The 245,502-nt window shown below is 46.6% G+C and overlaps 5 protein-coding genes and 4 non-coding genes across 14 annotated transcripts; 7 read left to right on the forward strand and 2 right to left on the reverse strand.

The window, feature by feature from the left end:
- The first annotated feature begins 80,519 nt into the window (after window positions 1-80,519).
- Window positions 80,520-93,382, forward strand: LCTL (lactase like). Its single transcript, XM_032865160.1, has 13 exons — window positions 80,520-80,637; window positions 81,019-81,182; window positions 81,794-81,881; window positions 82,155-82,264; window positions 83,698-83,826; window positions 83,929-84,024; window positions 85,608-85,662; window positions 85,751-85,912; window positions 88,922-89,196; window positions 90,173-90,299; window positions 90,486-90,685; window positions 91,709-91,772; window positions 93,239-93,382. The coding sequence occupies exons 1-13, from the start codon at window positions 80,520-80,522 to the stop codon at window positions 93,352-93,354; spliced, it is 1,704 nt and encodes a 567-aa protein (XP_032721051.1). The 3' UTR covers window positions 93,355-93,382.
- On the reverse strand, window positions 92,304-129,629 carry ZWILCH (zwilch kinetochore protein). Of its 3 annotated transcripts, none has more exons than XM_032864635.1 (19): window positions 129,327-129,628; window positions 125,966-126,017; window positions 123,467-123,562; window positions 120,271-120,389; window positions 116,626-116,825; window positions 115,396-115,466; window positions 114,899-115,054; window positions 113,462-113,533; window positions 109,543-109,636; window positions 109,003-109,052; window positions 108,255-108,360; window positions 107,660-107,739; window positions 104,848-105,004; window positions 103,648-103,676; window positions 101,608-101,744; window positions 100,367-100,462; window positions 98,816-98,928; window positions 95,530-95,644; window positions 92,304-93,487 (listed from the first exon to the last, which is right to left on the reverse strand). In XM_032864635.1, the coding sequence occupies exons 1-18, from the start codon at window positions 129,377-129,379 to the stop codon at window positions 95,556-95,558; spliced, it is 1,770 nt and encodes a 589-aa protein (XP_032720526.1). In that variant the 5' UTR covers window positions 129,380-129,628; the 3' UTR covers window positions 92,304-93,487; window positions 95,530-95,555. The 3 variants fall into 3 exon arrangements, with proteins under 3 accessions (XP_032720526.1, XP_032720528.1, XP_032720527.1); XM_032864637.1 differs by having other exon boundaries at window positions 125,966-126,030; window positions 129,327-129,358; XM_032864636.1 differs by lacking the exon at window positions 113,462-113,533 and having other exon boundaries at window positions 129,327-129,629.
- Window positions 129,630-129,819: 190 nt separating this feature from the next.
- RPL4 (ribosomal protein L4) lies at window positions 129,820-134,601 on the forward strand. The gene is made up of 10 exons (XM_032864638.1): window positions 129,820-129,934; window positions 131,324-131,495; window positions 131,683-131,789; window positions 132,113-132,251; window positions 132,699-132,823; window positions 133,116-133,245; window positions 133,516-133,672; window positions 133,898-133,981; window positions 134,086-134,206; window positions 134,291-134,601. Exons 1-10 carry the CDS (start codon window positions 129,932-129,934, stop codon window positions 134,513-134,515), a joined length of 1,263 nt encoding a protein of 420 aa, XP_032720529.1. The 5' UTR covers window positions 129,820-129,931; the 3' UTR covers window positions 134,516-134,601.
- Window positions 131,538-131,609, forward strand: LOC116872142. The gene has a single exon (XR_004383607.1). It is a non-coding gene; the product is annotated as a small nucleolar RNA SNORD18 (small nucleolar RNA).
- LOC116872144 lies at window positions 131,954-132,052 on the forward strand. The gene has a single exon (XR_004383608.1). It is a non-coding gene; the product is annotated as a small nucleolar RNA SNORD16 (small nucleolar RNA).
- On the forward strand, window positions 132,521-132,592 carry LOC116872140. Its single transcript, XR_004383605.1, has one exon. It is a non-coding gene; the product is annotated as a small nucleolar RNA SNORD18 (small nucleolar RNA).
- On the forward strand, window positions 133,298-133,367 carry LOC116872141. The gene has a single exon (XR_004383606.1). It is a non-coding gene; the product is annotated as a small nucleolar RNA SNORD18 (small nucleolar RNA).
- Window positions 134,602-136,584: 1,983 nt separating the features above from the next.
- SNAPC5 (small nuclear RNA activating complex polypeptide 5) lies at window positions 136,585-139,191 on the forward strand. 3 transcript variants are annotated; one of them, XM_032864641.1, is made up of 3 exons: window positions 136,585-136,707; window positions 138,099-138,188; window positions 139,006-139,191. In XM_032864641.1, exons 1-3 carry the CDS (start codon window positions 136,618-136,620, stop codon window positions 139,120-139,122), a joined length of 297 nt encoding a protein of 98 aa, XP_032720532.1. In that variant the 5' UTR covers window positions 136,585-136,617; the 3' UTR covers window positions 139,123-139,191. The 3 variants fall into 3 exon arrangements, with proteins under 3 accessions (XP_032720532.1, XP_032720533.1, XP_032720534.1); XM_032864642.1 differs by having other exon boundaries at window positions 139,009-139,191; XM_032864643.1 differs by lacking the exon at window positions 138,099-138,188 and having other exon boundaries at window positions 139,009-139,191.
- Window positions 139,192-141,871: 2,680 nt separating this feature from the next.
- Window positions 141,872-219,820, reverse strand: MAP2K1 (mitogen-activated protein kinase kinase 1). 2 transcript variants are annotated; one of them, XM_032864639.1, is made up of 11 exons: window positions 219,324-219,820; window positions 181,765-181,975; window positions 180,305-180,451; window positions 170,764-170,841; window positions 170,154-170,205; window positions 149,789-149,913; window positions 147,597-147,798; window positions 146,196-146,260; window positions 143,685-143,746; window positions 143,246-143,291; window positions 141,872-142,907 (listed from the first exon to the last, which is right to left on the reverse strand). In XM_032864639.1, the coding sequence occupies exons 1-11, from the start codon at window positions 219,401-219,403 to the stop codon at window positions 142,794-142,796; spliced, it is 1,182 nt and encodes a 393-aa protein (XP_032720530.1). In that variant the 5' UTR covers window positions 219,404-219,820; the 3' UTR covers window positions 141,872-142,793. The 2 variants fall into 2 exon arrangements, with proteins under 2 accessions (XP_032720530.1, XP_032720531.1); XM_032864640.1 differs by lacking the exon at window positions 219,324-219,820 and adding an exon at window positions 207,929-207,957.
- Window positions 219,821-245,502: the final 25,682 nt, after the last annotated feature.

Here is a 245,502-nt window from a genome sequence, read left to right on the forward strand (position 1 = left end):
CTGCTACTAATAAGGAAATCAATTAGTTGGTGTGCGTGTCACGAAATGCTTCAATAAAGATCTGCCTTTTGGGAATTTTTCCTCCCCCTTTAACTTTTTCCCCCAAAGAGACCTGGATGGGGCCAGAACGAGCTTCCAGCATCTGCCTATCAGAGGAAGTCAGCCCAGCTGCGTCTGGAGCTGATTATCAAAGGGCCATGCTCCGCCGCCCTGCTGGCATGGGGGGCAGCTGGGGTCCCCTCCTCTGCTCGGCCTGCCCATGCTAGGTCCTGATCAACCCAGCACAGAAGGGGCTTCACGGCCCTCTGACATAGCAATGACACGCACACAGTCACTCCAAATGGCCCAAACATAATCATGTACACACACGTCCACACACACACATATCTCTCACGACAACAGACAGCCCAAACCGCACACAGGCCCCCAGAATGCAACCCACATAGATGCACAGACACACACACACACACACACGCACAATTGCACACACTCTCACTCATCTTAAATACACACAGACACATTCACAGCCCCTGTTCTCCATACACGTATATAATCACACACAGTCCACACGCATGCACTCTCACATACACAAGTACACCCAGGTACTCACCAACCCCCACATCCAATCACACACACATACCTAATTGCCCTCAATGGCACGCACAATCACACACACACACATACTTGGTGTGAGAACGCAAGAATGTCTGAGCTGGGACGGATCTTCAAACTCTTCAATTCCAACACCCTCACACTATCAGTGGGAAACTGAGGCCCAGAGAGAAGGTGTGAATGGCACACGTGGCTCCTCTCCAGCCTTATCCACCCAATGAAAAGCATCTTGGGATGAGAAATACTGACCAGGGGGTCAGGGCTGAGAGAAGGCATGAGGGAGGAACTCATCTGGAGCCCAGCCCCCACAGAACTTCAGCCAAATCTTCTAATGAGGAAATGTAAAAATAATAATCAGGAAGGAATTCACCGAGCCCCATAATTCCCCGGACCGCCGCCCAGCCTTGAGAACAGCCGAGTCTAAGTGCAAAGACGGTGGCCTTATTGGGAAGACAGATCAGGCTTCCTGAAACGTGGCTCTGCCATTCACTTTCTGAGTCACCAGGGCAAGGTGCTTCATCTCTCTGAGCCTCAGTCTTCTCAACTATAAAATGGGAATGAAACAGACCTCACAGGGTTGTGGGGAGGGTAACATGTTAGCGTCTCTATAGTGTCCAGCACTGGGCCTGGCAGGTAGCAGCTACTTACCCAATCCTACTTCCTGTTCCCTCCATCCCTTACTCAGGCCACAGTTTTGACAAGCGATCTGGGTGAGTCTCTTCCCTCTGTAGGCTCTGGCTTCCCCATGCAAGGGATCTCCGCTCTCCGTGGAGAGCTAGTGGGCAGACTGAGCCTAGAGGGTAACCAAGGTGATAGCCTAGAACTTGCCCCTCAGACCCCAGGCCTCCAGGTTTGAGGGGAGCAGGGCTCTTGCCCCTCAGAGAGAAAGAAGGCTTTTAGGGGAACTCAGCCTTTGTCAGGCCTGGCCTGGTGAGGCTGGTATTTAAAATATTCTTCTGAACAGTTGAGAGACGCTGGGAGGTCTCAGGGCAAGCTGGGAGGAGGGATGCGGTTGCCTAGGAAACCATGTGTTTTCACTTTTCTGAGAGAGGGGAGCCTGAAGAGGAAGGGCCTGGGGTGCACACCAGTAGAGGGGGATGGGGAGAATATATGCCCTTGGGGGGCAAGCTGAGGAGGAAGGAGGAAGCCCACCTGAAAGGAGGCTCAGGGAGCGACTAAAAGGAAAAGTTTATGCGTCCCAAATGCCTGAGGGCAAGCGGCAGACCCAGAACCACCAAAACATTTGCCAAAAATACAGATTCCCAGGCCCTGCCTGGAACTCACTAAGTGGGAGGTCAGGAGGCTGGACAGGGGGATGGAAATCTGTATTGTTAACCAGCTCCTGGCCTGGGAACAGGAGCATCCAACTGGGAAGAAGGAAAATGGGGCCAAACCCAGCTCCTCTTGGGACCTGGGTGCTTTCACCCAGAAAAATAGGGTGGGAGGAAAGTGGAACAAATGGAATTCTCCACAATTTCATTCCTTGGAGGCTGTGACAGGGAGGCAGCAACCTGGGTTTTTGCACATGATCTCGGTGCAAATTCTAGTCGTCTTGGCCAAGTCCTTTGCCTGAGCCACAGTTTGCTTGCCTCTAAGATGGGCGTAACACCTAGTATTATTATTTATCCATTTAATAATGTGGTCAAGTAACAGGTAATATGAAACCTGCCCTTCTGTCCTTGCCTTGGGGGCTAAGAGCCTTCTTAATGTGGCCCTAGCTTACCCAGTCATCTCCAGCTCCCGGGCCGCCCCTACACCCTCCTGGGCTCTCTCCAGATTCCTCATGTGGGCCACCAGGCCTGTCTGTGCCGGGCTCTCTGCCTTCCTCCTCTCTACCTTCTTGCCTTGACCCACCCCAGACCAGCTCAAACACCCCTACCTGGGTATTCCCCAGCTTCTCTCCTCTGCCAGGACTCCACAAGACCTGTGCCTTCCTCAGCCAAGCTCTCTGCTGCCCATCAACTCAGCCCCACCCCCCAGCTGACAGGGGGCACTGGCGGTGGGCAAGGGGGCTGTTGAGCGGCTGCATATCTGGGCTCAGACTCACCTTTCTGGTATTCCCTGCAGGGCCAACTTCCCTTAGAGTCTCAGAGAGCAGGTTATACCACCCCCCCACCTCCCCCCCCACACCAAGGGTCTTCACCGGTGAAGTCCTGGGTTACTTCAGACTGCCTGCCACAGGGAGGGGGCAGAGGACAGCCTTCCTGTCCTTTTTTCCTGTATGAGGGTCTAGTTCCCCATCACTCAGGGGCTGGAAGTCGTATTTGGGTGGCACCTTAGAGGGGAAGATTCCTATAAGCTGAGAAAACAGGGCCTTCCAAGCAGGGGGAGCAACCAGAGCCCAGATGGCTCCCGTGAGGGAGAACAGAGAGACCCTGCAGGGACAAGGGACTCAGCCCTCTGTCTCCGTCCCCAGTGTCCCTACAACTGAAGGAACCCATCCATTTTTGCTGTGTCGGGGCCTGGGTCCCCACAGTCCTCGCTGGAAGTGGGCCCATTCTGGGGCTCAGCAGGTCCTTCCCTTTGCCCCTGGCACCCAGGCACTGGGAAAGGAAAGCCTTTCTAGACCAGCCCAAGGGGATGATAGGGTGGCTTTGGCCAGTAGTGTCCTTCCCTGTGTCTCTTCTATAAAATGGTGATGGGGCAATCTCCCAAAAAGGCCCTCCCGGCTCCAAGTTGGCCAGTTCCTCCCACGGCGGCTGCCAAAGGGGTGGTGAGGCCCGTCGGGGCGCCACCGCCAGCGGCCCCGCCTCCCCCACCGCCCTCTCGCACATTCTCCCAGGCCCCGGGGGCTGGGGCCGGCCGCCCCCACCCCAGCGTCGCCCCCGGGGAACCCGCAGGGAGCAGCCCGCCAGCGTGGAGCCGGGCTTGGGGGCGGGTGGCGAGGGAGAGGCCGGCCAGCCGGGAGGCCGGGCGGCGGGAGACAGCGCGGAGACAGGGCGCGATAAGGCGGCGGCCCGCGGGCGGCCCCTCCCCGGCCGGCGGGATGACAGAAGCCGCCCTCAAACATCCGGCGTGGGGAGGGCGGCGGGGGGCTCCCTCCTCCCTGCTCCCCTCTCCCCAGTCTCACCCCTGTAGCTCGCGACGGAGCTGCCCGCCCTGCCTGCAGGCTTTCCTGGGACTGGTGGGGGGCGGTGCGGGGTTCCAGGGAACGGTGCCAGTGGGGTGGGGGGCAGGGTGAAGGGGTGGGCTCCTGCTGTCCTGGGGGCTTCCTCATCCCCAAGGGACGGTGCCGATCTGGTTACCAGCACTTAGTGACCACATACTGTGTGCCCAACAATTATGATCATTATTACCCTTTAAAATGGAAAGACACGGAGAGACTGGCGGCGAGGCTGGGCCAGGCCGCCCACAAATGCCCCCCCACCTCCCGCCCCAGCAAGTGTCTCACTCCCTCCTACAACTTCTCAAACTTCTAGGGAGCCTGCAGTTGCTCAATATACTTCCTTTAATCCTTTTGTATCTGTGTTTTTCTTTCATCCTTTTGTCTCCGTGTTTTCATTCATTAATATTGATTCATTCAACTCTACCAGGCGCTTACTCCAGGCCGGGCACCGAGCCTGCTTTTGCAAAGTGTGGAGGACACAGCCTCTCACAGTAGCTCTCGTTCTAAAGAGAGATACACAGGAGGAGCACGGTTACAACTTGATTACAGCCTGGGGAGTGTTTCACAAGGGGCACGGTGTGCAGAAAACACAGCTGCCCTACTTTGGAGTGCGAGGGGGAAGTTCAGAAATGCCTCCTTTCAAAGGAAGGCAGTTTGGGTGGAGATCTGACTGCTGGGCAGATGGTAGGGAAAGCGGGGGTGGGGGGGTGAGGGTGTGGACCCAGGGGGTCTCCTTATGCTGAAGCCGAAGGGGAGCCCTGCTGACTGGAGAAGATTGAAGCAAGCCTCTGTTCAGAACAGACCCCCAAAACACGAATGGGGAGGAGACAGAGGCAGAAGCTTTCAAGCCGGGAACAGTCAGGGTGGTCCATGATAAGGGTGGCCGTGGGAAGGCAGAGAGCGCTAAGAACCTGGGAGCACCTTGACATGGGGATATTTTTAAGAGTCCTCTGGCCACTGTGTGGTGAATGGACTTGAGGGTGGGAGCAGAGCAGGAAGACCAGACAGGAGGCTGGGGCAGGTGCCCACAAAAGAGACCCAGGGGGCTTGGCCTCAGTTGGTCCATCGGGCTTCTGCCTCACCCCTCCGCTGAACAGCCTTTGAAAGGTTCACTTGGTGACTTCTGCATGTGGCCAAATCCACGTGACCCTCTGTGCCTTGGGCCCGGCTGGCTGCTCCCTCCTGAACTGTCCTTGCCCATGGCATTCTGGGGCCCATGCCATCCACCCTCTGCCCCTCTCCCCTTCTAACTGCTTCTGTTCAGGCTCCCCTAAAGATGTTCCTGTCCTCCAACCCCACTGCTAATGTCAGGACACACTGGCTCCAGGCTTACCTCCCTCTCCCCACTCTCTCAAGACAACCTCACCCACGCTTCTAGAGTCAGCTTCCACCTGGACACAAATGACTCTCAAACACTTTGCTCCCTGTTCCAAAGGATGCTTGTTTCCCCCAGCCAGAAACTTTGGGTCCTCCTTGACCATTCCCTCTCTCTCTCTCTCTCTCTCTCTCTCACATCTGATCCCCCCACCCATGGTTACCCCTCATATCTCAAACCCATCCACTCCTCTCCCTCCCCATACAAACTGCTCTTCTCAAATACAGATCTTTCCCCAGCTCCCCTCTCCGTGCTGGTTCTCTGGTTCTCCAACAGCCTCATAACAAGCCCAGGTTCCTTGGCACAGAATCCAAGTTCCAAAATTTACACTCTCATCTCCTGCCAGCTCTTCCCACCTCACCCTACCACTCCTAGACACGATTTTGCACCAGCTATTTCTTCTGTCTTGTTATCCTCAGACTCTGCTCAGAGACACCTGCTCCAGGAAGCCTCCCCTGACTGCTTTCTCTGCTTGCTCCTTGTATTTCTCTGATGGTGCTGGTGATGGATGGAGAGGTCAGGACTATCATTAGAAGAGGTCTGACCCAAGAGACCTGGCTCCAGAGAGTCATGGAAAGTCACAGAAAGGCAGGACATGAGGGACAGACCGAGAGTAAGTAGCATGGCCCCGGGCTGGACCAGCAGGAGGATTGCAGTGGGAGCCTGTTTAAAAAATGGGGACATCCCCATCTACCCAGAACCCTCCATGCCAGCTGGACTGGCTTAAAAAGAGTTGCTGTTGGGGGGCCTCAGGAAGACAAAGCTCATCTTCCATCCTGAAAACCTCCGTGGATCCCTCCTCCTTTTTGAGAAGCACTATCTTCCCTGGTCATTTGCCAACTCTCCAAGAAAGGATATAGCTATGGAACAGCCACTTCTTTTGCTAGATTCCCTCTTAGACATCAACCCCCAAGATGTAGCACCAAAACCTGTTAAGCTGGTGGACAGCCTAGGGTTGTATTGTAGGAGAGTGTTTATTTACATTTCAATACTGTGTGTACACAAAGCAGGACCCCAGTGAACTCTGTGTTCACAAACACGTTAGAGGGATTACCTGGAGGACTGTTACCCAGAGGGGATGGCCTGCTTTGCTCTGCTGATAGCTTGGTGGGGTAAAGCTATTTGAAATTCTGACTGTCACATAGACCCGTGATAATCCAAGGCACCTCATCTCTATCTTGGTTCTGCTGTGGACAGAACATTCCACAAAGAGGACCATGAGGGCAGGAAGGCTCTGCAGAGCTCACCTGGTACAACCCCACCTTGACAGATGGAGAAACTAAGGCTTAGAGTGGGGCAGGGGCCTGCTCAGGGCTGTAGAGCAGGACATGAGGCCAGACCTCAGGTTCCCAGATCCCCGGGCCAGTGGTCTCCCAGTGGCCTTGGTGTCTGGGCCCAGGAACATTCTGAATTAAGTAGAAGATGTGTTTTCAAAAGGCACTAGTGACTTTGCAGTGGGTTAAGTTTTAGGGGGTGGGGAGGGCAAATTGCTGGGGCATCTCTTTAATAATTTGGGGGGGGGGGGCTGCTGTTTAAAGAATGACACTACCAGGGACGCCTGGGTGGCTCAGTAGGTTAAGCCGCTGCCTTTGACTCAGGTCATGATCCCAGGGTCCTGGGATCGAGTCCCGCATGGGCTCCTTGCTTGGGAGGGAGCCTGCTTCTCTGTTTGCCTTTGCCTGCCCCTCTGCCTGCTTATGTGCTTTCTCGCTCTCTCTCCTTCTCTCTGACAAATAAATAAATGAAATGTTAAAAAAAAAAAAAAAGAATGACACTACTGGCTTGGAGGAGGGATTACAGGGATGTCTAGAGACACTGGAGTTGGATAGATCTCCCTTTCCTAGTTTACAGTCACTAAAACACACACTCACACACACAGAAACTCATACACAACTGCTGCTCTCATTTAGCTGATTTTATTATACAAGTATTCCATGGTCATTGAAGAAAAATGAGAGAATGCAGCTAAACAAATACCAAGCAATGGAATTCAGCCATAGTCCAGCCCAACGGACAAAGGGGCATCACTGCCAAGTGGTCAGGAGTGCATGCCCAAGTGTCTGCTTAGCCCTGAGTTCAGTCCTGCCTGGGTCATGTAGCAGCTGTGTGACCTTCTGCAGATTGCTTAACTTCTCAGAGCCACAGTTTCCTCATTTATAAATGGACACTGTTCTAGAAGTGGAACACTTAGCCTCATGCCTGACATGCAACAGCCACAAGACCAAGGCCAGTTATGCTGACACTCGCGTGGTGTGCGGCCTTCCAGATGCCACCCACCATTTTTCAAGACAAATGTAGAGAAAAATAATTCATAGAATTGGACCAAGTAACCTTGGAGTTCCCACCCCACTCCGTTTCTATGATTCTAGCACACTTGGCGATGGGTGCTGGGGCAGGCAACCTTCTTGCCTTTAGGCCTCAGTTTCCCTGACTGTATTCTTGGCCCAGAGTTGAAGCAGTTGCTCTCAGGAGTTATTTCTGTCTGCTGACCAGGACTGGGGGCCTCTAGCACTAGCCGAACCATTCTGTGCCCAAGCTCCTGGGCATAGGCCAGATGGCCAGGAGGCTGGCCCAGGGGGCCTGATGACCTGAGCAGCTGGGTGTGGTCAGAATCCCCAGGCTGTTGCAAGCATTTCCCATCCTACTTCCCCCTGGCCCCCATGAGCCTCCCCAGACTAAGGCAGCATTGTGCACCACGGCAAGCCAGCCAAGGCAAATACACGGGTGCATACGCTACACCCAGCCTTCCCAGCTGAGCCACATGAAATACCAGCTATAGGCCAATTACACCAAAATGCTGAGATAGGCTTTCCAAGCCACTGACCCTTAGGGGCTGGGGAAGGAGGTGCATAGAGATTCACCCGCTCATTGACTCGCTCCCTCACTCATTCACTGGTTCTTTCATTCAATAAACTCACAGAGCATAATCTTCACACCAGACATCATGCTAGTGCTGCGGAATCAGAGGGGGCAAAACAGCCCCAGCTTTCAGGTTATTCTTGGGGCTGGCAATGATGTCATTTCCAGAGGTACTGTCAAGATGAAACACTGCAAGGGGAGATCCGGAATAAAGCATGAGCTGCTTCTGGTTTGCAAAATCGGGGAAGACCGCCCAGAAGCAGTGGCCTTTGCCACAGACCTTGAAGGGTGGGTAGCGCAGGTCCAACGGAAAGGAGAGGTAGGAGAGCCCTGGCAGAGGGTACTTGGACATGAACAAAAGCTGCGATCGGTGACTGATCACTGAAATCACAGAGTGAATACTGGACAAGCCAAACAGATGAACTTGTCCGACCCCCTCATGTGACAGGTGGGGCGACAGAGGCCCAGGCAGAACCCAAGCACAGCCGGCATGGCCTTGTAGCACAAGAGACCTGGAAACTTTGCTACAGGTAGTGTGAGTCAGCAGACCTCTCCGGCTGAAGGCTTGAGAGTCAGAGGCAACAGAAGACAGGTGTTTCCGGGGCGGGGGGGGATTGTCTCTTCCTAAGGGACCTACAAGGGGTCGTGTGTGTCTGTGCATGTGTGTGTGTTGGGGGGGTGTAGGTGTGGATGGGTGTTTATGGCCCACCTTTATTTGGTTAGTTCTACTTCCTAGTATATGCACCCAGAAACCCAGAGCTTTTTTACTCCCTGGAGCTAGTTTCTCCTTTTCAGTAGCACAGAGGGCAGGGGAAAACAGATGTTTAAGCTTTTGCAGGAGAGTGTTAGGGTAGATGTGGGGAAGAACTTTCTGAGGGTGGACCAAGTCAGTCACAGGAAGAAGAGACCCCACAAGACCTAGTCTCTCTCCACTCAGAGCTCTCTCTCCTGTGCCACAGCAGAGCCTACCCAGTACCGCAAAGGAGCTGTGTGTCCTTGACTCCCGTCAAAGGGGCTGCAAACTCTGCCATCAGCCGTAAGGGACTATTCTGGAGCCCTACAGTGGTTCCAGTCTGGAACCTGGAGCCATCTGGGAGTCTCATGAAGGCTCAAATCTGCCCCACAGAACTCTCCAGGTGTCTAACTTTTCACGTACTGCTTGAAAGGCCCGAGACCTGTCCATGGCCTCCAGCGTGGTGACAGGAGGCTCAGAAAACTGACAGGTCTACCTTGCAATGCAGGGCCCACTGTTCACCAGCTGTGTGACCTTGATTCGCTCTGGGCTTCAGTTTGTCCACCGCAAAAAGGAGGGAAAGGCCACTCTTCCCATAGGGTGTGACAGGAGATGGTTTAATGCTGTCTAAAGCAGTAGGGCTGGGCAGACAGAGCCAAGGGACGTGTGTACGCAACCTTCCCTCTCCCTACAGGGCAGGTTCGTCAGACACAGAGATACATAGGAAAAAGATAGAAACTCCTTCAAAACCCCCCTCCAACGTGAAAGACTGGAGTTCCCACTCACTCCTCCAGGCCTTCCAACTTTTCTACAAAGAACACACGTTAGCTGTATGTAAAAAGGATATCATGACAGGGGAGAAAGAGGACCAAAGAGGATTTAGGAACAAGGCTGCCCCTGAAGCCTAACTAGGTGTAGTGTTTCCCCAACTTTCCGCCCCACTTCCTGTTCTTCTCATGACCCCTCCACCTGTTTCCTCTACCTGGCACTTCCTTCTGCTCTTTTCCACCTGAGAAACTCCTACCCATCCATCAAAGCCCATCCCAAATGTCCCCTCTTCTCTGAACTGGACAAGCTTGCCAGCACACCACACCTGCCCACGGGATTTCAGTCTCATCTCCAGGATGGACTTATGATCGTTCCCCACCATCTGTCCTGCTATTTATCGAGAGCTGGGACCAGGGCTGTCATTGCCCACCTTGTACCCTACTCTGAGGCATACTTGTACTTGTAACAATGTACTTTGGGACATTGGGCAAACGTCAAACATATGGATGAACACACAAGTGAGTTTTTCAGTGACAAAACTTGGATGAGTCCACTGCCTGTTCTCATGAGTTGTTGAAAGATGAGCCTAGCCTTACCATAAAGCCCTTGCCAGACGGAACCAGCCAGAGGCGAGAGGAAAAGTCTGTGTGGAGGGGGGAACCAAGCTCTAGCTCAAAGGTGGTGATTTTCAACCTTCATTTCACAATCCCCCAACAACCAGCAAAGAGCCTCGAGGGACAGTATTTTCTAATCACTCCCCACTACGACACTCTAATAGCCTGGTGAAACTATCTTCCTGTTTAAGTGCCGTATGTATACCAGTAGCTGAAGATCTAGATTTTCTCATCCCTCCTCTCAGACCCAATTTCTGCCTTCGGTGGTAGGAGTGGGAGACATCATCCCCTCCAGGGTGGGCGATCGCACATGTTATCTCCTTTAGCCTTCCCCCCAGCCTGTGAAGCAGGAACCAATGTCCCCATTGTACAGACTTGGAAGCCGAGGCACAGGCGTTAACTCGCCCAGCTAGCTAGTGACGAGGCCAGGGTGCGTGGCTGCGGTGACTTTCAGAACACAGACCCCTTGCTTCACCAGTTGCCTTAAGGTAGACAACGGGGAGCTGCGAGCTGATAGGGCAGGAGCTCTAAGCTGAGAGTCCAGCACTGCCAGGCAGTTCCTGCTCCTGGGCCGGAATGCCTGCCCATTGTCACAAAGCTGCCCCTCCGAGGACTGGACAAGGTGGGCAGTTTCTTTTCTCCTAAAGTGGGGAGAGGGCCTCAGTGTAGCCTAAGCATCCCCCAGGCTTCAAGCCTCTGAAAGGAGGCTTTGTAGCCCAGGGACACTGGGCGGCCACCCCCATGCTGGGAGAGGTCTCTGCCGCCAGGCTGGAGCTGCTGGGGTCAGGTGGAGGGAGGGGGTGCTGAGCCTCTGGCCCCAGAGATGCAGACGTCTGCTCCTGGCTGGCGGCCTCCCAGGGGTGCTCGGCTGGGAGTCTGGCTGGCCCCCCGCTTTCCCCAGGGCCTGATAAACCAGAAAAAAGAAAGCACGCTGTGAAGGGAAGGAAGCACCAGCAGACAAAGGAGGGAAGGGCACGCTGATTCCATCGGCTCCAAGCCCTCAGCCACCCTGGCGGGCTGGGCAGGGCAGGACGTGCAGACGGCGGCCTAGGGAGCTGGCGGCAGGAGGCTGGGAGCCGGCTGCCCGTGAACACTGTGCCTGCCTGTCCTGATGCCCAAGCTGGCTGGGGTGGGGACTGGGACCAGGCCAGCGGGGACAGGCCCCAGCACACCGGCCTCCCGTCTCCCTGGAGCCTCCTCGCGATTATCCTCATATCTCCTCCTTGGAGCCTCTGACTGGGCCAAAGTCTGCCAGACAGTCAGTGGCAGAGCCAGGCTAGGGCCTAGTTCTCGGGCCCCGAATTCCAGGCTCCCGTCTACCCCATACCTCACCAAGTCTGCAAAGCTGGGTTCTGTTGTCTGAGGAGCCAGAGAACCACTCAGAACACAGCTCCTGACCACGGGCCTCTGCAAGGCTCTGGAGGGCAGTCAGCTTTCCCCTAGACTGGGGGACCTCCAGGGCCCCTGTCTCTCAACTCTGGGTCTTCCACTGAGGGCTCAAAGGGGAAGGGCTGAGGGATAGGGAAGAGCAGCTAGACTTTTTTTCTAATGTCAGTAACCAGGAAAGGTATTCTAAAACCTACAGACAGAGGGAGAAAAGGAGTGAAGCCTGGTTGGGCTCTGGCCCCTCCTTGGGGACGCAGTGGAACAAACGACCCCTGTGTGGACTGGGAGCCCACAGGTGGGGGTTCAGTCCCCAGCTCTGTCACTGATGTCCAGCTGCTCCATCCATGAAATGCTCCATCCAGGCAATGCATGCCTGGCTCACAGGACCCATGATGGGGGCAGGGAGAATCTGGGCAGAGACAGACCCCCCCCCACCCCACCCCAGAGCTGGGTTCCATCTGAGGCTCCAGGCTCTCCGTGGGCTCAGCAGCCTGAAGTTTTCAGGCACTAGGCTGCAGCTCACATACTGATCCTCGGGAACCTTCCACTTCAAAGTCAGAAGTGAGCTGGGATGAGTGAAATGAGGGGGAGACGAAGAGTCAATGCAAGGGGTATGGGTGAGCCGGTCACCACTGTAGGGGACTGGGACTCCATCCTGCTGGGCCCCTCGAAGGAACTGTGGGGAATGGTCTCAGAATCAGTCCTCTGCAGGTTGGAAGGAGACATAACCAATGGGTTCTGTTCACCCCGGGGCAGAAAGCAAGCATTAGCGGGGTGGGGAGGCCAGGAACCGTCACTTTCCACCTGGGCAGAGCTAGTGGCCTCGGCAAGAGCTGAGGTACAAGGGCAAGCTGAGAGGAAATGAGATGGGGTTCAAGGGGCACCTGACACTAGGTCCCACTAAGGTGCTCCCCTTCTCAATCAATGGTCCCTGGGCCAGGGGTGCCCAAAGATGGGTCAGACCCGATGCCTGCCCTTCAGCAAGTGAGGAGCCCTCACGGACATTCCCCTCCCAGGAGCTAATGATGACCAGAACCACTGTGTGCCCAGCACCTTCCATGTGCAAGGCGCTGTCAGCAGCCCTAAGATGAGATCAACTCCATTTGATGGAGGTACACACTGAGGCACAGAGAGGTTAAGCACCTTCCCGAAGTCTCACTTCCAGCCTGAGGCCTTCCAGAGGCAATGCTGGGTCTGCCCCTCGGAGGCCATGTACAATGTGCCCCCTGCCTGCTCTGTCCCCTGTGTCTTCCCACAGTCACCCCCACCTGGAGTCCCCAGGAGCATCTCCTGAAAGACCTTAGGTCATTTTAAGTGACAGCTCATCAGGCTGGGAAGCCCTCAGGAGCCAGTCAGCTGAGCGCCTCAGCCACCCTCCTGCAGCAGAGCAGAGGCCCAAAGAGGGCCACGAAGTACCTGAGCTTACCCAGCATGGGCTGGAAAGTCAAGATAGGAGCCCAGGTCTCCTGGCGCTGGGTTCAGTGTTCTCCCACACAGGTAGCCCATGACGGAGACTAGAGCTCCCCAAAGTGACTCATGTCCAAACCATTTTTTCTTGCTCTATGGCTAAACCTCCTTCCTGGGGTGTTGGAGGCTCAAAGCAGAGTCCTCCCCAGAGCCTGGACACCCTCAGCTAGGGCTGGGGTAGAGGAGGGGCTCGGGGTGGCAAGGAGGCAGCCGGGAACCTGGCTATTACACCAGGGAAAGTAAACAGATGCCTCCCTGCTCCCCTACCTCCAAAGTGCCCCCAGGCAGGGCATTGGGCAGAGGACCCCTTGCTCACTGGGGCACTGAGGTACTGAGCCTGGGGATGGACCTAAGTGCCAGAGACAGGGGCTGTAGCGAGGGCAGGTGGGGGGGGGCATCCAAAACACAAAACAAACATATAACCACCCCCAAAGGAAAGGTCCAGAGTCTGAATTTTAAACAGGAAGAACTAGGCGTCAGACTCAGCGGAAGATAACAGGGCCCGGCTGAGCAAAGAAACAACAGAAAAAGAGCTGAAGGAAGCTGGGGGAGGGCACTCCTGCCCAGAGCCTTGGGCCTTCCCTGCTCTCCCTTGTTCCCAGGATGCTGGGGTGTGGAGGCTCTGGCCACTACACAGGCACGGGGCACTATGGGAGGCCTTCCTGGAGGGCACAGGGTATGTGGGCACAGAGCACGGGGGAGGGTGAGGCAGACCAAGCCTGGCTGGCATCCTTGGTCAGGTGGCTTTCTGAGGCTCCGTTTCCCCCTTTGAACAACAGGACTAAGAATGCCTACCTCGAAGTGTCATGAAGTCTAAGGGAGGCAGGGATGGCCGGGGCGGGCCACACAGTAGGGCCAACTTTTATCACCCTAGAGACCCCGGGGTCCATTGGTCCCATGATGAAGGACTCTGTCCTCTTTTGGAAGAATCAGGGCCCATGGGTTCTTTGTCCTCAACAGGTTCTGACAGCCTAGAAAATCAAAGACGGTCCTTATGGGACCAGACAACCTCTAACCTCATTTGCTAGGCTGCCGTAACAAAGAACCGCAGACTAACGCAACTTGAAGAACAGGAGTTTCTGTTCTCCCAACTCTGGAGGCTGCAAGTCCAGGACCACGGGGTCAGCAGGCTGGTTCCTTCCGCAGCCTCTGTCCTTGGCTAGCAGACGGCCTTCCTTCACTTCAGACGCCTTCGCCTGCTCTTCCCTCCACGAGTCTCTGCTGATCTCCTCTGCTCACAAGTACACCAGTCCCATTGGATTGGGGAAACTGCAATGACTTCACTTTTGTCTAAGTCCCTCTTTTTTCTTTTTTAAAGATTTTATTTATTTATTTGACAGAAAAAGAGACAGTGAGGGAGGGAATACAAGGAGGGAGAGTGGGAGAGGGAGAAGCAGGCTTCCCGCTGAGCAAGGAGCCTGATGCGGGGCTCCATCCCAGGACCCTGGGATCATGACCTGAGCTGAAGGCAGCCGCTTACTGACTGAGCCACCCACGCGACCCTGCCTAATTCCCTCTTTAAAGACCCCATCCCCAAATACAGTCACATTCTGCCGCACTGCCGGTTAGGATCTCGACATACAAATTCTGGAGGGACACTAGTCAGCCTATAACACCCACCAAGTCCCCCACTGCCAAGCTGCCCTGTTCCAGGCTCCAGCCCAGAATCCTCTGCTTCATCACTGGAAGGAATGAGAACCATCCTGAAGTCCAATTCCTGTTTTTTAAGAGTGGGTATATGATTATCCCCGGTGACATAGCAAAGAAAAATATCCATAAATTCCAGGCTCCTTGAATCTGAGTGAAAACAGTATAAAGAGGACAATGTTGAGTCCCTCAGCTGAGGAACCCTTAAAGGGGCCACCCTCACATCTGTGTTCTGCCAGCTCAGAAAACCTAGGGATTGAAGACAGTGGGGAGGGCCTGGAGTGGGTACAAGCAGGCTTACCCTTTTTCTGAGTGCCAGGAAGAAAACAGCCAGCGTAATGAGCACTTATGGTGGGGGGGCCTGCTTAAAACCCTGCGTGTACTAACCCACTTTAACCTCACAGCAATCCTCTGATACATGTGACAATTCTTATAACCACGTCAGGAAAAGGGAAACAGGGGCACCTGGGTAGCTCAGTCATTAAACATCTGCCTTCAGCTCAGGTCGTGATCCCAGGATCCTGGGATGGAGCCCCATATCGCGCTCCCCACCAAGCTTCTCCCTCTCCCTCTGCCTGCTGCTCCCCCTACTTTTGCGCACGCTCTCTCTCTCTCTCTCTCTCTCCCTGTCAAGTAAATAAATTTAAAAATCTTCAAAAAAAAAAAAAAAAAAGGAAGTGGAAACAGGTCCAGAGAAGTCAAGTGACTGGCCTGCTGTCCTACGTGGCAGTGCCAGGAGAAGACGGGCTCCGAGGACTGTGATCTCATCAGCAATGCTTTACTGCAGGTGAGGTACCATGGGCCCAGCCCCAGGCTGGTCATCCAGCCTTACTTCCACCCCTCATTGCTGTGAGACCTTGGACCTCAGTGTTTCCACCTGCCATAGGACAAGCAAGATCAGATGACCCTCTTCCTTTACTCTTTAAGGCCTTCCACAGGTCCAGAACAGTCTTTGGCTCCCACAGCCACGGAGAGAACAAAGTTCTCAAGGATCCAGGGTCTGGAGGGCAGAGCAGGGGATGAAGCAAGCCCTAGGCCACAGTGGCCTTGCACAGTCCGCCACTGCTCTACCCACACCCGGCAAGGGGGCGTGGTTGGGGGAAACCCTGGCTGAAGGGCCAGTCCTTTGCTGGCTTAGCAAAGTCGTAAAGTCTATTTTGGGGAAGCCATCCCAGCTCTGCAAAAGGCCCCAATAATAGGCAAAGAAAGGCTTTGATGCAGGCAGATCTGTGCCTGGGTCCCGGGACCATGGCCCTTCTCCCTCCCTAGCCACTGCCCTTGTCCCCTCCCAACCAGAGCAGTCAAGGGAAGGCCTCACCTCACCTTGGGAAGGCCTCCTTAGCCTCCTGCTCCACACCCAGCCCTCCCCTCACTTGGGGCAAAGGAGTAGAGGTAGGAATGTTGGGAAGTTACAGTCTGTCACTGAAACCGCTTGGACCTGTTGTGGCTGGCTCCCCAAGCTATAGTTACCCAGCCGCGAATGTTCCATGGCCATGAGGGACGAAGGGTGCCACAGATAAACATCTGTTAGCAAGGTGAAATGTTATTGCAGTATTGGTAAGTGGAAAAAGGAGGAAATTTTATGTGACAATATACAAAATATTACTCTATAGTCTTCAACCTATGTAAACATAAAGATATTTTTATGTGCAGGCATAAAAAAAGGAGCTCCACTAAAATACGAACAGTGGTTTCTCTGGGAGTTGACACCATGGGGTCTGTCCTTCCTACCTTCCTTCCTTCCTTCCTTCCTTCCTTCCTTCCTTTTTTTGTTTCCTGTTTCCTTACACTTGTGGTAAAGTCTGTTTAGAGAGCAATAAAAAGAGAAACTAATTATAAGCAAATATGAGAAATAGAGTAACATTAAACACAGACACAGTTTGGACACCTCTCACAATAACCTCTCTCCTGGTGCTTGTCACCCACCCCCCAACCCTAGCCCTTTAGCCCTGAGTTCTCTTCATGAACCCCGCACATGCCCTTCACTCTATAATTCTCAAAGAAAAGTCACATCCAAGGGCACCTGGGTGGCTCAGTCGTTAAGTGTCTGCCTTCGGCTTGGGTCGTGATCCCAGGACCCTGGGATCGAGCTCCACATCATGCTCCCTGCTCAGCAGGAAGCCTGTTTCTCCCTGTCCCACTCCCCTTGCTTCTGTTCCCTCTCTTGCTGTGTCTCTCTCTGTCAAATAAATAGATAGAATCTTTAAAAAAAGAAAAGAAAAAAAAAGGAAAGAAAAGTCACATCCATGTTCCCAGTCGTTGGGGGATGAGCAAGGCCAGTGACAGCCTTTAGCACCTAGTGCTGAGGAGGAAACAGGGCCTAGAGAAGGACTATGACATGGTCTGGTCATTCAGCAAAAGAGAGGCAGAGTGGGCTTTTCCCAAACCTCCAGATCCTTCTGGGTTGGGGGGAGGGCGAGACCTTGGGGTCCTGCACCAGAGAATTGGAAGTCAGGGGCTGAGAGCAGAAGGCTTTGGTATAGACTCTTCTGGAACCAAATGAATCACTATCTTGCTCTGACGCTCTCTGCCTCAGTTTCCCCATCTGCACAGGAACCAGCAGTTGCTTGACTGCAGGAAGACCAAGGCTGGTCTTTACCTCCCCACCTCTGGACTGATGAAGGGATGCCCTCTGGAAATAGGGTCTGGACCTGTGCCTCAGGCCTGGCCCAGAGCACCACCCTCCTTGGCCCTCTCCCTGGTCCCACATACTCCCCCTCTTGCTCCTGGCTCCTTTGTGGAGGGGCTCCATAAGGGCACCAACCAGAAGGAAAAGTGGGAGAAGAGCAGGCACAGCATGGACCCAGGCACCAGGAGACTTGGGCTCTGGCCCTGGTGTCCTGGCTCACGGTGTGACCCAGGAGCCGCCAGCCAGCCCTCTGGGCCTCAGCTTCCTCCTGTATAACAAGAGGGCGGAGGATGCATTCCTAGGGTCCTTGAGGAACAAGCATGAAGGGAACACAGAGCTGTGCTAACAGAGCCTTGGGAGAGGCTGCCTGTGGACACAGAGGCTGGGGCTCGGGCAGATCACCGCCCCGTGTCTGGAAGAGAACTCGTGGTCTGCGCTCCGAGGCGCGGCTTGCCACTTAACAGTGGGTGACGATATTTACTTCTCTGGCCTCCGGCTTCCTTTATGTACAATGGCAGGGCGGTTGAGAGGACTCCAAATGGCTTGTTTTTCTGAAACAACCAGCACAAGATCAACAGTTCTCTGGCTCTGCTTCTGGCTGGGGGGTATGGAAAGCCAGCAGGAGCCAAGGATAACAGCGGGCTTACGTGGGCCCAGGACTTAACCGATGATACCACTGTGATCACTGCCTCCCCAGACCTTGCTAGAACGGTGGGTGCTTTTGGGGAACAAGATCCAAAGGGGCCAAGTTTCAAGGAAGGAAGGGCAGGCCAGTTTGGCTTTCATGGCCGTGACCTCTGGCTCTGCAGACTGAGCAATATGGCTACTGAATAATATAATAATACTGGCATTAACAACAACCAACATTTATCAGTTAGGCCCTGGTGCCAGGCTCGGTACGTCCTTTATTTGAATGGACTCATTTAAGCTTCAGGCTGGCCTCGGAGGGAGGTTCTATTATTATCCCCTGGTTTGCAAATGATGAAACTGAGGCACAGGATGATCAAGTAACATGCCCAAGGTGAGGTAGCTAGCAAGTGCCAGAGCCAGGATTTGAACCCAGGGAGCCCAGCACCAGCACTGACTCTGTTTGACCACTGAGTTGCCCTGGCTCCCCGAACAGTCCAGGATACATGAGCTCTTCGGGCCCTGTCTCGGCAACAAGGCAGCTCCTGCTCTCCCCGCACACACTGCCTAGGATACAACAGACGGGCCAGGGGGCAGGGGGAGGGGGCGGGGAGGGGTACACATGTTAGAAATACAGAGCGGCGTCCCACTGCTGACCCCCACAACGATCCTACACTACATCGACGCTATCTGTCTCCACTTGACCCTCCTCCAGGTGGCTTTGTGAGGTGGAATTAGGCAAGTGACACTTTGCCCTTATAGCATCCATCACTTGACACTATTTATGCAAATCAAGTGAACACGAACATCTCTCTGCAGAGACAGCCCCAGATGGGTGTTCCCTGGGCTCATCACCACAGCTATCCCTGGGGGCTAGGGTTTGTAGTTTTTCCTTATACTAGCTTACATTATTAAAAAATATATATATTTTACAATCACTTGCATCATTTCTATCAAAATAAGAGAATTTTTATTTTTTTTAAAGATTTTATTTATTCATTTGACACAGAGAGAGAGAGCAAGGGGAGCTGTAGGCAGAGGGGACCCTGATATGGGGTTCGATCCCAGGACTCTTAAATGACTGTTAACCAGACGCTTCACTGACTGAGCCACCCAGATGCCCTTAAAATAATAAAAATTTTATATAAAGTATCCTAGGGCCAAAGCCAGGTTGGAACCCAGGTCTGTGGGGTTCCAGACCCTTAAATCTTTGCCCCTTTCCTTTGCATGTCACTGAAATGCTGTCCGGAGTAGGCTGGCCAGGCCACCACTGCAGGCTGAGGCCCGGTGTCCTCCCAGAGCAAAGCCAGCTTCCAGCATCACTAAATCAAGGGTCAGCCACTACCTCCACCCCAGGCTGCCTGCTTCAGAGGAGGGTGGTAGCTCATCCATTCAGCCTAAACACAGTAATTTGAAGCCCTCTGAGAATAGGAGGCCGTCAGCACCCCCTCCCATGCCCTAAATCCCACCATTAACACTTAATAATAATAAATAACAATAATAATAATTGGTTAAGAGATTACCAATTTTTTTTTTCCTTAAGGAAGATCTCTATCCAGATCCTCCTCAATTTACGATGGGGCGACATCCTGATAAAGTCATTAACTGGTTAAAAATATGGTAAAGTTGGGGGTGCCTGGGTGGCTCAGTCGTTTAAGCATCTGCCTTCGGCTCAGGTCATGATCCTGGAGTCCTGGGGTCAAGTCCCACATTGGGATCCTTGCTCAGTGGGGAGCCTGCTTCTCTCTCTGCCAGTCTGCCACTCTGTCTGCTTGTGCTCTCTCTCTCTCTCTCTCTCTGACAAATAAATAAAATCTTAAAAAAATATATGATATGGGGCGCCTGGGTGGCTCAGTGGGTTAAAGCCTCTGCCTTTGGCTCAGGTCATGATCTCAGGGTCCTGGGATCGAGCCCCGCATCAGGCTCTCTGCTCCTCAGGGAGACTGCTTCCCCCTCTTTCTCTGTCTGCTTCTCTGCCTACTTGTGATCTCTCTCTGTCAAATAAATAAAATCTTTTTTTAAAATATGGTAAAGTTGAAAATGTATTCAATTCGCCTCACCCACCAGCGCTCAGCCTCGCCTCCCTGAAACGTGCTCAGAACACTTACCTTAGCCTCAAGTTGGGCCAAATCTTCTTTTTTTTTTTTTTAAAGATTTTATTTATTTATTTGATAGAGATCACAAGTAGGCAGAGAGGCAGGCAGAGAAAGAGGAGGAGAGGAAGCAAGCTCCCCCACGGAGCAGAGAGCCCGACACGGGGCTCGATTCCAGGACCCTGGGATCATGACCTAAGTCGAAGGCAGAGGCTTTAACCCACTGAGCCACTCAGGCGCCCCTGGGCCAAATCTTCTAACACAAAGCCTAGTTTATAAGAAAGTGTTGAATATCTCCTGTGATTTTTTTGAATCCTGTACTGAAAGGGAAAAGTCTAGAATGGATGTCTCAGCACAGAAGGGTTGTAAACACATTGGTTGTTTCCCCTTGTGGTGGTGTGGCTGGAGCGGCTGCCTGGGAGCCGCTGCCCCTGTCCCTGCCCAGTGTCCCCAGAAAGGATCACACCACACATCTCTAGCCCAGGAAAAGATCCAAATTCATAACGCAAAGTACAGCTTCTACTGAACGTGTCCCGTGCTCACACCCACGTAAAGCCGAAAAGTCCTGAGTCCAGCCATGCTAAGTCAGGGGCCGCGCTTACATGAGCATTCTGACAGTGACCATACGTTGTTCCACAGCAAGAAAAATAATTTTCAAAGTCACAAAATTCGCAGGAGTCCCAGTTTTGATTCTTACCCCAGGATCTGAAGGTTTTCTTCCTTTATGCCTCCCGTGTAAAGGCTTGATGGCAAACACCTTTACACACATCATCTCTTGTCTTCACAATACCTGTGCAAGAAAGAGAAGTGGAAAAAGCAAAGCAACAGGCGAAGCAACCTGCCCAAGGTCACAGAGGCCTGAAAGTCACCTGCCTCCCACAGCAGGGCTCTCCCTGGGGCAGCTCCCTCCCCTCCCTATCCTCCACAAGCCATCATCCTCTTGTTTCTCTTGCCCTCCTCCCTGACTGCCCTCCCAGGGTGGCCCCCACCGACCCCCTGGAAGGAACCCGCTTGTGTTCCTTGCACTAGGATCCTATCAGATGCTAGGGTCCAGCCAGCCATGTGCACACAGGCTTTAAAAACACATTTCGTGGCTCGGGGGTGCTCCCAGGAGATTGGGCCTAGCATCATGCTTCCGGGGGACCTGCCGGGAAGATCCACTATGGAATTTCTACCCTGTTGGCCTTCCCAAACCAGGCAAAAGACCCCTCCAAGGGGGCGGGGCCCTAGGCCCCTTGTTCAAGGCCAGCCTCCTACAAGTGGGAGGGATGGGCCTCTTCAAAGGCCTGGGCTCAGAACCTGGAACACAGTAGCTGAGAGCCGAGTCAGGACCCAGACCCTTCCTCCTCCAGAAGCTGGAGAGGAGAAGGGAAGTCAAGGCCACATACTCTCCAGGGCCAGGGTGGGGGGTCCAGCTCTCCTGACTCCCAGGACAGGCCCTCTTTCCCTTCCTTTCAGTCTTCAAAAAGTTCCCTCAGCAAACAGAGCCCCCCCGCCTTTAGATTGAGTCCCTCTTCCACGCAAAGCTGCGTGTGGAGTGCTGTTGGGAGTTCGTGGGTTCCTCACATTTGGGGAGCAAACGCTTTCATCAGTCTGACCCTCGCTGGCCCGCTGGTGCTCACACAAGCCTGTCAGGGCAATGCTGTTTTTCAGAGGAGGGGGTGGGGCTCCCCCTCTCCCCCAGCTCCCCCAGCTCCCCCAGCTGGGTGGGGGCCCCAGAGCTGGAACTTAAAGGCACATAACTTAGACCCTACGTCCAGTCAGGACTCCTCCTGCTGTGCCCAGCTGCCTAGAAGGATTTTGTAGTCAAGGCTTCCCCTCCCAGGAAGAGGCAGAGCAGAGGAAGAGAAAGGGCCGAGGACAGGGGCTCTAGAGCCAGTGGCCTGGCCAGGGGCGGTCACTGCCAGCTGTTGGTGACCTGGGACAATTCACTTCATGTCTCAAAGTCTCAGGCTCCTTTTCTGTAAAAAGGGAATCATCAGGTTATCCTGTGGTTTTCAGAATGGCGCCTAGCACAAGAAAGTGCTCGGTAGATCGGTTATTATCAGCAGGCTGCAGGGCGGAGGGAAGGCTGCAGGGTGCAGTCACGGAGGCTCCCTGGAGGAGGCAGGCTGGGTGGATGGGGAGGAACCAGACCGAGAGGGGGTAAGCAAGGGACAGTTACAAAGGGTGGTCACGGAGAAAGGCACCAGACTGGCCGTTGGAAGATTTGAGCCCTTGCCCCAGACGGGCCACCAAGTTGCTGTGTATTTTGGCCAAGGGGTCCCTCTCACTGGAAAGAGTCAACAAGAACAATCACTCAGCCTGATCCTCTGCCTGCCTTGATTCACTTCCTCAGCAAAGTCTTGGGTGCTGGACTCAGCCTGGCGATTCCGGCAAAAGGGGGTGCTGCCCAAGGAGTGCTGAGCAGACCCGGTTGGGAGATCCTGGTGGACAGGCAGAGGACAGGCCACGGGACACAGTTTGCTAGAATTAAACGTTACCATCCTGGTACAGAAAGCTTCATGAGAAAAGTGTGGGTTCAGGGCTTTAGCTGTAAGGAAACCCCAGGAAAATGTTCACGGGGGCTTTGTTCTGGTGGAACAGTGGCCAGTGTTGTTTTTGGGCTTGGGTTTTTGGGTTTTGTTTTGTTTTTTTGTGTTTTTTTTTTTAGTTTCTGCTCATCTCCATATGCTGCCATTTTGGCAATGACTTGGCTATATATTGCTGCAGAGTAAAAAGTAATAATACCAGTTCTTCAAGTTACAAAATGAATGGAAAGCCTGGTTTTGACTCTTACTCCAGAGCATAAAAGTGTTCTTTACTTCACCTTGCTGCAACACAGGGAACTCTCTCCTGGGCCAGTGCAAATGTCACCTCCTCAGGGAGGCCCTCCCTGATGACCCGGGAAGCTGAGAGCCTACAGAGAAAGGAGAGAGGCCAGGCTGCCAGCCGCTGCAGAGTCGTTCTGCGCCCGTGGGCCCCCTGACACGGCAGGGAGGTCGGCAGTGAGCTCAAAAGCAAGGGGCAGCTCTGTTCCTCTCAGGCTCCAGACTCCTCCAAAGGCAGCCCCACTCCCGTTCCAGACTCCCCTGTCCTCAGTGATGGTAACTAGCATTCCCTGTGTTTGCTGTGTTCCCAGCAACACGCAGGAGCCATCTGGTCTAACGCTCACGATCCCCTCCAGCAGGGCAGACCCCCCTAATGTTTATAGGGCCCCAGACCTACTCACCCTCCATCTAAATATTTAAAAGTTACAAGTCAAATCAACGATCAGTTAGGTGTCCCACCCTCCTGCCTTTACACAGCAGCAAGAGTCTCTTCAGAATCCCTGGGAAGGACAATTTCATGCTTAGATTTCTTGATACCTCAGAGTCCCTCCTGGGAACTGGTGGCCCCCACCCTGGCCTTCTCCCTTCTCTTTCTGCCCCCAGCTCCGGATTGCCTCCAAACATGTGCCCCGAGACCAGCACCCGGTCTCGGGGCGCTCCCACCGGCATCCGTGTCTGCCCTCAGGAGGGTGGGCCCCGGAGAGGGTGTATGGCTACCCGGGAGGGAGCTCCAGTCCCCGGGGCTGGAATGTGGTTAGGAGGAAAGGGAGCGTGTGGGCTCTGCATGGACACATCATTTTGGCTCTTTAGGCCATTCATTCTATGAAAGGGACTTGTCTGGAGGAAGGCCTGGATCTAAGGCACGCCTGGAGGTAGATTCAACCGCTACCCTCCGAAGGGGAAATTAAGGCTCAGAGAGTGTAAGCTGGTTGTCCAAAGCCGTGCAGCCAGGAGGGAGTGGGTCGCACGTGAACTCAGAGCTGACCAACTCTGCTGTGACAGGACAACCACCTGGGCAGCCCGGGGCTAGGTCTCCAGTCTACAGAAAAAGCAGAAAAAGGTCAAGTGCCAAGATTGGGGTCAAGGAGCTCCTTCCAGGCTCCTGGAGACATAAGACCAGAAAAATAATAACTCTGGGGGCACCTGGGTGGCTCAGTGGGTTAAGCCTCAGTGGGTTAAGCAGGCTCAGGTCATGATCTCAGGGTCCTGGGATCGAGTCCCGCATCGGGCTCTCTGCTCAGCGGGGAGCCTGCTTCCCCCCTCTCTCTCTGCCTGCCTCTCTGCCTACTTGTGATCTCTCTGTGTCAAATAAATAAGTAAAATATTAAAAAAAAAAGAAAGAAAGAAAGAAAGAAAGAAAAGAATAACTCCGATACCAGACAGAGGAAGCGGTGGTCAGCAAAGGGATCCGGAAAGTAGCCTGGAAGAGGTTGTATTTTGGGGCCTGGATGGGGGCAAGGTTTTGCAGGAGGAGGAGTGGGGAGAACCCTGAGGCAGAACTTAGAGCACAAAGAAAGACTGGGGTGAAGCAGGGTGCTCCCAGGGAACAGCCAGGCATCCTCAGTGGGCCGGTGGTCAGAGCCCGGGCTGTGAGCAGAGGAAGCCAGGGCTGAGACAAGAGCTTGGGGAGGTGTCGGGGGCTGGCCACAGGGAGGTGGCGTCCTACAGCAGTCTGCACCCAGCTGAGGAGGGTACAAGCCAGGGAGGGACCCCCTGGGAATATTTGGAAACAGCTTTAGGAAGATGATGCCACCCAGGGACAGGGCTTAATGGCCAAGAGAGCCCTCCCTGCTCGAGAAGGTCCTGGCTGGGCCTGCCCTGGGAGGTGCTTGGGGGCCAGGGGGTGGAGGGATGCCGAGGCCTCTTTGGGAACACAGTCCTGTCTTCTCTACAAGAATGGGATGCCCCCAGACCCAGATCACTGGGGGCTCCCTAAAGAGGGGGACCCCATGCTCCCAACTTCCCTGTCCTTAGCACCTAGCTCTGTCTGTCCTCACTCTTGTCCACCCATGCAACAAACACTGATTGAGACCCTGGCAGGGGAGGCCTTACTGGGGAACCAAGGTCAAGATCCTGACAGAAGGAAAAGAGACCTGAGCCCCAGAGAATGGGGAGGAATCTCAGGCTGGGGAGCAAGAGGGGAGGCAGGTGACTGACTGTCTTCAGGGAGCAAGGGACCAGAAGTACACACAGATTTTAGCCTGTGTCCGAGTAGATGGTATACTCCCCAATCCCCTTGAGAGTTAGAGCAAGTTGGAGGGAAAATGGTGAGTCAGGTATGGGAGCCCCCACAGTGTTGGGGACCTGGCCCTAGCCCTCCCCTCTGCCCTGACTCTATCCCCCCACCTCTTACTTCTAGCCACCACCAGTCTGTCTGAACTATCCTTTTGAAGGCCCCTCCTCCTTCCCTCCCTCTCTCCCCTCACCCAGCTCTGCTGCTCACCCCCAGAAAGGTGGGTTTGGCCCAGCCAGGCTGGCCAGGCAGGCCACAGTCTGGTCTCCCTGCGCAAGGAGCCAGGAGGCAGCCAGGGGAAGCTAGGTGTGCCATATCTGGGGACCAAACCCAGTAGGGAAGGACAGGCCTGCGTGACAAAGGCAGTGGTTGGGGGCAACACCCGCATCGCCCCCAGCTGGGGCCCCTGAGATAGAGAAAAGAGAGGTGAACATAGAGGAACTCCCCACCTCTTCACCCCTGGGCACAAGAGACACCCTTAGTGCCTGGTCCCAACTCGCGCCTACCCTAAAAGCAGGGCCATAATGTCTGATCCATTGCTGAGATAAGAACACTGAGTTCCACAGAGGCCAAATGATGTTTTTCTGACATCAGTGTCCCCACCTCTCAATGAAGAGCTGCTGAGGGCCTCCTGGAAGAGAGTGGGAAGGTGTCTCAGAGACAGGTCTGCTGCTCCCCTGCCCTGGGGTCCAGGACAACCTTCACCCAGCTGGGGCTCAGTGCTGGCTTCCCCAGGGGCTGTGAGTACTAAATGAGGGCGAGTATATTACAAAGCACAGCCTGGACCCAGCAGCCAAGAGGCCTGCTTCCAGAGAGGGGAGCTTATCATTCCCATGCTAAAGAGGTACCCGATTATTTTATGAGAACACATTTTAGGATCACTCGTATAATTTTAAAACAACATCCCAAATTAATTCTGTAAAACCCCATAGTGAATCCGTAGCAGACCAGCTCCCAGGCTTCCGGCCTGTAGCAAACCAACTTACCAGACACCCCTACCCCAGGCTGACCCCTGGGAAAACACCCACGCTGGTTCCCAGCCCTGGGCCAACGCCATCCCTGGCAAAAGGCTGGGGGCGGCTTTCCCAGCAGGCTCGGCTGGGTGGGACACCATGGCCACAGCTGATAAGCCAGTCTGTTTAGTTCTGTCTGCGGAGGTCGTGGGGGGAGGCCCAGGCTGCAGACAGCGTGGCTGTGGCCTCTTCCCCTTCCTGGGCCAGATTAGTCCCCCAAGGCTGGGAAGGCCTTTGTGAGGGGGTCTTGCAGTCTCTTTCTCCAGGCCCCCAGCTAGGAGGAGCTGGGAGCAGGGGAGCGCAGTCAGGCACAGTGGCTGGTTTAGAGGATCTTGTGTTTTGGTGTAGGCATACCATTTTATCAGGTCTAAAGCTCCATCGGGTTTCTATCCTTCCGGGCAGCGCTCCCTCCTCTGGGACTCTCCCCAGAGGCGGCCACAACTGTAAGATGTGTAGGTATACAAGCAGGTCCACCTGCCACACTGTCCTGTGCACCCTGCCCCCAGCATTTGGGTGTGGGAGGGTGTCCTGGGTGCGTGTGTCTGAGTTTCTGGGCACACCTTGGTCCACGTGTGCCCCATTCCTACTGGCCCCCAGCTCTGCCCACATGCCATTCCTCTGCCCAGCACACCGTACTCCCCGACACCCTCCTTTCCTTGTTTGCTCATTCTTCTTCATTCTCCAGGCCTCGGTTTAAACCCTTTACTTCTGGAAACTCTCCCTGCTCCCCAGGCTTTGGTCCTCCCAAACTCGGTGCTTCCAAAATACCCCAGACTTCTTCACCACGCCTACCTGTTTAAGGATCTGTGTCCCCATGAGACAGTCAGGTGATCAAGTTGTCCCAGTTTGCCACCAATGCTCCCAGTTTGGCCCTGATAGCCCACATCCTAGGAAAGCCCTCAGGCCCAGGCCAGAACAGCTGGTAGCCCTAGCAGACACTGAGCCTCATGAAGGCCCAGAGGGTTCTGACCCATCCATCTCAGTCTCCCAGCACCTAGCCCGGCACCCAGCATCTGGCAGCTCCCTAAGTATTTGCTGCATTAGGAAAATAAAAGCAGCCCTCCTGTAGCGATCGCTCTGGGCCAGGCAGTATACAGAGCATCCCATGGACAGAAACCCATCGAATCTTCACAACCCAGTGAAGCAAATGAAAGCTCCAAGGTCATACAACGGTGTGTGGAGGGGGTGCTGTGGTGGGAGCCAGGACTCAAGGGCCTTTACCCAGGGTCTCCCGGGTGACCTGTGTGGGCTCCTGCGGTGGGAAAGCCAGGCAGGAAGAAGCCCCCCGGCTCCCACTGTTCTGCAGAGGACAGGACTCCTGGAGGAGAGTGGGACACAGGGCTGGCAGGGGGCCCTGAGGAGAGACTGGCTTTTTAGCCCCAAATTGCCAGAGTCGGGGGAGGGGGACTCTCCCAGGAACAGCGCCCCTAATGCCCCAGAGCTTTGCTGAAAAGCTGAGAATTCTCTCTACTATTGGTAGAGGGGGCGGGCTTGGAAAGGAGAACGTGGGGAGATATGATCATTGTCCCTTTTCAGGAGCATTTACAGAGGCTGAACAACCTGGGATTCTTTTTTTTTTTTTTTTTTTAAGATTTTATTTACTAATTTGACAGAGAGAGAGAGAGAGATCACAAGTAGGCAGAGAGGCAGGCAGAGGGGGAGGGGGAAGCAGGCTCCATGCTGGGCAGGGAGCCCGATGCAATGCAGGGCTCAATCCCAGGACTTTGAGATCATGACCTGAGCCAAAGGCAGAGGCTTAACCCACTGAGCCACCCAGGCGCCCCACAACCTGGCTTCTGTAGGTCTAAGAGCTCTGGGTAGATATCCCTTCAACAGAGGAGGCCCCCACACCCACCCTTTGCTCTAAAAATTTAAAAAAGCCCTCCAACATGGGGTCCCAGGACCTCAGCCCTGGCTCAGCCCCTCCTCACACCAGCAGCGTGTCCTGAGCCTCTCTGAGCCTCTTTCCTCTCATGTCAGTGAAAATAATAAAAGCGCCTACCTCACAGGAGTGTTTGTGGGGTCCATGACACGGCCAAATCCAACACTCCTCCAGGCTTTCCTGCTCCTGTGACCCACACCTGCCCCTGTGTGTCTGGGATCAGGGGACACTCTGCGCCCTGGAAGCTACAGCCTGTATCCATCATTTGTAAACGGGTGACACGTAACACGATCTAAACTTGACCTAGTCAGTCACAATAAAATGGCCATTGGGAGATGTGCTTGAAGGGCTTCTGTCCAGAGGTTTAGTGGGGAGGGGGCCGACGAGGGCCTGGGGCCATGTGTGGTGATGAGCTGGCTGTTGGTCACCTGGAAAATGGCACAATCACGGTCCTCATGGTGCTGCTGGCAGGATCCACATAAGGCCCTTCCCTCGTATTCTGCAGCTGGCAGAACCTCAGACAGCCTACTAGCATCTAAGCACCAGTTTCCCCATCTGTAGACCTACAGACAAGGAAGTGGAGGCTGAAAAACCCCTAGCTTTAGAGTGAAGTACGTAGCCTAGAGCCTGGACAATGGTACTTCCCTGCTTCCTTCCTCTCTTCCCTGAGGAGAGAGACAAAGGTCAGGAGGACCGGGCCTTGCATCACTCCTAGGTTACTTTAGGCAAGTTCCCCAGTTCAGCTGTGCTAGAAGGGGGAAGGGAAGAGAGGAGGAAGGAGAGTAGGAAGGACAGGAGGAGGGAAGAGAGAAGGGAAAGCAGGAGGAAAGGATATGAAAGAAGAAAAAGAGAAAGTAACATAACCTGCACCAGCCAGCCAACGTGGGACTATTCCAGGCTGAGCAGACCAAGAGAGACAATGGTGGAGGCTGGGTGGGCCCCCGAAGTCAGGAGCCGAGAGCCGGCACCAGTGGGAGCTTCCCCAGGCGGGAATCCGTTCTATGTCCTCTCACTGGACCTTCTTAGCCTTCTCAGGGCTAAGAGTTCAAAATGTACTCGATGGAAATATGCCACATTAAAATATGGGGGAGAAGGAAGAACACAGTTGGAAGCCTCCACGCTCCCTGATCTTAAAGCATATTACAAAGCTATGATACTCAAAACAATACGGCACCGGCGTAAAAGCAGACACCTAGACCAACGGGACCGAACAGAGAGCCCAGAAACAAACCTCCTGCGTCTGGTCAAACGAGCTTCCACGAGGATGCCAGGGCTATGGGATGTGGAGAAGAGGCTCTTTGACAAATGGTGTTGGGGGAAAACTGACACCCAAGTGCACAAAAATGAAGCCCGATCCTTATCTTACACTCTATGCAAAAACCAACTTGAAGGGGGTTAAAGACCTAAGTGGAAGACCTGACCATCCAGAGCTACTACTAGAAAAACAAGGGGAGAAGCTTTCTACCATCGGATTTGGCAAGGATTGCTTGGATCTGGCACAAAAAAGCACAGGCAACCAAAGCAAAGGTAGACACTTGGGACTACGCCAAACTAAAAAACAGCAGCACAGAAAACAAAGTGGAAACAACCAACAGAGCCAAAAGGCAACCTATAGAATGGGGAGCAAATATTTGCAAATCCTATGGGTGATAAGGGGTTAATATCCAGAATATATAAATAACTCCTGTAGCTCAATAGCAAAAATATCCCCTAAATAACCCAATGTAAAAACGGGCAAAGGATTAGAATAGACATTTCTCCAAAAAAAACTCATACAAATGGCCAGGAAGCACATGAAAATTTGCTCAACATCACTCATCATCCGAGAAATGCAAATCAAGATCACAATGAAAAATTGCCTCACTCTCGTTAGGATGGTCACTATCTAAAAAAAAAAAAACAAAAACCCCCAAACCAACAAAACACACACCAGAAAATAGTAAGTGTTGGCGAGGATGTGGAGAAATTGGAACTTTTGCGTCCTCTTGGTGGAATTGTAAAATGGTGCAATGGCACCATTGCACGGTATGGCAACTCCTCAGAAATGTAAAAATAGAATTACCAGATGATCTGGCAACTCCACTTCTTGGTATATGCCTTATTCCATTTGAACTGCTATAACAAAATACCATAGATGGTGTAGCTTATAAACAACAGAAATGTATTTCTCACAGTTCTGGAGTCTGGGGGTTCAAGATCAGGGTGCCAGCACGGTCAAGTTCTGCTGAGGGCCCTCTTCTGGGCTGCGGGCTGCCAATTTCTTGGATCCTCACACAGGGAAGAGCAGAGAGCTAATTCTTTTTTTTTTTTTTTTTAAGGTTTTATTTATTTATTTGACAGATAGAGATCACAAGTAGGCAGAGCAGCAGACAGAGAGAGAGGGGGAAGCAGGCTCCCCACAGAGCAGAGAGCCCAACTCGGGACTCGATCCTAGGACCCTGGGATCAGGACCTGAGCCAAAGGCAGAGGCTGAGCCACCCAGGCGCCCTGAGAGAGCTGATTCTACTAATGCATTAATTCCACTACTCCATGAGGGCTCTACTGTCATGGCCTGATCACCCAAAGGCCTCATCTCTAAGTACCATCAGGAGGATTAGGGTTTCAACAGATGAATTTGGGAGGACACAAACATGCAGTCCATAGCAGTATATATCCAAAAGAATTGAAAATGGTATCCCAAAGGGATATTTGCATATTCATGTTTATTGTTGCATTATTCATAATAGCCAAGAGGTGGAAGCAACCTATGTTTCTATAGAAGGACAAAACAAAAAACCTTCAGTGGAATGTTATTCAGCCTGAAGAAAAGAAGATCTTGTCATACATTACAACCTGGACAAACCCTGAGGGCATTATGCTTGGTGAAATAAGTCAGTTGAAAAAAGGTAAATTCTAGGGGCCCCTGGGTGGCTCAGTTGGTTAAATGTCTGCCTTCTGCTCAGGTCATGATCCCAGTCCAGCCGGTTCAGGCTCCCTGCTGAGCGGGGAGTCTGCTTCTCCCTCTCCCTCTGTCCCTTTCCCTCTTTTGTGCTTTCTCTCTCTCTCTCTCTCACTCTCCCAAATAAATAAATAAAATCTTTAAAAAAAAAAAAAAAAGACCATTCCTGCACGATTCTACTTTTATATGAAGTCTCCAAAGTCATCAAACTCATAGAAACAGAAAGTAGAATGTGGTTTCCAGGGGCTGAGGGAAGGGGGACATTGGGAATTGTTCAACGGGTACAGAGTTTCGGTTATGCAAGATGAAAACGTTCTAGACATCTGTTACACAACGAAATATATATAGTTAACACCATTTTACTGGACACTTAAAATTAGCTAAACTTATTGTGCAATCATATACATATACAAGATATATTTTATATATCTCAATTCATCATGTTGTACATCTGAAACATACACAATATGCCAGTTACATCTCTGTAAAACTGGCAGGGGGCGGGGGTTGGGCAAAACCACTTACTGCTTCCTTTCATATATGCATCCACTTTTCCTTAGGCTCAAACATAACAAAATATTTACCTTGGTTGAAGGCTTGGAAACTTGCTCCTGTCTCACACACACACACACACACACACACACACACACACACGCAAGCTTTTTTCAAATACAAAATGGGATCATACCTTGTAATCGCCTTGGTTTGTCTATCAGTATCACAGACAACCCCACAAGTCACTGCATATGGGATTGAGCGAACACATTCCCTTTTTGTTTTTTTAAAATTCTGGAATAGTTATGTTACTTTCAGGTGTATAACATAGTGATTTACCAATTTTACACATGACTCAGCGCTCAGCATGGTAAGTGTCCACTGAATGACCTTCAAACTACTTCACCCCTCCCCTCCCACCTCCCCTCTGGTCACTGTCAGTTTGTTCTCTAGAGTTAAGAATCTGTTTCTGGGGGCGCCTGGGTGGCTCAGTGGGTTAAAGCCTCGGCTCAGGTCATGATCCCAGGGTCCTGGGATCAAGCCCCGCATCTGGGTCTCTGCTCAGCGGGGACCCTGCTTCCCTCTCTCTCTCTGCCTGCCTCTCTGCCTACTTGTGATCTCTGTCAGATAAATAAATAAAATCTTTAAAAAGAAAAAAAAAAGAATCTGTTTCTGTGTTTGTCTCTCTTTTTCTTTGTTCATTTTTTTTCTTAGATTCCATATATGAGTGAAATCATATAGTATCTTTCACTGATTGACTTATTTCACTTTGCATTATGCTCTCTAGATCTATCCATTTGTTGTAAATGGTGAGATTTCAATCTTTTTTATGGATGAGTAATATTCCATTGTACACATATACCACATCTTCTTTATCTGTTCATCAGCCGATGGACACTTGGGTTGCTTCCATATTTTGACTAATGTGAATAATGCTGCAGCAAACATAAGGGTGCATATATCTTTTTGAATTAGTGTTTTTGTATTCTTTGGTAAATACCCAGTAGTGGGATTACCGGATCATATGGTAATTCTATTCTTATATTGTTTGAGGAAACTCCATACTGTTTTCCACAGTGGCTGCATTCCCACCAACAGTGCATGTGTGTTCCTTCTTCCCCACACCCTCTCCCACACATGTTTCTTCAACAAGCTCATTCTTCGCAGTCCACAGTATTCCCAAGTTTGGATATAACCAAATTTATCTACCTATGCCCTTAGAGGCAGACACTGAGACTGTCACCATGAAGAACACTATAGTAAAAAATATTTTTTTAAGGGATAGATTTTATGGGTAAAGTTCTGAAAGTGGGACCGGTGGGGCAAAGAGCACACTCATTTCTACATTAACAATGCCTGGTGGAAATGGTATTTAGTTTATATTTTTATTTGCATTTCCCCAGCAACTGGGAAGGTTGTATGCCTTTCTTATGTTTGTATTTCATCATCTGTGAAGTGATGCTGTGCATTTTTCTATTGTTTGACTTTTTCCAATTAACTTATAGGAATTCCACATGAGAGATCAAAAGGGATATGAAAGACATGAACCCTTTATTTTTTTTAAAGATTTTATTTATTTATATGAGACAGAGCAAGAGTGAGAAAGCAAGAGAGAGCATGAGCGGTGGGGAGGGGCAATGGGAGAGGGAGAAGCAGGCTCCCCACTGAGCAGAGAGCCTGACTCGGGGCTCAATCCCAAAACCCTGGGATCATGACCTGAGCCAAAGGCAGACACTTAACCAACTGAGCCACCCTGGCGCCCCCACTTTGTCTATTTTATACATACCAAATATTTCTCCCCATCTACTACAGTCTCTAGACTTGTTTGTGGGATTTCTTACTGGGGAGACCTCTAAACATCTTATTTCGTCTAATCTGTCTTTTCCTTCATGACCCCAGGATTATACAAGACTTTTCCTAAAGCATTCACCTTACATTTTTACTTCCGATTTTTCATATTTAGCTCCCTTATCCAGATGGATACACTTAACCTCTACATCCTTTCTCATTAGTTTATATTAATTATCTTACTTTTTTGAAACACTGCATCATATCCCACCGAAAGAGTCATTGGCTTATTTAACTTGTAGTATTTTGGGGTACTGAAGTTATTTCCAGGGTTTTTTAAAAATAATTTATTTATTTATTTGACAGAGAGAGAGTACAAGCAAGGAGAGCAGCAGAGGGAAAGGGAGAAGCAGACTCCTGCTAAGGAGAAAGCCCCATATGGGGCTCGATCCCAGGACCCTGAGATCATGATCTGAGCCGAAGGCAGACTCTTAACCGACTGAGCCACCCAGGAGCCCCTATTTCCAGTTTTAAACACTATTTAATGATAATAATAGCTACCAAATATCGAGTACTTAATACATGCCAGGCACAGACGCGCACATGTTGTGTATATTACCTAATTTAACTCTCACGACTGTTAGGGGGAAAGTTCTAGTACGTCTTTTATTCTCTCAAGATCACACAGCTAGGAAGGAAGTGTTGAAGCTAGGATTCTGATCTAATCCAATACTGAAGGACTCAAAACTCTAAGCTCTTCACCACCAGATGCACGTTCTTTAGTATTTACGAATGTGGCTTGCAATAACCCCAACTTTCATTTCTGTAAGGATGGAGAAAGGAAAATAAACATTTTTTTATTTTCTTCCTCTACCCAAACCCTGTACTAGATGTGTCACAGGCTGTCTCCTCGAATTCTTACGAAAGTCCTGGGAGGGGTGGGATTCTCCACTTTCCAGAAATGAAAAAGGAGATTCAGTGAGGTGAAGAGGATCACTCAGGTTTGTGGGTGACCAAGGGGTGTTCAAATCCAGTTCCAAGCCACTTGTGTATTCCTACTTTGCACTTAGAAAGATAGGCGTACTAGCTTTACAAATAACACATTGATGAACCCGTAGTTTTTTGTTTTGTTTTGTTTTGTTTTGTTTTTCTTTTGCTGCTGCTGAACTGTTTCCTTGGGATCCATTCCCAGAAAGAGATTACTGAGTCAAAGGGTATGAATACTTTTATGGCTTTCCATTTATACTGCCAAATTGTTATTACAGAGGTCTGCACCCACATTCTCTGCACCGTGGGGGGGCCGGCATGTTCTATGCTGTCAAATATTCAGGTGAGGAAACTGAGCTTCCAAGGGGTGCTGCCCTTAACACGCGGAGCCCTGAGTAGAAGCGGTTTTAGAAAGATCTGGTAGATAAGCACTCTGGTTTCTCCGGACAGCCCTCCTACACAGCGGGTGTAGAAGCTGGGTGCTTTTGTTTTTTGTTTTGTTCTGCATAACTTTGCATAATCCTTCAAAACGTGATAAAATGGGGTTAAGCATAGTTCGGCTTATCTTTTAAGGACAAATCTGACAAAAACCCTTTTCTGATGCAGTGCCCCTTGGGGACAGGACTCCCAGCAGCGTGGCCCAGAGGGGGCGGCTTTGGGGGGAGCATCTGGAGGAGGGGGCATCTTGGGGAGGGGGGCTTGGTGGGGAGGAGGCAAATCGGGGAGGAGGCATCCTGGGGTGAGGGCGGGGGAGGGGAGCGGGCCCTGCCACATCCCTGGCGCCCGGGGGGCCCCCTGCGCCCTCTCGGGGGCGGCCGATAAGGCGGGAGCGGCCCGTCGCCGAGGTGGCCCCGGCCCGGCGGGAAGGCGGGAAGAGGCCCGGCCGGGCGAGAGCAGATAACGCCCCGCGCTCCGGCGGCCGAGACTGGGAGACGCCGTGGCCGCGGGAGATAGAGGCGCCCCGGTCGGGCGCGGCTCCCGGCTCCCGGCTCAGGCGCCCGCAGCGGACAGGCCCGGGGGCGGCGGGGCGGCCCCGAGGGTCCCGGGCGGCGCAGGGTCCGGGGCCGCCGGGCGACCTCAGTCGGCCCGGCCCCCCGCCCCCGTCCCCACGGGCGCTGGGATCCTGGCCGCCGCCCAGGTCTGCCCCCAGGGGCCCCAGACAGAAGTCATCCCTGGGACTCCACTCCCTCGTCGGTAAAACCAGGGCACTGCGGCATCGTTAGTAACCTCTCCACTCGCAGCGGCTCTCGCTTCCGAGCCTGGCCCCCCCAACAGCTCGACGGTGGTGACATCGCCCCCTTCTCAGGGGATGGGGTTTAAGGAACCTGTCCGGGCGCCACGGGCAGGGTCCGGACCCCTGGACTCCACACTTGTCTTCCCCTGCCCCACAAACAGGGGGCTTTTCCCCCTCGGAGGCTGACGAGGCAATCTCCACCAGTGGCATTTGCATTCTGCCTTTTCAAATTCCTCAAATTCCCCACATAAAATTCAGCTGGCTGCCAGACAGCCAGGGAGGAGGAGGGCTAAGAGAGGCCGCCCAGGGGCAGCCAGGAGCCATAAACGGGTGGCTCTCTGACAGAGAAACAACTTTGGGAGTGGATGGAAATTCACACACACACACACAGGGAACCTCCCTGAAACACCCCATTGCCAGAATCACATCTCCAGACAGCAGCAAGCGGGTCCTGACTTCACCTGGCATTCAAGGCCCTGCGGGTCCTGGCACCCACCCACCTGTTCTGGCCAGGCCTGCACAGCACACCTTCCACGGTATACAGTCTGCCTGCCATGACGCCTTGCTCACCGTATTGGCTCCTAGGCAACCCTAAACCCTTCCTCTTTCTTCCCCCCTGAACCCCCCAATAAGGATTTAACTTAATGGTATCTTTATAAAGGATTTTTTTTTTTTTGCATTAAGCTGCCTTAAAAACTGTACCCCAAGTGAAATTCAACTCCTCTGTAATAGGGCTCCCATTAATCGCAGGCCTACTGGGTGCCAGCCTCTCTCATACAGCATCACATCTCGTCAGCAACCCCAGGAGATAGGAGATATCACTCCCATTTTGCAGATGAGGAAAACTGAGCTTAGAGAGGTTCATTAACTTGTCCAGGGGCACAGAGCCAGAAACCAATTTGGCATAACTTCAGATTCAGGCAGAGCGTGAGTAAAATGCAATAGAGTAGGACACTCTGGTTGTCTTCTAGGCATTCTGGCACTCAGTTGACCACTATTGGGCAAGCCCCTCTCTTTCTCTGGGCCTCAGCCTACCAGGAGAGAAATGGAGATGACTTGCCAGTTCCTGCTTCGCAGGCCAGTTGGGAGGCTCTGCAGGGAGATGGATAAGGTTGGGCCTATTGGTCAACCCTTCCTGTTGGGGAAATTCTAGGTCACAAGAATGCTTCTTTCTCCTCCCCCTCCCCCACCCCATTACCAAATGACTCAGGGAGACTGAGTTGTCTGTGCCCTCTGCAATTCAGCCAGGCCTCTCCTAAAAGCAAATCTCCCATTTCCTTCTGGGAGGTGGGCAATACGGGCAATCTCTGGGGCTCTCTACTTCCAGTCTCTGTGCACACCCCCAACCCTCTGCCCTGTTCCTCCCCATCCCACTCCCAGGCTCTCAGGGCCCTGCTTTCTCTCTTCTTCCCCATCCAGTCTTGCTCAAGGAAAAGCCTCTCCCTCGGCCTGTTACAGCTAAGTATGAATGAATTCAAGTTACTAGCATGTGCTTCCCAATATATGCACCTTATCAGCCTGGGATTCTGGACAGTTACTAATATGGGGTAATGTGCACCCCTCCCCACCCCCAGGCAGGAAGCCTGGTCCTGCCCAGTGCATCTGGAATTCCATATTTTTATATTTTTATTGGTTTTCCCCCTATGCCCCACATCCTGAGCTAGGGGAGAGGGTTTTTACATGAGCCCACTAATTAACAGAAAACAAAAGCCTTATTTCATAAATAAAATCATAGATACACTGTACGAATAGAAATGTAGCATGTTCCTGGAGAGTGTTTAAACTTTAAAATATCCCCTCCGCCCCCAGGGTCTGGGCAGGTGAGCCCTGAGGGGTTTTTCCATGGAAGACCTTGGAAAAGTGAGGGAGGGCTGGAGAGGAGAGGGGAGGGGAGGTTCCTTGGGCTCTAAACTGAGCCCACTTGCAGCCTGGCCTCCAGGGCCTGGTGGCCTCTAATGTGCCCATTTCTGCCCCAGCTGTATCAGCCCTTCCCCACAGGGGTTTCTTTGCTGGGTGTCCGGGCAGAGAGAAGAGTTCATGATAGCCATCCCCAGGGTTAGGGGATGTGTGCTGTGGTGTGGTCAGGTGGGACTGTGAGACCTTGGGCAAGTCACTGGCCCTCTCTGGACTTTCCTCAATTTGAGGAATGGAACATACAGGTGAGATGAGCCCTGGGTGTCCTGTCACTTATAAACTCTAGTTTATAAGCGAGGTCGCTCCGGGAGCTGAAGGCAGACCCAGAGCTGGGCGGCAGTAGCCTGGACTCTGGTGTGCAGGCTAATAGCCTCACAGCCCTTGGATGTGGGCAGCCGTTCATACCCGGGACAACATATAACAGCCTCTACCATTAATAGCAGTCCCTCAGTCGAGGCAACCGAGAGCCTGTGTTTGACCTGACATCCAGACAGACCCCCTGAAGAAAGCCAGGCAGAAGTGACTCGCCCTTTTCTGCACACCTGGAAATGGAGGTCTGGAGAAATCCAGCAACTGCCACAGTCCTGTGGCCTTGCTCAACCAAGGTAACAATCCCTGGGAAGCACAAAGCGGGGAGCCAAGTGGCCTCGGCAGGTCTCTTATCCTTGTGCTCTCCGTTTCCTTGGCTGCAGTGGAAGAATGAACATACTCGGAGGAGAGCGGCCACTCTCAGACAGACACTGGACAGAGGACAAGTCTCTTCCTTGACAGCACGGTGTCCTGTGTAGCGCCATCTGGTGGCCATACCTCATCATTGCAGGACCTCCAGAGATCTGGAGGCTCAGGGTCTTCTGGTCAGGAGTTCCTGGAGTTTCCAGAAACAATCTGCAAGACTTTTGAGCCCAGATCATGAGGTGGCCAGAAGAACTCAGAGGAAGCCGATCTGGCCACTGGAGCAGCTTCCACTCCAGTCCTGTCACAGGAAGGGCTCCTTCCTACCTGGTCTCCAGATTCCTGGAGTGCTGGGTTGCTGCAGAAGCATCTCACATCCTACCCCAGAGATCCCTGTGCGAACAGCGCAACGGGGAGACTGAGGCCCTAGCAAGCCCAGGCTTTGATTGCAATGAACAGCGAATATATCTACCAGGGACAGGACAGGCCCGGAATTCAGTGCCTAATCTGGGCAGAAAAGCCTAGCGTGGCATGTGACAAATCATACACGGTCTCTGAGGCCGTTTCCTCGTTGGGAAAGGAGAGATGGGGTGCAGGCCGAATGACATAATGTGTGCAAGTCGCTTTGCACATGATAATGAGCCGTGCTTATTATTATTATTCCAGCAGATGTTTCCAGTTACTTCTCGTCCTCTCCGCAGTGAGGGACCCTCGCAGTCCCGCATCACAGAGGGGGATGAGGGACTCGAACGGCTTGCCCTGGAATACACGGAGTCAGTGGTTAGTCAGAGGTGCAAGCGCTGGCTGTTTCAGGAAACGCACACTGGAGGCACGGGGGCCACAGAGGGGTGATGCTGGAAGCCTCCTTTTAGATGGTTTGGAATAAAAAATATGAGAAAAAGAATGGAGAAGGATAATGGGACAGAACATAAACAACTGATGAATCTGGTTACAGGTTATGCAGGGGTTTTCTGTCTGATTTTTTGCAACTTTTCCATAAATTCAAAATTATATCCAAAATAGGTCTTCAAGCCCGGCTGTTGCACAATTCTACCTAGCTTCTTCTACCACACTCCGGGGGGCGGGAGGGGGAGGATGAAAACGCAAGCCTTGCAGCGCTCCCTGCTCCAGACTAGTGGCCTAATTTCCAAGTCCTCTGGTAGAAAACGTGACTGCTGGCAGCAGCCCAGCGAAGCTCTTCCCAGCCAGAGATGCCCCTGCCCAGCAGCCCGCAACACCCAGTGCCCCCCAGGACATCCTCGGGGCCTCGCCACAGCCTCCCTGTTTCCCAAGACCCCCAGGTCCCGGCCGGGCTGTGGTACGAGGCCGAGGTGGGGTTTATTTTTAAGTTCCCGCTGATTATGAATCACTGGAGGAACTGCCCGCAGACTGGAGACAAAAGTCTGGGGCCGCCTGGCCAGGAGGAAACACTCTTTACATTCGACTTTCCCCTTGGCACGGGCCTCCCCGCGCCTGGCCTGGCCCGGCTCTGCCAGCCTCTTCTGTTCTCAGAGGCAGAAGCGCATTTGCCGCCAAGTCCTGCCGGCCTGTCCGCCTTGCTGTGTAAACAGGACCCGGGGCTGGCGGCCCGGCCCCGCACTGGAAATGAGCCTGCTTTCCGCAGCCTGGCCACTTCCTCCTGACATCCGGAGACTCCTCAGAGTTCAGAGGAGGGCTGGTGGCAGGAGTGAGGAGAAGCTGGGGCTTTGCCCTACTGTGGTCTTCATCGGTCTTGACAAAAAATCAGTGGACAAATGGAAGAGCAGAGGACTCTTAAGCAGCCATCAAAGCCCTACATAAAAGACCCACCCTGGGTCTGCTGCCTATTGCGGCTCTTAGCTCACATTCAGTCAACATATACTGAGCACCTACTATGTGCTAGGTAGCCATGATGCAGGGGGCGTGAAGAGATCTTATTCATATTACCATTACTTCTTTTCACTCAACTGTAACTTTCTTAAGGGCAGAATTAATGTCTGATCCATGATTTACCTGATCCTACAAAGTACATAGCAAAGAACCAGCACATTGTAAAAGCTCAGAGAGTTTCTGTTGTACTGGCCTGGATTAAACTAGGGTAGGGAAACCAGAAGGAGCCCAGGGTCCGGCCTACTCTCCTTTCAAGCCTCTGTCTCCATCCTGCCTGGGTATTCTGACACCTGAGAGCTATGTTCCTCCGTGGAGCAACTTGGTTTCCCTTGAGGAAGATCTGAGCCAGGTTTTCTGAGTAACTAATAATGCAGGTGACTCAATTTTAGAAGCTACTAGAAACCCTCTCCCAAGCTTCACCACGGTGCATCTTTCCCATTGCTCTGGGGTGCCACCAACTTTGAGGCATTCCTCTGGGTTGAATGTTACCCCCTCTATGGTGACTCTGACTCTCCCCTCTGTGGGTAATCCCTGCAGCTGTGCGAGAGGAACTCATTCTGGCGGTGGGCATTATTTTGTAAACGAGAGAACTGCGGGTCACAGAAATGATAGACTTGATCAAGTTTGGTACAAGAGAGAGTCAGGTTTTGAGCCCAGCTATGGGCAGCCAATGCCCCAAATTCTTGACACAGACTTAAACCGCCTCCCCTTTCTCTGATACCATCTCCAAGCAGGCAGGGGGGAAGCTGCATTTCTTCAGAGGGAGGAGAGAATGGAGCCAGCTGAAGGGCTTTGCTGTGCCAAGTGTTTGGGGCTGTGCCCAATGCGATCTTCTTGTCAGCCCAGTTATCAATATCCCCACTGAGCAGATGGCAAACTGGAAGCTATGAGGTGGTCGTGAGGGCATCCAGAAGCCTGCTCAGGTCCCCAGAGCTATCCAGACAGTCTGAAGTTGGTGTCATTCCATGGAGAAGACAGCCTGTCGGCCCAGGGGTTTTAGGGTGGACATGATACGAGACTTTCTTCCTGTTTTATCTGGTGACTTCTATTGTACCTGCCTCGAAGATTTTCCAAGAGCTCCACACCACTGTAAAAAACAAGGCCTTCTCTTTTTCTCTGAGGAGAAACTGCTGCCTCCACTGCCTGGTTCTGGAAGCCTCCCCAGGGGAATCAGAGACTCCCACACACTCATTCGCTCAGGGCCCTTGGGTCAGTCGGTCCAAGAGTCATTTTCCTCATCTGCTCATGGGCAGACTAGGGATGCTATCAGCAATTCACACAGCTGTCTTTGGGATAAGATGAGTTAAGACATGCGGTATCTTCACAAAGCAAAGTGGGAACAAAGCTGGTCATTATGGCGGCCGGCACCAGTCTCTTTAGGTCACATAGGATGGTCCTTTCTCATCCCCAACAACCTCCAGTACCTGAAGGAGACAGGAAGGGTGATGGGCTGCCGTGTCCTGCTCTTCAGCTGTACCTTCCTCCCTTCTCCCTCCTCCTCACCTGGCCCTTCCCAGTATGCCTAGTCAAATGGTCTACACTCTATCAAATCTTGCTGATGACCTGGTTAGACCTAGAGGCAGAGAAACGGGCTCAGGCCTTCTCCAGGTCCTATGTGGCCAGAGAGTTCTGGGAGGTGAAACCCTCTGAGCACAGTCTAAGAGGCTCCAAGAAGGAGCAGGGCTCCCAGGAGACAGAATGCCCAGGTAGGATGGAGATGGTCTCAGGGGAGCCACTTCGCTCCAGGTCCTACTGTTCGTGCGAGTGTGGACCCAGACTCAGACCTGGGTCTTTCCTGACCATGAAGACCTCAGATACTGAAACCAGTGTTAGCTGAGCACCCCGTCTCAGTTTGAAGCAACCTACTGGTCTAGTGGTGTGGGGTAAGCCGCTTAGTCTCTCTGAGGCTCAGTTTTCTCATCTATCAAATGGGGTTCATGGGGTCTCGTTGGTAGAACTGCTAAGAAGGTTGAGTGGATATCAAATGGAGTCCACATTGCCTGCCCCCGGCTGAGGTGAGGCAAGAGGCCTCGACTGTGTCTCTGCAAGCGAGGTGACGACACCCTATTGACTGTTGGGGGATACAGCAACTGAGACTGAGTGGGGCCAAACCCAAGTTCACAGGCCACCCCCCATCCCACCTCTCGAGGGCTTACCCACTCTAGGGACTCCTCCTCATCCGGGATAACCTCACTGTCCCCACCAAAAGAGCACACGAGGAGATCTGCCCAGCTCCAGGGGCAAGGGACTGGCTGGGAGAAGGTAGACCCATCGGCCACTAAAAGCCATTCTTTGAGAGCTGCTGCCTGGCATGGTGCCCGCGTGAAGTGGGTGCTCAGTCAACACTGTTGAGTGAAAAGATGTTGTTTCAGCGCTGAAAGGTCCACACTACCACCCGTTTGCGGTCCCAGGGGGCCAGGGGACGGGCTATTTGGCATGGGGGGCTGTCCCCACATGTCTGAGGGGTGAGGTCACTGGGCTTGTGTGCACTGCTTCCAGGAAGCACGCTAACTCAAGAGTGCCTGATGCCAGCCGGCAGACATTTCCTGGCTGGCAACGGTCCCCTGCCTCCTCCTCTTCCTCCTCCCCTCGTGACCCCAGGCCTGCCCCCACCGCCACCCCCGGCAGGGCAGGCGTCTCTCCTCACATCAGGTCCCACCCTGGGATTGGAATGCCTGCGGGTGCCCCGGCATTCTCGCCTCGCTCCTCACCTTCTAAGGACTCAGGAGCCCCTTGCCCACAGCAGAGTCCAAGCAGAGACAAAGCCACAGTCCTCTCCAAGGCCACCTCCTTCCTTGAAGGTTTCTGGGACCCCTCTGGGAGGGGCTCCCCAACTTGACCCCTTCCACGTTTAGTCTGATCCAACCTAAGCCTGGTTCCAGTGGGACCACTTTGATGGACGCTTGGGTCATTCCATGAGAGGTGATCGTGCTTCAGAGGCAAGGCACTTCCGGCAGCTCCCTCCGTGTGACAGAGGGAGAAACTGAGGCACCGAAAGGTTAAAGTAGTTTCCCAGGACTGCAGAGTACACTGGGAACTCCTGCCCAGAACTGAGACAGGCTCCTCTTCTCCAATTTTGGGGCAAAACCCTGCTCTGGGCTACTTTCTCCTCCTCTGAAAAATGAGCGGGAATGGCAAGACCAGCAGAAAGACAAGTCTTCTGCCTGGAAGCACATCCCCGTCTCCCATCCCATGCCTGCTCCTGTGGGAGCTGCCAGAGCACCTCACGCGCTCTCTCCTTGGGCTTTTCCTGCTTCGGTCACAGAGACTTGGGAGCTGGGCTCGGGCGTGTTAGTAATGCCTCCCTCGCATAAACCGGTAATCACTTCCAACATAGTACTTGATTTAACTTTCCCTTTAACGCCCCATTTGACAGATAAGGAAACTGAGGTCCAGAGCTGTCCCTGCAGCTGGCCAGAGCCAGAGCTGGGATTTGAACCCATGCCTGTGTAGAGACTGTGTCTGATTCATCCTCCCTGCTCTCTCAGCGGGGGCGCAGGGCCAGGCACAGATCAGATGCCTGGGAAACCTATGTGGGCATGCGTTAGCCCTTGCAGGCTCTGGTGTGAAGCACCTTCTTCACACCAGGGTGTGAAGGTAAAGAAGCACCTTCCAGAGAATGTGTTGGACTTTCGAACTCACGGCGAATCAGGAGGCACTTCTGCCTTCCTACCTACCTTGGTGATCCCCAGAGCCGGGGAGCAACTCTCCTAGTTTCCCTATCGACAAAACGGGACTAACAGCCATGCCCGTATCTTAGGGATGGTGTGAGGAGCTACCGGTGCCAAGCCACCTCCCTCCACTGGCCCGGGGCAGCAGGGCCCTGCCGGGCTCTGGGGCTGAAGGGTAGGAGCTGGTCCTGAGCCACCAAGGCCAGCGGGGGGCCCCACACCTCCATCTCCCAGCTTCAACACAGCTCACATCAAAGCCGAGCCACCCGCCCTGCCTGCCAACCCAAACCCAGCAGGCCAGAGGGGCTGCAGCCCAGGAAAAGGTGGGGCGAAGATATTTGCTCTCCAGCGCTCAGGGATCATGTGTAATGACCGCGGTGGCCAGGAGAGTCAAAAGGGACTCTGTTCTCTGAAGCCAGGAATCCCCCCAGGGTACACAGAGCTGCTGGCTCTGGGCCTGGCTCTGGCCGCCACACTTCACACACGTGGCCTCATTTAATCCTTATGACAACCCCGCCAAAGTGGTTTGACTCCCTGCACTGAACGGACCAGCAAACTGAGGTGCGCGGAGATGAAGTGAGCCGCAGTCGGGGGGCAAATCAGGTCTGTCCAGCCTCTCCCTAAGCACAAGGCGTGGCCCCAGCACCAAGATCTGGCCGCAACCTGTTTTCACAGGAGGCCCCCACCGAGGGCTGGATTGGCTCGACCTGAACACCTATTATGTGCCAGGTCAGCTGCTCTGCTTGAAGGTTATTTGACCCAAAACTAGATAGCTTGGAGAAGGAGGCATCATTAGCCCCACTGTACAGATGAGGAGACTGAGGCTCACCCAAGATCCACTTTGAATGTCCATGGGCCCAGGGAACTCCTCGGTAGCCAAGCTGGACCCCTTCAGTCCCTCCTTCCTTCTGTGTTAGACAGAGAGCAAAGGCACACATCAGCATCATCAAGCCCTTGGTGCCCAAATACTGTCTGTATGTGCATGCCCCAGACTGCAAAGTGCATTCACGTCAGGATTCCCCAGCCTTTTTGGGGTTTAGAATAAGCTGTCCCTTTCTCCTTGGCAAGATCATAAGTATACAGCTTGATGAATGATCAGAAAGCAAACACAACAGTGTAACTCCAAAGCCCTGTGTTTGAAGATAAGTGTGTTTACCCAAGCAGCCCAGAAGCACTGTGGGAGCCCAACTGGGGTATCACTCCGAGATTGCATTTCTTTTCTTTTCTTTTTTTTTTTTTTTAACATATAATATATTATCTGTTTCAGGAGTACAGGTCTGTGGATCATCAGTCTTACACAATTCACAGCACTCACCATAGCACATACCCTCCCCAGTGTCCACCACCCAGCCACGCTATCCCTCCCCACCAACCCCACAGCAACCCTCAGTTTGTTTCCTGAGATTAAGTGTCTCTTATGGTTTGTCTCCCTCTCTGGTTTTGTCTTGTTTCATTTTTCCCTCCCTTTCCCTATGATCCTGTCTTGTTTCTCAAATTTCTCATATCAGGGAGATCATATGATAATTGCCTTTCTCTGACTGACTTATTTCACTTAGCCCAATTCCCTCTAGATCCATCCGTGTCGTTGCAAATGGTACGATTTTGTTTCTTTTGATGGCTGCATAGTATTCCATTGTGTGTGTGTGTGTGTGTGTGTGTGTGTGTGTGTGTATACCACATCTTCTTTATCCATTCATCTGTTGATGGACATCTAGGTTATTTCCATAGTTTGGCTATTGTGGACATTGCTGCTATAAACATTGGGGTGCAAGTGCCCCTTCGGATCACTACGTTTGTGTCTTTGAAGTAAATACCCAGTAGTGTGATTGCTGGGTCATAGGGTAGCTCTATTTTCAACTTTCTGAGGAATCTCTACACTGTTTTCCAGAGTGGCTGCACCAGCTTGCATTCCCACCAACAGTGTAGGAGGGTTCCCCTTTCTCCATATCCTCGCCAGCATATGTCATTTCCTGGCTTGTTAATTTTAGCCATTCTGACTGGTGTGAGGTGGTATCTCATTGTGGTCTTGATTTGTATTTCCCTGATGCCGAGTGATGTGGAGCACTTTTTCATGTATCTGTTGGCCACCTGGATGTCGTCTTTGCAGAAATGTCTGTTCATGTCTTCCGCCCATGAAGACATGGATTTTTTGATTGGATTATTTGTTCTTTGGGTGTTGAATTTGATAAGTTCTTTATAGATTTTGGATACTAGCCCTTTATCTGAAGACTGCATTTCCAAGGATCAGCCCCGGGGCTGCTAATTGTCCTGGGTGGGGGGCCCGGGTGCCTTTGAGGTATGGAGAATGTTGGGAGACTCAGCTGTGGAGTCATATCAGAGTTGTAAAGGACTGAACCCTTTACCCTGTTCTACCTCCACCTTTTTTTTTTTTTTAAAGATTTTACTTATTTGGGCTGCCTGGGTGGCTCAGTGGCTTGGGCCTCTGCCTTCAGCTCAGGTCATGATCTCAGGGTCCTGGGATCGAGTCCCACATCAGGCTCTCTGCTAGGCGGGGAGCCTGCTTCCTCCTCTCTCTCTCTCTCTCTCTCTCTACTTGTGATCTTTCTCTGTCAAATAAATAAAATCTTTAAAAAAAAAAAGATTTTACTTATTTGAGAGACAGGGAGAGACAACATGAGTGGAGAGTGAGGAGGGGCAAAAGGGAAGGGAGAATCAGACTCCCCGCTGATCAGGGAGCCCAACGAAGGACTCGATTCCAGGACCCTAAGATCATGACCTGAGCAGAAGGCAGATGCTTAACTGACTGAGCCACCCAGGCGCCCCTCTATCTCCCCCTTTACGGAGGCCCAGAAATTATTCCCAAAACGGGCAGCAGCCCGTCCGGGGGCATACCATGTGTGATCAGACTCATCAAATGTTAAAACAGGAAGTGACCTGGGAGCTAAATTTTTTTATCCCCCTCATTGTGCATTTGGAAAAACTCACACCAAGGGAGGACAGGGCAGCCAGGGAGAGTACTAAAGTCTGGACTTTTCTCCATCACCCCATGTGGTCTCTTGGCTGCCCTGGATATCTGCAGATCCTCTCTGCACCTCTTACTCTTCCCTGCAAATGGTAAGACACTTCCTCCCCTAAATCTCAATGTGCGGACTGAGGACCATCCCAGTTACTGGGGATATAGTATTAAAAATGCGAGTCAACAAGAAACCAGGACTCCACAAAGAGAATTCTGGAAACTGTTACTATGTAGATTTTGGAAATAAAACATAAATCAATAAAACACACAGAAAAAGAAAATAATATTTGCCAGTAATTAGGACAAAACAAAAATTAATTTGATGATGTCCTTCATATGTAAAGGTCTTTTATAATCAATAAGAATCAGACAACTTAAAAGTGAGGCAATGGATATCAGCAGAAATATAAAGGCCCAAAATATAAGCAACAGTGCTCAACTTCCAGTTGAAGAAATGCAAAATAAAACACTGGGATACAAGGCTCTCCTATCAGATAGACACAGATTGGCAAGATAGCCTAGTCATCAACTCACTTGGTGCTGAATTAAGAAACTGCACACAGTGGTGTAAGCCTGATGATTCACAGACCTGTACCCCTGGGGCTAATAATACATTATATGTTAATTTAAAATAAAAAAAAAAAAGAAATTGCACACTGTGAACATACAGATTGACAAAAATTTGATTTTGACAGTTTAGTGAGATCCATAAATATTTTATTTTATTTTTTTTTTTTCAAAGATTTTCTTTTTCAGTAGTCTCCACACCCAACGTGGGGCTCAAACTCGTAACCCCAAGATCAAGGGTCACACATTCCACTGACTGAGCCAGTCAGGCAACCCTCTATGAATATTTTAAATTTTATATTCTTGGATTTAGTAATCCCTCTTCTAGAAAGTTACCTTGCAGATAAATTCATACAAGTGCACAAAGATTAGGTACAAAGTGTCATATCAGCACTTTTTGCAATAATGGAAAACTGGAAACCACCCAAATGTCCGTTACTGTGGTCACGCAAACAACAGGGGAGACTCGCATGTTCTGACTTGAAGGGCATATACGTTACAGAATGATATGTAAATTATTATTTTATTTGTACAAAAAATTACATAAATGTGTGCATAGTTCATATGTCCACAGAAACATCAGGCATGATACACCAAACTGTTCCTGTGACATGGAGAAGAGAGAGTTTTCATTTTTAAAAAATCTCATCTAATTCTGCAATGTTCACCCAAAAGCACATCCAACTTTTGTCCTAAGTAATTTGTAATGCAGTCGGGTTGTATTTACTACTATTTCAGTGGTTGCTGGAGACAACGCTGGTTGGGGTGGGGAGTGGGCAACGTGCTAGAACTTTCTCAGAAAGACATTTCATTTTAATAATTGTCGGTCGCGGGTGTTATAAAATCCATGCTTTATTGTTGGTGAAATCCACTGCTTAAATTAAACAGCAAATTATGTCTAATTATAATGCCAGGTAGGTTTTTCTATCAGGCTATGGTCCCAGAAGTAACTCAGAAAGAGAAGACAGAGAAAGGAGAGCAGGGGTGAGGTTGGTACTGAGTGGCTTACAAACCAGAGCAAAACTAACCGAAGGCTCTCCCGCATCAACCCCATCTCCCCAGGGTCCGGGGGTGGGGTGGGGGTGTCTGTGAAGGCCATTTCAACCCAGGGCCAAGGCTGGAGCAGGGTCCCAGCTAGAGACAGAACCCCTTTCCCTCAGAGCTTCCAGCAGGACGGGTGTGGGGCGTGTTGGCCTTTACCTCATTTGCAAAAGGAAGAAGAGCCAGTGTTCCTAGAGCTCCTCGGGCTGAGCAGGTGAAGGGCTGGGGGCCCGTGAGGGAGCCCATCTTGTGGGTGGCAGCAGACAGCTTTCCGCAGGCCCCAGCTGCCAAGGTCCCAGTCTAGGTCTAACCACAGAGTGCCCCCCTGTCCTGTCCACTCAGAATTCCTGGATCCCTCATGCCTTCCCTGATTCCCTCTATCAAATCATGCTCTCAAGATGGTGTGGTCGTGAGGGCCTGAATGGAGCGTGGAGCCCCTCTGGGACAGCCCCTCATTTTAGAGATGGGAAAATGGGCCTGGAGAGGAGAAGGGCGCCCACGGTCACCCAGAAAGTTGGTAACAGAGCTGAACCAGGACCTTTGGATGGGAAAATGTTACGGTCCCTCCCCCCAACTTCTCCAGCTACCCCTTCCCCACAGCCCCAACTGCTGTTGGACAAATACTTACTGAGCGCCTCCTGGGTGGGACATAGTGTTCTGGGCCCTGAACCCAGAGCAGAGAGCAGGAGAGACAAGCTCCCTCCTGGTTAGCTCACATTCTAGCTTAATTCCACCACCTGCCTGTTACAGGGGGACAGATGATTTCCTGCTGCAGCCGGGAAGGCCTGGCCGGCAGAAACACTCTGCTCCTGTCTCTGCTCTGCAGGAGGAGGGCCTGGACTCTGGAAAAGGAGGCTCAGCCAAGAATGGCCCAGAAGTTCCCAGGTATCAGCTCAGCAGGGGTAACAGACCCCTGCCCACAAGACTTAGCTTTGATGCTGAGAGGACGCTACAAAGCAGGCATTCACTTCTGCCCTTTTACAGTGAGGAAACGGAGGCCCAAGAGGCAAGTAAGCAACAGGGGGACTGGGCTTCCTTCTGCCCTCAGGCACTCCTCAAGCTGGGGCAGGATGGGTAGGGCAATTTCTGCAAGTCTCCCACTTTTGAAGAAGAGAGTGGTGGGCTCTGTTGACTTCTTCTCAGCGTGCTTAGAGCCCCCAACATGGCCTGCCATGCTGGGGTGATGCCAAAGGGACCAGCCATGGTTGGGAAGGGAGCACTCCTGTCCTGGGATTCTGGTACCCAGAGCAGAGTTCCTAACCATGAAGGTCTACCAGCCTTTTCTGTGATACTTGATGAAAACTTTGGGCTCTCTCCTTAGAAATACCCTACGAGTCCCCCTCGCTTCATTTTGTACAGATTCCCTGAAGCCCATCACTGCACCTCTCTGGGGGGAGCCTCTGCTCATGAGGGAGGAGCCATATCGTGGAGCCCAATGTTTGGTGCCCTATTTCTCCAGTATCTCCTGCCCCTCCCCGATTTCGCCACCCGGATGCTGTAGGGGAGGAATCCCAGGCGAGGCTTGCCTCCTGGATGGGGCGTGAGTGCCCCCTGGGGGCAGCCCAGCCACATGTTCCAGGAACTACAAAGCCAAGCAGTTTAATTTGATGCCAAGATTTGGTCCAAAAGGGCTGTCATTTAAAACACCGTTTTTAGGGGCGCCTGGGTGGCTCAGTCATTAAGCGTCTGCCTTCAGCTCAGGTCATGATTCCAGCATCCTGAGATCGAGCCCCACATAGAGCTTTCTGCTCCACAGGAAGTCTGCTTCTCCCTCTCCCGCTTCCCCTGCTTGTGTTCCCTCTCTCACATCTTTCTCTGCCAAATAAGTAAATAAAATCTTTTTTTAAAAAATGAAAAAATAAAACACCGTTTTAAAATTAAAATTGTCACCACTGGGTGTTACAATGCAAACTCTGACCTAAGTTTCAGAACAAGACCTTCGGCGCCACTCAGCCTCCTGGGAATAGGAATTCGAACTCGCTCCCTGCACCCTCCCATCTTCAGTGAAGTGACCACATTTACGTCGCTCTGCCGTTCTTAGCTGTAAAATGGTCACATGAATACTACCTGTCCCCCAGGGCTGTCGTGAGCGTCAAATGCACTCAAGCATTCAGAACAGAGCCAGGAACAGGGTAAGCACCCAATGAATGGAATCTTGTATTATTATTATTACCGCTGCCTTGCTATTATTACTGAAAGTATTAGGTATTCATGTTTGATAACCTCTGCAAAAGCCAAGCCCCCCACTCAACAGAAGGACCAGATTCAAACCGCACAGCCATCGGGGCCCCAGGCTCTGCACTCCCTCCCCCAACTCCCCCAGCGGCTCCCTGCCTCCCACCTCCCCCATGCTTTGGGGCAGCATCTCCAGCAGCTGGCTCAGAGGTGAGCCACACCTACCACCCCCCTGTTCATGGGGTCCTGCCAGATCTGGGGATCTAAGTGCTGCAGCCTTGGGAGGCTGAGGCGTGGGTGTGCTGGGCAGGAGGGGACGTTCCACGTGGAGAGCACTTCCTAACATTAGTGGTCCTAAGTAGGAGTCCAGACAGCCCTGGGGGGAAGCCAGGGGACCAGGTGTCTAACACCCCTTGGGGCACACACTTGCTGTGTTCCTTTGGGCAATTTGATCTACTTCTGTTTGCTTCCAGAAGTGAGGAAGGTCGGCGGACTCACTGGCTGAGTCCAAGTCCTAGGGGGCCCTAGCTCTAACCACTGCCCTCCTGGTGCAGGACTAATTTATTTCCTTTGTCCAGACCATCAGGACTCTGTCCTTGGCTTGTCCTTCCCAAAGTCTAACGGCTCAAGCTGCTGGTCTCCTGCTGGACTTCCCAGGGCTACATAGCGGGATCAGGGTCAGAGTTCTCATCTGTGTGGGCTCAAAACAATATGAGAGGGGCCTCAGCAGACCTTCTAAACCCAACCCTCTGTTTCACAGCTAAGGAGACTGGGGCGAGAGGGAAGCAGAGTGACCTGCCCAAGGTCACAGAATGAGGCAGTATGGGCCCAGGGGCGTTGGACTTATGCACCTAGGACTGCCTTTAACAGGAGGCCAGGCTTGGCCGCAGCGCAGTATAAAGACAGGGAGCACCAAAAACAAACTTTACTCCTTTACTGAGACTGGGGGCAGTGGGGAGGGCTGGGGATGAACTTGCCAAGGAGTCTTGTAAGACCCCATGGTTGAGGGGTGCCTGGGTGGCTCAGCTGGTTAAGCAACTGCCTTCAGCTCAGGTCATGATCCCGGAGTCCCAGGATCGAGTCCAACATCTGGGTCCCATCTCCATGGGGAGTCTGCTTCTCCCTCTGACCTTCTCCCCTCTCATTCTCTCTCACTCTCTCTCTCATATAAATAAATAAAATCTTAAAAAAAAAAAAAAGACCCCATGGTTAACCTAGAACCTTACTTCAAGCACAGAATATAGAAATGAAGGTCCTTTGACCTTTCCTTCCCTCCCTGGTCCAGCCATAGCAGGCTGAAGACAGGAGAGAGAGGGAGAGAAAAAGACAGGGTGTCAGCTCACCTCAGTTTACCCAGTACCCAATACTATCCTAGTTTTAGAACTGAAATTCCTTCGTCCTGAGAACCACCCCCCATAATTCTGGGCAAACCAAGACTCCCCGCTCTCCTTCAGGGAAGCCAGTCTGCCCCTTGTGCCTAGGCTTAATCAGGGAAAGAGGCCCAGAAGGTTCCTGGAACCCAGCTGGGCCACAGTAACCCCCATGGCCCTGGAGACTCACAGTTGACTGATGATGGCACATGCCCCCCTAGAAAGAGAATGGAAGGCTACCTCAACCCTCAGGGACCCTCACAACATGCCTCCTTGCCCCCATCAGCAGAGCAGCACCCACTGGTGGTCAGTCCAGAGGACAACCTCCCCACATCCCTCACTGCCCACCAAAGCCCTGGGCCACACAGAAAAGGGACGATGGAACCCACTGAGGAAATCTGAGACATCCCTGGAAACTCTGAGCTCGAGCTGTACCTGAGAGGCCAGGCATGAAGGAGAGCCTCCCTTAGAAAGGGGAATTTCTGGGGGAGCCTGTCTAGACTGGAGGAGATGTCCAAAAATCTATAGAAATTTCTATAAGCGAGTCTCAGAGATTTCTGGGTCTCACCAAGTCTTCAGAAACACAGAAGGATCCTCAGGTCCCCAACAGAAGCACTGATGTGAGGAACAAGCTGCTCACCAAGTTGAAACCAGCCCTTGGGGAAGGGCTGCCTGAAGTTACCTTCGCGCCGTGACCCCTTCTGCTTCCCCCACTCCCCAGAAAGGGCTTGCAATGGACAGTATATAGAGGATAGAAAAATAAAATTTCTTGCTCACCTCAATATTTGGCCCAATACACACCTGTTACACTGACCAGGTCATTCCCTGATATCCCCTTCCCTGTCCCCAAACTCAGTCAGAAAAAGCCCGGAGGGAAGGATAGAGAAGCTGAGGGAAAAGGGTCCCCATCGAAAGGCACAGCCGCATCACTATCCTGGCGGGGGGGAAGCCCACCCTGCTACCCCCCTGCCCTGAGCCTCTGTCAGGCTCATGAAGCTTTGGGACCTTGATTTTTCCATCTGTAAAAGAGGGACAACGAGGCCCACGTCAGTGAGCTACTTCACGTAGACCGGCCCTCAATCAGTCTTCACCCTCCGTGCCACGTGGGGCCTCAGTTTCCTATCTGGGCCACGAGCACCCTGTACGCACCCGCCGGTCACCCAGGTGATTTGGCTCTGTGGTCAGGTGCCTCAGGCTGGCTTTCTGCTCCCCACACAGGGTTCCAGTGACCCCTGCCAGAGCCCGACTCCAGCTCTCAGGAGGGAGGGGCCCACCTCAGGCCTGATTAAATCCTGCTGAAAGCTCTGGCTGGCCCTGGCCAGGCCTAAGCCCAGCACACACCTGTCAGGAATGAATGTCCCTTTATGCCAGACCGGTCCTGGAGACCCCAACCATCAGCCCTGTGCCCCAGGCGGCCCCACTCCTCCTTCAGTCCCAGTCCCCTCTGCACACTCACACACATTTTGTGAGTGACTGAGCGGAAGGGGCTAGTGTTCGAAGCCACGGGCAGTTGGGCTGGGCCCCCTGCCCCGTCCCAGTGCCCAGGTGGGGAAGGGGCCACCTACAGGTGCGCTCAGGCCTCCAGGTGGCCAGTATCCAGCATCTGCCGGCCACGTCTCCCAGGACGCTCCTCTGGAGCCAACAGGAGCCTGGCCATTCAAGGGAGAAACAGGTAGACACAGACATTTACAGCGGGGGCATTCAGCTCATTAGCTCAGGGGGGCAAAGAGAGGAAAAGATGGACCGAGGTGCTAAAAGGAGAAGAGGAGAGACCCAGCTCAGACACAGCCCCCTCCTCCAGCAACATTCCCCCCCCCGAGACCCCTAACAGGAGGTGGCAACTCCCAGCAGGGACCCCACGGGATCGCAGAGCTGGGTTCAAAGCTTGGCATTGCAAGAGCCCACGGCACCGTCTTCCCAAGTCCAAGATGCCCCGGACAGCCTCCTGGTTTCCTCTGGGGACCCATAGCACAGCATCTGGGTTTTGACCCGCCCAAAAAGGGCAGCCCATTTGCCCCTTCCTGGACATGACTTGCTTGTCCCCTGTGGAGCTTCCAACAGGCACGATCCCCCCGTGTCAAGGTACTACTGGAGTCCCAGCCTGGGGAGCACAAATTCCAGGCCGTGGTTCTCAGAAGGCCGAGCATCACCCAGGAAGATGCGTTCCCAGCCACCGTGAGAGAGAAGCGAGAGAGAAGCAGATGGCGTTTCTCTGAAAGGAAAGTACATCCAGGTGGGGAAAGGGACTCGGGGCTTCCTGGAGGAGGGAGCTCTCTGAGCATGGGCTCAGCAGCAACACTCAGGCCACACTGAGAGGGGACTAGGGAGAAGGAAACAAACGGAGGTCAAGGGAGAAGAGGAAAAAAAGAGGGCTGGGTAGAGGAGACCCGTCAAAAAGAGAGAACAGAGAAAAAAGGAGCTAGCATTCAAAGAAGCTTCTCCAGAGAGTAGTCCACACGTTCCACATGGGGAGGCAGGTTTCAAAGAAAATCTCCCAGTCCCCGGTCTCCCAGAGGAAGGCAGGCCCCGGGGATGACACTGCAGCCTCCTGCAGCAGCCCCGGCAGGTCTCCCCTCCTCCCCTACCCGCCCTGCCACCACCTGAGCTGGCCCGGGCAGGACTGGCACAGAGGCAGGTTTGGAACTGGTGGAGAGCTGGGCATAAGAAGGGCAGTGTTTGGGGACGCCTGGGTGGCTCAGTTGGTTGGACAACTGCCTTCGGCTCAGGTCATGATCCTGGAGTCCCGGGATCGAGTCCCTTATCGGGCTCCCAGCTCCACGGGGAGTCTGCTTCCCTCTCTGACCTTCTCCTCGCTCATGCTCTCTCTCACTGTCTCTCTCTCAAATAAATAAATAAGATCTTTAAAAAAAAAGAAAAAGAAGGGCAGTGTTTGGAGGCCAAACTTTGCCCCCACTTCCTGCCTCGAGAGAGAGCCCAGTTTCTGGCCAGATTTGGAAAGGTCAGGCCCTTCAGAAGGTTGGTTTCTTATTTAAAAATGAACCATGTCAGGACACCTGGGTGGCTCAGTTGGTTAAGCATCTGTCTTTGGCTCAGGTCATGATCTCAGGGTCCTGGGATCAAGTCCCACATCAGGCTCCCTGCTCAGGGGGAATCTGCTTGAAATTCTCAACCTCTTCCTCTGCCTCAATAATCCCCCCACCCCGTTCATGCAGGCATGCACACGCTTACGCTCTCTTTCTAAAATAATATATCTTTAAAAATAAATAAATAAAAATAAGAATGAACCAGGTCTTCAGAAGGGGCCAGGACTTAACAGGGAACGGCCAGGTCCTGCCCTTACGCCCCCTCTATTCTGGAGACAAGCATCCAAACAGTGAGGGGCAGGTGTTAGCCTTGTGGCTGCTGGTGTCAGGGGAAGGGGGGGACAAAAACCCAGCCGGAGGAAGGCCTGAGTGCCAGTGGTCCCTTTTCTGGTAATCAGATCATTGTGGGGGGAGGTGTCCACAAGCTACAGCTCAGGTGCAAAGTACCACCAGTGCTCGTACAGGCTGAGCTAAGCATGCTTTTACATTTTTAAATGGTTGGGGGGGGGGATCAAAAGAGGAATAAAATGTCCCAACACATGAAAATTGTATCACACCCGGATTTCAGCGTCCCTAAATTATTGGGACAGCCTGATGCACTAGTTTACGGCGTGTCTGTGGCTGCTTTCACGATACACCGGCGGAGTTGAGTGGACAGGACAGATGTCGAGTGGCCCACAAAGCCTGAAATAATTATTCTCTGGCCCTTTACAAGAAAGCGTTCGCCAAGCCCAAAGTTACTGGGGAGAACTGGCTTCCCGCTCTGCACCTCCAAACCTGCTCCTTCTCCTGAGCCCCCCGTCTTGGCTGGCCGGGGAATGGAGGGAAGAGTTGTTGAACGTACCTCACCCTGATTCCCGAACACTGCTAAGTCTGTGGTAGGCAGCTCGTATTGGCCAGTGGGCGAGCCGGCCAGGGCTTAGCAGTGAGATGATGAAGGAAAGATGAAGATGAAACAGGAGGTATGTGTGCAGCCCTGCCCTTTTACCAGGAAACCCGATGATCCTCCCAAGTCCAATGGTACTAGGGACATTTTACAGATGAGAAAACTAGGGTTCAGGGAAGCCAGGTGACTTGCCTACAGCCACACAGCTATCGAACAGCAGGATGAGGATATAGATAATACATTCACATAATCGGAGGGACGCCTGAGTGGCTCAGTCGGCAAAGCATCTGCCTTCGGCTCAGCTCATGATCCCAGGGTCCTGGGATCGAGTCCCACATCTGGCTCCCTACTCTACCAGGAATCTATTTCTCCCTCTGCACCACCCCCACTCACACTTATGCACATGCTCACTAATAAATAAATAAAATCTTTTAAAAAAAATAGATTCATGTAATCCAAAATTCCATATGTACAAAAGAGTGCAGTAAAAAGTCTGCCAGCCAACGGTGCTGCTCAGTCTTTTAACTCTCTGTCCTGTAGGGTACATCCTGTGTGTCCCTTCCAGATATTCCATGCATATACACACAAATATAAAAAAAAAATACACAGATATATTTAGAGAGAGATCCTCCCCTCCCTGCCTTTTTTCTTTACCCAAATGGTAGTAAATCCTACACACTAAGCTGTGCCTTGCTTTTATCACCCACAACAGATCTTAGAGATCTTTCCGTATTAGTACAGAGAGAGGAACTTCCTTCTTTTTCACAGCATAAATACATCATTTATTTACTCAATCCTATATGGATGGACATGTGGGTTATTTCTAATCTTATTGCAATTCCAAAAATAACGCTGCAATAAACAGCCTTGTGTGTGCGTTGCTTCCCCCGTGCATGGGTATTATCTGTAGGATAAATTCCTGGAAGCAGACTGCTGGGTTGAGGGATATGGTGATTGTAGCTCCCGTAAATAATACCAAATAGTCTGTGGCGAAGACTGACCCAACTATGACTCCACCAGCAACACGTGAGCACAGAGGCAGGATCTGAACCTGGGTCCATCTGGGTCCAAAGGGTTTGCTCTGCACCAGGGCGCCCACAACCATCCCTAGAAAGATTTTCCTGATAATGTGGGCCACCTCCAAGTCTTGGGTCCTTCTGCTTCTTCACCTGGAATGCTTGCCTCCTCCTCTAGGAGAGCTCAGCCCTACCACATAGCCCCATGCCCAATGGCAAATTCTGCTTCCCCTGAAATCCTGTCCACCCACTGTCCACCCTAACTGGTTTCCAAGCATCTGACAGTTCCCCTGCCTTGTTTCCTGGGGGTGAATCTTTCTCCTCCAATGCCCCACGAGGAGAGAGTTAGTGCCACACTTCTCCAAGCATGGTACCTGCCGTGTGAGATCAAGTCCATAAACGCTTGCCAAATAAATGTGCCCAATTTCCATGCCGGATACACAGAAATTGCCCCAACCCCTCCTACTCCTTCCCCCTCAATATTTAACTAATACCAAATCCTATGGTTCTACCACCTAAATATTTCTTGAATCCCTCCAACTGTGGTTTCACCCCAGCAGCCTCTTCCTGGTCCAGGCCCCCACGGCTCCTTACTTGGATTTTACTACAGTAGCCTCTTACATGGCCTCCCTGCCTCCACACTCAAGCCTCCAATCCACCTCTTGCTTTGTGGACAAAATGCTAATTGCTGTCCAGAATCCACTCTCGTTTTCTTCCTTTAATGACAGAATCCCTGTCCATGAGCCAGGCACCATCAGCCTGTCTTGTCGCTAGGTGGGACCACGGGATTGTTCTCTGGCTTCCTGGGTGTGAGCACCGGTGATCAGCCCGGATTCCACCTGCCCTTGGAGAAGAGAAGCGCGCCTTCCACTCCCATCTACCTGCCCCACCACTGGGATGTACCCAACACTCCGTTTAGAGCTTGGGATGGAGACTGGACATCGAGAACGGCAGAGCCACAAACTAAAAGGACCCTCAGGAGGCCTCTGGGCAAAGGGCAGGGTACCTGGTGGAGACACTCCGGACAGGAGCCCTGGCTAAGCACGCCAGCGGCACTGCCCACCTTGCCTCAGTCCCTGAGTTCCAGGCAGCCAGCTGGTCATTCTCAAGGGCACTGGGAATCCAGCAGGAAGCAAGACCAAAAGTGTCTTTTAATTTTACATCTTCTTGGGAGCTGACTTGGAGCTCAGCCATTGGAATGTCATTCTCCTGGGTTCCTGCTACGCACACGCGCATGCATACACACACGTGTGCTCACGCCTGGCAGCTCTCTGCGAGGAAAGAATGCAGCCTTTTCCCTTCTGTCCATCATCACCATGATTTCAGACAGCCTGCATTCCTGCTTCCTGAGGTCAGCAGCCTCTCCCGCTGGGCTGTCACAGAGAACCCGCACATCCTCAGCAATCCACTCTGCTGGGCCTGCTCTCTACTCTCCGGGCCGAAAAGAAAAGACAGTCCCCAGATAGTTGATGAGTGCAGTGCGTACGTATGCACATCTTCTTTATCTATAACTGTGAGTGTCCGCTAAGGGCTAGCAGCAGCCCCTGTTCTTAGGGGGCCCCCCACCGGTGACATCATGTCATTCAGAGCTCATATCTATGTATAAGCAACCCATCCATGTTTCCCAGGCTGTGGGCCGCACCTGCCAAGACCACCTGTAGGACCCCCTGCCAAGTTCTCTGAGGTTTTAAGGCTCCCAAAGCATAGCTCATGATCTCACAGGAAAGAATAGTTAATAAATGTGAATTCTCCACCCTTTTAAAAAATGTTCTTCCTGGGGTGCCTGGGTGGCTCAGTCGGTTAAGCACCACCTTCAGCTCAGGTCATCATCCCGGGGTCCTCGGATGGAGCCCCGCATCGGGCTCCCTGCTCAGTGGGGAGCCTGTCTTTCCCTCTCCCTCTGCCTGCTGCTCCCCCTGCTTGTGCTCTCTGTCAAACAAATAAATAAAATCTTAAAAAAATAAAAAAAGTTCTTCCTCCATGGCCCTCTTGATCAGAACCAAGAAGTCTCCTTTCCCAGTGACAACCCGAGGACCGCCACTGTGCCTAGGTGACCCTCCTCTCTGAGAGCCAAGATTCCTCTTGGCCCACGTCCCTCAATCTGACTCCTGTCCAGGAGGCTTCTCTGTCCTCAGATGCCCATGTCAGCAGTCCCTGCCCACCACCCCGAAGCTCTCCATTGCAGAGTGTCTGGATCACAATGGGGCCCCAGCTCACTCTGGGGGCCCCCACCACATTGAACAGAGCCTCCCCATCAACCTCCGGAGGAACAGCCAGGATTCAGACTAGCCCTCTTCCTGCTCTGCTCATCAGCCAATTATTCACTCCTCAGACATCTGTGAGGCGAGGTGGAGGGAGGATTTTCTAGGACTGGGGAAATGGTGAGGGTCCTTGAGTTTGGGTGACAGCGGGCAGTGAATTAGGACTGGAACTGAATATTCAGGCGAGAAGGGCATCTGGGGCGGGATGGGCGGGGGGAGCGGCAGATGTGCACAAAGGAGCCCTTTAAGTGGGACTCACAGGGAGAGGAAGGTGAGAGCTTAGGCCTTTAGAGCCACCACTTGAAAGCAAGAGCCTCTATACTGGCCTTGGTTTTTCCTAGGGTAGGTGGTGCAGGGGGCCAAGGCTGAAACTGACAGGTCTTCAATCAGTTGCCCCCTCAGGCAACTCTTCCAGGCAGCCCTCTAGCCAGTGACCAGGAATGGCGGTATGATATGACCCCCCAGTGGAGTGGTACAGGGTGAGGCGGGGGGCACTATGTTGCAGGAGAGAAGCAGGCTGGACTGTAGTCATCCAAGAGGGATCATGCCTCGCTGTGGGTAGTCTGGGAGGGCAGCCTGGAGGAAGCACAGCACATCGTGGACAGTTAGTGGGTATTTGTCTTAATCACTTTAAATATTCCAGGAGACATCTGCAGATGAATTCTCTGCATCCTTGGAAGGAGCTGATGGACAGAGATGCTGCGGCTGCCACCACTTTGCATGCCTGAGCTCAGGGGAGGTAGCCTGTCCTCCCAGCAGTTAGGAGATGTCTGCTCCTGGGTCCGGGGAGGGCGTGAGAGGTTGTGCCAGGTGGCAGGGGGAGAGGGATGATGAAGGCATGAAACGTCAGCCCCAAGCCAGCAACTCTGTGACTGCTGCCCAAGCACAGGCTGAGTCGTGCTGCTGGCCTTTCCCGTATGTCACCTTCGCCTGTCATGTCTGCATCTGGATGCCTAGTGCCCAGAGCGGCCGCCAGCTCAGAGAAGGTGCTTGGCAAATGTTTGTTCATATATATGGGTATATATATGGGTAAATAAATATATATATGTTCATATATATGGGTAAATAAATTTAATTCTCACCGTATGGTCATGTGATACAATTATCTGTATCTGGAATTATCTGGAGGAAACTAGGATCAAGGGCATTTGGACCCAGCCCTTGTGGGAGGGATAATTCTAAGAATGATCCCCACTGACCCTTGACCTTGTCAGACCCCCTCCCCTCTAAGTATGGGTGGTACTTATGGATATGATGAAATATCACTCCTGTGATTATGGTGTATGGCAAAAGGGAGATTATCTGGGCAGTTTAATCTACTCACCCGAGCCCTTTAAAAGCAAGTTTTCTGGGGCGCTGGGTGGCTCAGTCAGTTAAGCGTCTGCCTTTGGCCCAGGTTATGATCCCAGGGTCCTGGATGGAGCCCCACATCAGGCTCTCTGCTCAGCAGGAGACCTGCTTCTCCCTCTCCCTCTCCCCAGCCCCGTGCTTGTGCTCCCTCTCCCTCTCTCTCAAATACATAAAATTTAAATTTAAAAAAAAAAAAGCAAGTTTTCTTCCACTGGTGGCAGAAGGGAACATCAGAGAGCTCCAAGGCGCTAGAAGGACTTGACATACAGTTGTTGGCCTTGGAAGTGGCCTTGGAAGTGGAGGGGCCACACACAAGGACCAGGAAGTGGCTTCTAAAACTGAGAGCAACCCCCCACTGACAGCCAGCAGGGAAACAGGCAGTAAGTCCTTTAATTGCCAGGAACTGAATTGTGCCTGTGAGGAAGACTGAGTGAGTATAGAAGCTCATCTTCCCTGGAGCCTCCGGAGAAGAGCCCAGCTCAGCCACACCTTGATTTTGGCCTTGTAGGACTCTCAGCAGAGACCCCAACCATCCCCACCTGGACTTCTAGCCTACAGAACTGTGAAGCGAATCTGTGCATGTTGTTTTAAGCAGCTGAATGTTTGCTCACTTGTTACACAGCAATAGAAATTCACAGAAAAACAGAAAACCAACACAACAGACATAGAGCCCACAACTGCCACATTGCACAACAGAGCATAGCAGGGTCACACTTCACATACCCTACCACCCCCCAGCCTATTGTGGGCAGATCCCACCCATAAGATACACGAAGTGCCCTCAACACTCACCGTGTAAACCTGTTCTGGAAGCCTGCTGGAGACGGGGCGTTTCCTCCTGCTGGGCCCATGGCCAGATGGGGCAACGAGGATTCCCTGCAGACCCAACACGGCTCCCCTCTTCCATGTGCAGTTGTCACTGGGAAGTGGCTGCCCCATCATGGTCTACATTTCCCAGGCACCTTTGCGTCTAGCATGGCCCCCATGATTGGTTCTCACCAGTAGAATAAGAGCAGAAGTGATTTGTGTCACTTCTTGGTCAAGGCCTTTAAGAAGTGGGTGTGCCCCCTCTTTCGTCATCCACCCACTGAACATAGGGAACACTGAGAACCTTGGAGCTAACAGAGCCACAAGTTAGAAAAGTGTTGGTCACCATGGAGGAGAGTCACCGGCCACCAAGAAACACCTGCATTAGGGCAAACGCACAGGAACATTGTTTTGGGTTAAGGCACTGAAATGAGGGTGCACATGTCGGGGTAGGGGTGTTGCGTGTTACATTAGCTACTTGATATACCAGCCCTTGTTCTCCCTGCCCTCCCCTTGAGCCACCCATGACGGGCACTGTGGTCCTCACAGTTGATGGTCCCCAGGCGGACCCTGTACAAGGGAAGGCTCACTTCCCCCTGCCCCCATCCGAGAAAAACCATACAGTCCCCTGCAGCCATCCACACCTGCCCAGTGACCGTCCTCCACAAGCTCAGCTCCGGGCTGGGGGCCCTCCTTCCCTTCCCCCAACCCCTCACCCAGTCATCTCCTGGGTGCGGCGGCCCCATGGCCACAGCTCCGGGCAGGACTTATGGGATCTCAGACATTAGCAACAGCCTCAAACTCTTCTAACACAACATGCATTTGTACCACAGAGACCTTACTGAAAATGTCTATCCTGCAGCAGCTCTCCCTCTCTGAAGCTCCCCATCGCCTTCCATACAAAGCCTACGTTCCAACTCAACGCAGCCTTCTCTTCCAGCAGAGCTCCACGCCTCGCCATTCCCCCAGGCCAGCCTCCCCGCTCGGGTGAAATGTATAAGTAAAGTACCTACTTCCAGGGCATGAGGGCACATCGTACGGTGATCTGCTGAAATTCCCTTCCTGCCTTCCCAATCTCAGATTCTTCAAGTCCTAACCGTCCTTCGAGATGGCCCGCAGCCCACCTCCTCTAGGAGCGCTGAGAGGGCTAATTTTATGTGTCTACTTGACTGGGCTCAGGGATGTCCAGACAGCTGGTCAAACATTATTTCAGGGTGTGACTGTGAGTGCATTTCCGGAAGAGCCTGGCACATGGAGACGCAGTGAAGGGCGCCCTCACGCAGATGGGCATTCCGAGGGTCGGAATGGAACAAAAGGCAGAAGAGAGGTGAATTTGCTTTCCTTGAACTGGGACATCTGTCTTCTCTGTCCTCAGACATTAGTACTTCTGGTTCTTGGGCCTTCAGACTCAGACTGGGACTTACACCGTGGGCCTCCATGGGCCTGTGGAATGCAGGTGGTGGAACTCCTCAGCCTCCACGAGCGCACGAGCTGGTCCCTCGTATTAGATCTCTTTCAATCTATCTACAGTTATCCTATTGGGTCCTTTTCTCTGGAGGCCCCTGACTGAAACGGGGCCCTCCCAAATGCCCGCAACAGGAATGGTCCCGCCCTTTCCTGTGCTGCCCTTCCCAGGCGGGTCCCACAATCCCCCAGCACTGCCTGTTGCCGGGTATCACAGGTTGGCTTCTCCAAGAAGACTCCAAGGTGGAGTAAGGTACAGGAGTTTATTAAGGAGGCCTTGGGATCTACATCTGTGGAAAGGAGAGGACAGAGCAGGAGTAGGCAGGGGGAGAAGCAGAGCTGTGGTTCCTGGGAGGCCCTGGAGCCCCTGTGCCTTTCAGAGGTGTCCTAAGCTGGGGCTGAGATGGCCTTTAGATTCCTTGCTTAGGAAGTCCATGGATGTGGGCTGCCTGGAGGAGGGGGCAACCTTAGGGAAGCAACTCCGCAGCTGGGACCATCCCTAAAGCAAGGACAGCAGTCCCAACAGCTGGGCAACGAGTCCCTCTGGGAGAAGGATCTGGGAGCCACGTCACCCTGTCCACCACAATTGGATGCAAGGCTGTCACCTCCCCCATCTGTTCCAGACAGAGTCCCTAGAAAGGAGGAACGTAGAGGGGAGTCCATCCTGTTTCCTTTGCCTCCCCCTGTACCCCAAACAACCTGAGGGCCACCGCGTTTGGCTCAGACCCCAGGAGCTCCACCGGAGTTCACAGTGTCTGTAAACTGGGGGGTGCCGTGGGCCCAGGCTCCAGTGCAGGGAGCCAAGCTGGAGGCTGGGGGCTCCGGGTTCCCCATGTGGCCTCCTTACGCTGACCCTGAAAGAGCACATATGGCTCCAGGACACATTTTATAGAATTGTGGGTAATGATGGGGCAGCAGGGCCCCATGGGTGGACAGGGGGATGGTCCCACAACAAAGAACTGTCCCAGGAGAACTACTGGTGAAAAACCTACTTACAGATCTCCAAGCCCAGACTCTAACTTGGTTTTACATATAAACACAAAATATAGTGTTGTATGGCTCGAAAAGCATACACCAGATTTCCTAGGAAGAAAACTACATAAATCCAGGGAAGACCTGTACTTTGTTTAGTTTGGAATTTTATCAAGAAATATTCCTTTTTCAGGGGTGCATAGCTGGCTCGGTGGGAAAAGTGTGTAGCGTTTGATCTTGGGGTCTTGAGTTCCAGCCCCAGGTTGGGGGTAGAGATTACTTAAAAATATAAACTTTTGATTTTTTTTTTTAACCTTTTCCAGAAAATCTTGGCAGGTATTTTACCCAGCTGAGCCACTACCCTGTATGTACCTGCAACTGACCTGTCACATTCAGTACTTCTGTCTACAGCTGAAAGCCAGAGGTAAATAATTACACATGGCAAGGCCTTCCTAGTGTAGCCGTGCCTAAATGTTTACAGACTGAAATACATTTCATTTTATTCTCAATTGCTTTCTTTTCATTTTTCCTTTCTATTACAATTAAAGCAATACATTTGTGTTTTATTTGTCTCTGGGTTGGTGGTAATATGTGTGAATTTCATTTCAGGATGGTAAAAAGGGCATCCACAATATTTTATATCAAGAGGTGGTGGGTCTGACAGATTATGAGCCTCTGACCTGGGTGGGTGCCCTCCTCCTGGGCCTGAACTTTACTCTAGACTCATCGCATCACGCCCACCACCACCAGCACCGTGGGGCGAGGGCGCCCTCTGCAGGCCAGCAGCCCCTCTCCCCAGGAAACAGGCCCAAAAGCGGTCTGGATTAGATGATTCAATGTCAGAGCCATCTGGATCCTTCCTTGTCTTGCCATGTCGGTTTCCAGAACTACTTCCAGAATCACCATCACTAATTCTGAGCCCTCCCACCATCCTGGAGACCTGGGCAGAGGGGTGGGCAGGCTGCAGGGGAGGGCAGGGGTGGTGTTTACCTTCTCCCCCTTCCATGGGAGCCTAGAGGGAGTCAGAGCCTAGAAGGAGGTCTCTCAGCCTGGCCCGCTTTATGGGGGCACCTTCAGGCTTCCTTCCCAGTCACTCTTCAAGGCAGCCACCCCTTCCTTGCAAGGTTTCCCTGGATACTTCCGCCACTGATGCTCTGGGCCCAAGTGGGAAACTTCCCAGGCAGAGGCAGAAACATCAGTGTGTCCACCAGGGGTATGAGCGTGTCTCAACAACTAGGAAAGATGCCTCAGGCCTGGGCAGTAGGGTTAGCAGGTAAAATATAGGATGCCTGCTTCATTTAGATTTCAGATAAACAACAAGTAATATTTTCAGTGTAAGTATGTCCCATGCAAATCTTGGAACATACTTATACAAAAAATAAATAAATAAATAAAAAGCCAAAGTTGCTCATCTGGAATTAAAATACAACTGGGCATTCTGTCCAAACCCCAAAGACACCGTGGGGAAGGCAGACCTGGAGAAGAGCACTATAACCAGCACTGGGCCTGAGGTGTGAGCCTGACTGTGAAAAGGGGTGTGTCAGGGGCAGTCCATGCAGACCCAGACTCAAGTTCTGAGTCTGTTATGAACTCCAGCGAGGCTCCAGGTCCCTGGGGATCAGATTCCCAGAGCTGTCACACCCTCAGACTCTGGTCCATCCAGTTTAGTCTGGAGTCCCACATACCCCTCACCGGAGGTTGGTTGCCAGTTTTGTCATCAGTGCAAGTGAAGGCCTGGGTCCAGGCCTTGAGGAGGGGAGAGCAGACAAGGGATGTCCTTGAGGGGCACAAGTCCCCAGTGGCTCCACTGGCTAGAGTCAGACTTACCTCCCTGGACATACGCTGTCCTCCCTGCCCTTCCAGTGGCCTCCAGCCTCCCAGTGAAGAGGAAGGTTCTAGCATGAATAACACTGTTTAGATGAAGAAACTGAGGCACAGACAGGTCTGGGACTGAAACCCAGCCTGCGTGAACCCACACTGATGGAGGGGCTAGGCTCCAGAGGGATCCCCACCAGCTCCAGCCTGGGTCTCCTCCCTTCCTCACCAAGGGTCCCCAAGACATGGCAAACTTTTGTTCATGTTTCCCAGCTGTCAATTTCGTCCATGCGCTGTCCCTTCTCAGCCCCTGTGTCCCAGGTCGCCCCGACCAACCCTTCCCACCCTCCCTCCTCTGTGATGGGAAGAGGTTCCGCATAACTAGCTGTCCCTGCATGTACCACACCACATCATGATTGTTCTCTGCGGCTGTCACCACCCATATCCTGGGGACCTGTCTCATAAAATCGCTGATAGAAGTGACGTCTACAATGGTCTTCAGGTGTCTGAATGTCAAAAAGCCCCAGTAGCTGCAGAAACCACATTCCAAGAAGCTAGGACTGTCCGCTGTAGAACATGAACCTGTCTGATTAGAAACAAACCCAAACAATCACGTTCAGTAAGTGCTTACTTCGTAGCCACACGGAATGAAGGATAGTGAGGAACAGAGCTTCCCATCTCCAGTGGAGGGTGCTGGGCAAACACAATTGTGTAGTTTTCCTTTATCTTTATAATCAGTTCTGTTGCTGCCATCATTCAAAAGTCCTTAAAATTCAATGGAATGGATTTTACATACCTTAGGCTGATACTGAATTCAGAAATCTTAGAGTTAAGTGAAGATTTATATATATATATACTGTATTAGTTTCTTACTGCTGCTGTAACAAATTACCACAAACTTAGTGGGTTAAAACAACACAGATTTCTTATCTTACAGCTCTGGATGTCAGAAGTCCCAGATGAAATTCCCTGGGCTGAAACCAGGTGTTGGCAGGACTGCATTCCCACTGGAGGCTCTAGGGGAGAATCTGTTCCCCGGCCTTTTTTCAGCTTCTAGAAATGGCTCTCATTTCTTGGCTCCTGGCTCCCTTTCAGCCAGCAATCACATCACTCGGGTCTCTGCTTTGGCTATCACCTCCTTCTCTGATTCTCTTGCTCCCTGTCCCTCATAAGGAACCTTGTGATTACACTGGGCCCACTTGGATAAGGCAGGCTACTCTCCCCATCTCAAGACCTTACCTTAACCACACCTGCAAAGTCTCCTTTTGCCATGTAAGGTAACATATTCACAGGTTCCAGGGATGAGGCTGCGGCTCCCTTGGGGAGGGAGGATCTTATCCTGCCTATCACACCTAGCTTAAGTGTCAAATACAAAAACCAATCAGGCTGCCTGTTTGGGAAGAAACTGCACCAGAAGATCTGGGAAGTGTGTATAACATTTGGACCCAAGGATGTGGGCTACTTGACCCTGACACTGGTATTTTTGTGTTGAGGTAAACAATGTGTATTTGTTACTCTATAATGCTTGTAATAGATAATGTGGTCTTTTAGAGCAACAGCCATAGAACTATTAATTGAACATATATAACTGAATAATTTAAGCTGAGCATCCTATGAGTTTATGCATCATATTAAAACATGTAAGAGAACTTTAAATTCACGATATTTTGATCTTTATTATTTAATTCAGATTTTTTTATAAGTTTAACTGACAGTTTTATAAAGATTATTTAATACTGAGGACGAAAGCTCTTGTTGGTTCAGTCAGAAATTAGACTACTGGAATAAGATGTCTAATTTTTGAATAAAGGTTAAAATATTTTAAGGGGCACCTGGCTGGCTCAGTCACTAGAGCATGCAACTCTTGATCTCAGGGTTGTGAGTTCAAGCCCTACATTGGGCGTGGGGGAAAAATATATATATATGTATATATATATATATACATACATATATATGCATATGTATAAAATAAAATATTTTAATATGTTTGATTAAGTTTATAAACTGGACCAAAGGTGGGAAGGAAAGTGCATTCAAGACTTCCCATGGCCATCTTATTCAAAGATGTCTCAAAGGAGATTGTTAAAATTTAATGCTAATAGAATAAGAAAGATTTGCAAAGTGAATTTAAAGTCTAGAAGGGTGCCCCCAGTTTTATTTCCTCTGAAAGAAATAACCTCGACAGAAGGATGTGGCCCTGGGGCACAGCTCCAGCAGCCTGAGGATAGAAGGGAGTGAGGTACCAAAGAACCGCACAGACCCAGGCCAAATCACATCAGGTGGGTGCAGGGCTCATGCCCTGTTTTTAATCCATCTTGGTATTATTGTTTTGAACATTTTTTTTTGTATTGTCAGAAAACACAAGTAAGTATATGTAGTTGACTATCAATCTTTTTTATTTAAAAGAAAAAGAGGTACAATTATAGAATTAAACAATTAAGCAGGAACACAATCATGGTAGAATCAAATTAGAAGAGGATCTTTATTTCCACTAAAGGCAGATGTCTGGACCAGATCTGCTACTGAAGGCAACTTAGAACAACTGGCCACGAGAGATTAAGTAATCTTAAAAGCATCAAAGAGCCAGCAAGATATCAGGAAATTGCCTGGCCAGTGAGACAAGCATCGGGAGGCCACAGTGGAGTTGGCCAATCAGGAAAAGGTGACCAGGAAGCTGGGCAGAGCCTGGAAGTCAGGGCACAGAACTGGGAACTAGCCCCCATTCAGGACAGGGAAATCCAAAGCTTTGCACTTTCAGAGTCAAGGTGACCCAGAAGCAAACTGGCCCTTGTAAGCTCTATACTCTGGCTTTGAACTCCCCGAGGGACGGGGGGTAGGGAGGGGCACGAAGTCTTAGGCTGGAAAACTGAACTACCGAGATCCGAGACTACCAGTGTCCCAGGTGCCTGGCAGATGCTGACAGAAGGACCTAACGTAAGGATGGTGACATCACTTCAGGTGTCAAGTAATTTCCAAAGGTGACGTTTCAAACAAATGTTCAACCTACAATCAAAAACAACCAGGTACAAAGACTTAAAGAAATTTAATGGAGCACTTGGGTGGTGTCTGACTCTTGGTTTCAGCTCAGGTCATGGTCTTATGGGTCGTGTCGGGCTCTGCACTCAGCGGGGCGTCTGCTAAAGGTTCTCTCTTCTTCTCCCTCTGCCCTTCCCGCTGCTCATGCTCTCTCTCTCTCAAATAAATAAATAAATCTTAAAAAAAGAAAACAACTTAAAGAAATTTATAGATAATTTTTACATTTAAAATTTAAAATTCAAAAAAAAAAAAGGCACACAGGTGACAAGACAACGTAGCCAAGGGCCAGCAGAAACCATCAATATCAAAGACAGATACTTGAAATATGATCAGATCATGCCATAAAATAAATGTACTTCTTCATAATGGAATAATATTCCTTCATAAATGGAATAATACAGTATATACTTGTGTTCCCAAGGGAAAAGGGCTGGAAGGGAAGGCTGGCCTCTGCCCAGGTGACTGGCCTCCTGCCTTTCCTGTTCTCTCCATGCTCACTCTTGCCCCCAGGTGGCCATGGGAAGTCTTGAACTTTCCTTCCCACCTTTCTGCCTTTGTTCCTGCATTTCCCTCAGTCTGGAGTTCCAGACCCTGCATGAGCCCCCTGGTGTAGATGCCGTCTCCTACAGGAAGTCTTCCTTACTCCCTCCAGGGAGAACACATCTCATTGTCAGCTTTTATCTTCTCTTGGAACGCTTTTATCCTTCTGCCTTGTGTTTGGAGCCTTTGCTTGTCTGCTCTTCTCCACCACTGGACCAGCAGCTCATTGGGGGCCGGCCTGGAGTGACACCTGTTATTTGTCCCCTGCTTTTCCTCTGCCCAGGTGCTGGGTGCTTTGGAGCACAGCCACAGGGGGACGGGAGACAGGCTTGCTTGTGCTCTTCAGCACATTCCTTGGTGTCTTGCCACTACCATCTTGACCTGGGTTCTTGAGACCAAGGGAACCCTCGGGGTAGCCCACTCCCACCCAAGCCTTTCCACAGGTGGGCACAGAAAGACTTCTCACACTAGTGCTTCCCTTTCAATGTGCCTGAACGCACCCAGGATACCTTGTTTCTCAGCAGCTGTGGAAAGTAGGCATCATGAGCCCTATGGGACAGGAGAGAAACTGAGGCTCCGGGAGCGGTTTCCCAAGCCTGACTATACTTTGGAATCACCTGAGAAGCTTTTAAAAATTAAACCTGGATCTCTGGGGCTGGAGCCCAGGGTTCAGTCTTTTTTAAAACACTCTGGGTAATTTTAATAAATAACCAAGCTTGAGAGCCACCGGACAAGCCCAAGGGTCCACAGCTGTGGGGAGAGAGACAACTCTTCAACTCCAAACCTTGAGGTAGTGCTCTTACCTTTATCCCAAGAAGAGCTGGGGAGATTCCTAGCTCACGGGCTATTTGGGGTCCCCCAGGCTGGAAGGCAGTGCTGGAAAACTGACATTATCTTTTCATTTTTGGGCTCCACAAGACAATTGGCATCTGTGAAGCCAGCCTCTTCCCTACTTGTCCTTCCCTGACTCCAGAACTCAGGCCCAGACAGCCAAAGCCCAGGGGACAACGGGTGACTCAGACACTTCCTGTTTTCTTGGCTGTGGTGACAGGGGGATGGAAACAATCGGGCTGGGGTTCATGGCCTAACAGAGGGGCTTGGAGAGAGGACGAGGCTGGAGCCAAAGGGCCAACCAGCCTTGAGATGCAGGCGTGAGCCGGGGAGAGCCACAGTGGAAGTGGAAATGAGGGGAGGGGGTTGTCAGATAGCCAGAGCAGCAAAGGGAGAAAGGATTTGGAGTGAGCTTCTCTTAAATGTGCGGATTTTCTGGATCCCCAGGGAATGCAGGAGAGACCTACAGTTCTGCCTATCTGGTTCAGGCGATGTGAGGGGTGGAAGCTGAGTCCAAAAGAACAGCTTGAAGCAGGGAGGCAAAGGACCTGGGTTACCTTGTCCTCGCCCTGCCATGAATTAGCGGTGACACTGAGCACACCCGTGGTCATCTTTGAGCCGCTGCTTCCTCTCCTATAAAATGGAGGAGGCTGGGATAAGCAGAGCTCCAAGAAGTCCTATGATTCTAAGCAAAAACCATATCCTCTCCCAGTCTTACAGAGCACCATGTGGAATCCAGGGGACTTTTGACTGACATGATTTTGATTTCAGGTTGGACAATGACCATGGGAGGTAGGTGGGGAAGGTCTGATTACTATCTGATCACTGCTGGAAACACTGATCATCAGGAAGACTAAGGAAGGTACTGACTAAAGCTGTGTGGAAATGGGGACCAGGGCACTACTAATGACCCCATTCGGTCACCCCTTCTTTGGAGGACAGTAACTTGGGGATGTTGATGAAAAATTATACATGTCTTAATTTTGACCTCCATCATCTCCTTGATGGAGTCACCCTCTGGAAATAATGCTACATTTGGAAAAGACTCATTGCACAGGAAGATATATACTAAAGTTAATTTTGTATTAATGAGAGGTAAAACACAGCCCAGACAGCCACGAAAGGAAAATTTTTCTGAGAGACAAATTACCCTCAAACTTAGTGGCTTAACAAGCATTTACTGTCTCAGCGTTTCTGTGGCTCAGCTTGGAGCCTCTGGGTCAGTGTTCCTCAGGAGGCTGCTGTCCACCTCAAAGCTAGGCTGGGAGAGGATCCACCTCCCAGGTCACTCATATGGCTCAGGTCCTTGTTGGCTCTTGAGACATCGGGTCCTCAACTGTCGCTCCACAGGACAGCCCACAACATGGCAGCTGGCTTCCCTCAGAGCAAGTGAACAACCTGGAAGGCCCATGGGCCTCTGTAACTTGATCTTGAAAGAGACCTCCCCTCATTTCTGCTATATTCTATTCATTCTAATTCTATTAGAATATTTCAACTCTAATTCTAATTCTGTTCATTAGAATGGAGTCACTAGGTCTAGCCCAGGTTCAAGAGGAGAGGGTTACACTAGCATGTGAATACCAGGGAAAAGCTTTCCTCCCCTCTCAGGGTCCTTGGCTGGCTCTGAAAATTAAACTTAGCAGGACAGATTATCAGGAGAAGAGCATACAAATGTATTTAATATAAGTTTCATATGATACGGGAGCCTTCCTAAGGAAATGAAGACCAGAAAAAGCAGACCTGAGTATTCCCTATGCTATATGATGAAGAGTGGGCAGGCATTCCTTCAGAGGAGTATAATGGGTCAGAGAATGTAGTAAAATGGGGGAAACTTAGCAAGACCTGTTTGTTCAGATTCTTTGTGGTGTTTCTGTCTTTGCAGATAATGGTGGTCCTTTCCTCCCAGACAGGGACGGCATCTCTCTCAGGAGGGTTTCTGACTTGTTTTAAGGGAGAGGGGCAGAGGGAAGGTCAGAGTGACCTTCCTGCTTCTGCTGTCTTCTCAGACTCAGCTTAAACTCTTCAATATGGCAAGGTGCCACATCTGGAACCCCATCCAGATCGCCCGGTGCCATCTTAGATGCTGCCTACCATAAAGCATATGTGACATGTGGATGATCTTAAGTGAAACGAAGACAACAGGATTCAAAACTGGATACCCAGGGCGATCACATCTGAGTGAAAATATGACAGGGAAAAGGGTGGGAAGAAATTGGTTAAAAACACATTTACAGAGGCGCCTTGGTGGCTCAGTGGGTTAAAGCCTCTGCCTTTGGCTCAGGTCATGATCCCAGGGTCCTGGAATCAAGCCCCAAGCCAGGCTCTCTGCTCAGTGGGGAGCCTGCTTCCTCCTCTCTCTCTGCCTGCCTCTCTGCCTACTTGTGATCTCTCTGTCAAGTAAATAAATAAAATCTTTTTTAAAAATATATATATGTATATATATATATAAAACACATTTACAGCTGATCCTTGAACAACATGGGTTTGAACTGCATGGCTGCACTTATACACAGCTTTTTATCAGTGTAATATATGAGAACATTTTTGGAGGTTTGTGGCAATTTGAAAAACATCAGTTGAACCACGTAGCCTAGAAATATCGAAAAAATTATAAGAAAGTTAGGTATGTCATGAATGCATAAAATAGATATGGATACTAGTCTACCATAAAGTACACATCAATTACAAAGTTAAAATCTATCAAGCCTTATGCACATGAGCACAGATCAGACATTATCTTTTCATTTTTGGTGCCTCACATCGGTATGTCGAACATTTACATCACTTTGCATCACATAAGACACAACTGATGTAGGTATGGACAGATTATTCATCTGATAAACAGTATCAGTAAACCCAGAACAGAACTCTTTTCTCTTCCTTATGACTTTCCTAACAACATTTTCTTCTCTAGCATACTGTATTATAAGAATACAGTATATAACACATGTAACATACAAAATATGGGGTAACTGACTATTGATGCTATTGCTAAGGCTTTCCAATCAACTGTAGGCTATTATTAACTATTGAGTCAAAAGTTATACATGGGTATCTGGCTGTTTGGGGGACAGTGCCCCTAACCCCTGCATTGTTCGAGGGTCTACTGCACACACTAAAAACCTAAACGGGTTCTGCATGATGAAGTACCTTTATAACTTAGGTCTTTTGCTTTTCCCCATGTGTGTTAACCTATGCATCTCCCCCCAAACAATTATTTATTCTTCAAACTTAAATAATGAATTTTCTGGCCCTGGAGGGCAAAGAGGCTGGGTAGAAGAAGCTCAACTCCTACCATCTGCCCTTGAGCCTGTCTGAGCAATAAGAATCCGTCAGTTCGGGGCGCCTGGGTGGCTCAGGGGTTAAGAAGCCTCTGCCTTTCGGTTCAGGTCATGATCTCGAGCCCTATATCAGGCTCTCTGCTCCGTGGGAAGTCTGCTTCCCCCTCTCTCTCTGCCTACTTGTGATCTCTCTCTGTCAAATAAATAAATAAAATCTTACCAAAAAAAAAAAAAAAGAATCCATCAGTTCTCACCCTAGGGACAGGCTCGGGGGTGCATTTCCAGCAAATCCTTACCAGCTCTCATCTCATTACATATTCCGGGGTCTGCTGGAGCCTGAGGACGTGGCTTGGGGATTCATCCTGAAAGCAGCATTACTTGGGGAGGATTTGGTGTAGAGAGGGTTGCAAGAGTGGAGAGACACAGGAAGTGACCTGGACAGAAAGGAGAAAGCAGTTGAAACGGTAGAAAAATGCCGGAAAGTTGGAGTTTCAGAGCCTGAGCATGCTGGTCCCTTGAGTGTGACTCTTTCAACCTCCGTTTACTCATCCACAGAATGGGATGAAAATAGGTCCTTCCTCATTCAACAGGGTTAAGGGAGGCTTATTAGACACAGAGATACATTCTGTAAACTGTAAGGCTCTGGACCAGGGATGGTTTCTTCAGGGATTAGCTGGAGCAAATACACCACTGAGCTCCCCGCGTGGGCCAAGCCGCTCCCCAGTCACCAGCCACAGGTCGATTTGGCTCCCACGTACTGAGCCACGGTTCCGTTCTCATCTCTCTCTAGTTATGCTAGTTAAATGTTGACACTGAATATAACCGTTTATAAAGAATGAGGCTTATCTCTAATGAAGGACGAGTTGGCAACACCCATCAAAGTCACAACTAACTTGGCAATTCCACTTTTAGGACTAGATGTGCACAGGCAGGGATGAAATTACATGTACAGGCACATGCACTGCAGTGCTCTTGGTGAGAGCAAAGCATTGGGAAAAAAAGAAAGTTCCCCCACAGGGGACTGGTTAGATCAATCAGGGAACATCCATCTGATGGAACACTGTGAAGGCATTAAAGCAAATAAGCTGGCTCTGGGTGCATTGATCCAGAAAGATTGCCAACATACACTATAAAAAGAAAAAAACCCAGGCTGACAAACACTTCTACCTATCTATCTCCTCTGATGTAAGTAATCAAAGCGACCTATACGTATAGGTACCTAGTTTGTACGAAAACACAGAGGAAACACAGGGAGAGATGTGGCCAGTTGCCGGAAATGGCCATCTCCAGGAGGGATGGTGGGAGAAGGGGACTAGGAGAAACCCATTCTTGTTCCATTTATTTCAGGGATGGTTGCCATTGCTTTGTATGTGAATCTATTTGGGTATTTTCTTTCTTTTTTTTTTTTTAAGAATTTATTTATTTATTTGACAGACAGAGATTACAAGTAGGCAGAGAGGGAGGCAGAAAGAGAGAGAGGAGGAAGCAGGCTCCCCACTGAGCAGAGAGCCCGACGTGGGGCTCGATCCCAGGACCCTAGGATCATGACTTGAGCCGAAGGCAGAGACTTTAACCCACCGAGCCACCCAGGCGCCCCTATTTGGGTATTTTCTATGTAATTTTTTAAACTTAAAAGTTATCTATATTTTTACACATATATTATTTTTATACTACACACACACACACACACACACACACACGCCTTAGAATCTTCCAGTCTTGAGCTGCCTGGGTGGCTCAGTCAGTTAGGCATCTGCCTTTGGATCGTGTCATGATCCCAGAGTCTTAGGAGCAAACCCCACATCGAGCCCCATGTCAGGCTCCCAGATCAGCAGGGAGCCTGCTTCTCCCTCTTCCCCCTGTTCATGCTCTCTCTCTCTCTCTCAAATAAACAATCTTTAAAAAAAAGAAGAAGGAGGAGGAGGAGGAGGAGGAGAAGAATTTTCACTGGCACCCTGGCTACTGTTCCAGAAACTTTCTGAGATCATCATCATTGGGTCTCGTGGGTACTTCCTCCTTAGGAAGGAGTCACCAGCATCGTTCCTTGACATGCTCCCTGTAGAAGGACCTAGGCTCCCCTTTCCTAAGCTGGTGACTCCTCCCCAATGAGGTCTTCTAAGAAGCCCTGAGGTCCATCCTCAAGGACACCATCCCCAGCCCAGGCCTTCTCCTGCCCAGGGACGATCCCCTGAACTTGTTCTCACACCCTCTGTGTGGGAAGGAAGGCAAAACCCAAAATACCTTCATTCCTTCATTCCTTCAACAAATCATAGTCAGTCGTGAATGAAAGTAGACAAGATTAGAGTCTAGTGAAGACAGACTCTGATCAAACAGCCTTCTCAGTAAACGTGAGGTGAGGTCGGTGATGCAGGTTAAGGGAGACAGACCCCGACAAGGTTCGGAGCAAGGAAAAGTGATGGAAGCTTTTCTCCCACTTTTGCTGAGAGTCTCCGCCTCTCCCCACTCCAGTCCTCACTCTCACCACCCTCCCGGAACTAGAACCTGCTCAGCTGGGGTCTTCAGCAGCTGGCTCCAGGGCGCCCCAGGAGTGGAGCTGGGGGAGAAAATGCCAGGCAGGACCCGGGAAGCCTCAGCAGATGAGCTCAAGCCAAAGAGCTCTCCAGAGGGGAAGGGCTGGCCCATGGGGCAGCCTGGTTCCAGAACAGCCATCATCATCAGGACTTGTTTGCAGGTGCTGACCTCCAGCCATCCGAGGCCGGCCCCTCCCCAACGTCTGCTCTGCAAGGGTCCTGGCCCCTTTGGGTTTAGAATCGGCGGTTTCACAGTGAGTGCCAGCATCTGGACCACAAAGAGTATTCGTGTGTGTGTGTATACACACATGCACACTATACACACAGGTCCATGCTCTGTGGCGATTCCTTCCAAACGTACTGGGTGTGGCGATTCCTTCCAAACGTACTGGAACAGCCTCAATTTCCCATATTCGGATACCACAAACCATTGAAAGCTCCTGCAGATTCCAATATGGTTATTTATGTAGCACTCCTTTGGTCTTGTTCCAGGAAAAAGGATCTGAGAACCAGCTTGCAGAGCTGTAGATACCTCAGGATTTAAAAATAACAGGCCGGAAGATCAGGGGAAGGGAGAGTGAGATGACACAGAAACGTATAGGTCAAGTTCTGGGCACAGGTTGAGGTGGGCCATAGATGTAGCTCAGCATTTCCAAGCGGTCAGAGCTCAGCCGGACAAGGCATGGATTCCTGCTCTTCAGATCTGCAGGAATTTCCCCCAAAACCTCTCAGAAGATGCAGCGACTCAGAGTCGGGAAGTGGTGATTTGGCAATATGCGACCGCTTTTGTCAAAACTCACAGGACAGTGCATGTAAGATGCGTGCATTTCACTGGGAGCAGATCTTGCCTTGAAGAGAAAAGAGCCCAAAACAAATATAGTTGATGAGAGGTCTATGAAGTGTTTAGGGGTATGTGGACCCAGCATTGGCACCTTACTGGGAAAGGCATGGGAGAAGCGGAGGGGCTGGCTAGCTGGCAGGCAGAGAAGAGACCGAGATAAAGCAAAGCAAAGTAAAAGAGAGCCTCAGCAGACATTCAGCAGACACACAGTGTGAAATGTGCAATTCCTCCAACTTTCCTGCATGTTTGGACATTTTTATGATAAAGGGTTGGGCACTCCAAGAAGTGAAGTGGACTATGGACATTAACCATGCATACCCGAAGGCAAAAGGCCCTATGTTTTGTTCTCATGGCCCAAGCTAGCAGCCGCCCTCCAAGTCCACACCGTGGGTAGTGAGTGGGGCTCTAGGATGCAGAGGTCCCCTTCAGCGGGGACAGAGGGGCCTGGCCCCTGCAGAGCCCACAGCATGGCAGGATTTGGGCATCTTCCAAACAAACAAAGCCCTCAGATCATGGAAACCCCGGGTCAGCCCAGCAGGCACTGTGCCTCACCCAGAACACCCCCCTATGTGGGGTTCAGCCTTGAGAACGTGATGGTGTTGAGGACAAGACCATTTACTGGGGCCTTTCTCCCTGCCGGGCGCCGCAGAAAACACGTCTATCATGCCTTTTAACATTTAAGTGATGCTGGGAAGCACGTATCCCCATTTATACATGAAAAATGGCTCAGAGATGTTCTGGGACATGTGCGTAACACTCAGCTGCCCGGTGCTGAGCTGAGAAGCAAAGTTAGAATTGCCTCCAGATTCTCTGAGCCTAACCACTACCCTCTTCTGCTCCATGAGCTACTCACCCCAGCCCTTCCACCCTCCTCCCCAACCCCCTCCCCTAGAGGCCTGTCACAGACAACTTGCCTCTCTACTCCACCCTCCAAAGGAAGTCTGATTTGGGCCCAGAGTGCGCCTTATAAACCAAGCATCCCACTCCTGGCCCTGTGTTCCTGCTCCCCTAGAGAGATCTACACCCTGAGGTGGGCTCTTTTCCCCAACATTCCTTGGACACACGCACGTGTGCGCGCACACACACACACACCCCCCGCAATCTTCTGACGTGCTCCAGCAAAGCAGCCCCACTGTCATCCCTGCAAACCTCCCACCTCCATCCCAGCATCAGCAGCACTGCTCTGACCAGTTCCCTGCCTCCTACAAATCCCAAACCAAGACAACCTGAAAATAGCCTATCACCTCTTTAATAGAACCCCAGAGCTAAGGAAGACCAGACAACTAGTGGCCAGACTCCTTTGTGGGGTTTTTTGGTTTTTGTTTTAAGATTTCAGTTATCTATTTGACAGACAGAGATCACAAGCAGGCAGAGAGGCAGGCAGGGAGAGAGGGGGAAGCAGGATCCCCGCTGAGCAGAGAGCCTGATGCGGGGCTCGATCCCAGGACCCCGAGATCACGACCCGAGCTGAAGGCAGAGGCTCAACCCACTGAGCCACCCAGGGCCCCTGGACTCCTTTGTTTTTACAGGGGGGGAAGCAAGGGCCCAGAGAGGGGCAATGGGTGGCCCAATGTCACCCTGCACCTTGATTCCTGGGACTGGTCCCCTCAGGTCAGGGCTGAATGGGCTAAGTTGGGCTGTAGGGCCAGGGGTGTGGTAGATGGAGTCTATAGACCTCTTTGGAGAGGGAAAAACTAGCCCCTATGGCCAGGGAAGAGAATTTTGAGGCCTTACAGTGCCAGCCAGAGGACCAAGAGAGACCTGTTCTCATTTGGTAGATAGGGAGCCTTGGTCCCAGAGAGAGAAAGTCACTGTCACTGGATCCCACAGCTACTTCTTGGCTACATGGAGGCAGGGGTCTATTTTCCTGAATCCCCAGTGTCTTTCCCACTCCAGCCCCTCTGTTAGCTTTGAAGGGTCCTGAGTTACAGGGCAGGCTGAGCTGGGCCTCTCCCATATCCAGACCCAGAGGCCACCAGTGCTGCCCAGATATTTTGCCTTTATCAAGTCCCCTCCTAAAAGTCTCAGAGCTTGGGCTCCGAGCTGGATCCTGCAGGGGCTGTTGGCAAAGGGGCCCCACCTCTGTAGTCCCTGGTAGGGAGAGAAAAGGAGGAGGCCACCTGCCTCTCCCAACACACCTGCTTTTCAGCCAGGCCTGGCCCTCAGGGACCTCAGACCCAAAGGCAGGGTCCTGTCCTGGTTGCTGCCGACCTCAGGCTGGACCCAAGCAGCCGGGGGCTAGAGGGGGAGGGGGTTGGTACAGAGTCACCCAGCTGTGAGGCACAGGTCCTTCCAGCCAGAGCCAGGCTCGCAGCTGGTGGAAGGAGAGAGAACAGAAATAGGACAGTAGAGACAGAGCCCCCAAGCAGCCCCGGCCATGCCAGGCTGACCATCCCCTCCAACACAAACACTGGGCCCCTGGCTCTGCAGGAAGGGGGCATTTTTCAGAGATGACATCAGCTCTTAAAGTTTTATGTAGCCTGCCTACCTCAGCCCAGCAAGCAGAGTCCCCAGAGCCCTGAGCCCGGTGAGGCAGGCACCAGCCCTGGCACAAATAGCACAGCACTGGCCTTGGATTCCACAGCAGTCCACCCAGAGGGGAGATGGACACTCAGGTAGCCTGTCCAGCGGCCTGCTCGCCCTGGGGACACAGCCCTGCCTGCCTGAACACTGCATGACACATACAAGAGTAGAAAAGATACCAAGCTCCCAGTTCCCCAAACATACCTCAGGACCTTTCCCCAGGCTGTTTCCCTTGCCTGTTCCCATGCTTTCCTGGCTGCATGCCACATAGCCAACACCTCTGCAGCCTTCAAGTGTCAGGTTCGATGTCCTCTTCCCTGTGAAGACAGCTGCACCTCCTTGAGACTCTACAATGTCCTGTCCATGCTTCCATTAGATTCTTATCTTCGTCCCCCAACCCCGTACGGTGTTTAGAACCACTTTCCCTCCCTCCATCCACAGCCTTCCTCCCCCACCAGACCTCGAACCCCTGGAGGGCACAGGCCAAGTCCCATTCCACTCTGGCAGAAAGAGATTAATCAGCCAAGGTCAAAGAGGCACCCAGTTGACAGAGCCCCAGTGAAGCTCAGTTAAAGGCAGGGGAGCCAGGTGAATGGGGTGAAGGGAGTCGCACTGGGGGACCCGGGCAGCCAGGATGGGAAGCCAGAGGAGCTGAACCTCCAGGGAGGGTGTCCAGCAAGCAATCCGGGTTAAGCGAGTGAGTGAAGGAATGAATGGAGGGCCCAGACAGAGGAGATAAGGTGGAAAAACCAACTTTACCTTCTGCCGTGAGTTTTCTCTGACAGCACGGAGAGGTGGACACAAGGAGGGGGGTCTGCAAATGCTGATCCCCACCCCGCCACCCCCACCTCCAGCTTCCCAGGCTAAGGTGAGTAGAATGTGGCCCAGCAGGCCGAGAAAGGGTAGGGGGGCCTGGATCCCTGCCCCTCTGCCTTCACAGGGGGCCGACTGGATGTGCCAGGGCCCAGGGCCAAGCTGTCCCTGCAGCTGACTCAGGCCCCACCAGCCAGCTCAGCATTCCTGCCCTCCCTGTTGAATGGGGCTATTGAAGCTCTTTGCAGGGGGAGGTTAGGCCAGTGACCACACCCCCAACCAGAGCCTTCGCTGCACTGTGGGCTGGGCTCTTCAGGGGCAGCACAGGCCCTGGGGTCAGTCTGAGAGCACTCTGGCTGCCACCGCTGCTCTGGGGGTGTCTGGGACACAGGACGATCCCAGGTAACCCAGCTTGGCTACATTAGAGAGGGAATCCCAGTGGGAGGGCATCGTCCTGACCCTCAGGACTGGAGGCCCTGGGATGGCAACCCTGCTTGTGATCCCTGGCTCAGGGAAAAGTCTGTCCCCCATACCCCAGCCACAGTGTACAGGTGGGGTGCTTCAGCGGATCTGTGGGTTGCCTTGCCTCCCTCGTCAACTGGAGCTGCCCTAAGGCAGAAGCAGTTTCCTCATCCAATCAGGGCCTCTCACAGGCTGGGAATCCCCCCACAGACAGGGAGCAGGGGTGGTTTGGAGCCTGGCACATCAGCCCCAGAGCCCACCCCCCAAGCCCCATGTTCTTCTCCTCCTTAAGTGCCCAGCATCAGCCTCTGTAGGTAGCTCCTGGGGGAGCAATGGACCAGAGGCCCTAGCTGAGTCAAGGTTGCTCTAGATAACCCTCCCCTCCTTCCCTCCTGGCCTTCACCCCCAAACTGGGATCCAGCCCCCAAGCCCTGGCTGTGTGGGCCTCCACCTGTCAGGTGTGCTTTTTCAGGAATGGGGGAGGGCCGGGTGCCATGAAGCCAGTGCGGGTTGTCACAGTTTGGTGGGTGCTACTGCTGGTGTCCAGGCTGGGGGCCACCAGGAAGGGAGCCCCAGAAGAGGCCTCCTTCTACTATGGAAGCTTCCCACTTGGTATGTCCATTCCTCTGTTGGTCTGTCCGTCTGTTTGTCAGTTTGCCCACCTTGGCTGGCTTGCCAAAGACTTTGTTTTAGTTTCCTGACAGGTAGGATGGGAAAAAGAACTCCACATAGCTGTTTTAATATAGAAGTTCCTAGCAGATTTTTTTAAACTTACACAGTGAATGTTAATCAGAGCTAAAACTGTGCAAATGAAAGCTTTAATTGTGTTAGGTCCTGCCCCGCCCTCCCCCGCAGGCTCCCTCTCCTGGGGAAACAGGGGCAGGCTGTGGGGAGGGGGCCTGCCCTGGGGCCCAGGAGGCACAGCCCAGAGTCTAGGGACTGGGTGGGGAGTAGGAGGGGGCCCAGGGCCCAGCTTGGGGTCTCTACTTGCAGGCTTCTCCTGGGGTGTGGGCAGTTCCGCCTTCCAGACAGAGGGAGCCTGGGACCAGGATGGGAAAGGGCCCAGCATCTGGGACGCCTTCACTCACAGTGGGAAGGGAAAGGTGCTTGGGGATGAGACAGCAGATGTGGCTTGTGATGGTTACTACAAGGTGCAGGTGAGTGACCGGTGTGTGTTGGGCGGGGGGGCACATATGTACCCAGCTGAAGTGGACGGTGACATAGGAGGGGATCTGGGGGACAATGTCAGTTTGGCTCTCTGCTAAGCAGCCCCTATCCCACTGCAGGAAAAACGGGCGGGGCCGTTGGTGCCTGGGGATTGGTGGGCTGATGGTGCAGGGAAGGATGTGTAGAAAGGAAAGGAAAGCAGGGCCCCACCTGAACGAGGGCCTTAGCCCAAGTGATGGGACACCTGAGCGGCTGATACCATGACCCCAGGGTCTATAAGCCACGTGGCCTGAACCCTCGTTCTCTGCTTGTGAATCGGCCCCTGTGGAGGAAGTCCCTCTGCTCAGAACCCACTTTTCCTGTCTGGGCTAACTTCTTGGGGGATTCATCCCCCAAGTTTATTAGGAACACCCCAGTGGACATCTCAAAGCACCCCCCTATCCTTGGCAGGAGGAAGCAGGGCAGGTGCCTTTACCCTTATTGAATAGATGAGGAGCTACAGACAGGAGTGAGCATTAGCCCAGGCCCCCAGTGGGACCCCCGAACCCCCACCCTAGAGCTCTAGGTGACCCTGCCCTGTCTCCCACCCCTGTCTGCACAGGAGGACATCGTCCTGCTCAGGGAGCTGCACGTGAGCCACTACAGATTCTCCCTGTCTTGGCCTCGGCTCCTACCTACCGGCGTCCGAGGTAAGACGGGGCAGCCCCTACCAGGCCCAAGCGTGGTCCCTTCTGGCCATGTTGGCTTTGCGGGGACACCACAGAGTGCTGGGGAGGGACAGCAGCCCCAGAAATGGCTACTTTGGCAGCAGCCCTCCCAGGTTCTGCAGGCGGCCGGACACCCATGCTGTCCCCCAGACCCAGAATCAGGCAGACTGGGGGCACCTTTAGGCCGGAGAAGAACCACAGGGCCAAGGAGCACTGCACTTAGGAAGGTCACGGCCCCTTTTATCTCGCCTTCAGCTGAAAAGGTGAACAAGAGGGGAATCAAGTTCTACAATGACTTCATCGACGCCCTCCTGAAGAGCAACATTACCCCCATTGTGACCTTGCACCACTGGGATCTCCCACAGGTGAGGCCCGGGGGTGGGGAGGGGGTGGCTCAGCAGGGGGCACCTGAGTGGGGGATGGGGCTTGCCAAGGTGGGGCAAAGGCTGAGGTCTGGACCCAGAGATGGGAGGGAGCCAAGAAATCTGACTCACCCACAGAGGGATGCGGTGCTGATTTCACTGATGTTTGTAAATAGGTGATAAGCGGATTTTGATGTTTTCCCAAAACATTTGGCCTAAAAACAAATCAAACTAAGATGAAACCCCTTTTGAGTAAGATGTGATGAAATGGCATAATTAACAAGTCTGTTTGAGCCCCATCATCTGGGCACAGCCCCCACAGACCAATTCCTACTAAGTCTCAAGGTCACGGTCAGACATCACTATTCAAGCACTTCTTCCCTTCACTCAGCAAGGCCTCATGGGATCCCGGCCTACTGGGAGAGGGGCTGTGTAGGTGACCCTCTGTGACACAGGCTGCAAGAGGTCAGAGAGTAGAGAAGTGGCCTCAGGGAGCTGCTGGGGAGAGGATGGGGTCCGGTCAGTGCTTTGAGGGTTTGGGATGTATGAAGTGGATGGGGTGTTCTGGATGGAGGGAGCACAACAAGGGGGCAGAGCGGGCATGGCAACTGACTGGATCAAGAGTTTGGGGAGCAGGCAGGAGTGAGAGGGGTAGAGGTAGGAGGTGTGGCTTGGGGCCAGGCCCGGGAGGTCTTGACTGCAGAGCTGAGGTGACTGGGATCATTCTGTGGGGAGGTGAGCTGCCAGAGGCCTCTCTAAGTTGGGGTTGGGGCATAGAGCCGACTTTAGGGAGACAAACTGGAGACCACGTTCCAGTTTCTTCCCTAGTTAACGGCTTTCACTCACCGGGCCCTTTAGCATGCCCTCAAACCCACCAGGGAGAGCTCAGTAGGCATTTTCAGTGGAATGCTGAATTTTGGGAAAATCCCATCTTCACAAAGCAGATGGCTTTGGTCGGAGAAGAGTCCTCCACAGAAGGCAGAACCCACCCTCATAAGAGCTTCTAGGGTCTCCCATCTGCATGGCCCTCAAAATCCTAATCAGAGCTTCCATGTCCCACACCATGTCTTACTTCTGCATGAGTAGTTGAGGTTCTTCTTCCAATAGCAGACCTCTCTGCCTTGGCCCATTTCTTAAATATTCAATCTATCACATTCCTTTGAAGCATGAGAGTCTTAAACTTTCTCTGTTCCCTCCCTCTTGATTGTATATGTCACATAGCCTGTCCCCACTGATGTTGCTTCATGGGGCTTCGCTGGTCACCATCCTCAGGCGGTAATGCCCAAGAACCCGCATTTGGCTCTCCACTGCCCTCTACAGCCTCTGTGGTGGCCATCGCCCTATTTCTCCCACACAGCGGGCCTATAAACTCCAGAAGTCTTTTCTCCAGATACAGCCCTGGGGTAGCCGCCTCCCTCCGCACTCTCTGTCTGCAGCTGCTCCAGGTCAAGTGCGGTGGCTGGCAGAACGTGAGCATGATCAGCTACTTCCGTGATTACGCCAATCTGTGCTTTGAGGCCTTTGGGGACCGGGTGAAGCACTGGGTCACTTTCAGTGACCCTCGGGTAAGCAGGGCCCTTCTCCAGGTGGGAAACCCCCCTTCCTGGACCAGAGCGCTCCTCCCCCCTTCTCACGGGTGCTGTGGTCCCCACTTGCTGTCCCTGCAGACGATGGCAGAGAAAGGCTATGAGACGGGCCGCCATGCTCCAGGCCTGCAGCTCCACGGCACGGGCCTGTACACGGCAGCACACCACATCATTAAGGTAAGGGGGGGGTCCTTCTGGGAGTGAAGGCTGGGTTTGGGGTGGAGGGACAGACCCCAGCATCAGTTCAGCTTGCCCCGGGGCTCTGAGCCTGAGTTCAGTCCTCTGTGTTCCCGGCATATTCCATCGCACCTTGGCATGGTTCCCTTGCATTCCATGAGGCTCTATGGAGGCAGTGCCCGGTCACCAATGCTGGACCCCACCACTGAGACAGTACAGTGGCAGCTCTCTACAGGTGATGGTCCAGTCAAGTGGATGGAGCGCATGCGTGGGAAAACTTGTCACCTACAGCTCTAAGCAGTCTTGTGAGAAATGGGGACAGAAGGAAGGGGCAGGATGACAGTGAACTAGGGGCTGAAATCTCCAGTGAATGAGCAGCAGTAACTGGGGTTGTGAAGGACAGCAGTAAGAAGGGGTTAGGAGTGCTTGTCCTACAGGGTAGACTTCAAAGGCCCCGGGGTTGTAGAAGGAGAAAGAGTTTGCAAGCAGTAGTAATAAAGAACAAGGCAGACACTACCCACGACCGCGAGGTATGTGGGGGTGAGGGAAAAACGGCCCCTTCTTGGAAGAGCTGCAGTGGAGGTGGTCTTTGGGGCAGCTGAGCTCAGTAAGGGCTCAGAAGGGAAGGAGACAGAAGATGCTTCAGGGTGACTCATGAGTTACAAGGCCGCTGGGAAGGCTGGGACTGGGTCACAGTGTAGGACACAGATAAGGATTCGTGTGCCTGGGGAGCAGGGATGTGAGGCACGAAGCATGGCCCCAGTGGACATTCAGCAGAAGGGCAACAATCTGATCAAGCAGGAACCGGGGCCCTGAGTGACATACTAGACTCTCAAATTCCTGTCAAGGAGAGAACTTCCTCATTCTTTCTCCATTTTGCTTAAGAGTTCCTAAACTGTGAATATTGTTTCTAAGATTTATTCATCTATTTGAGAGAGAGAGAGAGAGGAGCGAGCAGAGGGATGGGCAGAGAGAGAGAATCTCAAGCAGACTCCCCACTGAGCGGGGAGCCCAATGCAGGGCTCCATCGCAAGGCCCTAAGATCATAACCTTAGCCGAAATCAAGAGTCGGATGCCCAAGTGACTGAGCCACCAGGTGCCCCCTAAACTGTGACTATTTAAAGGGTAGAGCTCTGAAGGCCTCAGTGGGTCACTGATGGAAAGTATGGAGAGAAGGCAGGTCAGCACATTTTGAATTCCATTCTCAAGACCGTTTCAGATGTTTGGTATTTTCCAAACTTCCTGAGCACCTATGGTAAAAGTACTGCCTAGTTACTACAGAAGACAAGCAGGAACAAAGCAAGAAACTTTAGCAAAAGTCTGTGGAATAAGAAATCACACCAAGAGGTAGTTTTGTTTATGCCAGAATTAGACCAAGTTCCTCTACAGAACAAAGAAAACAGGTGCCTCTGGAGATCAGAGGAAGGGAGACAGGGGATCGGGATCATCAAGGCCGGACTCAGGGAAAAGATGGGACTCCATTAACTTGCTCTCTCGTCAGAGAGACAGAGGGACAGAGGGCGAGAAAGGCAGGGGAGAAATGTGCCAGCCCGGCACCTTTGATGCGCCCCCTCCATTTTCAGGCCCACGCCCAAGCCTGGCATTCCTACAACAGCACGTGGCGCGGCAAGCAGCAAGGTGAGCCCCACTGCCCAACCTCTAGGACACAGCCCCGGGGTGGGGGCAGCGCCATTTGCACCTGCCACCCCCTGTCCTTCCTTTTAAGGTCTGGTGGGGATCTCACTAAATTGTGATTGGGGGGAACCCGTGGACATCAGTAGCCCCAAGGACATTGACGCTGCTGAGAGATACCTACAGTTCTGCCTGGGCTGGTTTGCCAACCCCATCTATGCTGGAGACTACCCTCAAGTCATGAAGGACCAGATCGGTGAGCCAAGTCACATTTTTAAGCTCCAGGCACCAGAACAACAGTGCTGAGCACAAGTGAGGTGATGGAGAGGTGGGGGGGGGGGGGGGAAGAACACACGGGGTCTGGGCAAGGCACTCAAAGGGAGAGCCCAGTCCCCTAGGGACTGAGAATGGCAAATTTGAATTGGGGAGAGGGGAGGAACAACCCCCAGACAAATCCCCAAACGTGGAGATTGAAAATTTCAGAACCCATTCTCTGGACTATTCTCTTTTCTGTTCTGCTCTCCTGTCTCTTTCTCACCACTCCCCTCCCTTACACTTGAAGTAGGAGAGAGAAGTCAAAGACACGGTCTTGGGCAATGCCAGTTCTAGTGTTGGTTCTGTCACTTGAGAAATGCTTTCTGAGCTCTGGTTTCCACATTGTCAGAGAAGAGAATAAAGACGCATAGAGCTTACAAGGCTCTATCCGTTTGGGTGCCTTTAAGTGCCATGTAACTAAAGGCACCAACTAAAATGAAAACACCAACTAAAATGGCCTGAAAAGTAGGGAATTTATCATCTCAGTTACCAAGTCCAGAAAAGGGTGATTCAGAGCCAGTTAATCCAGCCTTCAGGGATGTCTTTGAGGAACAAGGCTCATTCCATCTTTCACTCTGGTACCAGCCCATCAAACCACACCCTATTGTCACAAAATGGCTGCAGCAGCTCCGGCATCATATCTTGACACGTCAACACCCAGAGGCAGAAAAATGGAAATAGCTTGGTCATACCCATTTTTAAGAACAAGGAAAATCATCCCAGAAAACAGTCTCCACCCACAACTGACTTCCCTTCAAGGGAAGTCCTCCAGGGATGGAACTGTCACATGCCCCAGAATGTCCTAGACTACTAGGACTAGAGCCTCAGAGGCTGGGGGAGCCAGGACTTTCTAAAGAGGATGAAGAAGAGGGAGAGACAGCCATGGGACTATTGACCGGGTGGGCAACCAGCAGTGTCTGGCCATAGGAATCAGAGTATTAGCTCTGTTTACTTAGAGGTAGCAGTCAGCTTCCCCCTATAAAGAGAGACAAAGGTGGCACTCACACAACCCCAAGGCTATTTTGGATGTTTGACTAAGAACTGTCAACATTCCAGGGCGCCTGGGTGGCTCAGTGGGTTAAAGCCTCTGCCTTCAGCTCAGGTCGTGATCCCAGAGTCCTGAAATTGAGCCCGGCATCAGGCTCTCTGCTTGGTGGGGAGTCTGCTTCCTCCTCTCTCTGTCTGCCTCTCTGCCTACTTGTGATCTCTGTCAAATAAATAAATAAAATCTTTTAAAAAAAAAAAAAGAACTGTCAACATTCCAAAAAATTCCCTTTCTAAAGTACCCTTTATCAGACTTACCTGGAATAGAAGCAGCAGGTTCTAATTCCAACTCTGCTCTAACCAGTGAGCGACTCTGGGCAAGGGGTTCGACTGCGTTGGGTATCATTCTTGTCATCTGAAAATGAACAATCAGACAAATAATCTCTAAAAACCTCTCAGCAATAACCAGTTCTGGGACACCTCTATACTCATAGGTTCAAAGTCCTGAGAATGCCATCAAGATGCCCGGGGGAAAAGCGCTGAGGATGGGACACAGCCCATCATTCCCCCAGCATTCACTCCTGGGCTCCTCGGAGGCCATGACAGGAGCCACAACAGGATGGCACTAAAGAAGTCAAATTGATTATTTGTCATACAAGAGTTCAAAGGCTTCAGGCCAATTGATTCCAGACCCTGCCAATGCCATCTTTGTGGTAATTCAAATGGAAACGGGGCTGAATTTTTCCCGGTACAAGGGGGAAAGAAGGATCCTTTGAGCAGGTAATATTTTCTTCTGTTCTAAGTCTTGTATACCAGTTACTTGCAGGCATCTCATAAGTGCAATATATGAACAAACATGATTCTAGACCCATGTTGTCCAACAGAACTTCCAGCGATGGTGGAAATGTTATCTGTGCTGTCCAGTAGGTTAGCCTGTAGTCACTTGGGTCTATTTAAATTTTAAAGAACTAAAAAATCAGTCCTTCAGTGTGACTGAGGATGCGTCAGCTACTGGCCACATGTAGCCAGTGATTACTGTATTAGTTCAGGGACATGCCTTGTGGTTTTCAAGTAAAGTAATAACTCACTAGGATCTTAAAGGTATCTAATAATACAAGCGCTTTATTCAGTTAATCTAAAACCAATAGCCTCTTTGGAAATATGTTTATGGTTATATTTTAGAACAACTCCTACAAATGTTTCCTTTTTTTTTTTACTCATTTAAAAGCCCCCCCTTTTTCTTTTTGCAGAGATCATAGGAAGGTTTTATGCATGTTTCAAATTTTTTAAATTACAAGAGATAACAAGGTGAAAAGTCAAGTTTCCCTCCCTCCCTCTTTCCACTGCTCCCATCCTCCCCAGCAGGAAGCATACTTACCAAGGATTGTGCACGTGTGAGCAAAAATACTGCCGCTCCTTGTGTGTACTTGCATCTTTCACTGAAAACATGTATCTTGGCATTCTTTCCAAGTTGGTATATAAAGGGCTGCGTCAGTCATTTCTCATGACTGCAATGTTGTACGGAAGAATATCTGATCATTTATTTAACTAGTCTCTCCTGATAGACGTTTAGGTTGTTTCCAGTCTTTTGCTACTTAATCTACAATGATGGTCCTGGTACACACATCCTTTTACACGTGCAAGTAAGACATAGGATAAACAGATCTAGGAAATAATACAGGAATCCAACCCCATTTTTTTTCTATATAGCTCCAAAACCATTTACTGAGTCCTCTATGGAAATACAACTTTCAAGTAACATAAGCTTTTAACACTGTGAATAGTATTCAAATGTCAAAATTCCAGATAAAAAGGCTAAGGTTATATTTTTCATACAAACCAACCCCAAAGCCCGGGATCTGGATAACAGTTCTTACGTCAACATGCCGGTATCGTCGTGGTACAGAACAGCAAAAGGATTGTGAGAGGCCAAACTCTATTAAACTCCCTTTTTCTCTCTCAATAGGGAAAAAAAGTGCAGAGCAAGGCCTGGATATGTCAAGGTTACCAGTGTTCTCACTCCAGGAAAAGAGCTACATTAAAGGCACATCTGATTTCTTGGGATTAGGCCATTATACTACTCGGTATATCACAGAAAGGAACTACTCCTCTCGCCAGGGGCCCAGCTACCAGAACGATCGTGACTTAGTAGAACTGGTTGACCCCAATTGGCCTGATCTGGGGTCAAAGTGGCTGTATTCTGTGCCATGGGGATTTCGGAGGCTCCTCCACTTCGCTCAGGTGATGATCACATGAAGCTATTTAATGAACGTTTTTTTTCCTTTAAAGATTTTATTTGAGAAAGAATGAGAGTGTGTGATTGTGTGTGTGTGTGCGTGTGTGTGTGCATGTGCGCATGCAAGCACGCGCTGGGGGAGAAGAGGGAGAGGGACAAGCAGACTCCCTGCAGAGCTGACATGGGGCTCTATCTCGCGATCCAAAGACCCGAAAACCTTGACCCCAGCTGAAATCAAGAGTCGGACCCCCAACTGACTGAGCCACCCAGGTGCCCCTAATGAACATTTCTGACCTCAATTCATGACCTTCCAGCTTAGGCTCAGATGCCTACATTTTTTAAAGTTTTTTTTTTTTTTTAAAGATTTTATTTATTTATTTGACAGACAGAGATCACAAGTAGGCAGAGAGGCAGGCAGAGAGAGGAGAAAGCAGGCTCCCCGCAGAGCACAGAGCCCGATATGGGGCTCGATCCCAGGACTCTGGGATCATGATCTGAGCCGAAGGCAGAGGCTTTAACCCACTGAGTCACCCAGGTGGCCCCTTTTTAAAGTTTTTAATTCCAGTTAGGTGCGTACCTTTTAAAGTCAAACTCAATCACCTCACTTCAGAGGCTCCTAGATATAGGCTTTAGGGACTAATGCTGGCTATGAGTAACCACCTCAATGTGAACCATAGCTACAAATTCTCATCCCACAGTTACTCGGCTGCCCTTCTCACTTGAAATGAACTATGTGGGAAAGAATAAGCCCTGAAGTATATTTTCTCTATAATGATGCTGATTCACTGAGAAACGTAGTCTTTTGTACTTGCTCTTGTCTACATTCACCTCCAAATAAATGTGTGAACTGGAACTTACTGAACGCTAAATACACTCAATTCGAATATGGCGGCTTGAATACTCTGTTCCCCTATGTGCCCCAGACTCGGAAACCCACCTGTAGGGTAGAATTTTTAAGATATTCCTATGACTCACTTCCAGACTCAATACGGCAATCCTCCCATCTACGTGACAGAAAACGGTGCGCCTCAAAAGTTACACTGTACGCAATTATGTGATGAGTGGAGAATTCAGTACCTTAAGGGCTACATAAATGAAATGCTAAAAGGTGAGCTGCCAACCAAGACTGTCTTCACATATTTTCTACTTAACTTGGACAGAATTTGGTAATAGCCATGATTGACTGAAGCTTATTTCTGAATCTCATAAATGAATACATTAAAAATTATCTTTACAATGTTATTTTTCCAAATAAGTGAAATGTATTAAAAAATGGAACAAAATGTCTTTGCAGCTATAAAAGATGGTGTTAATATAAAAGGGTATACTTCCTGGTCTCTGCTGGATAAGTTTGAATGGGAGAAAGGATACTCAGATAGATATGGATTCTACTATGTCGAATTTAACAACAGAAATAAGCCACGCTACCCAAAGGCATCCGTTCAATATTACAAGAAGATTATCACTGCCAATGGGTTCCCCAACCCAAGAGAGGTAGGACTAATTATTGATGTTACTTTTTCTAGATTAAAAAAAAAAATCTCTCCCCCCAACAGGGGGCTAGAACTCACGACCCCAAGATCAAGAGTCAGGTCCTTTTCTGTCTGAGCCAGTCAGGTGCCCCTCACTTGTTCTAGATTTTTGAAGAGCTAAGCAGCTTGGGGTGTACAGTGTAGCAAACCTCTCGGCTCTGTGGAGGAGGATGGGGGTTTGTGGGAACACGTCCCTTAAGACTTTTCCCCTCACTTGTGCCACCTCTTTGCTCATTTGCTTAGAATGTGGTAAACATGCCTTAAATTTCAGTCCTCACTTCAAATTCAATCCCTAACTTGCAGAGCATGAAGGACACACTAGAATTATGAAGAAGTCCTATTTGTTTTAGGTTATGAGGTTATAACTAGACACTTCTAGTTAAATGTTATTTTAAATGTTATATCTTAATGCAAACAAATACTGCCTACTTACTCTTCAACATCCATGGAAAGAGAAGAGGTAAATTAAATGTATAATGACCATAACTTTCACTTCTTTTCCCACTAGTTCCAAATGATATTAAAAATAATCAAACTTAGAATTGATAATCCTTTACAACATACCAAACATTTTCAGTCACCTATAAATTTTTCCATTCGTTTTCTATGTTGCTATTGATGGTAGGGAATAAAAAGCCTAATTTAGAATGTCTCAATAAAGACAATTTCTAAAAATAAATCTCACTTGTTTACCAACACCCTTTTAGGATGAGCCCAGGGGCACCATAAATGAACAGTGACTCATAGGCATTCAGCAGTTTGGCACTTCTAGAAAAGGGCTAGATTCTAATCTCAAGAATAAAAGACCAGTTTGGTTGTTTCTTTTGACTCCCTCACAATGATGCACATAGGCATTTAATAAATATTAATCAATTTAAACTCCAGGCAGATTTAAATTCTTTTAATCCCACATTATTTCAAAAATGATTTGGAACAGCAAAAATTAGTCTAAGATGACATTACTTATCTAGTGGGTTTTTATTAGGTGGAAAGTTGGTACCTCAAAGCCTTGGAAACTTGTTCTATCAACAACCAGATGCTTGCTGCAGGTGAGTATATTTTAATTTCTCCCTCTGATAATTAAGGCACATAATTATACCTATAAAGATATTACTAAAACCTCAAAATGTGGATCTATCCAAAGTTGATCATTCTAAAACATACAATCAAAAATGAATTTATTCCTTCACTTTGAAACAATGTCAGATTTCTGTTTTATAAGCATTTCAAACAACATTTTAAAAATCTACCACAAAAGAGAAATACTTTATCCACCCTCGTTTTATTCTTTCTGAATCATACAGCCAGTTTATAAACCTATTTTTGTTATAGTGGGCTTTGTGGAAGGAGGGAAAAATGCAACCATATTTGAATAAAGAAAAGGCAAAGAACACTCCAGATATGATATTCTCTCATCCAGAAAGTAATTACTGGGCACTCACTATTAGCTAGGGGGTGTTTTAAGCTCAGCAATAAACTAAACAAAGTTCCTGACCTCACAGAAGCAAGATTTCTTGTGCAACAGGATCAAAAAGGCTCAGAGATGTAGAGTAACAAAGATGCTTCTACACACCAACGAATGCCAGCACACAGCATTTATTTCTTTGAATTCTGTCTTTCCCTAAGAGCAATCGGAGAAATGTACTTCCTGTTTTAACAAACCCATCTTTAATGTGGTATCAGAGGTGGAAAATGCTAGACGAAACAAATCCTACCAATTCAGCTATTTTTTTTTTCTTTTTCCAGTTGAGCTATTTTTTTTATAGGCCAATTTTACAGGCCACTACCATGCCCTGCTCCCATCTAAATAACCAGGTAATAGCAAGGATGCATATTCCTTTAAACCAAAATAAACTTATATTTTATTACCTAGACACATGATGTGGGATCTACTGCTAAGTCTATGAATTCTGTGGGACCAGGGCCTCATGCCTTATTTATTATGGTAGCCAGGGTGCCAGGCACAAAACCTAAAAGTAGAAACTATATAAATGTCCACTACTATAATCATGTACGTGAACAGTGCTCATTGTTCAACTCTTCAAGATTATTACTTAACTACACAAGAGTTGCCACACAAACTTTCAATATGGAAACTCCTACACCTCTTAAGTTACACAGTGACATCTTTGAAGGGTTAGAGATGCTTCCCAAGGATTTTCTTTCACAAACCCCCCACAGTGAAAATTACAGAAACCAGGGAACATGCTTTTTAATATCTTCACATGAATTTATGGTAAGTATAACATACCGTTAGGCTTTATTCCAATACCTCTGGAAGAACCAAATGTAGGCATTCTTTAGCCCACACTTTGTGAAGTATTTTATAAAGCCCTCACATATTTTTAAGAACATTTAATTCACCACGTTCTCTTTTGGAGCAAGTGAGAATAATTACAAAGCTTGATGATGCCATTTTCCAAATTTTTGCAAGTATGGTCGAATCTTTCAGGATGAGGCTATATTCGCTGAAATGATGACCTGCTCATTTGTGGTGTTCTCCCTCCTGTTTCAGAGCCTCTATTAAGTCACATGCAGATGGTGACAGAGATCGTGGTACCTACAGTTTGCACCCTGTGCATACTAATATCTGCTGTTCTCCTGCTGCTCCTGCTTCGGGGCCAGAGCTGAGAGAGGGTTGCCCATTCTGCAGATTCATCTTTCATCAGGAATCTTCAGGATCTTCCTCCTTTCTCTGCTTTGAAGGTTTATATACGATTCTGTTTTCAGGCTTTGTGATAAAAAAAATTTTTTTGGTCTTGTGCTGGGATTTAAAAATTAGAAAATAAAAAGAAGCAAAAATGAAATGAAGACCATCTGTCAAAGTCAATGTTAGTATTTTGCTGTTATGCATCTATTTTCACTTTGCAAAAAAGGAATCCTAGTGCACAAACTGTTTTTGATACTTGGTATTTTTTTCCTTCTAAAACTCTATTCAGAGGCGCCTGGGTGGCTTGGTCAGTTAGGCATCCAACCCTTGATTTTGACTCAGGTCATGATCTCAGGGTCCTGGGGATCAAGCCCTGCTACAGGCTCCTTAATCAGCACAATGTCTGCTTATTTCCCTCTCCCTCTGCCTCTCCCCCTGCTCATGCTCTCTCTCAAATGAATAAATTTTTAAAAAAATAAATAAAAATAAAAATCTCTTCAGAAACATTACTTTAATGTGAAAATAACTGTCATCCTAGCACTGTCCTACACACAATGGACAGAGTCATTCATCTACAGATAACAATCCCTTCAGGTTCTAAATTCTATTGAGCAACTAGGAAAATGCATTAGGTGGGTACCAAGTAAGTGAACACATATACTTTCCTGAGATACGCTAAACTCAATTAACCTCAGTGAAATATCTCAAAGAAATATATTTAATCTCTTTTCTGTAATTATATATTCAGGGTTTTTAAATAAACGTCCATTTTATTCTTTAATTATGCTAAAATGCAGGAGTTAAATAATATCTATTTATTTGGGGTTCAAACATGGCTTAAGAAAGAATGATATGGGGGCACCTGGGTGGCTCAGTGGGTTAAAGCCTCTGCTTTCGGCTCAGGTCATGACCCCAGGGTCCTGGGATTGAGCCCCACATCGGGCTCTCTATTCCAAGGACAGCCTGCTTCCTCCTCTCTCTCCCTGCCTGCCTCTCTGCCTACTTGTGATCTGTCAAATAAATAAATAAAACCTTAAAAAAAAAAAAAAAAGAAAGAATGACATGAAGCATTTTATTCATTACCTGATTCTACTGTTTCTAAAACACAAAAACAGTAAGACAGTAGAAAATGCTATCGCATTCATTTTCTTGGTTAATACTGTCTCAAACATTTAAAAAAACGGTATTTACATCTGGGGCTTTAGTGCTACAATCAGGCTGGGGTAAAACTGTTTTGTTCTTTTTGTTTTGTTCTTTTTAAAATTTTATTTAAATTCTAGTTAATTAACACACAGTGCAATATTGGTTTCAGGGGTAAAATTTAGTGACTCATCACTTACATATAACACCCTGTGCTCAATAAAACAAGTGTCCTCCTTAATGCCCATCACCCATCTAGCCCACCCCCCACGCAACTCCCTCCATCAACCTCAATTTGTTCTCTAATGTTAAGAGTCTCTCCTGGTTTGCTTCCCTCTCTCTATTTTCCCCCACCCCATATGCTCATCCATTTTTGTTCTTAAATTCCACGTAGGAGTAAAATCATATGGCACTTGTCTTTCTCTGACTGATGGATTTCACTTAGCATAACATAATCTAGCTCCATCCACGTCATTACAAATGCCAAGAATTCATTGTTTTTGATAGCTGAGTAATAATCTATTATATATAGATATCATATCTTCTTTAACCATTCATCAGTCGATGGACACTTGGGCTCTTTCCATGGTTTGGCTATAGTTGATAATGCGGCTATAAAATAGGGGGGTGCTGGGGTAAAATTATTTTTAACAGAACTTGGCTTTCAATGTCAAACTGACAGGCTCGTTCAGAGTTTTTCTCTCCTATCGTTTTTGAAATCAAACTTTCTACCACATATTCAGATTTAAAATGAAAAGATATTACCACTCAAAAAATTGTTTTTATTTCTCTGGTTTTAGGATTAACCTGACCTATTCAGTTGACTACAGAAAGCAGAAAGGAAATTACAGACTTGCATTGCTCAATAACATCTGGTAAGCCTCTTGCAGGATTACTGAAAAATAATCCATATTCTAAATGGACTAAATCAACATTTCTGTTATAGAAAAATACTGAAACATAAGCTACTTATACATTACAAAGTATTTGGGGGGAACACAAAGCGAACATAGTACCTTACAGAGGACCCCATCAGCAGACTTCACTTGAAATGCACCTGGCTGCAGGTAACCAGGTTAGTAAAGGACATCCTTTCTTCCAGGCTACTGTTCAATGTCAATTCAGAAACATCTGTAACCAGACAGAGATCAGAACTGCTTACCAGCCTGCTGGCCTTTCTACTTTCTACTGCTGAATGTTATAATAATCAAGAAGTAATCTGAATGACATGTGTCTTCTACTTTGAATTTACGAGACAAAAACCAGCAGGGATGATTCAAACCCTTTGAGATGCACTGAAAACATGATTGAAGGAAATACAAGGCAGTTATTTTTTTAATCCTGTATTTCGATTTGGGAACCTACTGCTTCATCTTTCTGCCTCATTCACTATGGTTAAACTCTTTTTCCAATCTTAACACATGTTTCAGAAAACAATTTCTTTCTACTTGGGATTTCTGGTCTTAGGGCCAGACACATATGCATTTTTTCATCTGAAGACAGCAGTATTTAAAAAAATAAGTGGTACAATTAACATTTAGATGAGATTATGAGATTCTTGTGGGTCAACATTTCGGTCTCCACATTCTCACTATTCTCAATAATCATTTGCGGAGAGCCCCGGGCAAGCAGCACTCTCCCAGATACTGTTCTCCTCTGTTCACTCCAAATCATTATTCTCTTCCCCATGACATTGCTTCTCAAGTCTTCCTGCTTTTGATCTCAATGTTTTACTAAACAGTATCACATTAGATATCTTGAAAAGCTAGTAGTTGACCTAAGTCTTCAGTCCAATGTGGCAGAAAGTCTAACCTCTGAAATGCGTATGATGTTTGGCAAAAATAAATCATGACTGGGCTTTAATATTTACACCTGGGTCTTTGCATAGCCCATGATGCTTACAAATGAGGGCCTCCTTCACCAGTGGGTCTTGCTTTGGGCTGGAGGTGACTGAATAATTTCTAGATAAACACACCAAGAACATAAGATGGGGAGAAGAGGTTATAAAGTTATAGCCAAAATGGAGTATGAGTGCTTTTCCAAGCACAGAAATGTATGATTTCATAAGAATTCTTAATTTTTTTTTAATTCCTTATTTTCATAGGCAGAGTCATTGGAACAATGAATCAATGAATTATTTTAACTCTAACCAAAGTAACTTGCACTCTTTTTTGAAGTAATCTGCATCAAAGACTCTAGAAGATATGTTCAATCTATTTCACTTATTCAGCATCTTTGAAAAAAGGTGTTTAATCTTGTATGAATTTCCTCATAAACAGGTTTGATTTTTATGTGATATTAAAACAGCATTTTCCAAAAATGTTTCACATATGTTCATAGCTTTAAAACTTTATTTTTTATCATAAAAAAGAGGTCTTTTTCAAAAACAAACCAACCTGAAACAACATATGTAGAGAAACAAAATGCTTAAATTGGTGGTTCTCAAACTAGTTGCCCAATAGAATCCCCTGGACAACGTTAAAAATCACTGATGTTCAGGTACTAGCTCCAGAGATTCTGATTTACTTGGTCTTGTTATTAAGACACTAAAAGCTCCCTAAATGATTTTAATCTTCACCCAAAGCTGAGAACAACCACTGCTCCCAAGAAGCCACACCTCCAGCTTAAAATTTCATTGTCTCCTTCCAGATATTCTCTTACGCCCCATTCTCCGTACTTTTTCCAGGCTTTTGCTAATGTAAACAGTATCGCACTTGTTCATAGGTCTTTTTCCACATGTCTGCTTTTATGTAAGGAATGAATCCCTACTAATAAAACTACTGGCCTACAAAATGTATTTTAAATTTTGGTGGATATCGCTCTCCACAGGAGCGGTGCAACCTTACACTTCAGCTGGCAATGTGTGAGGCCACCACCTGGCTCACATCCTGATGGTACTGTGACACCAAACTCTTTGATCTTTGCTAATCTGACAGGTGAAAGATGGTGTCTTTGCAATGTAAATGTGCATTTCTCTTACTATAGGTGGGGCTGAGCACCTTTTATCTTGAAGATGACATTTGAATATCCTCTTTGCTAAACTGTTCAAGTTACCTGACCATTTTTCTGAGTTATTAATATATTTTTCTTACTGATTTAGAAGTTCTTTATATACTAGGCAATTTTGTCCCTTTTCTGAACATGAGCTGCAAGTTGATTTTCCTAGTTTATCACTTGTTGTTTTGTCTCTGGTGTTTTTTGTCATGCAGAAATTTTAGTTTTCTATGGTTGATTTTCAAGCTTTATACCTTCCAGGTTTCATATCACACTTAGAAAAGACAGCATGACTTTAGCTGATGGTTCTTAGGAAAATTTTTCAGTTTCTTTAGGACTTTTACCATTCAGCCATACGAATTGAGAAGTTTCCATTCCAGCTGAGAGAAGTTTCCATTATGCTTGAATCAAAAAATATTTCAGGGAGAAAAACAAACATTTTCTGGAAATAATTTTGCAACGTATCAATCTTTAAAACAGAACTATTTGCATAGTTCTGCAGTTCAACAACCAGCAGTGGCTAACTATAAGCTTTTTGAAATCTTTTCAGATTCTGTCTTAAAACTATCAGATTTGGGGCGCCCGGTGGCTCAGTTGGTTGGGTAACTGCCTTTGGCTCAGGTCATGATCCTGGAGTCCCAGGATCGAGGCCTACATTGGGCTCCCAGCTCCTCAGGAAGTCTGCTTCTCCCTCTGACCTTCTCCTTTCTCATGCTCTCTCTCACTGCCTCTTTATCGAATAAATAAATAAAATCTTAAAAAAAAAAAAAGATCAGATTTGATTTTGGACAATCATTGCAATATCAGAAATGCAGCCATTTAAGATGTACAAAATGAGAGGACAGCACCATGCAATCCACACACATGAAGATAACAGTTTTACGGGTACTTGCCGAAGTAAAAATACTTGGAGCCAGCATATCATACCAGGGGCTCACACACATTCTCTGACTGATGTGGACCATCTTTGATAGAACATTAGAAATAGCAAACCTCTTCCAGCACCCCCAGAGAAGATATTAGGGCAGAAATATCATCATGAAAGAGTGCTTGGAAGAATGAGCTGGCATTTCAACCTCATCATCTACTTTTACGCCCTGTATCCCTTCTGCTCCACCTCTTTTAATAAAGGTTCCTCTATGCAGGATACCTCTTCCAGGGTTTTTTTTTCCAGAATAAATATGTTATACACTTAGAGTTCAGGAAAATTATTTAAAACAGCGTGAGAGCTATTATACTATGCCAGTAAAGATTCGATTTCTCTTCTATTAGAAGAATTTATCTGAACAGATGACAAACTAACTTTACCAGGTTTATGGAAACTCAGATGGTCTACCGGTACGCTGTCACTCAGCTGCCAAACTGTTTTCACCTTCTTCTGACCACCACTTATTTCCACTTTCCATTTCTGTGGCTTCTCACTAAGGAAAAAAGAAAACATCAAAGGGGGAAAAAAAGCCCAGTTAGTTATTTCCTTCCTCCCTCCCTCCCTCCCCACTCATGAGTGAAATCCTGGATGTCAGAGGCACGGAAGAAGAAGAAACGGGTAGGCCACAATTCTAAATTATGGGTTTTGAGTCAGAACTACCTACAGGACATTGACGTTAGGCATTCACATCTAACATGCATCTAGAAACATGACTCGAAGCTCAGGAGACAGAGACATGAGTTATGAATCATCATTAGCACAGAGGAAGCAAGGCCTTAAGTATGAATACAATCAACCAGGGAAGATGGAAAATAAGAAAAAGAGGCAGAAGGTGGAGTTCTGGTGAAAACCCATATGAGAAGCAGGCAGAGGAGGAACATGAAAAGAGATCTACTCTCAGTCTTGGAGGTGGGCCAGAGAGATAGAATTAAAATTAAGACAAAAGCTACGCCACAGAAATGAAGCGGGGGGATAGGTCCAAGAAAGGAATAGTTTTAAATGCCAAACAGCCTTGTAAGTGCTTACTTATAAGGAGAAAAGAATTGGTGGGCCAGCTAATGACACAAGGAGCTAAAACACACTCTTTTACTGGAAAGTTGTCCACTGGATCTGGCAATTAGGAGGCCACTGGGAGACCTCTGTCAGAGCAGTTTCAAGGAATGACCGAGTTTGGCTGAGAGGGAACCAAACCAAGGAAGGGTATAATCAGAATGACTTCAGTAGAAGAGAAATTTTAAGTACACTGCATGCAGAGGGAAGAGCTGGGGAGACCATCATTGTTGGCAACCTCAGAGTCTATGTGGATGGCCAGTCTGTCACTTTAGCATCATGGTCCCCATACCTCCTCAGTCCCAAATCCTCTCACTCCCACAGCCATACCCTTGACTTTGTCATCAATACCCTGATCACTTCCTTCCCAATCTGTCATTTCCCTTCTGGCTACATTTTCTGCCCCATACTGTGAAGGAATTACAGATTGAGAGAAAAATGAAGACTAGAGGCCCACAGGAAGGAAGAGAAAAGACAAAAGAAAGGACTGGGAGAAGAAAGACGGGGAACTCCTATCAGATGATAGTCAAAAAGCAGGAGAGAAGGGATTAAGGTTTTGGAGGTGAAGCAGCTCTTGGTCATAAGATTCCCCAGGGAAAGGACACAGAAATTGACCAAGAATTATAGCCAGGCTTAGAGTGTAACTTTTTTTTAAGAGTTTATTTATTTATTTGAGAGAAAGAGAGAGAAAGAGAGTGAGCATGCACAAGTAGGGGGAGGGGCAGAAGAAGAGGGAAAGAAAGCAGCAAACTCCACACTGAGTGGGGAGCCAGACACAGGGCTTGATCCCAGCACCCCGAGATCACAACCTGAGCAGAAGGCAGACGGCCACCCACACTGACCCCCACCTTAAAGTATGATTTAATTATTAAATTGCTGACCTTTGATATAAGCTTTTTACAGCAGTTGGTCTGACTGGTAGCTGAAAAATGTGTTGTTCATCAAGAGGATTTTGTTTGTAGTATTTTACGCAGGACCTAAAACAAACAAACAAAAACAAACCCAAAAAAGGACATCTTTTGGGGGAAAAAATGCCCCTTGGAGATAAAGGCTTTCTGATAATCTAAAGCTCTTAAGGGAAACATTTCATCCAGGACCACTAACCAAAACAATAACAAAAGAATAATTTCAGGGCTACAAAAGTAAACAAAAAATGCCCCCTCCCTGACACAAAAGTTGGGTTGTTTTTGATTCTGAAAGCAAATCTCATTCAATTTTTTAAAAAATTTTTAAGTCAAAAGAAGACATATTTCTCACAATGTAAAATATATTCAAGTTGAGCCAAAGTAAAGGCATGAGTGGGGAAGAAAGAGGTATCAGAGAAAGAAAAGCAAAAAGAAGCAAAAGAGAGACAATGTTATAGCCTCCAGTTTTCAAACTCTAGAGAATTAAAGAGTTAACTCATTTACACTCTTCATCTTTAATGACAATAAATCTTTTAGAGTCTGTAAACAACAATTTCAAACTTTTCCCCGTACAACTGAGACAAATTCTGATTTCAGGAAAGGCCCAGGGAAAAAGCCAGCCCTTCCACCAGATGGTTCACTCATTTCCAATCTGAGGCTTCAAATACACGTAAGACGCCAGCAACCCACGTAAGAGGATCATTCCAAGCTGTTTCTAGTCAAACTCATCAGTGGAACCTCTAAAATTACAGCAGTGCTATTGACAGAGGTCTGGTAATAACAGTTGGTTCCACTCAAGTACTGTATGGAGATCTAGCAATGCTTAGTTTGGCTGCAATGTATAAGGACAGAAAGAAAAGAGAAGGAAGTAGTCATGAAGCACCTATTAGGTGCTGCGTTCTTATACACATGCCATCATTTAACCCCAAGAACAAACACATAAGGTTATTAGTTCCTGTTTCTAGATGAGAAAACAAGATGCAACAAGAGGAAACTTCCCCAGGAAGGCAGAAAGTGCTAGGCCAAGTGTTGAACCCGAGTCCTTCTGAATCCAGAGCCTTTCCCTTCCTCCGACCAGGACTGAGAAACATTCTGCTGTGGAGACAGGCTGTACAGAGTCTAGCCAAACTGATAATAAAAACTGCACACATTTTGGCTCCAGCTATTTCACAAGAGAATTCATGTGTATGTGACAGGACCAAGAGAGCAATACTTACTGTGTTAAAGCAAAGAGGAGCTCATGTTGGGGCTTAATGAAAAGCATGCAACTGACTAATATTTCTAGAATATGGTGGAGTTTTTGAACACGATACACCTGTTCTTGTATATCTACTGAAGGAGTAATGAAATATTCCTGGAATAAAAAACAGTACAAGCAAAATAAGAAGTTAAAGAATGAGAACAATCTTTACAAAGATTGCTATGCTTGCTAGACCTTAACTATGCTTGATTTAGGGAAAAAAACTGGAGGCAGCCAGAGAATGTGCCACCTTTCAATATTATTCTCTAGACTAAACCATAAGTGAAGTCATTACTGAGAATGTTCCCAGCAAACCGTTACATTCTTTGGTCAAATCAAATCCGAGAACTGCCCTACCAAGGAGGCCTGAGTAGGTAACTAATACCACCCTCCTAACTCTCCAGATGGAGTGACTGGCAACTCCACAAGATAATTCTTAACTTCAATACCCTTGCCAGGTGGACACAACTGTCCACCTCTAAAAATAGGTAACAGTACCAAGAGATTAGTCAAGTGTGTTGATAAGCTTCCACTCAGCTATTATGGGCAAACTGGTACAACGAGTTTTAAAAAAAAAAAAAAACTTGGCAATATATGTCAAGCATCATAAAATGCTCAGACCTCATCCTATTTTTGAGAAAAGATCCTAAGGAAGTACTCCATGGTAAATATGGAAAGTGGAAGTCTATGACGGCCCCCAAGATTCCCACTGCCTGAAGTACAGATCTTATATAATCCCTTCCCCTTCAGTGAGGCCAGAACTTATGACTATGATGGGATGTTACATCCATGATAAGGCTACTAAATGACTGACTTGGAATTAATCTAAAGGGAGATTATCACCTGGTCATACCATGATCTACCTAATGAGGTGAGCCTTTTAAGAGAAGGTGACACATTAGAGATGCTCTCCTGTTGGCTCTGAAGAAACAAACTGCCCACCATGTTGTAGAGAAGGCCACATGGCAAGGACCCATGAGCAACCTCTAAGACCTGAGACTGGCTCTGGGTCAACAGCTAGCAAGAAAATGGGAACCTTCGTTATCAGACCACAAGGAAATGACTTCTGCCAACAACAAATGAGAAAATTTAGAAGAATATTTTTCCCTAGTCAAGGAGATGGCTGACACCTTGATTTCAGCCTTGTGAAACTCTAAGCAGAAGATCCAGCTAAAATGTACCCAGTGTCCAACCCCAGGAAACTCTGATCTAATACATCTTTGTTCATTTACACTTCTCAGTTTGTACTCCAGGAATACCCCCTTATCCAAGGTTTCACTTTCCACGGTTCAGTCCTCCTGAAAGGTCAATAGTGGTCTAACACTAGGTCATAACACCTACATCATTCACCTCACTCAATCTCATCAGCATTTTATCATCCCACATCACAAGATGGGTGAGTGCAATAAGATATTTTGAGAAAGACAGAGACCACACCATATAACTTTTATTACATTATATTATTATAATTGTTCTATTTTTAGTCATTGCTGTTAATCTCTGACTGTGCCTAAACTTTAGGATAGGTGAGTGTGTATAGGAAAAGACACAGTATACATAGGAATTAGTACTATCCATGGTAGTCCCCCATGGGTAGGTGGGGACTACTGGAATTTGTTATGCAATAATAGAAAACAAATACAGTAAGGAAAAAGCATCAGAATGATTTGAAATAAGAGAGGACTTGTTTAAAAAGACATATTCTTGAGCCCCAGGCCTATGGAGTCACTAGGGCCCAAGAATTGGTAATTCAGTAAGTCTTCAAGAAGATTCTCCAAGTTTAAGGACTATTGTGACAAAAGTTTGGAGTCAAACCATATTAAAATAAAAACAGGCAAATGAAATTGCTAGGGGGTATTCATGAAAATAAAAAGTACTTTATCTGTTATTTATTTATTTTTATACTTATCTGTTTCCTAGGTCCTAGGACAGAGGCTGGCACAGAATAGGTATTTAGTAGCTATAGGTAGAACGAATAAAAGAAAAACCAACTTTAGAATAAAAAAAAATAACTCACCAAGTGATTCAAAGATGCAAGTTCCTGACCTAGAAAGAAAATCACATAAATGCAAATAAGCTTCAGGTATTGTCTATTAGTTGCTAAGGAACCTAAGTAAAACAAAAAAATTTTTTCAAGATTTTATTTATTTACTTATTTATTTATTTGACAGAGAGAGAGAGAGAGACACCACAAGTAGGCAGAGAGGCAGGCAGAGAGAGAGGAGGAAGCAGGCTTCCCGCTGAGTGGAGAGCCTGATGTGGGGCTCGATCCCAGGACCCTGAGATCATGACCTGAGCCGAAGGCAGAGGCTTAACCCACTGAGCCACGCAGGTGCCCCCTAAGTAAAATTTTTCAGAGTTCATATATAAAAGGGATGCTCAAGCTAAATAGTTCCTCAGAAATGGCCAAATTTTATGGCACGTTACACCATAAATATATATTAGCACTATTCTAGAACCATCACAGCTTGCCTCTAATAAAAACAACCAAGTGTTGGGTATTAAAACAGCATCCCACAAAAAGATTTTTTTATTTACTACACCAACCTTATAGGATCTCAAAATGTTTGAATTGAAAACACAAGCAAACAAAAACTAGAGTGCTATTTAATCAAGTATCTTTTTTTTTTTTAAGATTTTATTTATTTATTTGAAAGAGAAGAGAGAGCATGAGAGAGAGAAAGCATGAGAGGAGAGAGGTCAGTGGGAGAAGCAGATTACCTGCCGAGCAAGGAGCCTGATGTGGGATTCGATCCTGGTATTCCAGAATCATGACCTGAGCCAAAGGCAGTTGCTTAACCAACTGAGCCACCCAGGCGCCCTTAATCAACTATCTTTTTTTTTTTTTTAAGATTTTATTTATTTATTTAGCAGACAGAGATCCCAAGTAGGTGGAGAGGCAGGCAGAGAGAAGAGGAAGCAGGCTCCCTGCTGAGCAGAGAGCCCGATATGGGGCTCGATCCCAGAACCCTGGGATCATGACCTGAGCCGAAGGCAGAGGCTTAACCCACTGAGCCACCCAGGCGCCCCTTAATCAACTATCTTTATCAAGAAGGAAATTAAGTGCCAGAAAACAGAAGTGCTGATTTCACAGTGAACCAAGTTGAAAGCCAGGGCTATAACTGACAGGGCCAAGTAGAAAGAGAACACCTGAGAATGCCTCTGGCTGAAGACTGTGAAGTACTTTTTAATTTTTTGAGCTGGGAAAGGGACTCACCTATGAAAAAACTAATATAATCTTTCTTTAGTTTGTCCAGACCAATTTCCAAAAGCATCTTGACTGGAATAGTCCCACTGAGAGCAACTGAGTCCATGGTTCCATGATAAGACTGATGGATAAGCTTACTTAGTAAACTGTTACTCCCGCTGTGGAGCTAGAAATTTAAAAAAAAAAAAAAAAAAAAAAAAATATATATATATATATATATATATATATATCCATAAGTAAAAACAAACAAATCCAATAAACAAAAGAGAAGCAAACTGCATTAGCTACAAGCTGAAAATGATAAGCATTTTCAATCTCTTGATACCATAAACTGTTTGAATAAAAAGCCCCAAGTTATAAACATGTCTGTTTCTGAAGGGTCATTCCTATATGATTTGCTTTAGCCCAAAGCAACTATGAAGAGGTTCAACTGATAACCCCCAGATACAATTCCACCAAGAAGACAGGGTTGGTCCTCTGGCGCTTTGTAAGTAGGACTTCTTTTCTCCTAGCTGATTAAGTGCTCCTGGGCATCCTTCCCAACACTGAACATCTTCCTCTGCACAGAACACCTGCTACTTCAGGACAACTTCCTCCCTCGTTGGTCTCTGTGTCAGAAGGAGCTCCTTGGCTACAATATTAACACACTAACTAGATCATCTGCAAATCAAGAGCTGTGAACATACAGAGCTAAAGCAGGTACCAAATACTAAACACTTCGTTTTAAAGGTGGTTTTTTTTGTTTTTTTTTAAGATTTTATTTGTCAACGAGAGAGAGAGCACAACCAGAAGAAGCAGGCTCCCCATTGAGCAGGGAGCCTGATGTGGGACTCGATCCCAGGACCCTGGGGTCATGACCTGAGCTGAAGGCAGACGTTTAACTGTCTAAGCCACCCAGGCACCCCAACACTTCGTTTTAAAGATACCTGAAATACTGGACATTTTCTCACTGATGTCTATTTTCTCTAATCTCCATCATAATCTCTGGCATTTTCCTTGTTTCAGTAAAAACGATTTCCGTGCTGTTTGCACTCATTTCACATGGCAGGGATATACTCGCAAACATCTCACAAACACAGATGTCACGTGAGAAAACCTCTACGGCAGAGGTCACACTGTCTACAGTCGCCACCTCCCAGTGAGGGGCAGCGCTCACAGGCCTTCACTGTGCAGTGGATCTTTGCACTCACCCACAAAAGTTTCTAAGTTTTACATTTATGAACTGGCAGCTACCCTAGTTCATAGAATTCCTATGAAATGAGGAATCTTTTGGTGCCTAGTTTTTCTTAACTTAGCTTTTTCTTGATTGTAAAAGCACAAGTTCATTGTGGAAAATCCATAAAGTATAGAAATGTAGAATGCAGTTGGAAAAATTCATTTGTAACCCTAGCACTAGAGGCGACTGCTATAACATTTTGGTATATTTATTCCCAGGTTTTTCTCTCCAAAAGTTACTTTCTTTATGCAATAATGTATAGTCCTTTCTTTCTACTGCAGATTGTAAGCATTTCTCCACATCACCTGCCGGCACCATTTTAGCAACCATCACACATGCCAGTATGTGGCCAGATCATTATTTACTTAGTCCTTTAATGGGGAATTTAGGTCATTTATAACTTTTTGCTACTATAAATGAGGCTGTGGTGACTATTCCAATACATAAAATATTGATATGTTCCTAGGTATGAGCTTGGGGTGGATCCTAAGAAAAAAACTAATGATTTAAAGGGCAAGCATGATACACTTTGAGGATCTCAATGCATTATCCAGTTGCTTCATAAAGAACATTCCAATTTGTGCTCTCATCAGTAGTATATGAGAATGGTCATTCACAGCAACAACAATGACAGTACTAGTATCTTACACATAATGAACACCTAATTATGAGCTGGGTGCTAGTTGTATTACATGAATTAAATTATTTAGCACTAATGGGGCACTGGGTGGCTCAATGGGTTAAGTGTCTGCCTTCAACTCAGGTCATGATCTCAGGGTCCTGGGAATGAGCCCCACAATGGGCTCCCTGCTTGGCAGGGAGCCTGCTTCTCCCTCTCTCTCTGCCACTCCCCCGTGCTTGTGCTCTCTCTCAAATAAATAAATCAAATCTTAAAATGAAATTTTTTTTCCCAGGACAAACAAAAACTAAAAAAAATTGCAATCACCAAACCAGCCTTATAAGAAATACTGAAAGGGGTCCTCTAAGCAAAGAGAGAGCCTAAAAGTAACACAGACCAGAAAGGAACAGAGACAATATACGGGAACAGTCACCTTACAGGCAATACATTGGCACTAAAGTCATATCTTTCAATAGTTACCCTGAATGTAAATGAGATAAATGTCCCAGTCAAAAGATAGAGGGTATCAGATTGGATTAAAAAAAATAAGACCCATCGATATGCTGTCTGCAAGAGACTCATTTTAGACCCAAAGACACCTCCAGATTTAAAGTGAGGGGGTGGAAAACCATTTACCACACTAATGGACATTAAAAAAAAGCTGGAGTGGCAATCCTTATATCAGATAAATTAGATTTTAAACCAAAGACTATAATAAGAGATGAGAAAGGACACTGTATCATATTTAAAGGGTCTATTCAACAAAAAACAAAATTTTTAGCCCTACAACAACAGGTACTTTTCCTATCCCTACTGTACAGATGAGGATGTTGGGGCACAGGGATGTAAAGAAACCCGCTCAAGTTTACATAGCTAAGAGAGCAACAGGGTTGGATTCAAATTCAGGCAGTCTGTTCCCAAGCCCATGCCTTAAGCTTCAGGCTATGCTGCTGAAAAAGTGTTCTCACACACACTACTAAACCTACCCACGGCTGGATATCACCACGTTGGAGACTCTGGATGACCAATGTGAAGCACTTCACCAAATCTTGATACGAAATCACGCCTTAGAAAACAAGTCAGTGCAACATTACTTTCATGGTATTACTGCAGATCAAATATATCATCAATCTTAAGGAAAGACAAATAGAAGACAAGTATCTATATTTTATGGGTGGGGGAAGGGGAAAGAAAATACAGGCAAAAAGAAAGATTAAACACATTTCTAGAGAGAGTAAGCTCACTGTCACAAGGTAACACAGTGCAATATTAAGGAATAGCTTTCCCTTCTTCTAATAATTATAATGTCACTAAGGTGGAGGTTTTGAAACGTAACATAAAAGCCACCTCTGTCTTATACTCAAGGCAGGAGAAAAGAACAGACTCTATGAATTGCCTTCTCTTAATACAATTCTTGAGTAGAACGTGCCAATACATTATTAGGAGTGAATTTGAGAAAACAGGAACTAGCCTTCCATAGAAGACTAGTAGTACACTAGTCCTGTATGATCTTCAAAGACTTAAAAGTAAACCTAACAAATGCAGGAAACATTTTCTTTCACAATCATGACAGACACGTACTACCACTCATTTTGAACCACAGCTGCTCGGCAAAATCCAGATCCCCCCGTACTGTGAAGAGACACTCAATGGAGCGGTCAACCGCAGCACTGTCATGCTTCACCGTCTGGAAAAAGCAGTGTCAGAGAGTGACTCAGTTTATCAAACAAGAAAAGGAATAGTTTAAAGCCAGTGAGCTTTCAAATGCTGCCCTGAGAAAATTGGGGATCCACAGATGGGAATGAATTTTCTACACCTTCATTCGTTCATGACGAGATATAAATCAAGTGACAGTGAAAAATGGGACCCCTAATATTGTTGTACAAGTATGATGCCTAAATGCAAGCATTCGACTTTCCTTTGATGCAAAAATACCTAATGAATTGACATTTGTCTCCATTTTCCTGTTTCATCAAATGACAACCTATTTAGATGAATTTAATTATACCAAGAAAAGCATATTAACAAACCATCTCACAGAATATTAGTATGATAATACCATCTTATAGCATAGTGACATAGTCATTTCTGCTTCTTTGCAATTGATCAATTAATAATACATACACATTAGTTCTCTTTGAAAGCATTTCTTAGTTCTTAAGTAAAACAATCACCAGTGTGGACATTAAAGACCAACAAAAAACTACCCTCAAAATGCTGCCTTAGCTATCCCAGATCCACTTGCAATAATACGACACGAAGGACAGCAGTGCAACCAAATTTTAAAAGCTATTTCAGTGCACATTTCTAACTGGTAAGAGTCGCTTACCTCTGTGTCTTTTTTTGTAGAATCAGTAAATCCATCCAGCTTATTTAAGTCTAGAAAGTAGTAAAAGCTTGTTAACTCTAGATTTTATTTTCCTGCTTTCTAAATAATTTCTATCCTAATCCTGTTTTCAAATGGTAAATGAGGACAGTAGAAGTATACCAGGGATTTTAGCAAATTACTTGACTCTCTACTGGCAGTTATGAACTGAGATACAGTGAAAGTCACTGACACACAACATTGGGCACGTGGTAGGTGCTCAAAGGTTTCTGTTCCATCCCTCTTTTCCTACAGTCTTAAATACAGCTGTGGTATATAAAATTTAAATTCAGTACTATTCTTAAAAATTACCTAGACCTCTACCGTTAGTAATTCAGAACAAATCTGTCCCTCTGACCATGAGAGACCTCACAGCTTTATAAATTTCCCAACCAAAAAGAATACCAAACCTAGAAAGACAACTTATTTTTAAATTTAGGAAAGTATAAATCTCAACAAAGAAAAATCAACAATATACACGGCGTGAGTTAGAAAAACAAAGACCATTCAGAAATTCCTGCACAAGTTCAACAGCAGATTTTACTTCCAGAGGCTCAGGCCATTCGGTTACACCAGTCCGCAAACCATCAGCCAAAACCTAAGAGAGATTTTTAAAAAAGAAAAGAAATGCAATATTTTTTTAGGAAAAAAAAAAACAACTTCATCAGTAGGAATATATTTAATACTAATATTAGTCATTATAACATTTCTTGAACATTTCATGAACCACATGCCAGGAACAGTTCTAAGTGTTTTATATGCCGTATGGTATTTAATCCTCACAAAAACCCTATCAGGCAGATATTACCATCATTCCCATTTCACTGAGGCCAAGGGAGGTAAAGTAACTTGCTCAAGGTCACACATTACTGACGTGCCAAGACACACACCCGGCAGTCTGGTACCAAAGACGGTGTTCTAAGGGTGATGCCATGTGCATCAGTGCTACCGAGGATTCCAGACTCATGAGCCTGCCCTGAAGACACTCTTGTAATTTTGGTTAAAAAGGACCAATAATCCAGGTGCAATAATCAGGGAGCAAAAAATTCGGTGAAACCGAATGGAAGTTTATATAAAAATAATTTAAATGTATATGTCTATACATTTAATATCTATACCAAAGGAAAGGGAGACTGGAACAGCCAGGGGAACAATGTGAAGCATCAGCAGCACTCAAATGTGGGAAGCAGGAGCTGCAGAGAAGGAACATGGAACAAGATGGAGAGGGTGGGGCGAGGTCTAGCCACGGTGGAGAAAACACCTACGGAACAGTGAGAAATGAGGGCCCAGAAAGATCTTAAAACCTCCAGATTTTTTTTTTTTATTATTTTCATATGAAAGACAGTAGCCGTTGTCGATATTTTGGCAGGAACATGGCATATCAAGGACTTAAGAATTTGTGTTAGAAATATCCAGGATGGATTCTAAGGAAAAGAGAAAGTACAATGTTTCTCAACAGAGGTGATATCAATTTCTACCCCTTGAAGGGGGTGGGGGGGTCTTTGGAAAAATGTGCAGATAGTTTCTGGTGACACAATGACAGGGGGTTCAAGGGCACTTTGAGTATTTAGTTTGGTAGGGGCCAAGGAAGCTAAACATCTTGCAATGTGTACAATGGTCCCAAAGCACAAAGAATGGTAATGCCTAAAATGCCCATAGTGTCCCTGTTGAGAAACAATAAATGACCATTAGAGTGGTCCAGGAGGCAGGGGATAAGGGCTTTAACTAAGATGGGCAGTGAGAAAAAGCTTAAAGGAAAAAAAGAACAGTTTATTAGAGAGAGAGGGAGGGAGAGAGGAAGGGAGATGTGGAAAAAATAAAAGAAAAACAATCCTAGGTATTTACAAAAATACAGGGGACTGACCTTGGGAGAGATTGTGGCCATGGGCACATCTAAGATTCTGTGAATTTACAAGGGAGGTTTTAACAAAATATGGACTTTCAAGTCAGACAGACAGGCATGAGTTTGAATGACAGACATGTATTTGAATCAGGTCTTCCACATAGCAACTGCTGATGCCTCCAGCAAAATAACCAAACCCTCCAGCACCACATCCCTGACACAGAGTGGCAGCTTCTAGTTGTGGCAGTTCTGATGAAGGGATAGTTGGAAGGCAGACAGGGGCAGGGACAAGGGGCCCTGCCTTAAGAGGAAACCACCTTTAAAAGGATTTTACACCACCTTGGAAGGAGCCCTCCACTCTTTTCGCCTGTGACAGATAGGGACAATAACCCGAACCTATGACAGGCGTAGGGAGGGTTAGTCAGATTAACAGCCTGCTAACAAGCCCGTAAAAATCCCTTGACTGAGAAACTCAGGTCCCCTCCCTTTTTGGGAGCTTTGTACCATAAACCTTGCTTTGCCGCCCACCACTCTGTCTACCTCTTCGTTCTTCTAAGTGGTGTGACCAAGAACCAGGGCACAGAAGGAGAAAAAATCCTTCCGTGTTAGTGTGGTGGTAGCAATTGTTCCTACTAACCTAAAGTAGAAGGGTTTCTAGCCTGGGAAACTGAAGGAATAGTGGAACCACACACAGAAATGGGGGGTGGGGGTTCTCTGAGGGGATCTCGCCTGGAGAAAATCTCAAATTTCATTTTGGAAATATTGTTTGAGGCAACAGCCCTCTACTCAACTGGGAAATGACTCAGTGGAAGTGGGAAGGAAGGGGAATGGTATCAGCTTAAAGAAGAAGAGTCTGGAGTTCCCTCATAAAGGCATTAGCCAAATCAGTGAATGACAGGGTTTGAAGAGAGAAGGGCAGAAACATGAGGATAGAAGTGTGATGGAAGCCCACAGGAAGGGTCCTAAAAGAGAAGTTTTCCAGAAAGAAAGGTGAGAAAAAAATACCAGATTTTATACAAACAGGGAAATAATAATTGGAGGTAAAAGTATTAGAAATGCTTGGTACTGTGCTAGCTGCTATAGGCACAGAGTACCTGGCTCTCAGGTCTAGAAGGGCAGACAGAGAAGAAAACAGATCACTGTGTTTGATAAACACTCTGACAAGAGGTGTGAGGAGTGAGCTTTCACAACACAAAACACAGGCAGCATAAGCCACTCTGGGGGACCAGTGCAATCACCCTAGATAAGGACGTCACAGAGAGCTCAGGGTGCAAGAGGGACACCCCGGGCAGAGGAAGACGCACTTACCACAATGGGACAGCATGACAGGACCAGGTACAATAAGCAGGCCAGGGTTAGGGGATCAGTGGGAGCAGAAGTAGGGCAAGAGATTAAAGAAAGAAATAAGTTGGAGCTAATAGAACATGAAAAGAAGCTCCAAGTCGGTAAGCCATCCAGAAAATGCAAGTCAAAACCATCAAATACCACCTCATTCCCACTAGGATGGTAATAAAAATTAATAATAATCATAATAAAAAGACAATACCAAGTGTTGGCAAGGATATGGAGAAACTGGAACACACACTGCTGGTAGGAATGTAAAATCGTATAGCCACTTCAGAAAACAATTACAGTTTGGCAGCTCCTCCAAAGCTTAGAAACACAGTTATCACACTGCTCCAGGAACGCCACCCAAAAGATGTGAAAACGTTATGTCCCACAAAACTTATACAAGACTCTTCACGGCAGCATTATTTGTAATAGTCAAAAAGTAGAAACAACAGAAACACCCATCAGCCGACGAGTGGATGAATGAGATATGCTATAGCTATGTGATGAACTGCTATTCACTGATGAAATGGAACAAAGTATTATAAAAGCAGACCAGCAGCTGCAGGGCTGGGGGGCTTGGGAGGTGACTGCTAATGGGTACGGGGTTTCTTCTGAAGAAAATGCTCTGAAATTATATGTGACCACAGTTATACAACTCTGTAAGTATATGAAAACCCACTGAATTATGTACTTGAAACAAGTGGATTTTATGGGATGTAATTTATCTCAATGCTGTTAAAAAAAAAAAAAAAGTAAGTAGGGCAAATGACTGAACGTAAACGGCTCTCTATCCCAGGCAAGGACATTCTGAATTTCTACTGCATTAAAATGAGGCACCCCTCTGGATTCAATTTGTAGAATAGAGTAAAACTCACTGAGACATAAAATTCTTGAAACATATGCTAGCCTTTAGCATGAGTCAAAATCCCAGTTATTAATAAGCAGATTATACATGCATTTGGGATAAACTGGCAGCCGACCCACATAAAGAGGGGAACGTACTGTCTGAATAAAAACTGAACACTCTAGTAAAAAGGCGGAAGAAGTGTAGCTCTTAACTAATGCTCCCTGTGATTTTAAGGACAACCACCATGCAGTAAAATCATATCATCCAAATTGCCAAGATTATCTACTGAATACACAACAATTGGAACAAATTTTGAAAAACTAAGTAACAATGACATTAGCAAATATTCTTATGAAAACATAAGATTTAATACAAGTCACAAATTCCAGAAGGATACTCACAAGGAGAAATTTCAGTTCTCTCTGAAGATGATTCAAAGGACCTCTGGGCTCTCCCGATTCCACTTTAATATTCTAAAAAGTTCCCAAAGTCAGTTTTCACTAGTAATCCCATCTTCTCTGCATAATAGTCACAGTTACTTGCATTTCAAGCTCCCCACACATTAAAAAATATATTTCGTAAAGCACTAATGAACTGAATAAGTAGGGTAATACTGCATTTAGAACATCTTCCCCAGAGACACCATAGATCCTGTCCATCCCAAGACAGTAACCTAAACTCATGCCACCAACCCCTCTCTCTATACCATGATTGTGCCTACGTCGAACGACTGCTCTTCATACCCTCTCCTGCCCTTTCCCACTGAATTTCCAAAAGAAAGAGAGAGAAATGTAAATAAATACATCTTAAGACCCAATGACAAACTCAGCATTACCACATACCCAAAATAACCACCCCTAGTAAATATGTTCAATAGACTCCTTCTAGCTAAACCAACGATGTGTTGTCTTAGCCAGAGGTCACAGTTTTAGGCACTTTCTAAAACCTTAAAAGAAGTGGCGGGGGGGCCACAATTAACACTATCGGGCTTCTGTGTACAGAGTTTTCAAAAACATAGTTGAGATTCTACTATATGCAATTTTGTATATTTTCCTTTTGTTTGCCTAACAATAAGCATTTTTATCATTAAAGACACTTTAAATCATGATATGTAAAGAATGTATAATATTTCATCAGGGAGATCTATGTTAAGCACTTCCCTATTGAACATTCGGGTTTGTTTTTAATATTTTGGAAACACAGTCATTATCACGGTGTGGAATATCTTTGCACATATATTCTCGCTACCAATTCTGATTAACTTCAGACAGATTCCTAGAAAAGTAAATATAAGATGAAAAGCCTTAATAGTATAATGGTTCTGGATGTCTTGCCAATATCTGCAATCTTTTAAGAATAGCAGAGATAAGTCACTTTGATTATTTCACTTGGGTCCCAATTCAAGAGACTTTATTGGGGTGCCTGGGTGGCTCAGTGGGTTAAGCCTCTGCCTTCGGCCCAAGTCATGATCTTAGGGTCCTAAGATCGAGTCCCGAATCAGGCTCTCTGCTCAGCAGGGAGCCTGCTTCCTCCTCTCTCTCTGCCTACTTGTGATCTCTCCGTCAAATAAATAAATAAAATCTTTTTTAAAAAAAAGAGACTTTATTAATCACTAGAAAATTCTTAAGTCACATAACCACCACCATGGGCAACTGACAGATGAGGTCACCTGGCCAAACCTCCAACGGCTGCCCCTGTGAGACTTCAGGAGTAAGCTGGGCCTCTCAGAACCATCCAGCAGGCAGGGCTGGGGCTGGAAGTATGCGGCACCAGCAACAAGCTAGTTAAAAGTCAATCCACACTGAATAAACTCAAAACAAAATACAGTTCACTCCTACCAGAGTTGCAGTTGAAGAAAGAGGAGGGATTTGAAGAATCTCATCAACAGGACTCCAGGAAATATCCAAAGTGATTGTAGTTTGTGACGCAGCAAGTGTGTCATCCAAGGCTGTGGACTTAAAGAGCTCATACTGGGCAAAGCCCCTGGCTGTTACCTGAAAAGAGCACACCAGCCACCATTAGCTACGCTTTGACACAGCCAGAGCCCCATTACCAAAACTACCTTGGTTCTTTTCCCAGCAGAAGAAAAAGCACCACATTTTTCTCCCAAATGGAAAAATAAGACAATTCTTTTTCATCACAAAAAGTGGTTACAAGGCCAAGGGGGCATCTATTTTTAGTTATTAGCTTAAGTGAAAATAAACACAAACATTTCGATACTTAAAAAAAAACAAACAAACCTAGTCATATTATGAGTGAAAAAACCCATTAAACTAGGTTAACAGGTCCATAACAGTCTGAAGAAATTAATGTCACAGAAGAAAGAAATACTTACAGTAGATAAATGATGTCTTTTCTTATGTGAACTTTTCAGGTCTTCAAGATTTACAGAGTAATTTTTATCAGCTATAAGACATAAAAGAAAAACAATTTTAAAGGTACAATTCAAAATTATACTGTTAGAGTTGGAAAATGACAACCCCTCAAATTCTGAGGGCAGCACAACTTCACACTAGTCATTGCTGAAATTAAGTTTTAAATCCAGATGAAATGTTGACAAGGGAAGGAAAGTGGAACAAAGGTCAATACTGAAACCATGCCCTGTAGGGTCAATGAGGTTGAAACACAGCAGAAAATTTAAAGCTGGTTTTTCAGAGACCTGTTTCTCTCTCATCGGCCATTCCATCTTTTCGGACCCCACTAACGAATCCACTAGCTGCCTGTGCAGAAGCCTGGTCTCGAGGTCAACTGATAACGACTCCAGCCTACGAACAAGCAAGGCTCTGCATCCCTTACCCAAGATAATGAGCCCAGACCCTGTCAAACAGTTTCCAGGGGCTCAGGGATGCCCATAGCTCCTGCTCCTTGTCCTAAGATAACTTCCTGGTGTCAGAGACAGAATCATGCCTTGTTCTGGTGTTAATCTCCACCCCCAAGTGATCATGGGATAGATGTTACCTATGTTTGCCCAATGCACAGGCTCCATCTTTCCACAGGAATAGTCACAAGCTTCCCATGCCCTTTTCATCAATATGTATGCAATCTCAATCCCTCGGATCATAAACTTGCGCAGTCGGGAAGACAGATTTTGGAATATTCCCCTGTCCTCTCTACGGGCTGCCTTTCTGATAATAAAACATTCTCTGCTTCAAACCCAGTGACTCATTAGAGATTTGGTTTACTGCACACTGGACACAAATCTGATGTCAGGGTTTAGTAAGAATGCTACTACCAAAAATATAATTAAACATCTACTATGAGATAGGAATTATATGGTTATATTCCATTTTTTTAATCCTCTGATGAAAATTTCCAAAAATACACACATATAAACCAAATGAAACCCAAATAAAACTAACAAAGCCATAAACCCCTGTTCAATTTTTGGAGCTCTGTTTCTGGAATACTTCCTATATGCCACAAGTCACACATCAGAGTAGGTTCCCGGTGGCTGACAAGTTCCACTTCTTTCTTCACAATATGTTTTCAGTAAAAACCACAACACAATAATAGTACCAATAAATAAATATACACCCCCACAAAAGTAAGATGAGTGAGCTCTCACCTTTACAACTGACTGTATATAAGACAATTCCTGTAATGCTGTGATTTGTGGTGACGAGCTCAGCTCCAAGCCAACAGGTCCCTTCAGGATCTGAACTGTCGCACCTTACCCACAGGGGAGGAAGGGCAGTAACCGGCTGATTAATCTTCAGGTGGGTCATATTAGGATTGTGAGCCATGGTGTAAAGTCCGATTAACTGCCTTGAAAACAAGAGTAGGAAGAACAAACTGTAAGTAGAAACTGTCCATCAACCAAGTTTTCATTTCCAAAGATATGATGAAGGGCACCTATGATTCTGACACTGATCTTCTGGTCACCAAATAAGATTCTGTCCCCAACTCTAATGTGTGGGGTTTTTCCTCATACCAAGTAGTTCTCTGACACCAGCTGGGTGTCCTACAATTCAACTCAATTCTGACATCATCTACCCAGAGACAGCATCAGATGCCACAGGTTAAGGTCTCAGTCCTATAAGACGCCCCCCTCTCCCCTGCCACCCACCTTCCGATGACAAATGCAGGTCCAGGTTCACCTGTGCTTCTGACTGACCAGCTATAGTACTCCTTAGGTTCAATTAATTTGCTAGGGCAACTTACAGAACTCAGAAAAACACTTTACTTACTAGATCACTGGTTTATTATGAAAGGATATAACTCAGGAACAGCCAGATGAAGAGATGCACAGAGCAAGGTATGGGGAAAGGGTGTGGAGCGCCCATGCCCTCTCTAGTGAGCCACTTTCCCCAAATCCCCACCTGTTCACCAACCCAGAGGCTCTCCAAACACTCTCCTTTTGGTTTTCTATGAAGCCCTAGTCACACAGGCATGAAATGATTAACCACCAGCCATCGGGGACTGAACTCAACCTCCAGGCCTTCTCCCCTCCCTGGAGGTAGGGGTTTGGCGGAATGTTCTAACTCTCTAATCACAGGGTTGGTACTCTGGCAACCCCACCCCCTCAAACCCCAAGTTACCTAGGGGCTTTTCAAAAGCCACCTCATTTTTTTTTTTAGGATTTATTTATTTTAGACAGAGAGAAAGCATGTTAGCAGGAGGGCAGGGGCGGGGCAGGCAAAGAGAGAGGAAGAGAGAGAAAGAATCCTCAAGCAGAGACCCTGCTGAGCAGGGAGCCTGATGCAGGGCTGGATCCCGGGACCCTGAGATTATGACCTGAGCAGAAAATAAGAGCCGACTGTTCAACTAACTGAGCCACCCAGGTGCCCCCAAAAGCTACCTCACTAACATAACAGAAGACACCTTCCTCTTTCTCCTCCCTTAGGAAACTCTAAGGGTTTTAAGAACTCTGTGCCAGGAACATTGGACAAAGACCAAATATGTTTCTAATTATAAATTCCAATACCCTAGTATCCCAGAAACAAAAATCTGGAAATTAAGTGGCAAACTACATAAATATTTCATCCAGTGATGAAGTGGGAGAAGGACACACCAGGCATACACCAGAGAGTGACGAGAATGTAGCTATCTACAAGCAGGGAGTCCAATAGGGTAGGGTAGAGATTCAGTAGGAGTCAAAGTAGGCTGTGAGGTGAAGCAGAAGAAATAGGTATGATACGTTAATTATACCTCAATAAAGCTGGGGCAAGGAAAAAAAAGGAGCCAGTAAGTACATGAAAAGATGCATGAGGTCATTAGGCACTGGAACACTTAAGGAAAACTGAATAGTCTGTGAATGAGATAAAAGTACTGTAACTGTTAAACTTCCAGATTTTGATCATTATTCTGTGGTTACATAAGAGAATATACTTGTTCTCAGAAAATGCATAGTGAAGTATTTAGAGGTAAAGGAGCACAGTATCTCCAACATTCTCTCAATATTTCATTTAAAAAATGTGTGTGGGTGACCAGAGTATGTTATATAGGTGGCAGAGTGCGGGAGGACTATGAGGAGGAGGAGGAATGAGAGAGAAGATGACAAAGCAGATTCGGCAACATGTAAATAACTGGCAAATCTGGGTCAAGGGTATACAGAAGTTCCTGTGCTATTCTTTCAACTTTTTTGTAAATTTGAAAGTGTATCATAACTAAAACTTACCAAAAACTGTAGCTGGAAATTTTCCAGAGATGAAAACTTAATTTATTACCAACAGATGTTCAACAAAGTTCTAGGGATTGTGCTTCAGAAAGGAAATACAATAACCCCAAAAAGAAGGTCCCAAATGCAAGGCAAGGCAATGATAAGCATAGGGATAAATCCAAACAAGCACTGGATGGAGAAAACAACACCGATAATGTTTATGTTTCAGGGGAGAAAAGAAAAAAAGGTCAAACATGACTTAAAATCAAGAAGCCATAAAAGACTGATAACAGAAAAATGTCAAAAGCTTCTACCTGACAAAATAAACAAAAACCACCACAGGGAGTCACTTTGTGAGTATTATTACTACAGTCCTTATCATCTGCTGTTATTATTTATATAACTTATATCCTCCAGAACTCCTTGACAGCAGTAACTTTGGTTGTGGAAGTGCGGGCGGCCAGCTCGGGAGCGCTGCACTCAACTACAGAGCAGGGAGGCAGGAAGTGAAGGTGGGCTGGTAGACGGGACAGCAGGCTTTCTAACAGGGGCACTGCTGGCATCGATCGGGGTGGGATAATTCCTCCTTGAGCAGGAGAGCCCACTGCACTGTAGGATGTTCCCTATCCATAGCCCAGGCCAATCGCTCCCCTCAGACACTGTAACAACCAAAAAGTACCCCTGTGTATTTCCAAATGCCCACTAGCTATGGCTCCCCTGGTGGCGGAGCTCTGTAGTAGAGAGTGAAGGTTCCTATGTGTCATTCATAAGAAATTTGGATTGTATCATGAAGCAACAAGAACCAGCAAATGACTTTTAAGCAAGGAAGCAACACAACCATGCTTTCAGTGATTTCTAAAGATCTCTGGTGGCAGTGAGGAAGAAAGACTAGAAGGGAACCAAATACAAAGTAAACAATTAAAAAAGCAATGGGGCACCTGGATGGCTCAGTGGGTTAAGCCTCTGCCTTCGGGTCAGGTCATGATCTCAGAGTCCTGGAACCGAGCCCCACATTGGGCTCTCTGTTTGGCGAGGAGCCTGCTTCCCTCAACCCCCTCTGCTTGCCTCTCTGCCTACTTGTGATTTCTCTCTGTCAAATAAATAAAAATTTAAAAACACACACACACACACACACACACAATTAAGAAGCAAGAGCAAATGGTATGGGGAAGTGGAGAAAGGGACCAGGACACAGTCTTCTTGGTCATGCTTCAGACACCTGTGGGATATTCAAGTAAAGCCATCCCTGAAGATTTGGGTATCATGTCTAGGGAGAGGGTTAAGAAAGGAGGGAAGGACCTGGACTACATACATATTGTTTTCCCCAATGTTTCTAAGAAAACTTCCATTTTTTTTTTAATTTTTTTAAGATTTTATTTATTTATTTGACAGATCACAAGTTGGCAGAGAGGCAGGTAGAGAGAGAGGGGGAAGCAGGCTCCCTGCTGAGCAGAGCGCCTGATGCAGGGCTCGATCCCAGGATCCTGAGATCATGACCTGAGCCAAAGGCAGAGGCTTAACCCACTGAGCCACCCAGGTGCCCCTAAGAACACTTTCATTTAAATTCGAGCTTCCAGCCCTCCACTTAGCCCAATGCTAAGAAAAACTTACCTTGCTCTCCCAACTGGTAAAGGAAGTGGTCCAACATTCTCCCCAGTAGAGAAATCAGAAATAGCTGTTTCTTCACATTGTGGTTCTTCAACATGACTTGTTTCTTCCTTGTCTAAAGGCTTAAAAAATATTTTTAAATTATTTAGTCAGGTGAAAGAACATTTACCAGCCAATTCTTCACTACGTTAGAACATAATGTACTGGTTTCCAAACCCTTAAGCACAAATGACTGGGTGATGGCAAGAAATCACAGCTACAGACCAGTCTGATACCACCAAATCTTGCCATCAGAAGCACTTCCGCTGTCCTGTAAAAAGATAATGATCTAAATTGCTACTGACAGAGGAAGCATCTGATGCCACTGGAAAAGGAAGTCTCCAACATGTATAAATGATGAATCAAAGACAAAACACCAAGGGAAACCCTGTGGAAGATTCCTGATTTTTCACTCCCAGAACTCAAAGGGCCAGAGCCCTTACTCATTAAATCTACTCCTTTTAGGACTAGGTCTGAACCTATGTGTTTCTAATATCTCCATGTTTAAGTAGTTACATAATTCAGCCTTGCCAATAATAACAATAACCCCAAGAGTTAATATTTCCTGGGCATTACTATGTAACACCTACTATTCTAAGTTTTCTGTTACTTTTCATAAAAATCCTGAAATAGCTATTACTATTAACTTTTTCTTAAAAGATTTTATTTATTTATTTGGGGGGGCAGAAGGAGAGGAAGAGAGAGAATCTCAAGAAGGCTCTTATTGAGCACAAAGCCCCAAAGGGCTTGATCTCACAACCCAAAGATCATGACCCAAGTCAAACACTTAACCGACTGAGCCACCCCGATGCCCCATTAACAACTCTATTTTTTTTTTAAGATTTTATTTATTTATTTGACAGACAGAGATCACAGGTAGGCAGAGAGTCAGGCAGGGAAGCAGGCTCCCCACTGAGCAGGGAGCCCAATGTGGGGCTTGATCCCAGGACCCTGGGATCACGACCTGAGCCGAAGGCAGAGGCTTTAAAACCCACTGAGCCAACCAGGCGCCCCAACAACTCTATTTTATAGATGAGAAAACTGAGGTAGCCAATGGCTAAATAACTTGCCTAGAATCACACCCAGTGAGTGGCAACTGCAACATTTGAATCTAAATAGTCCAGACTTCAAAACTCTGGATCTTATCCATTAAGCTCTTCGGGCAGTAAATACTCTGCCCACTTAATAGGTATCAGACCCAGATATTTCCTCAACTTTGAATTTCTTTTGCAGGATCACAGATCTCAGTCCCTTCTAAGCCTGGCTTTCCAAAGAGGTGCTAGAACAGGTGGTACCCAAAATGTCATTTTTTTCTTCTACTTAATACCCTACTACCTAAAATTCATGCTTTAAGCTCTACTGATCTTTGCAGAGACAATGGCCATTTTGACTGCTCTTCATCCAAAAATGCCAGGTCCCCAGTGGATTGCAGGGACCTTCCCAAAACTGTTAGCTGCATCCTCACTAGAATCCTAACCCACATTCCAACATCCCCCTTGGCTCATCCTTATCTTTTCCTAGGTGACTCATCCTCACCTGAACATCTTAATTTTTTTTTGGCTTTACTCTACATACATTTTCCCTTCTCCCCATAAAAAAAGTCTAAATTCAACCATATAACTCACCTATAATTATTTTCTAAACATCTGTCTACTATAGATAAGCAGTAATAATGCCCTTTCATTAACATAAAAGACAAAGTTGCCCCTTTTCCTCAAAAGGAGCTTTTGTATGCATTCAAATGAAAAGCTCCCTGTTCCTTCACCAGACAGCATGAGGATCCTAAAGCATTAAACAGAAGAGTTCCTTCTAAAAGCACCTCCACTTTCCCCTATTAGAGTCTGTTCCAATCTAGTTCAGGAAACAATGTAGTCAAAGGAATGGGTTCTGGTCCCAAAGCAACCGTGTAACCTGACGGCATTATCACCCCTCAATAAAAATCATTATAATTACTCTGCCAAAACACCATAATTAAAACACAAAGGTTTCAAGCTGGAATTATAAAGTGATGCAAAAGGTAAGACGTTTTCTGTTACATTTCACAAACAAAAATTCAAGTAGAACTTCATGAGTCATAGCTACTTAGGCTGTGCTGTTCAATACGACAGTCACTGGCCACACGCAGCTCCTGAGTACTGGAAATGGGACCAGACCAAATGAAAATGTTAAGTGTAAATTCGCACCAGATTTTGAAGATGCAGCATAGGGGAAAAAAACGTAAAATATCTCATTAATGATTTTTACATTAACTGTGCTTTGAAATGGTATTATCACATTTATGAGACTAAATAAAAAGCATTATTAAACCTAATTGCAGACAACCCCACGCCTCGGTATTTACCATAAAGAAAAAACATGTTTATGCAAAAAAAAGTGTACATAAATGATTACAGCAGCTCTATTCACGATCACTGGAGACAGAAAAAAGCCCAAACGTCATTCAGAGGGTGACTAGATAAATAAATGATGGTCCATCCATACACAGAATGTACTCAGCAACTACAAGAAATGAACCACTGATATGCATACAACTTGGATGAATCTCAAAGGTATTATGCAGAGTGAAAGAAGCCAGACTCGAAAGGTTACACACTGTGTGAGTCCATTCACGACTTTCTTAAAAAGATAAAACTACACCAAGGGAGAAGAGATCAGTGGTTGCCAGGGCATTTTCAAGGGATAGCATGATGGAGCTGTTTGGGGTGATGGAACTGTTCTGTGCCCTGATTGTGGTGGTGATTACCAGAGTCTATACATGTGCCAAGATTCAAAGAAGTGGACAACAAAAGAAAAAAGTCAATTTTATTGTATAATTAATTTCACTTTTTTTTTTAATCAGGCTACTATAAAATTTTAAGTTACCTATACAGTTCTCATTATATTTCTATTGGACACCACTGTATCTACTTCTGAAAGAATTAGAATCCACTTTCCTAGTATGCTCATTAAAAAAAAGTGCACATTTGAGATCATTTGCAAACTGAATTTGGCTACCAGGAATTAAACACAGGAGTGCCTGGCTGGCTCAGTTCGTGGAGCATGCGACTCTTAATCTCTGGGTCGAGCCCCACATCGAGGATAGAGATTACTTAAAAATAAAATTTTAAATAAAAAAGAAAAAAAAAGAATTAAACAAGTGCAAAGCCCAAGCACTACTTACCAATTTCTCCATGACAAATACAAGGTCATTTTCATTTAGAATATTTTTCAAAGGATTCGGTTGGCCTTTGCTGATCAACTGCACTTGAATATCAGCCTATTAAAAATAGATAATGTCAAGCAACATTACATATACACACATACCTATTAGTACAAATATTTAAACACTTAAAGACTAGTTTTACTCAAGCGGCCGAGAAAGAGAATTTGAACAAGACATAATGTTGTAAAGAGAAGATTGCATTTATTCCTCGCCGTGTTTTTTCATGTTTAGACAAACCTGGCTCTATTCACCTCTACACATGCTTCAAGGCCTCCCTAAAGTGCATCCCGATTATAGAGCTTTCTTTTGATTAGGATCACACAGACTTCTTCTTTCGTGACTCATACTGCATTTACTATATTGTACCATGTAATTAGCAGTTTATAAATATGATCTTTTCTTCTGATTGTACTATGGAACTTAGGACTTTTATCAATCTCTAGGAACTGTATATTTTTTCACTCCAATTGCAAACATGTTTATTGCAGAAAAGTCTGAAAATAGAAAGCTAAGTGATTTTTTAAAAATACACATATAATTCAATTAGCCAGGATAATCACTAGTCACTAGCATGGTTCGCACCTATTTTGTCAGATCTTTTCCCAGACGCATAAATAAATCCCCTTAAGTAGAAATGTATTAAGTATTAAGATATCTAGATAAGATTTTGCTTAATAAAAATATGACATCTGTATCATACACTTCTTTCCATCTATTAAGTGTTCTTTGGCTCTACCATCATATAACTAATCTCATTTTGTTCAACATTTGGATATTTTTAAGTTACCTGCTGCAATAAACAATAACAGACATCCTTGAATTGCTTTCTTAAGATGAATACTTAGAATCACACCGACTTTGCCAAATTGCCTTGCAAATATGCTGCCCCCATATATTTGCATTCCCATCACTTACGGCAACACAGAGTATTTTCACTGTTTATTTTTACCATCTCACAGCAAAAAATAGTGTCTTGTTACTGCTTTTTTCAAATTTATTCGATTATTAATGAAGGTGAGCAGTCTCTCAAAGGCTTATCATTGACAAGTAACTCTCATTACTTGAATCTGTTTCATTTCTCAGTTTGGATCTTAAAGCATTTAGATACCAAGTTCAGAAAGCAAAGGATGCTGTATTGTTCTAATCTACTAGGTTCTTGAGTTTCAAGTACTGTTGTGGATTGAATATGTCCCCAAAAGATACGGTGAAGTCCTAACCCCTGGTTCCTCTGAATGTGACCGTTAGAAAAAGGGTCTTGGCAAATGTAATCAAGTTAAGGATTAACGTGGATGGGCGGGGGGCTACTTCCAATGACTGATGTACTTATAAGGAGGGAAAGATTTACAGACATAGACACACATAGAATGCAATCTAGTAACAGCGGCAGAAATAGAGTGATGTGTCTACACAGCAAGAAACTCCAAGGATTGTAGGAAACCACCAGAAACTAGGAAGAGCCGAGGAAGGATCCTTTCCTAGAGCCTTCAATAGCAGCTTGGCCCTCCTGCCACCTCCATTTCAGAGTCCTAGTCTCCAGAATAGCAACAGAATAAATTTCTCATGTTTTAAGCATAACAATTTGTGGTTACAGCAGCCCTAGGAAACTAATATATGTATTAAGCAAGAATTCCAATGAGGAAGGATTAATACATTTACCTGGATATACTTAATTCCTGTGTTTGGTTAGTGAAAAGTCCAACAGTAAGAAATAACTCTACTTGTAATTTTCTTTCTGGGCTTATTTATTTATTTATGTCTTTTGTCTATTCTTCTATTACAGTTGTCACTTTTCTTTGATTTTTAAGAATTTTTTATGTATTTTATATATATGATATTGACCTTTATCTTATATGGCTATTTCTCTACAGCTTATTTGTCTTTTAGCATATAATTACTTTTAGTTCACTAGTTATTTTATAGATTAAACCTTATGGGGACTTTCGCTATGAAACACTTGGCATATATCAGATGCTTAATAAATCCAGGAATATTTATAGCAGCTTTATTCGTAACTATGAAAAACTGAAAACAATTCGTGTGTCCACCAGCTGGTAAGTAGATATGCATCACACATCCATATAATGGGATACTATCCAACAATAAAAAGGAATGAACTACTGATCCACACAAAACATAGATAAATCTCAAATGTACTACATTCCTTGATAGAAGCCAAAAGACTACATACTGCGTGATTTTATTTATATGACATCCTGGAAAAGGACAGAAACAGAGGGCTGATTATAAAGGTACATGATATTTTTGGAGGTGGCAGAAATGTTCTGGATGTTGGTCATAGGGCTGGTTATATGACTGAATGCATTTGTAAAAACTCATAGAACTGTACTCTAAAAGGGTGGGATTTACTCTAAATTAACTTCAATGAACCCAACTTTTAAAGAAGCAGAATGTTAGGATTACTGAGTTGTGTTTAAAAACGAAATAAATTGTTCATACCTCATAGATAAATGGATCTTTATGGACTCCTTTCTTTTCTTCATCAAACTCCCTGAAATGAAGAACTACATATGAAAAACAGAGCTACAGTATTCTGACATTTAAATTCAGTAGTCATCACTTTACCTTTGCATGACATGTGAGAAAAGCAAAATGCAAAGTAGTCATGGCAGCCCTAAGGCATGGTTGGGAAGAGGCAAAAAAGCAGGAAAAGAATATGAGAAGGGACTCCTGGGTGGCTCAGTCGGTTAAGATGCCTTTGGATCTGGTCATGATCTCAGGGTCCTGGGAATGAGTCCCACATCGGGCTCTGCTCAGCGAGGAGTCTACTTCTCCCTCTGCCTGCCACTGCCCCTGCTTGTGCTCTCTCTCTCTCTCTCTCTCTCTGACAAATAAATAAATAAAATCTTAAAAAAAAAAAAGAGTATGAGAAAAAAGAGATGTGGCAGAAATTAATAGACTGCTGCCCACAACTGGGCACAGTGGCTTCTCAGAGGCAGAAGGAAATCAGGTTACCTACCTGTACTCTCTTATCTTATAAAACACATCATCAGTTACTATTGAAATGTAATTTAGCATGTAACTCAAGGTAAGTAAAAATCACTCGATTCTGATCTGCACTGAATCAGTGGGTAACCACAGAAAAGTTATTTAAGGTTCCCAGCCCTAGATTTCTATGGTTAAAATAGAAACATCTATCCTCTCTCTATTTTTATGAGCTGTCACTAAAAACTTAGTATACTAATTTGATAAGCACAAAACTCTCAGATATAATTAATAATTATCATTTCATTCAAGAAAGTTCTAAAACAGTCATCCCAAAGCATGTGAACAATAAACCATTAAACATACCAAAATGCACATCAGCCTGATCTACACTCTGAGATACTAATCTTTAAAGACCTAAAGAAGCCCAATGGAATTGTTTCAAGATACCATTTGTTATTTGATCTACTCTGACTTACTGAAATAAAAACAGGAGAGCTAGGCGTGTGAATGATTCACTTTTGCCATTTTGGACAAGACAGTGATTTATTTTTAAAGATATTTGTCCTTTGTGTATAACTGAGGGATGTCATTCAATCAATTATTCGACAATCTTGTATGTTATAGTCAGGCGCTCTTTATAGGTGTCCAGATATACAACAAAAACATAGTCCCTGGTTCCTAGTCTTGACTGAAGCCCAAAGAGCCAACAGCTAGAATACAAGGTGATGGGCGCTCCAACAGAGGTGAGTGGAGGGTGCTGTGTTGGCACAATGGAAGACATGTTGCTATACTAGTAGAAATTCATCCTGAAAGCCAAGAGGAGCTCACTAAAAGATTTTATTTTAAAGATTTGAGAGAGAGAGAGAGACAGCATGAGAGTGAGCATGAGCAGGTGAGAGGGGCAGAGGCAGAAACAGAAGCAGCAGGGAGCCCTACATGGGGCTTGATGCCAGGACCCCGAGATCAGGACCTGAGCCGAAGGCAGACACTTAACTGACTGAGCCACCCAGATATCCCACTAAAATGTTTTAAATGGGAAATACCTTTCTGATCATGAGATGGAGGGCATGACCTTGGAGGCCAGAAAAATAGCTGTGAGTAAGTGACAATGGCCTGAACAAAAAAGCAGTAGAGATAGAGGGGAGACAAGTGCAGAAGGTGACTGATTAGATGGAATGGGGCAGGGGAGGGGGTCGGGGGGCTCGAAAAGAGAAGTGAGAACCTTGATTTGGAACTCTAGTTCAGAGAAGGGATTTCAGAAGCAGAGTGTTGTTGTTGGGAAAAGATGAATTCGGTTTCGCAGATAGAGGTCTCGTGGAAATTTCCAGTAGGCAGCTGGATGTGAAGGCATTGTGAAAGACTCAAGAGAAGTAAAAGAGACTTTTATGCTTACAAGTAGAGAAAAAGACTAAGCTTCTTGAAACAACTCAGAGCTATAAAGGGTCCAAATAAAACTGTATCAATGGGGAACTGGTTAAATAAACATAAGACAGGCATAGAATGAAATATTACACAACAGTTAAAAACAATGAACTAGAGCTATAGGGTTTCACACTAAAAGCCATCCAAGACATTATTGAAGAATCTAGTGCTCTGTCTATAATGTTCAAAAAATTGGCAAGCATTACTACTTTTTTTAAAAGATTTTATTTATTTGACAGTGAGAGAGAGCGCACGCGCACAAGCAGGGAGGAGTGGCAGGCAGGAGAGGGAGAGGCAGGCTCCCCTGAGGGGCTGGATCCCAGGACCCTGTGATGGTGACCTGAGCCAAAGGCAGATGCTTAAGGGACTGAGCCACCCAGGCACACTACTTTTGTAGGAAAGGAAAAAAAGCAATCAAAATAAATAATGAAAAATTATGGCATTTAGAAAATAAAGGCTTAGATTACATCAGTGGTTCTCAAATGTGGTGTGAGGCCAGCAAGAGGTTTCACCTGGAATTTGTCAGAATTCTTTGGCCCCACCCAGATTTACTAAATCAGAAAGTCTGGAGATGAAGTCCAGCAATCTTGGGTTTGGACAACCCTCCAGGTGATTGATGCAAACTCAAATTTGAGACCTGCTGGATTAGATTTTAAAGTTGGATGCAGAACTAGATGGAATCCCCCTTTGTACTAGCAATTCACTTTAAGAATACTTTTTTTTTTTAAGATTTTATTTATTTATTTGACAGACACATATCACAAGTAGACAGAGAAGCAGGCAGAGAAAGGAGGAAGCAGGCTCCCCGCTGAGCAGAGAGCCAGATGCGGGGATCCATCCGGGGACCCCGGGATCATGACCTGGGCGGAAGGCAGAGGCTTTCACCCGCTGAGCCACCCAGGCGCGCCTAAGAATACTCTTAAAGCACAGTGAAATAAAGGTGCTTAAAAAAAAAAACAAAAAAACAAAAAAAAAAACACACACTATTACGTTATTATTACAGCGGCAGCACGAACAGTTATTCTGAATAGACACTACGTTTCACTCCGGAAAGGCTTTAAACAGATGAAGGAGGCCGACATCTATTTTTCCATCTTCTGAGAGGTGTCGTCAGCATATCCTAAATTCCGTGCACTACCGGCATGAATAAAGCGCCTCTTGAAAAACTTGTCACCTCCCACCCCGACTGATAACGTAGAGTTGTTTTCTTCTATAGGAGACTACAAGCAAGCCCCCACAGGGCCAACCCCACAACGGAGCAGATAACCGACCTTCCCCAATTCCCAGACCCCAGGAAAGCTGCCTTAGTCTGTAACTTAGGCGCCCCCGAGAACTGACAAGGCGCTTCTTCCCAAAGCAGGGGCAAGGGGCTGGGGGCGGAGACCGAAAAACATGCCGCGGGAGAGCTGCTGCCCTCGCACCCTAGGCAACAGCACGGGCTACAACTCACTGCAGGAGACGAGAGTAAAACTCCTCCGCCGCTCGGTTTATTCGGGACCACATCACACCCCACTTCGACTGCAGATGCGAGACCGCCAAACTGAACTGCGCGCCGGCCGCTGACGTCCGGGGTCATGACCCTCTCGCCGGGACTACGTTTACACCCCACCCACGCCCGCCAGGCCCCGTTTGTCCACAAAGTTAATCTTTTGTTCTAGAGGACACAGGGGTCTTTTCCGTCTCCGCAGTTTTCCATTCCCTAAAGAAAAAGTTAAAATAAGTTGCAGCGGTCGAAAGGGAAAGGAAACCTCTTCTCGCGAGAGTTGCCACGCCTCCTCACGGAATATTCCGCGAAAAGGAGTCCCTTGTTTCTAAGCGCTTTTCTTGGCTTTGAAAGTCAGTAGATACCGTAATTTGATACATATAAAGAAATAATGCTCTATTTTTTATTTTTATAGGGTGGAAGAGTGATACTTTGTGTCTCTGGATTGGTTCTGAGGCGGGGCGTGTTGGCGGACGAGTGGAAGCTTACATATAGAGCGGAAGTGGTAGGTACTTCCTTTTCCTATAGGAGCCGCCGGGTTGAGAGGAGTGTGGCCCTCTCCTCTCCCCGAGATGGTGAGTGGAAGCTCTCTCTGGTGGGCTCTTCCCTGCTCTCGGGTCCCGGCGGGAATGGGTTGGGGGCTTGGGGCATAAAATCTTTAGAAGAGAAAGCGAAGAAAAGGAGACGAGGGTCAAAGGCATCTTGTTTGTGGCTCGGAGTTGAGTAGGGCGGCTTTACGGCAGCCATTTTAGAGGCAACGTGGGCGTCCCAGCACAGGGCGATTCCAGATCGCTCTCAGGTGCAGAGGAACCTTTGGGATTTTAGCTTTCCGTGGATCGTAGAAGGCATGGGTTTTATTGACAGTTCGGAAGTTTTGGGGGCCTAACGCTAAATCGGAGTGAAAATCAATTTTGGGCCTTGAATTTTCACGGGTGGTTCAGTAAGGACTATTCCTGTGTTTCGAGATAGATTTTTTGAAAAGACTTGCATATCCATTTTCTTCTTAATTCTTGTCTGTGTTCATTTACGAATAGCCTCTACAAAAGCTTCCCGATCCTCTTACTTTAAAAATTGTTCCGTTTGGTGCACCCTAAACTTCGAATTCTTAGTTCATAGTACGACTGTCACATGCACTGGATTCCACAAATAATGTGTAGTGTTTTGTGCCATGGAGAGTTCAGTGAGAAAAAAGGGACAAAAAAAACCACTTGTGATGCTTGGATCATAATTTGAACAGAATACTTGTTGGTCATGATTGTTGGGAACATGGGGAATGGGAGTGGAGGCAGTAGTTGGGCCTTAAAGTGATCAGAGAAACTTTCCAAAAGGTGGCCTGAAGGGGTGTGAGGAGACAAGCTGAGCCTCTTTAGGATGAAGACCACTACTTCTGAGGCAGAAGGGGTATGGCCCTGAGTGTAGGGACAGTGATGTCTGGAAAAGATTATGGGAGATGAGGTCCAGCAGATCATGTAAGCCATTCTCAGAACTTCAGTAGGTTTATTTTAAGGTGGTACATCTTTGGAAAGATTGAGCAAAAAGTAATACGACCAGTTATTTTTGCTGGTAAGTTTCTTGTGATGTGTTGGGGATGAAGGGGGACCAGGGGCATAAATTTTAAGTAGAGCTGTGGTAGACTAGATTTGTTGACCCATGGTGGCATTAAATGGCATTTTTGCAAACCTTTCAGTATGCTTTTGATCATTTTTGTACGGTCTGGGTTGAAAGATGAATGGTAAATTTTGTGGTAGATTTTGAGGTTCTGAATGTCCTTTAAGTGTAAGAATTTATTGAAGTTAATAAACCTGATGTGTTAGCAACAGCCTTGGTTTCAGCTTTGCGTGTTGTCTACCAGCCCAAATACAAATCTCTTCTGTAATTCAGTCTTTAAAGGTATTGTTGATAGGGGAGAATAGTGTCTCTGATATCATCTGTCAACATAAATATCTTTTTTTTTTTTTCCCCAGGCGTGTGCTCGCCCGTTGATATCTGTGTACTCGGAAAAGGGGGAATCATCTGGCAAAAATGTTACTTTGCCTGCTGTGTTCAAGGCTCCCATTCGACCGGATATTGTGAACTTTGTTCACACCAACTTGCGCAAAAACAACAGACAGCCATATGCTGTCAGTGAATTAGCAGGTATGGATTTTTTAAGGGTTGATGTTTTAAGACCTGCTTAACAGCAGTGATGAAATTCCACTCCATTGGTCCGTGTTTCTGAATCAACATGATTTACCTGGATGTTCTGATGCTGTTGATATCATGCGTGATAGTTCTAGATTGGTATGGTTGAATAGCTAAGACTTGTATTTTTTCCCAATTTCAGGTCATCAAACCAGTGCTGAGTCTTGGGGTACTGGCAGAGCTGTGGCTCGAATTCCCAGAGTTCGAGGCGGTGGGACTCACCGTTCCGGCCAGGGTGCCTTTGGAAATGTATCCTTTGTTTCACTCTGGATTGGTCAGCCGTTGTGGAATTTATCAGACATGACCTGGTTAATTCATATGAGCAGTTTTTGAAAATTTTTTCAGCATACTAATAGTGTTCAAGTTAAACCTTGCCCTGGGCAGATAGAGGCTTGGTGTGAGGAAGTTCTGCTTGCAATGATGTCGTAATTTGCGTCTTACTCTGTTCTCAGCGACAGTTGCCTGCTGTCAGTAAGCTGGTTCAGAAGGGTGACGAAAATTCTTACTGAGCAAGACATAAGTCTTCCAATCCTTAAATTCCTACGAAATGTGATTCTTAACTGGGAAAATAGATGTGTCGTGGGGGCCGCATGTTTGCACCCACCAAAACCTGGCGCCGTTGGCATCGCAGAGTGAACACCACACAGAAGCGATATGCCATCTGCTCTGCCCTGGCTGCCTCGGCCTTACCAGCGCTGGTCATGTCTAAAGGTTTGGATATTTTTTATTATAGAAATGGTACAAAATACTGTTACTTTTTTCTCTCTCCACCTAACCCATTTTATTCATGCTAATAATTGTATGGATTCTATTCATCCCAGAATCCCTATATTAAATAATAGTTCGGACTATTTCAATCTATAGTAAGTCATTGGTGAATACTGTGTAATAACTGGTGAACTAAGTGGAATGTAGTGATTTCGTGTATTAGAAAACTTTTCCGCTCAGACTTCATCATGTCCCTTTTCTGTTTTAAATGGTCAAAATGATGAGATTCCACTCAGTTGGTCCGTGTTTCTGAAACACATGATATTTGTGGAAATTCTGATTTGGCACATTGTACGCTATTTTGCTTTCGTGGAGTATATGAAATGTTTCTTGATTTTTTTCAAAACGTTCGGGGTAATCATATTTGTTGGTGTTACTTGGCATTGTCAGGTCATCGTATTGAGGAAGTTCCTGAACTTCCTTTGGTGGTTGAAGATAAAGTTGAAGGCTACAAGAAGACCAAGGAGGCTGTTTTGCTTCTTAAAAAACTTAAAGCCTGGAATGATATCAAAAAGGTAGGCTTAATGAACAAATTTCTATTTCGGTGGTCCTTGACACAAATCTGCTATCAGATTTTTAAATTTCAGAAGGTGTCTGGAGGACAATGTAACTTCAGTGGATAGGAGAAAAGGACTCTAAAACCTTGTAACTTGGGTTTTGAATCTTGATAGCCATTTGCTGCTGTGTGTTAATGTTGGGCAGTTAGTTGTGGCTCCTTTTCATCATCTGTAAAGTGGGAGTTTAACTTTGAAGTTCAATTGCAGGGTTTGTATCTTAATCTAAAAACTAAATGTTCTCACTTTTTAGGTCTATGCCTCTCAGCGAATGAGAGCTGGCAAGGGCAAAATGAGAAACCGCCGTCGTATCCAGCGCAGGGGACCCTGCATCATCTACAATGAAGACAATGGTATCATCAAGGCCTTCAGAAACATTCCTGGTAATTGTACTGCTTACTTCAATTGCCCATATGATGCAAGCTTCCTCAGCTTTTATTATGATGAGATTCCACTTTATGGTCCGTGTTTCTGAAACACATGATTATGTGGAACTTCTGATACTCAGCTGAATAAGTACACCAATGATGGTTGAAATTGCCTAATTAGTGACATAGTTTTCAGATACCTTATGTAACACAAAAGTCATAAACATGATTTGTATTTCTTGTATTTAAAATACAGGCTCCCTAACTCTGTTTTCCCCTCAAAAGGAATTACTTTACTTAATGTAAGCAAACTGAACATTTTGAAACTTGCTCCTGGTGGGCATGTGGGACGTTTCTGCATTTGGACTGAAAGTGCTTTCCGCAAGTTAGACGATCTTTATGGCACTTGGCGTAAGGCTGCCTCCCTCAAGAGTAACTACAAGTGAGTGTTCTTTGTGTTCATTATGTTGAACACAGATGTTCATGCTGTGAATATTTACATTCAGAATTGGTTTGCATGTTTTCTAAATAATGTGACCTTTATGTTCAGATTCAGTATTGTGAAATGGTGAGATATTCTGAACAGCGGTAGTGTAATGGAAATTCTGAGGGAACTCTGAGAAATAGGAATTGAGCATCTTACTGTCCAGCATTTTTTTCTTTTCAGCCTTCCCATGCATAAGATGCTTAATACAGACCTTAGCAGAATCTTGAAAAGTCCAGAGATCCAAAGAGCCCTCCGAGCACCACGGTAAAGTTGTGATACCTGCTGTTGCTAAAGCCTCAGATGCATACTGTTGGCTATTTCAGAAATGTGGGTAATGTGAATAAGATAATAATGTTCCTTTTTAACAGCAAGAAGATTCATCGCAGGGTCCTAAAGAAGAATCCACTGAAGAACCTGAGAATCATGTTGAAGCTAAACCCCTATGCAAAGACCATGCGCCGGAACACCATTCTTCGCCAGGCCAAGAATGTGAGTGAGAGTTTGGTTTTTGATGATAGATTAACTTTTTTTTGAAAGATAGGATTCTTAGGTTTTTGTGTTAATTTGTTGCAGCACAAACTCCGGATGGATAAGGCGGCGGCAGCCTTAGAAGCCAAATCAGATGAAAAGGGAGTTCCAGGCAAGAAGCCTGTGGTAGGGAAGAAAGGAAAGAAGGCTGTTAGTGTGAAGAAGCAGAAGAAACCTGTGGTGGGGAAAAAGGCTGCAGCTACCAAGAAACCAGCAGCTGATAAGAAGCCTGCAGAAAAGAAACCCACTGCAGAGAAGCCTGCTGCCTAAAAACTTAACATTTATTCATAAAAGTCAAGTAATTTTGGACAGCTAATTTTGAATAAAGACATGATCAAAGCCATTGAGAAGCAAGACTTGCTGGATGTGTTTGTGAATCTTGTTCAGAATTTTGTTTGTTCCCTCATAATTCGGGCCTCTTATTTTCCATTTTAGAGTCTGGTGTAAAACAGGGCCTTGCCTTTACAGTCCATGCCATTGGATGGGAAGAAGAATGCTGCATAAATCCAGATTAAAAAATCAGTTTGTAATGTTTTGAGATGCAGGTGGTTAAAAGACTTCTTAAATGTGCAGAAGCTGTTAGATTTAGCACTCCTCCAGGCACCTGGGTGCCTCATCGGTTGAGCATCCATTCTTGGTTTTGGGTCATATGGGTCATGGGGTCAAGCCCCAAGTTAAGTGAGTATTCTGCTTGGGATTCTCTTCCTCTTCCCTCACGTGCTCACTTGCAGGCTTGCTCTCTAAAATCTTTTTTAAAAAGATATATCACTCCTCCCTCCAAAACCAAAAACTACATCTTGGAAACAGGTAAAATTACTTAAGAGGTTTTTTTTCTCAGTACCACAAGAGGGCAGGATCTATGTACTTCAAGGTACAGCAGTAAGAAATTGATGGTTCCTGGGGCGCCTGGGTGGCTCAGTAAGCCTCTGCCTTGGGCTCAGGTCATGATCTTGGGGTCCTGGGATCGAGCTCCGCATCGGGCTCTCTGCTTGGTGGGAAACCTGCTTCCCCTCTCTGCCTGCTTGTGGTAGCTTTCTGTCAAAGTTTTGTTTTTTTTTTAATTGATGGTTCCTCCACAAAGGTTCCTATTAACTTGCTGCGATAGAGTACAGTTATTAGAGGAAATGCTACCCTCACTATTTTGACCCATAGTATAGGGTGTCAGAAGCATTTTCCAGAACTACTTGGGTTTTTGCAGTTTTAGTGAAGGGATGGATATGTTGAGTATATCGCAGAGAAGTGTGTCCAGAAGGACATTGTGGGGGCGCCTGGGTAGCTCTGGGTTAAAGCCTCTGCCTTCGGCTCAAGTCATGATCCCAGAGTCCTGGGATGGAGCCCCACATTGGGCTCTCTGCTCAGCAGGAGGCCTGCTTCCTGCTCTCTCTGCCTGCTTCTCTCCAACTTGTGGTCTGTCAAAATCTTTTAAAAAAAGGTCATTGGGGTTTTTTCCTACCCTGTTTTGTCAGCGTATCTTGACCACCTTAAGGGTTGACCTGTCTTGACCTATGTTTTGTCTCTTATAAGGGTGGTTTTGCATCTGGTTTCCTTTGGTAACCTTAAAATCCAGATCCAGGTTATCGATCTCCATCCCTTAGCGGTGAAAGGCACCGCGTCCCAACTGAATGTTAGCAATGGTTTATTTTCCTGTTACAACTTGTGCTGCCTCCTGGGAACCACTATCAGGTGACCAGGAATCCTTGCCTGCAAAAATCAACAGGGCTTGTGAGACTCTGCCCTAGTTGCTTGTGTTTTGGGTCTCTGCCCTCAGGTGCGTCTGCAGGTTTTGTGGAGTTATAAAGAGCCATCTGTTGCAAAAACATTGAAAGTATGATGCTGGGAGTACTGCTCAAAAGCAGCATTTGGAAGTGGGTACTTGACCGTTTTTACCTCCCAAGTTCTTTATTGCTCCACGCCCTGTGCTTTAGGATTCCTGGTGATTACTGAACTCCAGTGTTTTCGGTTAAAAACCCGGGATTGGGGGCGCCTGGGTGGCTCAGTGCGTTGAGCCGCTGCCTTCGGCTCGGGTCATGATCTCGGGTTCCCGGAATCGAGCCCCGCATCGGGCTCTGCTCGGCGGGGAGCCTGCTTCCTCCTTTCTCTCTGCCTGCCTCTGCCTGCTTGTGATCTCTCTGTCAAATAAATAAAATCTTAATAAATAATAAATAAAACAAACAAATCCGGAATTGTGCTGGGCAGAGCGTGCACACCCAGAAGCAGCAGGCGGTAGCAGCGAACGGTAACGCGCAGCGAGCCGGAAGCGCCTTGGCCCACGAGGCTCCAGCCCCGCCCAGTCCGCCGCTGTGTTTCCGGAAACGCGGGGCTCATGACGTCATTACCGAGCGCCAGGCAGAAGGTGGGCGGGAGGGGACGCCATGCTTAGCCGGCTTCAGGAGCTGCGCAAGGAGGAGGAGACGCTGCTGCGGTTGAAGGCGGCCTTGCACGACCAGTTGAACCGGCTCAAGGTGACCCCCCAATTCTCTCCCACCCCTCCGCCACCGCGGGAACCCTAGGCGTCGGCGGCGTCCACCTGGTGGTTGACAAGCCCTTGGGAAGTGTGTTTGATATTGCGAGCCCACTCGTGTCAGAATCTGGATCCTGCAGGTCTAGGCTGAGGTCCAGCGATGTGTACGTGCGGCAGAGTCCCCGCCACGCTCCCAACACACGTAAATGCAGGTGCTCCGCACACCATGTGCGGACCGCTTCCTCCCGAGTTCCTTCAGCATGTGCTAGCCACTGTTTACTGGCTCCATTTGGCGCTTGAAACAGCTCCAGTATTGTTAAGCCAGAGGAGAGTAGATCCGTTGTGCAAAGAAAGCAAGCGAGGCCCTGAGGAAAGAGACTTGTAGCGCGCCGTTCCCAATAGCTTTTCTTCTGGCAGCTGCTGCGGATTCCACGGCCCGGACGAGATTTAGGTGCACCAGGGCCATTTCCCACACCTGTGCCTAATCCACCCTCTGTCCCAGTGAGATGATGTTGACAAGAACTCTTCTTCAGGATCTTAAGTCCAAATGCGATGCAGGTTATGAAGGCCATTTTTAAGCTGAAAAGCACTGTACAGCTGCGACATAATATAAATATTACTTTGCTCAGGACAGTTGTAATGGGCGCACTTAATTATGTTCTTGTATCACTAGTACCACTAGTATCACTAGTACCTGTACAAAGTACCCGGTGGGTGTATGTCCTGTATGATGGTGAGGATGATCTCTAAAGCCTCAGTTCCTTTACGCTCCAGGAAACACTTGTACTTTCTATTCTTTGTGTGTGTGTACTTTTTATTCTTCCAGCCTTCCCTTTCTCATTACTGGGTAGAATTCCATAGTCTGGGGGCGCCTGGGTTGCTCAGTGGGTTAAAGCCTCTGCCTTCCACTCAGGTCATGATCCCAGTGTCCTGGGATTGAGCCCCGCATCGGGCTCCCTGCTCAGCAGGAGCCTGCTTCCCCCACCCTCCTGCATGCCTCTGCCTACTTGTGATCTCTGTCAAATAAATAAATAAAATCTTGGGGGGGGGGGGGGGAAGTCTGGGGAATTGGCCTTCTGTGGAATCAGAAGATGGCTTGCTTTTTTAAGGGCACACTTGGCTTTTCTACCCAGATCTTACCTATCTAGGGGAATGAAAGTCTTGCCACAGCTTCGAGATATCTGTACACCCAGGGGGAAGGAGCTGGAGGTTTTTCTTGGCTCCTTTCCTTAAAATGTGGGAAAAGATTAAAAGCCCCATCCTTCCCTCTAGAATAGCTGTTTTCACTTCTCCTCATGCTGTTAAGCCTTTGACAGCGTGTTCAGCAAATTTTACCCATGTCAGTAGTCCGGTGAAATAGTAAGCAAAGTGTCCTCACCTCTTCTCTTCTAGGTTGAAGAACTGGCCCTCCAATCAATGATTAGTTCTAGGAGAGGGGATGAGATGTTGTCTTCTCAGCCTGCACCTGAACAGTCACCTGATGTAAGTTGAATCAGGTGTGGGCCTAGGGAGAGAATGCAAAGTGCATTCTGCTCTGGTGCTGCCTGGAGGCCAAAACTTTTTGTAAATTACATTATCATGCCCAGAGGACTCAGGGAATTGCTTATAAGAATGTTCTAGCGTTATAAACTGGCTATTTCAGTATCACTGTTTTAGACCGGGAACAGCCTCTTTTCTACCAGCTAGTCAGACCTTGATTTCTTAGGTACTGTGGTATTGCCTGCACCCTCCTAGCCATCTGACCTCTGTAGTTACTCCAGTGAACCCAGGGAGAGTTGGAGAGCTTTGCAGGAGTTTGTCAGAACTTCCACTGCTTCATGAATAAGTAAGCCTGGGACTTAAGAACAGATTGTAGCTTCAACTACAAAGCATAGTGCTAAAAAATGAGTTCCAGTCCTCAACATCGCCTTCTACTAATGCCCTCAAGTAAAATAGTATAATATTATTCTTTCTAAATATCCCATATTTGAGCACTTTGTCTCCCAGGTGTATTTAAGCCATTTAAAACCATTTGAAAGCACACCTAAGCCAGCATAATTCTTAATGCACGAACCATGGTTGTAGACATTTGACATTCTGTCAAATCCACGGCATTTAGTCTCCTCCCATTTTGGCAGTGGGGCGGGGTGGGGGTAAGAGGGTCAGGGTAGAAATTGGAAAAATAGGAAGTGGCCTTACCTCCTGATGATAATTGTTGTGGATGAAGGTGCAACTGAAATCTGATTTTAAAACATATTTAAGAATTTGCTGGTTTGAGGCCAGTGTCTTTTCTACTAACCCATAATGTCCTTGCCTAAAGCAGATGTTGGTTCATGTTGACAATGAAGCATCAATCAACCAAACGGCACTGGAGTTGAGCACAAGGAGCCATGTGCCCGAAGAGGAGGAGGAAGAGGAAGAAGAATCAGATTCCTGAAGCAGGGTAGGGAAGAACCAAGCTTAGTTACAGGAACTAAGTTACTACATCTGAGGAACTTTTGTCTCTCCAAGAAAATTTTCTTTCCATGGGCCCTCTGGTCGTCTTTAAAAGGAACAAGAACTTTAGGTTGTGTAGTCGTGAAAATGGTTCCATCAAGAACTCAAGTTTCGGAACACTTTAACAAAAATTAGTGCCATATGGAAAAGTAGACATGCAGTGTCTTAGCATTGAGCAATACGGATGGTACTGTAACTGTATTCTGGTCAGATTTAGTAATTATGCTCAAAACAAAGTTTACTCTAAAATGCTATTGAGAAAGTCTGGCATTTGCACAAAGGGCAGAGTTTAAATACAAGCCAGCCTTTTCAGTCAGCAATACCTCTTTTAAGAAAACCAATTAAAGGTTCTGTGGATGCCACTGAACTATTGTGAGCAGAGCAAGGCTGAGGTCTAGGAGAGAAGGATGACAAGTGAGGAGCCAGAGGGCCACTTGAGAACACAAGCTGATGCCACCTCTCGGTGGAGCAGGTAGGAACTCTCTACTGTAGAGGGCTTTGGGGGGGCTGCCATCACCTGTAGGTTGAGACATCACAGTGGAAAAAATGTGCTTAGAAATAAAGTACAGATAGGGGCGCCTGGGTGGCTCAGTGGGTTAAAGCCTCTGCCTTCAGCTTAGGCCACGATCCCAGTGTCCTGGGATTGAGCCCCGCATCGGGCTCCCTGCTCAGCAGGAGCCTGCTTCCCCCACCCTCCTGCATGCCTCTGCCTACTTGTGATCTCTGTCAAATAAACAAATGAAATCTTAAAAAAAAAAAAAGAAAGAAAAAGTAAGTACAGATAAACAGCTGTCCGTGCAGCTTTCTGGTTTCCAGATAGCAACAGAGGAAAGGATTAGTTCCTCCCCTGGGGCAAAAAAGTAAAGCAGAATGGTTTAAACCCCATTTCTGGACTTGGGGAATGTGCCATTAAATCACTGTGCTTGGGAGATTGGGGTTTCGTACTGATCACAGTTACAGAGTAACAGCTGTTAAAACTTCCTACTTACAGCTGAGATTCACTTCTCCATACTGTCCCTCTTCCGGTGAATATACAGTTAAGTAGTTGCTTAATTTTATAAAAGCAATTTGCCCTGCCCAAGCAACAGAAAAGCCAGACAAAACCGAAAGACCCTCCTCAAGCAGAACTTGTTCTGTAACCGTTCCAGAAGAGACCATGAGTGTATTTATTAGTCAACATTTCATTAAAAGTTATTTTGAGCTACTCTTACATAGAAGTTTAAATGAGCATGTTTCTTGGAAAAGACTGTGCAGACTGTTGTGCGATGAAAAGCAATCAATCTATACGCTTAGGGGTTTATTTAAAATAGGAGCGTGGGATTCTGAGAGCTAGAGAAGTTGGCTCTGAGTTGTAGCTCTACCACTAACTGGTTGCTTGTCTTCTTAACTCGTTGCAGCTCTCAGTCCTGTGGGTAAAAGGACAATATTCCGACAAGGTAGTATGTAAAAATCCAACTATTGTCGGTGTCGCAACAAGAAGAAGACTAAGGGAGGGACTTGACAAAGGGAAAGCAAGACTGAGGCAGGTGACCTCATTCTTGAGAACAAGATCATTCTCGGTAAAAATTACTAGGAAGAAACCTCTTGACTCTCAAAATGTAACACACATTTGCATGTAAATAGGGAATTTAAAACACCCCTCAAAAGACACTGAACACGAAAGCATTCAGATCCTGGTATTAGACTGCAGGTTACACCTTCCTCCTAAGATGAAGTTTGCACATTTTAATGAGACCTTCTCGGTTCATATCCTCTCCATTAGCAAAAGACGTAAGTTGTGAGTCTTAAACCTCGGTTTGAATGGATGTTGAAAGACATAGGTTAGACTGTTGACTTCGAACAGATGTTAGCCGCCTGGCAAGAGAAAACGGACTGGCCAAAGCTGGCTTGTATATACCACAAAGCGGTTTGTAACGTCCTGGCTGCCTTCCAAGCTGTAGGAGATCCAGAATGGAACTACCTACTCAGGAGATTTACCCAGGTCCTGTTTTTAGTCTAAAAACAAAATGGGCCTTTTGTTTTTAAAGATGTGTTTATTTTGGTTTTCTATAACCTGCCCTCTTGAAGAAAATGAGGAAGGAGGTGCTGACCAGGCATCATCACAAGTATCTCAAGTTCTGAAAGTCACTTGGGCAGCAAAGGTCAGTGGGATATGGCTTTGTTTTCTGTGACTTCACTGCTACCTCGCAGGCAGGACAAAGCCAGTATCAGGTCCATTCCTCTCCAAGAAAGTGTAAAGAAGTCACTGGTAAAAGAGGGGAGAGTACTGCTCAGTGGAAGAAAGCAGCACAGGATTGGGTGTCCCAGGTGGAGGCTCCCACACCAGTCAGGCATGGCAAGCCAAGAGCAGTGTGCCCCTGGGAGCACACCGGTGACACCACAAGCCCCACCTGCTTTTCCCTGTGTCGAAATGGCAGGAAGAGATGGGATCTATTCACAGGTCCACAGGAAAGGTAGCTGGAAGATTCACACATAAGTGGAGGAAAGGGCTGGACAAAGTCCAAAGCCTGGAATCACAGGAAGATCCATTAGTCCAGAGCATGGAACTTGTCCTCAGTGTGGCATTTCTGTCTTCCAGCCTCCTTCCTGTCTCCACCTGTGCCCTCACTATAAGGCTTGGCCAAATCGTCTGACTTTGTGTATGTGTGTGTACCAGAGACACTGAAAATCCTACCACAAAAGTAGACATATTTTTCCATCCTTTTAACTTGATAGTATATTTATTAGAATAAGAGATTAGATTTGTTAAACATCTGGACTGAAATGGTTAAAAGGATTTTCATACAGTTTTTAGGCACTATACACACTTGTTTACAATAGCATCAGTGCTTGGATTTGGGGAAAGAAATCGCATACATTTTAATGCCTTGATCCATTTGTAACATTCAAAGTAACCACCATTTTAGAAACACTAATTCAAACTCAAAGAGACATAAACCACTAAATATCCCACATAATATATTTAAAAATAAATATAGAAATACAACCAGAAGTCTACAATCATCCCAGTAGACAGACTGGTGAAGCCCCAGCTATCATGGCAGTGAAGGGCTCTGGCTAGATTTTGATAGAAATTGCTTCATTCTACACCAAAAGCAAAAATATAATAACATGATATATACTTTCTGATGTTCTTTTTTGTAGCAGCAAAGCATGCTTCACATGCACTGCCTGTGAAGGATCTTACAAGGCCCCTTCCTGCTCAAATGGAAGGTCTGCCTGGCAAGAATGCAGTACCACCAAGTGTCAGAATCCTGAAAATACAGGCAGCTAGCCAGTCACGGTGAGGAAAGAGCAGTGCAATTTTCAGTAAGTAAGAATGACTACCCACAGTCACCAAAGTTTCACTGTAATTCCACATTGCGCATGTGTTGATCGACATACACAAAAATAGCCCCAAGCACAAAGCCAATCCACTTAGGGAGAGAACAGGAAGAATAAAGACAATAATATTAAAAATGACACAAATAGAATTTTGGCACATGCTGTGTTCTTCATCCCTTGTCATAGGTGAGATGCACGTCTGAACAGAGACAAGCACGGGCAAGAGGCCCGGAAGCGACATGGCACACCACTGGGCAGGGGACTCGTTCTCTACCACTTCCCACATACTTAGACGCCAGCTGCATGGGTCGGTGTGCTGGGCTGGTTAAGGCCAATGGTGGAGCAGAGCCAACCTGCAAAATCCACTTCCTCCCCATCAGATCTCTTGATAAAGGCATGAACCTGTGTGCAGGGAAATGGAGAGTAAGTGGTGTTAAAAAACCTTGAAAAGAAAGGTCAAGAGTCCTGGGGCTAGAGCTTCGCTTGGAAGGTACCCCTGGAACCCGTCCTGGGGCAGCAGTCAGTGCTAAAGTGGCCAGCTGCTGCCAGAAGGGCCCCCGCTTGGCCTTTACACTGCTGGGGGGACACAAGAGGCTGACGTTCAGGATCCTGCAGCCCCTGGGGCAGCGGGAGCACAGCAGTCAAGGCAGAGCAGGGAATGGGCTCAGGGAGTAGTGGGCAGATGACTAACAGAGAACAAACGAATAATTTGTGTACAAATTGGAAATCCGTGGCCTTACCATGAGTTGCTTCAGATCTGCTCTCTCTGCTGGGTTTTTTATTAAGCTGAAAGAAAAAGATAATGTGAGAGAGACTGCCTGGCACTGGTTCCCACTCCAGTTACTTAACATTTACATGCCTGCCCTCCCCATGCCTTGTAGCTTCTGAGGGCCTGAGCCTTCTCCAAGGCCTTCCTGTTCAGCAGAGTGGCCTGCCTGCAGGTTAACAGATGCTTGCTGAATTAAACCACCCAAAGGCAACCTGCCAGTCCCTGTAGAGCAGGTGCCAAAAGCAGCAGCTCTGACCCACTGCTGTAGTCAGACCAGTCCCTAAAGTCGTGGCACTCTGAAGTGCAGGGAAAAGGGCAGAGCTCTGCTCCCCCAAGACCGGGGGCTAGGGGGATCGTGTGTGTGTGACAAAACCAGCATAACTCTTCTAGAGAGCAAGTCGCAGACTTACCATTTATTCACAAAATCTTGAAATTCCAGACTGAACACTCCACTGGGCAGTTTTGGAGGAGGCTGCAAATATATGTCAAGACATAAGAAAGGCCTGGCTTCCTTCTCCAGCCATGGGAGGACAGGGCTGGGGGGGCCGGGGACTGCCTGCGGGGTCACCCAGGTGGAACCGCTGGACTCACAAAGCACACTCAGAATTGCGGCCCAGTTAGTGCTCTGCCACTCACTTGTCTAGTGACTGAACAAATCACTGTTTCTCTGTAAGCCTTAGTTCATCCTCCTGTGAGATGAGGAGGGCCTCAGGGTCTCTGGGACCCTTTCCCACGGACACTGCCAACTGTAAACCTTGGAGTGTGGCATGGACACACACCAGCAATTACTAGCGGCAGCAGCTATGGGGGGGGCTGTGCAGACGTAGCCCAGGCCAGTCAGCACTGCGCATGTCACAGAAGCTACCTGAAGAGTAATAATATGTCTCCCCTTTCTGAGCCCCGAAGAAAGGGTGCAAGACGGATAATAAAACAGTAGCAGACGGAAGGCTGGGTCTGCAAGACCAGCCAGGAATGCAGCCGTGTGCAGGCATCAGCGTGAGGACAGGGGGTACGCAGTGGAGGCCACGCAGGGTCACCGGGACAGAGCCCCGGAACAGGTGGCTCATGCTCTGCACCCTCCCGTGACCTGTGCCGGGTCTGAGTGGAGCTCCGGGAGCCGACTCCAGACCGTGCCCGAGAGGTCGCTGCTTCGATGTGCAGCACAAGATGAGCAGGCGAGCTGTTGACACTGCCAAGCAGACACTGCCACTGCCTAGAAAGCCCTGCCTCTCCCCCGCCCAGGCCTCACCGGCACAGCAAGTCAGCAAGCCTCATCTGAGTCAGGGACTCAACGTCCCAGTTCTCAGGCCACCTGCTGAGGGGGGTAGAGGGAACACTCAAGGAGACACGGAGAGCTTGGCCTCCTGAGGCCAGGCTAGTAGGATGGGGGACAAAAGGGTGACAAAGCAGAGGTCGTGAGGCGCCTGCACCTGCTGCCGTGCAGCCCAGAGGCCTGGGGGTGTAGCTGGTAAAGAGGGAAGAGCACTAGGTGGAAAGGACCTGAGCTACTTTTCATCCTGGAGCCTGAGCTTTCTCACGTGTGTGAAGAGGGTGGTGAAGCCAGCTGTGCATCCCTCCCCCAAGGCAAGCAGGGCCCAGCAGGAGACTGGCAGCGGCTTACGGGGCCAGCTCCTCCCTTAATGTGGCTCCCCCCACCACCCCACCTAGCACCCAGCTCAGATCCCAGCAGTAGAGGGTGGCCTTCGCGACCACCACAGACACAAGGCACTTAAGCAGCCGAGGTCACATCCTGAACTTCTGTTCCATGTCCCAGGGTGCTTGGCATAAAGCTGGACAGTAAGGAGAGGTTAGTTAACCTCCCTGGTCGGTGAGTTATTAACTGCTGGAGGGAAGCAGGATTTCCCTGTTGAGTTTGTAAGGGACAAGGGGACCTTTCTGAGGTCTGGTTTTAGAGCGCAGTAGGAATATGAAAAGTCACTCTGCTAGTCTGAGGAAGAAGAGCACAGGGCTATGCCTTTGACCGTGCACCCCAGCAGCTTCCCCAACATCACAGAACTGGTCGTTTCTCACCCACTATCCATGCTGCCCCTCAGGCGGCTGTGCTGGCCTTGCCACCCAACATCCCGTCCCGAAGCCCTGCTCCTCCAGCCCTGTCCCACCCGCCCCTGCCACACTGCTTCCCACCCCCTCTAACCCGGGTTGGAGGACTGCTGGTCCTTCTCTTCCATCCTCTGTCCTCTTTTCACTTAAACCTACTGGTGTAGGTGTTACACAAACAATGTGTTCTTTGCATTAAAGTCAGTCAGCAGCAATAAGCCAAAAGAAACTTCCGTCACCCCAAGAAAACCACTGTTTCCTAATAATTTCCAGACTTCATATGCACATACATGCATAGATTTTTTCCATAAAGACTTTTTAAAGAATTGACCACAGTATACACAGTACTTTGTAGTATTTTCCACACAGTCTATAGTGAATATCTTCCATTTCTACACTGTCATTTTTTTTTTTTTTACACCTACTGGTTTTTAAAGGCACTTACCAGAGAAAACCCTACCCTACAGGGATGTATGTATTTGCCTTTCCTCCCAATGGAGCTAGTGGTCTTCGCTACCAGGGACTTCTGTTTTTCCACCTGTGGACCCCGCCTCATCCCTACCTTCAGCCCACAGTGCCCAGCCCACAGTAAGTGCACAAGGACTGCCTGATGAATGAAGCCACAGGCATGGCGTGGGCACACTGGGGGCTCCTGACTGAGAAAGGGACAAACACAGAGCTACCCAAGGCTGTTCCCTGGGGAAGGGACACCTGCCCCCCACTCCAACAGCACGATGCCCCATGAGAAACCCTCAGGGCCCAAGAAGCCCCACTGCTCGAACAGCTAACAGGTATCCCAATCAAATTAACTGTTTGCTTAAGAGAAGCAAATACGAAGGTCAAAGAAACCATGCAGCACTTACCTCGTTGACTATGTAATCCAGCAGTTCAAAAATCGCCATGGGAGGTCGGCTGTCCATTCCATAAGCTACATATTTCACAAGAAAAAAGAAAACACTTCTCAGAAAAACAGTAAGTTATTTGTCAACATGAGGCTAGGGATTGGAGCATGGGTCCTGGGGACCGGAACAGGGTCATGGATAATAAGCAGAGACACAGATAAGGCCGAACACAGAGCGGACCAGCAGAGGCCACAGAGTTGGTCAGCCAGGGTAGGATTCTGGGCTCTCCCACCCCCCAGGTCTGTGACCTTGAGCAAATCCACTGACTGCTGAGAATGGACTCTGCTACAGTGGAGGTGGATAATCATGCCTGCCCTTCTTCCCTTCTTTACACTGAGAGAGGAGAAAATGAGGTAATAACTAAGTAACTCAAGGACTGTTTTAGTTCTCCCTGAACTTGGGTCTCTTCCTTCTATCCTCCGGAGTCCCAGTCCAGCCTCAAAGGCCACAGCCACAATCCCTCCAGTGACCCACCACCATCAGCTATCCCTGCCTTCCTCTATTTCTCCCTTCATATATGCCCTCTCCTATGAGGGCCTCCCATGGAGAGATACCAGGTCGTCCTGGTCACAAATGTCCCAGTAGGAAGTACATCAGAAGATGGTGGCTGGGCCAGGATCTTCCAAATACCAGGTTTAATTCTCAGTATGCATGATCAGAGAGGCAGGCCGTGCTGCACAGCGCTCAGCACCTAGGACTCTGGCTTGGCCACTTATGGTGTGCAGTCTTGACAAGCCAGGCACTTTGTGCCTCAGTTGCCTTGACTCTAGAGGTTATAATAGTGTTCATACACGTTCACTATTAAAATTAGATAATACTCAGCAAATCCATGGAGACACAGAGTAGATCAGTGTCTACTGGTCCCCTGGGGCTGGGGGTAGGAAGAGACGAAGTGATTGCTCATGGAAGTGAGGTTTCTTTTAGGGTGATGGACATGTTCTCAAATAACACAGTCATGATGGGTGTATAACATGAAGAATATACTAAAAACCACTGAAATGTATACTTCAAAATATGCATTTTATGTTGTATGAATTCTATCTCAAAAAAAAAAAAAAAACCTACCTAAAAAAAAAAAAGTCATGGTTTTTAAAAATCAGACAGCACCTATAAAGTGCTAAATGCCATGCCAGGAACACAGCCAACACTCAACAGAGGGGGAGAAGATGTTGCTAGTAGCAATAATCTAACACCCCCCTGGAGACCTCTGCCTGCTCTGCCTCCCGCCCCAGCCCAGCATCCAGAGACAGGCAGGCAGTCTCGGGAGAATATCCAGTGAATCAGCCCTCCCAAAACCCAACAGAGTAAGGGACCCCGCCCCTCTGCCCCCAGTCCAAGTGGGGCCCACACCAGGCCACTCACAGCTGAGGGGCCTTCCAGGAGTCCTGGGTCTGGGTGGTGTCTCCGCCGCATCTCCCTCCACTGGGCACCCAAACACCAGCTCCAGCTCCTTGGCATCTGGGGGAGGGATGGGATACCTCCCCACCGCCATCTCAACCAGAGACAGCCCCATGCTCCAGATGTCCGACTGCACCGAGTAGTGAGTCCCCTGGAGTCTTTCTGGCTGCACGAGAGACAGACACAGTTCTGATCACCTGTGAGCTAATCTGGGCCCTTGCGGCTGAGGGAGAGGCCCACCCCGTGGAGGCTCAAAGGGGGGCCTCAGGCCTCCCTGCCTCTGAGGCTTGTGTGCACTGTAGGGAGTGGGCTGCCCTGCTTGGACTGGGCCCCAGCCCTGGATCTATTGATGCATTTTATCTTCTTTGCGACCTCCATTAACTGCTTTAATCTGGTCTCTGACCTGCCTCCAACCACTGTGTTCAAATCCTACCTGGCTCCCATGGCTCTGACCCATGCCTCCTCCTGGCCCTCAACTAACAGCCTCCGGCCTGCCTGGACCCCAGCTGCTGCTTCAACTGTACCCAGTTTTGCCCCGCCTTGTCACTGTCTTGGACGTGCAGGGTAGCTGGTTCAAAGCCCAGCCTGCAGGGCTCATCTTGTCACCTGGATGTGGAACATGCTTCCAGAACATGGGTCATGAACGAATTGTGTGGTGGGTCGAAAGAACAGTGGCCTTGAGAGTCGAGAAAGCTGAGCTCTAAGACCAGATCACCACAGACTCACTGACTGTCCTTGGACAACATGGAACAGTAGAAAAGGCAAAGGATCTGGGGTCAGGAAACCCCAGTTCAAGTCCCAATTCTGTGACTTGTAAACTATGTGATCCTGAGCCTCAGTTTCCTCATCTATAAAGTGGAGCTGATGAAGGTGGTGGTGAGGACAAAACGGACATCAGAAAACACCCGCTCTACTAATGGGGTTACTGAGAAGGCCAAACCCAATGGGAACAGATGTTAGATGTCGCAAAATGCTATACAAATAAGGGCTGTTACTGGCAGGAAGAGTTAGGGGGAAAAGTACATATTACTATACAAAGCGTTATTTTTATCCAGCCTTAACTGAAATAGCACATGTATTTCAAGAACTCCACAAAAAAAAAAATCTCATCCTGACCACTGTATGTGTTTTTGGACATCATTAATATCTCCCATAGGAATTTTCACTAACTCAAACACTGGACTATTTTGGAACTGATCACGTAACCACAAACACCCAAACCACTAACCCTGATCAACGGGTCCCAGGGCCTGCTGACAGATTTTGAACTTTGCAGCGGCAGGTGAGTGGCCCAGAATGCTAGCTGCTCAGTTCTTAGACACTGAGGGAAGAACCTAAAGAGCCCTGTTTCATGTTTCTGAAAGACTGTGTCACTCAAGTGGAGGGGGCGGAAATGTGGGTCAGCACTGGGCCAGTCATGCGGACATGGCTGCCCAGGTGGGGGCAGGGGGCGGGCGAGAAGGAATGAGGATGTGGGCATCAACTTCCACACATGGAAGCCGGAAGCAGGTGTGGAATTGGACCCAAAGGGCAAGTGAGGGCGTGCTGAGCACAGGGGACTAACTGGCAAGGAGACCTGGCTTTCAGTCCAGGCTCTGCATCTGCCTTTCCTCATCTCTAAAATGGGAGTGATAATCTGCTCTTCACAGGGCAACCACACACATCAGATGAGCTCACTCAAGGATGTGGAAGAGAACTCAGAAAACACCCTGTGTGCCGGGATGCCCCAGCCTCTACTTCCCCACCGGATTAATCCACGCCTGGATCTCCACGGAGATCCCCACTCACCCAGAGTCACATCTCCCCCTTTCTGAATCCTTCTCTGGAACACACTAGCCAACTACCACCTGTTCAGTCAACCAAACATTAGCCTACTTGCCTAGCACTCCACGGGCACCTACCACATGCCAGGCCCCAAGCCAGCCCCTAGGGACAACTGAGACCCCCCACCCCCCCACAGTCCTATCCCTGCCCCTGTGAAGCTTGTGGCATGGGGGTGAGAAGAGAACATGCCGATGCAGCCACCGATGCCTCCTCCCTCATTTCCTTCTCCTCCCCGCCATCATCTACCCCCTGGCGCCATGGGGGAAGCTACCCGCTTGGCTCCTATCCCCTACCAGGCAAGATGCTGGAGAAACGGAACCCACTGCTCATACCGACATGTAGGACCTTGTGCCCACGAAGGAGTTGGCCATGGAGTCGATGAGTTGCCCACTGACCCCAAAGTCACAGAGCTTGATCTCCCCACGGGAGTTCACGAGGATGTTGGAAGGCTTGACATCTGCAGGGGAGAGAACACGGAAAGGGAGGGAGTTGACACGGGTGGACTGGGGAGGGAGAAGGGTCAACATTCTCCAGAGAGTCCAGCCCTGACCATAAGTCCAAGTACCTGCGACCATCACACAGCCAGCCCCTGGCTTGCAAACACTGGACACCAAGGTCCCTTATGCCCCCTTATTCAGGGTTTGGGAAATGATTCTCAGGAGAGGAAACAACCACCTGTTGTACAACCAGGACAGAAAGGCAGCAGATTCCCACCCTGAGAATCCGAACTTGAACACATGACCCACAGGAGGTAGTCAGTTATCATGAATAATCAAGATTTCAAACTTCATTGCTTCAATCACCCTTACTGGCAAGACCGAGTATCTATGACTGGATCATGAGGCGGGAAGAAAAATACAACTAATAAAACCTGTATGCTTGCTAAGGCTACAGACCAGAGACTAAAGGGAGATGGGATGGGGGCAGGAGTTTCAATGCTTGACCTTGATACCAAGCACAGAGCATCATTTTCTGAATACATGTGGCAGAGGCTGGGAGTGAGACCTTATGATTGCCTTTCTCGGAAGTGATTTCCCAAACAGCCTACAGAGCTGAGGCCCACTGTCAGTCAAGGAGAGCCCCTCGCTGCCCTACTGGGGCCAGGCAAGGCAGTGCCTCCAGAATCAGCCCCAACCCCTTCCCTGCACTTGGACCCTCCCCACTTCCCACCGGCTGCCCCCATGACTACTAGTTCATCAGCCTTTCCCTTTGCAGAAGGAGGTTAACTTTCAAATGTTTTTCTTCCCCCACTTCCCCTGATTCAAACCACTGCCCTGTCAAGTGGGCAGAAGAGTCCAGCGTTCTCATTTACAGGTGGGGAGATGAGGCTGGGACTTGGCAAAAATCCCCAGGCCAGGGTTCTGTGGGCAGACATCAGCAGTAGGAGCCACGTAGTAAGCAGGTCATACCCAGGAGCAAAGCATAAACCAGACAGACAGTCTTTGACAGAAGTAATAGAGACACTATTACAGAAATTATAGAATATCTGGAAAATTAGAGGAAAAAAAACAATCCCCATAAGCCAAAACTGCTAGAACCACTATTCCCATTTTATTATTTTTCCCTTCAATACTCAGATGAATGCACTGACAGGAACACTTCTGAGATCTGGCAGGTTCAGTTCCAGACCACTACAATAAAGTGAGTATCACAATAAAGGAAGTCAAATAATTTGTCTGGGTTTCCTGGTGCATATAAAGGTGATGCTGGGACACCTGGGTGGCTCAGTTGGTTAAGCAGCTGCCTCCAGCTCCGGTCATGATATCAGGGTCCTGGGATCGAGCCCCAGGTGGGGTGAGGGGAGCTGGGGAATCCCTTCTCAGCAGGGAGACATCTGCTTCTCCCTCCCCCTCTCCTGCTCCCCACCCATGCTCACTCACTCCCAAATAAATATATGTTTTAAAAGTTATGTTTACACTAGATGGTAGTCTATTAAATATACAGCAGCATTACGTCTTTTAAAAAAAAGATGTACATACTTGAATTTAAAAATACGTTATTGCTAAAAAATGCTAACCATGGTTAACCTGAGCTTTCAGCAAAGTATAATCACTGATCACAGATCACCGTAACAAATATGATAATGAGAAAGTTTGAAAAATTCAAGAATTACCAAAATGTGACCAAGAGACATGGAGGGAGCAAACGATGTTGGGAAAATGGTATAGACTTGCTCAACACAGGACTGATGCAAACCGTCATTTTGCAAAAAGTGCAGTATCTGCATAGCATGATGAAATGGTACATGCTTGTATTTATCCTTAAACAGTTTCTAACAAGTCTTTGTAAGTTTCTTTCCAAGGGTAAAGTGGGAAAAAACACCACAAAAACACCCTCTCCTGGGGCGCCTGGGTGGCTCAGTGGGCTAAGCCTCTGCCTTCAGCTCAGGTCACAATCTCAGGGTCCTGGGATGGAGCCCCACATCGGGCTCTCAGCTCAGCAGGGAGCCTGCCACCCCCCCCCAACTGCCTCTCTGCTTACTTGTGATCCCTCTCTGTCAAATAAATAAATAAAATCTTTAAAAAAAAAAAAAAAAAACACCCTCTCCTATCCCAGTAGGTCCTTTCCCTTGCGCCTCCCACCTCAGCCCACATTCCCGCTAAAGCGCCTCTGTGCTCACCACCCCCTCCACCAGAGGGCCTCACCACTGTGGGCCAGGAGCCAGGACTGTAACCAACATGCACCAGGGGCTCCAAAACCCTTGTGATAGAATGGCTCTGAACTCACCATGTACACACACGAGCACTCAGAGCCACTGGTGTGGTCCTCCCAAGACCCAGCCCTCACCATGGCACAGGACATGAGACCTTTCCCAACCCCGGCACCCTCCCTGTGTCTCCTACATACAGACTTCTAGAATGCAGGCATCAGAAGTAATGTGAGAGGGAATCTGGCTTCTCCCCTTCAGTCTAATGCCCAGAAGGGTCTAGGAACCTGGCCCAGGTCCCACAGCAGAAACTGGGTGCAGCTGGAACCAGAAAGTCAGACCTCTGATACCTAGGCCTGTCCTCTTCTCGCCCAACCCCTGTCACATGACCCAACTCTGCTCCCCTCAGCCACTTCCTGTCGTGTAGCCTCCTGCGCAACCCCTTCAAACACACTGGTTAATAATGTTCAGGATGCAGTGGGCTCTGTGGAGTGGCAGGACAGAGCTGGGGACAGCTGGCTGGGAGATGGCGCTGTGGGGACAGCACACACCGGACACTCCAACACTTGCCACCAGATGCCCCAGCCCTTCACTCCTGTGCCTCCCTCACCTCCCAAATGTGCCCAAGGCAAGTTGGGCCTTGTTCTCAAGTTGAAGAGCACCCCTGGCTAAAGGGACCTGTATTCAAATCCCTGCCCTGCCTGCCCGCCCCCCCCTCCACTTGCAGTCTTGAGCCGTTCCCTCTGCAGCCCTGGCACCCACCTGCCTCTCAGTGCCGCGGTGCTAATAGTCACGGCACTTGTGACCTCACCCGATGGTAACCAGGACCGACCTGGTGCAGGGTGGGCATTTACATGGCACACGGCACCCCTGCCCCTTACAGGACAAAGGATTCTTTCACAGGCGACCCTCCACAATGAGCACGATGAGCAGTTCACGGCACCAGAGCCCTGCTTCCTCCCTCCCCAACAGAGAGCAGCCCCCACCCACCTCCACCAGAGCTTTTTCTTTTTTTAAGACTTTATTTATTTATTTGAGAGAAAGAGAACACAAGCAGGGGGAGCAGCAGAGGGAGAGGGAGAAGACGACTGCCCGCTGAGTAGGGAGCCCGATGTAGGACTCGATCCCAGGACCACAACCTGAAGGCAGCCACTTAACCACCTGAGCCCCCCAGGTGCTCCCCACCCACTCTTCCTTCCTCTGCTGGCTCAGAGGTTCTCTCCAGGCCTCAGATGCTGCTCAGGAGTGGCCACATGGCCTCTGTCGCTGCTGGGATCTGATTTCTATTCACATGGCAAGCAAGCCTCTTTTTCTCCAAACTTATGTAACACGGCTTTCCTCCATCCCTGGCTGTCAGCTCCGGCCTCCCCCACCGCCAGGGAAGGAAACTGCCTGGGAGGCTGCAGAGACCATGGGGGATGGGTCGAGGAGCGGAGGGAAATCCTGAGGGCTTTTCCCTGCCTGGACCACACCCTGGGGCCACAGGCAAGGCACACAGCCCTGCTTGGTGACCTGGAAGGGCAGACAAGAAGCTGCTTGCAGACCTGGGCCTTGAAATCACTCAACTCCAGAGCAAGTGGCTGAGACCCCAGGCCAATGCATGCTTCCCCTGGCGGCCCCCGCCCCATCAGGCTCTTCTCTGGGGGCAGAAGAGGTCCATGTCACCCAAGTCCAGACAGACTGTTTCCTCCGCCTGTCATCATCCCCCCCTTTGCTCTCCACAATGGCCGCCCTCCCTCCTCTGTCCTGTCCTATGCTCACTGTCCTTCTCTGGCAGGACAGCCCCTGCCTCTCAGCTGGTCTTTCCCAGCCTGCCACTGCTCTGGCCTTACCTCCCCAGCTTCCTGCTATGACCCAGACCCCAAGCTCAGGCCTGCCCCCCTAACTGTGCTGGTCCCTGCAGGTGAACCGTGCACCTTTCCCACTCACCCTCCCCTCAGCTTCTCGGGTGCTGAGTTCTTCTGCATCCCCTTCCTGTCCTGCTCCTGGAGCCCTGGGAGGCTTGTTTCATCTTGCTTCCCCCCACAGCTTTCCCAGCAGCAACCTCAACCACTGCTGAAATCACAGGCCCAGGTCCCCTCTGCTTCCCAAGGCCCTTTCTCGCCCCCAATATCAGGAGGGCGAGGCTGGGAGGAGCCGCAGGACCCGGCGGGCTAGGCTGCATTGTGAAGGAAGCATCCAGCATCCACAAGGCCCCCAGGCTGACAAGCTACCCCGGGAAACCTATGAGAGGTGAAGGTTTGTGGCCCTGATCCTGCTCAGCCCCCACAACAATGAGAACAGGTAAGCCCCTTTCCAAACACAAACAAGGAAGTTTTATGAAACCTCCTTTTAGTTTTTCATGAAAAAACTAAGTGGATGAAGTATTTTCTTCTCTCCTATTTTCTGCCCCAGAAATAACTACTGTGCAAAGCCTTCTGATTCTACCCCCAAGAGCAAATGATTTTAACTTAATTTCTGAGCATTCTCTACCCCTGTAAAACAAAGGGTTTGGATTAAATAATTCAGTGGGTCACTGGGTTATTCTATAAACACTTACAACTGAGCTATGAGTAAAAGGGACCCAGTTCCTGTCCGTGTCCTCAAGGCCATCACCGCTAGGGGAGACAGAACACGGAAAGTAACAAGAACGTGTGCCTGTGGGTATGATGGTAAGGGCAAGGAGAGAGGGATGCTCAGGGCACTGGGGACTGTGCCCTGAATTCTCCCAGCCAGCCAGGCTCAACGCCAGCCTGACTAGTGGGCAAGGTCCTTCGCAGGCAGATGGAGCAAGGAGAGGGTCAGCCCGCCAAAAGGTACTATATTCGAGGAACCTCCTTTTGTTCAGCAGAGAAGACTATTACAGGAATCTGCATTCCCTATGGGGGCGGGGTTGGGGACACAAGATGGAAGGAGACCGGGCGCGAAGGAACAGAGGGCAGAGATGCAAGGAAGGGACTGGGGAGCACAGAAGCAAGAGGAGGAAGAGGAAAGAAAAGAGAGCTCCGGAGAAGCAAACCGAGTGACCCCTGGAAGCCACACTCTGGCTCATCCGTGACAAAGGCTAAAACCAAAAGGGAGAGGACTTTGGATAAGTGAGGGAGTCAAAGGTTAAAGAAACAGAGGCAAAGAGATTTTTAAATGGTTCCTTTCGGCCTCAAATGACCTCTTCTTAGCAACCCCAGCAGATCCCTATTAACCCTTCTCTAAAGGTGAAGAAACAGAAGGGAAAGGTGGCTGACCCCGGTATGTCAAATAATGGTCTCCACAAAGCCACCTCCAGTTACCTTATCCATGACCTCAGGGAGCCAATTAAAGAGCAAAGATAATTAACTTTCAGAGAGAATCCCAAACCTTTCAGTTAGCCATGAACTATAAACTTCTGCCACCCAACCTTCCCAAGAGCACAGCTTTCCCCCTCGCTGCCTTCCCCCAGCAAAGGAGGACAGATGTGGCTGCAAGGCTAGGGTGGGGAGATGGGGCAGGTGAGCCCAGGCCTGGGAAGACCCCACAAAAGCTCTGGTTCCATGAAGACCTCCTATGCCAGGGCTTTTAAATACACAGGCCTCTCTAATCCTCACAACAATGGGGAGAAGCAAGCCCCATACACCCCCGTGTACAGATGAGAAACACATTGGCCCAGAGTCAGGGAGCCGTCTGTCAAGATGACACATGAAGCCAATGGCAGAGGCTACAGTAGCACTCAGGCTCTTCATTATCCGGAGCCTTGATAATTAAGCTCTAAATGACAGGGCAAATGTTGAGCTGTACGCCAAAGTTCCAGAAAAGCCCTTATTCAGGTGCAGGGGATGGTGGTCAGAAGGTACAAACTTTCAGTTGTAAGAGAAATCATCATGGGATGGAACGTACAACACGGTGACTAGAGTTAACAATACGGGACCATACACTTGGAAGCTGCTAAGACAGGACATCTTTTTTCTCTCCACCCAACCTGGGGTTCAAACTCACAAGCCCAACATCAAGACTTGCATGCTCTACTGACCGAGCCAACCAGGCAGCCCTCCAAGGACATCTTAAAAGTTCTCATCACAAGAAAAATAAATGTAATCATGTCACGACGAATATTAGCTAAACTTACTGCAGTGATCGTTTCCCAAAAGATGCACCCATCCCATCGGCAGACCGCACACTCAAAACACAATGTTCTATGTCAATCTTATCTCAATTTATTTTTTTAAAGATTTTATTTATTTATTTGACAGAGAGAGATCACAAGCAGGCAGAGAGGCAGGCAGAGAGAGAGGGGGAAGCAGGCTCCCTGCTGAGCAGAGAGCCTGATGCGGGGCTCGATCCCAGGACTCTGAGATCATGAACTGAGCCGAAGGCAGCAGCTTAACCCACTGAGCCACCCAGGCACCCCTTATCTCAATTTTTTTAAAGTTGTGGTTGGGAAAGGGGAACACTCACATTATAGACATAACAAGCTCTATCTGGGAATGTGATATGACTTTGGGATCGACAAATCCTTTAAGTCTGGCAGTGAGAGAAAAGGCTTCTCTGCTCCTGGTGAGGGAGAGTTCACTTCCTTCTCCTGCTCTGGGAAGGTCCCACCTGCAGAAATTTGCTAAAGGGAAACCAGAGGCTGCTTCCTACCTCCTTCTGCCTAACAGCAGAGTTCAAGCAGGGAACTTTCAGAGCACGAAGTCCAGGTCCTAACATGCAGCTCTTTCCTCTCTCCACTTCTTACAACCAAGGCCACCAAGTGTAATTTAATTTTTGTTTTCCCCTCCCAAGATTCATTAGTTTTGAAGTGCTTTCATTTTCTACCTTTGTGCACCCCTTTCTGCAAATTCAGTGTTCATCTCTGAACCCAAAGGCACGCAAATGTTAACAAACGAGACATTATTGGGAGCGTTCTGAATCCATCTTTCTTTTTCAGAATTTGGTTTTCATTAGTACATGCCATTCTAAGAAATGATCAACATTTTTAAAACAGGATGTAACAAAAGCCACAGCAAAAGGTATAGGGGTTATACTCAAGAGGATGGCGGGGCGGGGGGTAAGAGACAGCAAAAGGAAAAGAAAAAGGGGAAAGGCAGTCATGGAAAAAGCTGATTCTTAGTCTCTTATTTTCAATGAACCCTTAATAATAATTGACAGAACAGCCCCATTTTATAGACAGAGAAATCAAGGCTTAAAGAAATGTCCCTTCCCAAAGATCACAAAGTAACTTTTCCATTAAAAGAGAATGCCTCTGGGTGCCTGGGTGGCTCAGCTGGTTAAGAGTCTGCCTTCGGCTCAGGTCATGATCCTGGGGTCCCGGGATTGAGTCCCGCATAGCATCGGGCTCCTTGCTCAGTGGGGAGCCTGCTTCTCCCTCTGCCTGCTTCTCCCCTTGCTTGTGGAAACCCTCTTGCTCACTCTCTTTCAAATAAATAAATACATAAAATCTTTAAAAAAAAAAGAGAGAGAGAGAGAAAGAAGAAGAAAGAAAAGAAACTGCCTTCAAGCACACATTTCCCTTTGCAGGATGCAGGCCAATTCAGAGGCCAGACTATCTGTGGTCTATCACAAAGCCTATCACCCACCTGCAGGCAGGAAAACAATGCTGACTTGGATGCTCAGCATCCACAATTCAAGAAAGGGAAATTAGCTAAAAGACCTGTTCTGACTTGCTGAAGGCTAACTTGCTCAGCAGCAGGAGAGGGGGAGAAAAGACACTGGAAAAAGGAAAAGTAGAGAGAGCCGGAGATCTGCTCATTTTTAAATACCAAGTAAGAGAGAATTTCCAGTAACATCACTGTAACTCCACCAAAGTAAGGCATGACCGTGGCGCCTGGGTGGCTCAGTTGTTAAGCAGTGGCCTTCAGCTCACGTCATGATCGGGGGTCCAGGGATCAAGAGCCATATCAGGCTTCCTGCTCGGCTGGCTCCCAGCCTCACGCAGAGATGTACCACTAGATGACGTGGTCACTTTGTGGTGCGGGGCCGCAGAAGCTGGGCTCCATCCTGAGCTACACTTAATGACATCTGCTCTTCGCCTGATCACCTGACTTCTGACTCAGGCATGCTCTCCTGGGCCCATGGTCCTCCTCAAGAAGTTATCTGTAACTGAGGAGAGTGCCAGTCCCAGCCCCAGGCTTCCCTTAGAAATGAGGCTTTGTGAAGTGAGAAGGAACATGACACAGCTCTTCCAGGACCCTCAGCCTGGCCCAACAGGACTCTCCTAAAGGGATCAGGTACAGCCTTGAGGCAGAGGCTTGGGCCTCATGCTCCCTTGTCCCACAGTTGGCTTGGGACCAGTCCCTGGGCAAGTCTTCTAATCCCTCTTCCCCTTCCCCATCTGAATGCACTGCACCTGCCCTTGGCTCTCCAGGGGCTTCCCAGAACAAACCCTGACCACCTCCCCCTGCACCTGTTCCCCTCTCCCCCCCCAACCGGCTACTATCCTGACCCACACTTTCTCTTACTAGACCATGCCAATGGCCTCCTAACTGACCTCTCCCCCCTCCAGCTCATCTTAGCCACAACAGCCAGGGCCCTCTTCTTCAAAGGATAGCTCACCTGACTTTCCTGTGTAGGACCCCTCCTTTGTTCTCCGCTGCCTATGACAATGTCCAGCTCCTGGGCAGGACCGTGAAGAACCCCCTTGAGTGCTTCAAGCATCCCTTACCGGACTCCCACCACATGCCATCAGGAACCCTAGACAACCCAAACAACTTGCTATTTCCTGTGTTTTCTGCCTCGGTGCCACGATCCTGGGCTCCGCTCCACCTGGTATTCCTTTCCCGGATGCTGCCACCTGTGTACCATCTCCCTGCTGTAGAGCTCGGCACACATGACACCCCCTCCACAGTGCTTCCCCCAGGGGACTGAGGAAGCACTCTCCCTCCTCCAGCAGCCCATCTGCCTCTCCTGAAGAGCTAAGAGACACTCATCTGGAGCCACCATCCATCGCTGTGGGTCTAGCAGCTGAGGTAATTCTAGAGAGAACGTGACTCACATTTCTCACCAAGAGACCAGCATACTGGATTCTAGCTACTAATTAGCCACTCTGTTTCTCTCCATCTGTAAGGTAGAGCAGTCTAGAGCGAGTTCAAAGGAATCGGTTATTCCCGTAAATTCACTGCCCCCCCTGAGGCTGTCACCACATGACTGGTGGATAAGACTGGCCGGCAAAGGAAGCAGGAGCACAGCCCGGCCACTTCCTGGACGCCTGGGACAGCCTACAGATGGAGGCCACGGGACACACCCTTGCCACCCAGACAGGGACTGTCATCAGTACGGAACCCCGTGTGCAGCCTCAGGGGCCACTGTGAAACTTTCTGTTCAGGGAAGCCTGGCAGGATACCAGAAGAGGACCAGCAGGTAGGACAGTGTCTGCCAAGGATCACAGAAGAAGCCATTCAGAAACTCACCACAGGTGAGTCTGCCACAAACAGCTTGCAAAATGACAACAACCAAAAACATATTTGGGGCACTTCTGATCTTGCCTATCAGTGCCGACAGCGACAGGAAGATGTCAGGGGTCTAAACCCTGACCCTGGCTGAGGACATGGGTTCCTCCAGGGACTGTTGCTCACACACCCACAACGTGCTCTGGAGACCCCAGCTGTCCCCAGGACTGAGATCCAAAAGCACTCTTGAAGTCTCGGCAGAAGACTTATCTCTCACTCAGACCTGACCATGCCCCAGGCAATAAGGAACTTGCCCAGAGTGCCCTCCCAGCAGGAGGGCCCCCAGTACAAACTCCTCTAGCTCTGAAGAGAGCCACTGGCCATGCACCCCTGAGAAATCAAGGCTGGCTGTGCGGGGGCGCTGCGGGCCAGGGTCCTCATCCAGCACAGCATATCATGATGAGACAGGCACACTGCCCCATCTGACTGAAGGGAAAGAAAAACGAGTTGAGGCAACATTTAAAACTATTCTTGGCATTTATGGATCTTCACTAGCCAGCAACTCCGAGGGAAAAACAATTTATGGGCTAAGCTGTATGAACTGTCTATCACTTTAACTTACATAATGTTTCTTCAGAGTCTCGATCAAAATAAGACCTTGATTAGTGGAGCAGGCTACGAAGAACAAGCTGGAAACACGAATCACTGCTTTAAGTGGCATGAAGTGGAGCTACATCCTTAGGACCCGACCTTCCACCCTGGAACTCAGCCTAACCACAGGAGCCAGCTTTTACATGCACCAGATCTAGGAGCTCCTTCCACAGGGAGTGGAAAAACTGCCTTAAAACCTTTGTGGTTAATTCCTTTCTGAGCTTCAGCATCAGGGAAAAACCCTCTCTCCTACCTACGCCATCCATGTTTTCACCAAGCACTCAAGGCTGAAAACCTTAGAGCTGAGTCTTGTGCTTAAATTCTAAAGTTTCCTCAATCGGGGAATTCATCTTCCCCTTAAAACTCAGTAGTCAGGAAGCTTTTTCTGACAAAGATCACAGAGCAAATATTTTTAGGCTCTGAGGGCCATACGGTCTCTTTCACAAGCAACCACTCACCTTTGCCATTATAGCACAAAAAGTCACGGAAAACACTTAAATAAGCACGCTATGTTCCAACAAAACTTCATTATGGACACCGAAATTTGAATTTCACACAATTATCACATGTCACAAAATTCTGAAAAACAATTCTTGGCTTGCAGGCCCTACAAAAATAGGCAATACACCATATGTGGCCTGTGGGCCACCAGTCTACCCACCTCTGCTTAAATGTGTAATTACTGTTTTGATCTGTTAACAGTTTTTATCTCTCTGACCCAGGGCTTAATCGTTATTTGTAGCGAAAAATAATTTTTCTTCCTAATTTGCTAGCTTTCAGCATCTGTTCCTCCACCCCGCCCTCCAGGAATCAACCCCCTCTTTTCTTTTGGGGTTTCTGCTAGGGAGTCAACCAAGAAGCCCCATCTATCTCGCCAGGGGGTGGGTTTATAATCCCAGATGGCCAACCAGACTACGCTAGCCCCTGGAACACAGTGATTGGCCCAGTAGTGGGCGGGCACTGCTAGCAGAGCCAATCAGTGATTCAATCCTGCAGGAGAGGCAGATCTCTTTTTGGGGAACACAGTACTAATCCCCGGGGCTGGGGGCGTCTATGTTGCCCCCAGTGAAAAGATTCCAACTATACAGGGGGCCCACAACACGAGGCTTAAGGACGAGGGGTAATAGGGTCCTAAAACTGTCATTTCAACCCCATGTTCATCCCTGCCTTCTAACAGGTAACCCACGCCAATACATACCCTCTTTTCATTAAGTAATCTTGCATTGGATTTCTGACACAACCAAAGAATCCTGACTAATTATATCACATCAAATTCTATTTGAAAGTTGGCAGGGTAGCGATTCATGCATAAAAAATGACACTGGCTGTGTTCCACCATGTATTTAGAGTCACTTTTCCCCTGTTAAACTCCAAGCTGCTGGAGGACACAATTCATTTCTGAGCCATCTTTATGCCCTCTGTAGTGATTCACTCAGTACCTTAAACTTGGTAGGTATTCTATGAATATTATACAGATACTACTTTCCTTGGATGGGGGAAGCCAACGGGGAGAAGGGCAAATAAACATGGAGCAACATGAACACATACCTAACCATGACCATACACCGGGACGCTACTCATAGATTCCAGACACAGCTTATACTCCCAGGGGGCTCACACAGCTAACCCCCACTCCCCAACCAACAGCCCACAAACCACACACACCAGGCTGAGCCACACAGGCTGCTCCGCCCTTTGAACACCCAAGGGTGTCTACCCAATGCCAGGACAGACTGACAGAAGACTTCTACTACCTCTCTGACCTCAGTCCGTTCTTTCTAATAATGAAGTTCTTCTTTCCAGCTCCTCTTCTAACTCAGGCAAAAGACCTGGAGGGAAGAGCATCCTGACATGGGAACTATCCCCTCAAGCAATAAGGACTGCCCTGATGCCAACAAGACCCTGTGTGACTGACCCCAAGACAATGACAAACCTGACCTCTGTCCCACATTTTCCTTACATAAACCTGAAAGTGGAGCACCTGGGTGGCTCAGTCAGTTACGTCTCTGCCTGCAGCTCAGGTCATGACCCCCACATGGGGCTCTCTGCTCAGCGGGGATCCTGCTTCCCCCACTGTTTGCCTCTGCTTACTTCTGATCTCTGTATCAAATAAATAAATAAAATCTTAAAAAAAAAAAAAAAAAGACGAAGAAAGAAAGAGTTTCCAGCACTTTGAACACGCTAGTCCATCGTCTTCCTGGTGTCGCCTCACTGGAATAAATTCCTTTCTTTTTTCACCACCAGTCCTCTCTCTGCCCTTGATTTTGCCAGCGGCCAGTGGCCAAATCGGGTCTGTTTGGAACCCCCAGAGCCCAGTGCTCTTGCACCCCTGTGCCCTGGCTACAGGATCACAGCACACTGCTTCCCTACCAGTCTTTTTTTTTTCTTTGCCACCCAGCATCCCAGGGGGGGCAGGGGGCAGGCAGGGGCAGGGGTCAGGCAGGGAGCTGGATTTGTGGGCTGGTCCCAGGACTTAGTGCCCCTCTCCACCACCCACCAACCCAAAGGCAAGTGGGACAAGCACAGTGATGGGTTGTGAGCTCCCTTTACAGCCTAAGGCTGTGCGAGGTGCAGGTGGCTCCCGGGGTGGGAGGCAGGGTAGGGGGGTGGGGAGCTTGCCTTCCGAGCATTCCCTACAAATGAAGAGTCCAGAACAGCTGGCCATCACTTCAAACACTGGGAATATCAGCTGTACCAGTCCTGCCCACGAAGTCCCACTCTGTGGCAGCAGAGACAAATCACTCCAGGAATGAGGGGGAGAATCTGGTTTGCACCCAGCATGGACACATCAGTAAGGCAGGAAAGCTAGCCACATGCAGGCCCAGGCAGGGTATCCCACTAGCACCAAGGGTCCTTCAACTCACCCAGTCGACTAAAGATAAACAAAAAATTTTCAAGAGACTGCTACCTAGCTGTAAAAACAGGACCTAAATGGCACGTGAAAACCGTCAGTTTCTCCCCAACTAACCGTATGGCTCTTCCTCTCCCTGAAAAAGCAACTGGTGAATATTAGTACCACACCCGTCGTGAGGCTAAGAAAGCCGAAGCAACCCATGAAGCTAGCGGCTTTTCTGCTGACACAACCCAACCTCCCAACCAGAGCAGCCCGGGTCCCTGCCCCACAGGTGTGTGGGTCCAGCTCTTCAAAAAATTCTCTGAACTTTCCCAGGATCTCAAAACTTTTAAGTGTTTTGAGATGCTTAAACCAGTGTCTGGCAATCATAAAAACCTACTAATTCATCTGCTAAGCGGCCGTAACATATATGTCAACTATGTCGGTCAAGCACCTTTTTAAGTGTGTGTAGGCATCGTCTCAATCCTCAGAGCCCTGGAGGAAGGCTATTCTCTCCATTTCCCTGAGGCTTGGAGAAGTTAAACAACGTGCCCAAGGTTTCCCAAATGCTGAACTTCTGGCACCAGGATAGAGTGAAAAAACTGTGGCCATAATATTTTGTAGTTGCTCGCAACGAGACAGAATCTGTCCCTCTACATTTTAAGCCCTGACTTGATAACATGACTTTCTTTTTTTTTTTTCCCCCTCAGCCAAGAGGACATTACCAAACCTGACGGAAGCAGAGCTTTAAATCGTGCTTGACTAGGGTTAGCCCTCCTTCTACGTCAGTAGTAGTTTCAACCCCAAGGCCATTGTGGAAAGAAGCCAGGGCATTAGCGTCTCAGAGGATGAGTGAAAACATGAGGAGGCCCAACCAACCCACAAAGTTACAGAAAGTAAGACACTGCTGTTTCTCTCTCTTTTTAAAGATATTTGAGAGAGACAGAGAGCGGGGGAGAGGTAGAGAGAGAATCTTGAGCAGACCCCACACTGAGCACGGGGCCCCACATAGGTCTGGATCTCACGACCCATGAGATCATGACCTGAACCAAAACCAAGAGTTGGATGCTCAAATGACTGAGACCCCAAGCGCCCCTATACACTGCTATTTTTAAACTGCTAAGTGCTGGGACATCTGGATGGCTCAGTAGATTAAGCACCTGCCTTCCGCTCACGTCACAATCCCAGGGTCCTGGGATCGAGTTCCACATCGGGCTCCCTGCTCAGTGGGGAGTCTGCTTCTCCCTCTGCCTGTTGTCCCCTAGCTTGTGCTCTCTTTCTCTCCGACAAATAAATAAAATCTTTTTAAAAAATGAAAAAAATAAAAAATAAATAAACCAGTAAGTGTTAGGCTGGTTATTCCACAGCAAACGCTCACTGAAATAATCACTAAGTTATCACCAGTAAAATCAGTATCGACTAGTGGGAATAAAGAATGTGAGGCAAAGAAAAAACCTCTTCACTTCTTCCCCATTTCTCTCAAGGGCATAATGAGAAGAAACGGAGTTTAAATTTCATCAGGAAAAGAATATATTTAGACCAGAGGGAAAAATTACTGGCAGCAAGGAAGCCTAAAGACAGAGGCAGGGAGACTGAGTTGTCCCACTGTCACCCTTACTCAGGTTTCCAGGAACCATCCACTCATTGTTCTTGCTCAGGAATCACATTGTGCAAGAATACCATTCCACAGCCCAGGGCTCCCAGTGAATTCTTTCAGAGCTTCTGGAGAAGACGCACGACAGCAGGAGTCTGAACCGCGGAGAGCCAGGCCAAGCTGCCTGCGCACACAGCTCACCGAAGCCAAAGTCCCAGTGACTTCCCTTTCTTGGCTGGGCAAGGAATGAACTCTCCAACAAAGGTATCTGTCCAGAGACCCGTCTGGCTCACAGAGCAGCTCTCCATGCCAAAGAGCGGTAACTGGTGGAGCCAGAAAAGAAATTCCAGAGAAAAGTGGGGGCAGCACCAGACAAAGGGAAAAGCAAGTTGGTTATTCCAGGAATAAGCTGAAACTCTCCTCTCTCTGGAACGGACATAAAGTTAGAGCTCTCCATCAAACACACAGCATAAAGTACGTGGAAGGTAGCGGGAAGAGAAAAACACTGGCCTAGATGAACGACTGTGTTAGGAGCAGGAGACACGGCTTCTTGGCCTGGTTCCACTGTTGATTCCTGTGTGTTCTGGCACAAGTTAATCACACTTCCACCGGTTTAACAGCCCTTGAAGGGCGAGCCACTCTCTGCCGTTCCGCTAGGAGCTGCGGACACAGAAAGGAATGAGACATGGCCCCTGACTTGCAGACACTCACAGACCAGTGAGAGGAAAACAAACACCGAGCCATGGTTTCCACATGTGGAATACAGGCAAAAGAGACCTATCACAAGGTCGGTGTGACCAATAATGAGAAAAGTAGCGAACGCACATGATACAGCACTTGGTACATAACAGGCCCTCGATAAACAGTCATTACTGATTACAGTAACAAAGGGATGGACACTGCCAGCGGAATACAGACGCAAAGCCCTTCATCTGCTTTGGGAAGGGGTTGGTTCATGGGAACACTTCTTGGAAGAGATGTCTGAACCAAACAGTCACATTATTACTATAGTAACACTGTAACTAAGCTAAACAGTAACATTATTTATTAATGATTTATGTGAGGCAGCCCTTTAAGCCTCACAAATATACAAAATATGTGTGTAATTTGCAATTACTGCCCTTTAGCATGAACTCTCCTCATTTTACAGATGAATAAATACCTCAGAGTTTATACACCCTGTATGTAAGAGACTTAGGATTTGAACTTTAACTGGCAGAGTCCCAAGGCTCGGGGCTATACTTGAAAAGATGAGCAGACTTAGCCTAGAAAAGGTATGAGTATGAGGGAGGGGGTGGGGTTGGGAAGCAAGCATTCCCAGGAAAGGCAGTAACAGCAGAAGGGAGCAGGACACAAAGGTCCAGCTCATAAAAGGAATTCCGTCTCATTGGGTCTCCATTTCTTCACAAACTACATAAAGGCAGAAGGAAGGCAATCCACCTTTGTTAGGCCCCTCTTTCTGTAAACCATTGTGCTAGTTGCGTTCTGTGATTTCCTAAATCCTCACAGCAGCCGAGGAGGAGGCAAGAGGATTCTGTTTTATAAATGACACAATGGCCTTCCTCCACCAGATCCTCCTACAACACTGATGGTCCCGCATGGGTCCATCTAAGTGAGAATTTATGTCATTTGCAGCCCTCAAACACAGGCCCAAGCGCAGGAAATGTTCACTTCACCTCTCCTTTCAGCTACTCCTATTTCCTAGAAGTAAGTACACTAGAATATTCTATCCCGGAATTCAGAGGTCTGGGAAAAAAAAACAAAAAACAAAAAACACCCCAGATCAAGGTCTATATACTGCTGGAAAACTGTTCCCCACACAAGTTGCACTGTATCTCCTTACTGCTACTAAAAAGGACAAAATGGTAGATAGTGGTTAAAAGTAGGAAGCCTTCTACAACGTTGCATTTTAAGTGTATAGTTTGACACATTCCGAATGAAGTGTACACCTGTGAACCCACCACCAAAATCAGGATTTAAATTTTTGATTACTCCAAAAAGTTCCCTCATATCCCTTTGAAGGCGATCCCCACTCCAGTCCCCCACACCTTCAGGCAACCACTAATCTACTTTATTACTGTGTTACTGTGGATTAATTACGTCTGTCCTAGATAATCACATATGTGGAATCCTACAGTCTGTATTCTTTTGTTTAGGGCTTCTTTACTCAGCACGTTTTTGAGATTCATCCAAGTTGTATCAACAGTTTGTTCATTTTTATTGTTGAGTTGCATTCTGTTGTGTAAATATATCAAAATTTGTTTATTCACTCATCTGGTGATTAATATTTTGTTTGTTCTAGTTTGGGGCTACTGTGAATAAAGATGCTATGAACATTCGTGCGCGAGTCCGTATGTGGACAAATGTATTCTTTTTTTTTTTTTTTTTTAAGATTATTTATTTATTTATTTGACAGACGGAGATCACAAGTAGGCAGAGAGGCAGGCAGAGAGAGAGGAGGAAGCAGGTTTCCTGCCATGCAGAGAGCCCAATGTGGGGCTCAATCCCAGGACCCTGGAATCATGACCTGAGCCAAAGGCAGAGGCTTTAACCCACTGAGCCACCCAGGTGCCCCTGTATTCATTTCTCTTAAGTCAATGCTGAGATGTGGGGTTGATGGACTGGTTGTATGGTTTAACTTCAAAAGAAACTACCAAACTCTCTCCCAAAGTGGTTGTCCCTTTCCCTGGCTGCTTTTAAGAAACTTGCTTTATCACTGTTTTCAGCAACTTCACTGTTTTGGCGGGGGTGTTTTGTTTGTTTTGTTTGTTTTTTGTTTTTTTATTTTTTTGCTTCTTGGTTAACAGCTTTATTAGTATATAATTTTCTTCTTTTTTAAAATATTTTTTTATTTATTTGACACAGAGAGATTGAGCATAAGCAGGTAGAATAGCAGGCAGAGGGAGAGGGAAAAGCAGGCTCCCCAATGAGCAGGTCCCAAAATGGGACCCGATCCCAGGACCCTGGGATCATGACCCAAGCCAAAGTCGGTTCCTAACCAACTGAGCCACCCAGGCGCCCCTACAATTTTCTTTTTTTAAGATTTATTTACTTGAGAGAGAACGAGAGAGAGACTATAATTTTACTTTTTTAACATTTATTTACTTGAGGGGCGCCTGGGTGGCTCGGTGGGTTAAGCCTCTGCCTTCGGCTCAGGTCATGATCTCAGCATCCTAGGAGCGGATCCTGGGAGCAGGTCCTGGGATCAAGCCCCGCATCAGGCTCTCCGCTCAGCAGGGAGCCTGCTTCCCTCTCTCTGCCTACTGCTCTGCCTACTTCTGATCTTTTTCACTCCATCAAATAAGTAAATAAGATTTAAAAAAAAGATTTATTTACTTGAGAGAGAACGAAAGAGAGAAAGTGAACAAGTCTGTGAGAGGCAGAGGGAGAGAGAATCTCAAGCAGACTCCCTACTGAGTGCAGAGCCTGAAACGGGGCTCAATCCCACATAGGACCCTGAAATCATGACCTGATCTGAAACCAAGAACTGGATGCTTAACCAACTGCGCCATCCTGGAGCCCCTACTGGTCTATAATTTTCATACAATAAACCCCACATGTTTAAAGTGTATCATTTGAAGAATATATATATGTGATCATCACCACAATCAAGATTATAAACATATTACCCCCAAAAGTTTCTTTGTGACCCTCTAATTCTTCCCTTCCCCCCTACCCTCACTCCCCACACGACCATTGGTCTGCATTTCATCACTACAGATCAGTTTATAATTTCCAGAGTTACACAAATGGCATCACACAGGGGGCGCCTGGCAGGCTCAGTCATTAAGCGTCTGCCTTTGACTCAGTCATGATCCAGGGTCCTAGGATCGAGCCTCGCATTGGGCTCCCTGCTCAGCCAGGAGCCTGCTCATCCCTCTGCCCCTCCCCTGCTCAGTGCTCTCTCCCTCCCTCTCTCAAATAAAATCTTAAAAAAAAAAAGTACAAACTATTTCCACCTATATAAAATAGAGAATGCAAAAATAAGTCTACAGTGATAGAAAGCACATCAGTGGTTGCCCGAAGGTCTAAGGAGAAATGAGCATCAGAAGCGCAAGGGTATACATCTGGGGTGGTGGAAATGTTCTATCCTAATTATGGTGGTAGACGCAAGTGAGGATTTATCAAACATCACACATCAAACCTTCCGCTAAAGTGGCTGTCTTTTATCCAATATAAATTACACCTCAGTAAAGTTTATCAGGAAATTAAAAAATGCTGAAGAAGCCAGAGGCCAGAAAAATGGAGAACATAGGGCTGTGGACCACGTCCATTCAGCCACAGTGTGTTAACGGTGACAGATGTGAGAAGGGAGGGCTCAAGAGGAGTGAGGGGGCTGATGGAATCAACTGGCCAGCTTAGGAGCCACTTCTAAAATTGGCATTTTTTTCAAAAATTATAAAATATGCATTAACATAAAATTTACCATTTTAACCATTTTCAAGCATACAGTTCTGGCAGTGAATACATTCATGTTGTTATGCAAGTACCCCCATGGTCAGGGTTGTTAAGGTGTCAGTTTTGCTTTAACTGATCTGTAGATTTAAGGCCATCCCACTGAAAATCCCAGTAACCTTTCTGTGTAGAATTGACAAATTATATCTAAAACAGAAATGGAAACACAAAGGGCCTAGAACAGACAAAACAGCTTTGAAGAAGAAAAACAAAGGTGGGGCACTCAGACTACCTGATTTCCAGATTTATTACAAAGCAGCAATAATCAGCAGTGTGGTGTTGGTATGAAGCTAAATATAATAGATTAAATAGAACAGAAGGAAGAATTCAGAAACAGACATGTACACATGTAGCCCGTTGAGTTTTGACAAAGATTCCGAGGCAGTTCAATAGAGGAAGAATCATCTCGTCAACAAATGTTGCCCCAACGGTTGTGTATTCTTATGCAGAAAAACATACCCATAAAGAAAAATGAGCTCTCGGTGGATCACAGGTCTAACTCTATGAATTAAAGGCACAAAGTGCATTCTGAAAGAAGACAGAAGACTATTGTGGTGACCTCTGTTTCAGCAGAATTTTTATATGGGACACCAAGGGCACAACCAAGTCTAAAGGAAAAAAATCAAGAAACTGAGCTTCATCTAAATAAAAAAATTTGCTTTTCAAAAGACACAGAAACGAAAAGGCAAGCCACAGACTAAAACCAAATATTGGCAAAACATTCATCTGTCAGGTAGTCTTGTCTAGAAGATATAAAGACCTCTTAAAATTTAATAATAAAAAGATAACCCAATTGGAAAAATGGGTAACCCTTTGAACAGAGGCCTTACTAATGAAGATATCTGGGTGGCATAAAAGCACATGAAAAGACAGAGAACACAGTGAGTCACGAGGGGCAGGTCAATTCAGATCACGGTGAGACACCCCTCCACACCTACTGGAATGTCTAGAGACTGCAAGTCAGTAGAACATGCAACTCGATCTCAGGGTCATGAGTTCAAGCCCCATGTTCAGTGTAAAGCTTACTGCAAACTAAGTAACTAACTAGTCAAAGACTTGTTATAAAGATTAAAAACACTATTCAATAGCTTTCACACCAAAATAACACACACAAGAGCATGCAACAACTTTTCAATTTCAGCTAAAATTCAAAACATAGTAAGTAGCAAGCACTTCTCACCTCTGTGCATAATCTTGTGCTTCTCCCTCAGGTACGTCAGCCCTTTTATTACCTAGAAGAAAGACAATGTCACAAGACGGGAAATTGAAATGACGGTGGTTAGTCAGCCTCCGTATTTTAAAATGATCTAGAAAATATTTCATCTAACATCACAAATTTGCCTTCTTTCCTTATTTTGTATTCAATTTTTTTAACCTGTCTTACCAAGAAACCATCTTTTTACATGGTACAGAGTTACTTTAAGCAACATTGATTATTTCAGGTTTAGACAACTTTAAAAACCCTGGTGCTTGAAGTCCCTTTTTTTCTAAAACTGCAATATAAAAAGAGGATTTTTCATGCCACAGTGGGAATTCTTTTGGACACCCTGTCCTATTTCTGTAGACACAGATTTTAATATAAAGAAAGTCACTTTTCAGGTTCTGACAAGAGAAAGAGAGAGAGATATTATATCTAGAATCTAGACAGGGAAAATTCTAGCAAGAAGACCTGACTCTTCTTACAAACTTTCCCTTGATTGACTTACTATCTTCCTCCCATGTCCATTTCCTGCCAACTCATTAACTTCCTGATGAGGGGGCTTGGAAGAAAAATTGCACAATATACTCACAGCAATGCTAACTTTTCCTAAAATTTGCTCAGGAATTCTTCCAGCTTTCTTCAGGACTTGATCCAAGGAACCCCCATCCTAAGAAAAAGAAAAACAGCCCATTTAGTGACAGTGTTTCTAACTATTCTTTCAAGTGTTAAACTTCAGCAGGGAAGGGTATCTCACATGTGGCAAATCCCCCTGGAAGGGTAACGTTTGATTTGTTCCAGACCTCAAAGACAGAAATGCAAAACATTGTGGGAGGGACCAAGTAACCAAAAACTCAAATCATATGAATAATCATTAAATGAACTACCAATCCAGGAATCAAAAAAAGCTGTGTGGGGGGCACTTGGCTGATTCAGTCAGTAGAACACATGACTCTTGATCTTGGAGTTGACAGTTCAAGCCCTACATTGGGTGCAGAGATTACTTAAAAATAAAATCTTTGGGGAGAAAAAAAAAAAAAAAAAGGTTTGTGTTGAACTGAAGGAACAGTATATAGTTAGGACCAGAGGCTCTAGAGGCAAACTGTCTAAATTCACATCCCACCAACTCTGCCACTTACCATCAAGGGAACTTTGGCCATGTTACTCACAACTTGTAAAATGGGGGTGATATTTTAAGACTACTATAATAACCACAGGGTGACTATAAACATTGAACAAGCTAATACATGCAAAGCACTCAGGACAACATCTAGCCCACAGTAAATGCTCAATAAATGTCAGCCATTTTCTCACCAGCATATAAGTCACAACTTGTATTTGATATTATCCTAACAAATCATAGTTAATAAAATCAAAAGAAAAATGCCACAGAAAGTAGTTAATTCATTCCACAAATCCTACCAAGTGTCATGAAGTGGTGTTAAGTTCTATGGAGGATAGAGATATAAAAAAAGACCTGTTCCCATCCTCAATAAATGTACAGGGGTACCTGGGTGCTTCAGTCGGTTAAGCATCCGTCTGCCTTCAGCTCAAGTCGTGATCCTGGGGTTCCTGGGATCGAGTCCCACATCAGGCTCCCTGCTCAGCAGGGAGTCTGCTTCTCCCTCTCCCTCTGCCCCTTCTCCCCAACCCCCTTCCCCAATCATGTTCTCTCACTCGCTCTCTCTCAAATAAATAAGTAAAATCTCTAAAAAAATAAAATGTACAAAGTAGAGGAGTAAATATACAACTCCTAATAAAACAAGTGCATAAGAAAAGTGTTACAGGGCGCCTGGGTGGCTCAGTGGGTTAAGCCGCTGCCTTCAGCTCAGGTCATGATCTCAGGGTCCTGGGATCGAGTCCCGCATCGGGCTCTCTGCTCAGCAGGGAGCCTGCTTCCCTCTCTCTCTGCCTGCCTCTCTGTCTACTTGTGATCTCTCTGTGTCAAATAAATAAATAAAATCTTTAAAAAAAAAAAAAAGAAAGAAAGAAAAGTATTACAGGGGCGCCTGGGTGGCTCAGTGGGTTAAGCCTCTGCCTTCGGCTCAGGTCATGATCTCAGGGTCCTGGGATCGAGCCCCACATCGGGCTCTCTGCTCAGCGGGGAGCCTCCTTCCCCCTCTCTCTCTGCCTGCCTCTCTGCCTACTTGTGATCTCTGTCAAATAAATAAATAAATAAATCTTTAAAAAAAAAAAGTGTTATACATGCATAAGAGAGAAGTAATTCTGATTTCGCTTTATAGAATGGCATTTGTTGGCTAAAATTAACAACTCAGGAAACAACAGATGCTGGAAAGGATGCGGAGAAAGAGGAACCACCTTTCACTGTTGGTGGAAATACAAACCGATGCAGCCACTCTGGAAAACAGCATGGAGGTTCCTCAAAAAGTGAAAAACAGAGCTACCCTAGGACCTGGCAATTGTACTACTAGGTTTTATCCAAAGAATACAAATAAAGTATCTTGAAGGCTCATACCTCCCACTGTTTATAGCAAAAATGTCCACAACAGCCAAAATATGGAAAAAGCCAAGATGTCCATCAGAAGATGAATGGATAAAGATGTGTCTGTGTTCCCACCCTGTGTGCACAACCACACATGCTCGAACATTATGCAGCCATCAAAAATAATAATGCCATTTGCAATGACATGGATCAAACTAGAGGATATTATGCTAAGTGAAATAAGTCAATTAGAGAAAGACAAATATCATATGATATCACTTATGTGGAATTTAAGAAACACTGATGAACATAGGGGAAGGGAAGGAAAAATAAATTAAGACAGAAACAGAGAGGGAGACAACCCATAAGAGATTCTTAACCCTAGGAAACAAACGGAGAGCTGCTGGAGGGGAAGGGAGTGGAGTAGTGGAGTGGAGTGGAGTGGGGTAACTGGGTGATGGGCATTAAGGAGGGCACATGATGCAGTGAGCACCAGGTGCTATACACAACTGATAACCCCTCAATTCTACCTCTGAAACTAACAATACACTATATGTTAATTAAACTGAGTTTAAATTATAAATTTAAAAAAAAAAAAGAAAAAAAGGCACTCAAGGGGCACCTGAGTGGCTCAGTTATAGGTCCAACTCTTGATTTCAGCTCAGGTCCTAATCTCCCTCTCCCTCTTCCCCTCACCCTGTTCACACTGCTCATATGTGCATGCACTCTCTCTCAAGATAAAAGTCTGGGGTGCCTGGGTGGCTCAGATGGTTGGGCATCTGCCTTCGGCTCGGGTCATGGAGGGCAAGGGGTAGAGGGAGAGGGAAAGAGAAACCCAAGTTGATGCCCCCCTGCTGAGCGCAGATCCTGTTGGACTGGATCCCACAACCTTGAAATCACGACCTGAGCCAAAATCAAGAGTTGGACGCTCCACAGACTGCGCCATGCAAGAGCCCCATTTTTTGTTGTTGTTACGTATCTGAGAGAGAGAGAAAGAGTTAGACTGATTTTTAAAGTATCTCATCTACACTGAGCAGTTACCAATGTCATTTATTCATCACCTCTGTGAAAAGCATAGGCACATGTGAAAAACTAGGGATGGAAAAAAACTATAAATACAGAAACAAACACCCTCTGCTTGGGGAGAAAGAACATTCAATGAGGCAGGGCACCTCAAATCCTCCTCTGAAACAAGGCAGGGAACAAATGGTTGAATGAGGAGAACAGACATCACTACAGGTGCTCAGAGGACGAAGGGGCTAAGGGAAGAGCTGGCAGCAGGAGGGACATAGAAACTGCACCTGAGGCAGCAAGACATGGCAAAGCAGGGGGACATCTCTGTAAGCTTCCTGCCTCCAAAACCACCTAGCCTCGGTGACACACGGAGCATAAGGTCACAGAACAAGGCACACATGATAAACAGAAGGACAGAACATGTTTCCACTTTTTTTTTTTTTTTAAAGATTTTACTTATTTATTTGACAGACAGAGATCACAAGTAGGCAGAGGCAGGCAGAGAGAGAGGAGGAAGCAGGCTCCCCACTAAGCAGAGAGCCCGATGTGGGGCTCGATCCCAGGACCCTGGGATCATGACCCAAGCCAAAGGCAGAGGCTTTAACCCACTGAGCCACCCAGGCGCCCCCCCCACTTTTTTTTAATATAAATGTTATTTTTTAAAATTTTACTTATGTACTTGTCAGAAAGAAAGAGGAGAGAGCATGAGTATAAGCAGGGGGAGTGGCAGGCAGAGGGAGAAGCAGGCTTCCCACTGAGCAAGGCGCCTGGTGTGGGACTCGATCCCAGGACTCTAGGATCATGACCTGAAGGCAGACACTTAACTGACTGAGCCACCCAGGCACCCCATAGTCCCACTTTTATACACATAAAAAAAGTGTTTGCCTACGCACACAAAGCCAGAACATCCAAAATGTTACCAAAGGTTACTTCTAGTCTAGATGGTAAGACAATGAGGGATTTCTGTTGCATGATAGTTCCTTCTTTGTGCTTTTCTTCTGTTTGCAAATTTTCCACAGTAAATAAATGTTTTACCTTTTTAAATTACTGAACTCCTTTATGAAAGTGGAGTATTAAATCTACAAATCAATTAACTACAGTATTTACTAAATGTCCAGTTTGTGCAACAGCACTCTAAGATAGATAGAACACCACTTTCTTTCTATGGGAGGTGAGAAAATAAGTAAGATTCATTCAGGGATACAGACCCCTCAAGAAATGTCTCCTAAAACAACGCTAAAAACAGATTATCCACTTAAAATTCCTAGGCTTATAGAAAGGAGCATTTAGACCAATCACTCTCTATCACAGTCAACTCTGAATCACAGATGCTGAGGGAAAAGAAAGCAGTACAAGTGCGAATTCCCAAATACCCTCGAGTACCCCCAAACAGGTTGTTTGTTCTCCTCAGAATTAATGGTGGGTGGGTCAGTCAACCCAAGAGCACGATGGAAGATTCTGAAATTCAACCTAACATTTCCTATGTGCCAGAACTCCCACACACACATGAGAGTGCAATCATTAATCTAGAACCAAACAGAGCTCCCCTGTAGAGCCATTTATTTTCTAAGAATCCTTGGAAGAGCCCTACCCAAGCTGTGATCCAGGCTGAGTTTCGAGTCACCCTGTGGACCTGGCTGCCTTCACAATGCCGTAGGCCCCTGGTGGCCAAATCAGGACATCAGAGCCCAGGTAACCACATCTAAGTCAGCGGGCTTCTAGAAACATGAGTGCACCGCTCAATTTCCTTTACCAGTGGGAAGAGGGACTCCAGTGCAGAAAGCTTCCGAGCCATTTCTCTCCTGTTTCCAGTTGGATGTGGTTTCAGATCCTTTGTCTGATCGGCTTTGCCTCTAATTATCAGGGAGGACTATGGAGTTAAAACTAGGTAACAAAGCAACTCCGTCAAAATCGGACTCAAATGAGGTAGAAATGCTAACTCCTCGGTTCTCAAGTTCCACAGCCTAAGACAGAGGGCAGCCTGGCTCACGCTTTCCCTGGGGGGTTGGGATAAATATTCCTATTAAAAAGAAAGAAACCCTGGCTCTCTTTCCTTTCACCTCCTTCCCAGCTGTGAGCAGAGTTACAGTGTGAACAATGGGATTATTAGCAACATTTACGAAGCATGAACCACAGTCAGAATTACCCAGAGCTGCCTACAACTCACCTTACAACCTTTTAATTTCACTTCACTGTTGCCAAGGACTTGCCTTCCTTGACTAAAGCTGCTGAAATTGTACTTATTTTTAGAAGCCAATTATTAAGTAAATCAATGGTGCTTTTGTGAAGGTTTTCTATAGAAGAGACAAATGCTTTATGGAGAAAAGGAGCTCAAAAGCTTTTACTCCTGCCTGAGAACCATTCCCCCTGAATCCTCAGGTCCCCAGTTGCTCAGCTACCACGTGAGCAGGAATCTACTTCCCCCAGGGCAGGAGATTCCTATCCTGATCAGGGGGCATCCATTCATCCCTGGGGTCTCAACCATCCAGACTGGGCAGTGCAAGCACAGCTTCTTTCTAGCAGAGGTCAGCCCTAGGCTGAGCGCTTTAGAAGATAGGTGAATTTGTCCCATGGATGTCAAGGACACAAATTCATTTTAAGAAGCATCTAAAAAATGATGTGGGCCAGGGATAGATGGGCAATATGTGGTCAAGCAAATATGGCAAAACCGTAAGTGCAGAATCTGGGCGCTGGGTTTACAGTGTATACTACACCTTGCTGTGTTTAAAATTGTCCTAATTAATGAAGTGTTGGGGGAAATGTTAGCCACAAAGAACACACAGAGACAGTGACAAAGACAGAAGCCAAGAACCCCTGAAGTTGGGACGTGGCTAACGCACAGGGTCTAAACAACACCTTTGAAATGTGGAAGCTGAGACAGAACAGAAATCGCCAAAGAGAAGTGGCAATGAGCAGTCAGAGAGCTCTTCTGTCAGAGGAGGCCAGGATAGGAGCACTCTTGGACGAAGGGCTGCTTAGGGGCGAAGAAGGCATGAGCGGGTCCGGGGCTAGAACAGAAAGCTACTCTGGAGCGTGGCTGCTTAGACCTCAGGCCACAGAGCCTCACCACACGGTCCTGCCTCTGGTCACTCTGAGCCTCTCTGTCAGCATTAACATACTGTTCCAGCTGCTCTCGGTACCTGGGGATACCTAGAACAGAAAACCCCAGGCCTAACTCTCTCCCACCATGCCCTAGGCCTGACCATGCCCTCCACATCTGGGCCTCCTTCACTCTGCCACTCGACACATTTCACTCAATGGGTGCCAGACACTGTGTTTGACCCTCAAAAGGTTCTGACCCTCCCAGCTTCTGAAAGCCAGGTTTCTAGGCTCAGGCTCCCTGGGTAACTCCAGAGATATCTTCTGTTTCTGTGGGAGGACCCTACCGTTCCCACAAAGCCAAATCCATGAGAGGAAACCTGACCTGAAGATACTGGAAATGGACTGAGAGGATGGGAAACCGACCCTTGTCCCGTCCTGAGTCCTTGCGTCCTCCTGGAGGGAAAGGTTGGGTGGGAAGGGCAGAGCAAGAGGCACAAATGTTGTAATCAACAGCCAAGAATCCAAAGTGAATAAAGGGTTCCAGAATAAGGAAGCCTCACTACGGGTACATTGAAGACAAATAAAAAGACTGAATTCCTCACAGCAAGAGGTGACAGAAGGCTAACAAAACAGGTTCCAGCAAGTTCTGAATAAATGAAAAGGCCGCTGCCTATCAATGTCTGGGGCCTAATCCTAACCTCTGAGGCAAGCACCCTGGAGTTCAACCATGCTCACTCGACACATAGCATCCTTGTTCCTCTAACAAAGGGAGAACGCTGAGTGGCACAGACGTGGAGGGAATTCGGGAAGTTACCTGATGGCTCAGAAGACAGAAGCCATGAGGTGACACAGAGCCAGTGCTCAGGAGCCCTTCTGTCCACACGGACACTCCTCACCTAAGAATGCCCTAGAGTACAGCCATCCGTGCGACCAGCTCTGGAGAAGAGAGAGGCCGCTCACAGGGTCTCCATGCCCCAGCGGCTCCTATGGCACCCTTCACATCACAGGCAACACAAGTAAGTGTTTGTGAAGCTGAACCCATGCTAAGTAACGTAAACCCTGACTGGCTATAAGCGCCAAAAACCACAGAGACACAGGTGTTAGCAGGAGGCAGGACCCCTAGAGAAGAGCTAGCTGCTCCAAACATTTCTCGGCACAGAAGAGAAAATCCTGAGAGAGCCTAAAATTTAAAGATAGCAGACCTGGTCAGAGACACTAGTCAGAACTGAGCTCACCGACATTTACTCGTTATAGAACTTGGACTAATTACTAACTCTCAAGGCCATGTTCCCTGCATCTACCACCTTAGGGAGGGTGGTCCACACTGTGTCTCACAGGAGAGGGCTGATGGGATTAATAATTTCCACGACATGGAAAGGACTCGCCAAGTGATGGAAGATGGGAGAGCTAGTCACTATTATGTCTAGCCATGCCGCCACCCGCCTTCCATTATTGCAGTAACACCTACGAGGGAAAAGTCTCCTCTGGCCATTACTCCCAGCCTCTCCCCCTTCTAGTTCTCAAGGACCTCCCCTCCCAGTTACCCATCTTCATCCAAAACTCCGGGCGAGAGCTAGAAAACCAACCATCATCAGCACAAAGCACCCAAGAAACCCAAAGCATAAGGGACAGCCCCCTCCCCCTGCGCCACACCCCGCCAGAGGGAGGCTAAGACCCAAGGGGAAAATATCAGCACTCCAAGATTGAGGGAGGACCAAACCAGACATATTTACGTGCTTCCCAGAGGCTGCTGCACTCCTGTTCAAGCAAGAGGAAGGAGAGCTTTCTCAGTGACCTTCAGGCACGCAGAAGATGTTTCAGGGTCTGCGTTCCACACGGCTCCCCACCAGTCAGCAGATGCCTCCAAAAGTGTGCACGGCACCCCCCGATCGTTCCCATGAAGAGAAGTTCAAAGTAATGGGGCACCGGCAAGGGACAAACCTCCCTGGCAGGTGCTCCTGGAGTTCATTAAGGCCAGAACCCGGGGCTGTCCTTCCAGAGGTCAGGGCAGGAAGGAAGTGCAGCTGCTGAGGGACACTTGGCCGGCCCAAGAACTGAAAGCACAGCAGCCAGAAGTGCACAGACTGGGTCACGTCAGCCCTCGTCTCTGAGCTGTCAGCTCCAGTGAGAATGAAGTGGGCGCTACTGTTCGCAGAAGCCAGGCCTGGAGTCAGTGCCTCAAGTCTGACTCCGTTATCTTCCCTAATCCTTGAGGGCTCATCTACTAAGAGGGAGGTAGACGAATGGCCATTGTACAGAAGGAGGAAATAAGAGAATCAGAAAGAAACATGCCCGAGGTCCCGAAGAGAAGGTGACAGTCTGTAAACAAGTCATTATTGAGCACCTGCTGTGTGCCAGGACTATTCTGGGCGCTGGAGACACAGTGGCAAACAAGACAGTGTCTACTTGGATTTTTGTGGAGAAGGGAGATATGAATAAACATCTCAGATTCCAGGGCACCTGGATGGCTCAGTCACTAAGCGTCTGCATTCAGCTCAGGTCATGATCCCAGGGTCCTGGGATCGAGCCCCGCATCAGGCTGCCTACTCAGCAGGGTGCCTGCTTCTCCCTCTCCCACTCCCCCTGCTTGTGTTCCCTCTCACTCTGTCCAATAAATAAATAAAATCTTTAAAAAAATAAAACAAAAACAGCTCGGATTCCAAAGTCCCCTGTTGCCTCATGGGGACAGGGAAAAACTGCGATCACGAAGCCAGCTTCTCTCTCTGAAATTCTAGCATCCAGGATGGAAACAGAGCCTCAATCACTATCCAGGGGATTCAACGAAGTACTGGCCTTGGGGTCCGACAGTCTTGGTTTAAATTCTAATTCCATTAACTAGCTGCAGGACCTTGGGCTAGTCATTCATTTTTCTGGGCCTCAGTCTCCTCATTTATAAATCGCAGATGATCTACCCAGCCAATGAGGTTGTTGAGAAAATGCAGTGAAGTATCAATCTGTGTTAGGCAGTACATGACGGGATATATACCCGACACAGTAATCCGTATTAGTACTGCTAACATTATTATTGCTGTGCACTGTTACTGTTACTATTACTATTAGGCACTGGGAAGACAGGAAGGGACTCCAGGCAGCTAATGGTACAAAGACTGGTAATTCAGGTCCACACAATTAATCTGTAAGCGCCCCCTTATTTGCCCCCTCTGATGTGTACCAGGTGGTGTTACTTCTCTGCACGCCAAAAGAACCCCTCCGGACTGTCCTTAAAGCAGATTACAGTCTCCGAGCATGGGAATGTCTCATCTCCACAACCCCAGAAATGGGTGCCTAGCACACGACACTGCACATCATAAATGGATTTAAACTACACTAAGCAGATTTTACCCACATCAAAATCTTGGGGGCAAGAAAACTGGGAGATGTGCTCTGGGCATTCCCACCAGGGTTACCTGGTTGCTGTCACCTCTCTTTGCAGAGAGGAGGGGATCTCAGAAAGAGGCCTGTTGTCTTTGGTTATTATTCCAGGTTCTACAGTCACACTTCCCAGATGTCCAAGACAGGGATATGGATGCAGGGAGGAACGGGGAGGCAGCCAGTCGCATCCCAAACCAAAGATGAGCCCAGAGCCATCCGACTCCCAGGCCACTGCCCCAGAACCTGGAAGACTGCCACATACCATGTGCTCCATGCAGATACTGATCTCGCCATCGCTATAGAAGGCACCGTAGAAGCCCACGATGTAGGGGGAGTTGCACTCGTGTAGAACCTGCAGCTCCCTTATGATCTGGTTCCGGATTGCAGGTTTGATCTCCAGGTGAATGAGCTGGGAAAAGAGAGGTGGGAGGAAAAGAGGCTTTAAAAATACACAGAGGCATGAATGCATGGATGGATGGGAGCGTTCTTCAATGCTTAAGCTCTTAAAGGCGGCAAGAGAGGAGACGGGCACGGTGTAACTAACAAGTTTCCACCTGACCAAAGCACTCGGTGCCAACCTATCAAGGCATGTATTACTACTGGAGTAGCTGGAGCCAGGGGAGGGTGTGCCTCTGTTCCTAGAGCCAAGAGTGAGGAAGAGGGAAGCTTACCCCTCCCAAGAACAAAGCTGAATGGAGAGTTCCCTCCAAAAGGACCAGTGAAGCTGAGAGATGAGGGGAAAAGCAGCCTTGAGGACCTGGCTGACACCCAAGGGTTGTGGGAGTGGAAGGGTATAAGGAACTGGGCATGTGGACCTCAGCTGCCCAGGAGATTGCCCCTTAACCTCTGGGGCCTGAGGTGGTGGAGAGCCATCTGAGGCCTCAGGTGCCACCTTATGACCCCCTCATACTGTCCCTGGTTTCATCCAGGAGACAGGTTGACAGACACATCCACCATATGAAATGGGTACTGAGTAAGACTAAGCCACCAGCAAGGGTCACAGACAAGGAGTGCCAGAGGACGCGGGAGCCGTGGTTATCGTGGTGGGCTGGAGCAGCTAGCAGAAGCCAGACAGGAGGCGGGCCGCGGAGACGGGCACTGCTTGAAAGAAGGAAGGAGCAGCCCGAGCAAACATTTGCCAACGGGATTAAAGCTGGTGGGCCAGGAAACACGCAAGAGCCCGGCCTTCCTATAGCAGGGGCCACATTCGGAAAGAGGAGGACCACGGGTGGACAGAAGTCCACCTCCAACACCGCGGGCTACATGGGGCCATGGCAGGGAGCAGAGATATCACACTGCAGGGAGATACAGGAGAAGTGCCCACGGGGCCGGAATGCAGGCAAACAGCTTGAAATCAGGGTCTAGTGCATCGCTGCCTGGCTAAATGAAAGTGTTTTCTCTTGCACGGGAAAATGGCAAAGAGGCCCCCTGCATTCTTTCCAGAGCACGCAGAAGGCTAAGGAAGGTCACCAGCAGTTCTTTTCCAGTCTGGGGGTGGGGATGAATACACGGACAGGCCACCAGTGCATTTATCCTATCAACTCACAGATAACAGGAGCTCAAAATTCAAACTGCACAAACAGGTACTGAGTGAAAAGTCAGTCTTTCTCCCACCGGCCCCAGGCCCCAGATCTTTCAAGAGATAATCCAATTACCTATTCACCAAGGCCAACCTGATTCAGCACCCCCACCTTTTTTAAATTTTTTTTTAAGTGGCCTCACCTTTCTGGCCATGACCAGGCCTGACGGCTTGTGGGAGACCTTGAACACCACACCACCATTGCCCGCACCCAGCTCACTGATCTTCTCGAAGTCGTCATCCTTCAATTCCCCGACCTTCTGCTTCTGGGTGAGAAAGGCCTCAAGGCGCTTCCGCTGCTGCTCATCAAGCTCCAACTCCTCAAGCTTCTTCTGCAAGGCCTCCAGGTTGGTCCTGTCCCAAAGGGGGAGCGTGAGTTAGAACCGACATCAGAGGGGTTTCCCCCAGAGAAGTATCTGTGTGGTGGAGAGTTCCAGCTCTGGGGCCAGACGGAGAGCGGACGCAGGGGTTCTGGGGGAGGGTTCCATGCGGTGGTTCTGGGGCCTTCACTACACCACCCAACATCCCTCGCCAGTGACACCCTTCTCCTTTCGAGGCCTCGGTTTCCTCATTTGTCAAACGAGGGAATTAGATCTCTCTCACTATGCTGCAAGTCTACAGAAGGAACCAAAAAATCTGCTAAAATCCTGAACGAGCCACCTTCATCTGCTTTAAAATCCCCCTTCCAAAGGTCCTTCTAGTATTGGATTTATTAAGCTAACACCCATACACAAAATAAAATCTATTTCCTAAAAAAATCTATTTCATTAAACTGAAATCAAACCAAACCATAAAAACAGGCTCTAAACTGAATGGCAACAGCAGAAACTCTTCTCTAATGCAACCAGGTCAGGAGCCAGGTTAATCAAAGCAAGGAATCCTAAAAATATATACCTAAAGTTTTTATTTTTGCATAATATATATAAATGTCCATTTATTCACCCATCTTCTAATGTAGGTAGGACAAGGCCCTCTCTTTGAATAAAATTCCACTGGTAAGAGCCCCACACCATCCTCTCACATGAACCAGAACAATACACTATCATTTCCAATGCCTGATTCTTTAAAGTAGAGTAAAAACGTAGACACAGAATATCAAAACAAGGGGCGCCTGGGTGGCTCAGTGGTTAAAGCCTCTGCCTTCGGCTTAGGTCATGATCTCAGGGTCCTGGGATGGAGCCCTGCATCACATCGGGCTGTCTGCTCAGAAGGAAGCCTGCCTCTCTGCCTACTTGTGATCTCTGTTTGTCAAATGAATAAATTAAAAAATCTTTAAAATATATATATAGCAACACAAAACTGTTAGATTTTAGGATTTCCCCCCATCTTGATGCTCACCTAATTGTATAATAATGTTTAGTGAGCTAGACTTACTGAGTCTTTCCAGGGCTTTTAATTAGTGGTCAAAGGGGGTGGGGAACCCACTTCACCTGCAGGTGTGTTTCACCAGTTTATCTCATATTTAAGTATGTTACATAATTACAACGCCAGCCACAACCATACAAACGACTCTGGGAACAAACCAGCTCTTGGTAAGCACATAATTTCACCAGTGGGTACAGAGGTGAGTGGGCAGAGCAGAGTGGCCTGCGAGCTGTGCATTCAGCACGCTGGTGGGCAATACTGAGTTTACAGAGAACAGAAAAGCATTCGTTACTCCGGGGAACTCTTGAAGGAAACAGTGGTAAAGAGCTTCCACTGTGTTTCAGGTGATTTTAACCCTAAACAAACACGGCAACAAGACCATCATTACACATCAGAAGGCTGAAGCCCGCCCCCAACATACACGCCCCACTTCTGAGCTTCATGGGTGGGAGTAAGCATCATCTTCCACCCTTCATTCATCCTCTTTTCCAACTCTCAAGAAGGCAGGGAGATCCAAACCCTCCTGCCTCCCTGGTCTATGGAAAGATGCAACACACCTTACAAATAACAGTGTACTATAGAGAGGGCACCAGGCTGGCCTCCCCAGAACCCTCATCTCAGTCTTCACGCCTCCAGGACTATGAAAAAATACCTTTCTGTCATTCAAGCCAACCAGTCTATGACATTTTGTTATGCAGCCCCAACAGACTAAGACAGCTGGTAATTCTCATCCTGCTGAAAGGCTCAACCATGTCTCACAGCTGCCCCGGCCTCTCAGGGGTAGGGGCCCAGAACCAGTATGGCTGGAAGGATACTGTGCACACCTTCAGGTTTCCTGACTCTCAGGAACCCATCAATGACAACGTCTGGAGACACCTGTCAAACGCGGACAGACCCCACAGCTAAAACTTCAGTGAGGTTCCGGCTGCCTATAGGGCTCAGCAGTCTACTCCAAGGGCTTCTGTTAAACACGCATGCATGCTGGGCAGGTGATGGGGCGGGGACTGAATGGAAGAAGTCATTCTCCTCACAGCACTGTGTACTGTTACACTTGCTCATGCATTTAATTTTCAACAGAGGCCAAACGCAAGCACAGATGGGTAAAGTGACTTGTCTAAGGTCACACAGCTAAAAGCAACAGAGCAACGATGGAAACCTGGGCAGAGAGAATCTCTAATTTTAACCATAATGCTAGACTACCTCTTCAAAAAGTTCAATACTTTCAAGGAAGGCAACCTGTCAACAAGGGTAAGATCCTAGCAGGGGCCTCTGTGACAGGAGGGCTCGACTGCTCATAAAGATGGGGCACCTCCACAAACCGCCCTTTGCTCCAGATGCAATCCTGCCTACCCTGCAATGCACATCAAGTTCAATGCTGCCTTGCAAATTAACACTGGCCAGAAGAAACCCCACCCAATAGGCAAAAAGAAGAAATGCTAACTCTGCTCATTTTCCCGACTTTGTAGAAACCAGTAATTCTCCCACCATCCGGAAGAAAAACTTAATCTGGCCTTCCTCCCTCCTCAACCTGTCTAACCACCTACCCCACCAGCTAAGGTGCTGGCTCCTCACTGGTGCGTTCAGAAGGCTGAGCCACAGAGGGACACAGTAAAGACTCCACACTGAGTTGCCCTGACTTTCCTGATGACCGGGGGTGAAACAGCACTGCCAAGCTGACAAGTCATTAGTAATCGGGAATCCCAGATCCTTACCCTGACTGCTAGCTAAGCGAGCACGGACTGCTCATTTAACTCGAACACATCTCCGTCTTCTCTCCTGTCAAATGGAATCACAACTCTATGCTTCCTTCACCAGGGGAAGACCAGAACAGAAAACCATGGGGAAGAACTATGGGATTCTGGCACACTTCTACACTAGTGTCAGGGCAAGTGCGGGTAGGCTGGAGGAGGGGCTGCCAAGGCAGCAACAATGGAATCCAGAAGTTACCACCTTTTCCCTTAACAATTCTTAAAACTCTTGAAAAGTTTCTTAAAAGAACTGTTGCAGAGGATGAAAGACAAAGGGTTTTATCTGAAGGTGAAAGGACAATCCCGGCATCTCAGCAGCTTTCAGTACTCATTAAAAAGAAATCAATCAATAACGTAGCTGTGTTTAGTACTGTTTCCTCCCTCTCGGGGAGTCAGTGATGTTCCACATGGTTCCTGCCCCACCCCACCCCAAGCTGAAATGCTTCCAGCAAAGGAAAAGGGGGGCCTGTCACTCCTCAACCACACCACCAGTCTCCACATCTCGGAGGACCAGAACCTGTCTCTTGCACAATCTTTGGTTTTAACTGAAATCAGCAAAATCAGGACTATGGATCAAGACAGGGCACTGGAGCTCAAAACAATAAATATATCTATCTCACACTCACACACACACACACACACACAGTCCTCCGGGGATCAGCTGTGATGTCTGCCTCCCATCACCCCATGCACCACAGCAGAGAGAAAATAACTCACAGCAACATGAATTCTGCACCGTGGCTGTCTTACAATAAACACAAGTGCATCAAGATACAAGAAAATTATAGGTTTGAAATGGGAAGGCAGAGAAGAGCAAGAAATGTGGAGAAAAACAAGGGTTGTCATTTGTGTTCTGAAAACACCAAGGAGGCACAATGAAGTGGGTGGAGAAAGGACGATCCTATGGGCAAGAACATCTCCTTCCCTCTCCCTCATCCCACCCATCTGCTAAGCCTAAGGGCGCTGCCACAACTGGAATCTTGCATTTGTGGCTCCTGCATTTAAACCAGGAAGCAGCATAAAACGTAGCACAGGGAGGGACCTCTAAGACCCTAATGGACCCATTCTACACGTGAGGAAACAGAGGTCCAGAGAGGACAAAGTCACATGACTTATGGGCAGCTAGCTCTCCCAATTCCTAGAACAGAGCACCTTTCAAGGCCCCACACTGCCATCGCCAACCCTGATGGTCACTGCGATGGGAAGCTGACCTAAAGGAATGATTTAAGGGGGTGGGAGATAACATCTGGACAACGGAAAGGGGTCGTCAAACTGCCACACCCCAACAGAAATACGCCACGGCAGCATGCCAACACCAACCAGTGGTCTGTCACCAGCCTGAGCCTTGCTCTAGCCTGGGTGGCAGGCCCTGCCAGGAAGGAGCCCCGAGGGAAGAGCAGAAGATGACAATCCGTGACCGTGCTGGAGCAGAGAAAGGGTCCCAGCACAGGCAGGGGGTGTCCTCAGGGAGCTCAGGGACTCGGGAAGTTCTCTCTCCCTGCGACATTGGGCAGGGAGGAATGCTACTGTGGCTGGGAAGAAAGAGGGCAGGCAGAAGACCCAAGCCAAGGGCAAATAGCATCAAGAGACTGACTGCAACCCCTCCAACCTCACCCTGTATAACCGCCATCTGTGAGATCTTGGGCAAGCTACCACCCTTCCTGGCACTCTGTTTCCACACCCAGTTTAAAAAAAAAAAAAAAAAGTACAAGGGGAGGAGGAGAGAAGGGAAGGGGAGAGTTGTCTAGTTTGCGGTCTCTGGGATCAAACCACGCCTGTCAATGTGACAACCAGCTGAGGAAGTAGAGTAAGACTGAGTGCGTGTTCAGGTTGAAAAGCCAAAGATCTTCAAGAGAAGGGATACGGGGGGGGGGGGGTGGAGATGAACTGGCTTTGGGTTCTCTACAGAGTCAAACATGGATGGGGGTATGTGGGGGTTACAAAGAAGGTGCCAGGGTGGCTCAGTTGGTTAAGTGTCTGCCTTTGGCTCAGGTCATGATCTCAGGGTCCTGGAATGGAGGCCCACAATAGGGCCCCTGCTCAGCAGGGTGTCTGCTTCTCCCTCTCCCTCTGCCCTCCCCTGATCATCTCCTCTCTTTCTCTCAAAAATAAGTAAATAAAAGTATTTTAAAACGAATAAACAAACAAAACAACAAAGAGTCTAAGAGAGGAAAGAATGGGCCTGAAGGGGGAAGGCAGCGAGGACCAAAGGCACAGCTAACCGATTCCAGACTCCACCCCAGGCTAGCCCGTCAGTGTTAGGGTGTGCAGTTTAGGCTAGCCCCAAAGAGCACGGTGGAGAAGGGGTTCTATACCCTTACCCCTCAAACCTACAGGCCACTCTGGGAAGGGCTGCTCAGCTCACTAGACAATAAAATTCTAGGGTTACATAAGAAAGAAGCCAGATGGAACAACAAAATATGTGTTCTTCTGCATCTATGTCAAATTCAAGGAAAGGCAAAACTAATCTACGCAGTTATAAAGCATAAAAGTGAACACGCTTTTGGGTGGGGGCAGTAACCAGAAGGGGACATATGATGGTTAATTTTATGTGTCAGCTTTGACAGGGCCACAATGCTAAGGTATTTGGTCAAACTTTATTCAGAATGTTTCTACAAAAGTGGGGTTTGTGGGGAGGGGAAAGGGATAAGAATAACATCTAAACCGGTCAACTTTGAGTAAAGCAGATTACTCTCCATAATGTGGAGTGGGATTCATCCAGTCAGTTTAAGGCCCTAAAAGAACAAAAACTAACCTCCCCAAAGAAGGCAGTGTGCCAGCAGACTGCCTTTGGACTTCTGTACAAGTCTTCCATGGGTCTCCAGCCTGCCAGGCTACCCTGCAAACTGTGGACTTCACAGGCTTCTGTAGTTCCACAGCCAATTCCTTAAAAAGTTGCAGTTAGGTCAGTGTCTGTCTGTCTCTAATCTCTCTCTCTCTCTCAATTTCTATTTCTTCCTCTCTATATATGCATATATCTTGGATGCTGTGGTCTGATTTCTTTTTATTCCTTTCCTCCTTGTGTCTCAGTCTGGATACTTTTTTTTTTTTTTTCCTCCAGTTTAGATTATTTCTACTAACCTATCTTCAGGGTCACTGATTCTTTCCTCAGTTGCCTCCAATTGGCTGACAGACCCGTTGACCTCCAATGTCATGTTTTTAAAATTTTCTAGCATTTTCACTCATCTTTGGTTTCCATCTCTTCTGAAATTCCTCATTTGTTCATGCATGTTGTCCATAATCATAGGATATTTTAAAGCCCCTGTCCATTCATTTCAACATGTGGGCCACCTCTGAGTCTAGTTCTATCAATGGTCTTATCTCTTGTAAGTTGTTTTTCTCTCTCTCGATTCAGCGTCTTTTAACATTGCACTGAATGGTACACACTGTACTTGGAGAATAAGGACTGAGGGACATCATCTTTATGCTCAGAAATGGGCACATTCTTCTGTCGTGCTGTCAGCATGTATTCGCTGGGAGCTGAGCTAGGTTTGGGTTTTTTGGTGAACACTGGTAATCTCCATACACCACAGGCTGCCGATTTCTCCAGCAATGAGTTTTATCTTGCGCTCCAAGTGGAGCCTGAGCTGCAGAGAATTTCCCCCCACCTCAGCGTTCCTAATCCTCCCTCAGCTTTAAACCGTCCCGTGATGCCTGGCCACAGAGTGAGATCTTTCCTCATGCCTCTGCCCCTCCTCTAGAGATTGAGCACAATTACTTTTACATAACACCCTCACATCATCTCTGTGACCACCTTTTATTTCTTATCACATCATTGGCTTGAAGTGCCCTTAGCTGTCTGTATTCCTCTCCCTGTGTCACAAAGGGCCTTCTGGTGCCGAAACGCATGCATCCTCAGAGAAGGCCTGCAAAGATAAAACAGTCCATATCCTCTCAAAGAAAAAGGCAGTGAGGATGAGAAAAGGGTCAGTGGAGTGAACGTGTGGACAAGAAGAAATGACCAGGGCCTTAAGCTGTACAGCCTGGGAAACCAGACACCATACCTATGGGAGTGATAGGGAAGTTCTCTCCAGTCCTGGGTCAGCCTCAGTCTTAAACAGGCCCGGCGAACACGGACTTGCCCTCCTCTCCATGGCAACCAAAACGACCTAGCATCTGTGGCAGTTCTTGGGCAGGAGAAAGCTTCCTCCTCCACCTCCAGCCATAGACCTCTACTTTGTGTTGGTGTTGAACCCAGCTTTGGGCTTAGACTCTTAAGCGCCTATGGGAAGACAAACTTTAGTACAGCCGTTACCCTGCCTGGTTCATAATGTGCTTCACTGAATTTAGCAGAAGTAATTTTTTCCCTTTTCCTTGATGCTGGCTGCTAATGTAAATCATTTCTTGGCCGCCTACTCTCCACTGCTTGCTGACAGACATATAGGTGAGCAAAGTCTCACAGTTGTTCTGGAAAGCAGCCCCCAGATCCACCTCCAGGGCCAGTGACATATGTAGGAATCAGCTGCTTCTGGGTCAGCACAGAGCTGGTCTTTCACAGTGGGACATAAAACTACTAGAAAGAATAAAGAAAAAAAAACAACATGGCATGTAGCTGCCATTTACTCTTTGCTGCAGAAATTAAGTGTGAAGGCTTTGGGAGTCAGAAGACTTGGGTCCAACTCAGAAAGCACTCAATCTGTCAACTATTCATGTTACTTTACCCTTACCTGTTCTCACAGGTAAAACAGGAGAGTTAAACTAGGTGGTCTTTAAAGTCCTTTTCAGTGCTAAAGTTCTCTAATCCTAAAACCAGATTCATCCTGCAGTTTTCGAAGAACAGAACTTTACAGCTAAGTCCAAGGGCCATGCATCTCTGCGAACATGGCGGCTGCTGGCTTCCCAGGCTGTACAGCTTGAGGCCCTGGTCATTTCTTCTTGTCCACATGTACAACCCACTGACCGTTTTCCCATCCTCACTGCCTTTTCCTTTGAGACGATATGGACTGTTTTATCTTTGCAGGCCTTCTCTGAGGATGCATGTGTTTCGGCACCAGAAGGCCCTTTGTGACACAGGGAGAGGAATACAGACAGCTAAGGGCACTTCAAGCCAATGACATGATGAGAAATAAAAGGCTGTTGTGGATGGGGTGCCTAGCTGGCTCAGTTGGTAGATCTTGTCTTGGGGTCATGATTTTAAGCCCCACAATGGGTGTAGAGCTTCCTTAAAAAATAAATATAAAAAACAGTTGTTGCAGAGATACCTTAAGAATGGAATGTAAAAAATGCTGAAATCATTTAAGGTGCTTAGCAAGTATTTAATAGTATTGGTTAGTAAGGGTAACATTTAATCTGCTAGTCCTCCCTACTGATTTACTGAGTACTGTGCAGCCAGTATTCTGCTAAGGTAGATGAGGCCCTTTCATCTAACACCACCATGATGTGATCACCACTGTCAGCCTCATTCTACTGATGAAACTCCTGCATCTTCATGTTTTCATGTAATAAATAATCTGGCAAAAACGTACACTGTAGTTGAGTACTGCCCTGGGGCGCTGGGGTGGCTCCGTCAGTTGAGTGTCTGACTCTCCAACTCTTTGATCTCATGTGAGTTCAGGCCCAGTGTGGAGCCTACTTTAAAAAAAAAAAAAAAAATACCGACCGTACGCCTTTCACTGGTTTCACCACCACACCCAAAAAAGGATTGGAGCAAAGACAGTTTTGCAGGTCCCCTAATTTTCTCCAGAGGCCTGGGACACAGCTCTGCAGTGCGGGAGATTCTGGCATCATCAGCCTAAGTCTTATAGGAATAGAAGCCCTGAACTGGTTTGCAATGATAAATAAAATTTAGATAGCAAAAAAAGGAGAGGGGGGCCTGGGTGGCTCAGTGGGTTGGGCCTCTGCCTTTGGCTCGGGTCTTGATCTCAGGGTCCTTGGATCGAGCTCTGCATCAGGCTCTCCGCCCAGCAGGGAGCCTACTTCCCCCTTTCTCTCTCTCTGCCTGCCTCTCTGCCTACTTGTGATCTCTCTCTGTCAAATAAATAAGTAAAATTTAAAAAAAAAAAAAAAGGAGAAAGGGTATTCTAGTGTGGTCTGCCCTATAGAAAATGGAGAGTAAGGCTATGATGAGCAAAAAAAAGTGTTAGAGGAATGTCACATTAAAAAGAGGGTCCTGGGAGCACCTGGGTAGCCCAGTAGGTTAAGCCTCTGCCTTGGGCCCAGGTCATGATGGAGCCCTGCCATCAGGCTCTCTGCTCAGTGGGGAGCCTGCTTCTCCCTCTCTCTCTGCCTACTTGTGATCTCTCTCTGTCAAATAAATAAAATATTTTAAAAAAAGAAGAAGAAGAAGAAGGTCCTGAGGGTCAGGACAAGTGTTTCTCTTTAATTTCATTTTCAATCAAGTAGCTTCCAGGACAATCAACAAATGTGCTTCAAAGTCAGGAAAACAGGTTTAATTAAGAAAAGATAAACAGGGGCGCCTGGATGGCTCAGTCGGTAGTGTGTGCAACTCTTGCTCTCACAGCTCTGAGTTCAAGCCCCACACTGGGTGTGGAGCCTACTTAAAAAAAAAAGAAAAAGGATAAATAATCACATATTCCTACCCTTAGAAAACCAAACAAAAGCAAACAAAACCCAAAAACACTTCCTGGAATCAAAGAGCCTTCTGAAAGGATACAAACTGCCTTCCCATGGCGTGTTTCTGCAGAGAGTCACACTGAAAAACACACACACACACCCACACAGAGGAACCTCTGGAGTGACAGGACCACCCACTCACACAGACTCTTCTCAAATATTGAACAACATCCTGAATCAGAGAGGGGGTGTTGTATTGTTGCTTGAAAGAACTGACAGACTATGGTTTCTTCAGCTCCAATGGACAGAATTTGTTTCATATTAGCCACATATGAATTAATTTCTAAAGGATCAGTCTTTCGGAGAAGTACCAAAAAACAAAACAAAACAACAACAAAAAAAAAACAAGTGATGAAATTTGGAGACAGGAGAGCGGGGTTGGGGGAGGCAGTGGGAATCAGAAGATGGAGGATGAAAAGGAATAATGCTGTTACTTGATGAGGACAAAAGAGGGACATAACTGTCTGATAAAGAATGAAATTTAAGAGATTCTTAAATGCTCGCCATATTATCCCCATTAACTCACTTCATCCTCACAACATTAAAAATTATATATGTTGTTCCCATTTTACAGAAATGGAAATGGAGGCCAGGAATGGTTAAGACCAGGTAGTCCTGGAACTCCAAAAGTTATCTTTTCTCCACACCTTAGGTAGAAGAATTCAGGTCCTTCAAACCATCAGCCAATCACACCTGTATTTCCTGTTAGTGACTTATTTCCTTAAGGTTCCTGGAAAGGCAACAAATTAAATCTACCCAGAGAGGAATTCCTTTTAGAGGAACATCCAAGGCTGAGTCATTTGGAGGGGGAAGGGAAGGACATGGCCCAGGTGAAGCACGCCAGTAGAAGGAGTAAAAATTCAGGTGGCCTAGAAGACAGCCAGGGGCCTACTGAGGGTGGCAGGGTGGAGAGGAGGGGCAGGAAGTCCTGGACAGGAGAAAGCACCATGGACAACCCAAGTGAAACATCCATGAAATATGTGGTCACCATCCGAGGAACAAGGGGAGCCTTGGGTCTGGTGGTGGCCACACAATAGGTGTGTTCCTGAAAGGACCAGCTGGTTGATTGTGGCCTTAGACATGTATTTGACCCCACCCAGTCCCTGCTCTTAAGATGACTAGGATGAAGACCTTTTTGAAACTGCCTATAGGGACGCCTGGGTGGCTCAGGGGGTTAGAGCCTCTGCCTTCCACTCGGGTCATGGTCCCGGGGTCCTGGGATCAAGCCCCGCATCAGGCTCTCTGCTCAGCGGGGAGCCTGCTCCCCCCACCCCCAACCTCTCTACCTGCTTCTCTGCCTGCTTGTGATCTCTGTCTGTCAAATAAATAAATAGATAGATAGAAAGAAAAAAAGAAACTGCCTATGTAGGGGTGCCTGACTAGCTCAGTCAGGAGAGCACGTGACTCTTGATCTCGGGGTTGTGAGTTCAAATCCCATGTTGGGCATGGCACCTACTTAAAAAAGAGAGAGAGAAAGGAAGAAAGGAAGAAGGAGACCACCTATGTAGTAATAGCCCATGCCACTCTATGACTCAGCAGTGCAAAGCTGCTCTTCAATGAGAGACAGAAGTACAGGACCCAATGTGACAGTCATCTTGGACCTCATAACCCAGAACCATCAGATCAGTCAAGTCCCCAGGACAAAAAAGGGACAGAGCCAATGCTCAGAAGCACAGCTAAGGCAGGAAGATACAGTCAGAGGAAACACATTGAAAATCTGTCTCCAATTCAAGTCCACACAAAGAAATCATCAATTCTCCAGACCTGTTCCTTCCTTAAATACATGAACACACGTTTATGACAGCTTGGCCCTTCTCCTTAATCAAAGTACCCACAAGAGGGGTCAGCAAACCTCATCTCTGAGAACACATAATCTCTGGAGGAAAAACCCCACTCCCTACATCACTGTCTGGCAATGAGCAACAGAAGCTGGTCTCAAGACCACAACTAGAAGTCCGTACAAGTGCTCGCTTTGGAGAAAACTACTAGCCAGGCCCTCAAATCAATAGCAGTTGGCCTGTCAGGGTCAAAACCTACCTGGCAGAAGGAACATCACAGACCAGAGAGAACCAAAACTGACTGTGCTGGCATCTGTATTCTGAAAGTGGGGGAGGTAAATGTTTGTGCTAACAAACCCCCACACAACAGAGGCTACCAGAGGACCAAGAAGGCTTGCCCATAGTTTAAAACGGCCTGATCCTCAGCCACAGCACAAGCAGAAGCAGGCCTGAACAGCATGTCGAGTAGAGCTGGAGAAATGATTTATGCTGCAGAGTAAGATGGGAGAAGTCTATTTGGAGAGTGGCTGTAAAGTGAACCAAGAGGAAAGGAGGCACCACAGCAAAGGGGCAAAGGTCATTTAAGACCAAAGCTAGTTACCACCACCAGATGTTAAGCTGTCTGTACTGCTAGAATGTAATACACCCTCCCTACCCCAGACCCTCAGTCCAATCTGCTGTGCACGGAAATAGCTTTGTGTTTATTTCATTCTTATTGTTGTTTGGTGGAAACCAGGAAAAAAAGGGCCAAATTCCAAGCTGATTCAACACAGAGCAACAAGAAGAGAAAAAACAAAAAACAAAAACGGGAACCTCGGGTCCCAGAAAAGCAAAAGTGACCATGAGAATGTAAAGCTGCAGGACTGCTCCAATCTAGAGGAGGGCAGGGAAGGTTGAACAGACATCTGCCTTATACCCATTGACACCCACAGCTGTGAAAATGCAAGGCGGCTTTATCACGGAGCAACCACTGTGGGACAGGCACGGTCTGTGCTCGAGGCTAGGAGGGTACAGATGAGGAAGACTTAGGTCCCTGACCTCACCAGGCATTGTGTGTGAGTGTGCGTGTGTGTGTATGTGTGTGAGAGAGAGAGAGAGAGACAGAGAGAGACAGGGAGAGAGAGAGACAGAGAGGGTGATTGGGAGATAAAGATATAGAGATGATGGGGTGCCTGGCTGGCTCAGTCAGTTAAAGTATCTGTCTTCAGCTCAGGTCATGATCTCAGGGTCCTGGGATCAAGCCCCACACTAGACTCCCTGCTCAGCGGGAAGCCTGCTTCTCCCTCTCCCTCTGCTGCTTCCCCTGCTCATGCTCTCTCTCTGTGTCAAATGAATAAATAAAACCTTAAAAAAAAAAAAGGTAAAGATGAAAGAAAGAAACAGGGATCACAGTGCAAGCCAAACACAGGGAAGGATACCAATGACTACAGTGTAAGGTAGACCATAAGGCTGAAAGTGAGGAGGGCAGAGGGGCCTTTGAGAACAGAGGTAAGCCTCCCCGTTCCATATGAGAGGAGGAAGGGAAAGAGAAGGTCAGCAAATGTAATGCCCAGGTTTAGTCCTGAAGGATAATCCAACTGTTTGCAGCAAGAGAAAAAGCACTGCAGGCTTGGGCATCAGCACGAAAGTTACAGGCCATTCCAAGTCGCCGGAGAGTAGGTGCATCCATCCAGAAGGGTGGACAGATGAGGCCAGAGGGTAAGATGGGGCTAGACCACAGTACACCAGGCTAAACAATCAGTTTTGAGGAAAAGGAAGGGATGTTGGGGAGATGTTGGTCAAAGGGTACAAACCTGCAGTGGAAGATGAATAGGGCCTAGAGACACCATGCACAGCACAGTCAACAATACTGTACTATAGACAGCAAAGTTGCTAAGAGGTTAGATCTTAAATCTTCTCACCACAAAAAAGACATAAATTATGTGATAGGATACATATGTTAGCTAAGGCTATGGTGGTAATCATATCACAATACATGTATCAATCAGCATGCTTATATGTCAATTATACCTCAAAAAAGTAAAAATCTTATGTTTAAAAAAAAATTAAAAAGAGATGGTCCCAGCACACCAGCTTAGAATATTCACCTCAGGGTGTTCAAGGTTCAGCAAAGAGCAGTCTGACATCTTAGCTTCTAAAAATGCCACAAGTTTTTTGTTTTTATTTTTGTTTTAAATATTTTATTTATTTGACAGACAAAGATCACAAGTAGGCAGAGAGGGAGGCGGGGGGTGGGGGGGTTGGTAGACAGGCTCCCCGCTAAGCAGAGAGCCCGATGCGGAGCTCGATCCCAGAACCCTGAGATCATGACCTGAGCCAAAGGCAGAGGCTTAACCCACTGAGCCACCCAGGCACCCTGTTTTTTTTTTAATTAAAAAAAAAATTTTTATATGCCATAAGAACACTTTTTATATATTTAAAAATCTAAAATACATGCAAACCATCAAAATGTGAGCAGGATGCAAATTAAGTGTGTGGTTTTGGAGTCAAATCACCTATAAGGTATACTGTGCTTGGGCAAAATAGACCTGCGGATAAGTGCGAAAATTCTATTTTGGAACCTTCACAGAAATGGAGTCAAGAGCTCTGCATCTCAGAAGACATACAAGTTTCCTTGAGACAAAGAGTATGTAGAAATCTGAACTTTAAAAGCAGCTGAGCTCAGCTTTCCAAATCCTTGGAAGCCCAGAGGGCTCCTCTTCAGATAATTAAACTCTCATTACCTTGTCCAAAGACAGACTCAAAGAAGCCTTTACCGGTATTTCTCACACTGATCTATTGTCCTGGATCCAATTCCTAAACCCAACAGTGATCTGCATTACTGCTATTTATACAATCCATGTACAAGTGGTGGCTGCTTTTCCAGTGATGCCTGAAGCTCACCAAATTCAGTTCACCTGTTTTCTTTCCTACATGCCTTACTGAATCCCAGAGGCTATTTTTATTCGCAAAATTGCACTGTGAGTAATTTACCTCCAATGTACAAACCATGTTTTTACCAAAAGGAACCAAGATTATCGAAACAACCCTAAACTTGAAGTCAGGAGCTCTGGAGCCAGTAATAGGCCATCTAACCCTGAACCTTGAAATAAGACCACACTCTTGTCCCTGTATCATGAGGAACTGTTAAGAGCACCTGGACAGACAATGGGTGAGAATGTGTTCTAAAACAGGTAAGTAAACACATCAAAGAGACAAAAAACAACAACAACAACAACAACAAAAACCAAAAACCTTTCTTCTAAATTACTCTCGGTTAGGGGTGGTTGGCTAGAACGTGTGACTCTTGATCTCAGTTGGTGGAATGTGTGACTCTTGATCTCAGGGTTCTGAGTTTGAGCCCCATGTTGGATGTAGAGATCACTTAAAAATAAAAGCCGATAAATAAAATGATTCTTGGTTAGAATTAGAAGACTGTGACTGTGATGACATTTCACATTAACTGTGAATCCTCAAATAGCATTAAATAACGGATGATCAAGATCAGAAAACAAAATCTACTAAGACAACACTCCACTGTGTATTAAATTTAAGGTATTGTGGAGAAAAACCAGAAAACTGCAAGACCATCATCATTCAGCATTCCTTGGGCCTTGGTCGCCTGGGGTTAAAATTCTACAGGCTCTGGCTGGCATTCAAAAGAGAAGCTTGTTCTTACAGTAGCAGATAAAAAGATTTGTCCACCGAGCTCTTCCTCTTCACTTCTCCCCACCCACTTCCTTTTCTTCCAAAGGAGAACGCACTCATTTACACACTGGTTTGCCACATCCTGCCTCGGAAGCTACTTCCTAGGAGCTGCTTGGGCTATTCTGAGAGGAGCTTTAACTCCTTCAGGCCCCCAAGCCACTAATATATTTATGACATCCTCACCCACCACAGTCATTTACAGTCTAGTAACTAGAATCCATATGATCATATAATACTCCCAACTTCCTTCATGCTGTGCACTGAATGTAAACATTTGACCTACAGCAGAGTCCGGCAGGAGCCACATCCCTTGGTCCCACCTGGGGGCTCCAACTGGTCCAGCTTTGCTTAATCAATCAAAAAGGACAAAAAGAAGAAAGCAACTAACTCTTGATTTCGGTTAAAGTCATGATCTCAGGGTCCTGGGACCAAGCCCTACATCAGGCTCTGCACTCAGTGTGGAATCAGCTTGAGGAGTCTCTCTCTCTCTTTCCTTTTGCCCCTCGCCCCACTCACACGTGTGTGCATGCTTACTTTCTCTCTAAAATAAATAAATAAAAATATTTAAAAAAAAAAACAACGAGAAAGGATTCAAGAAGAGCTATAAGAAACTCAATGCACATAACATTATATTTGATATCAGGGAAAACCCAATGAAGCAAATCCCCTGTCCCACATGAGCTCTGTAAGCTAATACCAACATTCATTCATTCCACATTTATAGACCACTCACTACACCACCAGACCTGGACTACAGATGGGGCATCAAAACAAAGCTATTAGTCTCCAAAAGCTCACAATGAAGATAATGAAACAACAGATATACATGAAGATCACACAAGCACACACACACTCCCAAGTAGTTCATGGACAGTTCCACCAGAAGTTTTTTAAGGGAGACCAGGCAAAGTTTCATGGACAGGATAATATTGGACTTCAACCTTAAAGGAGAGGGTAGACTTACAAACAGTGGCAATAAACTTGACAGAGAAATCCCAAAGGAAATGTACAAAGTCATGGGTAACATTTTATTGAGTGCCCTACTGTGATTTAGGTGTTATGCTAACGACTTTACACTTAACCCACAAAACAACACTGTAAGTTAGGTATTATTACCTCCCCCACACTTAACTAATGAGGAAGCTAGGGATGCCAGACCTTAGGAAGTCCAACTGACAGAGCTGCTCAGGGGTGGAGGGCTCCAGCCTCGGCAGTCTGCCTCTAAGGATCACTCCTCCAACACAAAGCAAGAGCGCCCACTAAGTTCCAGAACAGAATCTGTAACTGTGGGGAAGCTGGTCACAGAATTAGAAGAGGAGCAGGGCACAATAAAGTTCCTCTTTTCCCCTTAAGGAGCCTTGAGATCTTTGTAGTCAAGAAAGAAGAAAAAGATACATTTTTTTAAATCAAAAAAACACTAACTACCTCTACATGTAAGATCCTGTACAGAGGAAAATTATCTTCTGCTGTGTCACAACTGGCTTCCTGCTACACACATCACCCCCGTGCAGGCCGACTGGGCCCCACTGGCAGGCCAGGCATGTGTGTCCCTCTCAAAAGGTTTCCACTTAGACAAAGAGTATTGCCCCGCCCCCCAACAGGGGAGGACCAGAGAGCAGTCAATGGCACACCAGTTGCTGAGCTCCCAGCACGCCCCAACTCCAGTAACAGGAGAACATAGAACAATGAAGCTTCTATGAGAAATGAGAAGTATTTTTCAAGCTCCAGGCTTGGACCTTTTGTACGTTTTAAAAATCTTCAGCAGTTCTTGGGCTATATGTCTTATCTTCCGTATTTGAAACGTCAATATATGGTGATTTTTAGAGTTGAAGAGCCAAACATATACTGTTAAGAGAGAATTTAACAATATATTTTTCTCTCTCTCTCCACATACTCTTATCATTCCTCCTTTTCTTTTTTTTTTTCCTAAAAGCTAAATCCTATCAGTCCAACCCGAACCAGGTTACCCCTAGGCTGCAGGTGACCATACAGAAATCGTCAAGACTTTCATGGCCCTTACCAAAGACATGTCAAGAGATGCTGTTAAGGGTTAAGAGGAAATGAATTCACTCTGTGCTGGGGGCATTTAACTGTAAAGAGGTCCCCTTTATTCACTCTAAACAGAACACACAGACTCTCCCCCAGCGTAAAACAGAATCAAAGGGCAGTAAAACAGAACCAATGGGTGGGTGGTAGGGCGGGGTTGAAAACAGGAGCCCGGCACTAGAGAAAAGTCAGGGGTCCTGGATCTCCATACAGGCTGTGGCTCAGTAGCCATGAGCCGCCTGGCCTCTCTGGGCCTCAATCCCTTCATCACACATGCAGGAGGACGACTATGAAGACCTTCTCCATCTGTAACATTTAAGGACCCTCGGGGGAGAAAGAATGAAAGGTGTTGGTGGTGAAAAGGATGATTAATACAATGTAATGCTATCCTGGGTCCAGAAATAGGCTGGCTTAGAGCTGCATTCACCTTATCAGCCTAGATTTATTAGGGGGGTGGGAGGGCTGGTGGGTGGGAATCACAGCCACCCACAGTGAAATTAAACTCTGTTCCCAGATGAGCTCTGCTGAAGTGTGATTTATCCGGAGAGTGTTAAACAACTCACCGGCAGTATGAAACCGTGTTACCGAAATTGCATTACTGCACAAACTTCACTTTTCCCCAAATGTGATTTGCAGAGAAGATGCAGAGCTGAGAATCCTGTGTCCATGACCATCTGTCCTATCCCAGTCCCTGGAGAGGCGTGGGGGGAGAGTGTGAAAAGCCACAGGTGCCGTGTAGATTCAGCCACCGGTGTCACATACCCATCAAGGAGCCCAACATTTGCTGGGGATAAGTGTTCAGCCCACCAGGCAAAAGAGGCTCGCTGATGCATCCGGCTCCAAACATGCCCTGAGTCTGCCCTCTGTGCCAGGCAGGGGGGTGAGGGAACATCAGAGAATAGGGAAGATGTCACCACGAGTATATGCTCCCCAAACGTCTCCCCTCTGGGCAAGGAAGGGGCTGTTGGCTGAAAAGGCAGTATAGAGGACTATACGCACTCTTTGCCGCTGGTGTGAAATAGACAAGACCGTTAACCAGAATCAGTTTCCTATCTGTTGAGTAAAGGTAACACACATCCCACATGCCTCATGTGGCTGAATGAGGAAACAAAGGGATTAAAAAGGAAGAGGAGCGGGGCACCTGGATGGCTCAGTTGGTAGAGCATGGGACACTTGATCTTGGGGTCATGAGTTTGAGCGCTGGACAGAGAGATAACTTAAAAAAAAAAATGAAGATTATACAAAGCCTCATAGAACAAATGCTATGATTATTACCAACACTGTGACTTTCTCGTGCCAAAATATTAAACTGAAAATAATCAAAATAAGTCAAAGTCAGGATTGCAAGGATTATGAGCAGAGCCTTGACCTCTGGAGGAGTGTCAGGACTTAGTCGCTCGGCAAAATTTCACCAAACCAGACAGCAGGGAGCATGCCATGCACTGGAAATAAAGATGAATAAGACCTAGTCCCAGTTTTCCCTACTTTCAGTCCAACTGGACAGAAGTTCCACACACAACTATAGTGTGATGGGATATGTACAGAGCACCCTGGAGGGTGGAAAAATGACCACTGCCTGGAGTCAGGGGGAGGACAAGTCTGTGACAGATTTTCACAAAAGACACACCTGGGTGGCTCAGGTCGTGATCTCATGGATTGTGGGATTGAGCCCTGCACGAAGCTCAGCGGGGAGTCTACTTGAAGGTTCTCTCCCTCTGTCCCTCCCCCAACTCGTGCTCCCTCTCTACAATAAGTAAATAAATCTTTTTAAAAAATAAGATGAAAGGTGACCTACAAACTGAGTTTTGACACAAAATTAGGATTGCAACGTGGACTGAAAGGTAGAGAAGGGAATCCCTAGAAGGCAGTCTGAGCAGAGCTCTGGATGCACTGGGGAAGCCGTCTGGATGAACTTTGAAAAAGTAGAACTCAAGAGCCACCTAGAGCAGAAGCCCCAACATCTGGCTTGAAGCAAAGGAGTATTACCTTCCCTTTATGTCAGTGTCTACCCCTCCCTATTCCTACACACACACACACACACACACACACACGTGCGCGCGGCCCAGGAAATCCTCTTTAAACTCTCAGAGAAGAAAGCACAGCTGCTTCTTGTCAGGCAGATGGTGGTCCTGGAGAAGCTAGAAGTCTGTGCTGGGATGTACTGTGTGGCAGTTTTCTCCTGGGCACCTTCTGCAGCCTCCCATTTCACTGAAAATAATTCTTTTGCTTCCTCCCTCCAAATTGCAAGTATGCCCAGCATTGTCTATATTCTGCCTCTATTCTGCCTCTATTCTTTATTCTGGATAAAGAACAGCTGAAGAGCCCCATCACTGGAAGTGCTTTGGGAGGTGAGAATTCTCCCTCTCACCTGACGGAGAATAAGGCACCCTACCAGGGAATCTAGTCCTGGCCCTTATCATCAGTCCTAATAATCATAAAAACCAGTTTACACTCATGGAGTGTCTACAAGTCCTTTCTGCTGGGTATGTGTCATTATGCCCATTTTACAGATATGCAAACAGACTCAAGGATGCGAAAGAACTTGCACAAGATCATTCAAGAGAGTAAGAGGCAGGGTCAGGATTCAAAGTGACGCCTGCAGGCTCCAAAGTCTTTTCCCCATGTCACAGTGTCTCCAGGCCATGCTTACTCTAAAGACGCCTTCACAGTAGAACCTACTGTGTGAGAAGCCCAACTTCCCTTAACCCTTCTTTGCAGTCCTGGATTCTTCATCTGCCAAAAAAGAGGACTGCCGAGAGAGACTTCCAAGATTTCTGCTGATAATAAAATTTAATCCACTTGATACCTACTGTGAGCTTGGAAATGTGCTCACTGGTGACCTGTATGGTCATGTGGACTCATTATATAAACCCTGAAAGGTAGGAAGCCATTCCCATCAGCCCACTTGGAAGAGAAGCAGGCACAGGGTGGTCACGTGGCAAGTTAACAGCTCTCCCAGGGAAGGAGCTGAGCTCTCACTCTCCCTCCACACAAGGCACGGTTATTCAAGAGTACTGCAGCCTGACAATTCTCAAGCCTGCACACTTGCAGAGCCCTCTGGAAAAGAGGTTAATTTCTGGATTCAAATGAAACACCTGGAGAGGTACAAACAGTTATTTAAAACCTGACTGGGAAGCTGGGCTCTTCAGTGCACAGCTAGCATCCACAACTCCAAGAAGAGACTAATATGTGCTCCTCAGACCACCCTGTCTTTGGGGCCTCTTCACTCCAAAACTCTCATAAGCTCATTCCCAACCTTCTAGAAATGAGACCATACTCTATAAAACTAGACAAGGAGTCGGCTGGGTGCTCTACCCACACACTCCCCCCAACACCACCACTACCACACCACCTCAGGCAGTTAGAGAAAGACTGGACCTCAGGTCTCCCTGATACTTCCCAGCTGTGCCCACCATCGTTAATGTCCTGTCCACCTCTGCGTTCCTACTCTCCGAAAAGACAGGCACTGGAATATCTTACCATCACTCAACTTGTTTTTGATTTCTGACCACACTCACACATGTGATTTTAACATTTCTTTAGGTAAAAAACCCAAACTTTGTTTCTAAGAGACAACTTTCTAAACCAATTTGAGTGTGATATACTGAAATCAAGTATTACATTTAAGCCTTCCTAAAAATATTACCACAGTACAATGCCTCCTCATTGTTCCCACGTCCCCATCCCCCCCTCCACACACACATACACTTTAGACTGTCATTTAGACACTGGCGTGTATAATTTAAATGGCTTTAATAGCATCTACTAAAAGGACATTTGCACATGATTCTTCATTTTACTTCAAACCAATGATCCAAGCTGGAGCTTTCACTGCATTTCAGGACTAAAACAGTATGTAAATAGACGGATGGCAAATGCTGATAATAAAATTCAGGCAAGATTTTAAAGTGCATTAGACTCGCCCAGAACACTGACATCTTTTCCATCTTCAGCGAAAGTCCATTTCATCCATTTCTCAGCCCAGTGCCTGGTCTATACCAGGTATGTAATAAAATATGTAGTAAGTATCAGTTAAATGAAAGTTAATACATCTCAATCTTCTTTTTTATTTTACAGATTATATTTGAGAGAGAAAGGGAGACAGCATGAGCAGGAACACAAGCAGGGGTAGAGGGAGAAGCAGGCTTCCCACTGAGCAGGGAGCTGGATGCAGGACTCCATCCCAGGACCCTGGGATCATGACCCAAGCTGACGAGAGACGCTTAACAACTGAGCCACCCAGGTGCCCCTGAATATTCTTAACACAGAAGTATGAAACCTACTGTTGTAATTTTAGTCATAATCTAAATCTATTTGACCCTCACATAAAAGCCATTCGAATCACAGCAAACAACAAGCAGCTGCTTCTATTCAAAGTATACATACCTCTGTCATCTGAACCGTTTTGAAGCTGGCCTTGATTGGAAGACAAATGGCAAGCAGCTGCAAGTTCAGCTACAAAGTGCTTGGTAGGAAGGCAGAGCACGAACCGGGGAATCAAAGTGCTGTTTCAGACATTTAGTATGGAATTCCTTTCCAACAAACCTCTCTCATTTTCCTAGAGGCAACTAATCCGGATATGCCCTTTGAACTTAGGAAAACACGGGGCTGCACTCTGGGAGAAAGAATCTAGTTTGAAGGCCAGGCAAGGCTGGGACAGTAGGGCAGTCACTCCTCTTGCACACCTCTGGCCTGTTAGCTGTTTTTAAAGGAGAGTGTGGACCATGGGAAAGCCACCTGGCAATCAGCCCAAAGGCCAAGATTAATCAGACAAAGGACAATGAACATGTTACCTCCTTCCTTTGTCCCTCATTTTCTCCTTCACAAAATAAGAGGCAAAAATAAATAAAAGGGTAAAATTGGATGACCACTAGGCACTAATTTTCTGCCAACAGTGGGAAGGTTCTAATCTGTGCTCTCCAATACCGGAGCCACTAGTAACATGCCACCCCAGTCCCTTCAAGTGTGGCTTGTGCAACTTAGGAACTGATTTTGATTTTTAAACTTCACTGAATTTTAATACATTGAAATTTCAATAGCTACATATGGCTAGTGGCTCCAGTTTGGGCAAGTACAACTCTAAAAAGACCTCTAGTAAGGTGCCTGGCTGGCTCAGTCAGTAGAGTATGCAACTCCTGATCTCAGGGTTGTCAGTTCAAGCCCCACACTAGGAGTAGGGCTTACTTTAAAAAAAAAAAAAAAAAAAAAAAAAAAAAACTGGTTTTTTAAAGACCTCTATCATTTTACATGATCTTTGGACAGCTGTGTAGGAGAAACGTGGAAGTTCAAGTAGGCCAAACCTGGCTTCTAAACGGAGTCCCACCACTTTCTAAATGTGCGAAATTCGTAAATTACTTAACTCCCCTGAACTTCATTTTCCTTATTTGTACAACAGAATATTAAGACCTTTCTTGCAGAATTTTAATGCAAATTCAAGATAATGCATGTAAATAGGAAACAGACAGGCTCTCAATAAATGTTAGTTCTTTTTTGAGTTAAGGTTTCCTTCAGGGATACAAGTTTCACGTCTTTGGACTTCATCCTATTGTTCCTTCCTGATCTCGACCTGTTCTTAATTATTACCCCGCAGATTAACAGCTGTGCTCCTACAGATGCAGCCCTTGTCTTTCCAGAATGCAACTCGCTCAGGAATTGATTCAGGTCCTCAGCTGTGGGCGAGCCAGCACGCCGAGTCCTCTGCGCCTCCGGAACTGCGGACTTCCGCTCACTCGAGTGCCCCCCCACCTCACACCAGCATTCAGGAATTCACAAAACTCTTCCCCAGGATTGCATACCAAGCGGACACTTTTTTCAATGCAACCAGAACACCTGTTGGTGGTTCTGGTACTTCCCTCCTTAACTCTCCCCTTGGCTTCCCCTAATATTTGATGGTTTCTTTATTTGGAAACGCTTTAGGATAACCTTTCATTTTGTAATTGCTCAGTGATTCAGAATACTCAGAAAGAGAAAAGCAACAAACTACATTTATGGCTAACCCAGCATTAGTTTAGTTACCAAAATAAAACAAGGCAAAAGAGACTATGTTTTAGAAGGGAGTGTTCCAATAAAATTTTTAAAAATGTTGCAGTCCCTATCTAAAAAAAAAAAAAAATTTTTTTTTAAGATTTTATTTTTGGGATGCCTGGGTGGTTCAGTTGGTTAAGCATCTGCCTTTGGCTCAGGGCATGATCTCAGGGTCCTGGGATGGAGCCCTATGTCGGGCTCCCTGCTCAGCAGAAAGCCTGCTTCTCCCTCTGCCTGCTCTGCCTGCTGCTCCCCCTGCTTGTGCTCTCTCTCTCTCTGAAAAATAAATAGTATTTTTTTAAAAAATTTTTATTTTTAAGTAATTTCTATACCCAACATGGGACTCAAACCTACAACCTCGAGATCAAGAGTCGAATGCTCTACTGACTGAGCCAGCCAGGCACCCCAGTCTCTATGTGTTAAAAGCCTGGTCCAAGTGTTCTACTGGCCTGTCCTCTAGTGAATGGAACCTTTCCACGGCACCAATGACCAAGTTTTATACTGGACCTAAATGAATGCCTAAAAGCAGGATTAATTTTCTATTAATAATTATTGGAATGTTAAGCTGCTGCCTTCTTCCTGTTGGGGGATGGGAGGAAGATGATGAAATACAGGCTGGCATTTTGGTAGGATTGCAGTCTGGGTTCCAGTAAACCATCAGACAAAAGGTTTACAGTTGGCTTGGAATTCTTGCTAACCTCTCAGGCCTCCCCCAACAGGCCATTCTGGAAGGACCGTTTTCTGAAGGATGGTATGAAATCAAATTGGGCAAATAACTTTGACTCTAGACTTTCAAATGTGGTGAAGGTCTAATTTTTTAAAACTAACTTGGAAATGTAACTTACAACTCAATAAAGAAGGGACTATAATTATCCTGGATCCAGACAAGCCTGTAAGTACAACAATACGATTGGCCAGTCATGTCTGCTTTCAACCTCCCATATTCCTAGATTTAACCTGAATCTGGAACCCATGCACATCGTTCTCTCAACTTACTGTTCTACTTTGTCTGAAAGGTAAATGCACGTAAGAGCATTCAAGATTCTGAACCTTTCTTGGGAACAGTTAAACTCAAAATAGGTCAATTCCAGAACGGCATTCATTTCAAGGGGACTTTTGTCTGTGGTTATTTTGAAAACCACTGCTTTTAAAACTGACATTATGAAGCTTAAAAATAGGCCCTCCTACTAAGGATCCTGGACTAAAATACCCTTTCCTCCCCTCATTTCCTTATCCCCTTTTCACTCAAACACCTAAGAGAATGGTGATACAGAGGGGTGCCTTCTCAAGAGCTTCAGATTATTACCTGAAAATTTTTCGATTATTTCTTTAAAAAATTCCAATTATTAGTTTTAAAAATTTTTTTACAATACCGGATACAGTTGCCAAAATTTAGTGGTGGGCAGACCTGGTTAGAACATCTTCCAACCAAGTATCCCAAATGAAAACATGTAATATATACACCACAGAAAAATCAAAGTCTGAAAACCAACTCCTCCGTTCCAGCTGTGTGAGCTCCCAGCAAGTTCTTTCTGCTCTCTGGGTCTGGTTTCATCTCGCAAATGCAGGCAGGGGGCTAACGGATCTGTAAGGTCCCATCCCACCCGAACAGGCTCTGCTTCTATGAAGCTAGGCAGCTGCTTCCTATTTGCATGGCTCTTTGGAAAAAGCAGAAATGTTCCTTGCCCAGAAGGTCCTTGGGAAGCATCATTATACTTAATAATGTTCCCCTAGGACACAAGAACTGCTATTGAGAGCAAAGCAAGATGGTTATAAAATATAAAGATGTTCAGAGGAAAAAATAAGTTATGTTTTTAAAAGGACACCAGTAAATCTAGAAATGCATATACAGTCAACCAAAAAAATTAGTAGCTATGAGTGAATTTAACAAAGCTGCAGGACATAAACAATTCATACAAATCAAATCATGGTCAAGATAGAAAATACAAATTAAAAAATGTTCAGTCACAATGGCATTAAGAAAAAAATGACATCAAAATGTTAAGCCTTTGAAATATTAATTCAGGACACACTAGAGTTACCCAGAAGAAACTATAACACCATAACAGGAGAGAGAGAAGAGACATTAATAAATGGAAAGGTACACCATGAGAGTTGTTAAAGTTTCATTAGGGGCACCTGGCTGGCTCAGTTGGTAGAGCATGCCACACTTGATCTCAGAGTCATGAGTTCAAGCCCCAAGTTGGGTGTAGAGATTACTAAAAAATAAAACCTTTGGGGTGCCTGGGTGGCTCAGTGGGTTAAAGCCTCTGCCTTTGGCTCGATTCATGATGCCAGGGTCCTGGAATCGACCCCTGCATCGGGCTATATGCTCAATGGGAAGCCTGCTTCCCCCCCCCCCTCTCTCTGCCTACTTGTGATCTCTGTCAAATAAATAATCTTTTAAAAATTAAAAAAAAAAAATTAAAAAAAATTTTTAATTAAGTTTTCATTAACCCTACCAAACTGAAAAAAAAAAACCTATCAACACTACATAAGCGTTAAAAGGCAATTTTATAAATACATCAAAATACCACCACTACCAAATAAAAGTAAACCTGAAAATACAATACATACATATTTAATAAATTCCTATAAGATACTAGAACACACTGTGGAGAATAACTAGACCCATTCCTCACACCAAACACATTAATAAATTCCAGATGGGACAGAATTAACCATACGAGAAAGAAATGGCTATAAGAAAAAGAAACCACATCCTCCCGCAAAGCTGTGAAGAGATACGTCTAAATACTAAAGAAAAGTAGGGCTATCTCATACAAAAGACATGTTTTTAAAGACAAAAAAAAAATGTTTTTCTTAACACGAGATAAAAGGAAAACCTCGCCAACGAGACAACGTTGCAGCCACATAATTGATAAAACTTTAAAATACAGAGAATAACTTCAACAAACCACCAGACAAGTAACTGGGTAGATTAATAAAAGACATGAATGAACAAATAAAATACAAAGCACATAAAAACTGTTTAGACATACCTCTTGAAAAATCATCAGAGAAGAAAAGTTTGCATGTGACTTTTTCGAAATATGTAGTGGGTATCAGAAAACCGGCCCACCTACCTCTCCAGCTTCATCTCCTCCAACCTGCACCCATGCACCAGCGCACTCAACTACTTCCCAGCTCCTCCAGGCATCCCAGGCTTTCCCACTTATGAGAAGCCACTCATCCTCTGCTCTCTTCCTGCCATGCCCTGCCCCCCTCCATTCCCATGGAAATCCTAGCTATCCTTCAAGGCCCAGCTCAAATGTCATCTCTTCCGTGATGGCTTTCCTAATCTCCCCCACTGGATGTGCCTTCTTCCTCCTCTCCTTGAGCTGTGACAGTACTTTCTTTATACATCAGGGCACTTTCCTTCCTGGGCAGCCGTCTGTTTCCTTCCTGGGCCCCTGCGACCTCTCCCCGTCCTAATGAGGTTTTAAAATCCCTAGAGACAAAATCTTACTCAACTGCCCGCAGCTCCTAGCATAGCAAATTACAACAAGCATTCAATAAATATTAGTTCAAATGAATTGGTGAAATATAGAAAATAATCCCATTTCAAAAACACAGCCTGGGTAACACCTGAAGTAAAGCAGATTGACCTTCAAAGGAGCCCTTTCCACCAACCAAACTATCAAAAAATCAGAGCTTTAAAAAAAAAAAAAAAAAAAAAGGAAAAAAACCTTTCTGCAGTTTGAGGAAACAGTTAAATATAATTGGTTCCATCTTTTTTTGGAACATATCCTGTTAATACGTAACAAACAGCGGCAACATGGTTCATTGCCTCTGATTTGGTGTATGAATTCATTTAAAAGCAGAACAAAACAAATTGGTTCAGAACATTTGCCAGACTATCAGTACATAATGAAAATCTGGGGGTGCCTGGGTGGTGCAGTCGGTTAAGTGCCCAGCTCTTGGTTTCGGTTCAGGTCATTATCTCAGGGTCTCAGGATCTCGAGATGGAGCCCCAAGTCAGGCTCTGCACTCAGTGGGGAAATCTGCTTAAGATTCTCTTCCCCTCTGCTCCTCCTGCCCCACCCCCTGCACCTTCTCTCTCAAATAAATAAAATCTTCAAAAAACAAAATCTGGAAGCCACCTCATCAACAAAATATCATTTATAAAGCCAGACTCAGCCAAAAATATACGACAACCAAGAGGATTATGTCCATGAAAAGTTGAGAGGGGGGCTGGAGGGTGGAGGGAGACTTCATCAACTGATCACAGCCCCATATACAAATGGAATGTCCAAAAAAAGTTAAACTGCGAAGTTTAAAGTCTGTAGTTTCCTTCTTTAAAAGGTGTTAACAAATATTCAAAGAAGGAGTGAGGGGGAAAGGGGCCACATTACCCTTCTCCACTTCTTCTTAACGCCCTGCAACCTCTTCTTAATCTGACTCCCTTGCTGACATCAAAGCAGGATGCCCCTGGGAACTACACTGAGAAATCGGAGGCAGGATCAGCTCTTTGAGGCTGTCCTGCGCCAGAATCCAGAGAACACCCGCTGCTTTAAAACAAAACACCATTCATCCTGGGAGGGGTTAACTCAGCAAACAGGTATTGGAGTCTCCAAACAGCTCTCACAGGCTTTTGGGCAACAGAACGAGGACACCGGACGCGAGGTAAAAACACAATCAAGCAGCAGTAAGACAGATGATTTTTGAGAATTGGAAGCTTCTGGAAGAAAACAGAAACAAAACTGGGACTTTAAGCTTTCCTCTCAGGCTCAACCTCATTTTCTGCCCAGCCTGTGGGTTCTCAGGGTTTGTTTTCTCCACATGTCAGAAACATTCACCATTTGCTTGACCTGTGCTTCCTGGGGAGGTGGTGGAAATAGGACCAATTCATACGGAGGAAAGCTAGCAAAGAGGTTTTTTGTGGTTGTCAGTTTATTTCTGATTTGTTGTTTTAGGTTTTTTTTTTTTTTTTAGATTTTATTTATTTATTTGAGGGGAGGGAGGAGCAGAAGGGGTGGGAGAGGGAGGGGTAAAGAATCTCTTACTCTGCACTGAGCCCCACGTGGGGCCCAATCCCAGGACCCTAAGATCATGACCTAAACCAAAACAAGAGTCTGATGCTCAACCAAATGTGCCACCCAGGTGCCCCAGTTTCATTGTTTAAACGTAATTTTGGGCTCCCTGAGTGTTGCAATCAGTTAGAATCTGACAGCTCTTGATTTCGGCTGGGGTCTTGATCTCTGGGGGATCCAGCCCCACAACAGGCTCTGCACCCAACATGGAATATGCTTAAGACTCTCTCTTCCTCCCAGTCCCCACACTCTAAAATAAATAAAGAAATCTGTTTTTTTTTTTTTTTTTTTTGAGTGAGAGAGAGAGAGAGCAAGCGGGGAGGAGGGTCAGAGAGAGAAGGAGACACAGATTCTCTGCTGAGCAGGGAGCCCAATGTGCAGCTTGATCCTACAACCCTGAGATCAGGACATGAGCTGAAGGCAAACGCTTACCTGACTGAACAGCCCAGGATCTGCCCCTAAATAAATCTTTTTTAAAAATAAATAGGGGCACCTCAGTGGGTTAAGGCCTCTGCCTTCAGCTCAGGTCATGATTCTGGGGTCCTGGGGTCCTGGGATCGAGCGGGCTCTGCTCAGCAGGGAGCCTGCTTCTTTTCCTCTCTCTCTGCCTACTTGTGATCTCGGTCTGTCAAATAAATAAAATCTTTAAAAAAAAATAAAACAAATTCTTAAAAATAAATTTAAACAAACATTACTTTGGTTTTGTTCAATCTACCAAAAATGATTAACCATATCAGCAGTGTTATAAACCCAGGGGTCCAAAAAGGTATGGCCCCTAATCAAGTTAAGGGAAAAAAGACATAAAAGGGGGGGCGCCTGGGTGGCTCAGTGGGTTAAAGACTCTGCCTTCAGCTCAGGTCATGACCCCAGGGTCCTGGGATCGAGCCCCAAATCGAGCTCTCTGCTTGGCAGGGAGCCTGCTTCCCTTCCTCTCTCTCTCTGCCCGCCTCTCTGCCTCCTTCTGACCGGTCTGTAAAATAAATAAATAAAATCTTTAAAAAAAAAATTATCTTTAAAAAAAAGACATAAAAGGCACACTTAGTGAATAAGAAATCATTATGATTTTAAAATGATACTATTTAATGTGATAGTCATTACACAACATAGACCAGAAGTACAGAAGGGTTAAGAGAAAATGTGAGTTAACAAAGGGCTTAAGACTCAGGATGAATTTTGTTCTTTGGGAACTCAAGTATTTATTGTGAATTTTTCCAAACATACAGAAAAATGGAAAGAATAAGACAGGGAAACTCATAAACTAACCAACTAAACAACTGCAGACAATTTGCCTCATTTGCTTTATCTATGTGTGTATGTGCATTTTTTTCCTGAACCATTTCAAAGTGAGTCTCATGCATCACCTATGAAGAACTTTTTCCCACATAATAATACATAACACCTAAAAAATTAGTAATTCTCTATTCAAATTTCCCAAATTGTCCCAAGAATGCATTTGGTCACTATTTCATTTTTTATTTGGCATCCACCTGAGGTTCATGCATGACATTTGGTGGGCATGTCTCTTTAGTCCGTTATTCTAGAACCACACCACTCTCCCTGCTTATGCCCGTGACACTGACTTTCTAAAAAGACTAGGTCAGTTGTCATAGAGAATGTTCCACATCCTGGATTTGTCAGATGGTTTCCTCCTGGTGTCATTTAACTTGTTCCTCTGTCCCTGCATTTGTTGTAAACAGGAAGTTAGGTCTCAAGGCTTGATTAGATGCAGATCTGGGTTAGAATTTAAAAGACAGGCAGCATATAAAATGTCCAAATTAACATGATTTATCAACATTTGTAATTTGGTATTAAGAGCAAAAGATAACAGCTTTCTGAAAAGGAAGAATTCAAAGGGGCATCATTAACAACACTTCCCCCTTGAAGAGCATTCCAGTAATGATAAAGTGCTTTCATATACATTATTTCAGATGATGCTCATCTGCCCGCCTTCTTCACAGGTTTGTTACATTATCACCCTTACTTTCCTAATAAGGAAAACCGAGGCTCAGTGAAGTTAAATGACATAGCCAAGATTAGCAATTAAGAAGCAGTGTAAGTCTTGAAGACAAATCCTAGAATAACATGGAGTTATTCAGAAAACACTATATAATCTCAGGATTACCTAGATGTATACGTGGGAGATGAAATTTATGCCAGGTCTTGAAAGATGGACAGCACTCACTCATTCCAGGCACCTTGCTAGATGCTGGAGAAAGACCAGTACATAAGATAGTCATGGTCTTCTGCCCTCACAGACGCTAAAGTATGGTGGCAAATATAAAACAAAAATACAATCACACAGGAAAGCAGAGGAGGGCATTCCAGACAAAAGAAACCATGTGAGCAAGACCAGACAGAGGTAGGAAGCAATTTGCTGGGGTGAAGGGAAGACAGTAAAAGGGTCAATGCGGACCACAACAGGTGAACTGGGAGAGAGAAAAACCAATCTAGATGGGGAAGGCAGGGCCAATACCTACTCTACTAACGTATCCTCTCTCTTTCTTCCTTTTTTTTTTTTTTAAGATTTTATTTATTTATTTGACAGACAGAGATCACAAGTAGGCAGAGAAGCAGGCAGAGAGAGAGGAGGAAGGCTCCCTGCTGAGCAGAGAGCTCCATGCGGGGCTCGATCCCAAGACCCTGGGATCATGACCCGAGCTGAAGGGCTCGATCCCAAGACCCTGGGATCATGACCCGAGCTGAAGGCAGAGGCTTTAATCCACTGAGCCACCCAGGCGCCCCCTCTCCCTTTCTTTCAAAGACGAACTAGTTCATGAAAGTAGAATGTTCTAAGCGTTTATGTTCAAACAAGGGCCCCCCCACATCTTGCCACGGTGAAGTCATCTGCAGGAATCTGTGTGCCCTTTCTGTATCCGCTGCGACAACAGCACAGGCATTCCTCCCAAGACCGCAGACCATTCACCTGAGGCTGTTCTCAAATGACAGCACCAGTATTCGTTACTGCAGCAACAAAGAGGGAGACACGTCCAAGTTCAAAACTACAAAATGAGTCAAAACCACTTGAAAGGCTCCTAGTGATCACGGTACACAACCCAAAAAGGCCATCAGAGACCCCCGAAAAGCACATCAACCTGTCGTAACCTTGCTGTCCCCTTCCTGAAGGGCCTTCACATCCTAACAGACGTGCGTCCCAGACAAACCTGACGGAAGTGCTGACGCCAGGAACTATGCTCCGAGAGCGCAATCGTGAAGTCAGTCTGCATGTTTTAGGGTTGTGGTGAAACCGTTCGAAAGCCAAAATCTGAGGATGCCACCAACGCCAAGCAACGCACCCTCCCGTTTCTTCGCCACTTTATGGCCTTCAAAGCTCTTTTACATGAGTTTTACATGAGGTACCTTGTTTAATCTTCCCAATACCCATTCGGGGTAGGATGCTTCATTTCATCAGCAGGTGTCTACTGAAGAGCAGACACTGTTCTACTGTTCTACTCACTGACCAAGGCAAAGCCAAGCCCCCACCTTCGTGAAGCTTCCACATTAGCCGGGCAGGGACCACAGAGGAACACACACCGTGCAATGTTAGTTAGTGGTTAAGTGCTTGAGGAAAGACTGGGCACAGCGAAGGGGCAGAGACAGGAAGTGCTGTGTTATAGACTAGACAGAGTGAACAAGGACGACCTCCGTGAAGAGACATTTTTGCAGACAGAGGTCTGAAGGACGTGAGGAAGCAGGTTTTTTTAAGAGCTTCCAGGTAGATGGAATGCCAAATGCAAGAGCTCTGAGATGGGAATGTGCCCCACTCACCTCGGACCAGATACCAGCGCCAAATGCAAGAGCTCTGAGATGGGAATGTGCCCCACTCACCTCGGACCAGATACCAGCGTACAGTGGGGCTGAAGGGCAGGTGTGGGGGGAGGGGCAGAGGAAGAACACAAAGGACCTGATAGGGTGGGACCCCGTAGGCCATTAAGGCCAAGATTCTGTAAGGCCCGCCTTCCACTGAACACAGAAGGAAACAAAAGAGTCAGGAAGTACAAAGGACTTGCTTGAAGTCAACCAAAAAGTGACATTTTGGGAAATGCCCTATGCTGGGATTTCTTCTCAGGCCTCAAGCTTCTCCTCATGGAGATGAGAAGTGCTCTTTAAGGGGCACCTGGCTGGCTTAGTTGGTACAGCATGCAACTCTTGATATCAGGGTTGTGAGTTCAAGCCCCATGTTGGGTGTGGAGATCACTTTAAAATAAAATCTTAGGGGCACCTGGGCACCTCAGTCGTTAGGCAACAGCCTTTGGCTCAGGTCACCATCCCAGGTTCTGGGACAGAGCCCCATACCGGGCTCCCTGCTCAGTGGGAAGCCTGCTTCTCCCTCTCCCGCTCCCCCAGCTTGTGTTCCCTCTCTTGCTGTCTCGCTGTCAAATAAATAAATAAACTCTTTTAAAATAAATAAATAATAAGTAAGTAAATAAGTAAATAAAATCTTAAACAAAAAAGTGTTCTTTCAGAAACAAAGAAAGAGATAAAGCAAGTGCCTCATCATGGCAGGAGACACACCCCAATCAATCCCATTTAAGTACACCCCATAGGGAACTCTCACAAGGGTCCAAAGGGAGCCATGGCAAGGATGGTCATGACTGTACCATCTGATGCAGCAAAAGGCTGAAAACAGTTGTCTCATTCTAGGGGAATTGACATAGAATAATAAGTAAAATGTGGTACATGTCCAAGACTGCTCTGCAAAGACAAATAATGAATAGTATCATGTAGCATCATGAATAGGTCAGAAACATGGTATTTTGTTTAAAAAAAAAAAAAAGTAAAGACAAACTGGAAGAAAAGCTGGGGGTGGTCACTGCTTCTGTTTAAATATTCCTGGTTCTCCTTCCAAGAAGCCCCCTGCTCCTTTGAAGGTCAGCACAGCCGTATGATTTGCTTCAGCCAGTAAAATGGGAGCAAAAGCGACCTGTGTCACTTCTCAACAAAAACTTTAGGAGCCAGAATGCGATTCACAAGATGCCCTTCTCACGTGAGCATATTTCAGAGATGGTACCTCCATAAGCCTAGATCCCTAATGGAATCCAGTGAACAGAGACTCCCACTGATCTGCAAGTGTGTTCAACTACTGCTTTTCTGGTTGTTTGTAACCTCAACATAACCTAATCTATCCCAACTGAGGCATATTTACAGCACGACAGTAATTTTTATAAAATCTGAATATATTTAGGGTGTACAACATGAGATTTAATACACATACAGAGAAACAATTACTATAGTCAAACTAATTAACAAAAGTATTTATTTCCTTACATAGTTACCATTTTTTGGTTTATATGAGCACCTGAAATCTACTATGTTACCAAATTTCCAGTATTTAATACAGTGGTATTAACTATAGCCGCCATGCTGTACATTAGATCTCTAGGCTTATTCATCCTACATTAACTACAGCTTTGTACCCTCTGACCAATACCCCCACCTTTCCACCCCTGGTAACCACCTATCTACTCTCTGTTTGGATTTATTCCCCCCCTTTTTTTAGATTCCACATGTAAGTGAGATCACACAGTATTTTTTTTCATCTCTGTCTGGCTTATTTCATTTAATATGTCTTCCAGGTTCATCCATGTTGTCACAAATAGCAGGATCTCCCTTCTTAAGGCAGAATAACAGCACAATCGCATTCAGCATTCTCTGCACAGAAACACACAATACCATCTACCTCCCAAAGGTACATACCAACAAATGGGTGGAACTGTAAGACCAAATATTAAATACCCTAGAGTGGGTGAGTGCCTGTGAAAGAAAAGGAAATGGGGAGAGGGAAATGACAGCAAAGGGTAAATAAATGAAAAAGTACAAAAATGTGTTAAACACATTGTGCAAATATTAGAAATTTAAGACACGCACTGTTTTACTCAAGCATTTTTGCACTTACTATATGCCAGCTACTGTGTCCCAGGGACTACTTACAGAACACTGAATCAGAAAAAGGCAGTACTGGGGTACCTGGGTGGCTTGGTGGGTTAAGCCTCTGCCTTCGGCTCGGGTCATGATCCCAGGGTCCTGGGATCAAGCCCCATGTCGGGCTCTCTGCTTGGCAGGGAGCCTGCTTTCCCCTCTCTCTCTGCCTGCCTCTCTGCCTACTTGTGATCTCTCTGTCAAATAAATGAGTGAAATCTTTAAAAAAAAAAAAAAGAAAGAAAAAGGCAGTACTAACCTTACAGTTTATGGTGTACAAAAAAGAGAGATATTTAAGATATCCTAGTAAAAAATTATAGACAGTGAATGAATGTCATTAAAAAAAAAAACAGGTGATGGGGTCGTAGTTGGCTCAGTTCGTGAAGCATGCAAACTCTCCTGATCACAGAGTCATGAATTTGGGCCCCACACTGGGTGTGGAAGCTACTTTAAAAAAAAAAAAAAGAAACAAAGAAAAAAAAGTCACTCTTAAATGCCCTGTCTTTAAAAAAAAAAAAAAATCAGATGACTTGGGAAAGTGACCTCCCTTACAGATAAGGTGGTCTGTGAACACCTCGGAGGAAATGGCATTTAGGTAGAGATGATGATTACTTCCTTCCCAGCTTGGGAAGAGGAAGGGATGATTCATTCTAGGCTAAGGGAACAGCATGTGCAAGGGCCTGGAGGGGGTACAGACCATCCCCAGGAGGAAGTGAAAGAGGACTAGAATGGTGGAAGAAAGTAGCAGCAGGAAATGTGGTTAAAGAGATGGGGGGGCTGCCACAGGGGGCAGATCTCTGGGTCTCACAGCCCAGTAGGAGTCTGGATTTCATTCTAACTGCAATGGAACCATGAAAACATTTGAAACAGGGGGCTGATATTATCTTATTTCCAATTTATTTCATGCTAACGCTTAGTACCCGTGCAGTACGCTCAGACATTTTTGCAAAAATTTGCAAAAAAGGTACTTTTGCACTCTTTTTTCTTCAAGGACCCTGGCAACTTGCATAAACTTCAGGTCCCATGTACCTAGCTCCATCTGAATGCGTTAAGTGCTAAATTAGAGGTAAATCCAAAGTGCCAAGGAGCCACAGAGGAGAAACAACCTTGCCAAGTTAGTACCAAGAGATGCTTTATGTCAACTGATTTTTTTTTTTTTTTTTTTTTTTGCTTCCTTAGTTTACATGACATGATAATGTTCAAACCGTGCCCTGGTCTAATCACAGAAATCACGAGAACAGCAGCCTTACTTGAGAAACACTCTCGAAGGTGAAAGATGAATATGTGTACAGCTTTCCTCCCTTTAGTGCCAGGAAATGTAGGGGAACAGTCCCTGTTTGTCTCAGGCAGCCTACACAAAGATGCCTCCTATTGTAACACAGCAATGAGTCATGGAGGTAGATGCAGATGGCACAAAAAACTAAGCAATTGTGGGGATTCACTTATCCAGAAGCAAAGGCACCTTAACACACATATCCACCACCACGAATGGAAATTACCTTCTAGTTTCCTTCAGCTTTCTCAACATTTATCCAGTAGCAAAGGCACCAGAAGCTAACATCTATGGAAAGTTTACTACGTATTAGCTCATTTAACCTTCAAAACTACCCTAAGTAGGTTCTATCATTAGCTCCATTTTTACAGATGACAAAACTAAACCTAACTAAGCCGTATCTCTAAGATAAGACTGATACTTGTCCCAGATCACAAAACCACAAAGTAAAAGAGACAGGCTTCAAACTTAGCCTGATTCCAGAGTCCAGCCTCCTAACCACTGCTGAGAATCTCCCAGTCCCACCAAACTTTTCTGCCACCAACTCCAGAGTATTCTTTTCCTGCCTGTATTTTTTTTCTTTTTTTAAAGATTTATTTATTTTAGAAAGGCAGCATGGGCAGGAGGAGCAAAGAGAGAGAAAAATCCTCAAGCAGACTCCTCATTGATCTCAACTCGGACCCGATACCAGGACCCCGAGATTATGCATGACCCAAGCTGAAACCAAGAGTCGGACACTTAACTGTGCCATCCAGGCACCCCTGTATTTTTTAATGAGATTCCTCCCATTTGCAAGAATACAGGTGTGGCGCCACAATTAACAAGCGAATGACAACAGGTACTTCCACTAAGTACCTACTTCCAAATCAAATAAGGGCAGGATGGTCAGGCCACAACATTCAACCAGGCACTGTGGTCAAAATTTGTCCTGCCCTGTGCTGGGGGGATGTCAATTTGTTTTAAAGGGGTAAAATTATGTACAGTAAGCCTGAATGACTGTCTGCATAGAATCCGACCTGTGCAAGTCAGTATCACACAGAAGAGACATGACAGTAACTGAAGAGCATCTGTTGGGAACAGGTCTGAGGAAACTGAGTTCACAACACAGGTCCTCCACTGGCCTTGTGATCATTACAGGGATGGACAGAGTCGCCAAGCCAGCAGGTCCCCAGGCTATTAAAATCTAAAGAGAGAAAGGAAGGTCATAGAAATCACCAAAGGGCAGACAGTTCAGGCCTACGCTATTCATTTCATCAGCTAGCTTCCATACATCTCCAGTGTGCAAATAAAGATTAAGAACCAAATCTTTTCTGGTTAAATCTCCAGCTAACCGGGTCTCTCTCCCTAACAGTCTTGTTCCCTATTAAGGGCGCAAAAAGAGTTGTGGGAGTTTGGAAACACCCCACGAAAGAGCCCTCATCACTGTTTAATGAGATAAAGTGCCGGCTTGTAAGCAACACTGGAAGCTGCGGAGAAGGAGCACCTTGCGCTGGTTTTCATGGCTACGGGTGTTCACGTCTCAGGTCAGTTTAGGGCTCATGGTAAAGTACGGAAAGCCAGGAGAGTCACTGGTGAAGAGGGATTTGTTAATGAATGAAGAGTGAGACGAAGAAGAGGAAAGCGGCTCCCTTGGAGACAAGATAGTTTCCAGGAAGAAGGCCAAGGACCCGGAGGCCCCGAAGTCGGCAAGAGAAAAGCCACCAGGATACCCGTGCGCACACGCCCCAGCCAGCCAGCCAGCGGCCGCAACAAGGCGGCACTCCCGGCCCACAGGTGTCAAGCACAAAGGTGAGGACGCGGGCTCGTCCCAACTCCACACTCCATACCCCGAGCCGATCTCAAAGACGCAGATGCGATCTTAATTCCTTCCAGGACATTTGCTCCCTTCTCCCCTTCGCGCCACGACCCCAGACGATCTGGGGAAAACAGCTTGGGGTTGGGGGGGGGGAAGGGAGATGAACCAGTTTTTGTCTTTCAGGGGGAGAAAGTGAATGGCCAGTGGCCAAGGATGACTGCAAGGGTCGGGAGAGGGGGAAAACTGGGGCTCGTTGGGTCCACTGACGGGTCTGAGTCAGGAGCACAATCTGTGCTTAGTCACCGATACCTCGGCGGCCGGGAGTTCCTAGCCCCTGCCAGCCTGAAACGTACGTGACGAACCCGAGCGGAGCCCGGCGCGCCGCGCACACCCGCCTGGGCTCCTACACCCCAGCAGTGGCCTCTGCAGCCCGGACCGGCGCTCGCCGCCCACCCCAGACTTACTCCGCCGAGCTGGTCCCGTTAACTGCGGAGCCGTCGGGGGCCGGGTTCAGCTGGATGGGCGTCGGCTTCTTCTTGGGCATTCTGGACCAGGGAAGGCGCTTCTAACTCTGAGGGGAGGGCGGCCCCTCTCTTGCTTCCTCCCTCTGAGCTGCCCCACGCCCGCCGCGCAGGGCCAAGTAGGGTCCGCGAGCCCCGGGGCTGCCTTCGGGGGGAGCGCCCCTCGTGGTCCAGTCAACGCTAAGGGGCCGCTGGCGGTCTCGGGGGACCCCCGCCCCACTCGCCTGGGGCTCGCCTTGGCGCGCAGCGAATCGAAGGGCTTCCCCGCCGGCGCAGCTCAGCAGCCCGGGATTCCCTCCCTCTCTCCCTCAGTCAACCCGTCCTTCAGGCTCGATCGACACAGCCACAGCCCTGCTCCAGCTGCAGCCGGGAAAGTACCGCCGCCGCCGGCGCTGCGCTCCAGCCGCTCCGCGCAGCCGTCCCAGGGAGGGAATGGAGAGCGGAGCAGGGGCGGGGAAGAGGGAAGCCTCGCCCCTCCACTGGGGCTGCTGCGCTTTCCACACACCCACTCGGCTCCGCCCCTATTGCCTCGCCGACAACCAATGGGAGCACGCCTCGGCGGCAGATGACGCGGAAATACGTCACGGGGGCGCGGCGTGCTGCCCTGGGGGCGGGGTCCGGCGCTGACTCCACAGCGCCCTCTGCTGCCACGCGGCACTCAGGTGAACCCACCAGGAAAGGAGGTCGTGCATCCTGGTTCACGGAGCTAAGGTGGGTTTCACGTGGCGGGGCGCCGGGCTGTCTCCTCTTCTGCGGTGACTGGAGCGCCCTCCCCGGGCCGAGTCACGTTGAAGGAGATGAAATAATAAAATGAGTAAGGAAAGACTTCTCATTTCTAGAAGAGAGGGAGCCTAAGGAACTCGAAAACTTGTCAAAACACTCCTTGAGCCTAACAAACTATCAAATAGATAGATTTATATAAAATTAAGTATTACACACTATTGATCTACTGATGAGGGTACTGATGATGGTTCTAAATGCTGATGAGATTGTAATTGGACAACCTTTTTTTTTTTAACATTTTATTTATTCATTTGAGGAAGAGAGAGAGTGAGAGCATGAGAGGGGAGAAGGTCAGAGGGAGAAGCAGACTCCCCATGGACCTGGGAGCCCTATGTGAGACTCGATCCCCGGACCCTGAGATCATGACCTGAGCCGAAGGCAGTCGCTTAACCAACTGAGCCACCCAGGCGCCCTGGGCAACCTTTTTTGAGAGCAGATTGATAATATTTTTTTAAAGCCTTGAAACCCCCCTCTAAAAAAAAAAAAACAAAAAACCCTTTAAACCAATAATTCCAGTTATATGAAACTTAAAGAAATAAGATGAATAAATAGCTTAAAAAAGTAAAAGAGGTACCAAAGATTTTTTTTTTTTTAATGTAAATTCAGGGGCGCCTGGGTGGCTCAGTTGGTTAAGCATAAGACTCTTGATTTTTGCTCAGCTCATGATCTTGTGGCCTGGAGTCATGGGATCCCCAGCATCCATTGCCACTCTGGGAGTAGAGCCTGCTTGAGAGTCTCTCCCTCTCCCTTTGCCCCACCCCTGCTCTATCTCTCTCCCCTCTCATAAACAAACAAATATTCAATCCCTCTCTTCCGCCCATCTATTCAGTTCTAAAGGTATTAAGTATGCAGAACAAACTAAGCACCTGCACCTGCTGGTCCAGAGCAGAGTGTCAGCCACCCACGTGTTTGCTGTATATAGAGAATAAGGTTTCCTCTTCATTTTGTAGTCCTTGGTACTGTCTGAATTTTTTATTATCCATATAACTTAATTAAAAACATTTTTTCTAATTTTTAACATTAATATGGGAATGTACAGTAGTGCAGACAATTTGGGAAACAGTCTGGCAATTCCTCCAGTTAAAAATAGTTACCGTATGATCCAGAAATTCTACCCCTAACTATATGCTCAAGAGAAATGAAAAAAATATATCCATACAAAAACTTACAGATGTTCATGGAAGCATTATTCATGATAGCCAAAGAGTGGAAGCAACCCAAATTTCCATCAAATCATGAATGGATGAACAAAAGGTGACATACCCATACAACAGAATATTACTCAGTCATGAAGAGGAATGAAGGGCTGATCTGTGCTACAGCATGAATGACTTTGAAAACATGATGCTAAGTGAAAGCGGTCAGTCACAAAATGTCACATATTGTACAATCCCGTTTAGAGGAAATGTCCAGAATAGGCAAATCTATAGAGACAGAGTTGATTAGTGGTTGTTTAGGGCTTGGTAGGGCAGATGAACTTGGGACAGTAAAATGACAGCTTAAGTGCCTGAGTTTCTTTCTAAGGTGATGAAAATGCCCTAAAATTGACTGTGGTGATGGTTGCTTGTCTCTGTAAATTTATTAAAACCATTGAACTATATACTTTAAGTGAGCAAATTATATGGTATATATGTATTGTCTCTTAATAAAGCTGTTATTAAAGCAACAACATCAACGATAAAATTCAGGAGAAAGAACCAAGAATAGCCGAGAGAGTCTTGAAGAACAAAACTGGAAGATCCATGCTACCAGATATGGAGATCCATCTGAGTATTTAAAACAGTATGGCACTAGCATAAGGACAGACAAGTAGACCAGTGGGGTAGAATAAAGAGTCTGAAAACAAACCCATATTTGATCACCTAATTTTTGGCAAAGATGATAATACAGTGCAGTGGGGGAAAGGATGATCTTTTAAACAAATGGTGATGGGCCAGTTGAATCTCCATAAGAGAAAAGTAAGTCTTAATCCCTATATCACACCATATATAACAAATCAACTCTAGGTGAATTATAGAACTAAATAAAGCTTTTAGAAGAAAAATTGGAGAATATCTTCATGACATTATGGTAGGTGAAGTCTTTGGGGGCGGTATTTTTTAGGAGTTTTTTGTTTGTTTGGGGTTTGTTTTTTTGGTTTTAAGTAAGTTCTACACCCAACCTAGACTTGAACTCACAACCTGGAGATCAAGAGTCACATGCTCTAATGACTGGTGCACCTCAGCAAAGATTTCTTAAAGAAGACACAAAAAACAAATCATAAAGGAAAAATACAATAAATTGGACTCATTCATATTAGTTACTTCTGACCTTCAAAAAGGGTAAAAATAGAGAGGACATTTGCAATTCATATGTTGGGGGGAAAACCTCTTGTCCATAATATATAAAAACTCCTACACATAGGGAGGCTGGATAGCTCAGTTGGTTAAACATCTGCCTTCAGCTCAGCTCAGGTCCTAGGGTCCTGGGATTGGGTCCCACATTGAGCTATCTGCTCAGCAGGGAGTCTCTGTCTCCCTCTCCCTTTGCCTGCAGCTCCCCCTGCTTGTGAGCTCTCTTGCGCTCTCTCTCTGTATCAAATAAATAAAGAAAACCCTTCTTAAAAATTTTTTAAAAAGCCTCTTGCACATAAACAAGAAAAAGACAAACAATCCGATAGAAAAATGGGCAAAAGACTTGAACAGACCCTTAATAAAAGAAGATATCCAAATGGTTAATAATCATGAAAAGAGGATGGCTCAGGTAATGATCCCAGAGTCCTAGGATTGAGTCCCATATCAGGCTCCTTGCTCAGCGGGAAGACTGCTTCCCCCTCTCTCTCTGTCTCCCTCTCTACCTACTTGTGATCTCTCTATCAAATAAATAAATAAATAATTTTTTAAAAAACACCAAAAAAGCCCCAAAACAAATAATCATGAAAAGATGCTGAACTTTTTTAGTTATGAGGGAACTAAAAATCACAATGTAAGTACTTATTTCCACTAAAATGTACACTTTAGAATGGTCAAAATGGTGGGGTGCCTGGGTGGTACAGTTGGTTAAGCATCTGACTCTTGATTTGAGCTCAAATTATAATCTCGGGGTCCTGAGATCAAGCCCCAAGTTGGGCTCTGCGCTCAGCACAGAGTCTGCTTATGACTCTCCCTTTCCAAATGAATCTAGATGAAACCAGAGAGAGAGACAAACCATAAGAGACCCTTAATCTTAGGAAATGAACTGAGGGTTGCTGGAGGGGGGCGTGAGGGGATGTAGTGGCTGGGTGAAGGACATTGGGGAGGGTATGTGTTGTGGTGAGCTCTCTGGGTTGTGTAACTGATAAATCACAGACATGTGCCCCTGAAACAAATAATACATTATATGTTAATAATAAAAATATAAAGATAATAAAGTGGGGAAACAGACTGCAAAAAAAAAAAAAGACTCTGTCCCTCTCCCTCTGCCCCTCCCTCCTGTGCATTCTCTCTCTCTCTTAAAAAATAAATAATCTTTTGGGGCACTTGCATGGCTCAGTGGGTTAAGCCTCTGCCTTTCGCTCAGGTTATAATCTCAGGGACCTGGGATCGAGCCCCACATCAGGCTACTTGCTCAGCAGAGAGCCTGCTTCGCACCCCACCCGCCCCCCCACCCCGCCTGCCTCTCTGCCTACTTGTGATCTCTCTGTCAAATAAATAAATAAATAAATACAATCTTTAAAAATAAATAAATCTTTTGAGAAAAAATGGTCAAAATGGTAAAAACTTCATGTATGTTTTACCACAATAAAAAACACACACACAGTGATACCACACCCACTATTCTGGCTAAATTGAAAAGGATAGGGGCACCTGGGTGGCTCAGTGGATTAAGCCTCTGCCTTCAGCTCAGGTCCTGATCTCAGGGTCCTGAGATCAAGCCCTGCATCAGGCTCTCTGCTCAGTGGGGAGCCTGCTTCCCACCCCCTGCCCCCCACCGCCTGCCTCTCTGCCTACTTGTGATCTCTGTCAAATAAATAAATAAAATCTTAAAAAAAAATAATAAATTGAGGGGCGCCTGGGTGGCTCAGTGGGTTAAGCCACTGCCTTCGGCTCAGGTCATGATCTCACCGTCCTGGGATCGAGTCCCGCATCGGACTCTCTGCTCAGCGGGGAGCCTGCTTCCCTCTCTCTCTGCCTGCTTCTCTGTCTACTTGTGATCTCTCTCTGTCAAATAAATAAATAAAATCTTAAAAAAAATTGAAAAGGATAAATAATAGCAAATCTTGTTAAGATTTAGAGCAACTAGAAGAGGACTTTCACCCCAAAGGTGGGAGTAATGTGTGAAATCAGTTGGAAAAACTGTTTGACCTTATCTACTAAGGTTGAACTTAATTCTACCCCATGACTCAGAGATTCTACTCCCAAGCATATATGTGGAAAAATCAATATATACATTCTTCAGAAAACATGTACAAGAATGTTCATAGTAACACTATCTGTAATCGTTATTAGGGAAACAACCCAAATGTCCATCAGTCATAAATGGATAAACTGTGGTAAATCCCTTCAATGAAATATTCTATAGCTTTGTGAAAATAGACTATGACTACTTGCAACAATATGAATGAGTCTCACAAACATCCTATTGAGTAGAAGTTAGACAAAAAGAAGTAATATGTACATATATATATATGTAAAAAATATATGTGGTACAAAATGGGCAAACCTAATCTATGGTGTTAGAAGCTGGGACAGTGGTCATCCTTAAGGAGCAGAGTAATAGGTGAGTCAAATGGGGCTTTTTGGGTGCTAATAATGTTTGCTTTCTTTTTTAATTTAATTTAATTTATTTATTTGACAGAGATCACAAGTAGGCAGAGAGGCAGGCAGAGAGAGGGGAGGAAGCAGGCTCCCCGCTGAGCAGAGAGCCCGATGCGGGGCTCGATCCCAGGACCCTGAGACCATGACCTGAGCCGAAGGCAGAGGCCTAACCCACCGAGACACCCAGGTGCCCCTAATGTTTATTTTCTTGATTTGGGTGTGGGTTATACAAGTGTATCCCATTTATGATTTATGTACTTTTCTGGATATATGTTAACCCTTCAATAAAACAATTACAAGAGAAAAGAAAAAGAAATTCACTCAACATTACTAATCATCAGGGAAATGCAAATCAAAACTACAATGAGATATTGTTAGAAAGGTTGTCATCAAAAAGACAAGTGATAACAAACATTGGCAGGGTATGGAGAAAAGGGAACCCTTGTATACTGTTGGTGGGTATGCAAATTGATACAGCCAGTATGGAAAACAGTGAGGTTTTTAATTTATTTTTGAGGTTGTTCAAAGTAAATTAATTAATCAAGTCAAAATAAAAAAATAAATAAAGCCACCATATGACCCAGCAATCCCACTTCTGGGTATTTATCCAAAGGAACTGACATCAGGATTTCAAGGAGATAACTGAGCTCCCTCCCATGTTCATTGTGGTATTATTCACAATAGTCAAGACACGGGATCAGCCCAAGTGTTTGTATGGTTGAATGCATAAAGAAGATGTGGTATGTATACACAATGGAATATTATCCAGTCACAAGAAAAAAGAAATCCTGACATTTGCAACACGGATGGACCATGAGGCTATTACGCTAAGTGAGATAAGTCAGACAGAGAAAGAAAAATACTGTGTGAAACCTTTTAGGTGAAATCTAAAAAAGCCAGACTCAAAGAAATAGAGAATGAAGTGGTGGTTACTAGAGACTGGGATGAGGGGGATATAGGGAGATAACTGATTGAAAGTTACAAACTACCAGTTATAAGATTACCAAGTTCTGGGGATGTAATGTATAGCATGGCGGTTATAACTAGCAATACTATATTACATACTTGAATGTTGCTGAGACAGTAAACTTTAAATATTCTCATAACAGAAAAGAAATGGTAATTATATGACAGAATGAAGGTGTTAACTAATGCCGTGGTGGTAATCATTTTGCAATATACAAATGCATCAAATCAGCAGCTGTAGGCCTTAAACATTTTTTTTTGAAGATTTTATTTCTTTTTTTTAAAGATTTTATTTATTTATTTGACTGAGAGAGATTACAAGTAGACAGAGAGGCAGGCAGAGAGAGAGAGGGAAGCAGGCTCCCCGCTGAGCAGAGAGCCCGATGCGAGACTCGATCCCAGGACCCTGAGATCATGACTTGAGCCGAAGGCAGCGGCTTAACCCACTGAGCCACCCAGGCGCCCAAGATTTTATTTCTTTTTTGACAGAGAGAGAGAGACCCAGGTGCCCCATATAGGCCTTAAACTTAACAGAATGTTACATGTCAATTATATTTTGATAAAGCTAGGATTAAAAAAAGAAATCATGATAAAACCTTTTTTCTCAGAAAATAGGTCAGACCAAAATGTGTTTTGTTTTGCTTTGCTCTTTAGATCGAAAGAGTAATAAAGCTTTTTATCATCTTAAAATATTATATCTTCTTAACATCTTGGGGGTTTTTTGTTTCAAATGGTATGGGTTTAAAAAAAAAAAAATAACTGGTCGCCTGGATGGCTCAGTGGGTTAAGCCTCTGCCTTTAGCTTGGGTCATGATCTCAGGGTCCTGGGATTGAGCCTCACATCGGGCTCTCTACTCAGTGGGGAGCCTGCTTCCCCCTCTCCCTCTGCCTGCCTCTCTGCCTACTTGTGATCTCTCTCTGTCAAATAAGTAAATAAAATCTTAAAAAAAAAAACTAGAAAAATGTGAAGAGGAAATTAAAAACCATTCATGATACACTACTGAACGATAACTTCTGTTTACATTACGGAGTCTGGTGTTTAGCTTAACCATACTCACATGTGGTTGATATTATAGGATCAATGAACTTTATCAATTTATGAGCTTTATTTTAGAGGCAAGTCCAGATTTGTTCCTTACAAATTAAGCTTTTATTCGCTTATGAAAAATTCAGTTGGGAGGTTCAAAATAAAAAGTGCCAAGGTATTGGGGCAGCTAGTTGGCTCAGTCAGCTAAGTGTACAACTGTTGATTTTGGCTCAGGTCATTTTCTCAGTGTTGTGAGATCAAGCCCTGAGTTGGGCTCTGTGCTCAGTGGGTAGTCGTATTGGGGTTCTCTCTCTCCTCTCTCTCTACTCCTATCCCAGTTCACACGCACATGCTCTCTCTCTCCCTCTAATATAAATAATAAACCTTTTTTAAAAAAGAAAGAAAGAAAAAAGATTTCCTCTTTTCCTTGTCCTCTGCCCCTCCCCCACACACTCTCTCTTAAAAAAACCATTAATTTTTTTTTTTAAATGCCAAGGTATTGCAAGTAGAAGTTATTCTATATGAAAAAATTCAACCTTCCATGTTCTTCTCGTTAATACAACAGTTTCCTACTCTTTAGCCAAAAGTGAACTCTGATTCTTTATCAAAGGCCAATTTTACCAACATTAACTTTGCCTATAATTCATTTGTTCAGGGTGGGGCTCATTCTTCAATGGTTTAAATAAATAGCTAAGAAATAGAATCCATTGTCTAGATTTGTAAGCTCCTGTGAGTTTGGCAGCTGTTCCTACTGAGTAACCGAGCAAAGGGTCACAGTGCCAAGGGTAACACTACCCTACCCCCCACCCCCGCCACCTCTGCCCCCTTCAGAGGAGGTACATCCGCTTCCTCAATTCTGGATGTCGGACATTCCAAATGCAATGAAACCACTGGGTTATTTTGGGAACCACTTTTAATGGTCACTTGCCCTTCATTTAAAGGAAAAGAGGCCTCAGCAAGGTGAGGAATGATGCAATGCAATTGCTCTCTAAGGATGTGGCTTCAACCAGACAGGATGTCAGATCTGTCGCTTTTTTTGGAGGGGAGTGCGGGCAGGGACCTCACCCTGGCTTGGCATCCGAGAGATGTGCTACTTTGCTTTTCATTCTTGGGTAGCACAGTGAAAGAAGATATACCCGGGACATACCAGCTTCCTACAGGGCAGCTGTGGAAAAGGAAGTCTGGACTTCCTTTGGAATCACAATCCAGGAGCCCGGATATTCTTTTTCTCAAATCTGGTCTGAGATTAAACAAATCTCTTTCCTAGGACATTCATTTGAATGCTTGTCATCATTGGCCTTTTTTCTTTTCTTTTTTTCATGCTTTTCTCTACTCAACAGAAAACCCCTGCATCACCTTTTCCTGCCAAGTGCTTAGCAAAGATTACAAGCAGGAAGTTTAAAATGAAGAGTGACCATTTGATCTCCAGTGATCTGGGAGCTGTGATAAGAGTATATAGGGCCTCCACAGGCATAACCATCCTAACATCTGACTGGCAATCTTTTTATAATTCACATTCTTGCTCAAAGGCCAGGTCAGCTTGCAGAAAGCTGAGAATTTGCCTGAAAAGAGTTTCATCTTCAACAATGAACTGTGCCTGACATGTAGCCCTGGGGTTATATAAATTTTATGATATCTTGAGCTATATAATTATTGACACATCAATGTATTTTGGAGTTGTATGTATTTCCCAAGGAGCAAAGAATCTCTGCAGTGTGCCAGCTGTTTTAATTGTTCAGCCTCATAAAATACAAAGTATTGTTTTTGTTATTATAATGATAGCTTCGTAGTGTCATTATAATTAATACTAAACCAAATGGCCCTTTATCCTTGCTCCTGTGTGTGCTTTCTCTGAATAGATAGATCTTTTTTTTTTTTTAAGATTTTACTTTATTTAACAGACAGAAAGAGAGCACAAGTAAGTAGAGTGGCAGGCAGAGGAAGAGGACTCCCCGCAGAGCAGGGAGCCCCATGCGTGGCTCGATCCCAGGACCCTGGGATCATGACCGAAGCCGAAGGCAGCCGCTTAACCGACTGAGCCACCCAGGCGTCCCTGAATAGATAGATCTTTAAAACTAGATCCTAGACTGGCATCTGACCTGGGGTTTCTGCATACAGAGAATGGGATACTGAGTTCCTTTTAGAATTTTAGCTGAACCATAAAAGACATGGCATCCAATCACCCCATTTTATCCCTTCTAGAAATGGGAACACAGCCTCAGAAGGTCCAGTGGTATACTTCAAGGTCATGTAACTAGTTAGGGTTAGAACAGGCGCATGTCTCCTGATTTCCTGTTCAATGATCTTTTAAGAGTCTTGGTATTTTGCCAAATAGCTGATAGGTAAAATTAGTTGTTGTTGTTTTTTAACTAAGCTCTATGCCCAATGTGGACCTTGAACTCAAGATCCTGAGATCAAGAGTGTATACTCTACCCAATGAGCCAGCCAGGCACCACCAAATTAGCTTTGTTTAAGAGTCATCAGGTAAGTCTGTTTGGCTATGAAGTAACGTTTCGTTTCGTTGCCTTCCCTTCCTTTCCCTTCCCTTCCCTTCCCTTCCCTTTCCCTTTCCCTTTCCCTTCTTTTCCCTTTCCCTTTCCCTTCCTTTCCCTTTCCTCCTTTCCCTTCCTTTCCCTTTCCTCCTTTCCTTTCCCTTTCCTCTTTTCCTTTCCTCCTCTCCTCTCCTCTCCTTTCCTTCTCCTCTCCTCTCCTCTCCTCTCTTCTCTTTTTTTTTTCTTTCTTTCTGTAGGCTCCACACCCAATGTGAGGCTTGAACCCAGGACTCTGAAATCAAGAGACTCAAGGGCCCCCAGCTGTGATTTTTCCAAGTATCTCCAATTATAAACACATTAAAGATGTTGGTAATGCCATAAATAACAACATATGATTTTTTTCCTTTTCTAATATTTTCTCTGATTGTGATACCTTCAGTGTCAAGGGATGTCAAAACATATTTGGCATATAAGTTCAGTATATTTGGACAGATCCACACTTTTTTTGAGTTCTGTGAATTTGGGGCCAAACTTAGAAAATGGTAAATCTGGATATCATTCAAACTCAGTGTATAACTGTTAACAGAAAAAAAGAAGAAGGAATTTCATGTAAAGTCCATAATGCCTAAAATAAATTTGGGAATTTATTTTAGGAAAATAAACAGAGATATGCACAAAGATTAATGTACAAAGGGATGTTTGCTTCACCTTTACTCATAACAATAAGATGTAGATAGAAATTAATTATTCTTTTATACTCATCTTTTATTGAATTCAGTTTTTTTCTTAGAAGAAACTATGTAAGAACTTGTTAACAGTAATTACCATTTATTTATTATTCCTTTAAGATTTATTTTTAAGTAATCTCTACAACCAATGTGGGGGCGTGAACTCACGACCTTAAGTTCAAGAGTCACATGCCCTATGACTAAGACAGCCAGGTGCTTCCATAGTCATTGCCTGTAGAAAGACTTGCTGAATGGAAAGAAAAACTTTAACTTTTTTTTTTAATTTAAGACTTTTAATTTATTTATTTGACAGACAGAGATCACAAGTAGGCAGAGAAGCAGGCAGAGAGAGAGGGGGAAGCAGGCTCCCACTGAGCAGAGAGCCCAATGTGGGGCTCGATCCCAGGACCCTGGGATCATGACCTGAGCTGAAGGCAGAGGCTTTAACCAACTGAGCCACCCAAGCGCCCTCACTTTTTATTTTGTATCTTTTTGTATTGATTGATTTTTCTGTCCATATAAATGTACTACTTTATTTTCTTCAAAAACATCAACAGATATTTCCTAGGTGGGAAGCTTATGGACAATTTTTGGTTTCCTTCTTTGGATTTCTGTGTTAAAAAAGTAATTCATTGTATTATCTTAAAAATTAATGTGTAAAACTAGAGAATTCTATGGTATATCGGCAAGGTAGAATTCATTGCATTAGTTTAAAAATCTCTATGGGGCGCCTGCATGGCTCATTCAGTTAAGTATCCAAATCTTGGTTTCAGCTCAGGTCATGATCTCAGGGTCCTGGAATCGAGCCCCGTGTCTGGCTCTCTGCTCAGCAGGGAGCTTGCTTCCCCCATCCCCCGCCTGCCTCTCTGCCTACTTGTGATCTCTGTCAAATAAATAAATAAAATCTTAAAAAAAAAAGATAATTATTTATTAATTTTGAGAGAAAGAGAGAGCATGGAGGGGAGGGGTAGAGGGAGAGGGGGAATCTTGAGCAAACTCCCCGCTCAGCATGGAACCCAACTCAGGGCTGGATCTCACAACCTGAAATCAGGACCTGAGCTGAAACCAAGTGTCAGATGCTCAATTGACTGAGCCACCTAGGAGCCTCTCAAACTCACAACATGTAAGCTGAGGTGCCTGATTCCACTCCCGCGCCCCACTCTGACCATCTTAATTCCTCTATTTCCAGCACCACCCACATCCAAACTGTCCCCACACTAAGTTGTCCTGCTCTGGCCATGAGCTTCAGAGGCTACATACCCTGGCCCTTGTCTGGCCGCACTCTTTCCCACACCATGAGGAGTCCACAGGGCCAAGAGATTATGCCTGCATAGGGCATGTGTCCCCCACTTTCTGACCATTCTCTAGTCACCCAAGACTCCAGAATTCCATGTTCAGTGGAGAGCTTGCTCCAAGAGCCTGCAGGGACCTCTCCTCCGTCCATCATCTTAAGAACAGAGTGTTGTACCGTATCGAGGCATAGACTCCCCTAAATGCAAGAGGTGGTTAAGAACCTGTTTGACAGAGGCATAGACAGAGTTTGGCTGGTGGGCTAGGTGTCCACATACCTCTGGGTGAGGGCCTTTGAAACGTGGGGTACAATTGGAGGTGGGAAGAGCAGTGGGAACAGACAGAGGAAAGAACACTAGGGGCCAGTTTTCCCCATATTTCATTACGGCATTCTAAGGAATCTGAGAAATCTAAATCCCAGCTTGGACTTCCATCTTGTTATGAAAGTCTATTTTTTCAAGATAGGAGAATGGAACATATTTTATTTAATGATGTCCCCTGTAATTTGTAACTTTTACATATGTAATCATGGGTTTGGCGCCTCTATTTATTCTCTTTCCCTGGGCCCTACAAACATCAGGGGTAGGCCTGCCTCTGAGTTCTATCTCCCAATCGTATAAGAATCCTCACTGGCCTTCCACTTGCCCTCTGAAATCCTGATAGTCCATTTTTCATAGAGCAGCTAGAGGAGCTTAAAAAAAATAAACAAACAAAAATCAGTTTACTGCTTATGGCCCACCAACGGATCCAACTCCAAAACACTTACCAGAGCTCTCCAGCTCTGCTGCCTCCACACCCTACCTCATCCTACTTTCCCCCTTAGTCACTAGACTCTGGCCACTGTGCCCTCTCCTCCTTCTGAACACACTTGCTGGTTCCTACTCTGGAGCCCCTGTAATTCTTATTCACTTAGTAGGAAGCCATCTTCCCTTAGCCCTTTGCTTGGTTCCCTACTGCTGGCCTTAGGACCCGGCCAAATGTCACTTCTTCATCCTTCCTACACTATCCCTCCAGTCAACTCTGTCACATTATCATTTTATTTTCTTCTTCATTATCTTCCTTGTTTATCGACTTATTTATTTTCTGGTTCCCTGCTGGAAGAGGAGGACACCTGTCTTGTTCACCATCTCATCACTGGCTCCAAGAACCATACGTGGTATACAGTCAGTCCATAAATATTTGTTGAATGAAGAGATCTCTCCCTTTTCTTTCTGACCAGATCCTGTAACAGTCTCTTGAAGCACATAGATGAAGTGGTATGATCTGGTGTGATCTCTGTTTTATAGAAGAGACTGGTTGTCAGAAGAGTTTGGGTTATGCCAGAAATCAGTAGCAAATACTGGTCAGGATCTAGGTCTACCATTTCAACAGCCCCAGGCTCTTTCCATAGCAATGAACTACCTACCTACAAGCTCCCTAAAACACAAAAAACAATCCTCATGTGTCTTTGTATAGTCTTTGTAAAAGCAACTACTAAATTGTACTTTTTTAGAGAAGGAAAATCCTTAGCAAGTTTCTAGAAAACTCCATTGGTAATGTGCTGCAGTGTCCTCTTATATAAAAATAAATATTCCCTCTCTCACTCTCTCCCTCAAATAAATGGATAAAATCTTTAAAAAAATAAAATAAATATTCTGAAGCTTTTACTCAAAACTTTTTGTCATAACTTTTCTGTCCTTATCAGCAATAAAAACTGTACGGTTTCTTTCCACATGAAATTATTTTGCTTTATTTCAAGCCATTTAATCAGTTTGCAATGTAAACATTAAAAAAAAAGCATTCTCACCTAAAACCACTGGAGAGGGGTGCCTGGGTGGCTCAGTTGTTGAGTGTCTGCCTTCGAATCAGGTCATGATCCCAGAATCCTGGGATTGAGCCCCACATTGGGCTCCCTGCTCAGCAGGAGGCCTGCTTCTCCCTCTTCCATTCCCCCTGTTTGTGTTCTCTCTCTCACTGTGTCTCTATCAAATAAATAAACAAAATCTTTAAAAAAAAATAAAACCACTGGGAAGAACAATTATAAAATGGAATAATAAGCTAATTTACATGGCTCTTTTAATTCTCCTAAAAATTGCGGTACTTCTTCTATTCACTGTTTCTGTTTGTTTGTTCTTTCATACAGAAAAATTAGAAGTAACAATGAGAAAAAAGCAATTACTCATTCAATTCTGGTAAGCTAAGAGGAATTCAGTGGTAGATACTCTGGTAAAGGATGCCTGGGTGGCTCAGTGGGTCAAAGCCTCTGCCTTCGGCTCGGGTCATGATCTCAGGGTCCTGGGATCGAGTTCCGCATCGGGCTCTCTGCTCAGCAGGAAGCCTGCTTCCCTTCCTCTCTCTCTGCCTGCCTCTCTGCCTACTTGTGATCTCTGTCTGTCAAATAAATAAATAAAATCTTAAAAAAAAAAAGGTACCCTAGTAAACTGAGAACTCAGTGAGTATAATGAAATTAGTTTAATTGTTATTGAGGGTATTTTCTTCTATATCTTAAAAACATCTCTTATACTTTGAATATTTTTTATAGATCTATTGGGACTTGATCATGTAAGACACATGGCACACATTGACAGTATAAAGTTTGGGGTCCCTGGGTGACTCATAGGTTAAACATCTGACTCTTGGTTTTGGCTCGGGTCAAGATCTCAGGGTCTTTAGATCGAGCCCTGCATGGGGCTCTATGCTCAGTGAGGAGTCTGCTTCTCTCTCTTTCTCTCCCTCTGCCCCGCTTCCCCCCAAATCATGCTTATGCTCTCTGTTGCTAAAATAAATAAATCTCTTTTAAAAAGTATAAAATTGTAAGTAAATAAAATCTTTTAAAAAGAAAAAAGGGCACCTGGGTGACTCAGTCCTTAAGCATCTGCCTTCAGCTCAGGTCATGATCCCAGGGCCCTGGGATCAAGTCCCACATCGGGCTCCCCACTCTGCGGGAAGCCTGCTTTTCCCTCTCCCGCTCCCCCCCGTTGTGTTCCTTCTCTTGCTGTGTCTCTCTCTGTCAAATAAATAAGTAAAATCTTTAAAAAAATAAATAAGAATTAAAAAAGTATAGAATTTGAACACTTTTGTTATGTGTGGAGAAACCATCAATACAATCAAGACAAAAAAACGCACCCATCATATCCCAATAGTTGCCTCATGCCCCTTTAAATATTTTATTTTTATTTATTTGTCAGAGAGATCGCCCACACAAGCAGTGGGAGCTGCAGGCAGAGGAAGTAGCAGGCTCCGCACTGAGCAGAGAACCCGATGTGGAACTTGATCCCAGGACTCCGGGATCATGATCTGAGCCAAAGTCAGATGCTTAACCGACTGTGCCACCCAGGCATCCCACCTCATACCCCTTTAGAATCCTTTTCTCATCTGCCCATGGCCTTGGTATAGTTTGCATTGTCTGGAATTTTATATAAATGGAATTGTACGTCTGGCTTCTTTCACTCAGCATAATTGCTGTGGTTCACTCATGTTGTTGTGTTTGTCTGTAGTTCATTGATTGCTGAGTAGTGTGCTATTTTATGGATATACCGCAATTGGTTTTCCTTTTTTTAAAAAAACAGTTTATTTATTTTAGCAAACTCTACCCAACGTGGGGCTCGAACTCACAACCCCAAGATCAAGAGTCACATGCTCCATGGACTTAGCCAGTTAGGCACCCCTCTATTCACCTTTTGATGGATATTTGTGGTTTCAAGTTTTTTGGCTATTACAAATAAAGCTGCTAGGAACATCTGTGTACAAGTCTTTTTTTTTTTTTTTTAAGATTTTATTTTTTTTTTTTGACGGAGGAAGACACAGAGAGAAAGGGAACACAAACAGGGGAAGTGGGAGAGGGAGAACAGGCTTCCCCAGCAGCAGGGAGCCCAATGCAGGGCTCGATTCCAGAACCCTGGGATCATGACCTGAGCTGAAGGCAGACCCTTTACAACTGAGCCACCCAGGAGTCCCGGTGTACGTCTTTACATAGATAGGTTTTCATTTCTCTTGGGTAAATACCTAAGAGTAAAACGGCTGGGTCTTACAGTAGGTGTATTTTAACTTTTTAAAAAAATTTCAAACTATTTTCCAAAGCATTTAAACTATTTTCCATTTCCCATCAGTAGTGGGAGAGTTCCAGTTGGTCTACATCTTTGTCAGTATCTGTATGATTGGTCTTTTCAAGTTTTAGCCATTCTAAAATGGGTGTTTGTTTTGTTTTGTTTTGCTTTTTAGAGAGGGAGAGTGGAAGATGGAGGGGTGGGGAGCCACACCCAGGGCCAAGCCCAATGCTGGGCTGAATTTTGCAACTCTGAGATCAGGACCTGAGCGGAAATCAAGAGTCAGACGTTCAGGGACCCCTGGGTGGCTCAGTTGGTTAAGCAGCTGCCTTTGGCTCAGGTCATGATCCCAGCGTCCTGGGATCGAGTCCCACATCGGGCTTCTTGCTTGGTGGGGAATCTGCTTCTCCCTCTGCCTCTGTCTGCCATTCTGTCTCCCTGTGCTCGCTCTCTCTCCCTCTCTCTCTGACAAGTAAATAAATAAAATCTTTATAAAGAAAAAAAAAAGAGTTGGATGTTCAACCAACTAAACCACCCTGGCACCCCTTTGCCCTGCTCGTTGTAGCATTACTGCATTTCCTTACTGATTAGTGATACTGAGCATCTTATTTATGTGCTTATTTCACACCCACGTATCTTCCTTGGGGAAATGAATGTTCAAATCTTTCGCCCATTTTGAATTGGGTTGCTTGTCTCATTGTTGACTTGTGAGAGTTCTTTACATATGCTATACAGTATACAAGTCCTTTGTTGAATATATGTTTTACAGTTACTTTTTACCTGCCTGTGGGTTGTCTTTTAATTTTCTTTGAAGAACAAACGTTTTGTTTGGATGAAGTCAAATTTATTTATTTATTTTTGTAGTTAGTGTTATTTGTGTTCTAAGACACTTTTGTTATTTGAATACACTCAGGGAAATAACACCTCTTCAACCCTGAATCTTGAAAACATACTCCTTGCTCATGAAGACGTTTAAGGAACAGCTCCTCAGCTGCCTCACCTGGTGACAGTGCTTCTTTGAGGTATTTGAGCATAAAATATTTTAAAATTATGAAAGTCAAAAATAACCTAAGTGTATTTCATTTTTCAAATATTTTAAGAATTGCAAAATATCTTACTATTGGGAACATAGAAGAAATAACTGGAAACATGAGACATGAAAATCAAATAGTGTTGGTCTCAGTGTGTGAGATGGCTGAGTGCTTGCTTCCACTCCACCCCACCTTGGGAATAGTTTCCGATCACTCTTCATTTCAATTCAGTTCTATGTGGATGGAGGTGACTAACATTTTACTACCTTCATTCATAGCACTAATGTCCTTTTATGGAGAGAAGTTTTCTCTTTGAGAAATCCTGTACTTTTTCCCTCCAGGTTTTTATTTAAATTCCAGGTAGTTAACATACAGTGTAATATTAGTTTCAGGTGTAGAATTTAGTGATTCATCACTTATATACAATACCCGGTACTCATCAAAAGTGCACTCTTTAATTCTCATCACCTATTTAACCCATCCCCCCACTTACCTCCCCTCTGGTCACCATCAGTTTGTTCTTCACAGTTAAGAATCTGTTTCTTGGTTTGCCTCTCTTCCTGGCACCCCCCCCCCGCCATGTTTGTTTGTTTGTTTTGTTTCTTAAATTCCACATATGAGTGAAATCATATGGTATTTTCCTCTGACTGACTTTCTTCACATAGCATAATTCTCTCTAGCTCTATCCATGTTGTTGCAAATGGCAAGATTTCACTATTTATTTATTTATTTACAGACAGAGATCATAAGTAGGCAGAGAGACAGGCAGAGAGAAAGGGGGAAGCAGGCCCCCCACTGAGCAGAGAGCCCGATATGGGGCTCAACCCCAGGACCCTGAGATCATGACCTGAGCCGAAGGCAGAGGCTTTAACCCGCTGAGCCACCCAGGCCCAAGGTTTCACTCTTTTTAATGGCTAAGTAACATTCCATTGTTTTCCAGAGTGGCTGCCACTTTGCATTCCTACCAACAGTGCGTGATGGCTCCCCTTTCTCTGCATTCTCGCCAATACCTGTTGTTTCCTGCATTCTTAATTTTAGCCATTCTGACTGGTGTGAAGCCATATCTCATTGTAGTTTGATTTGCATTTCCCTGATAGTAATGTTGAGTATCTTCACATGTGTCAGCTGGCCATCTGTATGTCTTCCTTGGAAAAATGTCAGTTCATATCTTCTGTCCATTTTTTGGATGGATTATTTGTTAACATTTTGGGTGTTTTGAGTTTGAGTTTTCCGAGTTCTTTACATATTTTGGATCACTAACCCTTTATCAGATATGTCATTTGTAAATATCTTCTTGCATTCCATAGGTTGCCTTTTAGTTTTGTTGACTGTTTCCTTCTCTGTGCAGAAAATTTTATTTGGATGAAGTCCCAAGCGTTTATTTTTGCTTTTATTTCCCTTGCCTCAGGAGACGTATCTAGTGAGAAATTGCTTGGCTGATGTCAAAGAGGTTGCTACCTGTGTTCTCCTCTAGGGTTTTAATGGTTTCCTGTCTCACATTTTGATCTTTAATCAATTTTGAATTTATTTTTGTGTATAGAATAAGAAAGTGGTCCAGTTTCATTCTTTTGCATGTTGCTGTCTAGTGGGAAATTCTGTATTTTAATAAGTGCTTGAACTTGTGAGCACCCATGTACACTGCCTCCCAGTCCTATCCTGAAGGTGTCAGTTGGTCTCAAACTTAAGAAGACAGAACACAGATATCATCTACAACAGAGGAGATGGGAAGGAAAGAGGAAATTTGGAAAGGTGGCATCAAGATGATGGTTTTGCTAGATTTAATGTAACCCTCTCTCCAGGAACCCTACAAGAGTGTCTACATCTACTAAATGAGTGACTTTTATTGTTGGAACTGGAGAAAGGGCCTAAGTTGAAATGGTTCAAAACAGAAATAATACATGAGATTCAGGCACTAGGAAGCCCAGATAATCCTGAGGACCTAGGGGTCACTGGGTATTTACAAAAATCTTGGGAGGGCCTTCAACTTCCACAGTCAGTGGAAGTGATCTGAATCAGATGTACTTAACCTTTGAGGAGTAAGAAGACCCAGGAGTAGAGAGACTCTGGGCTTCTGCATGACACACAGTCTTCAATATCACAAATTCAGACACGTTAACCTTTGACCACAATGGACTGACTTGCTCAAGAGCTCTCCTGGAAATAACCTGAGGAACCATCCAGAACTCAGCTTCCTTTAAGCCTCTGTCTTCATTCAGTCTCCTCCTGTCATTATTCCATTCAGTGCAGAGTCCAAGGTCTACCACCTCCTGCAAATACTTCAAGTCCCCTGTCCTTTTCTTTTCCCACTGTACTTATTCAGATAACTACCATCATGGAGTGACCCAGTCATCCTCTCCAATCCTTAACTTCCTATCACAAACCTAATAACACATCTACGTCAAAGCTTTTCTTTCTTTTTTTTTTTTTTAAGATTTTATTTATTTATTTGACAGAGGTCACAAGTAGGCAGAGAGGCAGGCGGGGGGTGGGGGAGCAGGCTCCCTGCCGAGCAGAGAGCCCAATGTGGGGCTCAATCCCAGTACCCTGAGATCATGACCCAAGCTGAAGGCAGAGGCTTTAACCCACTGAGCCACCCAGGCACCCTACGTCAAAGCTTTTCATCCTTCATATTAGAATGGAAAGACATGCTGTATTCTCCCATCAAAAGCTATCTCTTCCCTCTGTGATCTGGATCCCATTCCACCTGTCTTTTCAAGGTCTTTGCTCCTTTGATTTATATACATTTATATACATATAAATCAATATGCACATAACAATACATATGTAACAATACATATGCCTATGCGAGAGGAGCCTGGCTGGCTCAGTGGTTAAGCGTCTGCCTTCAGCTCAAGTCATGATCCCAGGGTCCTGGAATCGAGCTCCGTATCAGTCTCCCTGCTCAGCTGGAAGCTTCTCCCTCTCCAGCTCCCCGTGTTTGTATTCCCTCTCTCACTATCTGTCATAAATAAATAAAATCTTAAAAAAAAAAAAGAATGCATATGTGAGACACATACATAAGAACACTCAATGGCAGCACTATTCATAGTTGCAGAATGCTCAAACCATTTCAAATGTTTATTGACAAGGAAATAAATAAATTATGGCACATCCAATAATAAGAGTAATATACAGCAGTGAAAAATTTCTAAACTACAACTGTATGAAACTGTATATGAACTGTATGAAACATCACAGAACAAAATATGGAGTGAGAAAAGCAAGCCTAAACAGATTACATACATCTTGTTATCAGTTGTATAAAGCTTAAAAAGAAGAAATATTAAACAACATATTGCTTACATTTTTAGGTCTATACATAGATACTAAAAATAGCTTTTAAGGAATTATAGGGGCGCCTGGGTGGCTCAGTGGGTTAAAGCCTCTGCCTTCGGTTCAGGTCATGATCCTAGTGTCCTGGGATATAGCCCCACATCGGGCTCTCTGCTCAGCAGGGAGACTGCTTTCTGCCTCTCTCTCTGCCTGCCTCTCTGCCTGTCAAATAAATAAATAAATAAATCTTAAAAAAAAAAAGGAATTATAAATGTAAAATTCAGGGTAGTGGTGATCTCAGTGGGATGGACAGGAGATTCAGGGGAATGGGAGAAGGGATAAACATATATCTAGGAATAGTTCTTAGGTTGGATGGTATGCTGACAGGTGTGTGTATTCCATTATTATGCTTTTTAACACACATGAATATTACATATATTATTTTAGAGGAATAAAAAATTATATACCAATAATATTTAAAATCTTTAGGGGCTATGAAAAAAAAGGAATCTGTAATAAGACTCCTCTGTTCAAAATAGCTATCCTAACCTTGTTTTTCATTCTTCCTAACAACACAATCTGAGTCAGGTTGATCAGTTTCTTTATGGAAGCTTAATAATTTTTAAAAAATGATTTTATTCATTTATTTGACAGAGAGACAATGAGAGAGGGAACATAGCAGGGGGGAGTGGGAGAGGGCAAAGCAGGCTCCCCACTGAGTAGGGAGCCAGACACAGGGCCCGATCCCAGGACCCTGGAATCATGACCTGAGCCCAAGGCAGATGCCTAACTTCTGAGTCACCCAGGCATCCCTCTTTTTTTTTTTTTTTTTTTTTAAGTAGACTCCATGCCCAACATGGGGCTTGAACTCAAGACTGTGAGATCAAGAGCCACATGCTCTACAGACTGAGCCAGCCAGGTACCCCTAGCTTAATCATTTTTTATGCTTCTACCACTTTCCTTATCTTAGGGCAACTTCCCATACATATATCCAAATCCGAGTTGATTCCAAGATTCTGCTCAAGTTCTAGACCTTTCCAGGAGTCTTTCCTGACTACTCCAGCTCTTGTTCATCTTTCTTCTAGCACTTATCAACTTTTGGGTTCCAAGTAAATCAGCCTTTACTTGTATATTGTCTTCTACCTTTCTTTTTCTTTTTATCATTTATAGTCCGTCAATGTGTGTTAGCCGGGGCTCTTCATTACAAATAACAGAATCCAGTATCATCTTATTACTAGTTTAAATAGAAAATAAATGTGTTAAAAGATATAGATGGCTCCTAGAATCTGAGTGGGCAGAAAATACGGCTTGGGAGCTATACAGTACTAATGCCAAAATTGTGTTGTTCTGCTGCTCCACTGGAGACCCCAAAAGCCTGGGGGTAGTAGGTCCATGGTTGGGTACAAGTACCTCTACCTACTTAGCAAAAGTGGACTTCTACTCTCATCACTGATGCTAGATGCTGAACGTGGCCACTAGAACCTCTAGCCCTGCTGCCCTTGGAAGGTGGTAATTGTTATTGTGTGTGTGGCAGGGGTGGTCAGAATATATTGCAAGCAATACCTCTGTCTTCACTTTACCCTCTTCTGACCTGAAATCTCACTCAGTTGTGGAAAATGGGGCAACCAGTGTTGGTAACGAACCATGAAGTAAGGAACCTAGAAGTAAGGAACCTTGCAGAGGTAAATGTTCAACTTTTACCTCAGGAATAAACTGATAAAAAGATGGGAGTCCCCAAACATAGAATATTCCAAGTTTATCTTATATTAACTCTTTTGATTTATAACCTAAAACACAGAGCATTAAAGAGGTACCTTTTTATTACTATTCAGTGTCCTCCATTAAAACAGTACCTTGGGGATCAAGTAATCCACACCTTTTGTATTAACAGAAGAGCAAACAGGCTCAGAGCAATAAAGTGATTTGATCATGTCAGACTTTTAAGTTCTTAGTAGAGCTGATAATGTAGCTTAAGAATGTATTCTAGGTGGGGCGCCTGGGTGGCCTAGTGGGTTAAACCTCTGCCTTCGGCTCAGGTCATGATCTTGGGGTCCTGGGATAGAGCCCCGCATCGGGCTTTCTGCTCAGTGGGGGGGCCTGCTTCCCCCACCCTCTCTGCCTCTCTGCCTACTTGTGATCTCTCTCTCTGTGTCAAATAAATAAATAAAATCTTAAAAAAAAAAAAAGAATGTATTCTAGGAAAGATTCCAAAACGCATAGCACAATGCACAGTGATTTAAGAGTCTTCTTATGCTGAGAATTGTTTGTGTGCATTATTTTGAAAGTACTAGCTATTCATGTTCTTAATATTCTTGGAACTATCCCAAAATTGTACATTTGAAAAATAAATGTGGGGTGCCTGGGTGGCTCAGTGGGTTGGGCCTCTGCCTTCGGCTCAGGTCATGATCCCAGGGTCCTGGGATCGAACCCCACATCGGGCTCTCTGCTCAGCAGGGAGCCTGCTTCCTCCTCTCTCTCTGCCTGCCTCTCTGCCTACTTGTGATCTCTCTCTGTCAAATAAATAAATAAAATCTTTAAAAAAAAAAAAGGAAAAGAAAAATAAATGTATTAGTCTTATTATTTCTATTTTGCTATTTGAGGCAATGTGCTATGTCCCCCAACATCTTTTTACCCCTTCCATAGTAACACAAACCCTAAATTTTTTCTGGGCCATGACCACTAACAATAAAGATTATGTTCCCAGTCTCCTTTGCAGCTGTGTGTGGCCATGTGATTACATTCTGCATAATGAGATGTAAACAGAATTGTATGCAACTTCTGGGAAATGTTCTTAAAATGTGCTGTTTTGTTCCTCTTTCCTGCTGAGTGGAATGCAGCTGGAGTGCTAGAAGCCATCTTGGACAATAAGGTGAACTTGAGAAGGAGATGCTTATGTGGTAAAGGAAGAAGACAGGAGTCTGGATTCCTAACACCATGGAATCCCTTTCCAACTGTGGACTCATTACCTCCAGATTTCTTTTCTTTTCTTTTTTTTTTTTTTAAAGATTTTATTTATTTATTTGTTAGAGAGAGAGACAGCACAAGCAGGGGGAGAGGCAGGCAGAGGGAGAAGCAGGCTCCACACTGAGCAGGGAGCCCGATGTTGGGACTCAATTCCAGGACCCTGGGATCATGACCAGAGCCAAAGGTAGATGTTTAACTGACTGAGCCACCCAGCCATCCGCCTCCAGATTTCTTAAACATGAGAAATAAATAAGCTTTTTATTTTGTTTATTGCTATTTCAGTTTATTATAGTTTTTTTTTTCCTGGCTGAATCAGATCTGAATTTATTATTCCTGGCCTTGCCCACCTTAATTGCTAATGCTGATGTAGCCCTGGTTGGGTGATATGATCTCAACTTGGGCATGTCATGTACAAGCCAGGGACAAATCAATGCCATAGTCTCGAGATGTAGTCCCCAGATACACAGCAGACCACTACCACCAGCCAGCCCAGCACTCCCCTAAGTGTTATATCCAAATAACACCAACCAGTCAATAAGAATCTGAGGTTTCCCTTTTTTTAATGTGAGATGGAAATAGTTCATAGTCTTTTGGTTGTAAAAGATGTACTCCATTCCTCTTTTTTCAAGACTCATCTCTGGACTGGGTGGGTTCTCTGCTTGCCAGAGAAACTTGTACACTCCATACTCAACCTTTGCTCTTTAACAGTCTGATTTTTTTCCTTTAATACTACTCACTTTTAAAAACATTAAACTCCTGGGGTGCCTGGCTGGCTCCGTCAGTAGAGCATGCGACTCTTGATCTCAGGGTTTTTAGTTCGAGCCCCACGTTGGGTACAGACATTAAAATAAAATCTTTAGGGTGCCTGGGTGGCTCAGTGGGTTAAAGCCTCTGCCTTCGGCTCAGGTCATGATCCTGGGGTCCTGGGATGGAGCCCCATATCGGGCTCTCTGCTTAGTGGGGATCCTGCTTCCTTTCTCTCTCTGCCTGCCTCTCTGCCTACTTGTGATCTCTGTCAAATAAATTAATAAAATCTTAAAAAAAATAAAATCTTTAAAACAAACAAAAGACCATTAAGCTATTTTAAAAATGTGCTAATGATATGGTCTGTGGGAAAGCTATCTTTATATCTCTGGCAAAATTGCTACAGAAAATAAACTTCTAGTATTCCTCACATATGAACAAAAGAGACAATTAGTCTTTGACAACAATATGTCAAGTCAATGGTAGTTATATTCTCATGGGCCCACAAATGATTTACTAAAGTCTTTACATTTTCTCAAAAGGTCAAATATTCAAAAAATTATATGGATAATAAAGGGTAACACTAAGTACTATAATTTCATCCTCCTCCTAATCCTATTTAGTAGGTTCTGTTAGTAATACTGAGAAAACGGAAGCAGAGTCCAAGGTCACTAAGTAGTAAATAATGGAACTGAGGTTCAAACCCTCAGAGCTTCTGCTCTGGGCTTTTTGGTGTGGGAGTGGGTGAGGGATAGATATAAATTTTCAATTTCTTTAAGTGCTTTTACATTTACTTTATTTGTGTGAAATATAGACTGTTATCTGGATAATTAGAAGAATGCCTTTTGCCTCAGTTATTCAGACTTTTGAAGTTGACAGTCCCTTTTCAAATTAATGTTAATTTTCTTTTTTAAAAAGATTTTATTTTTAAGTAATCTTTACACCCAACATGGGGCTCAAACTTACAACCCTGGAGATTAAGAGTCACATGCTCTACTGACTGGGCCAGCCAGGCACCCCAGTGTTCACTTTCTTAATTGCTTAATATTAATACATATTATCTTGCATATATAGATATAAATAAATGCATTTTATACATATTTTTATGTAAATAAATGTATAGAAATAAAATCATAAAATTAAGGAAAATGTGGTATACGTACACATTTGCATACATAATTTTAGACAATATAGCTTGCAATTTATTTTATCTTATCCTTCTCACACATGATTTCTTTTAGAATTTTACTAAAATACTCCAAGTTATAGAAAAGTAGAATAATGTTGCAAAACACTACTCATCATCTTTTGTCAAATCTTGATGCTGTATTTGCTGCAGATAACTATTTTTGTTTTTTGAATAGCTAATGTATTTATATGTTCAAAAAAGGTATAGGGCGCCTGGGTGGCTCAGTGTGTTAAGCCTCTGCCTTCGGCTTGGGTCATGATCTTGGGGTCTTGGGATCGAGTCCCGCGTCCCGCGTCGGGCTCTCTGCTCATTGGAGAGCCTGCTTCCCCCTCTCTCTCTGCTTGCCTCTCTGACTACTTGTGATTTCTCTCTCTGTGTGTCAAATGTATAAATAAAATCTTTAAAAAAAAAAGAAAGAAAGAAAAGAAAGGTACAGGGGCTCCTGGCTGGTTCAGTAGGTAGAGTGATTCTTGATCTCAGGGTCATGAGTTCAGACCCCATTTTGGGCTAAAGCTTACTTGAAAAAAAAAGGTACAGTTAAGTCCCCAACCTACCTCACGCCATATGCCCAGTTCCCATCCCCACAGGTATTAGTTATGTATTTATTTTCCTCACTTGTGTGTATGTGCGGGAATATAAGTAAATACGAATATATTTGGACTCACTTTTTTTAAGTAAACTCTACCAAGTGGGGTTTGAACTTAACTACTCTGAGATGAAGAGTCGCATGCCCTATGAATTGGGCCAGTCAGGGGCCCCTTAACTCACTTAAAAAAATAATAATAAAAATAAAAATTAAGGGTGCCTGGGTGGCTCAGTGGGTTAAGCCGCTGCC

This window comes from Lontra canadensis, unplaced genomic scaffold (assembly GCF_010015895.1).
Source record: "Lontra canadensis isolate GAN:19392208 unplaced genomic scaffold, GSC_riverotter_1.0 scaffold28, whole genome shotgun sequence".
NCBI classification, from domain to species: domain Eukaryota; kingdom Metazoa; phylum Chordata; class Mammalia; order Carnivora; family Mustelidae; genus Lontra; species Lontra canadensis.

Coding starts and splice junctions, on each gene's coding strand:
- SNAPC5 (XM_032864641.1), top strand. CDS start 136,618: ATGCTTAGCCGGCTTCAGGAGCTGCGCAAGGAGGAGGAGACGCTGCTG. Junction 136,708..138,098: donor ACCAGTTGAACCGGCTCAAG/GTGACCCCCCAA, acceptor CTTCTCTTCTAG/GTTGAAGAACTGGCCCTCCA. Junction 138,189..139,005: donor CACCTGAACAGTCACCTGAT/GTAAGTTGAATC, acceptor CCTTGCCTAAAG/CAGATGTTGGTTCATGTTGA.
- ZWILCH (XM_032864635.1), bottom strand. CDS start 129,379: ATGTGGTCCCGAATAAACCGAGCGGCGGAGGAGTTTTACTCTCGTCTC. Junction 101,745..103,647: donor TTGCATCTTTGAATCACTTG/GTGAGTTATTTT, acceptor TTTTTATTCCAG/GAATATTTCATTACTCCTTC. Junction 100,463..101,607: donor CTCCTCTTTGCTTTAACACA/GTAAGTATTGCT, acceptor TGTTTGTTTTAG/GTCCTGCGTAAAATACTACA.
- RPL4 (XM_032864638.1), top strand. Junction 131,496..131,682: donor TGCTGTCAGTGAATTAGCAG/GTATGGATTTTT, acceptor TCCCAATTTCAG/GTCATCAAACCAGTGCTGAG. Junction 134,207..134,290: donor TTCTTCGCCAGGCCAAGAAT/GTGAGTGAGAGT, acceptor AATTTGTTGCAG/CACAAACTCCGGATGGATAA.
- LCTL (XM_032865160.1), top strand. CDS start 80,520: ATGAAGCCAGTGCGGGTTGTCACAGTTTGGTGGGTGCTACTGCTGGTG. Junction 80,638..81,018: donor CTATGGAAGCTTCCCACTTG/GTATGTCCATTC, acceptor CTCTACTTGCAG/GCTTCTCCTGGGGTGTGGGC. Junction 81,183..81,793: donor ATGGTTACTACAAGGTGCAG/GTGAGTGACCGG, acceptor CTGTCTGCACAG/GAGGACATCGTCCTGCTCAG.
- MAP2K1 (XM_032864639.1), bottom strand. CDS start 219,403: ATGCCCAAGAAGAAGCCGACGCCCATCCAGCTGAACCCGGCCCCCGAC. Junction 170,842..180,304: donor GTATCTGCATGGAGCACATG/GTATGTGGCAGT, acceptor TCTTTTTCTTAG/GATGGGGGTTCCTTGGATCA. Junction 149,914..170,153: donor GCACAAGATTATGCACAGAG/GTGAGAAGTGCT, acceptor TCTCCCCTGCAG/ATGTCAAGCCTTCCAACATC.